Raw genomic sequence first — 288358 nt, 5'->3', positions numbered from 1 at the left:
CACTAACTGTTTCCCTCCATGAGCCTGAGGGATGCCTATGCTTATTAAGCTTCTGGCGACACTACATTCCTCGACAAACCTACTTAACAGAAACACAGTGAAGGTAAACTAGAGAGCATGGTAGCACAGTAGCACTCAGTTCTGCACAACAGGAAACACACAGCAGATGCTTTCAGAAAGCAGTGTTTTGTCATGACCTTTTGAGTCCTCTGTGGGGAGAGGCAAAGATGTTTGCTGAGAGTCTGGAAAGAACAACCAATCACAAACCTTAATCTCCATTCTTAGTTGTTTTATTTGATTTGAGGGTTATGTAATGAATGCGTTGTATAAAACATGAATATTAGCTAGTCCTGTCTCATCTCCTCAGTGCTAATTTACCACAACTGTAATTAATATCACATTTGTTTCATAATAACAAGTTTTTATTTTGTATTATATAAAATGGTATGTATTTTTGAACACAGTTGCGGTTATACGCATTGGATTGGGCCACCATTTCTTCTCACTGCTTTTTTTCTGCGTACATGTTGGTTAACCAAATCAGTTGATTGCCTCGGTGCTGCTACACAATCCAGGAGAGCAGAGTAGAGAAAGCGTGTAGCAAATGTTCAGGCTGTGGGTGTGTGTGACTGAAGCTCGTGTGTGTGTGGGAGTTCATCAGCTCATTACAGACTAACCATTCTCTTTTGTTCGCTTTTAATGTGAAAGAATTTATTTCCAGTTTTAGAAACAATGTAGGCTACCTATAATTTGCACATCTCCTAGCAACAAGACTTTGAACAAACTAAATATAACTACTTGCTAAGGTGTCACTATAGGCTCTGCGCTACTGGCTATGAAAGGATTGTGTTATGTGTGTGCATGTATATACTGAATGTGTGCATCACCAGGGGTCTTCCAGTAAAAGCAAAAATCAATGCATTTCCATGTGCATGTCACAAGAGATAATTAAAATGCTGTTTGTGGCTGGTAGGTCTGACTAACAACAATGTTATTAAAACACAATATATGTACAGACATGTGGCTAGTTGATTGCAATATAAGGTGTCACTTGCACCTTGCACAACCATGTGATCTATGTCCACATATCTTATCTGGATCTTATCTGGACATGTTAATGCAGTTGTACATTAATGCAGAAGTCCCTTCAGCCAAACCATGTCTGGCAGTGGTCTGGCTTGCATTGTGACTGGATGTCAGCCAGGTGTTAACACACTCAGTTTGGTCACATTCTTAAGAAAAAACAAATTGGAAAAAACAACTGGCTAAATCTCAAGCAAATCCATCACAAAAAAGCTACAGATGCTGATGACTCGCGTTTTAGACCTTAGAGGAATCATTCGGTGTCATAAACATTTAATAAAACAAGTCAGACTTCTCAAACATGGCAGTGTTTAATGTTGTTTACCATGAACTGCCAAGGAAGCATATTACCGCATGCTGTACATTTTTATTTTTTGTAAATGTATGGTTGAAATCATAAAGTGTCTGATCTTAGAACATGTTAAAGGGAAGATTCTGCACCTTTTAGGTAGATGTCCAGTCAGTGTTGATGGTAAATGTTCTACCTGCTTGCGGAGCCATGCATGCAGAGCCTACATGTACCAGGATGCATTGTGTGCTGAGCAAGCTAGATAGGTGCTAATGAAATTACCCAACGTTGCCAAGCAAATTAATTCCTGCATTTAATCATTTCGTTTTGGCACGTCGCTGTATCATCACCGTCAGGGCATGTCTATCAAGTAAATGTACATACAGCAGCAACAGCAATCTGAGCTGCAGTATACCACTTCTCAAAAAGCAACATGAATGGATGTAATTAAAAGAGAATAACATTTACTGGCTAACAAAGAACGTTTTAATAAAATGTGAGTATTTAAGATCTTTAAATACTTCAATTATCTTTATTTTACTAGGCAGGTCAGTTAAGAACCAATTCTTATTTACAATGACGGCCTGGTCGGAGGTTAAAAAGGCCTACGTCATTCCAAATCAAGAGAGGCGTTTATTTTTTGCAACAGAAATCATGGGGGGGGGTGAAACTTCTTCTGAGCCCCTCTGTGAGTGCTGCTAGTTGTCTGTTTTGAGTGAAGTGTGTTTTTAATACAGACATGGAGCTGAATGTCACCCTCCTGTAGCTCCAGCCTCCCCAGGGCTCTCCCACTGACTGTGACAGCACGGCCTCAGCCGCCCACACCCACCACCACCCCTCCGTCCTGCTGGATCGTCTGTCTGTCTTCGTACACACCCTCGACCCCCACCCCTCGCTGTATGCAACAAATCGGCACACCAGCGGCACTGAACGCAGCTCGCCTCTTTCATCAGGCTGTCACACAGGCTCAGCTGCCCTGACTCAGTGTTTATCACAGCCGCGGGTGTGACACTAGAAAGCGTATGACAACCGGTTTGTGTGTATATTTGTGTGTGCGTGTGTGCTGCTGCTGCTGTTATTCTCGTAGGACTCATTACTCTGGTGATCTCTTTGGGTGCCCCTGTATCCTCCATGTTTGAAGTCAGTCTTCTCCTCAGCCCGCCAGGGGCGTGCGGGAGCTCAGTTCACTGAGCTTGTTGTTCGAAACAAATCAGTGAGTCTCCCTCTTCACCTTAGCCAAATAGGGGCCACACCAGGAGTGACTGGCCACACATTAGCGGAATTGAATTGAACTCACTCACTGTTTCTTGGTTGGTTGTGACAGGAAAGGGGGAGGTATAGCCACGTGAGAGGATATAAATGTACTACTGGTGTGTGTGTGTGTGTGTGTGTGTGTGTGTGTGTGTGTGTGTGGGATTCTTCCAACAATCTCATTCCTCCCTTCTTGACAGAAATTAGTCATGCATGAGATTAACAGGAGGGAATTCAGTTTAATACCCACGGCGGCGGCAGCGCTCTCTTCTGATGTCAATAAAATGTATTTTAGGACAAACAAGGCCTATTGATCCTCCACGTGAGACAGTATGATAGGCCATTGATGGTCGGGCTGGGTTTTAATGAATTTAAATGAAGTGCGGATTGGATGGGCATCCTGTGAATGACCGTGCCTGAGATTTAAACGTTGGTTTGAAAGGTTTTAATTCTTGTTTCTATCAACTTCTTCAGAGTTCCATTTTTGTAGAAAACGTTGGACAAAGGCACCATCCCCTCCGGTCCTGATAATCTCCTACTGTGATTATTTCCAGATGTGTTGGTGAATGGGAAGCCATGTGACTGCGATGTCGTTGCTGACTGTAAAGTGGGTGATGCTGTGACGCTGGAGGTGCAACTGACCAATCTGAGCAAGAACTCGGTGGGACCCCTGGCTCTGACCGTGGTGCCCTATCAGGACTTCCAGAACGGAGTCCAGAACTACGATTTGGAGGACGCGGTCACCGTCATCGGCTCCAACACCTTCTACATCGACACGGTCAGTGAGGACTGGATTACTATGTTGATGTCATTTCTAGGGCTGAAACGATTCATTGATTTAAATCGATAAAATCGATTAATAAAATGCATTGACGCATCGTTTAACTATACAGCAGTGTTTCACAGGGACATTTATTACTGTCGCACATCGCGTTTACGCTGTGAACACGACGTGATTATAATGGAGCTGTTTGCAAAGTGGCGGAAGAGAGAGAAAACAGCGAGGGACAAAAAATAAAGTGTCCAAAGTATGGGATTATTTCAAGATAAAGAAAACAACAACTCTGTAATGTTACTGTCCGTCCACCGTAAACCGAAACTTTTGTCGCCTCAGCAACAGCACGACAGCATGTGATCAGAAAGCCCCTGTGTTGTGCCAGCGGGCCACAGACAAGGTAACAGTAACAGCAACTTTAGCATTTAGCTGAAATCATGATTGATTGTTGAGTTGAAGCCAAAGTAAGCCGCAGATCTCAGCTGAAAATGTGCACACGTGCGTTTGTTCTCCTTTTTGGGCCGTGAGTTGTAACCTCACAGTCAGGAGTTAACTGGTTGTCGGGAGCTGCACCTTTTAACTTCCCTCCAGCTCTCTGTAGCTCAGACAATCCCTGTTACCTGCGTGTACTAATCCATCCTTTCACCCAGATTCTTTGTCTTTATAATTGCTATCTTTATAGTAACAAACAACAGCTGTTTCCTGTGCAGGATCGCTCATTTCCCGTTTCACATTTCACGTGTGTTTTCTTGACAAAATGTGGTTTGGAAACCCGCGTCAGGTGCCATAGCCGCTGTCAGCTCCTGTAGCATGTGTGTGTCCCTGTCATCGATCAGTCACGGCCATCGGCCGAAGTCGTGTAGTCTGGACGAGCCTGTAGTATAACTTGTATAGCACTCGGGTGATGTTTGTGTTTGTAAAGCAGCTGTCTGTTTGTTGGTCTGATGTTTGCTGTATGACACACTATGAATTTCCGAAATTACTAATAAATATCTATCACCTATAAACGTGCACAGCTGATCCCGTTACAGGGGGGCACCGCCGCCAAGCAAAAGTACTTAAGTGACGCATCGATTAATCGTTGAAATAATCTATAGGAGCTTCGAATGCTAAAATCATCGTTAGCTGCAGCCCTAGCCATTTCCCAACAAACAGCGAAGAGAAATATTTAACACAGCTCAGGGCTCAACATTAAACTTTTTTGCAACTGGCCCCGCTGGGCCAGTGGGTTTGAAAATTACTGGCCCGAAGACAATTTTTACTGTCCCTCCTTCAAAAAGTGTTTAATTGGTTATTAAATACATCGTGGATATAAAAAAACTAAACAAAAATGTAATCACAGTTAAAATTATAAAAAATAAAAAGGTAAACAAAACAATTTACTGTTAAAACAAAACTTACTAACAGACTCAAACATGACATGCTCTCCTGCTGACAGCCATTTATGAAAAATGTACACAGAGCAGTGGACACGAGTCGCCTCTATCCTGATGAATAGGTTGCCATGGTAACGACCTGTCAATCACAAGGTAGTCCCGTCCAAAAGCACACGCTGCATTATCGTATAATTTCCCCTAAATAAGACCATAACATACTAACTGAACATCATGCTGTGTTGAAAAAGACTTGAAACTAGCGACTGAGACCATAAACTCATTTAAAAGTGTTTACTGAGGTAATAAATCAGCTGAGAAGTAGCAACATTTTACCATTATTTCTAATGGAACTAGCCCCCTGCTGGCTGTTAGAGAGAATGCAGCTTTAAGTTCCGTCTGCATGGTTTCTCTTTCGACTCAGAGGTTGCCGCACGATTGAGACTAGAGAAATAACATTTGACAACCTCTCGTCACGTAACTACAACTCTGGATTGGACATCGGTGCACGCCAAGAGCTGCAAAAAAACTGCAGGATGTTGAGATCGGGCCAGTGAGTTGCTAGTTCAACTGTCCCGATGTTATGTTTTACTGGCCCTGGGCTATCGGGCCACCGTTATTATCGAGCCCTGCAGCTATGTCACATTATGTAACCAGAATGCTTCATATTGGCACAGGATTCAAAATAAAAAAGTTAAGTCGAAGAAAAAACTAGCAATAGTCGTTTATGCTGGCAGCTGGCAGGAGGAGAGGTCCCACCAAATGCACTAATAATGCGAATGTGTTTAAACTGAAGTGTTAGTTTTAGTTTAGCACAGTTGCATCCCATTTCTTGAACCAGAATGCTTCATGTTGTGATGGGGGTCAGCTCACAAAGTAACAAAGTATATGTTTCTGCTCACACATATGTGCAATAATTCTCAACATCTAGGCTATGATAAAAGGCAGCACTAGAACCTTTAGCCATGGACATACCTGTAGTACTGGTGGATGGAGAAGGAAAGATAGGCCTTCACAAATCAGTGGAAACAACACTGGTAACCCTTTACTTTAAATCCTCTATTTAGTGTTTATAAGTAGTATAGAAATATTTAATAAATGTTTATTGATGTTAACACAACTGTGTTTTACTATATCATCATTCATTATCTGTTTGTACAGCCGCCTCCACTAATAGATGCCCCCAGGAGGAGTTATATTCGCTGACAAATACATATTATTAATTTATTAGCTTATAACTACATTATTATTGTATCTAATTATTAACCATGTATTCAATGTTTATTCACTGCTAAATAGTGTGAGTTTAAAGTAAAGTTTTGCCGCAGCATCACCATCAACACGACTAATAGTAGCTACCCATAGTCGTTAAAATAGTGTGTCAACAGCACATGCCAGTGTTTTCCACAACTTAGCCCATTTACACCAAACCATGGATTTGATAAAGATGACCACTGTCCATTTAAATGTACCCTTCCATTCCATGCAGCCATTGGTTTCCATTAATTTTCATACAAGATGATATTTAGTGTTACACAATCATGGCTGCTTTTAGTTTTGTCAAAATGATGATTATAACATTGTGTTTTATTGCTATACAGGCTATAACAAACACATTAATGCATGTCTGGGAACAGTATCCCCAGACATGGCTTACAAAACTCAAGCATGTTTCAAATCACTTTAAATTCCGACTAGAAATGAGGGAAACCAGTGGCTTAATGTTGAACAAGCTGGAGGCGATTAAAAAACGACTTGGTCGATGCCAGACAAAGAGTTTGTAGTCTAAAAAGCAGATGAAAGCGTGAATGTATTCCCTATATTCCTGAATGTGCGACGCATCTTAATTTTGGGAATTGGGACTTGGCTGTAACGTTCATCAAAGCCACAGTGAGCTTCAGACTAACTCCCCTGCTGGCTTCACTCTGGCTGCCAGTGTGCCATGTTCATTATACTGAAACGGGGCTGCTACTGATTCTTCCTGCTGTCTGTCTTTGCCATCACCAGGTTAAACCCAAAGAAAGCTCTGTCTGTGTGGGTGCCCTGCTCTTCCTCTACACTGGAGATTTCTACCTAAATATCAAGTTCCAGGATGACAGTGCTGGGAGAGAGCTTCCTTTAGCCTGGTTCACTCTGCCCAGCGTCCACATACGAGCCCTGGACACTCCGCTACAGGCTGGAGCCTAAGGACCTGGTGGCATCATCGTTTTATCTCTGAATGAAGGATGGAGTGTGTTGTTGTTGTTCTCTGTAAATACTATAGTCTTGTGAATTGTATCTCATGTAAATATCATTTTCTTAAAGGTTGAAATCTTGAAATCTTCTTTTCAAAACACTTGAGTTCTTTGTTACAGTCCACCAGTGTGCAGGTGTGTTGGGACGGAATGTGAGGGGAACTAAGACATGGCGCAATTACATGTAAATACAATGGTAACTTAGCTAACCGGTGGTTAGCTAACTCCTTGCTAACAAGCTTACTTAGCTAGCTGTTTTGGCTGGCTAGCAGCAGCCTGTTCCCAGCTGGCAGGACAAATGTTTGCCATGGCATGAAATGCAAGCCGTCACTATGTTGCCAAGCCTCCAACTGTTTCGCTCGGATATGTAAATGTCCACTTTTGGTGTGAGGGAATGCTAATATAACACTTTTCCTTATCTTTAGCAGTTTGATTTTTAAATCACAGTGCCATTTATTTAGTGGATTATTGTGTTACTTTTTATTTCAAACAGCAAAATATCTATTGAAAATAAAATTTAACTTACTATTACCGGGCAGAAACCCTTATTGAAGAAGAGGAGCCTCTTACCAACACTGCAAATGTGATCAGCCAGAACCTATAGCCAGTTATGTACACATAAAATGTATTTATTTCTACTGCTATATGGACAGTTTCTTTTGCCTCTGTGCCACAACACTGAATTGCTGACGGATCTGACGGTCTTATATTAGCCTATCATTATGTATGACATATAATTGTTGTAAATAAATGTAAAACGAAGGCAACCTTTGTTTATTTGACATTCCTTTTCTGCCTACTATAACCATTATCACCTCAGCCGAAAGGGACATTCACATGAACATCAGTTCGTAAAATAATTTCACAGCAAATATAAGGAGGACCCTTCATCATTATACTGTTCATTGTGCAGCTCTTCTCTCTGTGCTTTCTGATGCACTGGGAGTAAACCAGTATACCCACCGCAACTATTACTCATTATCTGTCTGGGAACCCGAATCAGCCATCTTCCAGTAACAATCTCACACCAACCTTTGATGTTACCGCTGGTCCCAGCTGTAGCTAATATAGGATGAGTGTTGTGTACTCACACTGCAGACCGCCACTCCATCCCCTCGCTGGTGGACCAAATGTGAACTGGGTGATAAGGAGATACTGAATGAAGATTAGCCACGTCGAAAGGCTAAAATGTCTTGGGGCTTTGAACGGAGGGTTATCAGTGATGACGACCAGCTTGCATCCGTCCTCCTGACTGGCCATTAGGCTTTGTGTGAAATGAGAGCTTGAGTGTGTCATAATGACAGGATCAGCGAGCACTTTCTTGTTATTCACACTGCCTGACCATTAACCCTATGCCAGGAAAGTGTATATATTTATGTAGAGTAATGGCATAGACAACATGGCAAAGAAAAAGATGCGGTTTTTTGAAGATTACATTTTTCTATATAGCTGTTTGTGAATCGAATGATGTTTCCCCATGAAGGTCACATTTGTAGTTCAGTGACAAACAGCTTTTCCACTTGTGGCAAATGTGTTCGTTTACATATGTGAATAATACATCACGGAATCCAGAGTTCATCAGTTACCAAAGTCATGCCCTCCATGCTTATTAATTTGTTTATCTGTTTATTTATTTGATTAAGGATAGCGTGTCTGTGTTTGTGTGTGCTGGCTTTGAAAAGTCGGTCTGTTAAAGATGAAAGGCAGCTCTTAGTGGGTATAGGCTCCTGCATCCAGCAGTAAAACTGGGTTGTGTTGACGTGAGTGTGTGGACCCTGGGCTGCTGTTAGTACAGGTCAACAAAGAGTTGGTGCGTATTGTTTACTGAGCCTTATAACTTTATTTTTCTGTAAATTCATTTTAAAAGCGTAGATTACAAAGCAGGGCTGCAATTAAGTGTCTCCAATGCTCACTTCTTGAAAACAGATTCACCTTATTCACACCTTTTTTATTACGTGATTTGGTTTGACGCGTCACAAAGTTGATAACCATGACAAACGTTAGATTATGCAGTTTCCTTCCACTGCTGGTTGTTTCCACTAACAGATTGGCTGAACGGGGAGGAGGGAAGCTGTCACAGTCTGTCACCAGATGCCCTCGGACTGTCCCATCCTTTCCACATCACCTGACTGCCCCACCCGTTTACACACCTGTTCCCACTTCAGGTTACCTGACCTTCCCTGCTCACCTGTTTTCACCCTCCCTCATCTGCCTTGCAGTTACCTGACCATCCCATTTCCACTCGCTCCTTGCCAGACCATCATATGTTATGTTGCTATCTGCTTCATGTCTTGGGTCCCTGTTTCTATCTGCCTTGCCTGCATGTTTTGAAACTCAATGCCTGACCGCTGATTCTTGCCTGCTCTTTGTTGGATATATGTTTGCCCCTTTGGACTGCCTTCGGTGGTTTTGACACTTGCCTGCCTCACCGCCTCACCTGTGTTCCTCCATTTTGTAATACACTGCGTCAGCTCTGCCTCAGGCGTCTACATTTGGGGCCTACTGCTGTAATCCTGTTACCCTGCTTGCACCAGCTGTGACAAAAATGCTGTAAGTATGTTTGCTTGTAAGCATTTTTGAAAACATTTACACAACTAGAGTACTTGATGGCTTTAGTTAAATTCATTTGCAGATTACAATTTGGAATGTATGATTTGTATATGAGTATTCTACACTTTTACTTAAGTAAAGGTGTTGAGTACTTATTGCACCATAAATTACCTCTTGAGCAGCTTTAAATTGTGTATGAAGTCTTTTTGTGAGACGTCCATGAGTAGAAACACAGCATGGCATCAGTGTGTATCAGATTTAATGATACTTCACCACAGTATTGCCAACCCGAATAGCAAGCTGACCTCCCCAGAATTGAGGACATCCAGATGAGACTAAGCATCTTGTCTCGAGTTTTAAATGAGGTTTCTTATCAGATAATCAACACGGTATTATTTAGCCACCAACCTTCATTACCTTGCAGCATTCCAGTAATTCTGATTTTCATCAGCCTAAAAAATCGTCCCCCAATCTGTGCTGATGCATTCCCTGCTTGTCTAATATTGGGGAGTTAGTAACAGTGAGGAAAATGAGTTGTTTGAGAGCAAACAAGAGCCTTTCATTTAGTGGCAGTAGAAATCCCCCGGAGCTCTGCTGGAGACAGTAGGGAACCTCGCTCTGCATGAAAACATTCATGCAAATGAATCTCCAAGAAGCCAGAGTTCAATTAAAAACCCTTTCTCCTCTCTTTCGGATATTGAGTGGTAAGTCACGTCCATTTATATATATACCTGCAACCTTGATATGTAAATGATGTTGGGGGGGGGGGGGGGGGGGGGGGATTAGGGTGTGTGCTGAAGAAAGACGAGCGATTTGACACCTGCACTGCTTTCATTCTCGCGCCTGTTAGCAGCAGTGCAGAGAGGAACGCACAGAAATCCTCATCCGCTGCATGTTTACTGATCCACTGACTTTGACTTAATTAGTATACTATCTGCCCGGCACGCAAGCTGCTAAATAGGAAATCAAAATAAACTTAAAATGTGAGTGCTGCTTATGTAAGAATGTCCTCCCAGTTAAAGTCGCCATGAAATTAAATATTACTACTTCTTTTTCACCTTGTTCATTAACTGTCAGAATAGGCATCTTATCACAAAACATCCTAAAAGATGATGCGTTTTTAACATAAAAAAACACCCTTTATTTTGGGAGGTGGGGGAATAAAGGCTAAAAGATGCACTGAAAAGGTCCGCAAAAAAAGCCAGTTAATGGATCTTGTGTTACCGTTATTTTGGCAAAATACTTGGGATATGTTAAAAAACATAAAACAGTCAATGGCGGTAAGAAAACATTGAATTTAATTTTAGTCAATAAAAAAAAGAAATCACAAAATACCGCTCCTAACTGATATCATATTGATTTATGCTTATCCATCCTCTGACTCGTCTGCCCCGTTTCTATTTCAACAGTGAAGACATGTAATCAATGATGCATTTTTAAACTTTAATGTTGTACATAGATTTGCCTCTAGGGCAGGTCTGAATCATCTCATTGATTAGTTTAAAGCTGAAAGCAAAGATCTATCTAACCAATCAGGGCCGTAGCCAGGACTTCAGAGGTGCTGAGGCCATGAGCAAAACTCCCTCCCTTGACCAGCCACCAATAAAAGCTCATAATATTATCTGACTTTATTTAATTCTAATTTTCTTCTTTTTTTATGCGTCACGCTCTGAAAGCCACGCCCACCAGAGGGCAAAGGCAGTCAGCGCCACAATATTCAACCAAGGACTTAAATGCAGAAAAATGCCTGCAGCTATCTAAAAACTGGATAATTTAGCACCCTATGTCTACCAGAGAGGAAAAGGTATATTGACAAACTCTCTTGTCGGTCTATCTCGGTGTCCCTTCTCCTTAACTTCCTTTTCTTGGAGAAATGATCCCACTGAATGGCCAGAACTATTTATCAAATCACCAGGTAAGATCATCATTTAACCTAGCAAAACTTGGGTCCCATGATAGCATGTGTGTGTTACCCGCTCAAAGGACCACCAGCATGAGCGCCAAAAGTACCCCACACAAGTAGAACAAGAAGCATAGTTACATTTTACTCTAATCAAAGAGTGAATGATGGTGAATCTACCTCGCTGTCTGCCGTTATTTCCTTGCCAATACCGACTACAGAAAGAGAAAAAAAGAAAAAAAAAGAAGCTGAATCGGGCACCACAATCTCACCCAAAAAAGTGACTTCTCTGAAAATGGACATTGATGAGAAACAAATGACAGGGACCACTGGAAAGCTTGTTAACATGACATGCAGTTCCCGTAAAGACACTGATCGTTGTCCAATGAAGAAATCAAAAATAAAGACTCTAATTTAAACCAACAAAGAAGTTAAATGAGCCATCTGCAGACTGTGGCTGATATTTTCAGTTTGGGCTAGTCCAACCCAAACAAAGAAGTACTCAGCTTTCAGTCAGCTAATCCAGCCGTGTTGAAGCTCTAACTTCACTCATTCATCACGCCTAATTGTTCATGTCTGATGTCTCTGCTGTCAGTTTAGATCACATGCGAGAAATTCTGCCACCATGCAGCCTTCAGAAAAGATTTTTCAGTGCCTGTAAGATGAGCAGAGCAATTGTACTGTAAATTCGGTGTCATTACCATGGAGAACAATCTAAGCAGTTGCCATTATTAAACTTTTCTCTCTGAGGTTCTCCAGAAATGTATTAGGAGTTCTGTAGGTGGGCTGAGCCGAGACTTGGGATGTGAGAAAGGGGAGCTAAATATAGAGGGACTAGATCAGATGCTGCTGATTAATGGAGCTGTTTAGACTCTTAAATGGCTGCATTATAAAACACTGGTTGATGCCGTGGCTACCGCATGCAATCAACGTCTTACTGAGACAATCTGTTCCTGTTTGTGTTCATATCTGTACACGTAAGTGTGATTTCATGGAGAAGATGGACCATTTGCAGTGTTTCATTTCAAACCTTAAATTAGTCTAGCAGGAAATAAGGATCCCTAAAGTCCTTTGTGGCAAACCTTTAAAAGCTTACAGAAGTGGAAATGACATCAAATAAAAACACCAACAGAGAAAAAACACAACGCAACATTAGTAATTCATAAGTTCATAAAAGCTTTTAAATTTTACTTCCTCTCGGATTCATTTCCTTAAAATCAGACTGCAGGACTAGTATCTGTGTCCCAGGAAAAGTATAAAAAGTATAAAATGTGTACTATACTGAAACTTAGTATCTACATAGTAGGTTTGGACCCTTGCTACCGGTCTGAGTGCAGTCATGGATATAATTTTATGGATTTATTCTGTAATTATCTCCCAGTAAAAATTAGAAAAGTAGACCATTTGCATCAGGTCGAAGGGGTAAGGGACCGTGGAGACTTGTCACTGGCATTAACTGTGTACAGTGCAGGGGCCTCATTTGTAAAACGGGCTTAAGATCACTTTTGTTCTTAAGTATGACTTGCGCCGAAATCCACGTAGTTAGTCATGACGTGGAAATGATCCTATCTCTAAGCCAGGTCTAGACTTGATGTAAGTGATTATTGTGCTGGTTATGTAGGGGTATTGCAGTTTGGGACACAGTAACATCAAGTTCACACAACAGGATGTCAGCAACAGCAGTTTGGCTTTCTTTGACTGTGCTGTACACATTGACATAAACAGGAAACCCACACACATAGACCTACTTACTCTTTCACCCACCGGAGCATAAACTAGGAGTTATGCTCCACTGAGCTGATAACACACCGACGAGAGAGGAGAAAGAGCATAAACACCTAAAGGACACACTTAAAGCCAGTCGATATCCAAATGGGACACTTTTTGTTTTGTGAAAACAGCCACAGGATCCAAGAAGAACACCAACAATACGGCTGACTGGAAAAGAAGAATAAATGCAACAACATTGTGATTCCATTCATGTCTGGAGCATCAGAGAAACTCATGATTTTCAACAAACACCACATCCCTGGTGTTTTTGTGAAGGGGACACATCTCATGTCCAGGCTCAGTAGTTATTTGAAAAGTTATTTTGAGTTCAACAATGTTCATATTCTGGATCGGTAGTACAGATGATTTGAAAGAGGAGTGAGGGAAGCAATCTAGATCAAAACAGAAACCATCTCAACAGGGGTGGGGGTGTGCAGCACCACTTATCCCCCACCTACAGTGCTGTCCTTTCATCCCTTCCCAGGAGATTGAACAAACACATTCACCTTCACGTGATAATGCCAGTGATGGCTGTTCAGACTTGGCCTCGGGTGTCTTCATCGACCATAAGGACTGTCGTTAAAACAGCCAGGAGCACTAACGAACCAAGTGCTATCCATCACCTTGATAACAACCCCACAGAGGTTAAATAGCTGGGAAACCTGCCGGTCAGTCAGAACTGAAGAAGGATGAGAGGCACATTTAAGCACATTTAAGTGTCTTAAACCAAGTCCAGTTGCCCATGATTCAACACCTCCATGGAAAGGTCAACATTGACTTATATTAACATATGTAATATATGTCATGTGACATGCTTATTTCAAACCAAACCATGATTTTAACCTCTACTACTCTCCAATAGTCATACATGCATATGTCGTTTTGGGAGTCACTGACAAATGACAGAGTGCTGTTATGAGCATGTAAACCTGGCCCTTATTCACACACGTGAGAATAGCTTAACATTTCAACTTCTGACCTTTATCTGTAGAAATTAACATGAAAAATAGGCAACATGTAAGAACCAGCATATTTATTCACCCTCTTCTATAATAACACAGTGATGTAGATAATTGTCAGAGGCAACCCAATTTTAGACCAAGACCTATAAAGAAAATGGACCAGGACACACAAAAGGAGAGGAGATAATCCAGGAGGAGAGAGAATAGAAGGAATGGATATAAGAGGAGACACCAGGAAAAGGCTTGAACCAGCAGGAGAGACCCTTGGAGGAGACCGGCCAGCAGGGAAACCAGGATGGGGGGACAGCCTGGAGGAGGGGGGACCAGGGGCCTGTTATGGCTGTATGTTTCCCTGTGTTGAGTCCATGTTCTTTTCTGTTCTCTAGTTGCTTGGGGAGTGCTCCAGCTAATTGGCGAATGAGGTCCATCTGGCCTTGGAGGGCGGTCTCTCTTCTGTGCAAGCGTCAGAAGATAGGCTTTTTGATTTGGGCCTGCTGGTCTTGCTGACTCTCAGTTGGGGATTTTTGTGTTATGGCCGTGGGTTTTTGGTTTTCTTAATTTATCGTCTTGTTACGTTAATAAACTCCACTGACTAGGTTGTTTTATACGAGTGTTGTTCACCCCATGTAGCCACCAAAAGGGTGGTAACAGGCCTAATTTTTAAACATTGTGTACACACAAAAGAAGGGGTATACCACTTTCTAATAAACTTTAAAAAGAAAAAAAAAAGAGAAAGAAAACTTGGCTGAAGCCTGTGCGGTATTAAATATAAATAACTAGAAATATTACCTCTGAGTGTTATGTAAAACTTGTATATAGTATAATATAGTACAAATAAAAGCGGTTCTCAAACGAATAATCAAACAGCTGTTTGATTTTCCCTGAAGTGCGCAATAAAAAACATGATTAATGATAATAAACACAAATGGAAATATCTGTTTTTGCAAAAGAACACCTCAAATATGTTGTACAGTGTAATTGGGAATAATATTTAATTTAATCTATACTTAATTCATTGCACGCTATGTTTTTGATTCAGTCGAGGAAATACTAGTGCATAGTTTCTTGTACATGTTAGTTGTCTTATCCACAGACATTTAAGCCAAATGCCTGCACTGGTGTGTGGATGTGATGCGTTGCTTGTAAAAACACAAGAAACCCCCCCACTATTATTAAGTAGATCTTTTAGTGTACAGATTATGTCATGTAATTTTTTTTTTAACTCCTTGGCAGCCTCGTTAATCGAGTGGTGTTTGTGTAAATGTTTAAACACAACTTAAATGCATTTGGTTTACTCTCTTTTCAAAACGAGGGAATGTCCCCAACAAGAACTTCGATTTCACACTGAATGGAAAAAAACGTTTTTGCCATGTCTGTCAGAATTTGCCATCCTTATCTCAACGCCGTCAGTCTGTATTTAATGTTAATTTGGGGCGTTTCACTGAATATTTGTAAGCGACAAAGGGCATCAAAAGGGCGGGACAAGAATCCTTGCTCATATGCGGCAACTTTCAGGTTGATTGTGGTTTGTAAAGGGAAACCGGTGTGGGGACATGCATGCGCACTGTGTTATAAATCAAAATACTTTTGTGCATTAGCACTTTCTGTGTTTTGTTCGTATGCAGCCTTCTGATGAGAACCCTATGCCCAGTTTTATAAATGAGGCCCCAGGAATGGAGAACAGCCAGGTGGAGAGACCTGGAGAGAAGAAAAGCCAATCCCCTCTGATGGAACTTGAGAACTTTAACATTATCACTGGTTTTGTTCCTGAGTACCAACACAGTGTCTGCCTAGGGCCAACTAGACAGCACACATCTCTCTGGTTAGACAGTAAGCACTGCGATAAAGACTGGTAGTTGGGCACAAAAAACATAAAGTATAGATTGTTGCTTGTCTTGAATGTCATTTTGAAGTAGTACAGGAATCATCTTTTTTTATTTAGTTTCTGCTTTCAACATTCTTCTTCAGGATGTCATCAAAGTGAGCAATGTGGACATGGCAAACCAGGCACTTTCTAAGTTTTTAGTTGACTTAAAAAAATTCTATGTTGCTGCTAATGTTTCATTCAATGTACATTTGTTGATGCTTTTGGCACCAAGTTTGCACAATTGGACATCACTGTGGGCAACATCCACGTTTGAGTCTTCAATGGAACGACGCACGTACCTATTCAAATAGTAAAGAGATTCCTCAGAAGTCTCCCAAAAAGCAGAGAGAATAATTGTCAGTGCAAACTTAGTACTTAAATGTGTCAGTATATTTAAAAAATATTTTAAATATTTCAATGTATTTTAAATACACCTAAGTTTTTTTCACTAGGGAAGTATTAACCAAAAACATCACTTCTGATTCCTTTCCTTAATTGTGTGTGAGTGTCACCCTCAACCTTCCACCATTGCTATTTATTCTATTCATAGAACCGTATATCTTATTCTGATATTTCTGGAATTAAATCCAGAAGCTCAGAGAATAGGCTGACCTTTTATGCAGATGACGTAGTTTTGTTCTTTTCCAATTTGGTACAATATATACCAGCATTATGACATCTTATTAAAAGATATGGGTAGCTGGGCACTGTAAAGCAGCAATGTTTTGATTCCCAGACTCTTGAACAAGATACAACATCCATTTTGCTTTTACATACAAGCTTATACTCCAAACATCTTGTCAAATTTATAAGAGTCAGAAAATCCCTTTTGTAATGATGGTTTAGAGTGCAACGGTTTTTAAGTGTAACCTCACAACTGTCCCCATTCTCTCCAATTTTTGGAAGTGTCTGGGCTGAAGGGGAGTTACCAAGATTATGTATATGTACATTTACAAATAGCTAATGACTAAAATGACTTTCAAGCATGTGATATGTGGAGAATTAACATTTGCATTAAAGGAAAAGACCAAAGACTGAAAAGATGTGGGAGCCACTTATGAACTTATGAAAAATTGTCCCATGGAGGATTATTCAATGAAATAATTGATAACACTTTACAATGTGGTACACAAAATAGTGAGTTACTAAGGAATGAGGGAGGAATGAATCAGAAACTACCAAATAATTTAATGAATTGTTTTTTTTCCAGCAACAGAGTTTTTGAATTCACCAGTGAAGACTCTGTAGCTATTGTCATTATCTTAGAATAATAAATGATTACTTAGTAACTACTTAGTATGGTGTTTCACTTAAGGGAGTACAAAAACAGTAACTAATGACCTAGTAATTAGTAGTTTTGTGCCACTCAGCAGCTGGTTCAAGTTAATCAGGAACAACTCCTCATTCACTACCTACTCATTAAAAGCAGGATTCAAAATTAGCACTTGCCAAATGCAAGTAAACTACTTTAGCAAAGCCTAAGGACCGAAGTTCATTAATGTTCTTGGAAACAACTATTTTGCAAGTAGTCTCACCACAGGGTCCATTTTGATAGCTCTTGTCAAGCTTTTCATCACAACTTGAGCTTCATCAGCACTTCAGGTGGTTTAAACAGGCACTAAATCATTCAGCACGGACAAGGGCGTTCAAGAGCACAGTGCAAAATCAATCAGTTTTTCAAAATTCTGATCTGTCATGATGGTGGTTTAAGCTGCATATGACTAGCCTGTGTCCATTCAGCAGAAGGGAGCATGCCTTTCGATGTGACGGAGGCCAGCGAGGCTGTGCAGTGTTTAAACCTCACTCCCCGACACCTCAAGAGACGCACTGGCGACTGACGCTAGTGCCCATGGGTTTTGGCCTCCTCGTCGGCATGTCCGCCTCTCATACCCGAAGGCGCCGGTTCAGGTCAGGACCGTGCAGTACGTTCTCGGGGGCCAGCCGGTTACATGGGCACTTCACATTTGGCTTTTTGTTATTGACAAAGAAATGATTGGGTAGCCAGGGTTTTGCCACCAACTCAGTCTGCTATATGACTTCACATCGGAGAGCAAGTAACCATCACACAAAATCAAACCTGGTCTAACAGACTTTATTACTAATTTTACAGCAATAACAGTATTGTGGAAACATTATAGAGCACACTGTTAATCACAGAAACACCAATAGGGGATGATGTAAAAAATAAGGCTTCACTAGATCAGTCTGTTGCTCCAGTGCATGCAGGGAGTTTCCTTCATGCATACCTTGGAATGCTACAATATAAACTCATACAAACTATATATTTCAGATTTAAAATGAATATTTTTCCTTCAGCACTAATGTAAAATAACACAGCAAAAAGTCAAAACAATATTAAACTAATCATTTTAGACATTGAACAGTCACATTGTTATACATTTTCAGTGTAAACTGAAAAAAATAGAGGCATTATAAAAAGGTTTGGCAGTCCCTTAAGATTAAGTCATTATCAGGTTTACTTTAAGGCCAATATCATTTCAGTCTATGTTGTGCTTTAGTGGTGCATTACTGACAATTACACAATTAATCAAATTACCAGGAGCTGGTTGCCACACTGTGAACCTTGGGCCTATGGGCCTTTAAGGGTCTGGGGCAGTTGCCTGCTTTGCCCAAGTGCTGATCCAGTTTCTCAGGAGGATTGTTCATAAAAATCTCTTTATATTCATTCCTCCCTGTTGCTCCAGATGTGTCTGATGATTCCGCAAAGTGTGTGTGTGTGTGTGTGTGTGTGTGTAACTTGCAATTGTATTGTGCGCAGCAGCGCATCAGTCAACCAGCCTCCAGCACCTTGGACAGCGCAGCAGCCTGTGCAGCTGAGCCCGCGGACCAGTGCGCTGATGTCCCACTGCTGCCGGAATGTAAAAAGCACTAATGTGATCATCTGAGTAAACCCCCACTGTCCATATAATGCGTAGGAGTAGTCATTGTAGGAGGGGGGTGGGGTGGGGTGGGGGTGGGGGGGCAGTCAGTTGTACCCCAGCCGATTGTTCCCTAAGAGAAAGCTCAGTAGGCAGATGCTCAGGCCAGAATTGGGTTGATTCGTGACACTTGGGAAAAAAGAGAGAAACAGAGACAGGAGGAGCAACGCCCACCGATTACAGTCTGGAGTGTGTGGAGACATAAAATGTGGAGCCTTCAAAATAGGAGCAGTTCGTGACACGCATGGTTAACTCAGAAGCCCCCGCACGACGAGGGAAAACAAATGCATTCTTTTGTTTTTCTTTTTCCAAAATTCGCTCAAAGTGATCAGCAGACAGTATGGGAGAGGAGATTTGGATGTGCGCAATGGAGCATGAGTGCCACTGCGGGCACGGAGCGCGCTGTGACCTTTTATGATGTTTATTTATTCGAGCTCTAAAGCATCTTTCTGACGCGCTCCATCTTCTACACACCCTAAAAAAGATATCCATTCGGAGAAATTCTTATTTGTGATATAAACCTGTTGTTGGCGATGATTTATTTGGAGTATTTTTTTATTCCTATAACAAGTGGTGAGTTTTCCGAAGAACCTGTAAAGGGAAATAGGTTGTGTGTGCTTGGTGTGATGATCTGCGCGCAGCGAGAGTAACATTTCCCAACTTGATGTTCCTCTGAGATCCTCTGTGACCCTCCCATGTTATCGTCGACTCAGCACATTTCTGATGAGGATGTCTGCTGTTTGCCAGGAAGATTTAAGGATTTCACAGAAATTGGATTTTTTTTTGTATATGGGAAATGGCTGCTAAAAATAGCCTGAATGCTGATGAGGTGAGAATTAACAGGTTGGTGTTTAGTTGAAACTTAAGAGACATGCGGAAATATGCTCAGTTATAGAACATTTTAAGTCGCGCCACAGACAAAGAGAGTGGATCATCAACGAGAAGGGGAAAAAAGGATCTGTTAACGATCGTTTCTTCGGTTGGAAGAATTTATTCAGATCTGTATAGTTCACTTGAGGAGAACAGAGACCAACAGGCGATCTTGGAAGCAGCTTGTTGATGGCACTGCGCACCGGTAGGACTTGGTTTGGGCAGGTCTTGCGCAGGGTCTTTCGGCTGCAGGGCTTCTGGTCCAGGCGATCGAGCAGTCTCTTGTGTCTCTCCGCAAATCAGGAGCAGGATCTGGGGGTCTGTCACCGGGATCACCACAAGGCGGGGGATTTCCACCGCTGCTCCGACTCCGGCGTCCACCGCGGCCACCGTCACCGGAGCGCACCTTTCTGCGCCTCCGCTTCCAGGCGCTGTCCACACGGCTTTCCCCACGCTTGCTGCGCCTTCCCGGGGAATCCGAGGGGACATGAGCCCCTCGGTCGCCGGTTCCTGTTGGCCATGAAGCGGCAAAACGTGCGGACCTTGTCCCTGATCATTTGCACGTTTACATACCTGCTCGTCGGGGCCGCCGTCTTTGACGCCCTGGAGTCCGACTTCGAGATGCGGGAAAAAGAGCAACTGGAAGCAGAGGAGAAGCGTCTCCAGGGGAAATATAACATCAGCGAGGATGATTACCGCAAACTGGAGACCATCATCATGGAGGCAGAGCCCCACAGAGCCGGGGTGCAGTGGAAATTCGCAGGGTCATTTTACTTTGCCATCACGGTTATAACCACCATAGGTAAGTCTCAGTATCTTTTGGTGAGTCCCAGTCTCTAAACCAGTATAACCGAGAGCCCATAATCAATACAGGTGCGTCTCAGTGTCAGTGTGTTTTCACTGTTGCGCAACAGGACATGGTATATTATGAGGACAATTACATTTCCAAAGCAATAAAACGGTCTGTATAGGCAATCAAGCGGAAGCTTCCTATTCAGAGCAGTTGCAAACAATCCGACCTGATCACAAACATTTACATTGTACTGCAAGTCTGTCTTAAGTTTTAAAGCAACATGTTGCAGTACACACTCGCTGTTCCAAAGGAAGTTGTAGAGCAAGGATGGAGCTTTGTGTCACCACGGCCAAACAATACGAGGATATGTGGACGCGGTCTCTAAAAATCACCTATAGGTGAAATAACGCCTAAGGATGACGTAGCTCACTCTGTTAAAACACACATCATGTCCTTTGGTGCAGCTATACTACATTATGATTCAACTTTGCACGGTGCGTCACCAAGATGCAGCTCAAAGTATGACGGAGTAGAACGAGTTGAGGGTGTTAGACATGCCGGGATTTATTTTGAAAGCGCGCAGAAAGAAGGCACGGAGCTGTGCAGGGCGATAACGAGACTTTTTGAACGGGACTGATGGAGAGCATCTGTGAGAGAAGCAGCGGGATGTGGCGTGGTGCTGAAAGGACAGCTCCTCTGAGTTCAGCCGCAGGCAGGACGGGAGTTCAGCAACTGAAATCTGACTCCGCTTGTACTAATCCAGCCTAACTTTGGCATTTTATGCAGTTTATTCCACAGGTTAGAGTGACGTTGCACTGCAGGGTCGCTTAGGGGCTCGCCGCAAACAAGTGTGTGTGATCAAAGAGCTACAGAACACTGCTTTACTACAACAAGCGATTGTAAATGAAATATGAGTGAACTATGAGAACTGGTGATCATGAAAACTAAAATCACCGGGATGATAAATCGATCCAGTTATCATAAATGCATTTATCTGATGTGATTGCAGCTAAAAGGAAACACAGATCACATGAGTATGTTGCATTTGCGTCATAAAGATTTATTTCAAGCTGTGAGGGCGCATTGAGCTTCTCTATGCTCCACAACCAAACCACATTCTTTCTGCATTTTAATCACCAGAATACTGAATGAAGCTTAAGTGAATTGAGTTGGAGTTAATTGAGTTTATTAAAATGTGCCTCGCAGTATTACCAAAAAATCAAAACAAAAAAAAAAAAAACAAGTTAAAATTCAACCTTTCAGTCAGCTGAGTTTAGATTATGTGGGGGGGCACAACATTTCAGATGAACTTCCTTTTTCCGCAGAGGTCACAGAGATGCCTTTTCTCCATTATGGAAGTCAGATGTTATTCAAGATGAGGACTGTTAGCTGGGGGGAAACTAATGCACCAGGCCTGTCCTCCAGTTTGCCAGGCAACACTTAAAAGGGACGACCGCACAGAGCAGCGAAGGTGGATCCAGGGTTGTTTCTAGGCTACAACAACGAGAGCCATTGTAATATTCATGTTCTGTGAAGTGGTTACATTTACTGCAGCGGACTGTCTCTCCTCTGTAGGAAACAGGCCGCTTTTATGCATTATCATACTCTTAACAGTAGTGGCAACGGTACAGGGGGAACTTTCAGACTTTTACTGCTGAATGTGAGGGAGGGATTTGACTGTTTTCATGCAAAAGAAGAGATTTAGGCTTACAGTTGTTTAGATAAAAGTTGGACAGGAATTATTTCATGAGAGTGACTGCATTTTTTTGGTTCTAGCAGACTGCAATAAAGAAAAGGAGGAGAAAGCAACTGACAACAAGTGATATATTTTGCTGATTGCAAGAAATAAATTTCATTGCTTGTAGGTGAACCTCTAGTGGAGCTGTGTCATGCTATGAGCATATTTTGTGTGTGTTTTTTTAAAACAAAATTAGCTTTTTAAATGAATGCATTCAGGCAAATTGTGAGTGAGTTTCTGAAGGGGTTGTTACACATTGGCAGGGTTGTGAATCTTGTAAAACAACAGAACGAAGTTCACTGCATTGAACATCAGTTTGATTATTTTGCCATTTTGCATCCATTTGACATATTGTCATATGGATTGTCAATAGTCTAGTTACTATTGTGATATTGATAAAATATCCTCCATTGAGGATTAAGAAAATCTCCTCTCATCTTTAAGAACATCTGCTGATATTCTGTACTTTTCTTATTTTCACCAAACCCCAAGACCATAAACTAACAATGACTGATCCTACTAACAAGTAGCATCTGTGTATCCAAAGCCTGAGATATCTTCATTGTTTTCCAAAATTACAATAAACAGCGTAGTTTATTGTGAGTCAATCCTACATACACACTTCTCTGCTGCTGATAATGTTAACTGAGTGCACAAAATGTGTATCAATCCGCGTATGAAAATAGTCCCCAACAAATGCACAATTTCCTCCTGTTTGAGTAACATTTGCTAAAAATTACAGTACCTAGCTGGTTTAGGAAATAATTTAGTCAATTGTAAAAGTGAAACTATACATCTGTGACCCATTTTTAAAGACTTAAATCTTCCGCAGGAACAAAACACATGCTGGGAAAGTAGGAAAGTATTGAGAGGTAGCCCAAGTATTGAGAGGTAACACATGTTTGGTTTTGGATTTTTCATGGGTTTTGTTGACAATAACAAAAGGACAGAATATTACCAGGCTTATCCGTCAACCATATTGCACTGCTTATTGAGAGCAAAGATCAGCAGTATGTCTGAACTTCAGTTCAGTGAAGACATTTTTATATAAAAAGAAGATTAAAAAAATGGACAAAACCACCGTCATTAGATGGACAGCATATAGTCATCAGGTCATATTTCTTCTGGTGCAATGTGTTGAGTACTCTTTGTGACATTACTGTAGGTTTGGGACAGATAGATTTTTCTTGATGCCTCAGACCATGAAGTTAAGACAATCATAGAAAATTGTCTTGCTGTCAATTTGATATCTTTTTTTGGTGATTTACCCAACTTTCCAGACCTGCTAAGGCAGACCCCTTTCAACTGGCACTCCAAGTCGATTAAATCCAAAGCAAAGAATTATTTTCAGGTAGTATTTGACCCAGCCATCCATGTCTTTAGGCAACGGAGCTTTGATTTGATGAGCTCACACAATGATTGGAAGACTATACTCAAACATACTGTCCTGCTGACAGAGTGAGATTCATCACCTCACACCCTCACCTGTTAATGCCTTAGAGGGACATTTTCCTCTTACAAATAATGAAACTAGATGTGTTCCTTTGCACTGTACCAACAGATTTTCAAATAATTATTTTGACCACTAAAAGTGAAAGAACTGAAAATGGCTTTGTGCAAAAATTCAGCTACAAAGATAAGGAACCAATTTGGACTTTGTCAACTCTGAGCTGTTTGTGAAAAATAATTACATTTAGTGTCATCATGCGGTACAGCAAAAATGGTACAAAGATGTTTATTAAGATATGTGTTACCACGCTCACTGCATGTCAGCGCATTGAGATTTATTTATAAATTTTCCCTGGAGAAATGTAACAATACAGTTACCACAGTGCCACCGGCACAGATAGCCATACACATTAATCACCTGTTCACTTAAAATCTGTACTTTATTTTTAAGATTATTTTTCAAATAACAATATAGCATTCTCCATCGCAATAAATAACTGCATGTCCCGAAGTGTTAGCAGGATAAGGTAAATACCTTATTTGCCAGGTGACAAACCTTAATAAACGAGTGGAGAAACTTTACAAATGGAGATGCTTCTGTACAAAGCATGAGAGGTAGCTGAATGTTTTAATAAATACGGGAAAGTCAAAGCAGTGTCTTTAACGACGCTGTCCATCACATCATCAAAACACCACGTGTGGGAATATGTTTTGAAAGAATGCTTTGTTTTTCTAATTTATCACCCATCTGTGCATACAGTATTTTATATATATATATATATATATATATATATATATATATATATAATCTGTCCTCTATATTGTCTTCCTGCACTGAATTATTTCCCCTTATCATTATTATGCCAAATTAAGATAAAAAAGGGAATCTTTTTTTTTTCACAAAATATAACTATAAAATAATAAAGAAAGCAGCATGTGATAAAAATACATGGGGAAGTAAATAATATAATGAAAAATAATATGGAGTAAATGTGTATGAAGAAGCGATTTCAAGTCTGATATCAATTTCGCTGGACTGATCTCTTCAGGGATGTTGTCGTTTAGTCAGCTAAGGACTGTTAGTTTAAAAAGTCTCAAGAGATGCAATAAGTGTAGCGGTAATATTAGTGGCAGCATCAGAAGGAAATATTCTTGTTGGGGTAGTAGTAGAAGAAGTAATGGCAATGTAACCTTATTAGTCTTAGTAGCATTAGCAGAAGGTGTAGCTGTTGTACTAATAGTGGCAGTATTAGAAGTAGTAATATTAAGTAGTAGTGGTAGTTGCATTAGTAGTACCGGCAGCAGTATACATACACATTATACAACAAGTCCAAAAATAAAAGAAACCAATTTCAATAATTATCACAGTTGTATTTCAGACCTTAATGTCAAACGACAACAACATGTACATGTACACTGTGGAATTATAATACTGGACAAATCAGAACAATACTGATTAAATAGTTAAGTAGTGTCTTCTTTTTGTTTTTTGGCTTTTAGACAAACTAAACCAAATCAAAAAAATCATTTCATGGAAGATTGAAACTCATACAGTAAACCATCATAGTCTGTACTGTACAAGACACAAATTCACTTTCCACTTCTCCCAAATCACACAACCTGTTTTCCTCTTGAAGAGGAAGAATACCAGTGCCACTTAAAGAGCTTTCACCACTAGATAAGTAAGATATTAGATGTGGCTTTGTTGAAATTTGGTTTAATATTCATATATGTCATTTGATCCCCATGTCCTTAACAATCTAATAGTAGATAAGTAGGTGTAATTGTAGCAGCAGCAGCAGCAGTAGTAGTTATAGTTATTGTAATAATATTAGTAGTTGCATTATAAAAAGGCTGAATCTCAGGCCTGCACTTTAAATATATGATCCGAGACAACGCACGTCCTCGTGGAGGATTAAAAAATCTGTAATCTCCAGCTGCAGGCCTCACCTGTGCTTTATTCATAATAGGCTAAACACGGTAAAATCTTCAGTTTCAGGAAATGTCTGGAGGTAATCCGTGATCACATGCTCATCATCATTATCATCATACCGACATAAACTACTTGAGCACAAGGAAAATGGCCGGAGATCTGAAACTGGAGCCTAGCTGTGATACTGTTAGCACATGTCAGACCAGCTGTCTTCAGGGGCCCATCTCGGTTGCCATGATGAGGCTGTAACCCCCCTCCCCATCACCCCTGCATCCAGAGTGACCCTGTAAATTGGCTCTATTTATCCGTGTGACTAATTGCACCGATTGTGACACTTAGTAATGACAGCATGTGGTAGGTGCAAGGTGTTCTCACCGCAACTCTGCTCAGAGAAAGAAAAGCAACCACAGCATGCAGCAGTGTGTATATATACCTACCTTTCTCACTGAGTCGCTCATGTTGCCGGGAGACTAAAAACATCTGAAAAGGTTAAAGTCATCTCTGCTAAATGTCTGTAAATATCAACATGTATATATACAGTAGATAGGCAGTTTAATTCATTTTTCATTACTGGTACGATTCAGTGTTTCCTTTTTGACTTGCTCGTGTAAGAAAACCTATGAAACAGCATTCAGACTGTCACCAAAACTTCTTGAAACCAGACTAATGAAGTTTTCTTAGGGTGAGCAGCACTTTAAGGCTCTATTAAATGGCAGACAACAGCATAAATGCTTTTTAATGAAGAATTTATTTGCTCAAAACTATTAAATGAAAAATGTGCACAGGGAATTAAAATTAATTGCAGATTTTGCAGGAGGTTACAGCCTCACTTTGTTCATGAATGTCAAAACTGGCCAATATGTAATTTCTAATAAAAGCCCAATGCCAGACAAATGTAATGATAAACAGAGACAATATATCTCTTGTGTCATTGGAAAAATGATGATTTGGTCTACTAGCAGTTTGATTAGCATGAGCAGTAAAAAAACACAGACACTAGACTACTAAACATATTGTTTGACTGACAAGCGAGCTTTGGGAAGGGCAGTGTAAAGTCTCCACAAACCTTTTCATTGTTTTCTATTTGGTAAAAAAAATTCCATATATTGATAGTGAGTGGAATGGAACAATGTGAGAAAACAAGTAAAAGTAGCATGTTGGTTTTAAATGTTTACAGGAATTAAAACTAACTTGCATGTCAAATATTTAGCATCTTAGAAGCTCCACTTTCTTCACCAGCTAGTTGCTTAATATCTGTCTGCCTAGGCAGGTACCATCGGTTTATCAGAACTTTTTTTTTTCCAACTGAAAACAGCAGCCTGCTGCTGCTTGAAATGAGACGGATGAGAGCAGAGTTTGTGGTCTGGAGAACCAAAACAATGTGCTAAAATGCTATAAACACCCTGAATAGCTGAGGGAACTGCAGGCTTAGTAATCTGATCCATGGTTAATATAAACTATTGATTAGTGTAGCTTTAATGTATACATAGTAATTAGGTGCCACGAGCACCTGACACCTGTAAATGCATAAGTGACTGAATCAACTCTGCCCAGCTGATGCAACACCAGCGTATGCCCTGATAGTAAACCCACTCTACCGCTCTCACAGTGGTAACATAACTGAGTTTTGTAATATAAACATCTAAAAACTGAATCTCAAACCTGCTCTGTTGGGGAACGTGAGCTGTGAACTATCAAAGGTGCTGAAGTCAACATTTGTGTGGATTTGTGGTGAGATTTCTGTCTGATCGCAAGTGTTGTCGGTTGGTTTCCACCGCCTTGTCTCATCCTAACATGCAGTCCCAAACAGTCGTAATGTATAACGTAATGCACAGCAGAGTATAGGCCAGATAAAAAAATATGAAATAATTCTCATTAAATGATGACGTTGTCTGACATCTCAACATGTCAGACAACACAGCTGTGTGGGATAGATTCTGAATGTGCAGAAAGTTTTGAACACAAACCGAAAACCTGCTGAAACACGGGAGTTTTTAAAGTTCAGGAATTTCTTACTGAATGAAACTGAATTAATTTATCATTGAGGTGAAAAGGTGCCACATTTAAACAGGTTACTTCCCCAAACAAAAGACACAAAAGAGGAGGGAAGACTGAATCACGCCTGCATGTGTGCTGACTCAGCAGGGATGACATTACATGACAAAAGGATCTACAGGAGAAAACATATCTTAAAGCAGCACAGAATGCCTCAGAGCCATAGTGCATTATATTCTGTTATATTTTGAATTGTCACTTCCTACCTGAATTTTGTGTTTCCCTGTACATAAATAAAACATTTCCAACTAAAATGCTCAAAAATGTCATGTTATTCAGCATTGAAGGTTTCTTAAAAATAAAGTTAAAGTCTCGCCTCTTCTTGTGTGTCTCGTCACACCCATATTTAGGTAATTTAGTAATACATAGTAACACATTACTCCTGACACTAGTCATAAAACACTGCTTTTCTTACTAAATAAATGTTACTGCCAACAATGAGATCCCAGATACACTTTCAAAATGTCATGGCGACTCTGACTTCCCTGGAGTCAGTGCGTGATTATTTACATAATAGTAGAGTCAGAAGCTCGTGTTTTGAAGTGCAATACAAGTGAGTACCATCCTCGCAGTTAAATTCATCACCTGTCCCTTCTAATGAAACCACTTTGTGAAGATGAGTCAGATGCCGTGTCTTTGTTGGACCTGCTGTGCTGGTCACAGTTTCCATTATGCTCTGCAGCAACAGCCTCTTTCAGGGCAGCAAGTCTTTCTGCAGGATTTCTTGACTGACGCTCACATATTATATATCCTGATTGTGTGTCAGTAGGAAGTATGCACTAAAAAGTGCATTATAAATCAACCCATTCAAAGAAGCCTTTATTGAATATAATATTAGTGGTGGACAAAAAGGTATGTAAACTGTGACCTGCAGCTGGTGATTATACTGTAAATCATGCTTTTATGAAAAACATTGTGTTCTGTTTGTGTTCTCCTTCAGGCCTGCCCACCGAAATGACTGGGCCCCTGAAAAGGTCCAGTAAATGGGCCCTCCGCAGATCTGCTTTACTCATGTCAACGCGTGCTGTGTTCTCTTTCTATCTCCTACATAAACATATACATGGCCTGCCGCATGCGGTGCACTTTTGATGGTTTATCGTCGAACATTACTCATACGATTTTCAGGAGAGGGGGTTGATGTTGCATAGGTCTTTGTATTCTACAGTTTGTAGGTGCGGTGGGCATACAAATTGTCCACCTACATTGCATCTTCAATTCAATTAAATCCTTTATTTAAACCTCTAGAATTAAGTTTCCCTTATTTGCAATGATTTTGAATTTGTAATGAATTTGCAGAGTTCAAAAATTCAAGGGCAATACTCAGTGAAAACAAGTGCACACACTGAGGTGAAGTGGTTTGAGATCGTCGTCTTGAATTGTCCGGCAAGAGTGCCGATCTTGAGAATATTTTGTAGATGATGATGATGATGATGATTCCACTAAAGGAAGATTTTCCAAGTTCAGGATAACCGCGAAGGACTTTAGCATTTAGTAGAGCAAATTTGGTAGGGTCCTGCGGTCCAGTCCAGCATAGATGTTATATAGGGTGGTGAATGTCCAATAAGGCGTTTATGGATGAAAAGATACAAGTGTTTGTCATGCCTCTTTGTGAGAGAGGACCAACCGTCTCTGTTATAAAGAATCAATGGTAAGTTTCATAGGGCTCTCCGGTAATGAATCAAGGACAGAATGATAAACTGAGTGTAGGGCTTTTAGAGGCAGCAGCATGTCTGTAGATTAAATCACCTAATCTAGGACTGATAGAAAGACGGCCTCAACTATACTTTTCCTACAATTCAAAGGGAAGCTGAATCTGTTTCTATACAAAAATCCAAGTTTTTGCAGCAATTTGGTGATGAGATTTTCAGTATGATGTTTAAATGTAAATGATGCATCAAGCCAAATACCAATATGTTTATAGTCTAGGACTCTCCCAATATTGCTACCATGCAATGTAGATAGCTGTAGACCGTGAAAATCAATATACCTTGCTCTAGAAAAAAAGCATAAATGTTGTTTTTCTTGCATTAAATATTAGTTTAAGTTTGACAAGTGCATCTTGATCAGCACTAAAAGAAAGTTGCAGGTTCGCAACAGTAAGTTGTACAAACTCAGCAACACAATACAGATTAGTGTCATATGCTAAAGACGGACATTACAGTCAATTAGAGAAGAGACAATATTATTAATATAAATTATAAACAAGACGGGGCCCAGAACTGACACCTTTTGTTACTGGTAAAAATCTGATTTGATATTTCCACCTTTGAAACACTGGCATGTCATTTTGAAGCTGTATCTACAAGACACTGCATCAAACCCAGTATTGCATCTGAATATGAGTATGAGAATATGAGTTCTGCTTATGAGTATCAGTAAGCAGAAAATTAAACAGCAGCACAGTGCTTCCATTTGTCCATACAACAAGAAAGAAACTAATGGAACAGCAGAGATGGTACTATGCATAGGTATGAAACCAGACTGGTGAGGGCTCAAATCAGAATATTTTAAATGATATACTTTTGAGTTGGTTATTCACCGACTATTCCTAGACAGGGAAGTTTGGATGTTGGCTGATAATTATTGGGATCACTATTGTCTCCTCCCTTGTACAAAGGAATCACGTAAGCAGACTTCCAGATACTGGGAATAATACCAGTTGTAATGGAAAGATGAAATATGTGTGTTACTTGCTCAGTGATAAATGGAGTGGAAAGCTTTAAAAAGAACAGATCGAGTTTGTCTGCTCCAGTTAATTTCCTGGGATCAATGGTTTGTAGAGCATTAGCTCACTAGGAGAAATAAGTTGTAACGTGAAGAGAGAAACGTGGGTCACGAGGTATATACAAGCACTATTAATAGGTGTGGGTCATTTGACATGTAAAGGTGAAGAATTAGTGGTTTTATTTTTAATAACATTTACTGCCTTCCGGAGTTTTGCCAGATTTGAATATGAGTGGTGAATTAATTCTTAATAATATTTTGATTTGGCTTCCCTTCCAGAGGCTGTGCATTTATTTGTCGGTTGCCTTAAGGCAAGCCAATGGGATAGGTCCCCTGAGAGTATTGACACGGACTGATTGGATAGCTGTAGATGAACGATGTCACTAAAGATGAGGGCAATTTCCCCCATTGATTTTCCTGGCAGGCAGCAGAGTTTCTTCATTCCCAAAGAGAACCAGTTGATGGTTCTCCAGCTGTGTTAGGGTCCTTTGTTCATGCTCTCATTCGAACATCAAAAAGCACAACCGTAAGGAGGGTCAATAAGCCCGCTTACTTATCGGAATTTTCTTTGATGACATATGGGCTTGTAATACCCCGGGTTTCCCATTACTTAGTATGGATTACCGGTATGTACATCTCCAATACATCAAGGACATAGGATTTCATGACTTATTTGCCCAAGCAGCAGTCAATAAAATGACTGAGCACATTTTAAATCCAGGTGATTTGCACATTCATTATGCATGACACTGAGTTTCATAACAGGTGTAGATACACTCAGTGGCCACTTTATTACGTATGCCTTGTACTGGGTTTGACCCCCTCTTGCCTTTAGATCTGGCTAATTCTTTGTGGCATACTTACAACAAGGTGTTGGAAACACTCCTCACAGACTTTGGTCCATATTGACAATATTAGCATCACACAGTTGCTGCAGATTCGTTGGCTGCATAACCATCCAAAGGTGCTCTGTTGGATTGAGATCTGGTGACTGTGGAGGTCATCAAAGTACAGTGAACTCATTGTCATGTTCAAGAAGCCAGTTTGATGATGATTTGAGCTTCCCCTTTCTAAATTCCCTTTCCTCCCCATTCTGCTGCTCGGTTTGAACTTCAGCATGGCCATGTCTACATGCCTAAATGCATTGAGTTGCTGCCTTGTGATTGGCTGATTAACTATTTGTGTTAACAAGAAATTGAACAGGTGTACCTAATAAAGTGTTGCTTTAAGTAATCTTTTGCAGTCGTCTCACCAAAACAAATTTTATAGAGAGCATGTTTATCATATCATCATAACAACCTGTTCTGCTACTCTGTACCATTAAATCTTTTTGTTTTGTTGTTATGTTAGAGAAATGTTTGGCTTTTAGGCATTTATGCCAAAAAGTAGAGTATTTGTTCAAAGATTAGTTAACCAAACCACTTACCACCAGGGTCCACCAGACCATAAACTTTAAAAACACGAGCCCACAGTGGCACTTTCATGATCATGTCCGCAAAAATATGTTATCTAGGCTTTTTGCACAATAACATCTATATTTAATGCAGCAAAATGAACAAAAGTAAACAGCTTTAATAATAACATGCAGGCTCCTTGTATTGCACACATATAACCATTTATATCACTGAAGTGTGGTGCTACTTCTGCCCCAGTCTTTCAGGGCTGCTATGCATTTTACAAACAACCAGATGTCCTTGTGTTTGCTGTGTAAATGTTCTTCGTCTAATATTCAATTCAGAGGATTGAAGGCCACATTTCCTTGGCACTGTTGGGGAGCCATAAATGGGCAAAAATGTTCCCAAGGGAGCATTCTCCTAGACCCCTTTGGTTTGGACAAAGCTCCAGATGTTTAATGTTTGCCTCAACCCCTGGCCTTCATCAAGTCAGCATTTTAATGTGTCTAGTACTTTCCTATGATCAAATACTCTCCTATCAGCCTCAGCTGTAAGCATGCTAACAAGATGGTGAACATAGTAAACCTATCACAGTAGTAGTAGTAGTACCACATGGCCATCATTGAAATCCGTATTTGTTTACATCAGTACTTATATCTGGAATTTTATAGTGTAAAATTGTATAGTGCTTTGCACTTTTCTACAGCTTGATTTAGTACTTTAATGACTGAACACTGATTAAAACACCAAGTTGGGCTATTTGCTGAATAACTGAAGATTCCTGTGTTGTTATCCCCTTGACACTACATTACCTGGACTTATCCAGCAAGATCTATCATGATTAATGGAGTGCTGCTGAAGTGTTTAGTGGTTTTGTTCACTTGTGATTTTATTTCCATGTCCCCAATTTGTGAGATCAAATCTGGGCTGTAAATTAACACCTTGCTGGCGTTTGGCAGCTTGCAGTAATTCCTTATAATGCTGGAAGAATTTGTACTCGCCTTTCTTGTCCAAACAGGAAAGTGGTTCAGATATTGTCTGACTGCTGCTTTTAGAACAATGAGCCAAGGCGTTCACCCTAGTTGCACTTTGTAGCCAGTAGATTATTTTCACTTGCTGGAGTGTCCTACCGGGAGCTTGATGGAGGTCTCCACACAGATCGATGGGAATGGGTTCCTGTGGTGCTGATGCTCTCTGTGGGAGTCACTGGCTCTGGAGCCGGCTGGTCTATTTTTGCTTCTCAGAGGGTAAACTGTGCTCACAAGGTCCCTCGGTACAGCACAGTTTGCCCCTGTGGCTTTATCCTAAAAGCACAAATGAAATTAATAATTATTAGTCTAGCTTTATAAAGCACTCCAGCATGTCCAACTATTCTCATCTTAAAGGGGCCACTCTTGATTTTACACATCGAAGACAATTTACTTGTCACAGAAAGTATTACTCAGCCTGTGAAAACAGGTGTATAATGTCGTCTGTGGCTCTGAAAATAACCCTGATGATGTCATCAGAGGTTATTTTCAGTTGACATCATCAAGACGAGTATGAAAGACAGGGGTCTAAAGATGCTGTCAATGTGCATTATGGCAAATGTAGGAACCAGTGTTTTTGGAGCTTGAGCAGCACTGGAAACTAAAAGTCAGGATATCTTGGCCTCTGCTGCTTTCATTTTGACTATTCGTACAGGGTCGCAGGTGCCTGGAGCCAATCCCAGCTGACATCGGGCGAAAGGCGGGGTAACCCTGGACAGGTCGCCAGTCCATCGCAAGGCCACACATAGACAAGCAACCACTCACATTCACACCTAAGGACAATTTAGGAAACACCGATTAACCTATGCCTGCATGTCTTTTGTATGGTGGGAGGAAGCCGGAGCACCCGGGGTTTGAACCCAGGGCCAACCATGATGAAGCATAAGAGGTATAGAACCCCCTCCCCCGATGTAGTCTAGACACTGGTGGCGGTGATGAAGGGATGAAGAAAATGCTGAGGATCTGGATGTGATGAGGAGGATTTCTGCTGAGCAGATCTGATGAGCAGGAGGGAAATGGGGTGAAGGGGGACCGCAGCAATTCATACTGAAATGACAGCTGGCAGCAGAGGAAAGAAAGGATTTTAAAGTTTGATAGTGACTACATCATTGGCTGTGCCAATTATGCCAAAATCTGATTAGGAAACTAAAGGGAGAACGCCCACTGTCAGCTGCTTGAGGACAGGAAGAGAGAGACTGTATGAGAGAGGAAGAGAGTTGTGAATGAATGAAGCATAAAGATAGTCTTTCTGGTTGAACATGCTAACTAGCACTAATTAGAAAGCTAACAAGCTGAACCTGGTAAGTATCACCTGCTTGCTGATTTAGGTCAAAGCACTGTTATGCCTAATTAGGATTAGGGTTAGCTGCTAGCATGGCTGTAACAAGTCCCCAAATTTTAGGAAAGTTCCAGATTTATACAAATTGGGTCAATTTTTTTGTAGTTTTGGCCTCATTCTATCAACAATAATAACTTTTTACGCCTCAAGTTAATTGATGCAATCTAGCATGAAAGAAGGCTGAAGGGTTTAAACAGACCAAACTTACATGGAAAAGAAAAGAAAGTTAAACAGTGAAAAAACTATCAACATCCATCACAGTTTTAAGAGACTGACTCTGATCAACTCTGAACTCTTTCTTAATTCTTTCAAGAAACAGAGGATACATTTTTTTTTAAAGAAAAAAAAGTGATATTTAATATTAAATATGTATGTTTGAAATAGTTAAAATGTTGATTTGTAGGTGGGCTTTCCAATAATACTTATAAATAAAGTGATATAGATAACTGGCAAAACTGTTGACTTGTTTACAACCTGTCTGATTTTAATTTTAATGTTAGAAATGATGACTAAAATTATGCAAATTAGACCAAAGCTGTAATAAACATGAATAAAAAGTTCTGTTTTTTTGTCCTATTACAAGTCAGGTACTGTTACAACTGTATGTTAGTTTGAATGGCATGTGACCAATTTCACCCATAACAGCCAAGATAGGCCGCACATCTCACCTGGAGACAGGATGCTTAAAGCTACTGAATCTATCTCTTAAGGCAGAATGTGCATTTGTAAATCTTGCTGTACTCTCCTGAAGTCAGTCTGATTCCTGGCTCAACCCCTGTCAGTCATCTCAAACAGCTATCTACCTCAAAACAGGGACTAACCTGAGGCTGAGGTAAGCAGCCTCCATAGGGCTAAAACAAGAGATCAAGTCAGTAACATAAAATAAACAGGCTGAATAAATTGAAACTTGATAGCATATTCAGCTTCCCTGTTCAGTTCTCACTAGGGGGGGGGGGGGGGGGGATGTATTACTCAATGCACATACTTCACCAGCTCTTACAAATGTGCACAGTGAACTCTGGCACTTTGCAGTTAATAAAACAAGCACACCTTTTTACGATCCTAGCACTGACTGCCAATATAAATGCCATATTTGATAGAAACAGGGAAGTTTGTAAAGTGCAGTGCAGTAATGACTTTATCACTAAAAGTAACTCGAGACCTCGGTGTGCCAGTTTCATACTGTATTTAACATGACTCTCATGACTTTTCATGAAAATAAAAATAACATGAAGGACACATGCTAAAATATTAATATGAGATCTTGTACATGCATGCTGGGCTCAAATATTGTTAAATAAATTATGAGGAAAGAAGCTTAATAGATAATTCTAGTTTATTACAAATTCAGATGAGATGAACCAAACACATGTGATAAACCTTAGTATACAAGATAGATATAAGGGATTTTAGAGTTGAAGTTGTTCAACTGGGCCTTATTTTTTTATAGCTAAACCATTTTTATTATACGTTATAATAACATTGTATTTTCCATGTTAATTGCTGGGGTTGCAGCAATATCGCTCAACAAAGTCAGATGGGATAAGAAACCTGAGCAGCAGGCAATCAGACAAACAAACCCATAGTTTAGCCAAACGTATTTGGAAGAGGAAACGAGGAAAATGATGAAATGACTACCCAAAGTGTTTGTTTAAACATCCATCCCAGTTCACAGTTAATTAGACAGTATAACCAACATTGCTCACTTTCAGTTTACCTCCAAATAAAGTGGTTTAGATAATCTGGCTAAACTGCTTGTTTACAACCTGTCATTTGACTGCTTGTTTTCATTGCCTCATTGTCATAGCAATGTCACCATGTTGGCACTGGGTGACGTTGCCCTTCTTTGTAAAAAAACAAAACACAGGCATTATTTTGAGTCAATCTCACATATTCTGTCCTCATGCTGTAAACACTGGTGCACCAAAGGTGTATTAAATAGTTCCAAACAAATGCACTCTTTCCTCCTGTTTAAATAACATTTTAACAGGAGGAAAGATTTTTCAACCACGGTGCCCAGCTGAAAATGACTGAGCCTCTATACAACACTAAACTAAAGTATTTTTGCCCTTTTTTAAGGAATAGTTAGACAACTTTTGATATAATGTTGCTGACAGCTGAGAAGATCGATCCCTCTCTCGTTACTGTGTGTGGATGTGATTAGCGTAGCTTAGCATCATGGCTGGAAGCAGAGGGAAACAGCTGCCTTCTGTTGGTTACCTGACAACAAGTACAGAAGTCATTTCGTCACGTCTGGAAGTTCCAGTTTTACTTTGGCTCCCTATAGTTAGACTACATCATGGAACTCTCCCTGAATCAAGATGAAACAACCAACATCTTATTTGTTGCTATTTTTTAGCATTTGCGTACTTTGGAGTGAACCAGGTTGTTTCCCCTGACTCCTTTATTAAAGGAGATCTATTATGCTTTTCCATATTTTATGACTTATCTACAATGTTACAATGTTGGATGTTCATGTTAAAAATGGCCAATGCTTCAAATAATGAGGTTAAAGTATTTAAAAGAAATCCCTATGAGCCAAAACCTCAGATTTCCTCCTGTTCTGTGTTTTTTTTTTTTACCAACGGCTCTGTTCTACCACACACAGAGCTAGATGGAGCCGGTGTTCCATACAGTGCCTTGCGAAAGTATTCGGTCCCCTTGAACTTTTCGACCTTTTGCCACATTTCAGGCTTCAAACATAAAGATATAAAACTGTAATTTTTTGTAAAGAACCAACAACAAGTGGGACACAATCATGAAGTGGAACGAAATTTATTGGATATTTCAAACCTTTTTAACAAATAAAAAACTGAAAAATTGGGCTTGCAAAATTATTCAGCCCCTTTACTTTCAGTGCAGCAAACTCTCTCCAGAAGTTCAGTGAGGATCTCTGAATGATCCAATGTTGACCTAAATGACTAATGATGATAAATAGAATCCACCTGTGTGAAATCAAGTCTCCATATAAATGCACCTGCTCTGTGATAGTCTCAGAGGTCCGTTTAAAGCGCAGAGAGCATCATGAAGAACAAGGAACACACCAGGCAGGTCCGAGATACTGTTGTGGAGAAGTTTAAAGCCGGATTTGGATACAAAAAGATTTCCCAAGCTTTAAACATCCCTAGGAGCACTGTGCAAGCGATAATACTGAAATGGAAGGAGTATCAGACCACTGCAAATTTACGAAGACCCGGCCGTCCCTCTAAACTTTCAGCTCATACAAGGAGAAGACTGATCAGAGACGCAGCCAAGAGGCCCATGATCACTCTGGATGAACTGCAGAGATCTACAGCTGAGGAGGGAGACTCTGTCCATAGGACAACAATCAGAGGTATACTGCACAAATCTGGCCTTTATGGAAGAGTGGCAAGAAGAAAGCCATTTCTTAAAGATATCCATAAAAAGTCTCAATTAAAGTTTGCCACAAGCCACCTGGGAGACACACCAAACATGTGGAAGAAGGTGCTCTGGTCAGATGAAACCAAACTCGAACTTTTTGGCAACAATGCAAAACGTTATGTTTGGTGTAAAAGCAACACAGCTCATCACCCTGAACACACCATCCCCACTGTCAAACATGGTGGTGGCAGCATCATGGTTTGGGCCTGCTTTTCTTCAGAAAGAAAAGATGATTAAAATTGATGGGAAGATGGATGGAGCCAAATACAGGACCATTCTGGAAGAAAATCTGATGGAGTCTGCAAAAGACCTGAGACTGGGACGGAGATTTGTCTTCCAACAAGACAATGATCCAAAACATAAAGCAAAATCTACACTTGAATGGTTCACAAATAAACATATCCAGGTGTTAGAATGGCCAAGTCAAAGTCCAGACCTGAATCCAATCGAGAATCTGTGGAAAGAACTGAAAACTGCTGTTCATAAACGCTCTCCATCCAACCTCACTGAGCTCGAGCTGTTTTGCAAGGAGGAATGGGCAAAAATTTCAGTCTCTCGATGTGCAAAACTGATAGCGACGTACCCCAAGCGACTTACAGCTGTAATCGCAGCAAAAGGTGGCGCTACAAAGTATTAACTTAAGGGGGCTGAATAATTTTGCAAGCCCAATTTTTCAGTTTTTTATTTGTTAAAAAAGTTTGAAATATCCAATAAATTTCGTTCCACTTCATGATTGTGTCCCACTTGTTGTTGGTTCTTCACAAAAAATTTGTTTTATATCTTTATGTTTGAAGCCTGCAATGTGACAAAAGGTTGAAAAGTTCAAGGGGGCCGAATACTTTCGCAAGGCACTGTATATGGTCATTTGCTCCACACAGCTATGCTCAGTCTGTCTGTACCGCACAGTGACAACAACGGCGTTTTAGGGGGGGGGCCTTAAAGAGACAGGAGCATCAACAGCTTGTTTCAGACAGAGGCTGAGATGAAGGCCTACATGAAGGGCCAGTATAAGATCAAATTTTTATTTTATTTTTAACTTTGAATCATGCAAAGCTGCCATACAGGAGACACAGAACAACAATATAGGATTGGAAATGCAGTGTAATAGGTCTCCTTTAATGCTAAGCTAATTGTCTCTGTCACTTGTTCCTTAATGGACAGATATGATAATGCGATTAATCCTGTCATTTAGCTATTGTCAAGAACACAAATCCATGTATTTTTCAAAATGTCAAAAGTATCATCAAATGGGCTTGGATTGGAAGTACTGACTAGGTTTTTTTAATCTTTTTGTTTTGGATTTGCTGACAATAAGTATCTTATATTCTGAGATTGTCTGGTGTGTTCTTTCAGTGTTCAACCTGCAGACCTTTGTTCTGTATCACTTGAATCTAACAGATATTTCCCAGTGATCTGGGAATCAGGTAGGCACTGCAACACAAGTTCTGACATTTACCTCACGTCATCCTTTGGCTGCTAGATGCATTTTGATCCACTCTGGCCGCCCCAGGCTGTGAGTCAGCATGACACAGTGCCCAGCTACCAAACTGCTGGGTGTTCCTCCTTGCAGCTCAGGAACAAGGCGGATTAGCATTTCATTTTATTGTTATGTTCATACACCTTAAAGAACCTGCACACAAATTGCCAGTGTTTTATGTAATTTGTCAGTGGGTACAGTAAGAGTGCAGATGACCAATGCTACTCTATCCCTACCACCTGCTGTTAATTCTCTCCGGCTGGACCCTGACAATCATCTTCCCTCTGTAGCTGTGCACTGTAATGCACTCCCACACGGTCTTATCACAACCACTTTATTCCATCTGTAGAAAGAGTGGGAGTGTGTGGTCTCCTGTATGAGTTATTGCCACGGAACAGCAGCATGAAATCAGCGTCGGCGGCTTGTGCACAGTGTGTGGTCCGCTAGCGTTTTTGATACACGAGTAGTGTCTCTGATACTAAATGCAGTACCCCCGGAGGGGAGAAAACAAATACAGTGTGATACCACAGTGACAGTAGAATTATATAGGTTGGAAAAAACAAATATACCAGTGGGATGAGGGCTATATTTCTCACAGCATCATTTCAGTTTGCATGGCATTACTGTGAGTGCATGTTGACATAATTTGTTCCTAATTGCACGGTTATTAATTTGTGGTAAAAGAAAGGCATCTAACGTGCAGCTGCATTATTATCATGAAACATGATATGCAACATGTGCTTTGTGAGACTGCTCAGTTGCGTGATTGCTTCAACATTATGCATGCAGGTGTTCAGTTTACACAAAGCAATCACGATATATACGATGATATATGTAAATACAAAGCTCAATTAGTTTCACGTCTTTGCATGTGTATTATAGATGCTGGTCTGCAGCAGAATTAATTGCCATGAAAGATATGAAGTATACTGAACAAAAGTAAGGAAAAAACAGTAAAGCCAGTTTGTAGTACCGTCTGCTCTGTTTGGCCATCTTCAGCCTTGAGAGGCCATGTGACAAACAAGCTGTAGCGTGGAGCCGTGAGGCGACTAGCTGACCATTAGTGAGGGCTGACCGTCTGCTGTGGGTCAACATAATCACAGACCTGGGACTAACATCGTGTATCCAGTCTTGCAAAAATACCAGACATCAGTTTGAGATGACCTTCTGACTACAGCAAAACATATCCCTGTTACAAGTCTGTTGGCAGAGAGGCAGCAGGGCACACCAGGCCAAGTGGTGTCAGTTTCTCTGGGGAGGTGATTTTAGTGAGAGCAGCGTGAGTGCCTGTTGCTTAGCAGCACTCAATGGCTGTATTTCCCGATGCCGGGCAATGAGCTTTGTTAGGTGAAGCCTAACAGGGGATATAGAGTGACACCTGGGGCAGCTCAGAGTCCTGCCATGAGCAGGCTGCAGGATGTGAACACAACGTGACTTTAAATATCTCGAGAAATTGTAATGACAGCCCATCGGGAGGATTCTGATGATCACACTGAGTTACAGCTGCTGTAAAATGCATCCAGTGTAATGTTCTCTACAGAGGTTTAATTGGCATTTTATAGGAAGCGCAAGGAGATTAGGCTTTGATGTTAATGACAGTTATCGACACTGAGCAGAGCTGATGCTGTTACTGTGCTCCAGGTTTCCCCTGATTCTCTAGTTCATCTGGTGGAACATCATGCTGCAATTAATCTTGTCCGAAGCAAATTTAGTGGGGTTTGTATTTCTATCAACAGACAGAGAGAAAAACTCCTCTTGCACTTTATTTATATAGCGCCAAATCACAACAACAGTTATCCCATGGCGCTTTTCATAAAAGAGCAGGTCTAGACCGTATCAGCAATTCCCATCATGAGCAAGCACTGGGTGACAGAAGCAGAGACCTCGAGCAGAGCCATGGCTCAGGGTGGGCGGTCATTTGCCTCGACTGGTTGGGGGTGAGGGAGAGAGAGAGAGATAGACATAAAGAGGGAGAGAGGGATGGAGGGGTAGGGGGGAGCAGCCAACACAATATACACACAGAAGTACAGACAGGGGTAAAGGTAATATTGGTACAGACTGAATGAATAATGGTACAGATATTAATAATAATGTTAATGATAACATTGTTTATGATAATAATCGTAATGTTAATGATGATAATAACAATAATAATCACAATAAGACTAGTAATAACAATTGTAGCAGAGGGTGTCGAGCAGGAACATCGGGGCAGTGGGTGACTCGCAACCACAGCTCCAGAGCCAGAAGCATCTGCAGGAAGTGAGAGGAGAGGGACGAGAAAGCACAAGACTACCGGAAAGGTTAGAAGTCAAGTTAGTAACATGAAATATTGCGATGAGGTTGCATACAGAGAGAGAGAAAGAGTTGGCAAAAAAATCACTTAACGGATGTAAACAGAGGTAACACGAGATTTAAATAGTGGACCTCCCAAATAAAAATGAATGAAACAAAGGACATTAATTGATACGAGAGAAATACTTGTCTATACAATCAAATGAAAAGAAAAGAATAGACACAAAATGAAAAGAGCAATGCTGACAATTAGCATACACATAAAAAGGGAAAAAATGCTACACAGAATGTAATAAGCAGATAATAAACAATGCAATTATTCCTTTGTTAAAATATCTGTGCACCACCATATCTCAGGGAATACTGGCCATGTCTGGTTCAACAAAAAGGAAGGTTAATGTGAATAACATTTGTGGAAGTATAAGAATGAATTTTGTTTCAAAGCAGCACTATTCGAGCTACAATCAATATTTTTACATTAACAATAGAACACATAAATACTTGTTTGAAAAGGCCATCTGTAATGACTGAGAGAGAATTATCACCTGACTCTGCAGATTCCCTCTTTTTGTCCTCAGTGTTTTAACGTCTTTGAACTCATTGTTTATTTTGTTTTTTCAGCGAAACATCTCTAAAACATCTCTAAAACCCCTCTAAAACCCCTGCTCAGCACAAAACAGCAGACATCAAACTTAAATTTCCTTGTACAACCTTGTGTTGTATAATGATAAATTAATTACCTTGATGCATTGATACCTTAATATTTAATAATTTTAAAACGATAGTAATAACTATAAATGCATATAGTCTTCCTTCCTGCATAATTGACAAACACCCCATACCACCATTGACCATTGACAGCCTTAGTTTTAAAATATTCTGTCCATTAACATCTGATAAATGCCTAGGTGAGCTACAGGTACAGTATGCAAACATTCTTGCAAATAGCTAAGTATAACGTTGTGTACACCGAAGCAGAATGGTTTCAGTGACAGAGAAAACCACAGTTGAGTTTCAAGCAGTTAAAACAGGTACAAACGTAACATGTAACATGCCGTAGAGCCTATTCAACGATGAAGCAGGAATCCATACAGTTTTGGCCATTAATTGCCAGTTAGGAACAAGTAAACCTTCCCTGCACAGCACTAATAACTGGTTTTTACATTATCGACAGTTCATCGACATTTTCATTGACTGTTGATTGGTGAAAGCACTCTAAAGTTGAAGTAGCTGTTTCTGAAAATAGCTTTTTCTTTCTATTACTTCTGTCTGAGTAATCTAGCAACTCCCTCTCTGCTAAGTGTTATTAAGAAGGTAATATGTTTTGCTTTAAACTGAAAGGATCAAACAGGAAAGTGTGGATGGAGTGGTGTTGGCCACATGAACCCAGAAACATTATGGTCAGTGTGGAATATTATCATCACTGTTGAGTATATATAATTTAAAGTATAATTCTGATTTAATACAACTTGGGTCTTAATTTTATGGCTTTGATCATCATTTATGTTGCTTATGATTATACCCCCCAAAGTAATTACTGAGATCTAGGAACACGGTACAACAAAATCCAACAGGGCAAGTATCACAACACTGGTTTTAAACAAACTGGCAGGTTAGCCAGATTATCTGAACCACCTTTTTTAGAGGTGAAACAAAATGTTGTGCATGACTATCACAAGTATGCTTAGGCAAAGCTGAAGCAGGAAGTTGTTCTGTAAACTGTGAATGAACAGTTTGGGTGAGTTTTCTCTTCCAAATAAGTTTATTTACAAGCTGTGTGATTGTCAGCAGGCTTGTGTTTCTGGCCTGGGTGATTCTCTCCCAGATCTTAGTAATTAACTTGGTGAGTAAAATGTTATGATCAGCTTTGAGCAAGTTACTTGACAAATGTAATCAAATACCCATTACATATTAATCACTGTATCAGTATTTACATGACTATATTTACTACTCGACATCAAATTTAATCAGTAACATTACTTTAGTTACTATGCCCTGCTCCAATCAAAGGTGCCTTTAAACAAATCCAAAGCCATCAGACAGAATTGGTTGTTTGCCAGTTACTCCCAAAATGACATATAGCTGCGTTTTAACCAAAGGAACTAGGAACCTTTGGAGGAACTCACTGCGTTTCCACCGGAGGGACCAGGGTCTAAATGTAGTTCCGGGGTCTTTATTTTACCCCCCAAAAAGTCCCTGCTCGTGGTTAGTACTTTACAAAAGTACCGGTACTTTGGGGGGGGTGGGGCTTGCCTTGTAGTGAATTTCTGCATGGGCGAGTAGAGGCTACTGGCTTTAACTGGAGAATGTTGAGGGTTTTTCTACTCCTCCTCTCTCTCACTGTTGTTTGCAAACCAATAAATCAAAATCAAATCAAAAGTCAAATAGCGCTCTAGTCTCGCCGATGTCTGCCTGAGATCGAACGTCAGCATTAAATGTATTGCTCGGAAACAGAAGCCAGCTGCAGTAGTGTATTTACAGCCAACAGCTGATGAGTTAAGCGAAATACTGGGTCCTGAGTTGTTGTTTTAAGTTTTCATCAGTCAGAAAGTTTTTACACAGAGCCGAAGTCGGTCTCCTCCTCTCCAAAACAAGTGGAACAGCTGATTACCGTGGGTAATAAAGCTCCTTAAAAATCACATTCCTCCGACGCTCAGACGGACACAGTGCTGCAGATCAGCTGCAGCACTGTGTCCGCTGGAAATGTTGTAATAACCTTCCAAACTGTCGCGATTTTATTTTTGTGTTGGTTTCTCTGTGCTGGAGTTATTTTAGGAACTTGATGGCTTTATCCAGTTTGTTATTAAATGTGTAACGATCTTTATCGTGTGTCTCTTCATTATACTCCCACATAAAAAAGCTGCTGTAATGGTCACGCAAAGCCTATAGTTTTTCATTATATTCCAGTCAAATCTGATGTTCATTTATAAATTTTGCTCATGGATAGTGGTTACAAATAATGATGCCTGTGCATCGCTTGGTAATCTTCTTCAAATCTTCGCAGGTCTTTAGACCACGGTGGAAACGCACACAACAGTGGGCTGAAGGAACCTTTTAGTTCCTTGAAAAGAGATCTGGGGACTTACAAGTGGTTGAAAAGCAGCTATATATGACCGTTAGAGAGTACCAGCGTGCCATACTTTCGTCATCATGGTAACTATAATAAAGACATGGTTAACACTGTGAAATGGTCGCAGTTTGGTCAGGTTTAGGAAAAGATTGTGTTTTGGGTCAAAATAAGTATGTAACATTTGAAAGTGAAATTAGCAAGGCATGTTAGTAAGGCACGTGACATAACTACTTCTGTAAAGTAACTGAGCTTATGTTGAGTAAGTTAAATATATCAACTTTTACTTTTGGTTTCACAGGGACACGAACGGCAGATTTTGTCACTCTTTATATTACCTCAGTTGACTTTCTCCCTTGCTCCCGTCATTATTAATACGGCCACTAGAGACAAAGTAAATATGGTCATTGTAAGTTTATTGCACAGAGGACTTTTATGGCCGTATTTTTGGGGTGGACGGTCTGGTCATATAATGTGTTTTTAACCAGTGTAGTGATAACAAAAAATTAACAAATTACCTTTTGTACGAATTAATTTGCAAGTGTAGTTTATGCTGGTGTTCTGACGATTTAGGCTTTGTTGTCTAAAAATGCTAGCTTAATGCAAATCGATAGCGTCTATAGTAGTTGATGGTAGGCTCTGTCCATAGCCTATGCATAATATTCCTGTTGCCTGCAGAGTTTGGCGAGACTCACTGCAACACTTTGGTTGATAAATTGACAATTTTTAGTACCCGTTAGTGTTAATAATTGCACTGCATATTGATTTAAATACTTTTATTGTCTCCAGGTCATTTCCTTTACCACTGTTATGATAAACGTAAGTTGATGGATTTTGGTTTATTTACTGTAATAATAATACACACGTAGCATCAACACAATCGTCACGGTAAGTAAAGAAAAACAATTTTTGATTTCATAAGTTATCAGCTTTATAATGAAGAATAATTAGAAAAAAACATCCACTTGATACCTTGTTTTTGATACCCACGTATCTTGCTAGCGTACTTTGCACCTTGTGTGGCCTGAAAGGTTTGCATCACCCGATATTCACAAACTCGAAATACTCAAATGTTCGATATATTTAGAAGTACTGAGGCAGCACAATCACAATCTTTTGGTACAAGCGGACTGCCTTCCTGCACCAAGCTAACATGTACTGGAAAAGTCTGAATGCAGAGACCAAACTGATAGCAACCATCAATCAAACTCCCCTTAAGACAGTGAACAAGCTAACCAAATCGTTGAAGTAATGGACCGTTACTGGGATGAGTAACTGTAATAAATGAATTTAAAATTTCAATTCCTTGCACTACTCGTTACTGAAAATGGCACTTTTCTTTAATGTGTTGCTAAGTTATGCGCTACTGCTCAACACTGGTTAGGTCAAAGGGGTGGATGGACAAAATTATATATATAAGAAGTATGTTGTACTGTAACAAAAATGACAATATGAATATGAATGAAATATCCTTTAAAGCTGCCTTTGACAACTTTGCAAGTTGGCAGCAAACTCTTTTACATTTTTTAAGCTAGGCCTCTCAGTAATCCTGTAAGTGGACATAAAACTGCATACAGCACATTTAGTATTTACTGACCAGGCTGATCTGTGGTCATTTTTATACCATTGATGCATTTTTTAAGTGAGCTATTGTGTGCTAAAATGTGATCTAGTGTTACTGTAATTATCATGAGTAATGTATCACAGAAAAGAGCTGGGAAAAGCTAAATGTCAATCAGAAAAAACCCGTGCTGTGAGCCTTAAGGGAGTTCAACTCCCTGAGGGTTAATACAAGTTTCGCTCCTTAATTCACACAAAACCAAATATTTTTTACGTAACTAATCTCCCAAACCAATACTTGAATTTGTTTGCCTGCTATGAAAGTCACGTGATGACTGCAGTGTGCCGCTGACAGCTCAACACTCGTAGTAAACTCCTCTAGTCATGTTTATCACTGGAGCTGCTGTAGTAGCTCGCTCAGTCTGAGATCACTGGCGGTGGACAGACAAAACACAGTCTTCAGAGGGGAGACTTCAAACACAGCTCACAGCATGCATTTAAAAAGGACAAAATTAGTGTAACATCCTTTCAAATGAAATATGGAATTATGATTTGCCTTGAAGGTTGCAGAAGCATGAGTCACCTTTGTTAATGCTCATCTCCCCTGCGGTGTTTTATCAGTGAAATTTGCTCCCAGGCAGTGTTGTGCTGGGAGCTGAAGTGAAAAACAGAAGATTGAAGAGCAGTGCTACAATGACTATCTGATAAGGTGTTGGGTGACTCATTGTTGATTAGTAGTTTTCAGGCGAAAGGTGGGCCTCTCAGTCCCCTTTGTGAAAGTATGTGTGTGTGAGTGAATGCATATGCGCGAGTGTTAGAAAGATAAATAGAGAAATGTAAGATTGAATCTGATTAGGCAGCACCACTATGATTTTAAATCATTCTTATTTACCTCAGAGGCTCTCTTATTATAGCTTATTGCCATTCTCACTTTTCAAAATATGATACACTAGCTAGATGCATCATGTCAGGAGTCAAAACTTGTTCTTCATACATAAGGGGATGTCAGAATAACATGATAGTAATACATCACACCGGCATTCCGGATGCTCCCCCTTCGCACTTTCATGAGAGAAAGAGGAAATGCAGAAAAGCTGTTGCGTAGCAGGTTGTAAAACAAATAAACATATGATTCTAGATCTAATTTGATGTATATAAGATAGAAGATGTACACTGATGTCCGGTATGGTAAATAGCTAAATGATGCCGGTGACAGTTACTAGTGATGGATAGCTACTTTGAGTGGTGAGGCTGCTGTGTGATGGGACGGTCGCAAACGGGTCAGCTCCATGTGATGGCTATTTTAAGTGAATGATGGGAGCCGGTGTCCTGACCATATATGCTGCCTTGTCAAAAAATGCTACTGTAAAGCAAATAGACAGCGAGTCTATCGATTCGCTCTGGCCTATTGAAAAATGCTACCTCATGTGTTCCCATTTCTAATCCCATAAAGGAATAACTTTCACAGTATTCTCTATCATCACATCATAATTTAAGATTTCAGGGGTAGCATATTTAGATAGACTAACATCCCCTATCACATTATAATGCTCCCACTACGGAATAATTTTAATTGCACCACTACTCACTCCATGTGTACTGTACGGAGATGGGGAGCATGTTGAAATACTAAATTGTAACATCTTTATTTAAGATTTCAGGGGTAGCATATTATTATGACTAATAATGATTTTGTTTTTTGTAGATATTGCTCACGATCAGCCACTGTCTCGATGGCGTGCCCAACAGATTTATGGGCGTGGAAACAGTCCACGCTTGTTTGTGATGCGCATGCTCGGAACTGCTAAGTAGCACATCTCAATAGGTAGCATAAATCGGCAGAACACCGGCCCGTGCTGCAACCAACCATTTGCTCTACTTATTTTGAGAAGTACCAAGTCTACAGCCTTTGTGAGGCCTCTTTGTGCATGCTAACATGCTCACAATGACAATGCTAATATGCTGATGTTCAGCATAACTATGTTTACTGTGTTCACCACTTTATTTTGACAAATTAGTATGCTAACGTGGCACTAAACAAGAACTGTTTAAAATTCATTCTGTGGGAGACATGAATACAAAGTGTTGTTAGTCGATACGTTTCACTCAAAACCACAAATCTCACGGTAACGCTAGAGGAAGCAACCATGACAACAGACAGAATAATCAAGTCATGACGTCCTAGAATGATCTCTGTTCTGCTTTTTTAAACTGATCAGACCAACAACCATGTGTGCTTTACCTGCACAGCATTGGTATTGTTCTGCACATAATTTCTAGTGGACTGGTTAACTACCTTTTTTTCCCACAATGAAGCATATGGTCTGGCATGGCACTGATGTTACCTGCACACTAACTGGTCACCATCAGCTGACACACTGATTCAATTACATTGGTCACAGGCATGGCTTTGTAGATTTGCTGATCTAGGTATACATGTAACCAGTGTTTTAATGTATAGTATCTGCTTTATATTGAAATATAGTCAATGAAATGTTGTTTAAACAATGTTATATTTACCGACATCTTGACCTGCAAATGCTTACTGGATGGTCACCAACAATGAGGTGTTTAAAACTGGATAATATGTCACTCTCACTTATGATGCCACTGATGTTTGTTAGGTCTAACATCTGCTTGTTATTTCTGCCTACTACTCACTTCTGTCTCTGGCTGTTTTGACTGATTCTCTGTCTGCCATCCCAGCTCCTTCTTTTCTACTCTCTAATTACCATACTTGGCGACGTCCTCTCTTGCCTTGTGCATTCTGTATGTTCCACATCTCTATGACGTGTGTCTTTTGGCTTCTGTTCTTCATAGCCTTAGGGGGTTGTTTGTTGCGCTTCCTGCTGAATCCTGCACTGCTGCTGGGATTCATCAGGGAGCGCACTCATGAGAAGAGCCTGTTTCATAAAATAAGAGTATAACCATTCATGCAATAAATGGATCTCCATCCTAAGATGCAAGTGTCATTGACAGAATTATAGTAAGGATAGACACAACAGGCTTACTCCTAAGATGGATTACGTATGTAACATACATTGGCGGTACCTTAAGATTTCAGGAATCTCTGAGGAGCAACAGCACCTGCCTTCCACAGGCAATACTGAGGATTACCAGCTTCTCTGTTCTCGCTGCTCAGCTTCTAGCTCAGACTCCCTTTTGGATACTGTCTATCCTGTCTCTACAAGAAAAAACTGAGCTCTCCAGAGCAAACAGACAACTCAGGGACTACACATGTAAAGCTGAACTCTCCTTATTATAAATTAACTCTGCAAGGCTACACTCACATATCACAATCCAGCCAGTTTCATGTTTTCTGGTTGTCACAAGAAAACAAAATGACACCACGCGTGCAGAATTCATTTGTGTTTATATAGCCTTAATTGCTTGTGCAGGCAAGTCCAACACTTGCTTATGCACTGACCTTGAAAACTTCTCTAACTTTATTCCCTGACAGGAAATGTGTAAATAAGGATGTGGGCAATTTGAGCTTTTGATGTGTCGGAACACAACAGCAGTTTGGTGGTAGCTTCTCAAATCCTCTCACTGCATACTGTCTTACTCTGGGTATGAAGTCTGAGTTTGCTTGTGTTTGTCTTGCATACCTAAACGGATTCTTTTGTCAGGGCCCCCTCAGGCGTAAGAATATGTTTTGAACCTTTGAAGGGGGTGAATAGCATATTGTTATTTATTTGTAACTAGGCCCAGAAAATCCAGAACAAAGAAGCCTAGGTGGAGTTTGGGGTGAAATCAGCAAGTGGAGACACTTACCTGACATTTGCCCTCTTATACTTGTGACTTAAGTTGTTGTCCTCTATAAGCTGCAAAATCAGAAGTAACATGACAGAAGTAGCATTGCAGAAAGTGTGGGGGGTGGTCAGGTCAGTAAAATCATTTGACTACAGAGGACTGCAGCTCACAGCCATTGTCACACCAATAGTCAATATTGGTGTCTTTTAATATGACGGAAATGTTTTCCTATTATCATTAAAGCTGCACTACTCAATATTTTTATGTTAACAGTGGATCAAATGACTATGGGCCCGATTTACTAACATCCCAAATAAAGAGTACTAAATTGTGTGTGTATTCTAAAATATTGCACATGCAATTTTAGTACCTGTTATGGGTGATTTACTTTCCACCATGGATAATCGGGAGGGAAAGCAGCCACTGCGTAAAAACCTTAGTTTGTTTCGTTCAGTGCGTCCCGAGTATGTGAAAATTGTCTGCACCTGCCCATCCTGCCTAAGATTGCACCAAGAACTTGGGACAGCACACCTGATAAACTGCTTTGGCAAACCCCAGCAGAACGACGGCCCAGACACAAGGAAATGCCAGCAGATCACCGTGCCCGGTCGTTCCGCGATCTCCTGTCCCTGGCCCTGTACGCCCCAACATCCCATTCCCTCTCCGATACCTACAATGGGTTGTGTCGCTATTACGACCGGCACGCTGTGAACTGTTGGTAATCGTTCCCTCTGGCTGGATGAATTTTACGTGTGATACATGCACTACTGCAGCTGGGGGCTCTCCGCAGCGCCAAGCTCCTTTCTAAATTCTTTCATCTCACGGAGAAAAGAAGTCAGGTCGAGACAACATTTGCTTTATTGGCATGAATGTTAATACAACAGTATTGCCAAAGCTAAAGGAAAATACAAAAACAACAAAAAACAATTCAATTCATGTAGTTCATCGAATAAATAAAATAAAATAATTGTATTTCAATACATTGGATATAGAATAATATTATCTAATATTGTTCTCTATGTTTTCTTTCATTACGGCTGTGTCGTGTCTCCTTCTCCAACAATAACAGCAGCCATCTCTGCAACATTTGGCGGTTTACAGATGCTGTTGCATTCACATGAAATTGCTTTTAGGCTTGTTAGATCACATTGCATGTAGTAAATAAATGTATTTGCATGTTACCCTCCCACTACTTTGCACAATAAAATTGCATATTCATTAAGACAAAAGTAGTAAATGAACAACAGGTGCTGTTTTGCACATGAAAGATGTCATTCTGCGTGCAGATCGTTAGTAGATCAGCTTACGAGTGAATTTGCTGGTGATATCAAGTTTGCGCACGTTTTTGCTCACGCAAACCTCTGGCCATATGTGTAATGTGAAAGGAGTTACTCGTAGGGACAAAATAATGCTTTTCCTTATTTTCTGTCCTATGTAATGTTTCAATGTCATATGTTCATAAAGAGACAGGAGAGACATAAAGAGGATTAAAGAGACAGAAGCTAAAACAGCTTGTTTCAGACAGGATGAACAGAGGGGTTGCATAATGGGCCAGTATACGATAAAGAAGGATTTTCTGAACTGTGAATCATGCAAAGCTACTCTAGTGGAATCCCTGAATAAAAGGTAGAAGGTAGAAATGAGCATAACAGGTCCCCTTTGACCTCCACTGAGACCTAAACTACTTGTGGAAAAATACTTTTGACTTGGGGGTTTGTGTTCTGAGCACAGTTACTGTTTTCTTGGAGCCAGCAGCTAGTTGCACTGCAGGTCAGCGACACCGGATGATATGTTGTTAAAATCAGCTGTTAGCCAAAAAGCTAAAGGAAGACTGGATCACGAGGGAGAGAGGTGTTCTTTTCACAGCTGTAAGTATCACCATTATTGTGTCAGACCTAAGATCTAAGAACATTGTCCTTTGTTGTCAACTCTGTGCGACCAGCAAAAAGCTTTAAACAATTCTACGTCTGATTTGTTGAAGCATCGGCTGACGCAGCACAGCGACGTGGAACTTACAGAAAGAAACTCCGGCTGTTACTGCCAGTGATGCTTGCACTTGTCGTGAGGGAGTGGCGTTAAGCACTGTCTTGTTTTGTAAAAGCACTGAATACTGCTCTTATAAATGCATGTGCTAAAAAACAATAGTGGTAAAAGTCGGGATTTACTTGCTTTATTTTTTTATTTGTGTAACAGTGGCGTTATTGCTGCTGTTATGAATATAATAGTAGTTCAATTAGTTTAGACTGCTTTGTTTGGGGAGGGGGTGGGGGGGTGGTAGTGAAAGTAATATAGTAACGTAACTAGTTACTTTTAAAGTAATATTATTACTTTTTTAAGGAGTAATAACTAGTAACTTATTACAATTTCTGAGTAACTTGCCCAACACTGGCGGTTACCTTGTTGTCCAAAGCTATTGTAGGATTGTGAGAACATGAAGTCACATCACAGTGGCTTACTTTCACCCCTGTTTGTTCCAAAAAAACCCTGATAATATTAAAGAAACTACTTACTGAGCCAGAGGATTTTCCTCTAGAACAACCTACCACTCACAATAAAGTGAAACACTATCATTATTGTGATAAATTAGTTGGTGATTTAGAGCAGCAAAACAAACATTCATTAATAAAGCTATGGTGGATGATGACTTTAAGGTGAATCCAAGGGCATCAAATTTAGTAGGGACAGTAGGGACATGTCCTTACCGATATCCAGCGACTACTGAATTGTCCCTAGCAATAATTTTGATTTTTAAATGAAAATACAACCACTGTCCCTCAGTATCTAGTCAATGTATTTGATACACACACGGTTAACAGCTTTCTCTACTACAAGTCCAATGCATTTTAAAATTTTGAAAGATTATGTCGTCCCCGTTAAACACGACAACAGAGACGGAGAACAAGGTGGGGGGGTACATAAGCAGCAGACTTTGTAGTAATTGTATTGTTTGGTCCCCCATCCCCTCCCCCTCGCTGGGCTTGAGGATGTAGTGACAGGAAAATCCGCCGGTGGTCCCTACCAATGTTGAGACCAAACCTACGCCCTTGGGTGAATCTGCATTTTGTCTGTAATTCTTATGGTACTCTATGTGATCCTGCACTCATTTTACATCTCTGAGTAAGAGCATTGGACAAAACACTTAAAATGTAAATGTGATCTTTCTAAGCTGCTGGCAGGCATCTGTGATATTGATGGAATTGCCTCTTCGGCAGCGTAGAATTTGACATTTTTCCCTTAACAATAGAATAAGTTGACTAGCCGCAGAAATGCCATAACCATTAAGGTACCATAACAAAGTGGAATTGTAGGCAGACTTGTGTTTCAAAAGACACTGATAGGGAAAGATTCCCTGTGTGTAGGTAACCATGGTGTTCCTCCGTCCCAGACACATTAAGCTCTTGTCAGTGACGTAGTGGAGACTCAGACAGAGAGCTGAACAAGGTATTATCACCCCCGTGCTCCCTGCTCTTCTTGACCTTCATTAAAATGCCATGCCGTGGCAATTAATGCCACCAAGGCACCTGAAATAATACGCGGCAGATTAACCTGCAGATCAAACAAGCAAAAGGGGTTGGTTTAAGCAACTGCTTGACACTAGTAGAGTAACTACCCAGGCAGTGTGTGGGTTCTAATGAGGAACTACCTTGATCGTGTTGTGAATAATGAATAATCCATATTATATAATCAGCAGCGTGTGAAAATAAATCAAAACTGAAGCGAGGCATCCTCTACTCTACTGCACTCTGTTCATGATTTGTTAAAACAGTCAAATGTTAAGTGGATACTTTAGTAATAATAGTAATAATAAAGTGTAGTTATATATTAAATGAAAGTGACATTTACAGTGTAATAAAGAATACAAATAACATAAATTTTAAACTTGTTGACTTCTTGAACAGAACCCTTTTACAACCCTAATACCGGGCCTTCAATCAATGAATCACACGTGTAAAGGGGTCACCAACTCTTCCTCTCAGCTCTACTGACCTTTTTAGTGTCTTTCAGCTCATTGTGTTGGTTTTGCACCCATAACATACTGTTTTCTCAAGCGCCAGTGGAGATAACAGAGCTAAAAGGTACGTAAATAAGCATTAGTCATACCAATTTCAGATAATATTATGTCAATCCTATGTCATAGCTTTTCCGCTGCCCCAATGTCTGTTAATGCAGACAAGTTCACAGGCAAATAGGCTATGTAAATAAATTTCCCCAATCTACTGGGGTCCTACATGAGCACATTATTTTACATGTTATTGCTATTCTCACTTTAAAACGGGTGGGGATCTGTTGAAAAAAGCAGATGCCTTTCTAGTCTTCCAACCACTTTACACCACAAGTCACATTCCCCTCATTCACACACTGACGGCAGAGACTGCCATGCAAGTGCTCATCAGATAGAAATGAATCATTAATGCACTTTCACACACCGACGGCACAGCCTTCGGGAGCAATTTGGGGTTCAGTGTCTTGGCAAAGGGCACTTCAACATACAGCCTGGTGGAGCCGGGGACCTAAACCACCGATCCTTTGATTAGCGGGCAACCCACTCTAAGTCTTTAGCTCCAGCCACCCTAAATCACAATCAGATGACAGCTTTAAGGTTGTTTGCTTTGTGTTAAACTGTGTTACAATGTTTTATTAATCTATGTTATATTATATTTAGCCACAAATATTTAATGTTGCGGAAAAATACATTATTTGCTTTAAGGATTAATGCTGACTCACTTGGTACCAGATGAGAGGCTTCTGGGTCTTAGTATCTGAAGACTTACTCTTTCAGGGTGTGGGCTGCTTGTTAATTCATCAAGCCAATATATGACTGTGAGGTGATCCTTTTTCTTCCAGTACAGGAAAAATTTAATATTTATGATATAGTAATAGAATAATAGAATAATTGCATTTTAGGCTGCCAGCTGTGTCAATTCAGAGTTTGAGCAACAATGACTCACACTTGCTCGTACGGACCTATGGAGCTCACACTGTGGGTGTGGGCAGACATTCAAAATAAGTCATAGTACAGTGGATTGGAGCCAAACACAGGTTGAGTCACGCAGTTTATGATGAGAGCTGCCATTGTATATTCATAAGTGTGTAAAACCAAACATTAGAGGCACTTTAGACAAGACTGTGGGGAGCCACAGGGGGTGTGATACATTTATTCAATTATAGATTGAACTTTGTGATAGCTGAAAAAAAAGAAAGCTGCACTTTGATTGAATGGGATTATATTGATCTGTTTGTGTCAGTATGTTTGATGTAAAGATATACATCTTGATGGACTGTAGCATTGGTTATTAACAACATCTTGGTATCACAAGTCATTTATGTTGGTCAGTTCATCCACCAGACTGAAAGGCTCAACCATTATCTGATGGATTGCCGTGAAATAATGTGCAGCCCTCCGCTGTCCCCCATGATGATAAATTTACAATGACTCTGGTGATTCCCTGACCTTTCTTCTTGCGGCACAACAAGGTTGGCATTTTTGGTTTTTAATAACATGCCTTGACAACTATTGGATGGATTTGCATTACATTGTGGGGGTATTTATGGTTGTCAGAGAATGTCTAATTTACATTTATTCATTTGGTAGACTCTTTTTTTTCCAAAGTGACATACAAATGAGATACAATCCTAGCCACAGTAGATCAAGGAGAAACCATCAAGAATAAGTGCCTCAACACTTGGTTCCACGTTCCACCTGACACAAGCGCCACAAGGCTTGCAGGTATGTGAACATGTAAGTCCGTATTTATTTTTATTTTGAGAATGAGCTAGAGAAGGATCAGGTGAAAGAGAGAGAGAAAAAAGAGCATATTAGGTAGTTACTCTCTGAAGAGGCAGGTCTTTCAGTGAGGGAATCTGCTGACCGAAACAAGTTTGGTAACTCTTTCCACTACTGAAGGACCACACAGCAGCAAAGGATGGACTGAGATACACACTCTGTAGGTGAGAATTAGTGATTTGATCTTAATGACAGCAGCAACAGGGCACCAGCGGAGAGAAATGAAAAGTCGGGCGACATGAGCTGATTTTGGCGTGCTGCTGCATTTTGGACTATTTGAGGAGGTTTTAATGTGCATGCTGGCAGCCCTGCCAGAAGGGCTTTACAGCAGTCAAAGCAAGAGATGACCAATCTTAATGTCTTTGATTCCCTGATTTTACTGTAGCAGTTCTTAGTTTTTACATGTTGGGATGGACTGGCGAAACATTTCAATCATTTCAAACAGTCTTCACAGGCATTCATAGTTCCGAGACAATGTCTCCTAGACTTTTGTAATCCCTTGACTTTTCCTCCACATTTGGGGTTTTGAAGGAGGTTTTATTGACAACTATTGACTTGATTGCCATGACATTTGGTACACACAATACTTTGGTTTGTGACCTGCAAAACTATTGATATTCCCATCAGCTCAGCTCTCCTTTTATTGTTAATTAGCAATGTTAGCAATCTCCAGTCAAAACTAAGATGGCGAACATGGGACCCATTATAGCTGCCACATTAGCATGTTAGCACTGTCCCTTTGCCAGGCATTTAGCTCAAAGCACTACTGTGTCTAAGTACACCCTCACAGAGCTGCTATCATGGCTGCTGACGTTTGGTCTTGTTTTATAATTACTAGGGTCGTAGAAAAAGATTGTGCCATGGAAGAGCGTTGAGCTGCAGTATTTACCTCTTCCTACTCCACATGACACTAACAATATTTTCAGGAGGCACCTTTGTGTTGACGTGTTATCACACTTCCCACTCTGGTTTGTTCAAACATTTAAAGAGTGACTCAGCAGATGTTCAGTGATACAGAAAACTTGTTCAAACTGAAATGTCCTGAGAGAGAAACTGCTTTACTAAACTGACCTAAAATGCTGTTCTTTATACCTCACATTATGGTGCACAGAAAATTAGATATTCCCTGCATTGTTTTCAGTTAAATTTTTTAGCAGATGGCCAGCAGATTTAGTTTTATTCCACTTTTGGATGCCAGGGTTGTGGAACAATGCTAGCTGCAGTTTTAATACAAAATGTGTTAGTTTTTCATTAAATCAATTGTTTATCATAATCCAACCCCCTTAAATATGAAGACCTACTAAAGGAGACCCAAAAGGATTTCTGTTGAGTGGACAATTTCTCAAAGATTTCATGTGAGCAGCCCCACATCAGATTTATATTTGGGCAAATTTACAGCATCTCAATTAGTGGATTGTGGAGCTCTTCTCTGTTGCAGACTCACTTTGTGCTTCTGGCTGATAAGACTGATGTATTATAAAGCTTTGCTGCTGCAGCTTGTAGGAGAATATAGTTTGGAAATATGTCTCATGTCTTCTTCTTCCCCTGGACATCCATGCAGCACTGCAGAATACAGTTTCAGAATGTGCTAATTATGTAATATTTCCTCTCCTTCCGCTGCACTACACACTGCGCTGAACACACACGTTCACCTGTGCACACATTAGCACAAAAGCACCTGTGCATGGCAGGGCTCTGTGTGGCAGAGCAAATATGTCTGTTCCCACGACAACAGCAGATGATAGAGTCATTATAACAGGACGAAGAGATTACACAGTGCAGCGCTAGCTGGCGCAGAAAACCACACATCCCATCAACGACATCAAAGAAATACTAAGAGACTGGCTGGGGAAAAAAATACCCAATGACATTTTTTTACTGTTTTAGTTATTTAGGGCTGAGAAAGCAGTCAAGTTAATATGCTCTCTGTAGGCCTGCAGGTCATCTCACTGAGTCCCTGTAAATCCCTGTTAATTCCTGTATTTATTGCCTTGGGAATGTAAGGACACAAATTGATGTTTTGATATGACATCACTGTGGGCGTGACTTCATTGCTGATCCTTTTAATATGCTGCTTTCACGACTTCCTGTGTGGGTGTTATCACTTACGAGACTTTGGACATCACATTGCTGTGAGCCATCATGGAGACGCTCATCTGTCCAGTTTTAAAGTTAAAAAGAGGATGGCAAATCTAATCGGAAGTACACAAGTGTGGTGACCCTGCAGTTGGCGGCTGTTGAATCGATACCTAATACACTCCAGTCTGATTGCAGCGGGGAGAGGCTGCTGAGAGCGATAGTTGCACACAAACCTCAAATGACTCGTCCAAGCAGAAAATGTTTTCTTAGTTGATATTATGTCTCTGAGTATTAAACATAATGTTGAAAGATTATCTACAGAGCAGACTTGTGGTAATCAGTCGAGTTGAAGCACAAATCAAATGAAATTTGTCATTTCTTCGCAGCTGCCACTGTAGTTTATTATGTCCTAATTACTCCGTGTGAGCACATTTAAACAATAAGAATCAATATCAATTAATTTGCTATTTTTGAGGGAAGGAGGAGGGAAGACAGATGGCATGGTAGAATACAAATCTGTCCTCAGATATAATTTTGGGAATGTCACAAGCACGTTTTGCAGCCTCTCTACATGGTGTTTACTTTGACCGTAATTGATTTTTCACAAGCAGTATGCAAAGGGTCTTTAATATTTTCCCCTCTTGCATGAATTAGATTCAATTCTGTGGGAACACTGAAGACACATGTTCATGTTAATCTGCTATCTGTGTTGTACCAGAGCGTAATGCAGATTTGTGCATTTACATATTTCTAATAACATTGCTCATGTTGTTGATAGAAGCTGCTCTCCCTTTGTGTGTGTATGTGGAAATAATGTGCACACTGCTGCTCAATGTTCAAGGAATTCAATCAGCTCATTTGCAGTCTGCACACGCCAGCGACACAGTGGGCTGCTGCTGACCTGCAGCTGATCCTTCAGCTTCCTGCACAGACCTCAAACTTTAAGTATCAACCACTGATTCTGCATGTTTTAGTGTATTTAAAAGCGCCTATGCTTAATATTTGTGCTTACCATTTTCCAGAGCATGCCACAGCGTTTTAGATTGAATTCTCTACCCTCAAGGCAGCACACTGGTTCCCAGTACAGCTCACTACGACTGGTAAAGACTTGTGGTTTGTTTTAGTACAAGCAACATTACTGTTTTTTTTTCTGGAACTTTCAACCAAATCTCATGGTCATTGTGTGATCTAAGTACAGAACTTCAGTCACATGACAACAGGTGGTCATATATGGGAAGGAGATTGTAACCCCGGTCTCTGTTCATAAGCATTGTTGCTGCTGGGCGCTGTACTGCAACATTTATAATCAGTCAGTGCCTATAGTATACTGTACATGATTTATAGTTAAAGAGCAACTCCACACTAGACTGTGGAAGGAGAATAATTCAAGCTGCTCTGGCCTCTGTGGTAGAACAGACCCAGCTGTGATGTAGCATGGTACTATAGTGCCACACAACGTCACTGCTGCGCAGGGAGCGGGACATCAACAGTAGTTGGCAGGAAAAGCTGGATTGTTTGACCGCGTGAATTTATTCTGTAAGGTTATGACCAGCTGTATATAAATTGCTTCCTCCAACTCATAACAAATGGGGTAACATCTTGGAATATTTCTTTAAATTGAATCAATTTAAGGACAAGTAGGATGACCAAGATTATACTGTATATCAACAAGTATTTAGTCATGGTGGTAAAGGTTGGATTTTTCTTCCACTTCAACAGATTTTGCTCTAAATTAGGTGGCCACTTTAATACCGATGCTTGGTCTGAGATATAATCTGTAGTTCTTTTCCAGCGGGCAACAAGGCTGCAGTGGATGCTAATCTTCATGTTGGTTCCAACTGCTTTTATTTTATCACAAACAAGATATATCGCTACCCTTAGTTGCATTCGTAAAATGACACAAACTGTGCATCATGTAATTTAGTCAAACAAAAAGAAGTTTTTTTTTTTGTTTTAACACAAATACTGTACAGTACATGGTGGAAAAGTTTTTTTTTTTGTTATTCTACATTCACATCTGTTTACATTACCTGAAGAAAACTTTAAGCTGCATAATTTAGCCTAATTGGAGGCAGCGGGACAGGCTGAAAACACAACACTGACATATTATTACCTGATAAAGACACAGAAACACATTAGTGATTAAACACATTAACCATTCAGAGTCGTGTTTCTGGTCACCTTGTGAATGTAATTCCATTGTGTACTCTCCTTTTTGCTCTGTTCTGGACCCCACTAACTCTTGAGAAAAAAATCTGGCTGTTCAGCTGCTACATGCTCCACTGTGTTCACCAGTTAGTTGTTAACTGTGTCCGTCTGCCGGGTGTAAGAATGGATTAGCACACGAAGGTAGCAGGGATTGTCTGAGCTACAGAGAGAGCTGGAGGTGAGTAAAAAGTGTTTTGCAGTGAAAAAGTAGCTGCCTGCTCTGCCAGCTGCCTGCTCTCATTTGCTGGATGTGGATGTCAAGTCGGCCGACTCCTCCAGATATTTGGCATGCTGGATATCTGGCTGGTGTCGGCAATGTGTCAGAAATGTGTCGGGTGGCCGTTTTAATGCGTTGTTGAGTAGTTCACCCGTAACGATTGACGACCGCTGAGTGATCGCTGATTTACCCCTGATCACAGCCTGATGGTCGCCGAGCTGTAATTCAGGCTTAAAATCGTGTAGTGCGAACTAGGCTTTACGATCAAGCAAGTATCAGCACAACAAAAATCTAACAGAAAATATCAAAGAGACAGAAGTCGAAAGAAATGTTTGAATCTACATTTCAAGGCTTCAGAATGCAATCCTTATTACCTTACTGGTGGTGTGTTCCTTTAAATTCCACTTTTGCATACTAGTGCATACTAAACACATTGAGTGGGTGGAAAACCATATGGGAATATACAGAATCAATATTTGCAGAACACTGAACTTGCTCGGGACACATCTAAAATAAATAAATAAATAAAAAATGCTATACAAGTACACCAAAAATATTATGTCTCCATTTGGAAGGTAGTTGTTGAAGTGATACACATGCCAACTGATGGTGGGTGTTTCTTGGCCATGATGGTGTTGGTGTTTAATTCTCACAGTTGTGTGTAGAGGAGCGAGATCATCGATGCGAAACTCTTTTTTTTCAGCCCTGCATATTCAAGAGCAGAATGCTTCATTCATACTGTAATCTCTGAAGCAACGGTAAATATCCTGCAAAATCTGCAAAGATTTATGTTGGTGTTTGAAAATTTAATCTAACATTATGTATGAATCCTATTGTTAGCACACAGATTGATTTTCAAAAGTCTGTTTGTGTGTGAGTCAGCAGCTTCTAGGTCTAAAGATAAAGTTTAATTAAGCTAAAAGCTTCACTGGCTCCTTCATGACTCCTTTCCAATCCCTCCTCCAAACTCTTCTACCTCGCCGGAAACTTCTGACTAATTGGACGCCCCACTCGCCATAATCTTTGAGCCCAAATAAGATTAATGAGCAGACACATGCACCTATTCAATACCCCTTTTGGCAGTGCTCGCAGACTCTTAGGGAGATTTCTTGCTTGGTCATGTTTGTAAACAAAAGCTGATCTGGGGATTTTTGAGTTGCAGGTAGCGCTTGTGACGCCACTGCCGCTTCACAAATCTTTCCGCATCACTAATTTCTGCTGTCTGTCTGCTCTCTTCTCAGGCTATGGGCATGCAGCGCCGGGGACCGATGCAGGGAAGGCCTTTTGCATGTTTTATGCTGTCTTGGGAATCCCTTTGACTCTTGTCATGTTCCAAAGTCTGGGTGAGAGGATGAACACTTTTGTCAAGTACCTCCTGAAGCGTATCAAGAAGTGCTGCGGCATGAGCATCATCGACGTGTCCATGGAGAACATGGTGACCGTAGGATTCTTCTCCTGCGTCGGCACGCTGTGCATCGGGGCTGCTGCCTTCTCCCACTACGAGGACTGGAGTTTCTTCCAGTCCTATTATTACTGCTTCATCACATTAACAACTATAGGCTTTGGGGACTTTGTGGCCCTTCAAAAGAACCGGGCTCTCCAGAAGAAGCCCCTGTATGTGGCCTTTAGCTTCATGTATATCCTGGTGGGCCTAACTGTCATCGGGGCCTTCCTCAACCTGGTGGTGCTCCGCTTCCTGACTATGAACAGCGAAGATGAGAGGCGGGATGCCGAGGAACGGGCCTCACTAGCTGGCAACCGGAACAGCATGATCATCCATATCCAGGACGAATCACTGCCGCGGGGCCGGCGGAGGCGCGAGCCATACCGGGCGGATGTGACTGATTTGCAGTCAGTCTGCTCCTGTATGCACTACCACTCGCATGACTTCGGCAGCTCTGGGGGAGGGATGGGAGGCCTGGGCTGTGCCTTCTCCCATCAGAACTCATTCAGCTCGCAGCTGAATCCCAATCAGTACTTTCACTCGGTTTCCTACAGAATCGAGGAGATCTCGCCCAGCACCTTGAAAAACAGCTTCTTCCCCTCGCCCATCAGCTCGGTGTCTCCTGGCCTTCACAGCTTCACAGACAATCACCAGCTCATGAGGAGAAGGAAATCCATCTAAGACCTAACACACACAGGACAAGAGTTTCCATGTTTTATATACAAGGACAAACATTTCCAATGCTGCTCCTTACCAAATTATTTCAGCACTTTTTTTCCCTTTTTGGTTGTATGTAATATAAAAAGTATTCTTGGGAACAGATGAAGAACACTACGCAGAACAGCAAGCGTGGCCACAATGGGATGCAAAGCATGAAGCATGGATGTCTATTTTTTCAAGAGATTGCTCCATTTACAGACCCTATACAAACTACAAGACCTTCCTTATTTCAGATTTACGGTACAAAATTGATATATTAACTTTGGTCACATACCAAATGATGCACACTTGGGGAAATGCTATTTTTCAAAAGGGAGTATGCTTGTTTCACCTTAACTTGAAGAAACTTTTACCGTTATGTACTATTCCATTGCCTCACTGCAGACAGAGATTTTAAAAAGATCAGGTATTGTTTTCTATAAGCAATCATATATTCCAATGGTTTCACCATACATCAAGCCAAAATATTGTTGCCAATATTAGCATGTGCATTAGATGTCATTTAATGAGTGTGCCATGGTTTTGTGTCATCCTTTAGTTTGTTTATAAAGAACTGCTGTATGAAGAGTATCTTTGTCTTGGATTCAAAGGATCATGCTGCTGTTATTTATATTTTACCCTCATCTAGAACAACAAAGGCTTTAATTTCACCCACATCCTTTTTCATATTGAGTATTAAAACTGACCTAAAGGAAAACCCACCCTCCCCACTACCTGATTAACAGATTTGCCAGACATTTGTGCATTTTTCTCCCATTGACATTCATATTGGATTGATCAATTAAAGTGCATTCCTCTCTACAGTATTTTGCACCTATAGGGATATAGGGAAAACTCCATTGTAAAAGAGGCAGAGACAAGGTTCTTCATATTTAGTCTCAGAATGCAGTGCAGCTAATGATCTGAAACAAAGGGGTCATTCAGTTATTTAGTATTCCATAAAGTTAGGGGACACACAAGAGACAGAATAAAATAAATATTCTGACTTTTAGTCCCCAGCATGGATCAAACTGTGTAACACTGGATCCTGCAAGTCCCATGATGCAACTGTGAGTTGCATCTTTCTTTAGACCCTCACTGCCTCCTAAATGCCAGCTTTTTGCAAAACCTACACCTCCAGTTTCTAATGCAGGTTTTCATTTAACACATTCAAGTTCCAAGCCCAAGCTGATGACTTCACTATGACTTCACGCGGATTTCAAACTTGCTGAGTAGTACTCCTCGTGATGAGTAAACTGAACATGCGTAAAACTGGTAGACTGGCCCTTAAAGGTTGCATTGCAGCTATAATCATATGATCAGTGATGCCCGGTAGCTCCACACAAACCACCTTTGATTGGGTGCCAGTTGCAACAAGCTCTGAGAAGCATTGTGGGAAATGTACTAAAAGTACTAACTGGTTGGAGCCAATGAGTCAGGCTGAGGAAAGTGAATTTACAGGTTCTTGGAAAATTATCAAATGACTCAAATTAATGAAGTGAGCATCACAGTCTGATGATAAAAAGCAGTGTAAGAGGATCAGAAGGTGGATGTTTCCTTTAACCTGCAGCTGCCAAAGTGCAATTAAATTACTCCAGCTGAATTTATAAGCAGGGTAAATTGTACTCAAAGGACATGCATGAGCACGCTCAAAAGTCCTACACAGTGCTGTATGTGATGTGAGCCTGTTGTAGCTGACCCTTAGTCTGCTGATGAACCTTACTCAGATCCACCCACGCAGCAATGAGTGCAGAACTGTTAACAGTGACAGAAAAGCATGCAGATTTAAACTGACAGCCCTTGAGGTGTGGATACACTTTGGAGCCCTTAGTGAAACACAACCTGATAAATGCATCAACACAGAAGCAGGCAGAAGAAGTGAGTACGAGTTAATGTGAGAGGACAGCTGAAGATCACGGATAAGAAAAACTTAATAACATCAGTATGATCCTTTCAGTTGCTGTAAAATATCCGAAGACGAAAAGGGAGAGGTATGATTTTTTTTATGTTTGAAAGATATATGCATGAACTTTGTAAGATGAATGGGGAAATAATTTCAAACTAACTTTAGAAGTATCTTAATGGCAAATAGTCTTTAGAGTGATTTACATCATAAGCTGGTTTCTTTTGCCAAAGTCTAGCAGTTCTTAAAGCGATACACTTTATTTACTTGATTTCTAATGTTTCATTCAAACAAACAAATCGACAAAACATTGTACTAGATATCAATGTTTGTTCTCAGGTTTGAATGAACCGTCTCTTTTTGGTTTTCTCCTATAACAACAAAATCTCAATAGTGCATCTGCCAAACAATACAATGAACATATCAAATCCTTATTTCCAAATAGTAGCAATTTTCCACGAAATGCGACTGAGATGCATCATCTCTCTGGGGCCTGTGCTGCGTCTGATGCAGATGTGTACACCAGTGGTCAGTTTGCATTATAGGCATCATTTGTGAGACCCACAGGGCTGTAAAATATTTGTTAATTTGAGTCCTGGTTAAATGCCCGATGCGCCTTTTCTGTCACAGCAGGCCCAGTGCTAGCTGTCAAAAGCAACGTTTTCACTGAGCTCGTAAATAAAGCAGAATTAATGCGCTTAACACGATTTCTTAATGCTTTCTTAAATCTGTAAATGTATATTTAAGTATGTATCGTTTGTAAAGGCTGGAGCACATGGGAGCTTTTTAAGTTACAATACACAGGGCTGGGATCTATTTTACTCCCTTAGCAAGTTCTATACAAGTTCAAAATCAATAAATATTTCTGGAAACCAACAATTCTTACACCAAATTTCTGGACCTTGACTTTCAGGAAACATTACCTTCAGTATTATTTGCAGCCTAGTGTTTAACAGGCTTCTATTAATTTCCTGGGTAGCTGAGCTTGTCTCACAAGGTGAATGCCCCTCTGTTTGGGCAAATGGTAAATTGCCATGGATCCTATTTAGTCGTGACAAACATAACCAGGCGTGGAGTCCAAGATAAGCCCTTAAAGCATTGTTTCATTATTGGAACTATATTGGCTTATCTAAATATCCTGTACAATATGTTTATAACAACTTTCGGAATAAAAAGGCCTTTTCATGGCTGAGATGCATATGTATTTTTACACAATAGCATATGTGCCTTGAAGAAACAGAGTCAGCGTTTCTGTTGAATAGGTACATTCAAATATGGTGGCTGCGGATCTGTTTGTGCTTCAGCAAACCTGTTGGAAGATTATGATGGACTGGCTTTGGGGCTAATAATAGCACAGATGTGGTTAATGTATAGACTAATCTAAGTCCTGACAAACAAGTTCATATGGGGAGATGAAAATCCACATCTGATCTTATACGTACCTTCTATAACCATGTCCACACTCAGCGCCAAAGCAGAGTCACTCCCTTACTTGTTGAAGACATAACCATCCTACAGTATAATAGCTTAAAAGATCATTCCAGTGTATAGCAACTTGGTGTCTCCTTTTCATATGTTTGGCCATCACGTCTATCAGTACTAAGAACATTGCACTCAAAGAGATAATTACTGAAGTTTGGGAATACCACACCATTACAAGTGAAATGGCGAAAGGGACAAACAGGCAGATGATTTGAAAGGTTTAAGGTAATGCATGTGAAGCTCCATCAAGTAAAGACCAAAAACAACAATGAATTCTACTACTAAGTATTGCCAAAGCTTGGTATATATTATGCCTTACCACTCCATTGTTGTCCAAAACTATTGATGAACTTGGGCACTGAAGTTTATTTTGCGTTGATATGTACATATACCTATACAGTCCTGCTGCTGTAAAAACTCGCTAGAGCAACACTTGTGTATTACTCCCACTGTCTGTTTTTTCTCCTGGTTGAGGAACATTTGAATCTACATTGCCCAGCTGTTTTAGGAAATTATTTAGCCTACCTACCTGTTGTTTTTAAAAAACGTTGCATTAATGAATTTTTTTAGCCACTTGGGGGCAGCAGAACAAGCCGAAAACACAACATTGACATATTAAACCGTACAGAGTTTACATTTACATTTGACATTTTATTTAGAGACCTGATGGATGAAAGCCCAATATCCACTCTCCTTTTAGCTCTGTTGTGGTCTCTACCAAATCCTGAGGAAAACTATCTTGCTCCTTAGCTTGCTAGTTACTTGTACTATGTTCACCAACTAGTCTCTAACTTTGTCTGCCTGATGTTTGGAGGTGGACAGGCAGCGTCCAGTGGGTTTACCTGAGCTTTTTTCACAGGAAGCAGCTGCCTGCTGCGTCTGAAACAAGGTCATTGAGACCAAAACATTTACCCAAAATACATAGAAAAACTTTGTAGAGTTAAGGGGAACTGTTGGAAGAGTAATTCACTGTGGATACATCACTATCCACATTACAAGTAGTCATTTGATCCATTGATCCTATGAAAATATTGATTAGTGAATCCTTAAAGATTTATGTCTATTACAATTCACAGACCAACTTTTTGTTTCAGCTTTGGTGTGTACAATAAGGAATTATCACAGACATGTCCGATGATCACACTTTTGGTTGACTTGAGTATTTGCCTGTTAACACCTCTCTGTTGGTGTGTTCATTTCTTGCCTCACTGTAATGTGTTCCCAGGTCTCAGCTATAACTTTGGTGAATACAATGTTATTATAACCATTAAGAATGATGGCCAAAAGTTCAAAAAATAAGACCCAAGTTGTAATAAACCGGAATTATCCTTTAAACATTTCCAATAATGATAGAGTTGAGCGACTTTTTGCTTATAATAAGTGTCACTGATGGTGATCAGTGTCGTCTGCCTTCCATTCTTTTACAGTCAAACTTTTCCAAGCCACATTTTGGGGAATGTATCAGCCATAATGGATGTTTCTTTTGAAAGGCAGCAGCAAACAAATGAACTCCTTTGCTTTTCATGAGCTGCAAGTCAGATCGTTTGTCATACCCCTCCCACACACACACACATATTACTCAGATTTGTCTGCCATCATGCCACATGTCATATTGATGGTCCTGGATTGAATGTTACTCTATAACACAGATGGCGCAGAGAAACCGCCACACACACCATCGCCCTCAACAGACAAACAGTGCGACATTTTGTTTTCTCGCGCGTTTCCCTGCCTCGTGGCATCAAACAACACGAAGATGAATTGATTCCTGATGGTTTTTGGCAGTTGTTTGTTTTTTTGGCATTTCGTACGTAGCCATGCTTGGCTTCCAGACGTCATTTACTGCATGTGGCAGTATGTGCAGGCCATTTCTCTGTCAACAGTGCCATGTTTTCCTATGACAGGGACAAAGAGACACAAATTGCACTACTAGCTGTGTACTACAATATAACAGAAAGGCTGTGTTTCATAATTTCTATTTGTGAAATATCCTTTGCAATAGGTTCTTCTGTAGGTCTGATGAACAAATAATAACATGTACCATATTCCTTCCAGGAGATTATATCCCATCTCGTTGGCATCATTGTGGTTTGACGGTCATGTTGATCCGACTGACGTCTTCTGTCACAATTTTGAAACTGATGTCTGTACAGTACACTCCAGTATGGGTCCCCTCTCTTTTCAACACACAGAGAAGAGATTGTTGAGAATTGTTCAGAGTGAACATTTTACATAACATTTTACATTTGTATGTTTTCAGTTTTTTCTGTCTTTTGGGGGGTTTTTTTGTTTGTTTTTTTGGTGCGTGCGTGTGCATGACTTGGTGTGGATGACTCACTGGGTTACACGGCCTGAGTGAAGCCATAACACACTTGAATAAAAATGATGAGCCTCCTTCTGAAACCCTCTGTCTTCTTCTTGCTGCCTAACATGCTGCTTGACTGAAGTTATTTTAAATCACGAATTTTATAAATAATAATTTTCATTATTGAAAATCAAATTCAGGCCTGGACTTATACATTCATTAAAACAAAAGATTCAGTGATTTCTAAATGTGTCGCTGGCCAGATTAACTTTGAACTTTCTTTTACTTTAAGAATTCATTAAAAGTACCTCTTGGGTATATTTCAATAACAACTAAGACTAATATTTTTCTCCAGATTGCAATACTTTTTTAAAGTCAAGGTTTAGAGAAGTGTGGCGTTCTAACATTTCAAGCTAGAGGAGCCTGACCTCCAACAGTATCTGCAGATGAATACAAAGAGAGACTGTGGGCTAAACTGAATAGTCTTTGTCTTAAATATTCAGACTTTCAGGCAAGGGTCAGATCAGAATGGAAATATCTTAGCTTTAAGACAAAAAGATACTCTTATGCAAACCAAATCACTATGCCTCTGTGTTGATTATTTAACTTGTACTTTATTTCAGTCTCAGTGTTAAAGGGAAAAACATTTTGGGAAATGCTTTCTTGCTGAGAGTAAGATCGATACTACAACTTTTGGAGTGGTATCGATTTTCTCATCAAAAAATACTGAACTACTACATGTTATTATATTTAAATCCATCAGCGAGTAAAAAAGATTTTTAACAAAGTGTCTAAGATGTTGCTGAATATGGGTACAATATATGTATTTATATAGCAGTCTTCATAGGCCCATTTCAGATCTACCATATCGCATAAAATGTTTTTTAAATCCTGTCAGAATTTAACTGATAAAGAATCTCTGCTGTCCAGTTGCCTTCTTCTCTCCAAGTGGCCGTGTAGTGCAGCTGGATGTTCAGTAGGTGGGAAAATGAGCAGGCAACATCCCTTTTTATCCCTTCCCACACCGCAGTAATTATACTGTCAGCCGTGAACGTCAGAGGGCGACACAATAAGAACCGTGGCAGAGGGGCGTTAAGGCCATCTCTTGGCGTCAAGCCTGTAATTTTGCATCTTAAATGATCATGTAAGCAGAGCCAAGTTGTTCTGCAGCGGGAAAATCTCCACCATTCCAATGATATGATGAAGGTTAGCAATAAGCAGGTGCTGACATGCTGCTTCTTTTTTGGGGGGGGGGGGGCAAGACAACCGAGAACAGGAGATTTCCAACGATGATTGAGTCTGTCTGCCTGATGAAAAATGGATCTACTGTAAGAGGCACAACTGCTCACTAATACGAGTCTCATCCATCGCAGGAAAACTCTGCAACAGTCTGCCTCTAAATATTATAAATGAGGCTGACGTGAGAACGATGGAGCTAAAATTTAAAACAAGCTGCTGTCTGAAAGTGATTAAGATCTGCAGATATTCCTGCAGGCAACACACACCACATCATTGTCTTATCTAGCCTGTCTGAAGATATTTACATGGAGAAGCACAGCTTGAAGTGGAAAGAAAAAGGCTACTGCAGGTGCCCATACTCCTCATTCACGTTTTGGCTTGTGTAGCACATGGCACGTGTTATTATATTCGTTATAACTTCAGATAATTGTACACTATATAGTAGGCTATATAGTATAATATAAATTTCAGTTGGACAGCAGTTTAAATTTTTGTGGTTTGTTTTTGTTTATTAAATCCTTGAAAGAAAAATGCTCCACATGGTGCTTGTCCTCTAGTTTGTTAATGTTAACTACTAATTTGTCAATAATCACAACCATTCATGGAGAACAACGAGTTCAACATTTTAAAATTTTGATGCAGCACTTTAATCTTTTTTTTTTATGTCCCGCCCTATCCAGACTTTGAGTGGTAGGTGACATTGACGATCAACTTTATGAAATGTTGAACATGGTCAAACAGAAGGCAACCGATCTTCCAACTCTGTCTCCCCCGAAAGTGATTAGAAGGCTGGGAGAATGGGGAACAGGTGAGCATCACATAGTGCCTCCTGGGTAATGTAGTTCATTTATGGCCATATGAACCGCCCAGAGAACCTGACATGGTGAGGGCAGAAAAGAATATGGCAGCTTTTGAGAAGTGTAACACCCAAATCTGTGACCTATATGATTCTGTGACCCACAACAATGGTGTTGCACCAATGTCTAAACCCAACCCAGGATCTTTCCCTAAACTTAACCAAGTACTTTTGGTGCCTAAAGCTAACCACACTGCAACCACTACAGAACATCAACCATGTGTTGGTAAGACATGAGGGCTTAACTTCCCATTTGGGTGACAGATTTTGGTGTCAAACTGGTACGCAAGTCCTGTTACGCCAAAGAGTAAAATGTAGAAATACCGGTGTTCTGACGATTAATGCTTCCTATCAAGATGTGCTATTTTGCAGTTCTTTGCATGCAGTTATGGTTAGACAATATCGATTTGCATTAAAGGAGCATTTTCAGACAAGGAAGCATAAATAGTCAGAACACCTGCCCACTGCTGAGAAGTACCAGAGGTAGGGCTTGGAAGAATTTCATCAAAGTTTAACTGAATGTTCTCTATGAATATTCTCTGTGATTCTGAGTTGTAGCACCTGTATCCACTGTTCAGTTGCTTGAAAGGTTACAAATCCTTGTGTAACACCTGTGCTGCTCTTTATCTTTCTTTGTGACTGCAGGTTTTAAAATGAACCAGTATTATCTCATCAGTTTACTTGTTTAAAAAACAAGCGTCTTACACATACATTCAGTGGAACACATTATATAACGATATAAAATACCTAATACCCTTAATCTTAAAGCATGTTTCCCCTATTTCCACACCCCAATACATTTTCTACCAAGAGCAAATATCTGCATTAATCAGAGGTACCTAACATTTTTGGATGAATGTGTTCTTGTGACCCCGCATCACAGGTTATGGCCTCAGTGTGGGCTTGAGTCGAAAGCAGTTAAACCTGAAGGATTTGTCTATAGAGATGGAAGTGTTCAGTATTTTGCCAGAAAGAACGCAAAAATTGGGGGGAAATCTATGTGATTACCCCTCAAATGTTTTGTTTGGATGCCTTGAGGGGTTCCAAGTCCCAGGTTGAGAATCCATTGGCATAAATATTTTTTAAAGAACCCGGTATATTGAGATAAACATGCATGTATGTTTGTTTTCATAAATATTTAAGATGCTTTGTGACAAGGCAAATGCAAAGGGAAACTGCACAGGAACACAATATAGAGTATAGTGGAAATAGCTTTGCATACTGTATGTACATTATAATAATAATTTGAATATTTTGAATAATTTGAAAGTGGCACACACACACACACACACCAGGCTCATATAAGACCATGAATGATGCTCTGGTGTGCTGATCTCCACCAGCTCCTTGACAGCTGCCTGTGTTCCACACATGTTGATGAGGCTCCAAAACGCCACTGTTGATGCAAATAAGCAAAGGAGGTCTCTGGCACCATCTAGTGGCCAGTGAAGTGAAATATTTCCTTCTACCACTGGATACTTCATTATAATTTGAGCAGCAACTTGCCATTGTTTTTATGTCAGCATAAAGTTGCACTGAAAGCAAACTCTTGTCAACAAGGCCTTGCCATGACTGTGCATATTGGCTGCCACTAAGCTGGATATCATTACAGTTCAGCCTGCTGCACTGTGACCCAAATCTCCTTAATGACATTATGGTCGTTAAAACCTTTTCCAACTGCAGTGTCACTTACTAACAAACACAGGCACAACAACCAGCGCTGCAACGAGTGATTCAACAAAAATCCAAGCAGAGGATGTTCACCAAAGCTGTAAGTATCATGCAGCGTCTCATCAACAAACAGATTTCTAGTTTTAAATGGTTTGTCACTGGCAAAGCTGATGTTAACTTAAGTGTGTTTGGATAAGAAAACTGATACAAGGAATCTTTATACTGTGTATTGTTACCTGTATTCCATATTTATAAATAGTTAATAAAGGGTTTATACATTGTAGCTAATTGATTAATTAATAAATCATTTCCAAATGCTTTTCAAAACAGTGATTGGCAATTTTCAAGAGACACTGGCTCCCTCTGGCTTGTGTCTGGCATAAGTCGTTTTAGCTACAAACAGCCCTCCAATGGATTGTTTGCTCAAGTTGCAAGGATGTTTTAATCTTTGGAGATAAAACAAAAGGATTATAGGAATGTACTGAAAATAAACTGTGATGATTCTGTGTATCAAAATTCCAATCGGCAATCATCTCACTATTTGTAGGAGGTCTAAACCCTCAAGTTGGTTTTTACAAAGTAAGAAGCCTTTCAATTTTTATTGATGTCATACTATTTTAAATAAACTATGAAGCTTGCAGTTCTAAATGTTAGTAAGCAATGTGTTTCTCAATTTATAATAATCCATCAAGCCTGCCATTGCATTAATCAGTTGTTAATAAAGGGACTACAGCTTACATGCTCTGCATCCAGTAGATAAGTGGTCAAACGTCGTCCTGATGAATGAAAGCTATTAAGAAACAAAGCAGCTAAAGGGATTTTTACCTGGCACTCCCAAAGTTGTCTTAATTAATTATTTTATAAAACATTAATAAATTATTTATTTACATTAATATAGACCATAATTAGAGTTAGGGTTAGGGTCAGCACACCTTATGAGCTTGTGGTTCTGAAATTATGATTCTTCCAAAGACTACATTTGTTAAGTTGGACAAGTACAATTATAAAACAAAGAAATTAAAACAACAAATTAACAAATTACAAACAGATTTCTAGGTAGAAACAGATGCCACATTATCATCTCAGTGAAAAGATTCATATAAGTCACTGATGTCTCTTTTGTTCAGGGGGCTCCCCAGCGAGAAGAAATGTTGACCTTCCAAGTTAAAAATACCATGTTGCATCTGAATGGTCAAAACCACAGACTGGCAGCTAAAAATGGCCTCAATTCAAAAACACCTGGCCTCCATCTGTCAGCAACACATGGAAAGAAGGCAGTGGGTCAGCTTACGGCCTCCTCTTCGACCCAGGAGGGCACAGCACAGTTGGACTTGTTGCTGCTCAAGCCTGACTTAGAGAGGGACGCTGCGAATCAGCCAGTTAGACGCCCACTGAAGCTCGCCCCACTGGAGTTGCCAGAGGAAGTGAGGGAGGCTCAGAGGCAAAAACTAAAGTCTATGCAGCAAGAAGCCAAATCTGCTTTCTGCAAGCTGGATAAGACAGTGAGTGAGCCCCATACAAGGAAGGTGAAATCCTCTGTGAGAGAGAGACTGGTAAAAGCTGCAGTGTGCCCTTCTGCTTCCACTGAGCCACTCAAAGCCCAACAGCAAAACAGATCCTCAAGGCCCCAGCTGACACGCTCCAACCCCATAGAGCAGAATGGAGACAGGCATCTGGAGGATGTGGTGTGTCGAGGTACCCCAGCTCCTCTGCGCAGTAAACCTGCCCCTCCTTTACTTTCTCCCCGTGTTAAAGCTCGCGCTGCACGTGGCGCAGAGGCGGCATGCCAAAACCCCAACACCCTCCAGCAGGAGACTGAGAGGAGGCGGCTGAGGCTGAGCAGAGCACAACGCCTAGAAGAGGATGAGTGCCATTCAAACACATCAACAGGGGGATTATCTGCTGATAAAGGCAAGCCGGCCCAAGGCAAAGGGCAGCGGGCGGATAGGGCTCCGAGAGGCCTGCTGCATGCTGGAAAAGGCATCAAAGAGCCTCCTGCAGCCTCTCGGGAGTATGGAAGTGTCAGGAAGAGCCATCCAGAGGATTGCAGGCAGCAATCCGCAAGATGCACTCTGAACCGACAGTTGGCTGAAGGTGGAAGCAGTGACCATGCACTTGAGGGTGTTGAGCAAAGTGCTTCTAACTGGAGATTAAAGAGGAAAAAAAATCCTGATCACAAAGCATAATAATGCAGTCCCGCTGGAATGTCTCCAACTGTAATTAAATTGGATCTGTCACTTTGCAGCTTGGGACTTTGCACAATGATGTCATGCTAGGAGATGCACTTGTGTCAGCAGGAGTCTCTGCAAACAGGCCCATTTTAGAAGTTGATTCAGAGTCTAGTAAACAGTGAAGGAATGATGAAGGATAGATCAACAAAATAATGTAAACTCCTCAGCAGATGAAAAAAAACACATGTAGGGATCAGGAAAATTCTTTCTAAAGTAGTGCCATCGCATTTACATTCCTGATTTAAAGAATTAATCATTTTCAACCAATCTCAAGTTCATCAATGGTCCACTGGACTTTCCCTTGTGCTCCCAAAATAGAAAATAAATATATTAATGAGGAACATTTCACAAGTGTGTGCCAGGTCTCTCTAAGTTATGGATTGTCCAATTTCCAAAAGCTATTCCCAGATCAGAGTATGCACTGATTCAATTAGGTGAAGCACGCATGGCTCTAAGCAAGGCTTCTGGCAAACCACAGGGAGAGTTAAACCACTAGAGATGATCCAAGATAATGAAACAGCTCATAGAAAAGTTGCAGTGATCAGTAGAGCAATTAGTGGGTGGTTTAACGGTTACTGATTGACCTGCAGTTAATGAACACCCTTATGTGATCATTAAATACAACTTTTATCTGTTAAATTCAGCATATGATAATGAATACTGTGATGTATATGTTAACACATTAAACATACCACCAAACTGCATCTAAAGCTAAGATACTGTCTTCAATAATAATAAAAGACTTGTTAAAAAAAACATTCACTTCTTTTAAGGAATCTAGTGTTTCTGCCTGTCTGATTCAAAATATTAATATTCAAATATATATTGCAAACAGTGGTTGCTGCGTTTCTTGCTTTGAGTAGATCAGGAGCAGCCCTGTTTTGTTGTTGTTTGATGGCTCTCCTCCCCCACGCACAATGTTCTGCACGCTGAAAGATTTGGCTGAGGCTCAAAGTCTTCCTTGAATGATGCTTGCTCTGACCTTTTGTCTTTAGCCAGACAGGTAGCATTAGTATATAACTCAGCCTAAAATAGGTCCTTATGATCTCACTGTCTTTGTCATTGTCATACACAACAACCTAGTTCATTCATCAATTTTACTCCACCAAATGAATGGTTTGTTTGCCCTAAACAAATGAGACCATGGTCAAGATGTAAACTGAACAAGTCTGCAAAACATATAGACGACCACATTTCTTTAAGCCCTGTTTTGTATTGTTTCAGAGAGTATCTTTTCTTCTTCTTCTGTTTTTCTCTCTATACCACTAAAATTCTCTATGGATGATGAACATGCTCAAAGTGAGTTTCCCTTTGGTCTTTTGCTCAGAGAAATCAGACCAGAACACAGGCTCTGCACCCGTGAGGAGCTACAGAGATAAAGTCGCCACAGTATGGCCTCCATCCCACCAGTCTTTGTTTCACAGTTTACCGTTTAGAGAGATTCTGCACACTGATCCTTCTTAGTGAATGGAATACTCCATTTAAAATCTGGAGTGTTAAATATCACCCTCCGTAGACTCTTAAGCTTGTATATTGCGACGGCAATTTTCGCCAGCTTTGGATTCAGAAAAAGACAATGAACTCAAGTTGTTATCCAGGACTATACTTGCATCAAAATATGCTTCTTGGTGGTGATCCAGAACAGGTGCAGCTGTTGAATAAATGAAAACAAAATAAATCTTGTTATAAATGTTAAAATGTTGTGCTATATTCAACGCAGACGTAACTGATTTTCTGGCCACTTGGGGGCATTAAAACAGAGTTGGTGATAATTCAATAATTCAAAAATCCATGCAGCAGATACCATACCAAGCCGAGTAGGAGGCATCAAGGCAAAACGTGGTCAAGAGAATGGTTGAAGTTGAAAAGCAATTTGATTTTTTTTTCTTATTTTAGAATAATTATACAAATGTAAATGTAATAAACTAAAAATGAATGTGGCTATTACTATCGTACGGTGAAAGGCTTGGACCTAATTTCTACCTTTAAGAATTGCTGTTCTGCTTCAACACTAATTCAGATATTAATATTTTGAACATATTTTGGAAGATTAGCCTCTTTCTTGTGTGGGAGGTTGAAAGCAGGCTGTCAATCAGATGACAGATGGCTTTCTGCAACACTACATGGTGCTTGTAGCCTCTCACTCAAACTACAAGCTGGTCACCTCTTTAGCCCTTTCACATAAGGCGACAGACGGTTCCAGACTGACACCATCACTCATAACGTGCATCTGCCCCAAATCATCAGCCCACTTCCCATCCACTTCACACTGAGCCTATACATAGCCTGGCCTTTCGCTCACTTTCCTTGGCTACAAAGGCACTGTAAATAGGCCTGGACTGGAATGGCTAACTTGTTTGTTGTACATGACATTCAGATATTGACAGTGTTTTAGAGATTTGTGGTGCCTCACCAACTCCACAGCACATTTGGGAATATTTTCTAATGCAGCAAAAGCATGTGGGGACAAATGTAGGAGCAATTTAAAGGGGAAAGTTCAGCCAAGAGTTGCCAATGTCAGACTTGTGATGCGGGGGACTTTAGAGGAGAAACACAGAATGTCTGCCGGGCAGGATGTCTGACACAGACAGAGAAAGAGAGCTGGTGTGTTTCACTGCAGTTTCCTCTCCTGCCAGGGAGCATGACGGCACATGATAAAGACATCAGTGTACACGGAAATTTGAATTGCAGAACATTATCATCAGAACACACATAGATTTACAGGTTAGTCAACAATGAAATTTTTATCAAGGGGCATAGGATACATGTTAAGAAATTGCTGGGTGAAATATTTAAGCATAGTTGTATTGTGCATGTGTGTTTGCTTGTAAATAAATAATCACATCTGCAAAGTGGATATTATAAAATAAATCTTTCATCATCTCTGAGGAAACAGTAAAATGTCTGGCACAAGAAAACACAGCACAGAAACTGACTAAGAGCAATATAAACTATTGTGGCAAGTAAATAAGTAAATTAAAACATGTATATTTTGGATGTTATATGTGAAATTGTATGAAAAATGAAAGATGTGTGGTCTGACATGATTGTAAACTTGTCAAAGCAACACGACATGAGTAATATAGATCACAGAGCTTTACTGTAAAGTCAGTGTGGGGACAGACATTTAACACAAAGCTGCAAGCATGAGTGTTCTGTAATCATTTCCCCAACTTAAATACAGCCCATCTGCATAAGTGTGCGGCTGGTTGAAGCCAACGTGGCCCGGCCCACCACCGGTCCCAGGGCGGCTCCGCTGTGGCTATCACAGTGGCAAAGGCCGGACAGTTGAGGCGGTTGCCAAGGAGCCATGCCTTTTCTTTGAGGGCAACACTTCAGATGGGTGCAGCCATAAAGGAGAGAAAATAAAGGACAAAAATATCCAGAAAGTTGGGTCTATAATTGGCTGCGCCTCTCAGCCTTTTTTTTTTTTTTTACGTGTGAGCACAGCCCAGTCAAGAACAGTAGAAGCCACTTCATCCCCCAGTGAAACCCTACACTTTCCCCTTTTATTCCCTCCCACTCTGTCCACCCATCCACAAGGTTTCTGAAACTCACCTCACCTCACTTTTTAACAACACTGTACACTGGATTGTCACCCTGGAATATATACTGTAATAATCTCATTTTGGTTTTGGGCGCCTGCAGGAGAGGTATTTTGGATTATTATCACATTACAATGATGCTGCCCCGGTGCTGATTCAGGGTGTGAGTGCTGGAGGCAGAGACAGACACCTGAGTAACGCTAACTGAGTGACAGGCCAGGTAAGAAAAAAATGTGCATTATAAAATCATCAATCTGTCACTGAAATCTTCCTCTAAAAACTGACTCTAAAATATGTATTTATTTGTTAGCGAAGCATTGTTGGCAAGAAATGCTTCTTTTGTAGCCACATGATGTTCAGATGCTTTATCACAGAACAGGCTTCTCCTCTTCTGTGGTTGCACATGGAAAAACATTTTGGGAATGATAAACGTGGTGCTTCTGTTATAGACATTTATACTGCAGTCCCAGGTCTACCATTGAGAGAGGAAGTGGAAACAGACCTGGTGATGCAGATACAGTTTGTAAGGAATCTGGACTCTGGTTCAGATGTTGGCAGTGGCAAACCAGATTGTTTTTATTTTGACCCCAGACACTGTATCTGCTGGAAAAACTGCACCTTAAATCAATGCAGCACTGGGAGAGCATTACAGTGTATTTAAATGTAATCAGAGATGAAAGGGAGACAAATTAGAATATGTTAGATGTGTACAAAGTTGGGTAAAGAGGATTAGAATAATGAACCCAAATCTTGTTCAGCTGCTTTCATAGGGCAGCTGATTTTTTTTTGTATAGTCTTTCTGGGCTGAATTCCTCAGATTTTAAATGCACACTAATTGGGGCAATTACAGTTGAGTGATTTAGCTAGCGTGCCTATTCTGCTCATTAATAGCACTAGTGAAACCAAGTAGCAGAAATAGCATAATGGAGAATCAGATAAGAAAACTTGTATCTGGAGGCCAAAGCAATTTGCTTACCCACAGTAAATAATACGTTCTCTATTTCACAGACTATATAGGCCAAGTCAACAGGTTGCCGTTTGTATGTGCCTCTCCACCACATTTCATGGAGCCTGCTGAAATCACTTTATTTATCACTTCACATATTTATATATATACATATATATATATATATATATAAGATTCCACTGACTGTTGTAGTCATAAAATATGCTTTGAAAACATCTTTGAAACAGGATAAATGCTGCAAGTGTCAAGGGAACATAACTCATTACAATCTGCATCAGTTAATAACAACACAGCACAGTACAATTTGATCATATAACTTCATATTATATAATATGCCCTCCATTAAAGGTGGGGTATGCTATTCTAATGTCTAATGTATATCTTTGTTTCAAATTCAGCGACTATGTCCACACGGTCTGTTAGCTGTGTCAGTGGAAAACAAAATCTGGTTCTATAAATGGAAAACACACAAAGTGGCTCAGACCAAAGCCATAAAATAGTATTCCAACCATGATTTCTGTGTCAGGTAACGTTACATTACTTGCCCACAGACATTCGGCTTACTTTCTAGTTCACCAAGACATGCTGTTGTTATGATGTTAGCTATAGTACCAGGAGAGCTGTGAGTGTCGCTGTCTGCTAACCCACAGCCTAGCTAAAATGATTTATTATTAAATTACTTGCTGTGTCGTTGTTCGTTATGTGTCGTGGTATTTGTCATGGTATTGGATTTCTCCAGAATCACTAAACAAAAGGATTAGTTTGAGTTTTTGAGAAATACATTCATTAGCTTTCAAGCAGAGCGTTGGATGAAAAGATTCACACCACTGTTTCACACCAATCTGTCTGTTAAATAATAAAAACCTCAGCCAGGAGATGGTTAGCTCAGCTTATTATAAAGACTGGTAGCAAGGAGAAACAGCTTGCCTGGCTCTGGACAAACACAACAAAATCTGCCTACCAGCACTTAATTTCTCAAGCACACTTTGTTTAATGAGTGCAAAAACCATGTGTGTACAAAATGACAATTTGCGGTTTTACGGGGAGTTACTTGTGGGAGTCTTTTTAAGGTTGCAACTCGAGTCACTCGTATAGATTAAGGAGAACTGGGGCGAGTTCAATCTCAAATGTTTTGCACCGGTTTGCAATGTTTTCTGATTGAACAACATGTTTCCTTAAAACAGCGTGCTACGTTGAGCAACGGGCTTCAAGGTATGTTTTCTCCCGTTTGGTGGGCGTGTCAGAGGTGTTACCCAATCAGCTGCGACAAGTTTGTAAACACAGCCGTGTTAAAAAGGCAGTAAAAATCAGCGCGCTGGCGCACACAACGGTGTAAGACTTCTTGTTCACTTCTCTCAGCCAGGAAATAGTCTGGGACGTGACACACAGCAACACCTCAACTTGTGTTTTTACACTTTGGTTTTTCCTTGACAAGGTGCTTGTCCAGTTTTTATGCTGACCTATTCTAACTGTCTCTTGGTTCCAGCTTAATTTTTGATGAACAGTATTGAGAGTGGCATCAATCTTCTCACCTAACTCTCTACAAAAAAGCAAACACACGAATTTCCCCAAATGTCAAAGAATTCCTTAAAAATCTTCCATTAAGCACCTTTTTGACAACAGCCTGTGGGTTTGGATGCCATTCACCTCTCTAAAACACTTACATTTACAGAGTCATTCAATGGAAAAATCAGAGACCAAAGAAAAGAGATGAAGGATGGTAAAGAACTTTTCAGAACTTTATGGACTTGTATTATTGCTTTCCAAGCTGTGCGTAACTCAGACTTTCCTCAGCCTCCCCCAGTGACCCTCCGCAAAGAGACCCTCCCAGTCAGGATAAGTCCATGTTATGGCTATGGTCAGTCACACATCAGCCCTAATGGTAGGCATCACAACCGCTGGTGTACATTAAGAGCAAGAATAGTCATGTGTTTACATGGCAAGTTTCTGACAGTGCCACCCAGGCACAACAGCCTCATAAATGAATCCAAAAGAGACGGACTGATTGGTCCTTTGCAACATACTGGTCGATCAAACCTGCAAAACTTTCACTCTTGCAGCTCCAAATGACAACTAGAGATACGTGTGTGAACTCTAATCTCTATGGAGAAATCATGCAATGCAACATCAGCAAACTCCACACTCCTAATTGTTTTTCTTTTTTCTAAATTTTTACTCTTTTGTGGACGGAGATGGTTAAAAATTATTTGGTCAACAAACTTTGGTGAGTCCAGCTTTGTCTGGATAGAGTATACACTTCTTGCTGTAGAGATATGTGAATTTCAGCTTTAGGTTTCAATTATCACTTCCAACATTCCATACAAGAAAGATACTTAAAAATGAGGCAATAGAAAGACAGAATAATTTGGGGCAAGAGATGGAGGATTATTTTCCCAAGTTCCTTTATACATATAAATTGCCTAATGCAATCCTATATCAGCTTTCCACTACTCTCGTGGCAATATAGAGATGTGGCAAAACCCACGTTAGGATGCCATCATTTTTACAGCAATCTCCCTGCACTACAGTGCTTCATCCACTTTGGTTTCACTGTGGAGAGAAAGTATAGTATAGTAGTAGTAAAGAAAGGGACAGCTGAACAGTTGTACATGTACACAGTAGGCTAACTGACTGTACTGTCTGCTAGAGTATATATAACAGTGAATTGTTGATGTTTCCACTGACCTTTCCACAGACTGGACAACTTGATGGTGGTAATAAGCTAAACAAAACAGACCCAAACCAAGGCTGAAATGGAATTACGACTCGGATTTAGGATCACCCTGGTCTTGATCATCCTAGCCTTGACTCTTTCCAGCGAGAGAGTGGAAGCACAGAGGGCAGGTAAGAGCTTTATGATTGAACACTCTGATAAAAGACTTGTGGTATATTGACTGGATGTGACTAAATCCTCCTGTATTTACTTATGACAGGATGTAAAAATGTCCACTATGACTTGGCGTTCATCCTGGATACCTCATCCAGTGTTGGAAAAGAGAATTTTGAAAAAATCAGGCAATGGGTGGCCAACCTTGTAGAGTCTTTTGATGTGGCACCTGACAAGACAAGAGTAGCCGTGGTTCGCTACAGTGACAGACCCACCACTGAGTTCCTCCTGGGTAGACACAGGACCCTGGAAGATGTGAAGCGAGCTTCCCGTAACATACGCTACCTGGGGGGAAATACAATGACAGGGGATGCTATCAGCTACACCACCAGCAACATCTTCACGGAGCAGAATGGAGCAAGGCCCATAGCCAGAGGCATTCAGAGGGTAGCCATCCTTCTCACAGATGGCCGAAGCCAGGATTACGTTCTAGAGCCCTCTAAGGCAGCGGCCAAAGCTGGCATCAGGATGTTTGCTGTGGGCATTGGAGAGGCGCTGAAGGAGGAGCTGGAGGAGATCGCAGCCGAGCCAAAAAATGCCCATGTCTTCCATGTGACGGACTTTAATGCCATTGACAAGATCAGGGACAGGCTGAGGAGGAGGCTGTGTGAGAGTAAGTCAGCCCTCGGGCACAATGCCAAAGCATCACTCATCACACTGCATGCTACATGGCTTCTGTTTGAAGCCTCACTTTGCGGAGCCTCCCTCACCCTGAACGTGCACTTAATCAAATTAGACTCTTATTTTACCCTTTAAGCACTATACGGAAGAAAGACCCTAACCACAAACCCCCACCCCAACCACAAAGAGCAGCTGCACATGCACCCAGGCTATCATAGCTTAGTTTTGACTGAATATGAAGCGTGTGATGGGTCTGTTGCAAAAATTGGCTTGTAAATGTAAGTTTTGTAACCAAGACATTTCTGTGGTGTAGCTGCCTTTTTGACTGTTGCTTTGGTGCAGAGGTGTTTAGCACTGAAAAGCCTGTCTTGAGCTAACCTCAATGGTTTTTCCACTACTGTGGTGAGAAAATCTTTCAACACAGGGACACAGGCTTAGAAAGTAGCTTACATAGCCATATGAATTAGGTAAAATTGTCTTAAAAAATAAAGTAACAGCATGGTGTCTGGTAGCTGTTTGAAGAAGTATCTGCGTGTGAGTGTTTTCATAGAGAAGATGGATGCTTTGCACTCCAACGCTTGAAATTCCTGCCTAAAATTAGCCAGACAGGAAAGAAAAGGATGCCATAAGTCTTAGCCACAAACAGCAAATACAAAAACAGAAATTACGTGATTACATGGTTTAGTACACAGATAAGCAATGACAAACTCTCAACTCTCACTTTAATCTGGCTCTAAAATGTATGACAAGGCAAAACAAGAAAGTGTTGATTCAGACTCTAAAGCACTTTAAATCTTTTGGGGCACGTCATCCTGCAGAGTGATACTGGTGCGAGGGCAGCATGGAGATTCATTTTAAAGCCTCTGACCTTTGACCTTGTTGCCTGACTACATAGATTTTCAATCTGTCAACAACTAATGTTAGTTATAATTCTAATGTTTTATTATAGCATGACATATATGCAAGTTTAGAGCACAATGCTCTGTGGAACTGACCAAAGAAAGTTCCAGTGTTTTCTTTATGTAATCTCTAAAATCACCAGGAGTGAGTCTCCAAGTATATCAGTGGTCAGCACAATTGGCTCACTGAGCAATGCAAGTTATTTTCACCCAGAAAATTATAGCTCTAATGTTTCAAGCGGGCCCAGTGCAGCCGCCCCAGTGTCCATGCTAAATGTTTTCACCTTTTAATCTATATGTTTAAAAATGGACACTCCTTATTCTGCACTGATTCATTAGAGCATGTGTGGCCTCACCTAAGAATACCAACGCACATAATCACACACTTCACCTTACATGACCCTAGTGACAGAGAGCTCTAATATCAAAGCTCTTATCAACGCCTACAGTGTGTTTAAAAAATTCAGCAGCCATAATGATGACAGGCAACGAGGGTAATTGTAAGAATTAAAAATGTTTCAGTCTCTGGCTGAAAAACAAATGGTGGTTGTTGGGTGTGTAATGCTACAGCTTCTGCTGGTACTATGAACCTGCCTGAGACATTCATATCCACAGGCAGGTTTAACATTGCTACCATTTTAACTCACAGCCGGATCCCTAAATTATAGCTTTAGGGCCACAAGTGCAGGGAGTAACTCAACAATCTAGCATGCTAAGTCTCAGGGCTGTGCAGCAACTCAGTCTTTAAAAAGGAGTGACGCACTTACATTCATTCACAGAATGATCATTTTTGGTAGACTGGCTGGCTTTATAAATAAAATAAACCATGTATCTTTTCTTTTCTGAGCTCTTCAATTATCACTTTCAAAAGACTTTAAGAATGAACAAGATTCCTTTAATTTAACTACTAAAGAAACTGATGACAGACAAGGACAAACTATCCAGCTGAAATTAGAAATAAACCATGTGAAATGGAGCTAACAGTAAAAGTAGACAGTAAAACAGTGAAAAGGTTTTCAGATACTGACAGTCAAATTAGCCACTTGGATTTTCCTATTAGGCATGCTCTGGGCTTTGCACTGAACAGAAAAACAAGCCATGTCAACAGAGCTGTCCACATAATGAACGCCACAAAGGTTAAAAGCCACTCTAACATGATAACTTTTATAGCTGTGATTTAAGAAAATCGCAAGGTTTGTTAGTGGGTGTTTGGCAGATACTTGATCTATTAGGGAAGTTGGAGTGCCTCACTGGGATATTTTTGGCCACAGACAATATTTAGCACTGACAATCAGGACACAGACAAATTGTTGGGCTAATATTACATTTAATGAGAAGTTCCTCTGATTTGATTTGCTGTCATACCTAATCAACAACATGAAAATGTATCTTGCCGTGTGGGATGGGTGAGAAGGTTTTATTCATATTCACCTTGTCAAATGTAAATGCACTATCCTTCTCACGATGACAATGCTAACCTGATAATGTCGCAGGTATAATGGTTACCATGTTCACCATCTTGGTTTAGCGTGTTAGCATGCTAGCCGATGGGAAGTAGCACTAAACACAAAGTACAGCTGAGGCTGACCAAAGTACTAAACAGTGGAATTTTGAACCTGATGAAGGTGCTACATGGAAAGGACAAAAGTTGCCTGTATCAAATGGCATTGTAATCCATCTAATAGTTGTTGAGCTATTTCAATCTGGACCAAAGTATTGAACCCACCAGTTGGCAACATGTCCCAATTACTCTAGGAAATCCACAGACACTGGAACAATGTTTCTGGAAAGACAAGAAGATATTACATTTATAAATGTAAATGGTCAGTGCGTTGACAGCCATAAAACAAACTCTCCACCTCAAAGTGACAAAATGTGTGTTGTTTTTGCTGATTTAGGTGAACTGACCCTTTAAAAACATCAATCTCATCTCTAAGCCAATGTTTACATCTAATAAACTAAACAGGATCCATATCTGTGTTCTTTAGTAGTGAAGTTGGAATCTTGACATAAATAGATAACGCCCCTCCTGCCAATAAAAACATAACCTGCTGGTGTTGCCTTTCTCACTGTCACCACCGTCACTGAAATGTGTGTGTGTTGAAATATAAAACTGTCACTGCTTCGTGGGCCTGTGGATGTGCCTCCTGCACTTGTAGAGCCACCCCCCAACCCACAAACTCCACTCCCCCGACATCAGACATCAGGAGCTTTGACAGGAGAGATGGAGGGCAGTCTGCCCACGCCGGTGCTCTTCAGATCACATTTCAGTTCAAAGGCTCCGTTTCAGTGAGATCACCACTTCCTAAAACAATCCAACACTTCACACCTTTTTCATCTGACCACTCATAAGCTTCAGAATGACTGCTTCTAGTTATAAAATGAAAACACAGGAAGATACCAAGTTTGTGATAAAAGTGTCAACAGTTCTCTTTGCCCCACTGTGTTCACAAATGATCACCATATCCTGATTTGCAGTGTCTAACAGAGATGTCCTTTCTCCTCAGATGTCCTGTGTCCAAACATGAAGGTTCAACCTGATCGGTTTAAGCCCAACAGCACCAGTTATGGTCTTGAAAAGGTTCCAGGTATGTGCAAACTGCTGCTTTTCTATTGGCAACACGCAGAGCTGGCAATACTCGTCAACCACAAAGTTCTTTCACATTTCCTACACTCCCACATTTAGCTTTTTTACATGACAAGAAACAAAGAGAAACTTTTCTATATATGAAGATTCATACCGTTTTCACTCACAATTTCTTTTTGACTGGAAACTGAATTGGTTTTATTCATGACTCAAAAAATGCTACTTTTATGGCACATTCATTTTCTGTCTTATAAAAAGTCAATGTACTTGCAAAACCAAAATGCTGTCCGACTTGAATTTACCCACGGTTTCCCACTTTACATCACAGCTATTTTGAAATCCAAGTTGCTGTATTTTAGAAAAGTAGTATTGTCTCTGGTTCCAAGCAGCCATTGGCTTCCATCCATTTTCATATGATATGGAAAATCAATTAGTAAACCCTTCAAACTTGCTTCAGTTGTGTATTTTTTTTTGTCAACGTTTTAGCATCACAAATTCAAAGATGGTTAGCAGTCAAGCTAGCTGTTTCCCCCTGCTTCCAGCCTTTATGCTAAGCTAAGCTAACAGGCAGTTGGTGGTAGCTTAGTATTTACTATACATGATCTAGTCCTCTAACTCTCAACAAGAAAGCGAATAATTCACAAAATATTACACTATTAACCCTCTATGGAGGAAAAACTGGCATACACACTGATATGTTCCTTCACATGCAGCTGTGATTCTCAAGTTCAACGGTTGAATTAGTTGTCTACTAAGTAAAGCACATTGCTAGTAATCATGTTTTTATTTCACGTGTTCCAACTTACTTACTTACTGCCCTTTATGCCTACTGGCGCATATGGCAGCAACAAATGATCTCCACTCCTGTCTCATTTGTTCCACACTGCAATGTTGAAGGTTTCTCAGAACTCTTGAATAGCGTTTCTCCAGAAAGGTCGGATGTTGTTATAAAAGCGTCTTTTGGGGGATCTGTGTTCCTGTCTGTGTCTCCCACCCACATCCATCACACTAAGAGAAAAAACAGATGCCCAGGCATGACTGTTTGGACTCCTGCTATGTTGAACTTCATGGAAAGAGAGATGTCAGAGTGTGTTTTAGAGTAAGTTTGACTCTCAACACATTTGGCTGGCACCTGAAAATCTGTGTCAAAACGAGGGGTCAACTGATATGTGCTTTTTGATAGCAAATTACTGACATTTTGCCAGTGTTAAGTATTTTTTTTCCCGCAAAATCGAAGCAGTCTGTGTTTCTTAAGAAATGTATTCTTGTCAGGCTACAAAGGTCTCTATAAAACAGCATTTCAGCCTTCATGGCTCACTAAATCTCCCCGAAACCCAAAGCAATTACATTTTTGAAGCAGGGTATTCCAATGAGGAATTCATTTAAAATATAATAGGGAATAATTCACATTCATCCACAAATCAAACATGCCACACATTTTGTTTACCCACTAATCATTTTCTGGATTTTTGGGGTGCTGGATCCTGTCCCAGCATGCACTGGATGAGAGGCAGGGTACACCCCAGACAGGTTGGCAGTCTATCACAGGGCTGAAAACTAAAACAAGCACATTCACTCCTACGACAAATTTAATGTTTCCGATCCATCTAATTTCCATGTTTTCAGGCTTCAGAGCACCTTGAGGAAACCCATGCAGACATAATGTGCAAACTCCACACAGAAAACCCCCAGACAGACAGCAGTGTCTGTGAAGTACTTTATACTTTAAGCCTGCTGTGTTAACCAGATAAAAAAGAATTACAAAAAAAGAAATGGCAAGTAAATAAAATGTCTTTGCAAGTTTCAAACCATCAGAGATGGATGACAATGACAGGCTGATATTTGATTTGTAAAATATTCTAGACCATTGTTTCAAATCTAATGATACTTTATTCAAGGCATTCCTTATGAGTTACAAAACTGTTAACTGTTTAAACCTTTGCTTTGATACACTCACATTCTCATTTAAAGTGACTTTTTGGTCAGAGTTATAGAACAGCCAATCAAGGGTGATTTGGCAGTACAGGGCAGAGGAGCACGTGCTTCTGTTCATAGCTGACAGCATCATTCCCACTGTCGAGACATTTGATCAGATACCTGTGTTAATTATCCTTTTCCTCTAAACTGCAAAGGAATTAGAACAAACTTTAGATAAATCAGTGAAACTCACCGATGTTTTATTAAACAGATTTACCATGCTGTCAAATTCGCTGTAAGCGCTCTTGATTGGAATAAATCTTTTGGGCTGTGTTTTGTTTGTCTTTCTAAGTCACATTCATATCCAACTCTTGTTCCATTGGAAAAGCGATATGAGAAAATCTTTTTTTCATCTAACCAAAAGCTAGGTTATTGTAGAATACACCTTAAATATACTGCACACCACACTGATTTATATTTTGTTTACATTTAGCAACCAGTGCCACAAATGAAATGGTGCTCCCCTAGAACTACTATAATCATTTAAAATTCTTAGTTACTGTCATGGTGTATTTATTTAGAAATGGATTTCTCTATGATAGTGGTTCCCACAGTGTGGGCCAAGGACCACCATGAGTACATCAAGAGGCTAAGGTAGGTCACCAGAAAAAAATTTGTTGCCAGTGTGAGAGAAATTATAAGGACTGTTATCTACAAAATAGCACAGACAGTTCTGTCATAATCAGATCTAGGAGCCAAAACCTGCATTGGGCCCCACTTTATAAACAGCGATCCGAGGTCTGAAACTCTTTCACATGACAAAGATATCCGGGGTTTTCCAAAATGCACTAAGTCTGTAACTAGTCTGTAACTGTGGCCTTTCAAGATATACATTGTCAAACTTACTTAAGTATTCTTTTTTAGATTGTGGCTAAGCACATAGATTTTTTGTCTACATACAGAGAACTACTACACAAACAGTATTTATCGTTACTACGGCAGCAGCTTCTGTAGGCTCCCACTTATAATTACACAATAAAAGCTCTCTTTGCGGGTGCAGAGAGAGTGTAATTCACCATGAGAAATGTCAAGACTATTTGCCACTGATTATGATTTGACAGCCAAGAGACCTGTGGTTTGAGTCAGACTTGTATTTATCATGGGCTGTCTAGTCTGACCCCTCAGGCTATTGAGCACACAAGAGGCTGCAAAGTGTCTTTGCGGCTCTGCGCTCACTATCTGCTGCACAAATGTTGCCATCTGCTCTGATCAAAAGAATGCTGTATGTATGCGTTTGCCTTTCCCAGTCAGTGAACTCATCTGGCTTTTCCCGCAGATCACCCCATTGGTCGTTTTTGGCTGTCCAAAATAACTTTTTGGGTTGATTATACACTATACACTGCCAGTCCAAATTACAGCTCTGTGCTGAGATGGCCCGTGAACAGCCACAGAAACGGCGTGGTGAGCGAATGTGCACGATGCAAGCATGGAGACAGAGAGAATCAAGGCCAGCAAAACTCACAGCTGCATGGCTTCCTCGAGCAACCCTTCAGCCAGACTGATAAGCAGCAAAACACAACTTTTGTATGGCATCACCAAATGCTGAGCAAACACTAGTCGCTTTACCTTTTTACCTGCTAATTTGTTTTACTGGTCAGTGCTAGATTTAGCGCTGTCATTCTCAAAAGGAAGACAAGGCCTTTATATCAGACTTTTATCAGTAGATTTCAATCTTTCAAAGCTTTTTTATCCAGTTAACTGCATGTGTTCTGCTTGAAATGTGTGCAAGTATGAGTTTGTGCTTTGCTTTTAAACATGGGAAACCTACCACAACTGCAATAATCGGTCTGTCTGCTCCAACACTGTTAGATATGCTAATCATCCTGATTGAGACGACGGTCTCTGTGGCTTAATCTAATGTCTTGCCACAAGGCAAGAATGTGGTAATGTTATAAAATGTATGTGATTGATAATTTAATTACTTTACCAATTACTACATATAAAAGTATTAAAGAGTACTAGGGAAAGTAACTTTAGCATTTGTTTTAAATATCTGCTTCAATTCTCTTATTAATACACACATACAGCATCTCACAAAAGTGAGTGCACCCCTCACATTTTTGTAAATATTTGATTATATCTTTTCATGTGACAACACTGAAGAAATGCCACTTTGTTACAATGTAAAGTAGTGAGTGTACAGCTTGTTTGACAGTGTAAATTTGCTGTCCCCTCAAAATAACACATCACACAGCCATTAATGATCCCCTACCTTCGGAGACTGGGCCGCAGGGCAGTATTCCAACATGAAAACGACCCCAAATACACCTCCAAGACAACCACTGCCTTGCTAAAGAAGCTGAGGGTAAAGGTGATGGACCGGCCAAGCATGTCTCCAGACCTAAACCCTATTGAGCACAAGGTCTCTAACATCCACCAGCTCCATGATGTCTACATGGAGGAGTGGAAGAGGACTCAAGTAGCAACCTGTGAAACTCTGGTGAACTCCATGCCCAAGAGGGTTAAGGCAGTGCTGGAAAATAACGGTGGCCCCACAATATATTGACATTTTGGGCCCAATTTGGACATTTTCACTTTTGTTGCCAGCGGTTTTGACATTAATGGCTGTGTGATGTGTTATTTTGAGGGGACAGCAAATTTACACTGTTATACAAGCTGAACACTCACTACTTTACATTGTAGCAAAGTGTCATTTCTTCAGTGTTGTCACATGAAAAGATATAATCAAATATTTACAAATATGTGAGGGGCAAGACAACTGTCAAATTATCACTATGATGAAAAGTAGGTAGTGGAACAACATGCCTGGTAGTCAGTCTGTTTTGTTCTGCCTGGCAGACAAATTCATGGGTTTCCAATAATGCCCGGGCAGTTTGAATGGAGAGGCACCTCCTTGGTCGGGTCAGGGTCTTTTGTGATAAGCTTTATAGAAGGGTGTTGTTTTGCTAGGTGCTTCAGAAGATTAGAATAAGTGGTCTTTGATGTGGATAAAGTTCTCACATCTGCATGAAGATTAGATTCACCACCATACTGTAGTCCTTGATCATGCGGATGGAAACATAATGTCCATATTTCCAGGGCAGCAAGCTCACATTGCCTAACTGTCAACTGTTATGCTAATTGACCCTTCGCTAAGCCACAACCCCAAATACAAAGCTGGCCAATCATAGCACAGTATATGACTCACTCTAACTGAGGTCTGACACTTTCATGGCTGTGCTCCATTGACTCGTATGCAAAAACATTAGTTTTCTAGCTTTTTTTGGCTGTATTTTTAAGCTTCTATCTTTCATTTTTTTCACTTCCGTTTGAGTCAGTTTGAGCCAGTTTGACAGCGTGAATACAACCTTCAAATGTATAACGTATGTATAATGTATATCTGCTTCTTTCTGAGATCGCTTTTTCCAACAAATTTAACAATATTTCTCCGGGAAGTGCAGTAATGGACAGTAGCAGCGGCAACAGTTTGTCGGACTTAGCAACAGTAAGGAGGGCGGGGCTTAGCGAAGGGTCAGTTGATTGATGCATTGTGCCGCCATGATGTTAGATCATATATTAGGGAATAAGAAACGAGTTAGGAACCTATTTAAATTTCAGTAATTGTAATTGTGTTAAATTTATACAATCAGTTACATTTCTAGTTACCGCCAAAAGTACTGGAATTCCACTTTGTTGCTTTGTAACAAAAATGTCTAACTCATGTACAATCAGCACAGATAAACTTCATGTGGTGAATGTAGTAATCTGAGGGCACAGTAATCTGTTACCCCTAACCGTGCATCTGAGACACAGCTCTTGTTTTTTAATGTTATTTTTTACTCTGTTGCTAATGGCACAGCAGCAGCCCGTGTGTCTTAACCACCTGTTTCCAGGCTATTTCTAATGACATCCACAAAGCTTTTGCCAGACTCTCACATTACCACCTTAATGTTACGGTTTCCTCTTTGGTAGATTACTGCCCTGGTGTTAATATTCCCACCGTAAACCTTACATCTCATAGATTTTGCTGCATTACTAAGGCCATGCAGCAATATGTTCATGTTGTCCTCATCCAGTTGCCTCGCTAATTGCACAGAATACTTTCAGAAGAGCTGAATCCACACAACTTAACCACCGGCTTTCAGTGACATCGGCTGGACAAACTGGCAGCATTAGTGCTGTTCAAGCTCTCATGCTGCTGGCATTACCATAGCTACAGCTCTTGTTTGTTGCACAAGGGAGTGTCCTTTCTAAACCACCTAAATATGATCTGTGGTTACACCACTTCACATCACACGCTGTGCAATGTACACTCACGTGCACACACTCTCAGACTCACACCAGTGATGGCAAGGATTTTTTCCCTCTGGCAGCAAATCTAACAAAAGTTGAATGGCCAACAAATGGCTGTATTTTCCAGTTATTCAGTAATGCTGTGATTTTAATCTTTCTCCAAAAAGCCACAAACACAGTGGCTGCAGGGTGTGGTGGGACTGACCCAATTAAACCTCAGTATACCCAGAGAAATCTGACAAAACCATAACTCAACCTCACGACTCAAGAGCTGTGGGCTTGTTTATGTGTGTATGATAGACTGTCTTGAGCCCAACAAGGCTATTTTACTATGTTGCTGCAGGGTTCGACCTGATGGAGTACTTCAATGTGAGAGATATTCTTGGAACCAAAGATGATGAAGGCCAAAGTTCTTATGTCCGCCTTGGCACCATGCCCATTGTACAGCAAACAGAGTAAGTGACCATCCTGTTGTTCTGCAAACAATACAGTGCACATTAAATATTCTTCTAAGTATTTGTAAAGCATTTTAAAAAGATTATAATATTGTGGAAACCATATGAAACCATATTATCATCTGGTTGCTGCTGTTTACATTCACCTCAGATGCAAATTCAAAAAAGCACTGTGGAATGTTTGGGAGTACACGTGTAAGTATATATGTATGTAAATAACTGTATATATTGTTTTATTTTATTTGATATGTTACCTTATTTTAATATAGGTCTATACTTAAATATATGTTGTGTATGTAGCATGAAGGAACTACGAATTTAATTTTGTTATGCAGCCTTGTGCTGTACAACCTTGTACCTTGAAAGGTTTTTCTTCTGTAATTTTATTTTATAAATTAAACTTTCATATGTTCTAGATTCATTACACATAAAGTGAAATATTTCAAGCCTGTCGTTTGTTTTAATCTTGATGACTACAGCTTACAGCTCATGGGAATCAAAACTCTAGTATCTCAAAATATATCTGAATTTTAGAATAAATAATTTATGATACAGAATTTTCGACCTGAGCCTTTTAATCTCTCAGTCTGGTTCTGGTGCTAACAATTAAATTTCAACAATATTCTTTTTTAAAAAAGAATATCTTTCACTAGTAAAGTCATGGCCAGAGTAACCTGTTGGGGAACCACAGGGCAAACATTTGCTGCTACTGAATTGGGTTTGTACATCATTTCTAAACTTTAATGGGTTCACTGCAGCTGTAGAGCATCACATATACAGTTTATGTTAGCAGTAACAATGTACTCTTCTTCTGCAGAGATGTGTTTCCTCAAGGGTTGCCCGATGAATATGCCTTTGTGACGACATTCAAATTCAGGAAAACCTCAAGACGTGAAGACTGGTACCTTTGGCAGGTTTTTGACAAATATGGAATCCCACAGGTGGGTCAGCCAAATGTCCATGTAACTTTTCTCTTCTTCTAAAACTGATGTCCCCCAAATCCTATCTTAAAAAGCAACAATTTGAGATGTCTAAACCTTGTACCTTCAACTGGCTTTATTATGTACTGTTATGTATATTGTGCCTCCACAGAAAACAAGGTTTAAACTCTTTGTATTTCTCTACCTGTCGGCTTGAAGTTGACTGACTGATCGTTTACATTATCCTGCCTCTGACTTGTCAGGTGTCCATCCGCCTGGATGGCGAGAACAAGGCGGTGGAGTACAATGCTGTCGGCTTGACAAAAGATGCTGTCAGAACTGTGTTCAAGAACCCTGAGGTTGACAACCTGTTTGATCGCAACTGGCACAAGATTGCCCTCAGCGTGGAAGCCAAGTCTGTGTCTCTGTACCTGGACTGCAAGCACATCCAGACTTTGCCCATCGAATACAGGGACGACATTGATATCCAGGGAAAGACAGTGATTGGGAAGAGGCTGTATGACAGTGTTCCAGTTGATGTGAGTCTTTACCTGCATGTGTGGTAGTTTAGCATACTCATGTAGTGAACCAAGGTTCATTTCTCGTTGTTGTTCTGTTATCAACTGTCTGTCTGTGTCCATGCAGTTTGACCTCCAGAGGATGATGATTTACTGTGATTCCAAGCACGCAGAGCTGGAGACCTGCTGTGATCTACCCAATGGACCTGTGAGTATTGTAGGCAGTGTCAAATATTTCCTGCCATATCTAGTTCCACAATGGAGATTCATTAAAGATTTGGCTGTCTAACAGTAGAAATAGGCGAGCGTGGTATTGATCTTCCCATCTAACTCTCGCAAGAACAGGAGGAAGTGTATTTCCCAAATTTCAAACTATATCATCCCTGATTTCCACTTGAGTAATAAATGTAAAATTCACAGATGTGGATTACTTTACAGACTCCAGCTGTCTCCACAGAGTGTGGTAGGACGGCTTTCTGTTCTTTTGCTCCATATTTATGGAACAAATTGCAGAGCAAACTCAAGTTAAACACTCTGGTGTCACTAACCCAATTTAGAAATATTATGTAGAATCATTATGATGATTCATGCAATTGTTTCCCTTGATTTGTACGTCTTGGTTTTGTATGTTTTAATTAAGCTTTTGCTTTTTGTATGTTGTAACTAATTTTTAACTATGACTTGTTTGTGTGTCTCCTGTACATGTTAACATGTGTACACAGGGCACAGCCTAAAAGGAGACTCTGGTCTCAGTCTGTTTTCTTAGACAATATAAAATAAATAAAACTTTAAAAAGCAATCGACTGCTAAGATGCACTGATTCTAGCTTCCCAAATGTCTATTACAACATGTGTGAAAGCCAGAGTGGCTTAAAGTTCATCAGATATTCCTGAAACCACTACTGCTACAATATTTTTGGGCTGACCATTACTTATGGCATAAATCGTGTCATTTCAGTGTCCTAAGAAAGTTGTGACAGAGGCCCCCCCTATAGAGATCCCCACTCCAACACCTACTGTTGGGGAGCAAAAAAGAGGCCCTGAAGTGAACTGCTCGTGCCCTGCAGGAGTGAAGGTAAAGCCTCCTGATTTTACTAGACTGTATCCCCGTCTGTGAGTTCCACAGATGAGTAGGAATCCTTTCTTTAATGGCTTTCAAGAGACGACTGTGGTTTCATTTCTCACAGGGAGAGATCGGTGTACCCGGTGTTGCAGGTCCTAAGGGTGAAAAGGTCATCTATCATTGGCTTTCAGTACAAGTTTGTGTGTGACAAAAGACTACAGTTTCAATATGTTCTAGAGTTGATTGTTCTACTTTTTTACTGTGTGAACATGCCTACATTTTCAGGGTGACACTGGCCCTAAGGGTGCCCTCGGACCGCCAGGAGCCAAAGGAGTAAAAGGAGAAACTGTATGAAATCTTAAAGTGTGCATTTACAAGTGTTGTTTTGTTTTTTATGGACAGATAAGCTAACTGATTGCGTGTCAGCTCATCCTGCTTAGTGCTTTGTTGGTACTGTACAGTAGACATACTATGATACACATTTCAGATTGAACGCCTTTCAGCTATTATCTTATCTGCTTTTCTTCCTTTCTGCCTCGACAATAATTGATCCGTATTGATTAATTATTTGCAGGGCAACATAATCTCTGTCAAAGGTGACAGAGGTGAGAAGGTAAGTAAACCTGCTCTTCCTGACGCTGCATGAGCATCATGCTAACCCACATACGTTTGTCTCTGTGCTAGAGCTGCAACAATTAATCGATTAATTGTCAACTATTAAATGAACTGCTAACTATTTAGATAATAATATTTTAATAAAAGTTAAAATTCTTCCAGCCTCTTAAATGTGAATATTTTCTGGTTTCTCTACTCTTCTATGACAGTAAACTAAATATTTTTGAGCTGTGGACAAAACAAAACATTTTAGGAAGTCATCTCTGGCTTTGGGAAACACTGATTGACCTTTTTTTTAAACCATCTTCTGACATTTTATAGACCAAACATCTAATCGATTAATTGAGGAAATAATCGACAGATTAATCTACAATTAGGTGCAGCCCTACTCTGTGCATATTTTATATGCATGTAGATCTTTATTTCTTAAAAAAAATCACATTTTCTATCTTTCCCTTTTCTTTTGTTTCATGTTTTTCTTTTATGTATGTTATTATACATTCAACCTCTTTTCTGTCAGGGAGTGGCCAGGAAAATGCTCATAGCTGTTCTTGTCAGAATTAAAGGACGTGTTACCACAGAGGATGTGTAGCAGAGAGGGCAGGCCTACGCAGATGCCCACCCACCTCAAATCACAGCCTCTGTTCTGCTTGGCACTGCCAGCTGGGAGTCGCAGAGTATAATTTATTTCTTGAGACAAAATCTTTGGCATGCATCATTCAAGCTGTCCAGGGAGGGACACTTAAAATGGCCACAAGAGGTCTAGAAGACGAGACATGGTCTTCTCACTTGTGGCTGTGATAGTTTTGCAAATGCATCTGTATATTCTTTTGGATAATACAGAGGTACCTTTAGTATATACCTCTAGAGATCCATCTTATTTTAATGTTAGTAATGTAGTCAGACAGACAGCTGAACTCATTTCATGATAAATTTATTTTCATTTCATAGTGCTTGCTGCTGGAGACCTTGCTGGTTTGATAAAACTGCATTAAAGCAAACTTTAATGTGGAGCATCCCTGTTGCTTTTCTATTTCTTACTTTTTGCATGAGCATCTGTCTTCACTTTCTCCCAGAGAAGGCTGCAATTTGTTGTTGTAAACTTTTCAAAAGCTGGTGCAAAAACATGACGTAAGCTGACTTCAAGCTGTGGTTAAAAATGGCTATGTCGGTCATCGAGACGCATGGGGTGAAAGTGAATCCATCCAGCTTTGATTGCTTCTAATTGCATCTTTAACCGACAAGAACAGTCAGTTCCCCGTGTAGCAGTGTTGTTATAGATAATGTCTTTTTTGCTATAGGGCACAGCAGAGCGGGGACCTTTCTCCTAATCTCTATGATGAAAGAAATGACGTGTGTTAAAATGATATAAGCTCCTAAAGTAATTAAAGGGCAACCTTCTGTGACTTGTAAAGTGCTTTATGAAGCACAGGGAAGTCTTATGGTGGGCAAGACCTTGTGGTACTGTGTAATTTAACAGCCATTACTTTTCACTCAGTCCAGCTTTCGAATTGCAAGGGATTCCTTGGCATAGCATAGGACATCGGTGTACAAACCAAAAGTGCAACATTGAGGACAATGGAAAGTCATTGTTCCTTGAGTCTTTGGTTGGATGTGTGACCAGACCATAGTGGGTCTTGGTGAAGCTGTTGACAGCTGTTAGCATATTCTGGCTCCCAAACATTTGCTCAAAAGTGTGTATGTGTTTTTGTGTATCTTGACTTGTTAACTCTTTGTGTTCTGTGTGTAATGTTAACTACCTTTTGTCCAAATGTCTGTGTGACTGTGTGTTCCACTGTTCGATTAATCACACCAATTCATCTCTAACATTTGTACTTGCTTCTACATTAATCCTCCAACCACCATGTACTAAATGATGTTCTGTGATGCTACCAGGTTGATATTCTGACGGCACGCCATCATCGCCTGTATAACCGGACATCTTGCATGCTTATGTATTACAGCACAGTCAAAGTAAATACTTACCTTCTGTTTACAGGGTGATTCAGGCACAATAGGGTTGACAGGTGCTCCTGGACAAAAAGGAGAGAAGGTGTGGCACTTGTGGACCTGGACATGTGGAGGATTTCTTGTTGATTGTTGAATCTTAAAAGTTCACATACTTGTATTAATTATGTGTTTCCTATCGTCTGACAGGGACTTGGTGGTGTGCCAGGTATTGATGGCTTATCTGGAGACAAAGGAGACAAAGTAAGAAATACATTTTTTGATATGTCTGTCTGGGTTTGGCACACACTGGGTTTGCAAATGTGTGTTTACATTTGTATGTTCTCTTTTTGTAAATAGGGTGGAGCAGGAAGGGCTGGTGATCCAGGTCTGCCAGGACCAGCTGGACAAAAAGTGTGTGAATTGGTCTTCCCATATTTTATCCATTCATGAGCCAATGCACATGCATTTGGCTCTGATCTCAGAGACGCACTTGTTCTGTTAAGTGGGCGTATATATGTTTTTCTGGACCATTACCTTTCAGCCTGTTATCGATTTCCTGTAAAAAGCGGGGGCAGTTTGGTTGACTTTCCCTTGGACGAAGCAGCAGCTGGTTAAAAGAGCCAAAAGTGGGAGGAGGGAGGGATTCTGGCTCAGGTTTGGCCAATGGATTTTGACAGGCTGCTCATCTCAGGACTGGAGGAAATGATCGCCCCCTTTTGATACAAAACAGGGAATACTACATCAGTTCATGGTAGAGGGTAGAGACTGCGTGAGAAAGACGGTAGGAAAAAGTATGTAGTATATAGTATTACCATTAAGATGTGGTGTGAAATTACCATAACACAAAATAAATAAAGTAACTAAAATATTTGTGTGTAAGGAGGTGAACACTCAAATAGAAGCCTGTCACCTTGTTGCTTAACCATTGTTAGCTAGCTTTGCAAATATGGTGCCTAATCTGTAGTAGGCTACATGTGGCAAAATGTTTTGTGGAATGTGGTTTTATTAAAACTCCACTATTGATTTTTTATATTGAATCAAATGACTATGTGTGAAGTCAGTGAAAGGGGTCACTCAACATAGTTTAACTCACAGAGAATTCTAACCACCACCATAGTCTCTTTTAACACATTGTTTTGTTTTTATGGATATTTACTGTATGGTTAAGTATTTCTTCTCTCACTAATTCCATTTCCACAACAAAAGACAGCTGTTCCAAGGAAAAAATCCTTCTTGAGCGCTGTACGCTAGCTACCTAGCATAAACGGCAGAGACAAAGCGACTGCCGCTAACTAGTTACAGTCAAACATCTAGCTGGCAGCCAAAGAGCTAGCTATTTTTCTCAGGAGTGTAGATGGATGGAATTCAGACATCATTGGTTTTATTATTTACACCTGTACACTCTGTGACAAGTCAAAATGTCTTTTGTGAAAAAGTCATATTCAATCACTTATTCTTTACAGTCCATTAGTGAATGATCTGATTAACCCACTGATGCTGCTGTTTTACTCTAGAGCACTGTAAAGAGGTCAAATTACACTTCAGTAACATTGTTTTTTTCATTTAGTCATAAAGCAAACCGTTCAAAATCCAGCTGGCAATACTGATTAAAACATAATTTTCCTACACACAGTATGTTAATTGTTATAAACCTTATTAAAAGCAAAATAGAAACAGATGTTATATTGTTGCAATAGGTCAGAGGTCAAAGTTTAAGGTTTTCCCATTGGGGGGTTGGGGGGTTCCTGTCAATAAAAAGTGGTCAGCAAAGTGTCTCACATTGATTCAGCTCTGACTCAGCAGTCCACCAGTTGGCCTACAGTATATTGCTGAGTCAGTGGACACAGTGGAGAGTCCCAAGTCAATAACACCCACTAATATAATGTTGTTCCATTTATATCATATAGGGAATTCAAGGAGATGCAGGAATTCCTGGCACACCGGGACCAAAAGGTGTCACTGTGAGTATAGTCTGAATGCAAGTGATCGGTTAAGATCTGATAATGATAATAATCATTGTCCTGTGTTTTATTTTAGGGTGATATAGGTATAAAAGGTGAAAAAGGAACTCCGGGACCCCGGGTAAGTAATACAGTTCTATTTCCATGATATAACAAATCAAATTTGAATTGCTGAATTTAAAAAGATGATATATGGCCTCATAGATCCACTGCAGCAGATAGGGGTTCAGCATCTTCCTCAAGAGTACTTGATCAAAATGGTAGTTTCTGGGAGAGAGTTGCTCATTTATTTTCCCTGTTCACATTTTCCCAGCATGGCCTGGGATTTGAACCATGATGTTAGATTGAACCTGTACAGAATTCATACTGCAAATGCTGATGACAGGGTAAACTTCTGAGAGAGCACATTCTTCTCAGAGGAACTGAGAACTGAGGGGCGTAATTGTGCAGACAGATGTGGCTTCCTTGATTCACTCTCCATACTTCCTGTCTGGGATTCTGTGGGGGCGTTTGGCTATAATGCAGCTTATTCAGGACTACTAAAGATCTGTTGATGTCTGAAGTTTCCTCTGAGATGCTAACACCTTCCTCATTTTGCCAACACAATGATGTTAGAATGAAATTCAGACTGCTCATAAATTAATGAACGGTTATCTCGCTGCATCACAGAGGTTTCCAACTGAAGTCAAGTTGTCAAGATGTTTTTGTGATCATGATTTCAGTGATACTATGAGGTCGAGTAACCACAGCAGGGAGATAGAGGAAACAGTTGTAACGATTGCTGTTGTCTCATGCTGAGATTCCAACTTGAATTTGAATTTGAAACATTTTTACAAGGGGTCTGTATAAAGCAGTGAACACGGAATCAGTACATTTATTACATTTCCATATGGCATGAGGCTGTGTAGCAAGTTCTAGGTATACCGAAGCTCCATTCAGACATGCTGATGCCAGGTTTAGAGCTGTCTCTCAGCCAGTCAGTCAGTCTTAAGCAATTTCCTGTAGCTGAAAACTGGAAAAGTACTTGCCTCGGTTTAGATGGAGTCACCTGGGGTTGAAATCAGGGCAGTGTTTTGGGCTGCTTAAAAATCTGCTCTCTACTGACCATGCTAGGCTCTAGGGGTGGTTATGCGGACCAGTCGGTCCACCACTTTGGTCCAGACAGAAATAAATCAAATGCCAGGAAATTGGCTACAGACATTCGTGTCCCCACAGGAAGAGCTGTAACAACTTTAGTGATCCCTGACTTCTTAACTAGTGTCAATTTCAACTTGTTTAATACTTTGGTTTATGACCAAATACCTGCAAAACTAATGACATTCCGATCAGCCACAGCTGCACTTTGTGTTTAGTGCTAATAAGCAAATGATAGTATGCTAGCATGCTAAACTAAGATAAACTAAGACTATAAATAGTAAACATGTACATACCTGCCCGTAACATTGTCACTGTGAGCATGTTAGCATGCTCAAAGCTCAGCTGTCATGGATCCGTTAGAGAGAACGTTGTGCCTCAGTACAGCATCTCAGAGCTAGCCTACTAGCTTTGCTGTCGACCCTTCAGTCTTGATTTTTGATAAATTTTTCCATTTCGTTCACTGCTCTGTTTCCTTGGATTTTCTGTTAATTTAAGTTTCTTGCCTTTATCTGTGAAGCCATGGTAGCTGTCGCTGCACATGCTAACTATGCAACACTTTTATTTGTTGCAAACAAACTGGAAATGTTACAGACTTTAAAACAAAAAAACTCACCAGACATTGGATTGTGCTAACATTAGTAAATATAAAAGTTTTCGTGACTAACTTTTGCTTAATGTCAGTGGAAGATAAAGACTGGTATTTATTTAGACAATATAGCCAGCCATTGCCTATTTAAACCTTATATTGTCTTTGAGCAATGCTTTACACATGCTTTCTTGTGCACATGTTTCCATTTTAGGGTGAGGCAGGTTTGGATGGATTACCTGGCAAACCTGGTGTTCCTGGGAAAGATGTAAGTTAACATTCTCCTCCTGTTATCTGCACTTACAAACAGATATTCATCTGTGACAGGTATGCTGTGTCACCTTTGTATTAATAAAGCTTTTGTCTTAGGGTTTGAAAGGACTGGCTGGTACACCCGGTGCCAGCGGAATGAAAGGCAACAAGGTATGGCCGCCCCACCCCTCCTGTGCTGTATGTAAAACACGCTGTTCACTTTGAATTACAAACAATTCAAAGAGGATATTGACCTTAAGTATAATGTCATTAAGCTGCACTGATATAAATCATTTCAAAGAGGTATCATTAGTCTCCCAAGCTACTGTCTGCACTCTCCAGACATTCCCCACTCTCCTCTGTGTACCATCAAAGTCAGCCCACTCATTTGTCTGAGAAAATAAAATGCAGAGTTCACTTGTCTGTCTGTAATTACTGACTTTGATGATTGTTCCAGTGGTGCACACATGCTTATACCACACCCAAATGCATGCACAAGGATGCACTCACACACATATGCGCACACAAGAATTGCCTTGGTATTTTACCCACAAATTTCACTTTCCTTTAGGGCCTACAAAAAGTACACACTTCAACACGCGTCATCTCATAAATTATGGTCATTGGCGTATCATTACCATATTGCCCAAGGTGCATTACCCTGAAAGTCTCTTGATTCTAATGACAGGCTTTTTATCCTTGTGTGCACTACGTCACAGGGTGAGAGAGGCCTTCCCGGATTACCTGGGGATATGGTAAGTACCAAAAATAGACCAAAAGGATATGAGAATTATATTCTTTACAGAATTACAGGCTTGTTAAGCAATAAAAAGCATAATGAAGCGATGGAGATGAATGGCATTTTCAAAAAAGCAAACAACAACAACAAAAAAACAAACATGTGTTGAAGGTTTATATTCTACATATTATCTAGGATCAGTGACAAACCTTGTTCTAAGTGGAAACACATATCCAGAGAGGTTCCCCTGGTGGAAGAAGCTAAACAATTAATCAGTTAACTGATTAGTCGATTTACTGATAATAAATCGGCAGCTATTTTCCAAATTAATTAACAATTTTAGTCATTTTCAAGCAAAACATTTGCTGGTCCAAGCTTCTAAATCATGTAGATAAACATAATTTCATTGGGTTTTGGAAAAAACTATCTGCATGCTTCTCCTAGTGCTACAGGAAATGTAACCATTTTCTGACATTTTTATGAAGGAAATAATTATCAGATTAATTGATAATAAAAATGATCGTTGTTGCAGGCCTATGAAGGAGTCAGGAACACATTATCTTAATGTGTTTATTTTTCTACATGAAACCCTAGACAAGTTTTTGATGTCAAATATGCTGTGAAACTAAAATACTATTTGTGCGAGATAAGGGTTACCAGCTGCATTGCCCATGGCCTTATTTCTTCACAGTAATTAAACAGTTTTTTATAATTAAACAGTAAGTAGCACAATGGATCTGACAATAATACTAATATGAATATTTATTTTTCCTTTTAATTTCAGGTTCACAGAGAAGGCTTACAGGGTGAAAAGGTAAGTAATTGTTCAATAATCATATACTTTACCTCATTAACAAGTAAGTACATATTTAAAGACTGCATGTTAGTATTAATGATCATAAAATCAAAATGAACTACAATACATTAGGTAAAACACTGGGTAGCAGATCATTAATCAGCATTATTCCTACTATGAAAAATGCCATGATCAACATGAACACAGAAACAACTAAACTATATTGTGGTGTATTAACTTTGTAGGAAATTGTGAAAAATAATTAGTGTCTAGTCTGAACAATTTCAACAGAACAGCTGTAATCAACTGTAATCTGAAATAGCAGGACATGTTATATTACGTATATAATGATATGTGTAATACATACTTGTGTGTTCAACCTGTTTTAGGGAGATGCTGGACCTCAGGGGCCTCCAGGGGCCGATGGCCCCCCAGGGCCTCCAGTAAGGATCATGATTTATTACTTCCTTCCTACCAACATATTTCTTCTTTGCTGCTGTTTGGATTTTGATATTTTGTTGTTGTGGCAAAGCCACCTGTAGTGAGCTGGTTACTTCTCCCATATAACTGTAGCTGAACATTTTATTCCTCAGGGTCCTCCGGGTCTACCTGGGGAGCCTGGAGAGTTCGGCCAGAGGGTAAGAATCCCATTTTGATGGAGGACTATCTAAACATTTCCCCTCCACATTATTTCATCACTTCAGTTCTTAGACCTATGCAGTACCAGGAAATGCTCAGGAAAGTACATAGTTGTAAATACCTGCACACATCTTTGTTGTTTCTGAGTACTGTATACATGTCTATGCCTGACTTTGCAGCACATATTGATATGGCAGAGTTAAGTCGTCTTGTAAACATTTCTCTAAACTGTGGAGGTAGAACAAATCTTTTTGATTGACTTATATTATTGGTCAACTGGAAACTTAAATGGCAAAGGAAAGTGGCAATCTATCATTCTTTCTTTTATTTATGCATCTGGCATTTAGACTTGTACGGCAAATCTGAACTTTGATGGAACCATGAATTTATAACTTTTTATGGCAAGACTGTATCAGGGACTTTCATGATGGGATGTCAGCATCTGAGGCAGTACTCCTCAGTTTGCATACAATCATGCCCAGTATCTCCGATGGCGGACGTTCAAACTAACCATGGCCCTATCCCATATACTTCTCCTTATCCAACCTAAACCTAAACATACCAGTACCTAGGCTTTGTATTGACATTGTGCAGAAAAACTTTCTACTGAATTTGGACTAAAATGAGATTTGGATGCCCTTAGAGAAGCTCTTGTAGAGCAAAACTTTAACTTGCAGTAATTGGAGGTTCATACTATAGTTCCATGACTGTATTTATCATATTCCAATAGGATTATCTGGAATTAGGAAAACTGATATTTATTCCTCATAATGAGAGATTATAGTGTAGATGTTTTCAATGATTGTAGAATTATCTACAAAACCAGTCCCTTGTCTCTCTTATTCAATTCCCTCTGTCTCACTCCACAATGGTCCCATCACAGTGTGTAATTGAAACAGACACATTGGTTCAACATGATTTGTTCTTCCAAAACATTAACAAAAATTGTGACCTCCATTCCCCTTCTCTCTTGGGAGCAATTAACTTCTCATCACCAGTATGTTGGAAACAGCATTTGCAGCTGCTCATTTGGGCAGCAGAGGCAAACCTCCCCTGGCCACAAATGAAAGACTTTTCTACCACCAGAACGCACTTCGTCCTCAGTCAGACAAGCCTCTTTGAGGTCGGGGGATATATAGTTTATTTACATCAATAAAGCAATCCCATTGAGTTTAGATTCCACAATATTATGAAAATCTCCCTTTGTGCATCCTTGCTTTTATTTTATATTTCCATTGGATGTCCAATTGAAGCATTTTACAGCCCCTTGGAACGCTTTCCAAGTGAATCCTAAAAAAAACAGACAGTTAGGAGCTTGACCTATTTTCTCTAGCTTATTCCTCAGCTGAAGATGCACAGGGGAGAGTGTGTGTGGGGAGGTGAAGGTGGGCTGAGAGCTGTGATAATAGGGTGGTCTCCGCTGCTGCCAGCGCTGATAGAGTTGGCTGTATGGTTGAGTTGGTATAGATTGAACCACTCTCACCTCCACTGCAGCAAAGCTCTCATCAGTCGACTGTGTCACCTGTGCTGAGACCTGTCTATTCCCCTCTATCCTGATATGACAGCTGAGGGCAGCCTGAGCAGTCTTAAAGAGCTGCAGGCCAGCTTCAACAAACATAAAAAACGGCACAAACTGGGTTAAAGAGCAACCACCAGGATTTTCCTGTGGACAGTCAAATGGAAATGTGATGGTGTTCTGGGAATGCGAGAGAAAAACGTAAAAGTATCCGGAGAAAACATGTTCTTTTAACTTTTTCCCCCATTTAGGGAATAAATGCATCTCTTTTTTGCTTGCGTGTATACCATACCATTAATATTTAGGTTGAAAGCAATGCATTTACTTTTAATTTTGTGATTTAAAGGGAGCTTAACCATTTAAAGTCAAAACCTGCGATCAAAGTTACTGCTATATTAAGCTAACTATGTTAGCTTTAGCAGAAGGTTTGCTACTTTACTATCGACTGTGACTGAATTTAGCTGCTGCCTCACTTCATTTACAGTTATGTAACTGACTGAATTAACAATATGAGGGTTCATCATAATGGATATTTTTCAATTACAGACAACAGCGAGGGATATATCTTAGTTTATCTTAGTCTAAGTTTATTTATTTTCGCTGGCTCATTGTTATCTCACAAACTAGCTTTCACTTAATGTAATGTAACAAAATAACCATCTCATAATTTATCCCTACCAGATTACGTAATGCTTTCCAGGAAAATTCCCAGGAAAATAGTTAAAGTTTTACTGTCTTATTTTCTAGCTTAGTTTTCTTAACATTGTTAAATACTACAAAGAACCTAAGAAAGAAGAGTGTACATATGGTTACTAAACATCCCAAAAATACAGAGGACATGACTGCAGCATCCTCAGTAGTAGCTACGAGCCTGGAAACAAATCGCGCATAGTGTTAGTTCAGCTCACAGCAATCCCAGGACATCAGCTGATAGCAGCCCAACTCAAGGCCATCTACATCAGCTGACAGCTAGATGATTCCCCTCTTAGCATTCATTGGCAATTCCTTACAAGGCGCCTTATTTAAGCTGCTATAATCTTGCTACATCTGCGAGCTGCTTGTAACCCGCTGCCACCCCAGCTCCTCCTCTCAAGTGTCTAACAAATCAGTGCCATTTCTGTTGTACTGATGCCTGCTCTGTTCTGTCTTTGCTGCTGCTCTCTCTGCCTCGGTTTTGTATGCACATGGATGGGCAGGGAGGTGTGCTAAATTCAATTGTTGTCTTTCAGGGAAAGAAAGGTGAAAGTGGATTGCCTGGAGTGGATGGCCTGCCTGGACCCCCTGTAAGAACATTTTCAGTTTCATAACAAGCTAAATGTACAAACATATTGGTAATACACTGTTTAAAATGACCTCTTGTTGACATACAGTGATTTTCACCTCAATGACCTCTCAAGGAGAGCTGCGGATAATTAATTTGGTATTTTAATTGTGTGGGCTGCTATTTGATGTGACCCACAAAGCACAAAATGACTGCTCTCTCAAAGGCGTCTTCCCTGTGTGTTTTAATAGAGGGAAAATAAACAGGCTAGATTAAAACCAACAGGCTATGTCAATTAATTTTCTAAATTGCTCCCTGGAGCAAAATAGAAATACACCTGTCTTGGAGTGGTGGGTTGAATGAGCTGTAAACAGTGCTATAATACCTCCCTCTAGTGGCTGCTCATTGCTACCAATGAACACTGTCTATTAGAAGTCCATATGAATAAGATTCTTGTGTAAAATCTGAATATTTGTATTGAACATATTTGGTAAGAAATCAGTCCACATATATTGCTTATTAGCACAATAATTATATTCTAATTCATTCATTATTTGTGTCCAAAAAGTCCAAAAGCCCACATTATATGAGTATATGTATGAGATAATGATCAAGTGATATAAATCTTCACTGATGTTATTTTTTATTTTGCAGGGTCCTCAGGGTCCAGCTGGGCCACCAGGAAACCAAGGACATACTGGACCTCCAGTAAGTGATGGGACACAATCAGGACCCAGTACATCTTAAATGATAAATGATATTTGGTTTTTAGCAACAAATAAATGTCTGTTAAAGAACGACATCTTCACATACTGTTCTGTCTTTTTGAAGGGTCTACCTGGTGAAATTGGATTTTCAGGCAAACCTGGAGAGCCTGGAAAGCCGGTGGGTTGGCCTTTTATTCTCAAATAAAAACATAATTTGTTGTTAATAGTACTTTTAGCCATAGATATTCAATCTCTGTTGTCATTTCTCTCTTTATGTCACTAAATGTCAACCTTTTACCACTGATTGTCAAAGGGTCTTCCTGGTAAAGATGGTCTGGATGGTCTTCCTGGAAATGACGGTGCCATGGTCAGTATGACCTATAGACAAACTTCTGTTATCTGTCTTATTTTCTTTTTGCCTTCCATGCTCACAGTTAACAAACTTGTAGTTGTATACTTTAAAGATGCGGCACTCAAAAAATGTATATTGCTCAAATGACTGTGTTATGTGAAAGGGGTTGCTCATCTCTCCATGAAGCACTTTGCACTTTGTTTGAGGTGCTCTAAAAATTAAGTTTATATTATTATTATTATATGAAACCAGAGAGAATTATCATCCAAATCTGCAGTTCTGCTCGGCTCTGTGTAGCTTTTTAGTGTCTTTAAGCTCATTATTTTGATTTTATGGCTGGCATGTTTTGGAGTTCTGCCCCAAGTAGAGCTCAAGACAGCTTTAATTTTAACAACTGTAAGCACTGAAATATTATTTCATGTGAGGCTGATTCCCAAGTCTCTAAGCTACAAGGCATACATCAGCGAATGTGGAAAACAGCAGCAATACCTCTGAAATGTGCTCCATAGTACTATTTTAGCAGCAGCTATAGAGTGGAGAATGCTAAAGAAAGAAAATGTGTAATGTAAGACAATTTGCTTGAAATTCATTGGGAAGCAAGTTTCAGACCTTTGAATAACTGCCTGGATCTCCTTTTTTAAGTAAGACTAAATGGAAATTCAATCATGTCATAAGCACCTTTATAAGCAAATATATATATATATATTTTACATATAGTTTGTTAAAACAACAGCAGTATCTAGCAAATGTTTTTGGCAAATACAGGTTTTTGAAAGTATGACATCTAAATCGAAATCTTGTGTCTCTGAAGGGGCCCAGGGGAGAGCGCGGAGCAGATGGTTTTCCTGGCAAGCCTGGACCTAAGGTACTGTGACTTAATCATACCCAGAAACACACTAGACACACCAGAAGACATATGCAGCTTAGAAGATAAATCTGACATTTTAATGGCCGTGCGTCTTCTCCCCAGGGTGACGAGGGGCCTCCCGGTCCAAGGGGACCTCCAGGGGAGAGAGTGAGTTTGCAGCTGTTGACTTTTTTGGTTTGGGAATTTTTGCAAGATAATGAAACATAGTTTATCATGTAAATCCCATGTATGTTTTTATTATTATTTTTTTTTATCAGGGAGAAGCTGGTTCCCCTGGACAACCAGGTGCTGATGGAGCAAGAGGAGACAGGGGTGGACCGGTAGGTGGGACTGTCCTTTTTATCAAGCATCACCAGGATGTTCATTCACAGCTATAGACCCCCATTATGTTGTTGATTTAGTATTAAATTGTGTAATATCTACAACTGTGCATGTGCAACTGGTATAATAAACCTCAACCCCTTGAGGGCTGTTGGGTATCCCCTAAATGCCACTTTGAGATGCTCTTGAATTCCTATGTCCAATTAAAAAAGTCCCAAGTTACTTGTGTTAAAGTGCATATATGGTCTGTGGAAAATGAGTTAGTTTTACACTTTGATTTTTCTATCTTAGGGAGAAAGAGGACAGGATGGACCAATTGGGCCAAAAGGAGAAAAGGGCGACAAGGTAAATAAGAAAAAAGACACGTTTCATAAGGTAAAATTAAATGTCAAGCATACTCAGATTGGGTATCCTACCATATTAAAGTAGTTATAGACTCGTCCTCTTCTGTCTCAGTAATGGCCACCCTACAGAATTGGCTATAATAAGTTCATCAGTATGCAGACTATGTGAACATGTTGTCTCTTGCCTCAGGGTGAAGTGGGAAGCAGGGGGCCGCCTGGCGCTCCAGGAAATGTAAGTTGGTGTTCCTAGAGTGCACGTGAACATAATGTATAGTCACAGCCCTGATATTTATGACTTAACCATGATGGAGGAAATGGAGTCAGTGATACAGTTTGACTCAGCATTCAGTACAGAAGGCCTGTTTTTTCTTCACAGGTGGCAAATGTCATCCCTGAGCCTGGTGAACCTGTGAGTTGGCTTCTTTCATTACACTGACCAAGCTCTGTTATGAGATTATTGGAATTTTAGAGATGGCTATTTTTTTGTTTTAAGCGCTGATAATTCAAAAGTATAGATAGATATAGATATAGATATAGGTTAATGCTTGGCAACGAATAAAATTTGTAATCGCAATTAATTGCATGATTTTCTTGCGATTAATCGCGATAAATCACATTATTACGCATAAAATTGAATAATGAATTCTAAAGTAGTGTATTGCGCAATTTTAATTTAAATGTACTACTATATACACAAAAGTGCAATAACATGTGGTTTGCAAAGTCTTTAAACAAATAAGGTGCTTTTTACCAGCAGTATTCCCTTTACACAGTAGCAATAAAATATTTCTTGTAAACAACTTCAACATTAATGTAATCAAATCAAGTAGCGGGGTCGGTGCGTGTGTTCACTCGCACAGACTTCACTAGGTTAAAAACTTGAAATGACGTTACAAGTCAAGGTGGATATTTTACAAGCACAGACCAGGTAGCAAAGCAACATTGACCACAGGGTGCAGATGTTGGTTTCTGCTGTTTGAGTTGCATCATTAACAAGCAAGCGGCTCACCTGCTGCAGTGATGACTGATCACGGGTGGAAAAATATGGAAAAAAGATGACAGCGTAGTCCGCCAAAGCCTCCCTACTGCTTGTTTGGGTGGGTGATTTGCAGGCTCCTGTGACCCATGGTTTGACTGTATGTGAATTCAGAGCCAGTGAGCAAAGGACTTTCAAACTAATAATAATAAAATAAAAACTGCGTTAACGTGCGATAAAATAATATGGATATATATAGTATATATTGTTTAAGAGTCAAATCTTTTTCTGCTCTTCCCCTTTGTCTTCTTTTTCATTAAAACTTCTAATTGCATGGTTTGTTCTCACCTCTAGGGAACACCTGGAGAGAAGGGGGAAAAGGGCGATCAAGGGAAACCAGGAGAGATGGTGGGTCTTTCCCTGCCTTTTTGTTGTCTTTTCTTCTTCCCTAAATTATGTCTAGCATTAGACAGAGAAATCCACTAGATGTCAGCAGAGATTCAGAATGGCAATAGTGTAGCAGTCCCCCAATTTGGGAGCTGAGGGGTATTTCTTTAATTGACTGTAACTGTAACTGTAAGTCCCCGTAAGCGGTTGAGGATGGATGGATGTAACTGTAAGAAAGTAATGCACTGGCCTGTGATTTTACAGATATATATTATATTAGATGTATTAGAATAGAATGTAGAATATTTTGATTTAGCTTGGAACTGCAAAATCGTATTCTGCATAAAAACATTATGTACAATTATTAACACACACACACTTAAAATGCTGGTATGTACTTCCATTATGATTATGTTCAGTAAATAATTTAGTCACAGAATATTGTAGCAATTATTCATGCATGGGTGTTGTTATTATCTGCAACCTTCATTAATTGAAAATATTTGTCATCTGGGATCATAATGGTCCTTACAGCAGTTTTATAAGAAACATGACATAATCATTTTGAAAAGTATATGTGAAAACGTAACATATATTGGCACATAGACCTGCACTATTTAACCTCATGTTAATTCACGTGCCTTCTCTGAAGGGTCCAAGAGGTTTACCTGGTGAACAAGGCTTTAAGGGACCACCTGGAGCAACGGTAAGATGCTACTGATCCCGTACCTCCCAGTCAGCAAGAGATTTTAAATGGAATGTTTAACTTGCCATTTTTATTCCAGGGTCCAAAAGGTGACACTGGACCTACAGGAGAGACAGGACGTGTTGGAGACCCTGTAAGTTGTCTGATTTGATGTAATACACCTTTTCACATTATTTCAATAACTGTAATGGCTGATGTGTTCCTCCCAGGGTCCACCTGGCATAGCTGGTCCTCAAGGTTCTCGTGGATTACCAGGGAACGTTGTAAGTCTTCTCTAAAAGTCATTGATGCCTGCTTGCATTTTCTGTGATTATCTTCTGTAGAGAAATTTTGTCTGTGTAATATAAAATTTGAACAGAAGCCAAGGATGACACATCACTTCAGTGTGGAACTACCAGTTGTCTGTCTTCTAGGGCATCCCAGGGATCATTGGGCCTCCTGGTCCCGCTGGACAGAGAGGAGACAAGGTCAGTCACCAGTTTTGAAAGGCTATGGGTATATTTGGATGGTTGTTATTTCTTGTTGTTGTTTTGAATGGTTCTGACAATGTCGAGTAAAAATAAAACTGCAGAGAAGAGAGAGTGACCTTGTATGTCCTCCATTACTCTGATGGAATAATTTCAATCCTGCATCAAGCAGCGTCTACACGTAGCTGTGGAGTTCCACAATCTGCCAGAGTCAGAACACTTTCACTACCTCTCATGGCTTTTTCATTTTTTTTGTTTTCTCTCTTTATTTGTACTCCAGCATTTTCCACACAGATGTTTTGCAAAATCATGTCTGTTCCCCCAACATCATTACTGTTTGCTCACCGAAGTTAGGACGACTAGAGGCTCAATATTTTAGCAATTTGAACACGACTGATATAAGCAAATTGCAGACAAATTGGTATCGGTGCGTATAACGGCTGATAAATAGAAATAAAACTGAGAGACCAACCCTTCAACCCTTCAATCGTGTTGTGAGTGTTGTCATTGAAGTTTGTCCACTAGAGGGCACTCTGCAACTCCACAATGGCAATCAGCTGACATGATCAGCTGGATTTCACTTCAAAGTACTATTTATACCAATAAAAAAGTTTATTTTTAAACCGCATAATGTTATGTTATCGAAGACAAATGTTAGGGATAATCTTGTTTATGTTGATATACAGTATATCGGAATTTTGTATTTTAAAATCCTTGAATATCAAAATGGTCATCAGTCTTAAAAATTCCATATTAGTTGGGCTCTGCAAGCGAATGTGAAGTATATACCGGAATATAAAAACGCTTGTTTGATCGTTCTGACTGAAACTTGGTTAACAGACCATGACTTGAACCGGGATTTTGAAATCAATGGCTTTGGTCAGCCTATCCGGTCAGACTGTGACGCACAGCTGACAAAGCACATGGAGGGGGCGTGTGCTCTATGTCAGTTCAAGCTGGTGTAAGACTGTCGTTGTAAGGGAATCTATTTGTAGCCCTAAAATCAAAATTTCACTGCGCTCGTTCTACGTTCTATCTACCACTGGAAATCCCGCAAGTTTTTATGACAGTGGTTTATATTCATCCTAGAGCCAACATGATAGATGCAACATCCACTATTGTTAAACTTGTGCATCGTTTGCAAAGCATTTCCCCTGATGCACCGCATTTTATACTTGGTGATTTTAACTCTTGTAGTCTTAAAAAGCCCTTCAGTCATTTTTACCAGTATGTAACCTGTCCAACAAGATATGATAAAGTGCTGGACTTGTGCTATGGCACCTTAAAGGGTGCATATAAATCCTGTGCAATGGCGCCATTAGGCTCTTCTGACCACAACTGTGTCTTTCTAGCCCCGATCTATTAACCGGCCCTCAAGAAAGGGAAAGTTGAGCGCAAAGAAGTTTCTGTGTGGACAGAGGGCGCTATCCAGGAACTGATTGGCTGTTTTTACAGTACTGATTGGGATGTTTTTAAAGAGTCCTGCACAGACTTGGATGAACTACATTATTTTCTGTGAGCAAATGATTATTCCCAGGAAGACAATCACAGTGTATCCTAATAATAAGCCCTGGGTTACTAAATCCCTCAAGAACAGTCTCATTCAGAAAAGGCTAGCTTTTCACCAGGGTGACATTCACCAGCAAAGAGATGCTCAGAAGTTGGTGAAAAAGGAAATAAAGCTGGAGAGGAAACAAATCTTGCATCGACTCAGGAACCATATGTTGGCTCGTTGACTTCCTGACAATGAGGTTACAAAGAACCCGTGTTAATAACACTTTGTCTGAGTCATTGATGTGTTCTGTAGGATCACCCCAGGGGTGTGTCTTGTCGCCTTTATTATTTGTAATTTACACCAATGACTGCCAGAGTACATTTAAGTCCAGGTTCATGATTAAGTTTGCAGATGACTCTCTGATTGTCAGCCTCCTGCAGGATCATGAGGTGGGTCATGGACCAGTCCTTGACAATTTTATCAAATGGTGTAATGTCTCATACTTGCAACTCAGTGTCTTCAAGACTAAAGAGATGCTGATCGACTTTCGCTTATCAATGGCAGAGCCGTAGAGACAGTAAGCCAATATAGGTACTTGGGCACCCTTCTGGATGATAAATTGACTTGATGCCAACACTGACTCCATCTGTAAAAAGGCCAACCAGAGATTGTTTTTCTTGAGGAAGTTGAGGGGTTCTAACGTTGACAGATCACTTTTGAAAATGTTTTATTGATCTTTTATCGAGTCAATTTTAACTTTTGCACTGACCTGCTTGTTTGGCAATCTCAGCATGGTTAACAAAAATAGTCTGAGGAAGATTGTTAAACTTTGCCAAAACACCACTGGCACTAATTTGAATGATCTTGAACACGTTTTTAAAGAGAGAGCCATTCGAAAGGCAAAGGCCATCTTGGTGGACCCTCGACACCCTCATCTTGCAGGGTTTGAACTTCTGCCATCAGGGAGGAGGTACATTTTCCTAGGAGGGCCAAATCAAATAGATATTTGAGATTATTTGTTCCGTTAGATGTTGGGTTTTTAAACAAAATGTAGGCCTGGTTGCTGTTGCACATATATTGTAACACAGGAGTTATGGATATATAGTGCTCTATATTTCACCTATTGTATGTTTTATGTTTTTAGGTTTTAGATTCTTTTTATTATTTGGTTGATGTGTATTAACTACTGTTGCAAAACAAATTACCCCTCGGGGACAATAAAGGCTATCAAATCAAATCAAATCTATATGATGGGTTTATGTGCTCATAAACAATTAAGGCACCTCCAATCACAACGCAAGTACTACACATAGAGTAATATTGTAATAAGCCTATAATTTGCCATGGATAGTAGAAATCACACACAAGAGTTCTAGATAAAACAAAAATGTTTCACATAAGAGTATCTAAGGCACGTGCTGACATACTATACCTGATGTAGCCTGGAGAGTCAATAAAGTTCTTTCTTTAATGTGACTTAATGTGTGAATTCATTTTAGGGTGATCCAGGTAAACCAGGACAAGCAGGTCCCACAGGCTCACCCGGAGAGCCTGGTTTGACTGGACCTCCTGGACCACCAGGGAAGGGGAAAGACGGGCAAAGTGTAAGACATTTTTTTTTCTGTCACATGCCATTTATGACTTGGATAACGTTTAGTCAAACATTTTGTGACAGGAAGTTTTTTTCATGTATATGTAAATAATTTGGTATTAGGGCCTTTAAAGAGAAACAGCCATCAAACTAAAGTGAAATTCAGTTGTTGAAAATTAACAAAAAATAATATTGATCTAATTTCTAATATATATTATACACGTATATATATATATATATATATATATATATATTAGCTTCTTATTCCACCTCTCCATTGAATATGAATGTACGAGTTTTCCTGAACGTGTGAAAGATCCGTTTATAGCTGCATCATTCCAGCAGATGCAAATATTACAGATGTCTTGTGCATCATTTTGTACATGTTACCCAATATATGTTGTATCTTTGATATAAAGTTAGATGAAATAGAAAGTGTGTAAGGACTGATCCATTCACAGGTCAGTGGGGTTTAAGAGATACAACATGCCATTGTTAAACATATCATATATTTGGATAATAGAAATGCATAATCATCAGTTCACTTCCCATATTCATACACTAATAGAAACCTCATTTATGTGCCTCTGAGCGGTCTCTTGTATTCCATATGTACGTGTTCTGCTTGTAAACATCTCCATGCCTGTAGTACATGGTGAACCACAGCACAGTTTGACTGGGAAGAAAACGAGCCTTAGTTGGCACATTTTGAGCTTCAGCTCAATATGTTTCTTCATCATTTTTCAGCCCAGACATGTGGCCGACCTGCTGATGAGGCAGGAACAAACAGGAAAAGCGTTGTTAAGACATATCACATTAAAGAAACACAGGAGCACAACAGATTTGGCTCACAGCAGTTCTTCGTTTTTACAGCTGCCAGGTGCGGCCCTGAGGCCTCGCTACAGTTGTGTGTGGAAAGAATAGCAACTCGCACACTATTCGACTCTACATGATTGATTCAAAAGAGGCTTAATTCCAGTGTTTGAGTAGCATGTAATTTGATTGATGTCATTTGTGATATTACAGGGAGAACCAGGACCACAGGGAATTCAAGGCCCCCCAGGGCTAAAGGTAATGTCATTTTAGAAGTTTGCAAGAAAGTGCGTGCATGTGTGCAAGCTTTGTATGTTGCCTGAGGTGTGTGTTTTGTTTAAATCATGAACAGGAGCTCTTTTGATGATATGAAAAACAATTTTTTGGGGCATGGATGAGAAAAACAATTCATTTTCGTTGAAAGCAGCAAAAAGCAATTTCTGTGTCCACTGCACTGTGACCATTGCTCTGATTATGAGCTGTGAAGAGCTTCATGTCGAAGGCACAGAATGGGAGCGGCTGGACACAGGCATTTGTGGGATTTATGGTGTCAGGTCGCTCACCCTCATCATCGATACGTTTTCTCTTCTGAGCACCAAAATGTCAACTGCAGATTGTTTTTTTTTATTACAGATTAAAAACAGAGTGGTATTTGTGGGATCAGCAGGCATCGCTGAATGTGACAGTTTCTGTGCCAAGCGAGACTCTTAGCCAAACATTAGGGTAGTACTGACATTATCTGAGGAGCAGGATTGTGAAGAAAACTTTGTTTTGTTTTTCTCCCAGGGCCAACCAGGGTCACGAGGAGATCCTGGGTCACCAGGGGAACGGGGTCCTGCAGGAGAAGGCAAAATGGGACCACCGGTATGAGCGCCGATGCCAGCCTGTGTTACATTAACTCCCTCCACTGCATTTTATTAACACATTTTGAAATGTATAATGTTTCTGTTTTTGCAGGGGCCTCCGGGAAATAAGGGGGATCCTGGACCTGCAGTAAATGTTTTCTAAAAATGAATATTGCATATATTTGTCTATAAAAATGATATATTTCCCTAATGTTGGTTTATCCGTGTTCCAGGGCTTGAGGGGTGCTCAAGGAGTCGCCGGTCCTCAGGGCCCAGCAGGACATAATGTGAGCCCAATGAATGAATAGATTATTTGATGCACATGTCTTATTGCTTGGAGACCCATGGATCCGTTGCTATGGAGACCCAAAGTGACTCATTGCTTAGACTGAAGCAGCAGCCAGTCACATACCTGGCTCCAATCTGCTTTACTTGATTGTAGGACAAAAACGTTGTGGTGAAAAGTGACATCATGACGTCAAAGTTTTCATAAAAATCTTTTAATGGTTATATCATATATTTTGTCTGTATTCATTGATAGTTCTTATTTATATATTTGATCCGCCTTTGCTACACATGCAGGGTATACCGGGAAGACCGGGAGAGAAGGGATCACCAGGAGAGCCTGTAAGTACAGAAACTGGCAGGGAACAACTACTGGTTGTGTTTATTCTCCTGTGGTTGATTTAACGACTATATTTCACTTTATTCAATATGTCCCATATTGTATAAGTGAAACATTAAACAAAAATTATAATTATTGCAATGTAATTTTTCCTTTTGAATCACAAACAAATTAGCACTTAATTTTTCTATTAGGTTGTTTATTTTGTTGAGGAAAAGGGACTGAAAAAGATTTCCTAATCATAATTATTGAAAAAAGATTTTATCAGAATCGTTTTGAATATTGTACCTCAGCTTTGTGAAGTAACCCACAACCATCAAGTGTTTGTCATGTTCAGACCATAAAGAAACCTCAATTAACCATCTGGTTTCTTCAGCTTTCACTCAGGAGCAAAAATCATGATTTCATGATTTGGGCTACCCACTTTAGTTCTACCTGATGGAAATCTTACAGCATACGCAGAGACTGAGGTCCATAAAGAAATGGTTTTCCTAATTTAGTGTGGAAACACTTGACCAGTCTGCAGGTCAGGACTTGAACTCCACCCGGAAAGAACCCACGCAGACACAGGGAGAACATGCAAACTCCATACAGTAAGGTCTGGGGTGAAGCCACAGTGCTCTCCACTAGTTCACCGCGCCGCCCGCATACTAAATATATATAGACATTTTTGGAATAGAACCCTAGGTCGCCTACTGAAGAGAGACCCCTAATCATGCGCTCCCTGGTTGATTACCTCTCTGGTTCACTGTCTTTCAGGGAAAGGCAGCAGACCTCTCTGACCTCAATCTGAAGGTAAGGAGCATTTCCACCACTTCTCAATGAGAAAAGACTTAATGTTTGGATCCTGAGACTGACCACTTCATCCCCAACATGTCTCTGCCATCTTTTAGGATGTTTGCTCAGACTGCCCTGCAGGTCCACCCGGACCACCCGGTCTCCCAGGAGTCCCGGGGGATAAAGGACACCTGGGACCTCCAGGGAAAGATGGTCAAGATGGTTACCAAGTAGGACACAGTCATTAATATCAACCATTGTTGCTGATAATCTCACTTCTCCTGTGACGTAAAGACTATTATGATACCTGTGCTCATCTTTAAAGGACTTTTATAAAGTGGGTGTCTCCACTATATTAGCCCTAAGTGAGGCATGAGGTCGTAGCTGCACGTTTGTCATCATCAATCACAGTTGGTGCGACGGATGGAGGAGCTCTCTCTGCATCATTAGCTCGGCCCTCTCCGGGGGGCAGCGGTGAACGATTAGGGCCCGGTGACGGCGCTGAGCACTGTCTGCCCGGACAGAGACTGATGCTCTGCTGTGTCGTTACAGGGCCCGCCAGGACAAGCCGGACCTCAAGGGCCGCCTGGAGCTGACGGTGGAAAGGCAAGCCGCGCCACTTATGGCTCCCAAAAGGCTTTATGCTAATTAATTGCTTTTATCAAGTGTTTTTTTTACCTCACAAGGTTCAGGTAATATGGTGACAAGTTTAATATCAAAACACCACTCAGAAAAGGTATTGGATCATATTTCAAAAGCAATATAACAATACTGCTACATCCTCTTCCTTTATATTTTGAATATTTTGAGGTTTTATTTTCCTTTGACACATAGTTTGTCAGATGTCTTTCCTCTTGAAATATGGCATTTTACATGATCTTTTTTTCTTTTTCACCACAGGGTATTAAAGGTGATCGAGGACCTCCTGGAGGCCCGGGAGACAAAGGAGACAAGGTATGTTTGTTGTTCATGAGTCATGAGTCTGGCGCTTATCTGTCGCTTCCCCTCCTTTCTCTCTCTGTTGAAGAAAACCTTCATTACAATTTTGTCTGATATGAATCACATAATTATATTTTAATCACTTTCACAGGGTCACCCAGGACCCCCTGGCCATCCAGGTACTCCTGGCTTAATGGGTACACCTGTAAGTTACTGTTTCGGGCTAATTATCTTAATTTCTGTCAGTATATGCACTTGAAATGGTCTAACTACTTAAGTTTTTTGTAAACAGAGCTCATTTATGTGGATATTATTTCTTTTGACCTCCACTGACACTGTCTCTTTCCTCTTCAGGGTAGCGATGGACAGCCTGGCCCTGTCGGTCCCCCGGGGCCCCCTGGAGAAAAGGTCGGGATGCACTCCATGTACTTTCCCCTCGGAAAACATATTACCCATGTGTCATTATTGTACAAACCTCCTCCCTGTAACTTGTAGGTCAGCCAGCATGTGTGGTAATAGCGGCCATTAATCATTTCTTTTTCTTTGGTGACCTGTTTGTGTTTGCTGGTTTTCACTTAGGGCAAGGAGGGTCTCAAAGGAATCCAGGGACCACCGGGTCTTCCTGGTTTGATTGTAAGAAAAATGATTTGATGATTTGAATATATAGATACCATTCCTGCACTTGGGTGTAAACAGTGAGTTGTAAATAGGTCTTTACAGTTGCAGATGCTAAATGATGAATTTCATTGATCTGCAGGGTGAGCCTGGAAAAATGGGAAAGGATGGCAGACCAGGTGAAACAGGAGAACCTGTAAGTAAGATGGAGATGTTTACAATGTCATTAATCTCTACAAGAAACTGTCTGTTTTTAGAAAGATTTGATAGTATTATGTGACCAGATGATGATGCTGGAGCTATTTCTGTTTTCATGTCAGGGCAAGCAAGGTGAACCTGGACCAGCAGGAAACCCTGGGCTCAGGGGACCCCCGGTAAGTAACCACCAGTAAATAGATCTGATGAAGGAAGCTGGCAGTGTTGATTGCTGTGACTGATTCACTGCTGTATCTATACAGGGCTTTAAAGGCCACAGAGGAGAACCTGGAGCTCCAGGACCTAAGGTCAGTGTGCTGCTTTTTTGTTTTTCATGTATTTGAACAGGTCAGTTTGCATTTAAGAAACACAAACAGTGCTATTAGTTATTCTTAAGCACAATTTCCCTGCCTAATGAGCTTCAGCATCTGTAGTGAGCCACAATTACTTTGCTCACGTGTTGCTATGATAAAAATAGTGGGAGAAAGGGACATATCAGTGGTGTATAAAATAAACTGTACAAGCTTCTAATTGTACAAACTATTCTTATTTTCCATGTGGTGTAAGACTCGTAAAATTATTTTTAGCTTACAAGTTTAATGCTTGAAATGTCTTACCTTCTTTACTATGTCAAAGTAAATTAACACCACACATTGGTGCAATGCAACTGCAATGAAATTTTACCCATTTCTGCAATTCCATGAATAAAAAAAGAACACATAACTTCAAAGGACAAGAAGCAGCAGCATTTCTCCTTTTACTTTTCAAGGGCATGCAGTTAAAGCTTCCACATTTTGTGCCAGCACTGTTCAATTTAAACACTTCACCATAAAAAATGTGGGCTAAAATGGTTTAAAGAATCTGACACTGTATGAAATAGAAGAAAATCTACCCCGGTGCTGTTCTGTATATGTTCGGTGACAGAGTTTTTGCTCTATTTTGATGAGATGTGCAGTTTTCCAGGCAACAAGTCAGTGGCGCTGCATGCTGGAACAGCTACCTAAGTCTAGTGTTTCTACAGGCCTAATGCAGTCAGGTGTCCTCTATTAAAGTTTGACATAACATAGAAATGTTTTCAAATGGTTTATCTTGATCAAATGACAATAGTAAAACTGCTACAAAAATAGTTAAATGGACCACACAAACAGCAGAATTTTTTTTTATGAAATTACATATGTAGAAGAACATTCCCTGTAAGTATCAGCATTCTTGGATTTGAAAACTACAGCATCTTCAAACTTAACTGCAGTTAAAGCCGGTGAGGAACATTAGATTATGCATTTAGAAAGCTAACCTGCTCTGCTCAACAGTCCTATCTTGAACTGTTCACTGCAGGAGTTCAGGCAAAAGCACACATCCAGTTCTCGGCATGCCGCATTGCGATGTGAAGATTCAGTATGTCTGGCACTTTTTCCACACATCTTGTCCGAGAGAATCTCTGCACCTGCTGCTTTGTCTCTCACACGGCACACACCCGCAGGAAAGTTGCTGTCAGAATGCCGTGACCAATAGCATGGCTCATTACAGACAGCTCTAACTGAGCCACAGCGAGGCAGGCAGCCTCTCAGCCCTGCGGCCTGCACTGCCACACAGACAGCAGACAACTTATTAGATGAACAATGAAGGGTTTCCATGGACAAACTGAAAATTGCCCTCTACTGCTTATAATTACTGTCACTAAATGTCAGTCAATACCGAAATTAAATTCACTATTTTTCGGGAAATTAAAAGTTGATGTATACAATAATAAGTAGCCTATAGATTTAGCACAGTACGGTCAGTACAATGTAGTAGTGTCATCTTTATAACTACGTGGATCGCAAGTTGCCTTTATCTGTTCTGTGGGCAATACAATACTGTATGCACATTATGGAGCACAAAAATCAACAAAATGCAGTAAAGGATATCAGATGAGGTAAAGAAAAATAACCAACACATAGTACATTTAGTTAATTACATATAAGAGCTTAAAATAAAATATAATATTTATCATTTTTAATGCTTAATAATTAGGTGATTGTGTTTATGTATGGCCAGATGTAGAGGGTTTGTGGCTTGCTAGCCTTACATGAAAACACTGCAAGCTAAACACATGGAATAGGGTTCTCTTAATTTCATGCTTTAGCTTAGGATGTTGATTGCTGTTATGTTTGACCCATTTCAGGATTTGCTGTTTAAAAAATGTGCTTTTAGTTGCTGCAGTCCCCTGCCTTTATATCCTGCCTTTACATATACCGTTGCAGTAACACTGTGTAAACTCCTGTAACAGCAGCTAAAACATTTTAGCGGGCAAGCTAATGCTAAAAACGTTAGCTTGCGAACACTATATAGTGCCAGTTTTAGAGCTCCATGCTTTGCAATGTTACAAATACAGCTTGTAGTTTATTGTGTTTTCAAAGAGTCTTATTTTCTAGTTTCTTTTCCCTACTGTTCATAAATGCTTCATATAGGATATGTTGCTGCCGTCAGTCTTAATACTAGATAATAACGACATAGTTGAAACTCATTAGAATTTGAGGAACTACATGAAAACTTCATAGCTAATATGAATATGCATATATAATATTAAGTACATTAAGAGCATCATTTTTAACTTAGCAGTAAAATAACTCACCTCTTGGCAGAATTGGGCTTTTGAAGACACTAGACACACAGGCACTATAAGAAAACAAACCAAACTGGATAGAAATGTTTTTTGTTGCTCTGTTCCAAGACCTTAAATTAGGCTTCGATGTTTCTCTTATTTCATATCTTATCTCACCGAATCAGGGAGAAGATGGAAAGTCTGGATTACCTGGACGTGATGGCAAACCTGGAAAGGAGGTATGTTGAACCATATCTATTAGCAATTTTTATTTTCTATATGCAGACACAGTGAAATTAGAACAATCCGGAGGAAAAATGCAGTTTCTCTTATTTATGTGATAAAATTAATGAATTATTTAAAACACAAAACAGCAAAAGCATGGATTCTAACACAGATCAGTATGCCTCTACCTTATTTTTTTTTATGGATTTAAAAGAAATGGACATACCCCACGGCAAATATCTGGCTTCTCTATTATTCCCTCTACTCTTTCATCTCAGTCACCCAGTTCTGAAAAGGAGCCACTCCTAAGGCACATTCCAGTTGCTGAGAACAGTCATTATTGCTGTCTGGACCCGATCATTTATTGGTAGATAGAATGCAGATAAAACTCCTGAGATTAAAAATGTTTTGGTCAGAATGCAAAATTTCCAGCAGAACACATAATCTTTAGTCACGTCTATTTAATACTAAAGGTCCAGTACGGACGCCATTTGAACTTCATATCTTTTGACTTAGTATGAGTTTCCTCCCATTCATATTCGTCAAATGACAAACTGAAATCCCTCTCACATACACATGTAAAGGCTGCAGCACTTTTATCTCCCCCATTTGTCTACTAGCAGGATGTAACACTTCACTAAAAACCCTGGCTGTGGGGCTTAGACAGAATGTTCTCACAGTAATAAAAATAAAATATTTTTCCACCTACGTCTCCCACAAAAAGCGGAGCTGAGATTTAAGTCACGACTGCAGGAGATGGTGGATTCCAATAAAGATAAAGTTTTTCTCACCAGATGAGATATGGTTAAGATCCTTCCCTCCCCTTTCAGCATGTGGACAACATAATGAAACTGCCTATTTTTTGTTCTTGCAGGGCTCTATGGGACCTCCAGGCCGAGAAGGACTTAGTGGACCAAGAGGAGAGCCAGTGAGTCATTTTCAATCACTAGCAAGGCTGTCTGACACAAACAGAAGACAGACGCAGCACAGTGTCAAGCAGACGGATAGATATGGACACAAAGTGGCACTCAAGTCTTTTCTCTTGCTGTCCTTCCCTATCGATTTTCTCATTCTGTCTTTTTTCCATCTTCTTTTGCATCCCAGGGCAAGCAAGGAGAACCAGGACCATCAGGGAAAGCTGGTCTACCTGGAACTCCAGTAAGTTATCTATTCCTATGGTGCATAATCTTAAAAATCTATTTGCAACAGGCTCTCGAATGACTAACAAACAATAGAAACACCTAAACATTTCACCACAACAACTCAATAAAAACGGAGAACGAGAGTCTTTGTTTCACAGAATGAACACATTCAGTAGAGAAAGCAGGAAGGACATAAGAAAGAAGTAGCATTTGCAGAGCCAACAGAGCAAGCAGTCACTGTAAGCGAGAGGAGGATGAGAAGTGCTTCTAGAAGAGATGAGCTGTCAAATCATTATTGTGAAGATGAGGGTAAATGTTGCCCTGACCAGGGTGGGAACATCACTCCCCCCTGGGTGAGCTAGGATTGCAAGGAGTTGACCATGTTGCAAGAAAACTGATCAGAGGATAGGGAACAGGTTGGAGTGGACCATCACCTTGAGGCACAAGGCCTATAATACCCTCAGTGGGTTTGCGTGCCACGTAAAGGTTTTGCATTTCACAAGTGCAATACCCATGCAGAGTCCCTGGCGACAAAGATTCTGAATCATCTGATGATGCGGAATGCAAACAAGGTCATGCTGGGATTGGGAGGGCAGCAAGCATCGAGGGGAAAAAAAGCTCAGACTTGTCAAGGTTGTCCTGTGTTGATTTAGAGGTATCAGCCAAGGTGTGCATGTTAAGCTGAGTGCAAAGTATTAGTAGATAAAGTAGTAAATATATTTAAAAGGCATTAACATTACAACATTTTAATTGAGGAAAAAATGCACCAAATCCAAAGGAGGTATTTCCAAACAAAAATGAACATCAGAGATCACGAAGTTCTGTGTACAGTTAAGTCATGTCCATAAAGGAGCTTGCTACCATTGCTACAAGCAACACACACCTGAATCTCAGATCCAGCTGCTGGCGAGTTGCACTGTGGGCAATGTAGGCATCAGGTTTTGACAAGGGAGAAGAATGTGTGAAATACATCATACAACATCTCAGTTACATCTGTTTTTATCTGTCCATTGTACAACAATATGAATCTATTGAGTAATCTTTGTGGAAAAAGAAGGGGTGAGTCTGTGTCTAGTGACAGTGGTGTGGACATGTGTTGAAGTCAAAAACTGTAATACCTTACAAGTGAGGCAGTCAGTAGTGATGTGCGATACCACTTAATTCCTATCTGATCCAATACCAAGTAATACCCAGGCTGGTATTGCCGATACCAGAGTATAATTAGACCATCCTGGTGACAGTAAGATACTTATGATAAAACACACACTCACTCCAAATGACTGAGTTTAGATATCAATCCTTTTATATGAGTATCGATCCTAGAGCAGGAAACGTAGGTATCAGAAATATCGATACTTTGGGATCGATCCGCACATCACTACCCAACAGTTGCAGTAGGTACTGATACTGTCTGAGGGTGCTTTCAAACCTGCCTCATTTAGTTCGGTTGAATCGCCATAGAGTTTGTTTGCCCCCTTGGTGCGGTTGGGCAGATGTGAATGTAGCAACCAACCACCTTGAAGAGGTGGTCTCGCTGCGCTTTCAAACGAACTCAGGTGCGGTTAAAACAACAACAAACCAACCACAGGATTTAATGATAACAGAGATGTGACCTCAGCATTATTTCCAAAGCTAAACCACTAATAAATCCCTCTGCTGACTGCTAAATATGTTCAGCGATCTTATAATTTATCTGTATAAGCCATGCTATGTTTATGAAAATCATTTGGTAACGTATATTTGTCAGCACATGTATTTCCCTGATTAATAGGTTAAAAAATCTGTTAAAAAAGGAGAGCCAGTAGTACTCAGTTTACCATGTCAGTTCATTAAGTCCATCAAACATTTGTGACAGCGATACCACAGTAGGCTATACCATAGGCTAATAAGCCCCGAATTACTGTACTGTACATGCGCATAATAAATTAGTACTTTGTGAGCTCTTTGCGGACATACAAAAAAGCCTTGGATGTCCCACACCCAACAGGAAGTTGGACATTTTGGATATAATGGTCATATTTGCCGATTTACACACTTCGTACTTTAACAAACTCCTAGAGAATTACTCCAATCGACTTCAAATTATCTAAACCCGTTGCCGATTAAAAGTTGTACAAACGGTGAGTTTTCGTCCACGAGCGTAGCGGCGAAAATCAACGATTAGCCACGAAACAGGAAGTTGTTATAATTTCAGTGTACATGCTCACATCTGCACCAAATTTGACATGTATGATAGTATGATAGAGCCCCATCCTGAACACATCCATATGCCATCATTCACTCAAAGTCACAGCGCCACCTGCTGGTAACAGGAAATGTCACGTTTTATGCTGTGAAGGACTACTCCTAGGATGTTGGCCATATCAACTTCAAATTGGTCCCAGAAAACTCTTGATGCCTTGTTGTAAAACGGCGTGGCGGTGGCATGGCCGCGAAGTTACAGCCTTCGCCGTGACACCGGAAGTTCTTGTAACTTAACTGTACATGCTCAGATCTGTACCAAATTTTAAACGTTTGTTTTGAGTCCTGCCCTGAACACATGCCAATATTCACCCATAGTCAGAGCGCCACCTGCTGATAATAGGAAGTGACCTTCAAAGAAGCAGCCCCCCGGCACATTTTAGCTAAATGTACAAACTTTCTGTGGCACATGTACCATGTGTAGCTGTACAAATAAGCCTCTTGGAGCCATTGCCTAAACCCAACAGGAACTCTGCCATTTTAGATTTAATGGTAATTTTTGTCTGATTTACACACTCCATACAATAAACAATATTCATACTGTTTGAAATAAACTGTTTCATAGTAAGCTATTTCAGTTTTGTGTGAAAGGAATTAAAGGCCTGTCTCATGTGTACGCCTGTCCTAAATATAGGCAGGGTCAATTATGCGTATATGTGTGTGTTTGCTGTACGAGATGCAGCACTCTCCTGCACCAAACAGCTCTTTAACATAATTAAATTGAACATTATTTCATAGAATGGCACTTTACTGCATAAACAGCACCTTAAATTACATTACCCTGTCTGCTAAACTGTGGTGTCTTTTATAATATGATGTTGAAAATTGTGGCGTCTCTTAAATTGTGTGTATCGTATCCACTTTCAAGGTTTAGCTGTGTTACCTTGTAGCCTAGTGTGATGACTTGACGGGGGACTACAGATGTAAAATAGTCTTTGGGCTAACTCTGGCATATTTACATTGATGAAAAGCTAAGATGCCCATTAATATGCACTGTCCCTTTTAAATAAATAAAATAAAAAAAATAAATAAATTCAGCAATTTTAGCAAATAAAAGCCAGAGCTATTAATTGAAGTTTTACGGTATATCAGCAAACACTATGTGCAGTTCTTTATTCCACAAAGGCATGACCATGTTGATTATGTTTAAGCGTTGCACTTTACTGCCCTGGTAAAGTCATTTCAAAGTGCTGGCCTAGTCCTCACAGTGCTCCTCGAGCCCTTTTACTCTATGTACTCTCACAATTTCGCTGAGCACACAGATGAGGTTAATTAAAGTCTGCGAGGGTTCAGCGATCAGAGTTTATAAGGTGACAGTGGAGATGAAGAGGAAGGGAGAGGCAGATGTCATCATGGCAGATATAATATGTAGCAAGGAATAAAATCTAGTAAAGATGATGATTGAGGCAGCTATTTATATTATTTTTTTTGACGTGTTTGTATCATTGGCAACAAAATGTGTTTTGGAAAGAAATAGATGGAGCTGCACACCGGTCTGTGGGCTGAAGGATGGTTTCCTGGGAGGAGGAGTAAGTGTTGCTAACTGGAGGGCAGACGATACGCAGCCAGCTATCACAGAGGAGTTGATGATATCTGTCAGCAGAGGGAGCAGATCAGCAGAAATAGCCTGGAGGAGGGAGGAGGGCAGGGACCTGATGCAGAAAGGTTAGAAGAGGATTTCAGTGGAGGGTGAAGGTATTTAGAGGCAGGATCTGATATTGGCAAAAATGCCATCAGATGGCCAAATTTAACACACAGAAAAAGGAGGGCGACGTGAGTGGAAAGAAGCAGAGAAGATCGCATATCTATTCAAGAATATAAAGAAGAGAAAGTGAAATATTCTTTCTGCAAGCGTTAAGAGATTCCTTCACTCTGTGGTTGCCATAACCAGCTTGGCCCATATGTTCCCTGTAAATATGAATTTTAATCTCTCCAAGCTGGCATGTCCCACTGCAACAGTGATTTATGAGATTTTTATCCACAGCACTGCTGCATGTTGATAAGAACTGCAGCTAAATGTTAATCTTGCTGAATCCTCTACAACGAGCGAGGCTTTTAGAAGTACAGTGTGTCACGTGTGTGCCATGTGATGAGCGGCCATGTCTCTGCTGTTATACAGGGTCTTAGGGGAGACAAGGGAGACGCCGGCAACCCAGGATTACCAGGCTTTAGTGGGCCTAAAGGCCCCGCGGTGAGTGGTAGATTTGTGATATTTTGATAAAATTAAATAAATTAAATGCGACTGTGTAATGTAAATTTTTATCTTAATTTACAGGGTCCACCTGGTCCAGTAGGCCCAGAAGGAAAGCAGGTACGCACTTCATAAGACCAGTGATGACTAATATGATATAATATATACAGATATCTTGCTCACATCCACTGCTTTGGATGTTTTGTAGGGGATGCCGGGCAGAGTTGGCGATCGTGGCTTCAAAGGAGATAAGGTGAGTACTAGAGATGTAAGCAAATACAAATACATGATTTTGATATAAACAGATAATGTGGTCATAATAGATTGAAGATAGAAGTGTCAAACCTGCAGTTGAGGGATGCAGATAACTCAGTCCAGTCGAAATAGACACACATACACACATGCAGCTACAAACAATGGAAGAATGTCCTTGACGGATTTAGACAACATGCTTCTTATCATTTCTGATCTTGTATTCAAGTAAACACATACAATTTGACAAACACAAGCAAATGAAGAAAAGAAGTTGACTGTGCATGCACAACATTTAGGAAACAAATGCCACATAGTGAAGAAAACAAACCCGCTTCAAGACCAGAAAACACAACCCTAATACAGAAAGGGCTACTGAATACCTTTATTAGATAGTGATAATGGAGACATGACGGGACAGATAGTAACCAAAGCAGCAGGACTTTTCATGATGCAGATTTAAAAACACAGCAGGTTTTGGATCAAAATAGAGACATTTGGCCAGGCCTCTCATCACTCACTTTTTGCCAGTTGTCCGATTTTTTCAGGCAGTGCAGCATGAAACTTGACTGATATGTTATTTGTACCTCTTGATCCGACACTGAAGCCTGTTACCGTGTTGATTTGACTGTCAACAGTAAAACGAGTTGAAGGTCATGCAAAATGGGCAAACAAAAGGCCTTTTCAGATTTTTGTCAATAGCTTTCTGAGTTGGACACTCATCTGGCCCCCTTCCATTACACACACAACCACTGGTTCTTAAAGAAAACCATGCAATGTGGCCCCATACAATTCAGACTTGTATTTTCCCACTGCTGACACCCTTGTTCTATTTCCACCCTTCATGTCCACCTTTAATTTTGCCTCATTTCAGAGAGATTTTATTTTTGACGACGCTGGTTCAAATAGGCTACAATTTTTATATGATTAATTTAGGTACATGATATAAAGCAGAAAAAAAAATAACACCGAAAATGAAAACTAATAATAAATAATAAAAGAGATTCGAATAGATAAGCTACAGGAAGACATTTTTGTGAAATAAACAGATACTGATACAGGAGTGAATAGATGGGGAACATACATACTTTTCCCTCACTGTACCGTAATAAAGCAGTTATTTTGAAGGCTTATTTACAATTGCTGTCATCTAATGCAGGGAGACCCAGGTGTGAAGGGAGATAAGGGACACGCAGGTGATCCAGGTATGCCCGGAAACCCTGGACCCCCAGGCAGAAAGGGCCACACAGGAATGATGGGCATGTCAGGACCACCAGGAGAACTAGGACCTCCTGGGCCACAAGGACCTTCAGGAAACCCCGGTCTCCCAGGCCAAAAGGTGAGCCACATTCCTGAAAGCTTTAAACTAAATTTGATTTTGAAACAGTGTTGTCATACGCACAGGTATTAATAATTGAATTAATCATTAACATCTTTGTTGGCTCAGGGAGAGTCAGTATCACTGGAGCAGATGAGACGGCTCATCCAGGAGGAGCTGGCAAAACAATTAGATGGTGAGGGGGGCCATTTCTTTTTTGGGTCTTTCCTGTAGCTCTCAGTGGGATGTCTAACTCATTTGGGCTAATGTCGTAAAACTTTAGTAGGACAGCACGAGATTTAAGTAATTTTTCTTTTCTGTTCAGCCAAAATGGCTTACCTCATGGCTCAGATCCAGCCAGCCCATGTGAAGAGTACAACGGGCCGTCCGGGACCTCCAGGCCCTCCAGGTAAAGACGGCAGTTCCGGACGACCTGGCCCCCCTGGAGAACCCGGTATGCCTGGACAGAATGGAGGAGAAGGACCCAGGGGACCCATGGGCCCTAAAGGTAGGACGGAGAAACATACTGGAGCACTCTGATTGGTTGTGTGTGGGTCCTTTTTAAAGTTTCTCTTACTTTATTGTTTCTGCAGTGTTTCCAGTTCTCGAATTGGGCACAGATTTTGCCTATTGACTCAGAGTCATTTAATCATTGATTTATCCAACTTGCTGTCTTCAAGAGAATTTCCTCATTGCATTCTGTATTAGCTGTGAACAATATAATTTAGTGCATTCAGGGCTGACTGCTACATCAGATTGTAGAGAAAAGAAAGAACAATTCAAATATTTGAGCCAAAACTTTAATTACAAATCCGAATGCGATCCGATGTTTAAGATACATCCCTCAGATACCTTCTGTTGTTTGTGTAAAGTATATTGGGACCATGTTGTTGGTGATTTTACACTTTAAATAAACTTGAGGGGGTGGAACAGTGGTGCAGTGGTTAGCACTGTCGCCTCATAGCAAGAAGGATGCGGGTTCAAACCCTGGTTGCCCGGCCTTTCTGTGTGGAGATTGCATGTTCTGTGTGGGTTCTCTCCGGGTGCTCCTGCTTCCTCCCACCGTCCAAAGACATGACCCTAAATTGTCCTTATGTGTGAGCGTGAGTGGTTGTTTGTCTATGTGTGGCCCTGTGATGGACTGGCGACCTGTCCAGGGTGTACCCCGCCTTTCGCCCGATGTCAGCTGTTGGAAATAAACTTGACTTGACATTTAAAGTCATAGTTTGAAAAACTCTTATTTGCTTTCGAGCTGAGAATTAGATGAGAAGAATGATACCACTCTTATTTCTGTGTGCTGAATACGGAGCTACCATGAGGCAACAGTTAGCTTAGCTTAGCAGAGAGTGGAATCAGCGAGGGTTAGGGTTGGAGACAAAATCCACCTTCCAGCCCCTCTAAAGCTCACCAATAAACACGTTCTATATTGTTTGTTTAGTCCATGCACAAAACAAAGTGGAACAATGTCACGTTATGGATTTACGTGAGGTGCCAGACTATTTCTTGGCTGGGCACAGTTGTGAACAGTTTCCTGAAATCTTGTCGTGATTGTGAGGTTGACATGCAACCGACGGAGACAACAGGAAGCGACTGCGCCTGGCTAAGACATAGTCCGAAATGAAATGAAACCCTCCCTAAAACTGTGTTGTTTTTGTACATATGAAATAGACAAACCCCATTTGTAACACTCCTCCACAGCCACATAAGATATTATAGAAGTTCACAGGCTGTGTAGCACTATATTAGGCTGGTAGACTTCCTTCAGTGGAATCAGTGGAGTTTGACTGATATTCCAGACAGTGCAACCATTTATTTCACAAACCAAAAAGGTTTTCCACTGTCCGCAAAACCTTTCTACAATATACAGTACATGCTCACTAACTGTCCAACTGTAAGCCCTCTTACACCTTTTTTCCCTTTAAACTGATATTCATTGCACATTTAATCTCACGCCCTAAAAGACTGGAGATTTAAAGAGAGTAACTGTGTGTGTACCTGCTGACTTAGGCCCTGTTCAGACAGTTGGTTGTTGTAATACATGTCTTTTTCCAGTTGTTTTCAATAGACAGTAAGCGTTTTGCACGCTGCTCATGCGCCCTGGGTGTATTCTTTATTTAAGACGACTGGAGTGCCTCACGTTTTTGCAGTACTCTTGTTACGGAAGCCAGCGAGGCCCAACACCTTAAGAGATGCCCAGCGTGTCCACCTCCCGTACCCGAGGTTGCCGGTTCGAGTCAGAACCGTGTAGTATGTTCTCGTGAGCAGCTGGTTAGACTCTGATCGCCTCAAGCTGAAAAAACAGAGCAGAAAAGTGCCCAATGTCATTTGAGTTTTTTCCCATTGTCCAATTGAATCAGGTTTGTGACTTTACTTCACAGCAAATAATGGTTAGGATAAGGACAGGTGATTCTGCGGTTGCCTAGAAAATTGTGCATCTCTCTCACTCCCTACCATTCTGTACATCACCCAATATGTTCTTTATATACTATGAATATACTGTATACATATATACAGTATATCATGAACAAATTTCAACATACACTACTGCTCACTGTTCATTGTTAATTGTTCATTAATAAATATAACAGTTGATAATGTGTGGACATCTTAGTGACTAATTTGTTTTCCTGTTCCTTCCAGGTGAGAAAGGAGCAAAAGGAGAAAAGGGAGAAACTGGTGTCGGTGACAGAGGAGAGCAAGGGCCGCCTGGCCCGATAGGTAACAACCTCTTATTACTCTGTTCTGATTAGATTGGTTTCACCCATTCTGGATCCCCTAATTGTTTATCTTCCTCCTTTAGGTCCAGCCGGTATGCCTGGTTATGGTAAAGACGGAAGCCCAGGACAAGCTGGAGCCCAGGGAGAGCCAGGAAACCCCGGCCCCCACGGTCAGCCTGGACCTCCAGGTCCTCCTGGCCAATGTGACCCCACCCAGTGTGCCTACTACGCCAGCCTGGCACACAGACCCCACACCAAAAATGTCAAGGGGACTTAAGAAAGAAGAGACACAAAGAGCTTGAAGTCCAGCTGTATTTATGAACTTGGTCGTGTCAGTCTGAATCAAGAACTTTTCTTTTTCAAGATAACCTCAGTATGGAGGGCTGAAGCAATATGTGCTGCCGGTCAGATTCTTTGTTTTGTGTGTTTTCGGTATGAAGCTTGGGATGGATGGGGATTGAGCACGAGGGGATTTTTCAGATTTAATATGGGGTAAAGAGGGCAGCTAAACAGTTTTTTCCTCACTTGCATGCTTCCTGTAGAATATATAGGGAGATAACATGGATGGTGCACCCCATCAGGAGAGAAGATTTGGGAGTTTCATATTGTATCATCAGTAATCATCTCAAAAGTTCAGCTAGGCATTTTCTTGCAGGACTATGTCTCCACCACAGACCCCCCCCCCCCCCCCCCCCCCCCCCCTGGCCTCACACCATTTTGCATCATTTACCATTCACAGCCCACACTGTCTAGCAACAGATGTCACTCTTATGGCTCACTAAATTCATCTCTTGCTAGGGATCTTCTACCAGTCTATTAGTAATTACTCAGTCAAGGGAATTATCTGTTTTATTGTCAGTGATGGGAGGGGGGAGGACAGGCAGTGTGAGGCACAATCTCAAATACCAATAGTGATTCTGTGTAGGAGGAGTGTTAATGAGTAAGTGTGGGGAGTGATGAATTACCACATTTGTGGCACTTGCACTTGCTTCTTGCCTCTAGCTTGTGGCACCAAGCTGGAGGGAAGGAGCATTGTTCTTACTATATGCAGCCTTGTTTTGGATAATATTGGCAACCCCAGAACTAGCAGAAAAATAAAAGTACTTCATTTTTTTAAGTTATCCTTGAAACTAATTGGAATTTTGTTCTATTTGTAGAAGTGAACGTGTCTGATTTATTTAGACAGAAAAAAATTAATTCTGTTTATTTGCCTAAATGCAACACAGTACCCAAAATATCAATAATTTTGTATGAATTTGTATAATTTTAAAATCTAATATTTCTAATTTTGAATTGAAATTCATTAAAAATGTGCATGAAAATCTGTCCAAAATAGTAATAACAACAATGATTTGTTCCAAACTCACCCACAGGATGCCTATTAAAACCAAGTCTAAAAAGAGAGAAGTCAAGACAGGAAGAAATGTCAATGTTCAGACTTTTACTTTTATGTTTAATGAAGTGGCTCTGGTCATTCTCTCTTTGAGGTGTACATAGACTTGAGGAGTAAACAGCTTTGAGGAGGTGGTATAATTGCCGCCTTTGTTCATCTTTCTTGAAAAGCCCAACATGTGTCACTTCCTTCCTTATTAGTGCCTACGCTGTGGCAGTGTCTGGGCAGCTCGGCCCCGCTCTGAAAAGACATTGCTGTTCAAAATTGTTCCCTGGAAACTAAAATTGGAGAGTTGCTTCCCTGCATCCTGATGCCCAGACCATAGTGGTAACCATTTGAAAGATGTTTTGCCTTATGTCCCTCATGGACCAATTACACTCACCCCAACCTCAGACGTGCTGGTCGTCTAGCACCTATTATATAGCCTCCACTAAAGGCATCACATTTGTCTTCCTTTCAAAAACATAAAGAAACACTTAAATACATACACAAGCAAAGGGGAAGAGGGGGAGCAATTTTCAAGAAGAGAATAGAGAGATTTTATGTGGGCTTGCCAAGACATACAGTATGACCACAGGTAAAAAATTATGACTATATGGGCCAGTCATGCTTGTGGTATCAAATGGAAGATCATTTATGAAGATTGAGTTGTGGCTCTGACACAACTTAGTTTTGAAGATGTGAAGAAAGCAGACTGCTATTTCTTGGCTGCTCTGGAGGCAGGACTAATTTGATTTGTTGAGTCAAACCAAGGGTATGTAATTTTTGAAAAGGAAAACACGCATTCTTTATCTTATAAAAGAAATTTGGTATACAGCTACAGCCCCTGGTCTAACCAGTATCTTATGGTGGATGATATTAGCTAATATTTACCATAATTCAGCTATTTTCACCTTTAGTCACATGTGGACAGAAGTTCCATAGTTCTAAAGTTACACGGGCTTGCTTCAAACTACTGTAGGCTAATTGGTTCTTACAGACAGTTAACTGGCAGTATATGCCTTAGGCAAAGTGTGGTCTCAGAAGAGAAAACATGAAAATGACTTGCTTTTCATTAATTCATGGCCATGGTGTGAGGTTAGACATTCAGCTGGCTGGACATACGAGCTTGTGTTAATGCCTAGCAATTGCTGTAAAATTAGCTGGTCAGCAAGGCTAACTAGCTGCTTTTTCAATGTGACATACTTAGCCAAGAAACCTGTAGATGTTACAGTTCCTTTGAGGTTTAACTCCTGACCTCAGAGCAGCTCCTCCTCTGAGAAATGTTCATATCATCAAAACTACATTGGCAAATGTTTGCAGCTACAGTACATTATGGCTAATTTCATACAGGTTATTGTATGGTAGCTGCTTCTTTGTCAGTGGTTTATTCTTGAACTATCAAACCGTATCAGTATTGCCCCTTCTTGGTTTTGTAAATGCTTGTTTCAGTCACCAGTAGACTATGTGTTACAGGGTGGTAAGGATGGTAAGTTGCTGCACATAGCTTGAAATTTTGTAATGCATATAAGCCAAACATCTTTCATTATTCAAGCTGTTATTCAGCTGTTTTTGGTAATTGAAAGATATTTTTAAGTTATACTGCTAAATTATTCATGATTTGAACCAATGCAAAAGTGTTGTAATGCATTAACTAAAATATATTAACCCGTTTTGTTTTTTTTTTCCATTTATTCCTGATGAATTGGTGCTAAGAGATTTTAAATTAGTAGCATATTGAAAGTATTGGAAAGACACATGTACTGTACTGTATAATAAAGACTGGAACAGATTCATTTTATAATACAGGCTTTGCTTTGTTTTTTGAATAGGCAATGCTTGTCTCACGTTGTTTGTGAGATCCTGCCCAGTGCTATCACTGTATGTTTAAAATAAGGTCCCTTTGAGTTATGCTCTTCTCCTGCCATCCATCATGTTTAATATGAGTATGCTGAAAAAAGCCAGTCTTTTGCTGAGCCATGTTTTATGAACATTGTGCATCCGTTATCTTATGCAAATAACTTAAGATGCACTGGCTCTAAGCCATGATAAGATCTATTAAATCAAAGGGATGTCCTTGGGGTGGCTGCTATCCTAACTTTTCCCAGCAGCTAGGTAAAGGTCATATTTGATCTCTGAATGTATGTGTGTTGTTCAGACAGACGTAGGGGTGATGTTGACTCTCCTTAGTAACCTGGCAACAATGAAATGCCCTTTATCTAGTTTATATCCATAACAACCCAGGGTTTTCAATACAAAACCATTTTACTTTAGAGCGGCTGTGGAAGTTCATTGATTGCCCACCTCACCATGTGCATAGCAATCAACTTAATTCTCTTAATCGTGTTATGTAATAATGTGACTCATTGGCATGCATTTTCATACTAGCAGACCATAACTGCAGCGGCCCTAAGATAGATGTTGTGCTCCATTAAACAGTCTTAATACAGTACTATGCAACACTTCCAAAACATATCACTTTATTACATTGTTTGAAAAAGGGCATTAATAAGACATCAGGCAAAACAAATGTATGATCCTAAATGAAAAAGCACGTTGTTGGAGATGTCTGCTCATGTCTGCACTTAGCTGTGAAATTTGAAGATGTGAAACTGTTTTGTAATATTCTTCTGAAAGCAAAAACTCAAAACATTGTTCCACTTTAGCAAATTCTGTTTCTAACTGGCTCATGGCTGCAGTGGAGAATCAGTGGGTCAAAATGGCATCTGGTATGCTGTAGGCTTTACATGTAGCTGGAAGAGTAGAAGCAGTGTTCACAGGGAGCTTATTCAAGGAATGAAAACATACATGCATAAGAGGAAACCAGAGAGATGTACCTTTATAATACTTTACAGCCTGCTCATATTTGTTTTCCTGAAGGTGATGGGTCAACAGTTGTAACTGCATTGATTCGTATGGGACAACTCGTGGGCCTGCGTGCCTGCCGTCGGCTGGAGGAAGTTGCTTCGGCATCAGTAGCAGCTATCTTTGAACATTAGATAAGCCCTCACCAAAAGCACATACAAGTTAAACATCTATACAGTATTCTACAGTTGTGCCTTGTCTCTGTTTCCCTTCGAGTCCCTTAGATTGGTGGTTTAGATGGAGACGTTTGAAGACTCCCAAAGGCCGCCACGCCTGCACTTCTGAGAAGCCCTTAAACGTGGTCACTGCAGGATGAGATCTGGAGTGTTTCAATGTGCTGTGATGTCTCAAGGGTTCTTGTAGCTGGCAGACTTCTTTCCACTGACCATATAGAAAGGCGGAAGTCTGCCTATACAGGTTGATGGATCACAAAGCCCAGGTGGCCCTGCAGGTCCCCTTGGACCCGATGCTCCAGGGACACCAGGACTTCCTGTCTCACCACGTTCACCATTTTTGCCATCCTTGCCAATGCCAGCAGCGCCTGGTGCACCTGAAGTGGAGATAACAAAGAATGTGACATTTTAAAGTGGAACTGAAATTAAAATTCCTTTTCGCAAAGACATGAGTATATACACATATTGTATATCCTTCACATTAGTTTAGCACTTATTTAGTCAAAACTGTAATTAACAAAAAGAAAACCAACTGACACTGTGGGTATTGTTATTTAATTGGTGCAACATCTGTGTGCCCATAAATAGTTCAAAATATCACTTCATTCCCAGTGGCCACACAGGAAACAAGGCAGCAGGGGAACTGACAATATTAGAATCATTAGAGTTGTGATGTGGGGAGGGATGCTGTTTCCAGAAGTGTTTTTTTTTGTTAGTTAAATTTTTTACCATTCTTTGATATCCTCAATGTTACTTGAGGATAAATATTTTAATTATTTCAACTGCATTTCATGTTTTGTCCAACAATTTGGCAGAGGGTTCTAAATGCCGTGCAGCGGAAGGGGCATGGGTCAGAGCTGCAGTTGGAGAGAGAGCCTAGAGGAAAAAAAGGGCGAAAAACTTGCCTGGCTGCTCTGTGAGTTTTTGATCTGTTGCACTCTAAGTAAAGGCTTGAACAATAACTAAACTATAATTCACTAATGACAGACTAACAACACTCGCTGTTGCCATGGAGAGGAAGCCAGTAAGAAGCACCAACCAGGGCGGTTGATAATTCATATCGCTTCAGAGTTGCAGTTGGGAACAAAAGGTGGGCCATAGTTGCTAAACTCCTCAAAAAGTGACCATGAAAATAAAAGTGAACTGCTTTAAGCTGCAGATTGTAAAATAAATGTTTGCAACACTGCAATCTTCTGTCCACGGTTAGCTAGTTAGCCTGGCTTGCTAGCTTCCACTATTTGAGTAGAATACAACATTAAAGGCACGAAGAGTCCTCACAAATGCTGGGGACAGACTGTTGGCTGTGTACAGAGGTGTAAAGTAACAAATACTTCGTTACTGTACTTAAGTAGTTTTTTTTTTCCAGATTTGCACTCTTGAGTATTTCAAGTTGTTGCAATCTTTACTTTGACTTTGATACATTTCTAAGCTAGGGTGACCATACGTCCTCTTTTTCCCCAGACATGTCCTCTTTTTGGGACATAAAAATACATCCATCCGCGATTTCTAAATCACCCAAATGTCCGGGATTTTGCTTTGACCAGTACCTGTACTATTAGGCCTAAATTTTACTCTTTAGTGTACTGGCACTTCTCACAAGCTGCTGCTGCTCTGGAGTTGGGACAAGCTCGATTACTTTTTGAATCCATGCGTGTGCATGAAGTTATCACTTTTTGTGAACTGACCAATCACAGCCTGGATTGGACGGGACATTAAACAAAGGTTGATGTGGTACTACAGCAAACTTTTGAAATGTTGAACAAGTTCTACATGAATGGTTATTATTATTGACAAGTCAGTAGGCTACTTAGCATTAACAAATTAGAGACTAACCACCATATAGAGCATTTTTCTTGCACAAGGAAATAACGAATGGGAACAACCTTATCAGAATGAAACTGCTGTAACTGAAATTAATGTTATACTAGTGGTAAGCTTTATATGATACTTTTATCTGAAATTAGAATGAATACACTGATATTGGACTTAATCAAAGCTTAACAAGACAGAAAAACACCTGCATTGATTGCACACCTGAGTGGAGCAGCATTAAAAACAAATTTTATAAAATTACAAATTTATTCGGCGCAAATCAACTTCGCCCAGCTGATGCGTCACCGGCATACACCATGATAGTAATCAAGTCACTCTCGCACTGTGAGTCGCCCCTACTTTGTGACAGTGGCAACATAGTTTTGCAATATATAAACATCTAAAAACTGAGGCACAAACTTGCTCTGTTTGGGATTGTAAGCTGCACTTTATCAGAGGTGCTAAACTTTACATTTGTGTGGATTTGTGGTGAGATTTCTGCCTAAAGTTAGTTTCGGTTTCCACCTCCTTGTCCCATCCTAAGAAATAGTCCCAAATGGGTCTAGGTGTCTGTCAGACGGTCTGAAGGGGATACTACCACATCGCATTTTGTAAGATCAATAGATTTGAATGTGTGGTACGTTTACCTGAGTAGTGTTTTGCTGGATGACTTTTACCTGAGTTACATTTTAGGGTGGTATCTGTACTTTACTTAAGTAGAAAATTTAAGCACTTTTTCCCCCACCAGCTATATACCAGCTCACACAGTATGGTACACACTATGTAGACTTGTTAAAAAATGGGAAAAACACCTTGTATCGTGCTATGACGTGTTCTAGTCAATAGTGCACCACGAACGTTAGATACCCTGTGCAGTTTTTGACCACTAGCAGCTAGTAGCACACAGTGCATGTGTGACGCAATACACAATTTTGCCAATTGTGTCACACAATTTCACTGATCTACAGGTGGCTGTAATATGCCAAGAATACCAGTAATGTGATAGCAAAGGCACTGAAGAAAAAAAAAAGTACTAGAAAGCAGGCATCAAAGCAGGATTTAAAATCTTAACAACAGCTTTTTAAATGTTGTATGAGGAAGCAAATGCATTCAGTCTGTCAGTTTATTAGACTTCTATGTAAACAGTTTGTTTGTTTGTTCACAAGAGAATTCCACAGGGTGTCTTTAACAGCAAAGTCCTTGAAAAGTCAGTCAAATGGGAAATGCCCACCCTGCGGCTTGAAGCTTAGATGCTGTTTCCATATACAGTATATGCCCAGAAACATTTTCTTTTAAATCTGCACAACAGCAGTAGTTTATATATATATATATATATATATATATTATAGTTTATATCTCCTCACACACAAAGAGGGGGGAATTAAATGTGCAGTTCCACTGTTAATAAAGAGGTATGTAGACATTTTGAAGACTCTCTCTTGTTTCCTCTCAGCAGCAATGTGCTCTAATTGTGACAAGAATGTAGCTTTACCTGGTGCACCTGGTGCGCCGGGACTTCCTTTGATTCCTACACCGTCCTCTCCCTTGTCTCCCTTATCTCCCTTTTCCCCAGCATCCCCTGCAGAACAGAAGAGCACATAGAGGACACACACATTAATGCTGAGATAAAATGGAGAGGCATACTGTTTTCACAGTTATGGCGATGTAATTAGGAAACTTAATGACTCCAGTTTGATTCAGCCTTGTTTAGTGAATCATTGATTGTGTGATGTTATGCATGGGTGAATCCCTTCCATCTGCAGAGCGCTCTACAACTTCTTGCTGTGGCAATGTGCAGACGAAGGTGTACTGCCAGGAACCACAGCCTTGTTTTCTCTGAAGGCTTCATTTAATTTCTTGCCACTACATCCACTGTTCTGGATGCTCTCCAGGAAAATAAAGGAAAAGCAAAAGTTATCACAGCAGCACAGCTTATCTATCACAGTGCCGGTGAAAGACATTCAGTATTTGCAAACCACTCAAAGCTTTTCTAAAGATTGCTGAAGCCAGCAGCTTCGGTAATCTTAGCTAGCGTTGTAAGAGTTCAGTATGAAGTGGGGAATGGACATAAAAAGGCTTACTGACCTTTTTTGCCTGGTGCACCTGGAAGTCCAAAAAAGCCTGGATGGCCTTTGGGCCCCATCAGCCCTGGGGCTCCTGCTGCTCCTGGCACTCCAGCTGCTCCAGGGGGGCCGGGAGGTCCTGCCGGTCCAGGAATACCAGGGGCACCAATGGCTGCTGGTTTCTTCAGAAACTCTTTCTTAAACTCTGCTAATTGTTCTAGAAGGGCAAAGAACAAATCATTGTAACACATGGAAGTCTTTTACAAGAATGATTAGTTTGATCATGGGTTAAATACAGTATAAGTTATGTGGACTTGACCGAACTGCACCTTCAACAACAGCAGAACACATTTCCCGAAGCTTCTCATCACTCACTTTAGGGCCCTGTGAAAGGATGAACAAGCATTATTACATCACTACATAGAGCATAGATTTGGGTCTGAGGCTGCCATGTGCTGTACAGAGTGTAAAATCCTGTGAGGCAAATACAACATGTGGATTGTAATATTACACATGAATCATGGAGGCTAGAGCAGCGGCGGCAGCTCTGTGAGGCTGCATAGCAGTGCTAGGAGTTAAATGTCAGTATGCTAACATGCTACAGTGACATTGCTAAGATGCAGATTTTACCTTACAGGGAAACATAAGAGTATCTGCGTGGCGTTTAGTTACAAGAGTGATTTAAATCAAATTCTTCCGATGTGATTGGATAATTCAAAGTTGGCTTAGCGAATACAGCGTGACACAGAGCTGCTAAGCACCCGCAACTCCCTCATGCACATTGTTAGATCAGTTTTTGCCAGCTGAAACTCTTATGATATTGCTATGTTAGCATAGGTGGTTTAGGTTAGGTGTGGCTTCATGTGATGGACAGGGTTAGCTAGTCACCCCAAATCAAATTTGATTTGATGAATTCATTAAAAGTTTTTACAGGAAGAGGAAAAAGAGCGGTTTTGTGATTAGAATATTCAAAAAAAAATTTTTACCCATATTTAGCATAATACCAAGAGATAAGATTAGAACTTGGCAAATGTATTTTTTCTTTAAGCAGGTTGCTGAGGCTGAAGCTGAGGCTGATCTCATTAGTTTTGCAGGTATTTGGTCATAATACCAAAGAACTGGGAAGAATTTTGCTTGACCATGGCACTAAATGAAAAGTCACCAAAGTCAGTGTCATCTGCAAAACATGAGTACGTGTGCAAGATAGTAAGGCAATCTATCCAGCAGTTGTTCAGATATTTCAGTTAAGTGGTGGACTGACAACATTACCATCCCTAGCATGGCTAAAAAGTAAATAAACCATTTATTTGGATAATACCAACCACAGTACCAACTAGAGGGGCACTCAGTGATGTTTGAGGTGCCGGTTATGTTTTGTTGTATGCTTGTTGTATGTTTGTTTGCTCTTCCTAAGCCCATGCTACACCCTTCCACCAAGTTTCATGAAAATCGGGCCTGTAGTTTTTCCGCAATCCTTCTGACAGACAGACAAACAAACAAACAGCACCAAAAAATATAACCTCCTTGGTGGAGGTAATGTTCTCTCTTTTAGAATTCTCAAGTTGATCAGTTGTTCATTTCCACTTTTGGCTGATCTATCTGAGCTTAGCGCTTGTTGGCCACTACTGCTAGACAGCGTGCTGCTGCTGCATATAGCATTTAGAGTAGTACTTACAGGTAGACCTCTGGGGCCTGGTGTTCCGGGAATGCCTGGTTCTCCCTCCTGCCCTCGAGCTCCCATTGGACCAGCCAAACCCTCGTGACCCGGCTGACCTGGTCTGCCACTATCTCCTGTAGCTCCTCTTTGACCCTTCTCTCCAGGCTTAATGTTGGGGGAAAAAAATCATTACCATCCTAATCTGATATTAACTGTCCATTTTTTTTTTTACTGGTAGATCAGTGTATCTTTTATTCGTGTGGGTTTCATCATGATACCCGGGCACAAGTTCAACTAGATTACATTATTTTGTTCATATACAATGCAACCCACTAGCAGTAGCAGGTGTTCTTCAGGCAACAGTTTAGAACAGAATGCGAGAGTTGCAGTACAGACAGTGGTTTTTAATACCTCTCCTTTGATTCCAGCAACACCGGGAGGGCCCTGAAAACACACAAAGATTAGCTGACGTCTGTCAAACCCACTTGTGGAAAGGTTGTTGCATGTTCGACTAAACAAAATGCAGCTCCACATACCTGATCTCCCTTGACCCCGATATCTCCAGAAAGACCTGTGGCCCCCTGTTCACAAAGGCAGCGTGGTGAGTGTGTAAGGTCATTCACAGGATACATTCGAAGCAACAGATTGTAATAGTTCTTACCTGACTTCCTTTTGGTCCAATTGGCCCCATAGGCCCCTAGACAACACATGAAAAAAACATAATGTTCACTAAACCGAAACCCCATCATTAGGGATGTTGTAGGAAGTAACATTGGTAAAATGAGATTTGTCTAACCTGATCACCTTTGAGTCCAGTATGACCCTTTATTCCTTTGGCACCAGTGTCACCTTTTTCTCCTTTTTCACCCTGGAAATACAACATATTACATCCAACTTTTCTATACAGTTGAACATTTTAGCATTTGGCAGTGGTGGAGGAAATATTTACATTTTTTACTTACAATGAGAAAGTAAAAGTCCTAAATTCAAAACCTTACTTAAGTAAAAGTATGTTAAAAATAGAAGTGTTATCAACAATTCTTCAGTATATTTGTATAAAATGTTTTTCACTATTGAATATGCTGTTTCTGGATTGATGGAGTTAAATCCCGGGGCGGCTGTGGCTCAGGAGGATAGAGCAGGTTGGCTGCTAATCGGAATGTCGGCGGTTCAATCCCTGGCTCCCCCTGGTTGCATGTTGAAGTGTCCTTGGGCAAGATACTGAACCCCCAATTGCCCCTGGCGGCTGTTCCGCCAGTGTATGAATGTGTGTGAATGTTAGTTTCTATTTGAGCACTTAGGCTCAGTGTGTGAATGCAGATGTAGTGTAAAAGCACTTTGAGTGGTCGAAAAAGACTAGAAAGGCGCTATACAAATACAGAGCATTTACAAATAGTTTATTTATCTTGAGCAGTGCTTGAAGTGGAAAAACATAGGTGCCAGTACTCTCCATTCACGTGTTGGCATGTGTATTAGCTAGCTGGCACTTGCTGATTGCTGTCAACAAGGTTGGCACTTTATGTAGAACAAAATGAAGAGATATTTTCACACTATTTTGAAGAAACCTTTGACGGTGAAATATAAAAGTCCTCCCCCAGAAGATATTGAGCATTAAACTCTTAAATTACTGCATTCTGGAGACATTTTCTGCACCAATTTATGGTGTTAATGTCTTTATATGAAAGGAAACACAAAATGGCATGTGACAATCCAAAATATAAAACTATAATGGAATATAATGCAGTAATCAGTAGCTTGCTTTTTTTTTTAAGTTCCTTCTTTTGGACAATTTGTTTATTCTATACATTAAATTGCATTCTTTGTTTTCCTATTGTGCAAATAAACCTTTCTCAAAGCAGTTATTATTTGTTACTTAACATTTCTTTTTGCAAGCTATTTTTCATAACTTTTCTGTGAGAACAAAAAGTCCTGGTGCGCCAAAGAGTAAAATGTATACTGTAAGTGCCGGCCCACTTTAAGCACTGATCTTTAGAAGTAGAAGAGTTTCTCAGCCCACAAAGGAAAATTTTTCAGAAAAAATTCAAATTCAAAATCAGCACATTGGGAGATTTTTTACTGGACAAGAAGGGTATGAAAAACTATAACCTGTAAAATAACTAGTAACTAAATCTGTCAGACAAATAGTGGAATACAAAAGCTATTTTCCTCTGAGATGTAGTAGAGGGGAGTAGAAGTATAAAGTTGAGGAAATATTCAAGTAAAGTACACATACCTCAACTATGTACTTGAGTAAATGTACTCAGTTATATTTCACCACTGGTATGTAGAACCTTATATATGCATATTATTAATGTCTCACCTGGATACCTGGAGGACCTGCAGGCCCCGTTGGCCCTTGTTTTCCTGTTTCACCCTGCAAATTGATTATAGATCCAGTTTATAATCAATTTAATAATATTGATTTACCTGAAACCTCTATTAAAAGTACAAATGACATCCATTACACTTCAAAATCAAAAGCAGGTACGAACACCCTAAAAATTATCTGACAAACAATTGAAGAGTAAATGCAAACTCACGGTTGCGCCTTTAGCTCCTGGTTTCCCATCTTCTCCATCTCTTCCTGGCTCACCCTACATGAAAACAGATGAGTATGGATGGGTTTATATGACAACTAAACTGATGAATATAATTAAAGTGTGATCTGGTGACTTGATGGGGGAATCTCACAGTCTTTCCAGGAAGTCCAACTGGCCCGATGGATCCCTCAGCACCAATATCACCCTAAATCCAACACAGGAATTGTGTTAGTCTTCAAGTTTGTGTTTCAGTCAGCTCAGATTGCTTGCGACGAGTGAGTTCCAGTGAAGTCTAATAGTGCAACAATAAAGTTTTGGTGTTACTATGTGGACACGCCTCATTAAATAGGAGATGATTCCAATTACCTTTGCACCAGCGGGTCCAACTGCACCCTGCTTCCCTGGCAGCCCCTAGGAGCAACAGTGCATCATAAAAAAGAAACTGATGTGTTGATGTGAAAATGAATGTGTTATTGCTGCTACACCCTCAAATCCTGTTTATGTGGGTTGTAAGAATTTATACTGAAGTTATGAGCTAGCAAAAATTCACATTATTTTAGTCTTCACACAGCCAACTCGGTAATTATACAACTGTCTTGATGACTTGAACAGTCATGAGAACGATCTTAAAGTATGAAAGTATTAGCATTAGGCACAGTGATACTTTGAGCCTAATGCTAACATGCTAATGTTAAGCAGGTGTAAAATTTACCATGTTCTTACTTTAACATTGAGATATTTCACCAAAAGTCAATCTGCTGGTGGCGCTAGAGCAAAAGTCAGGAGATCAAAGTGATTATTCTTATTCTTCTTAGCTGGAAATCCCCCACCCCTCCATCTCATCCACGCTGGATCCATGAGGTCATATCAGCCTTGTGCTGTATAATGACTAATAAACAACCAAATAAACAACCTTGTACCTTGTACCTTGATTAGGATTCATAGTTGGGGAACCATAAATGTCAGTATAAAATTCCACAGCAATTCTTCTAATAGTTAGAAGAGATAAATCAGTCTGGACACCGCCACCTGTAAACTGCATGCTGCTAGCATGGCTAAAAAGATGGAACCCAAATCTCTGCTCACTTGCATGTTGTGTCAATTACCAAAGACATTTTTGGTTACTGAAACAGACAAATATGTATTCACACTTCTCACATACACATTACCGTATTTTAAATGTCCTTTTGTGGTGGCTTGAAAATGATTTACTATGAAAAAGTTACCAGTATGCAGTTTTTGTAAAGCTTGACAATTCCTCTGAAAAATGTCTTTTCCAGGAAATATAAGTGGAGACTACATAGCATTCAGAAAACCATGGGAAAAAAGCATACTGTTCTTTTTCTACTGCGCTGTTTGTAGAGTCAGTTTGAGCATTTAAGCCTCTAGGTAGGGCAAGATAGACCTGCTCTTGGCATGATATTTCCCTCCCCGCTGTTTGTTTGGCTTTAATGTTTTATTTATCTGACCTGCTTTGTGGCGTCAGAGAGGAGCTTGTCCGCCATTCTTTTTGTTTGTTTTGACTTACTTTGCAATCAAAATATAACAAATCACAGCCGTAAGTGCAGACACCCTTGTGAAGGTGGAAGGGCCCCAAGTTGTCCCTTATGGACCAGCAGGCGTGCACTCTAGTATCACCTGTTTCTCAGATGTGTGCCCCTCTACCGATGGCAGCCCATACAGGCAACCTAACCCTATTGTGAGATACACCCTACGCATATGAACTCAATTCCATAAACACTTTGGCCACATACAGGCCTTGCTGTACATGCCTCTTACAAACTCCCCTTTTTTAAACCTTCTTTGATAGATGCAACTTTCCAAATCTGATTTGGGAGGGGAATGCACGGTGTGGGGGATTTCTTCATGGATGGGCAGTTTGGCTCAATTTCGTAGAAAAGTACAACCACACTCCCACTTTTCAGGTTCTTTATGATCCATGATTTCACTCGCACACAGTTTCCAAATTTGCCATCCATCCCATCAACCAGCCAAGTCGATGGCTAGGCTATGGGTCTCACTTGTGCTGTAGTATTCAGAAAATGGATCGTTATTCTCTGGGGGGGGACTTCGGCACAGAACTCTTGGAGGAAACCTGGCAAAGAGCTATTAATAGAATACACACATTTTCAATTTGTATCAGACACGGATTGCTGTAGTTTAAAGTACTTAGCCATTTCAGTAAGGCCAAACTGGCCCTGATATTTCCTGGGTCAGACTCAAACTGTATTTGATATCATCAAGCCCTTGCTACAATCAGCCATACAGTATGTTTTAGATATGCCCAAGACTGGACACATTCAGGTCGGAGATTTGTAACACATTCTCCTACATATGTAGAACAAAGGTTGACCCTGACCCAGTTATCATTAACTTTTGGGGTTGTCCCTAACAACAGCAGGATATCCAGACATCAATCAGATTTAATGACATTCTCAACATGCTTATTCTTCTTAGCTGGAAATCTCCCACCCCTCCATCCAACGCATTCTCATCTCAGTGCGTTATAACTGCTTTCAGACAGCATGACAAAGCGTAAGGATTTTACACTAAAGGCACCCTTCAGCGTCCGTATGAAACGCCCCCGTTTGCTACATTGCAGCAACACAAAGGAGGCTAACCCTACCTGCTAGCACAGCCGATATGCGCAGCTGTACGGTTAGTTAGGGTCAGTGACTTAGGTTTAGGTACCAACATTTTCGATGGTTGTGGTAAGGGTGGGGCTTCGGGGGGCTGTCAACACCTTTAACACAAACGTAGCTAGCTAGCATTTCCGGTCTGTAGAGGACGCCCCAGAGTGTCTCATATAGACGCTTTTGGAAACGTCTAATAGTCCCTTTAGCGTCTAATAGCTACGTTTTGTCACTTTTTCTGAAAGCGTTGGTATTGAGGTTATGTCAGCCCTCAAACTTGAAAAAGGGCACCTCGAAAAAGTTTCAAAATACATGGCATCCCTTCCTAGACTACAATGCGAACAAATGTGATGCAAACCCTTTTTGTTTTTTTTGTCGATTGTATTACCTACTTTCCCTCCATTTGTTTTGTTTATTATTTGGTTTTCACCATAAATGCAGGTCAGCTACATGCAGTATGTGAGGTGTGCAGGAAGTTGTATCCACATATGGTATTGATGCAATTGTACCCCTTTGTTATTTTCTGTTAATCTCCCCTTGTCGCTGAAAATTCAATAAAACCAATTTGAAATAATAATGAAACAAACAAATATAAGTGCAGACTGGGTTTGATATGAAAGAAAATGAAGTTGAACTTACTGGAATACCCACAATCCCCCTGATACCAACAGCTCCAGGAGTACCAGGTTCTCCCTGTTGAGTAGACATTCATGCACATTGGTATCGTTATAGAGGGTAAGCGCATGATGTCACAGAACGCAGTTACACCCACTAAGTGGCAGAAAGACGAGTAGCAGTGTTAGCTTGAATCGGCTAAAACACAAACAACAAATCTAAAATGGGAAAAAGCTGGACCGCTGGTTCTTTGGTAAGCAGTAAGGCTCACTGTTGAGTCCGACTGCCTTTAATTTGAGCAAATAATCACTTGTTTTATTCCCGGTTTGCTAAATGCAGCCATGGTAACAGATGTTTTGCCACTCAGTCCAGCGTGTTCCAGAAGGGGAAGTGACATCAACTCTATAGAAGAGTTAGATCAACATTGGTCCATATATGCTGTATATTATACTGTATGTCTGTGTGTCTTGTTGGCCATGGCTGATATAATGCAGTACACGCCTGACAGGAAAAACTAAGAAACATGATTTGATCTTTGGATGCTGTTCCTCATCATTTTTGTATTTGACACTATGTAACTCTGGATAGAAGAAAAAACAAATCTCTTACAAAAAAAGTTAAATTTAATTCAGTGCACACACATTGCGCTGATACAACATATTTTTGGTCTGGTAAGACCAATAATTTACGGTGGATAATAAAAAACATAATGAGCAACTGATGTTCAAACATTAGGCTGCAATTAAGTACATTGTAGTGTACCGTGATGGTCCAAACATTGTGTCAAACGCTTGACACCTTAAACAGTGAAAGAAAAATACTGAGGGGAAACTAAACATGAGGTTATTTGTGGTCAAAATAAGTAAAGATTTTGAATACCTTAGCTCCATCAATTCCAGGAAGTCCATCCAAGCCATCTTTACCAGGATCTCCCTGTAATGTCACACCACACACTTGTAACCCTCTAAACAATGCTGTGCTAAAGAACAAACGTTCATTCAGTCCCAACAGTGTACTTACAGCGACTCCTTTTTCCCCTGCAGGACCCTGTTCTCCTTGAGGTCCCACAGGCCCCTAATCAAAATTTTTAAAAGTTTTTAAAATGAAACCACATCTTTAGCAAAAAAAATCCAGAATCTAAGTTGAAGTGTAGAACTTACAACGTCACCCTTAGGCCCCTCGAAACCCTGACGTCCACGGATTCCCTCCACACCCTGAGAGAAGAGATTCAATCAGAGGCACATCTGGAGAGTTAGCTTTAAATGAGATCCGGCTCTATAGCTCTGAGAGTCACACCAAAAAGCAGAGGACATAGAACTGATTAAACTAATACTGCTTACAGGAGCTCCAGGTGGGCCGGTAGGTCCTGGGATACCATTAAAACCAGGAGGACCCTATGAACGGAGATGAGTCAGATTTATCTGTAAATATAATGCTACAAAGGTTTATAGCATAATCACATGCCAGGAAATTGAATTGTTCTTTTTATTAGCAGCCCTGAATGAAACCAATAAGTTTCTAAAAAACTTTGCTTTAACTGACTCTGTCTCCCTTTTCTCCAGTTGTTCCAGGGAATCCAATGGGCCCTCTTTGCCCCTAAAATGACAGAAGAGCTCAAATCAAAAAATATATATATCACTCCCCCTCAAAGAGACACATACAGGTGTGTAATAACATGCTTTGACTGAGGAAGAAGCTTCCTTACATCATCTCCCATTCGACCTGGTGGTCCCTGAGGACCAGGCACTCCATCTTCTCCCTGTGGAAAACAAAGAAAACTGAACAAAAATTGCGAGAACAGAGAGATAATTATATTAAGCTGTCTATAGGCTTCTATCAAATCACTAATGTGCAAGTTGTTCATATCAGTCTCTTTGCATACTTGTTAATGGAAAAGGAAATTCACACAGTTGCTGCAGAGGAACTTTTTTTGTCAATTCGAGGGAGTGATATTAAAAAGAAACCTCATTTGTTGACAAGATGTTTTTTCTGTTTTCACTCTCTCACATACCTTTGCCCCAGGTTCTCCATCTTTTCCAGGCTCACCAGGCAAACCTTTGTGTCCCTGAAGGCAACAATCAATTGTATTAACAATTTGGTATTACTTTATCAACAAATGTATCAGATTTCTGTCTTTCTACTGTGACAGTTTAAGGTTCCTGTATATGAATATGAATATATGAATTTAAAGGTCGAAATGTATCTCAGATTTTCCCCTCCTACTCATGTGGATGTACACATTATTAAAAAAACTTTTTCCAAAGCAACTATTGGCCTTCCAGCTACTGTTTTCCACTCTCCTCATAATCTATAACTAGACTAATGCAGCCACGCTGGCACTTCTGTGAGGATGTACTTTGTAACTAAATGCTAATGTCAGCGTGCTAACGTGCTCAGAGATTTTGACCGTCTTAATGAAATTCACCAGAGTTATTATATACATGTATATAATTAAATCTGTATGACAATCCATTCAACAGTTGCTGAGGTTGGACTGACCAACCAACATTCCCTAGCATTCCTGGCGTGGCTAAACATCATGTGAATACAACAACAACAATAACTGTGAAAATGTTATCACTTTTAATTTTGTTTAAATATGTTTTTAAAGTGTGCATCATGCAGCAAAATACAGTGCCAAGGGCTTGTCTAGAAATTACTTAGTTGTGTCAGATAATAAACAGCAGCCATTTTCATTTAGGAAGCTTCTAAAGCTTCTTCTCACATACTCTTTTTATGTTGAAGTTTCTTGGTGCTTTTTGTTTAGGTATATTTGCTGTTTGTATAGAATTCATTGTGGTAAGCCCTGTGAAGTCAACAGGAAGAACAATTACCAAAATGTCCTTAATCGCAAGTAGACCTAAACTGACTTACTCAGAACTACTAACTAAAACTAAATCTAAAGTATTATATAATCCAAAAAAGATTGTTTTTTTTTTAAATTATTATTGGCATTGATGTTCCTCACCTTCATCCCTGGTAGCCCAGCCATTCCCTGTGGTCCGGCAGGACAGGCAGCAGGACACTACAAACACACACAGAGGCAGATGGGATTGAAATGTGAGACGCGGACAGACAAAACAGACTCAACAAGCATGGCTGCTGCAGAGCCTCTAAACTTCAATTCCATTTGATCAGAAATTCACTGTCACCAATCCAATTGCCATGCATCCAGGAAACATTTGGCAGTGTGTAAGACAGTAAAACACTCACAGCTTCCCCACTTCCCTCATTGCTGGCACCAGGCGGCCCCTAAAACACAGCAGAGTGACATCTAAATCAAGCCGGAAGGTGTTTAGATGTCCACATAAATCCACCATAGCGGAAATTCCCAGAGAGGTAATGTGAAAAGAGACCACAGTGTGCAACATCTCCATACACTCATAATTTCACATGGAAAGCATATAGCTGTATGGTATGAGTGTATAAGTACAGATGACAAGTTAGTATGAGGGCTACTGGGATTACACCTGTTCAGCAGATGGTTAATATCCAGTGTGGGGCTGATATTGAGCTTTAATTAAAAGGCATGCAGATACTGATCATTCAATTTGCTGTAGAGTGTAGTATTTTTGTGAGAACCCTCTGATGCCACAAGAGGATGTCTTTTGTGGCGTTGAGTAGTTTAGTACCCCAAGAACTAAACCCTGTTTCAAAGGCTTTTTATTTACCAAATAATAAGTGTCTGGTTATGCTATACTTATGTAATTTCTGTCATGAAAAGTGTCTAATATATATATAAGATTCTGTTGCCGCGCCACCAGACTGCAGAGCAGCTTCCCCCCCCCAAGCTATCAGACTTTTAAACTCAACTTTAAATTCATCCTCAGCACTGCTCCATTGAATATAGTTTATTTCTACCTTGTAATTCAAACACAATGATATCAGGTAATATCCCAAATATCAGAATCTGCATATAAGCTCACTTTAAAATGCCCAAATAAAAACAAATCAATCAGAAATAAGATCAATCATGAAATTTATGAAAAAAATAGTAGGTCAGTAGTTAGATCTGGCTCTTACCGCAGGCCCTGGTGGACCAGGAGGGCCAACAGGCCCTGCGATGCCGGGACTCCCTCTGGGTCCAGGTGGACCCTGCAAGTACAGGAAATATCATCATGACCTTTGATATCAAACACATATAAGCAAGCATTTGATGTACGACCAAGTACAAAATCCTCACAATATCAAACTAATAAATCATATTCAGAGCCTGTTGGAAACATGGTTCAAATAATGTTGATGCATGCGAAGCTGATGATGTGAAGTTAAGATAGCCATCTTAACTCACTGGAAGAAGTAGCAATACGGCTGTGTAAAATATTCAATTAAGTAAGCAGTATCACTAGTACAAAAATACAGTCTCCAAGTATCCAAGTAGAAGTTCTGGTTCAGAAAATGTCCTCTGTAAGCAATACAGTATTATTATGAAAAGATGTCTAAGGAACATTTTTTATACACAGTTCCCAGCCTAGGGGGTCCCCGCCAAATGGTCACAAAAGGGTTGTGAGGTAATTAATGGAAGTAGAGAGAACATAAAAACAAGTTCTGCAACATAGATCTGTATTGCTTTTTAGGGCTTTTTGTTTGCTTTGTCCCCTCACACTTGTCTTGTCTTAATTTGAAGTCTGACCTCAGGCCCAATGTTTCCTTCATCTCCTGGGATTCCTGCTTTCCCCGGTGGTCCCTGTCACGCACAGACACAGCAGACTCAGCAGTTAATACAGCAGCACATTCAATGGTAAGCCATGTGTAAGCTTTTCAACAATGTTTCTGAATAAAACTGAAGATGTAGCAAACACGTACAGGAGGTCCTTCACTTGCTGGGCCCTGTGAAACAAGAGACAGAAGATAATGATTAAGTAGTTTCTTCGTAGTTACAATGTAATTTCCATTCATGTTGCTTTAATAAGAGCTTTTTCCACTTACAGGAGGACCTGGGGATCCAGGAAAGCCAGGAAGTCCCTGCAATCAGGAGGTTATAAAAATAGTCTTTGTTTGTAAAAAAAAAAAAAAATTCTTATAACTGGATGATTTCCAAGTGACCTAAATGGTTACTCACTCTCTCCCCTACAGGCCCTCTGGGACCCATTGGGCCAGAAGAACCCTGCAGACAACAAACACACAATCACACACAGACAGTACTGGCAGATGTTATAAAGAGTGAGTGTCAGTGGATGAGGTGATGTTTCCTACAGCAGCTCCTGGAAGGCCAGGCAGCCCTCTCTGTCCAGGAAGGCCGATCTCCCCCTGTTCCCCTTTGCTGCCCTAGGAAACAAACACAACAGGAATAAAACAGCTTTATCTTCTTCCTGCATCTCTCTGCACTGTTGCTAGGATACACAGAGGCGGTGACAGTCAACATTAAATCAATGAAATGTGGGCTGCACTCGTTGTTTCTTAGATCAACAACAACCCAAGCTTGTGTAAAGCTATGCAGATAACACATGAGTTAGACAGGAGGAGTAAAAATAATCTTAAATTAATTATTATTAATTAATATGTTTAAGATATGTTATGTGTTTGTGCAAATACATTTTGTGGCAACTACAACAGTGGAAATATGGAAAAATTCAGCAGATCACAGTAGATCTGTAGTCCTAAAACTAAAATTAACCTAAAATTGGATTCCTTCACCAGAATATCTTTTTTCCCCAAGGGGAAATGTCCAGGGGTTTCCCAGGGCATAGATGGAACGTCTGGGCTACCTTGATAAAGGAGAAGGCCCACTAGAAGCAAACAAATCACTTGAAACCACCACTTCTCGCAGCTGGAAAGTACTGTAGCTTTCCTGTTAGAGTAACTTGCTCATTAGTAAACACTGTCAGCCTTTGACTTCCACTGAGAATTTATGTGACTTTGGGTCAAGTGTTTTTATAATCATGGAAGAAAAGGATATACAAAAGAAGAAATCCAGAAACTCCAGTGACCTTCTCTTCCATAGACATGTTTCCACAGGAAGTAAAGACTAACTGTTGTCCCATCACTCCATCACTGTTTTTAGGCAAATTACTGAAGCTTTCAGGCAAATTTCATGCTACTTTGACTAAAGTTAAATCTTTTCAACTGTCAATTCCTTGCTGGTCAGTCCGGTGTTGCCTGCTATCCCACAATGCAGGAAAAATTATGACTTTTATGGGGCAGGATCACACCTGGGTTACAGGCCCTATAGAATTCTACTGCGGATTAAAAATGTGTAAATTCAAATGTCACCAAATTTAAGATGTGTCCTAAAAAATCATGTTGGAATTAGTGAACATTTCTAGGTTGGCCTACAAAAAGTACAATATCTACAATAAAAAAAGTATGTAATTTTGTCTTCCTCCTGTCTTCCCTGAGGTGTCACATTGCAAACAAACAAAAGTACAAAAAAAGAGCATGGATCAACACAGCCTGCACAGTATTCTTTCAGTACATCTTTTAGTATTTCATACTCACAGGAACGCCTGGACTGCCAGTAGAACCTGGAAGACCCTGGGGAGACAAATGAAACAAGTTAGTTAATAGTTAAAGACAACAGAGACCTAAAGAGAAGAATACTTGTAATTCAGACAATTAAGGACTCTGGTGATTTGTTGAAAGAATGGTTATCAAGGAAGAAATACTCACATCTCTTCCATCCCTGCCATTTTCTCCTGGGGGCCCTCGAGGGCCCTCTGGGCCAGGGGCTCCTGGGGGACCTTGAAATGATTTATCAGGCTGAGAGTAGAGATAACCAGTCAGCAAGTGACAGTGAAATGACTAAATAAAAACTATGAATACAGTTTTTAATGAAACTCATACCTTCAAAGATTGCAGTCATTTATCCACAATGGCGACATATTTTACACAATACAAAATGTTTTTTAACATACACTGAACAAAATTATAAACGCAACACTTTTGTTTTTGCCCCTCTTCATCATGAGCTGAACTCAAAGATCTAAGACTTTCTCTATGTACACAAAAGGGTTATTTCTCAAATATTGTTCATGCATCTGTCAAAATCTGTGTTAGTGAGCACTTCTCCTTTGCAGAGATAATCCATCTACCTCAGGTGTGGCATATCAAGATGCTGATCAGACCGCATGGGTATTGCACAGGTGTGCCTTAGGCTGGCCACAATAAGAGGCCACTCGAAAATGTGCAGTTCCATCACACAGCACAATGCCACAGATGTCGCAAGTTTTGAGGGAGCGTACAATTGGCATGCTGACTGCAGGAATGTCCACCAGAGCTGTTGCCCATGAACTGAATTTTAATTTCACCTCCAAGATCATCTGAGACCAGCCACCCGGACAGCTGCTGCAACAATCGGTTTGCATAACCAAAGAATTTCTGCACAAACTGTCAGGAACATCATCTGCATGCTCGTCATCCTCATCAGGGTCTCGATCTGACTGCAACTTTGCACAGCCATTGAAGAGGAGTGGACCAACATTCCACAGGCTACAATCAACAACCTGATCAACTCTATGCAAAGGAGATGTGTTGCACTGCTTGAGGCAAATGGTGGTCACACCAGATACTGACTGGTTTCCGGACCCCCCCCCCAAATACAGTGATTTTCGAGTGGCCTTTTATTGTGGCCAGCCTAAGGCACACCTGTGCAATACCCATGCTGTCTGATCAGCATCTTGATATGCCACACCTGTGAGGTGGATGGATTATCTCGGTAAAGGAGAAGTGCTCACTAACACAGATTTTGACAGATTTGTGAACAATACTTTTGTGTACATAAAGTCTTAGATCTTTGAGTTCAGCTCATGATATTTGGGGGCAAAAACAAAAGCATTACGTTTATAATTTATTCAGTATGCTTTTAAATTAATAAAAAGGAAAATTGGACTAAAGATGTCAAATTAATTTAAATGGTATTCATATGTTAATTTAATTTATTTAATAACAACATATTTTTATTTTCAATTAGGATGTATCCTTTTACAGCCTGCAGGCATGTTTCTAATTTTGGACATTTCAGGTAATATTCAAAATATCTTGGTGCCAACTTGATTTACAGTCCTTATACTTTATTGCTGGTCACATGTGAATTGTTGCAGAAATGTATGAATGGTCTACCTATACAACCCTAAAACCGCATACAAACAAAACCACCACCATAAAATAGATTTAGAACAAAGCAATAAGGCAATTAGGCAACCAAAGCACTGAAGTAGATTACTGGCTTAAAATCACAAGAGAAAGTAGAGTATATAAATAAATACCTCAGCATTGGCATACATCTGAAGAAGCAAGAGAAATCAGATAAAGGGAGAGTTAGTGAAAGTAGTCACACCACCCTCACCAAAAGTGTCAGCAGAAGCGTACATGTTCACAATCATAGTAGTAGTAGTAGAGTATATCATGCTGTCATTTGAATATACAGCCAGTGTCAACAGTCCCCATGTACAGAACCACCTCACAGCTGGATGCAGGAATGTTAGCCTGAAATCTAATAGAGTGCCCCAGGCCAGGAAATATTTCTTACTATAATGGGTAGGAATATTTGCATCTTAATACAAGTGATTAAATACAAACACTTTAGCTCATTCTAATTCATTGCGCTGCAGACTTTATTAAGAACAAGATGTGAGATAGCAGAGTGGAATTTTCATTATGGGCTTCCTTCTTTGAGGCAGAAATCTCATTAATTGTGCTAAAGCTACACTGATATGAAAGATAATATTTAGTCATAAATGCCATAAACCTTACACAGTGAATATAAATGAATCCTGCCACTATCAAATACTTTCTCACTGATTTCCATTTAGTTTACACTGTTCAATGATCCCAAACAACCTTCATGCCAAAAGATTTCCATGTTTATGAGTTGTGGGCGTTCATCTACGGACAAGATGGTTATATGATTGCAGAACTGAGGGTAAAACATACTGTGCGTTAGGAATATAGCAAATAATAGAAAGTTCCTGGTGAGTTCTGAGTTCAGTCAGAAGCTGAGCTGAACACACACACAGAGACTCCCAAACACACAGTCACTGCGTCCATTTCTAGCCAGATTACACCTAGCTTCTATACAATTTGTGCATTGACTGTTTGGATTACATAAACCGAGGCAAGGCTAATATTTGCCTCACTTTCTGACTTTTAACTCTAACGTCAAACTAGAGAACCACGTTTTTATCCTGGCCAACAGAAAGCGTGTGAAAAATGAAGCCTATTGCTCATGTAACTAGCAAAAAAGTCCATGCTAAGGTAAACTATTTTGCTAATTAGCCTGCTGACCCTCCATCATAACAAATGCAGTAAAAGAGAGAAAAAGAAAGAATTTTCTTTTTCAAGAGTAGCCTAGGGGTCACTGAGAGGGTTTCAGGGGGTCCCCAGCAAAAAGGGGAATAGTTGATTTTCACTATTATTCCATCCATAAGTAACATAAAGACAGAATGTATGACTAATTTGGTCATAGGTTTTGTTTACTTTTGTAATAAAACATCTAAAAGCAAAAATGAAATCAGATGAGGGACCCTGGGACAAAATCTTGTCAAATGGGGGTCCGTGGTCTAATATGAGTCAATTTAGGGGTCCTTGATGTGAAGAACTTTGAGAACCACTGGCCTACACTGTTTAGTGGTACCACCTGGCTCAATGTTCTTCAGCAACAAGGATGGAGAAAATCACTTTTAATGGTCTTGAACAACAGGCAGCAGGTGTATTGCATTACTGCCAGCTGATAATCAAGTAGCAGCGGGTAGTGTGCCTATACTAACAATTAGATTATTTCAGCAGGGCAATGTCGCCTACATAACCTGTTGAATCACTGAGACACCAATTATTGTGCAGGTAAAGTCAATAATTTTTCAGTTTAGATGTAGCATGCAAAACCATGTTGTTGTTGGTGGACTGAGTGTGGTAGGCTACTTTTCATGTTGCAGAAGCTGCCAGCTAACACAAGGAACACATTCTGTGCTGAAATGAAATGAAATGGCAACCACACAAATATGGCACTCTGCTCACAATGCAGGTTGGGTTTCTGATCTCACACTTAAAAAAATTCCTCTTTGTTATTAAAGTCTGACAGTTAGCCTAGTGTTTGTGTTTTGGCATCATGCACTGATGTTTAACACCGCCAATGAAATCATGTCTGCCTGGTCCTTAGCAGCTCTGCCTCAAAGAAATGTTTGCAGTACTACAACGCCAACCTGCTGTTTGACAATAAAAAAATAAAAAAATTAATTGTACAACTTGCAAATTGTTTTGAATGAACTGCAGCCTCTGGGTGTACTAAAGGAAACTGCTTGGCCAAGTATCTATTACACTTGTGTAACTCCATCTCAGCATGTCTGTCCTGTTTTCTTTCAGCATACTGGAAGCCCTATCAACCTGAATAAAACCACAAACCACAACAGATGCTGAGCAGATCCCAGTACTTGTTACTGTACCTCAGTGGCAGGCAGCTCATTGCAACTCTCTCTCTGGGCTCTCTTTGGGTCACAGTGAATCAACATCCACTGGAGTTCAAACTGAAAAGAGATGTTAATGTTACTGCAAATTCAACACTATGTATTAATTTTACGATGTGACATTAACAAAGATTCTTGAAATGCTTCATCATGGTACAGTTATTTCTTTGTAGTTTTAATAAATGCCCTCTCTGGGCTGTTGAGCTTCCGCCAATGCTATTTTCTGCAGGGATTAACTTTTTTTTCCACTGGAACCCAGCTGAGCAGCTTTGCTGTGACAGCAGCACTTTAGAATTATAGCAGAGCTCAGCGCACATAAAAACCTGAACATGTTTGTATGCAGAGAGCACCATCTCACTGAAAAAGCTTGTAAGGAGAGTCAATGAGCCTGATTAAATGTAACAGGCATTTCTCCATCCTCGCTTACCACTACGGAGGCGTCGGGATCAGCATCCAGTCTGCCAATAAGAGTATCTCCCTCTGTGGTGATGGGGCCTTTGTCCTTGATGGGTTTCTGATCCACGGGCTGGCAGTCCACGTACAGAGTGACCTGGTCGTACTCCACTCCAATCATCACCTTGTGCCACTTGGTGTTGAAGAGCACAGAAAGGCCGGGAAAGGTGACAGTCTGCAGGTTGCCATCAGCGCCCATCAGGAAGTACTCCAGACTCTGCTGGTCGCCATTTAGCCTCAGTCCGGCTTGTTTGTTGCCATCTTCATCCACTATTTGCCAGACATTCCACACCTTGTTCACCGTGTTCTTGATCATGCGGAAGGTCACCATGAAAGAGTACTCGTCAGGGAAGCCACGAGGAAAGTTCAGCCTGAGGGGGAAATTAAAGAAGTCATATTGTGCTAATTTCAAGCTCTTTGTCCTAGTACTTCATTAAGTACTTTGATTCATGGATTTAAAAAAATCCTTTTTTATCTAATACTGGCCCTTCATGCAGCCAGTCAGTTCAACCTCTGTCTGAAACAAGCTATTTCAGCTTCTGTCTCTTTAAGACCCCCTTTCCTTGAAAGTGCACTTTCTTGTGATTGGCCAATTTCCAGAAGCCTGCCAAGGGCCAGCACCCAGTACTTCTAAGCACTGCAGCAATAGATTATAATTTTCAAAATACTTTCTATGTCAAAGTTAATTCAGGATTACTGAATAAACAGCACTCAGATCAAATGCAGGACATGGATAAAAAATACTTTAAAGCCCTGCTATCACTGTTTATGAGAGTCAAAAGCAAAAAAGGTAAAACTATAAGAAACAAAGGGCACAATGTTATATCACTAATGAGATACTGTGAAAGAGGCTGCCTCGGTGGAGAAATCACTGCTTCAATTACAACATGCAGTCCTAGTTAGCATCCACAGTCTGTGTTTTTAACAAGCCAGATTCTCAGTAGGTGGTGCCTTCATAGATGGGCACTGCAGCCGGACTTTTACCATCTTGTAAACGATCAAGGTGAGGTAATAAAAAAGAGTTTCCTGTAAGCCAGTAAAACAAATGACCAAAAGACCACGCTCTAGCTTTGCCTGAGGTGAGAAAGTCTAAAGTATGTGCTGCTTTTGTCCTGCAGAAAAAAAGAGAGGGAGCGCAGCATAAAGCTTGCTGGCAGGGACGGATGCACAGTCTGTGCCACTGGACGTGTGGGGGAAATAAACATGTATTTACATTCAGTGTGACAGGCCCGAGTGGCGTAGAAGCAGGCTGCCAGCGAGTTACATAACAGCCTCTAAGGAAAGCTGGCCTGCAGGAACAGATTAGCCAAAACAGACTGGAGCAGGCACACTGGGAAACACCAGGGGACTTCTTTGGTTATGTAAAGTGGTAAAGCTATTAACCTGCACACTCTGTACTGGAACCACTTTTGTGAAATAATGTCTTGAAAAGCGGGCCTTTCACTTGTGTTAAATAAACTGCTAAATGCTAAAATAAAAATGACTCTTTTGACACTGCAGCTGCTAAGGAGGGCTGCATGATGGACTGGACAAAGTGTGAAGCTGCCTCAAAGGGCCCCGAAACCCCCAGGTTTACTATGTGTCATGGGGGGGGGGTTATTAAAATAACCCAGATGGTGTCATCACTGACAAACTTACCAGTCACTAAGGGTCTAATGAAACATGCTATTGATATGCATTATGGGACATTTTAAGAGCTTGACTCATACTAAAATTTTAAATATCTTGGCCTTTGCTGCTTCAGTTTTTTGCAAGTGTGGTGTCCCAACAATAATGCTGCGATGATGTGTTGAGAAGAAACCCGCTTGACACTGTTCTTGATCATAAAAGTTTATTACATCAAGAAGTTCAGCATCAATTACAAGCTCTGCAGCAGCTTGGAGAGTGACCCAGCCAGATGGCCACTCTGTCTCTCTGTACATCAAACATAGCTTATATAGGATATGTGTAGGTATCTGTTAGGCACCATAGAAGGGTTTGAGTCTGCAAAATAAAGCTCCAACCCATAGAAGGGTACAGTGCTATTCTGAGGTAACAAAACAAGGGGTCAGAGGTCAAATTCTATAGAAGGGTTCAGTCCCTACATAACCACCACTCAACAACTCTCCCCTTAGGAGGTCACTGACCCTCTGCCCTGCTGCTACAGTGCTATTTTAAACTGTTATGCGTCAAATGCACATATATTGGACACTACACAAGCTGCCAACTTTATGGAGGTGCAACACAAAATAGCTTAGGGGCCAAAATCTATTTTTAGATAATTGGGTTGCAACATCCAAGCTGTTGCTTAATTTGCTTAAAATTCAATGATTAATCTTTAATATGTCGAAAAATGATTCCACAACTGTAAAATAACAAACCTTTTTCTTTCTTGTATGACATCTCAATAGGGGCCCACGACTTATTTTTGCCCTAGGGTACCCAAGCAGGATAATCCAGCCATATTGCTACAACTAACCTTTAATTACAAACTTTGAATGACGAAAGATGAATCACTACCAAAAAGACATAGTGAAAGATGTCTCTTTACCGTACATGTCCTGTAGATACAAAGTAGGGTTCAAAGGGTGCTTTTCCAATCCCACACTCACACACATACTCCAAAATGCTTCTATTCTGCCTTTGTGTCTGAGAGATGCCAAATAGGTTCAGACATGTTTTTCTTTACCAATTATATGCTGTTCGCCATGCAGTAACATCTGTGTCGGACCTGTAATAATGCAACACCTGTATCGGCAGACCACTGCCGCCTCTCAACATTTGTGTGTGTTTTACTTGTTTTCTTTAAAACCCTCTTTACTGTACTTACATGGTTGGAATTTGGAAGTTGGCCTCCCTGTCGAGGCGGTAGGCCACCTGGAGTGGAGTGGAGCCGTCCACCTTTCTCACACCTTTCACAGTGATCACATCCAGCTGGAACTGGGTGATCAGATCAAAACCTACAAAGTATAGGTGATAACAGTTAGGTGAATAATAAGAGCTGCAACAATTAATCAATTAGTTTTCGGCTATGAAAGTTATCGGCAACTATTTAAAACAAATAATAATCAGTTTAAATAATTTTTTTTATTTGAATATTATCTGGCTTTTCTACTCCTCTTTGACAGTAAACTGAATTTATTTTGGTTCTGGACAAAACAAGACATTTGATGACATCATCTTGGGCTTTGGTAAACACTATTTGACTTTTTTTTAATTTTTTTTTTTACCATTTTCTGAGATTTTATAGACCAAACAACTAATTGATTAATGGAGAAAATAATCATCAGGATAACGTTAGTTTCAGCCCTAGTAATAAGGATCAGTATTATCTACTGTATACTGTGTAGCAGTATTGATAATTAGTGCTACAATACAATAACACAATTCTACTACATGTATATAATTATGATTTAAAGTAGAAGTATTGATGATAGTGGCATAGTTGGAGAGCCGTCTTGTGTGTATCATTTGAGTGTTATTGCTAGAATTACTATGTAGCAATGATCCTTTAATGATTTAGATCGGTGGTTCCATCATACCCCTTTGATATGGAGATCAGCATCACACACATTTGTAAACTTACTTGTGTGTTGATTTTTCTCCTAAACACAAAAATGTGCATATATATCAAATCAAAATTTCTATCAAATTATCTGAACTTATACGACCAGGTCACTCTGTACATGGACTGCCAGCCCGAACTTATAATTTTTCCATGTAACCCCTGGTATCTGCTGAAGTTCTGCTACCCCTGGTAGGGAACCACTGTCTTAGGTGACAGCTGGACTCAAATTCAGGAGGTTAATGTTTTTATCTTTATGAATAATTCCTTTCCATGTGATGGAAGATGATGTTTTAATATGTTACTTTCTGGTTATCATGATAGCTTTACTTTGTGATCACAGCATACAGTAAGGAGCGTGTATTTATTGAGATATTAAGACACATATTCTTGATAAAACAGATGATTGTGTCTCAACAAGGCAGTCAATATAATGTTCTTGTGACTCGCGCCAACAGCACTGTGAGACTGTGTGTTAAGTAGTAACCTAAGCATGCTAACATATGCTCACAAGGACAATGCTAACTTGCTGATGTTTAGAAGGTATGTATGCACACTCATATCTTAGTTGTGCATCTTAGCATGTGAACATTTGAGAAATAGCAAGAAACAGAAAGTACAGATGAAGCTTGTGGGAATGCATCACTTTTGGTGATAAATCCAAGTACTGAAATAGGAATTTTGACACAATAGTGAGGCTTGAAAAAAAGTCAGTGGATTACTAAAGCTGTTAGGATTCATCCCCTAGGCACCGTCTGTACATTGTTTCTTCAAAACATCTAGCATTTTTTCATGATAATGGTATAATCATTTAGCAGTTACAAAAAATGTGTGATTGTGTGATGAGATGGCAAAATGAGGAAACAAAATAAAAAATGATAATGAATCCCATGTGAAATAAACTTTTCCATTCAACAATGCAGCCACAGAGCAGAATGTGCGCAGATGTTTTGGAGGAGTGAACTGATTGAAACAGGGCGGTGGTGAGCAATTACAATCTTGCTGAGTTCGAATTGTTCCAACTAAAATTCTGTAAAGCTCAAGTGGAACATTTTATTTGCCTCATTTGAAATCTAAAGGTGTTTTGAGGCATGGGGTGGCCCAACCTAATTAAACTTACCACCTTTCTTTGGATGGTCTATTTTCTCCTGTAGGGATTTTTGAGGCTTAGGCTTGTGGTTTTACAACCGCTTCAACTGCTGCTCTTACTTTTGTTTGAACACATCCAGACAGTAGGTCATTACCTGGAAGGTCATCTTGTCCGCTTCTTATTGGTGGGCAGACGGTGTCACCATCCAGTCGGTTGAGGTCTAGTTCTGATAGAACAAAAAAAAGAAGCAACAATCTTGTTACGCATGCCTTTTCTGAATTTGACAGATGCAATATATTACCAGTGAGTTGAATTCAGTTGGGGTATTCCAGGAGACAGATACAAGAGGAAAACAAGGTCCTTAATGTCAGAGTGGATGAACATCACAATGCACTGTGGTGCATTTTTAATATGAGTTTCTCTTACAGTATTTCATGTTTTCACACATTCCAAAGTATGAACACAGAATAATCAACAATCAAGTATTATATTGCAGACGGCTTGAACACCCCTTGTGATTTGATCAGCTTCCGTCATAACTGTTTCTCGGCTGTACTTGGTGGCAGAGTTTTTGTTTTGTAAATCTACAAATTAAGAGACAGGCCTAGTTTTGCATTGCCATTAAGGAAATAATGTTAATATAAATTTTGTGTGAATGCAGAAAAGCATAAAACTTAGAATAAACCCATTCAGTGTCAGTACAATAGCTGTTTAGCACTTGGTACACATTTTGCAGGTCCCAAGACATGTTTTAAAAAACTTCTAAGAATACACCATCACTGTGATATTTCATATAGTATGAGAAGAGAGCGCTATCCCTGAGTCACTTTACTGCTGTTAGGCAGGGGAAAAGCCTCTCAAAAATGTCCATGAAACGAGGATGGTGACAGCCAGAGGGCCTCCCTAGTCAATAACCTGAGTCAGCTCATTTACAGTGAGCAGCGTGAACACAACACATCTGGAAGCCGTTCCCAGATCCCACATAACTGCTGAGAAATGAGATAAAGCGGTGAGACGGTATTTATAATCCCATATTTACTACCACTAAACACTTGTCTGACTGTGCATGTGGGCCTCCAGTTGTTAAAGTTACTGCCTGCCGCGGCATTACGCTCAGAAAGCCAGTCATTAGTGCAATGAGCGGGAGATCAACCACAATTGAGATGTCACATGCAGTTGCATGTGTGCGCTGTGACAATGAGGTGAATTTCTCAAACCAGTACACCTACTGTTTTATTATGTAAGTATTATTGTGTCCCCAAACAACGGCAGAGAATGCGCTTGTTGTGATTATCAGAGGGGACATTTAATCTGATTTAATCCTACAACACAGACCAGCAGTGTGTCTGCTATTTCTGGCCTTTGCTTTGTGAGTTCTGATAAAGAGAATGACCTAGCAACAGTCAACATGCGGACGTTAACATCCTCTTTGTCTGTGTTTACAAGACAAACAGTTTCACTGTGATGGTGGCATTCATGCAATTTACGGTACACTGATTTTGTGACGTATCAATGATTGTGCAATACACACTGTGACGTGACTTACGTCCAAGTGCTGGAGCAAGGAGGAGGGACAGCAGAGCCATGCAGACAGGGGAGTACGCCAACATCGTTAGATGCCAAGGTTGCCTTCTGTTCAGGAATGATGGAGAAAATCAGTATTCAGTCATGCATCTAATTCTCTTTGACAGTTTGTTTGAGTCTGAATCAATAAAACACCACAGGGACGACGTCAAGCACTTTGCTGGTGTCCTCTGTGCTCGTCCTGAGCAAATAACTAGAAAGAAAAAGTTTACGCCGTGCCTTCAAATTGTTTTTGCTTTGCATTCCAGTGAAGATAGAAAAGATTACTGTAAATGGGATATGACAGTAAATGCAAAGTGAGAAAATCATGACAACAAATGACAAAAGTGTTGTTTGACTAATACATTTTTATGAATTAATAATTCAGATTATTAAGTTTATAAGACAAGAACACTCAGCTATTTCCATCATGTTTCTGAAGCACTTCAAATCACACATGATCATGTATCAGCTTCATATAAGTTAAACTCCAATTCATTTTGGAGGAATGGACTTGATGAATTGACAGATGATGAAATTTACGCCACGCATACACAGACGCAGACGCAGATGCAGTCAGCATAAACTGGTTTTACGTTAATCTCTGTTGGAGTATTTTAGGTCATTGTTTTGGCTTTCACTGTTTTGGTTCACTCTCATCAACCTCCAGGCACCCGCATTCAGCAAGAAAGCACTAACAACAAAACGCTAGAAAGACGTGGTGATGGTGCTGAGGCATGCGACCTCTGACATACAGTATAAAGAAATTGTAATTCGCTTTGGATAAAAGCGTCAGCTAAATGAATAAATGTAATGTAATGTAATGTAATAAACCACAGTGCAGAACCTGCTCAGCACTGCACAGCAACTGGCCACAGTCAGCTGGTCATAGTGGAGTATTTAGCTGCTAAAGAGTAAGGTGCTTCTCTGAGAAGTTGGTGGAGACCAAAACAGAGCTAAAAGGAAAAGATATACATAAAAGTTAAAAAAATGGACTTGCATTGATCAAGAGGACCCCAACAAAAATTCTAAGTGAATGCTAACGTTGCTCTGTAGCTACTGGATATAGCGTGTAAATAAGTAGATGTTTGTTAACATTCACCATATCAAAATATGATGAGAATATGTCAAAGATGTGTTTATAATTGGTTTCTGCTGCACCTCTGCTAATAGTTGATGCAAGTCTGAAACTGTGTTTCAACCATACATTTACTCAGCAGCGGAGCCCTGTGAAAATCATATAAATCAACTTTGAGTTGGGATTGATTTTTCAAAAAGTCCTAAAATCGATGAACTATATTTTTCATTTTTCGCTACAGTCTTCATTATACTTAAAGATAAGCAGGCGTAGCCCTAGTAACTTATTTACTTAAGTAGTAACTGGTTTGAGGTCATGTCATCTTGACCTCTTGTATTTTAAATATCAGATGAAGGTACAGTAAATAATAAATGACAGCAATAGCCATGCTGCTTTTCCAAGGCGATCTTACACAGCAGAACAAGTGTCTACGCAGTGGTACATTTTGTCCTCACTTTCATTAGCATTAGTCCAATCCCATTTTTTAGTGTCTTTTATGTGTGTCCCAAATCCATCATCAACATTACTCGCCACTCTGATAAATGAATGAGGTAGGGGAGGTGTTGCAAATGTGTGTGTTTGCTTGAGGAGTATGTGCACGTGTGTGTGAGTGCACTGTCAGAGAAATGACTAATGGCAAGTAGGCAAGGTCTCTTCAGGGCAGGTGCTGGGCTCTAACATTATGCCCTTCACATTAAAGGAGCATCTTCAGAGCCTCAGTGGGTTTGGCTGTCTGCCTTCCACGCCGATCCATCTACAGTGTAGACCAGTGCAACGACACTGATGAAATGTGACAAGAGGGAAGCTTTAGGTATTGAACCCTTCCAACTTAGTTTGACATTTTGGGAAATATGCTTATTGGCTTCCTAGCAGAGAGTAAGATGAGATGATGTATAGGGGAAAGCCTGAGTGAATGAAACATGTGACGAAAGTAACACAGAAATTTTCTGAGAAAGCCAAACTATGTCAGCACATACAGCACGCAATACTCACCAGAACCGTGGAAAATTGGGTGGATACGTTATACTTTCTCTGTCATATCGAAGTTGTCACTCACGGAAAAAATATATTCACTCAAGCATTTATTTTTTTGAATGACAAGTTGTGTTTACGGTTTCTTGTGTCATTGTTATGATCAGCATGTGACAGATTAGTTAGTAGTTTTAACACATCCTGGAGTCTGCCATGTCAAAGTTTTTCATTATAGAAGCAAGTCAAGTTTAACAATAAGCAGTCGCTGTCCGATGATTGAAACATACTGTGTATGGGACTGGAAGTGATTGGTTGACTTCGTCTTTTATTCTAAATTATATTTAACTGTAAATCACTCAATATGATTCAAAGCAGGGACTTATCTATCCTATCTATATCTTCCCTACCACTCTCATATTTGTCCATTAAATATTAAGCTACAGCCAGAAGATGGCTAGCATGGATAGCAGAAGTAAAAACCTGTGAAGCCACAATTTGTTTATGACTTGCCTTTTCATACGGATTAAGCAAACTGTCTGGAGTGTTTTCCTCTTAAATGAGTCTAATGCAAGTTGGGCAGTTCCACAACAATACAGACTTGTTTCAAGCCACAATAGTTAGCCACCCTACAGCCAGAACTAACTCTAAACATAGTGATAATCACTGACGCCTGCCGACCAGTAGCAACAAATGACACCTTCCTTAAAGGATCTCCTCACATAATTTTACAATAAGCTTCTCACAATATTTAGTTGCACTTGTAGCACTGTGTATATCAGTTCAAAAGAAAAAGGGTAGAAAGACAAAGATGAAGTCCAAATATAGTATAGTTCTTCTCATCTGTCTACAGTGACATTTTTTTTTGTGCAGCAGGCAAAAAAATCTTCTGGGGAAGTTTTCCCTCTAAGTGATGATATGAAAGCCATCTGAAGAAGGATTAAGAAAGTTGCCAGCCGCCTTAATGTAGGCTTTGATCTGCAGGCATGGCTTTCTTAAAGTTTTACTTTTCACATACTACCATGAAATGCCGTTAAACATGCCCCCATCACACATTTACTGCAACTACAGTAAATATGTGTAATGTGCATCCTGCAAGATTAAAGGTACAGTTTTACAGTCGTTGTCTCACACAGAGATCTTTAGTTCTGCCACAGATCAAAAATGAAGAAAATACTTGCTAGGACAAAAAAGAAAATCCCCAAATATATTCCAGTAAACGTGTCATCATCAAATCAATCACTCAAGTCACTTAGGTAATGACATGTCATCTGCTTTAATTCCTGACGTTCATCAACATATGATGGGACTTTCCCCTCGCTGCCACCCATGTCGTGATGTCCCTTAGGTGCTTCCAGAATCCTGAGAGTGAGCCAACACTCCTGGCATGATTTCTACTCTCTCATTTGTCTTAATTTCCCCAAAATAGATCTCTGTTGAGCATAAAGCATCATTTCAGAGCTGAAGAAGTCTCTTGAATGAGGGACAAAACGTCTTTGAGTATCTTCAACAAAGTCCAGTTGCACTTAACCTTCTTTGGATAACTATGACCTGGGTGACTGAGAACCTTCCCAGACATCTAAGCTACAGATCTAATTGCTCCCATAAAGTCTCCGAGTTGTCAGAGGGCTGCACAGAGGAAAATGTATATGTTTCTTCTTTTGAAATGAAGATGATAAGTAGATTATTAGTTACCACTCTGAAGTGGGTCATTGTTAGATAAACAAAGTTAAACAAAGTTTGCTGATGAAGAGCCCTGAGAGACATTCAACAAGAGATATTTACCTTGTCAAACCAGAGCCGTGGAAAGCCATGTTTCACTCCCGTTCGTGCTGGGAGACAGACACACTGAGCAATGAGGCACAGTGGTGAGATGCAGGAGCAGAAGGAGCCACAGATATAAAATTCCCCCCCGAAGACAGTCCTACCTGAGCATGTTGAGGACTGACGGAGAGAAGAGGCGTCGGGGATGCTCAAACATTTTCTGAGGACACATAAAAGTTTGTTCAATGGGTTCCCATTGGCCAGGAGTTCATTGGGAGGTGGTGACTAGATTTTATTACCAACACTTAAAAAGATGCAGAAGCCCATGGGCCCCTATGTGTACCCCCCCCAACACACACACACTTCTTAACGTTACAGTGCCTCCTAATGACACGTATGCCTGTGTTATTCTCTTAATAATTATCGTCAGGATAGGGAACAAGCAGCCAGTGTGTGATGAAATGTGGATTTCATAATCACATGTACTCATCAGTTTCGGTGAAGAATGTTAGCGTGTAGTGTTGACATGACAAAAGCCTTGTTATTAACTGAAGGCCCTCAGGCAGTCATGCTGTTTATGTATCCTGCATGTTATGTAATTGACTCTATGGTGTGTGATCTGTGATTTTTGTTGCACTTTGGAAGATCTGAGAGTCTGAAATGAGCTGCAGTGGGCTGCAGGAATCTCACATTAACCTAAATCAGAAAATAGCTTGTACAGACAATTTGACATTTCTTACAGGTACAGCTTTCTAATCCCCAAAAGATCTTTCAGCTCCTGTGGTACGCGACCATTTTGAAGAGACAGGAACCGCTTTGCCAGTGGGTGCAGATCTCTCAGAAGCAAATGACATTTGTGTTTTAAAAGCTTGTATGTGCTACAAATTCTGCAACACCTGCTTTAAAGGAAAGGCAATTGTGATCTGAAAAGTCATAACCACTGCTATCCAAGAGCATAATGACAGGTCATATTCTTATGAGGGTGCATGACACAGCTCAGAACTTATATTATATTTCTCCTATATTTTTGTTGAGAGACTGGGACTGATTTCCTGTGTGTGTTTATTGATCCTGGCAGTTGTTGTCCCTGCTATATGATATGATATTAGGGATCAATAATCTCACAGTCATCTGATACTCTGCAGTTTACTACAATCAATAATATACAGGTAAAGTATTTGTTACTGTATCGTGTCGCATGAATTGATGTTTTTGTAGCTACACAGCTAGGCTCGTCTGACAGAGCTGTAAGGGAAACATGATACAGTGACTGGGCCTCCCCAGAGATCTGGCAGAGAGATCATGTGTCCAGCCTGGATAATTGAGAGCTCATGCTCTCAATGAGAGAGCAGGCACAGACAGTGCGGGCAGAGGGAAAGAGAAAACTGTTTGTGATTATTCATCCCGTGGCAGGACCCATGATTACCACACTTGTGACCTGGAGTCACATACGCCAATGCCCTCCAGTCAGCATGCGACTGCTGTGGAAATATAAAAGCAGAAGTGTTATGGTCACAAAGGTAAAACAACAAGCTGTGCTCCACCAAATTTCGGTGTAGAAGTGAAACCTTTGCACCCTGGTAGGTTTTGGATGCAGTAAAATCTTTATGTCCAGTGTGTTGGGTGTAGATTTATAGCTTTTCAAGATATTGACCTAACAGCTAGAAAGTAAGGTACTGTGGGAAAGCATGCAGTCAATATAAATGTGATATATCCACTTCTATGTAGTACACGTAGGGGGGCATTTTGAAGCATGGGTTTACTCCTCACTGCAGCAGTTATCAGAAAATACTGATTTGAACTGGATCCTGGGCTTAAATTTGTATGTGATCAAGCAATCAGCAGACACCACTGTCATAACATACCTCTCTTAAAAGAAAGCTTGTTTATGTTCAACTGTTGCTGAACCGCGGACACTGTGGCCAAAAGGGACAGTACGAGCATTTACATTTTGCAAAAAAGTGCAAATGTAGGTAGAGAAGAGTCATAAAGTTAGCACTCAGTCTACCTGTTGCTTACAGAGAATCTGTCTAGTTTAGCTAATGTTAGCCATCATACATACTACTGATCAAACCAGACCACAGTTGCTTGTATAAAATTAAAAGGTGATTTAGTTATAACAAATTTAAACTTTCATTTGTAGGAATACTGTGTTATCTCTGCTTTTGGAAGTTAGTCTCTCTTTATAGATGGAGCTGGAGTCAGGATGTGCTTAGCTTAGCATAGAAACTGAAAGCACAACTTTGGTACTGTTCAAAGTGACAAAATTCACTGTTAGCTACTAATGCTAGCTTCTAGAAGGATACACTTGATTAGCAGGTCGAGTAACTGTAACAAGAAGACACTGATGGTTAGTTTTTAAGGTAATATTAATTTCACACAAAATGTGGCTACACTAAAACAGTTTACTCCATTCAATTCTGATATTAGCAGTTTACTACTGCTTGAGAGCTGAGACCTCGAACATTGCTACTTGTTGACCACATTTAAGGTTTAAGTCTACTGGCAAAAATGTATATTAGATTTAGACGACATGGCAAATTATACGAAAAAGCCAACATAAAGTGTCTTTGGTAAGGTTTGGTAAAATTCTCCAGTTTGGTGCCCATCGCAGAAGAAGAAAGCGCAATAATATTGTAATTCAAAGAGCACCAGTCAAGCCTCAAATAAACAAAAATGATGTGGAAAACGTGATGGAAATATGGGATTTATGTTACTTTCATGTTTTAATGTAGAGGAAAGTTACAGCGTGGACATCGCTGCCACTATTTTGGACGTCATGATTTGTTTGCCAAGTCTGTTGCCATTGCATGTATTCCATTTTAATCAATACAGAAACTCTTATAGGGTAAAAAAAAAACATTTCATTTCTTTTAATGTGTAAATTGTAAAATGTGCATAAAAACAGGTTGATGGCAACATATTACATACAGATATCCTCCAAGGGTTGGGAACTCTTCTGGAGGGAGGGACAGCAGTTTTCCAAAAGATATTCAGTCATTTGGTGTTTCGATGACGGTGGTGGAGAGTGCTGTCAAACATGTCGCTCCTAAATCTCCCATAGGTGTTGAATTGTGTTGACATCTGATGACTGTGGAGACTATAGCATATGACTTGCATCTTTTTCATACTCATCAAACGGTACAGTGTGACTTGTCCTGCCCTGTGTCTGCACTCTTTTTTTTTTTTTTTTAGGTTTTCTGGTATTTGTCACCCATCTGTACAGTATACTAGTTTATCATAGTTCTCATTAACAATATGGACTTGAGGATAAGGTGGGTGTGTCTGTAATCATCCTGTCTTTATATTACATCACAAGCACGCCATATCAAATCAAAAGCTAAATATAGCTAAGTAGGATATAACAACAGCAACCAGTGTTATCCTCTGTATTTATACTTGTATAGACTAGAAGTAATCATCTAAGCCTGACATTGAAGTGTGTGAAAATTTGTGTCCTTGCTGTGTAACCTCTATGAAATTTCTACAAAAAAAATTTTTCAGTCTATTTGGTCATCTGGGCTCTGGCAATCATCAGGAGAAAAAAAAAATCAATAGCACTTCTCTCTTAATCAAGAGTGCTCGGAGCTTATGGCAGAACGCCATGAGAGAAAAGCAGCAATTGACTTTGGGTGTTTTAAGGGGAAGGTGAAGCTGGGAACAGCGGGGATGAAACAGTCATTCTGCATAGGTTCACTTGGTGAATCAGAGACACAAAGCACCCAAAGAGACTGATAGAGAAAACGAATTTCCTTTTGTTGATTGTTAAACAACACAGTTACCAACGCCAACAGCTTATGTGTCATGGACATTCTATTCATTTGTAGTTATATAATCCTCCCCTCCCCCTTATCTGACAAGTGATTAGTCTGTGAGGAGTTGTTTAACCAGGGCAGATGGCATTTTTATTACAGTACCTGACTACCAGGAACATACGAGACATTGCTGGTTAGTGGTTCTGCCCATTGTTACTTTGCTGATATGCCTTTTCTCCAAGAATAAAATATACATTGGATATCATATCAGTTTCACTCCTTGGGTGAAACAAAATATAACATGTATTCTGTTGCTGTCCCGTTATTCATCTTCTTGGCCTGTTATTCACTTATTCTAGTGCTCTTTTTACATTGATGTGTTGGAAAGTGTAGAATATATAGAAAAGGGACTTTTTGACAATAGATAATAGATAACATAAAACCAGATTTCAGGACCCTTGAGTGAAAAAGGAGCTGTTGGGACCCTATTAAGCACTTATGTACAATGATTTCTTAATTGGAATACTTCCTGGCCCCAGAGTTGCAGTGTGGAAATTTGATTAAACACATTTAATTTTGGAATATGCATCAAATAAAAACATGAAATATGTTCAAACTAGGCATGACACAGAGACTCTTTTCAAGGCAGGGCATCAAGATAAAGTGGAACCCATATTAAAGCTGCACAAATCAATATTCTGATATTAATAGTGGAAAACCAAACTGTGAAAGGTGTTTCACCTTTTTTAGGTTTTGGTTCTGTCTCTCTGCTGTCATCAACTGTGTTTCTAGCAGCAATCAGCTGTTTTAATCTCAGATAAACCCACTGTTCACTACCTGCCCAGCTCCAAAAGACAGGCAAACTTAGCATCTAGTTAACAGACATAACTAGCTCTTTAGCTGCTAAACAGCCAAATATTTCCCTCATGCTGGTGGAAACCAAAATACAGCTAACTGAAAAGTGAATATTGGATTTACATTTGACAGGTGGCCATGTGACTCCAAATGAATACTAATTTGAGTTGCTCTGTGTCTGCTGGAGGTGTAAATAAAAAAAGATTTGCTTACATTTATTTGCCAATATGTACAGGTGCTGGTCATATAATTAGAATATCATCAAAAAGTTGATTTATTTCAGTAATTCCATTCAAAAAGTGAAACTTGGATATTATAGTCATTCATTACACACAGACTGAGCGCTGACTCCAGCTGCAGTCCACTCTTTGTGAATCTCCCCCACATTTTTGAATGGGTTTTGTTTCACAATCCTCTCCAGGGTGCGGTTATCCCTATTGCTTGTAAATTTTTATCTACCACATCTTTTCCTTCCCTTCGCCTCTCTATTAATGTGCTTGGACACAGAGCTCTGTGAACAGCCAGCCTCTTTAGCAATGACCTTTTGTGTCTTGCCCTCCTTGTGCAAGGTGTCAATGGTCGTCTTTTGGACAGCTGTCAAGTCAGCAGTCTTCCCCATGATTGTGTAGCCTACAGAACTAGACTGAGAGACCATTTAAAGGCCTTTGCAGGTGTTTTGAGTTAATTAGCTGATTAGAGTGTGGCACCAGGTGTCTTCAATATTGAACCTTTTCACAATATTCTAATTTTCTGAGATACTGATTTTGGGGTTTTCATTAGTTGTCAGTTATAATGATCAAAATTAAAAGGAATGAACACTTGAAATACAGTGAGGAAAATAAGTATTTTAACACCCTGCTATTTTGCAGGTTCTCCCACTTAGAAATCATGGAGGGGTCTGAAATTGTCATCGTAGGTGCATGTCCACTGTGAGAGACATAATCAAAAAAAAAATTCCAGAAATCACAATGTATGATTTTTTAACTATTTATTTGTATGATACAGCTGCAAATAAGTATTTGAACACCTGAGAAAATCAATGTTAATATTTGGTACAGTAGCCTTTGTTTGCAATTACAGAGGTCAAACGTTTCCTGTAGTTTTTCACCAGGTTTGCACACACTGCAGGAGGGATTTTGGGCCACTCCTCCACACAGATCTTCTCTAGATCAGTCAGGTTTCTGGGCTGTCGCTGAGAAACACGGAGTTTGAGCTCCCTCCAAAGATTCTCTATTGGGTTTAGGTCTGGAGACTGGCTAGGCCACGCCAGAACCTTGACATGCTTCTTACAGAGCCACTCCTTGGTTATCCTGGGTGTGTGCTTCAGGCCATTGTCATGTTGGAAGACCCGGCCTCGACCCATCTTCAATGCTCTAACTGAGGGAAGGAGGTTGTTCCCCAAAATCTCGCAATCCATGGCCCCAGTCATCCTCTCCTTAATACAGTGCAGTCGCCCTGTCCCATGTGCAGAAAAACACCCCCAAAGCATGATGCTACCACCCCCATGCTTCACAGTAGGGATGGTGTTCTTGGGATGGTACTCATCATTCTTCTTCCTCCAAACATGGTTAGTGGAATTATGACCAAAAAGTTCTATTTAGGTCTCATCTGACCACATGACTTTCTCCCATGACTCCTCTGGATCATCCAAATGGTCATTGGCAAACTGAAGACGGGCCTGGACATGTGCTGGTTTAAGCAGGGGAACCTTCCGTGCCATGCATGATTTCAAACCATGACGTCTTAGTGTATTACCAACAGTAACCTTGGAAACGGTGGTCCCAGCTCTTTTCAGGTCATTGACCAGCTCCTCCCGTGTAGTTCTGGGCTGATTTCTCACCTTTCTTAGGATCACTGAGACCCCACGAGGTGAGATCTTGCATGGAGCCCCAGTCCGAGGGAGATTGACAGTCATGTTTAGCTTCTTCCATTTTCTAATGATTGCTCCAACAGTGGACCTTTTTTCACCAAGCTGATTGGCAATTTCCCCGTAGCCCTTTCCAGCTTTGTGGAGGTGTACAATTTTGTCTCTAGTGTCTTTGGACAGCTCTTTGGTCTTGGCCATGTTAGTAGTTGGATTCTTACTGATTGTATGGGGTGGACAGGTGTCTTTATGCAGCTAACGACCTCAAACAGGTGCATCTAATTTAGGACAATAAATGGAGTGGAGGTGGACATTTTGAAGGCAGACTAACAGGTCTTTGAGAGTCAGAATTCTAGCTGATAGACAGGTGTTCAAATACTTATTTGCAGCTGTATCATACAAATAAATAGTTAAAAAATAATACATTGTGATTTCTGGATTTTTTTTTTAAATTGTGTCTCTCACAGTGGACATGCACCTACGATGACAATTTCAGACCCCTCCATGATTTCTAAGTGGGAGAACTTGCAAAATAGCAGGGTGTTCAAATACTTATTTTCCTCACTGTATATCAATCTGTGTGGAATGAATGAATACATTATACAAGTTTCACTTTTTGAATGGAATTACTGAAATAAATCAACTTTTTGATGATATTCTAATTATATGACCAGCACTTGTATTGTTTGGTGATAACTTGTCTATTATGTCACAACTGCTTGCTAGAACATTAATTAATTCAAGTTTAAGTCATGTCAGTTGACACTGTGCTTGAGTGGTAAATATGCCAAAATAAATTTCAGCTAAATTTGCACAAAATGGTTGACACACAGAAGATGGGAGCTTACTTTCTTGGGCACCAGGGCAGTTGCCCACTTTTCCAAGTTTGTAGTCCAGCCTTGACCTTGCACCATTCTGACTTAACTAATTTTGGTTAAAAGCTCATTGATTGCCATTGATTATTATTATTATTATTATTATTAATATTATTATTATTATATTTAAATTAAGTGTAACTTTAAACATCAATCTTTTCAGATGGACTGCCCATGGACAAAAAAAAAAACTATTATTACAGTGTTGCCTTAACAATTTTACAATTACAATTTGATGTTGGGAAATCATTGACCAGAAATGAGCTTATTATCCATTGGTCACCAGCAGAGAGATTGGGACGAAAAGCAAATAAAAAGAGATTATTTAGTTATTGATTTCTTCTCTCAACATCCTTAAATTTAAGTTAATTTTGTAATGACTGTACAAAGCTGTCATAGTCAGAAAAGTTTTAGCTTTTATTCTTACTTTATTTTTGCTTCTGCTGATCTGCCTTTGCCTCCAAGACAAGTCACGGCCGCAAGCTTTTAATTGCGTTATTGTCTTGTTTGCGTAACACCCCTTCTTTGTTTCTCAGCATACTTAGATTTCGAAACTGCACGGTTCACTTCAGCTTTTAGGGGGCAGGCTCTGACGTCAGCTCGCCCGCTGGACGCGCACACTAGTGCAGCCGCAGGACACACACTGACTGGGTGCTGACTATTAATATTGCCCTTATGAAACTACCCACAGTCTGTATTGTCTGCAAAACGCGGGGCGGACCCGGAGGAGAAACACAAAGCCAGAATCCGCGACAGACGCTGCCGCACTTCCCCAAATTGAAATCCCCGTCAGGAGAGAGAAAGAGAGAGAGAGAGACATAGGGGCGGAATTGAGAGAGAGGGAGAGAGGGGAGAGAGAGAGAGAGAGAGCAGGGGACTGCAGAACATACAGGGACTGGATGAATAACCATGGCAACAGCAGCAGCAGCAGGAGAAGCGGTGATATAAACATTTACTCAGTAAAGGCTGGAACGGAACCCTCTGCGGACAGTGCGCTTCATCAAGGTGAGGCTGTTTTGTTCTACATGTGACTCCCTCATTCTGCTTTAGTTGTCTGTTTGCATGTGTGGGCAACATGCGAGGATTGGGAAGCCCGTTGTTATGCATTAGCCTACTGCGGAGAGAGCTGCTACTGTAGACTGCTGGCTTGTTACAACATGTCAGGCTGACTGATGAAGGTTTTTTTTATGGGAAACGTAGAGTCTAATAAATGGGGAATTTAGCTTAATTTATACATCTTAATTAAGCGCTGCTTCCATATGGCAGCTAAGGGTCTTTGGACCTACTGCATGTGTGGTAAACACTGGGCATGTGTCATTTTGTAAATAGACTTAAGGACACCACACTGACAACTTTATAAGGCAAAAAGGATAATTTAAATCAAATCAGCCTTGATAGTATTAATACAAAATAATATCCAAACACTGTCATGCTAAGAATGATCCAAGTAAAATACATTATAATTAAATTTAGATTGACAAACTAAGCTGGTGTGGTAACTGCTGCTGTCCAGTTATCTTTATGGCAATCTGCTTGTCAGTGTTTGTTAAACAGTAGAGTGTTTTGCCTTTATTGTCGCTTTCTCACTGATGCTGTGGTCTGAAATAGTCCTACATGCTGTCTAATACGTACAAAGCAAAGCTCCCACTTCAAAGTCAAACAGTGCAGAGTTCTCATAGTACGCTGCAAAACGATAAGAATAGAAGAAAACAATGATGTGAGGTTAAATAGATTACAATTAATAATGCTATTGTAATGCAGCCAGGAGTTCAGGCCCTCATGTGACTGATGTGAGCATTTCATCAGAGCAGAAAACCACCACATCATGTTAGATTGCTAGACTGTGTCATTTCAAAGCACTTAACTGAACTAACGTAATTGAATGCAGCCTTCATTACTTTTGGACCAATTCTTTGAAGAGCACACATTTGCATGTGTAGCTCACACACATGCAGATAGTGACCCACACTTCATTCTCACGCAAACAAGGAAACAGTGAATCAGAGTTTGTGAATCGCAAATGATGATGAATGCGGGGGGACTCTGGAATAATTGCATGTAGGATTTTCCAGCTGGTGACTTTATCTTGCTATCTATTGTTCCTATTCTATCTATTTTTATTTATTTTTTGCAGAAAACCTCTTTGATTATAAGAGAATCTCATTTGGAGATAGCAAGGATGCCGGCCTCATCCTCTCAAAGTCTTACTCCGCCACTTGGTCTCTTTTTTTTTTTGCCTTGTCAGGGATTTGGCATTGTCATTTTTACAACAAAGAGCCTAATACAGCATCATGGAAGGTTTTAGCAAGTGCTGGATTATGCCATCACATGATTGCTGGCTCAAGGCTTTCCTGTAAAGAACGCTTTGTCTCCACTTATCTGTCGTGCAGATTCCTCCTTTTAAACAGATATTGTTGCAGTAACTTTGATTTGATAGATCTTAATATCCTTTAAATATTTCTAAACCTGGACGGAAATTCACAACATGAGCATTAAGGAGCTGTCACTCATTGGTCTTTTGTCAGGTATCCCTGTATTTGGTGATAGTCTTTTTTCTGTTATTGTGTTCTGCAGAGGGGGTTGGATGTTAATGAATGGAATAATGCTGCGGATTAATTTCCGGCCCTTTGAGCTGTGCACACATACAGCAGCTTCCAGTCGTGGCACACAATGACTCTTTGTGTTACAATGAGACCTATGTAGCCTGCAAAATCTGCTCATTCCACATTCAGTCACTGTGAAAATGTTGCCTCTTCATCCTCCCCAAATTGAGCTTGGACATGTCAGTCAGCGTTCCCAACTGAGCTGACACCAACAGGACAGCTTAAGGGCAGCCAGGAGTTTTAGTTTTTCCTTAAGGTGGAGAAAATACTGGAGCTGCAAACTGTAGACTTCCAAGAAGACCAGTGTTTGTGTGTGTGTGTGTGTGTGTGTGTGCATTAAATAGTAATCAGACAGCAGATGGCTGTTTTGTAATGATTAGTGTTTAATGATTCACAGCAAGTAGAAAATCAGGAAGAGATAGTTTTCAAATTATAGCCTAAGCATTAGCTAGGCTACAGGTTGTGCAGATCTACATGGGGGACAGCAGCATTGTGCAGCTATCAGAGCACATGCATTTTAATTGGGATTTGTACAACAATAGAAAGATGAACGGGGCTCAAGAAATCCTGACTTAATTAAACCCAGGGCAGGAATGGTTGACTCCACCACTAACAATGAAAATTGCTATAGAAAGCGATTAAAATCCTGGAAATCCTGGATCCTGGTTGACAGTCTAAAAATAGGTCTACTGGAATCAGCCTTAAGAAAGATGTTTTCTAAGATGCTGCTATAAGGCTGTCAATATTTGATCATTTTCTTTTTTTGTCAACAAAAACCAATGAAAAGACCAACACCAAAAATCATTGCCTGAGTAGCCCTAAGCTTTGAAAGAAAACCCTCAAAATTTGGGATTTGTTTTTAAATTATTACTGTACATCATTTCATCATTTATATATTAGTAGGCAAGCATTAGCAAAGGGCTGAGTGCCACAAACAGTCCTTGGAAGTCAGAAAATATATAGATGAACAAGCGTACTGTATTGTTGGCAATATAAAAGTGCAAGTAACCCCACGTCGCTCTTTCAAAGCATAGTCTTCTGCTGCGGTTGAGTTGTTTCATCATCCTCATGATCGTCATTGTCATCGTCATCAAAGGAAACACAAAGTCTCCTACTTAGATGAATGACAGCTGTATGCCTTTGAAGCTGTCAGCGTGGGTGTTTTGGTCTGTGCCTCGCTGATTTGATTATCTTATTGATGAATTTTCAGCAGAGGCTGATAATCAGTATATGCAGTGTCTGTGTGCTGAATGCTGTAGGCAGAGATAGTTTTGGTGGGGGAAAAAAGAATATTAAGTCCCTGGACTCTGAGCGTCCATTTAATCAAGCATGCAGTGTTCATTCGCCTCCTTACTGCCTTCCTAACACATTGCTTGAGAAATGAGCAGCTCCATTTTTGAATCTCTGAGACTGCAGCTTACGGATAACTAGGATGTTAGCTTGAATTAGGGAAGCACTGAAGCATCTTCGGCTAGCTTAATCAACGCTGAAGAAATCACAAGCTGCACATTCTCCAGTGTCTCACAGTCTCACATCAAACGACCTATAATTGGCTCAAGGCATTATGATGACCGCCGTCATCTGTGGTCACCCTGTCACACACAAAGCTTCACTCTTATGCAGCTGCACGTGTGGTAAGTGTGTGTCAATGTGACAAAACATGCACAGTCAGCAAGAAGAGGCAAAACAGTTTAGTGCAATATCCGATCTCTTCGGGCCATCTGCAGCAGTGTCTAGCTAACGTACTACATAAGAGAAGGTTACTGTGTTCCTCAGGACTGTTTACGTGATGTCATGGGATGGCTTATAAATAGCAAGCTGGCCATTCGTGTGTCATGTCTACGCATTTAACGCCGCTGGAGAAGGCACATTTCATGAGTTTTGGACATGCAGGAAAGGACAAAGTCAGGTGACCTTCATTGGGTGACCTTCATTGGGTGACCTTCATCGCCATGATAATAGTCAGGTGACCTTTGTCATCATAGTCAGATGACTTTAGTTCTCATGATAACAAAAAACACATGGTCAACATTTTGAAATGGTCACAGTTTGGTTAGGTTTAGGAAATTATGGTTTAGGTTAGAACAAGTACGTTATCAGCTAAGTTACGTGACATGAGTTAAAAATGTAATGTAAGTTCAAATGAGTCAACATTGACTTTTGGTTTCACATGGGACCTGAACAGAGGTATCTTGGGTGAACATCCTCTCACCATCCTGGATGTTATCAGACTTTTCTGGCAGCATTAGCAGCTGTGTCCTGTTCTTTATTTGATTTGAGGTTGAAGCACTCCAGCAAGATAGCAGGACAGCGGGACAACATGATGGCTGGTCTTCATCCTAAAAGTCTTTTAACATTGTAAGTTAAGTTTTAAGCTAAGCATTTACATTAGAACGGAACAAGAGTCTGACAATCACAGTTTTCTATACCATACTCAAAGTACTAACAAGCTTCACATTGCAAAACAAGAACAATGCTGTTTCATGTCTGCGAAATGGATCGTGAGGTGGGGAGGACTTTTTGTCCAGGACATGTAGCCTCAGTTTTATAACACAGTAAACATTAAGGTAAATAAACACTACTTTAACAGGCTTCTTGTTTTGATTTAAGTCGTATGAAAACATTAAAAAGTCAATCAAATATGCCAGCTGTGGTTGTCATTTCTAGCCCAAATTGAGAAGCCTGCTTTTGTCTACCTTTGTCTGAAAGTATGGACCCTTGTTTGAGAGGTTACTATGAATTTAAATAAATAAACTGCATTTGTGCAGTATAATGCTTATTAAAAATTTTACATAAACTTTACATATCACTTTTTGTAGGCCATGGTAGGAAAATGGGTGGTTTACACAGGATATCTGCAGGCCGGAGTTATCTGTAATTAGCAGGAACTTTAGCATTTTAGTAGCAGAAAAGATCTTCTCACAGTACCCCAGTGTCTTATAAAAAAACAGCCTGTCTTGATCAATCTTCACTGCTTAAAGAAAGTGGACTGAAACAGTATTCTGCTTTTAAGCCAGCTAAGCTAAGGACTGCTCGTAATGCAGAAGTGAAGTTGCACTTCTGAAAGGTGTTTCACGGCAATGACTCTTGTTTCTGTGATGACACTTGTGCATCTTCCTTTCTAGTGATGACTCTACACTTGGAACACAACAGGAACACTAACCAAATACCACACAAGCAAGGGTTATATTTCAAAGCATTCAATGAGAGTTTATTTGAGACACTTTACTGTAAACACAGTCAGTGTTTCATCTCCTTTTGTTTGGTGGCTCCGTTTTAACTGCGTTTCAACTTCTCCGAACGCTGCAGAGCATAAAGTTTTCCTCTAATGGTTTCAGACATTGTAGATTTGAAGTAAAAGTAGATTGTTTATGTTTGGAAGTAATGGGGAAACACTGAGCTTTGCTGCTAATGGACAACACTGCTCATATGGGTGTGAATTAAGCTTCAGCAAGTATGGGATATGTTCATCACAGGTTCATTTAGAGAAATCCATTTTCAATGGCCTGATGCATTTAGGCACAATGAGCATTTACCTGCAGTTGTCTCAATGAACTGAGACAATGACCATGTTTACATGGGCCTGTATTCTTATCTCCTAGGCACTAAAACAGTCATTGTTGAATGTGTACATTTCTCAGCAATTTAGTTTGTCATCATTTGTTTAGATGTAGATATCTGTACAGAAGTGAATTTCCTACAACAAGTTCAAAGGCTTCTGTCTTATCTGACCAAAGCTGATTCAATTACACAAGTAAAAATAGGTAGAATATTATAATACATTGTGGTTGACAAATCCTTTTTTTTTTTATTAATGGGAACTCGTCCCACAAGTTGTGTGTGCCACATTACAATTTCCACATTTTTGTGTCAGATGGGATAAGGAGACCTTCATGCTCTCCCCCTTCGTACCCTGAAACACTGAAGAAGCTTTAGGATAAACTAGGCCTTTAAATGCACAAAGAATATACCGTGTAATTGCCAGTTTTGCAGTTGTGGTGTCCGGAACCAGCCCGATGACCACTCTGTCTCTCTGTACATCAAACATATCTTATATAGGATATGTTTAGGTATCTGTTAGGTACCATAGAAGGGTTTGAGTCTGCAAAGTAAAAGGTCAAACCCATAGAAGGGTACAGTACTATCTTGAGGAAACAAAACAAGGGGCTAGAGGTGAAATTCTATAGAAGGGTTCAGTCCCTTCAACCTACATAACCACCAATCACTGCTCTCCCCGTAGAACACCTCCCCAAAAGTCACTGACCCTCTGTCTTGCTGCTACAGTGCTATTTTGAACTGTTATGAGTCAAATGCATAAGTATTGGATACTACACAGTATTTGATATTCAAATAAAGGGGAATATATTAAAGCAGGACAACTATACAGTACATATATGTAATCCTAATAAATGTACAGGTAATGATGTACCAAATGGCTGACAGTAAGGGAATTCTAATCAGTTCACAACATCGCTTATTAAGACAGGTACAACAAAGAGAGCAGTTTCCAAGTGCACACATCAGTACTTTTACTCTGAAATAAGTAGATCATAGGGTGTTTACCTGAACAGTGATAACTATATTCAGACCAAGATGTTTCTCTTGGCCTTATATAGTCTGTTCTCCACAATCGACTGTGTGAGTCATATCACCTCAGCAAACAGAAGAAATAACAGTGTGAGCTAGTTTTAGAAATGTCATCACTTGCCTTACCTTTCACTGTTTATTCTGTCTTGGTTTTGCTTATTTTATATGTCATATTTATTGGGTGTCTTCTCTTTTGCCAGGTGATGAGTGGGATTATATCATGTCTGAAGTACAGGGAACACTGGAGTTTTCTGTAGAGCTGCACAAGTTTCACAATGTGGATCTCTTTCAAAGGGGGTAAGCAACATTTCCAGGGTTATGTTACCTGCCTTCACAACTCGCGATTTAGCAAACTCACAGAACATATTCACGTTGATTGCTGACAAAGAATCTGTTTTAATATTAAAAACTTTAACTCACTTGTTGTCAAACCTTTTCTGTTAATGCAGGTGTGTATTTCCAGTCAGTAATTGTGCCATTATGAAGAAAAAAAAAACCCTGCTAAACTGAGACTGCTAAAATGTTACTAGCTAGCAGATTTAGGTAGCTGCTATCTCTGCTATGACCCTAAGTTAAGCTCCCTTTAAATCACATTTTTACATACATATAGCAGATGAACGGACACCTAGTGAGAACATTTAATGAACAATCGATTGTCAGAACAAAGTATAGTTTTAAAACAAAGTAGCCAGTTAAAATGGACAAGAAAGCTAGAGGAACATGTTTGTGTGTAGATATTGTGCTATCTGTGTTTTCTCACATAACCTGGCCATTAAAAGGCATTGTACAGCACCGGCATGTTTTTTTTATTGTTCATTATGTAGGTTCTATGGTAATTGTTATCAGCCCCCTAAATGGAGGCATAGCTACTTTACGCTTTTGTAGGACAGTAGGCACCGGACATTAGGTAAGATGGTAATATAATAAAAATGAATAAATTACATCAAAGATACATTTAATGGGTGGTTCCAATAAGAGTAATAAGGTTTAGGGTAAATAAAAGAGCTAAAAAATTTAAATTTTCCAGTTGAGTTTTTCACAACATTGTTATTCCATATTATTCTGTGACATGAAAAAGGGCAATGTTTATCCCAGGAAGCGCTTGCAGGAAGATTAAAACCTCTCATCTCTCCTAGCTTTATCAAAATGATTTTCCCTCTCTAAATGGGATAGGCTGAAGCTTTATCATGGTAATCCCTTAAGCTGAGTGCACTAATATGTTTGTTTTGACCGGTTGCCACGTTGCTTCAGATATCAGTAGACATCTCATGTGAACACTAAAAAGAATTGGATCCCAGTGCAAAGACGAAGTACTGTGGAATAAAACTTGCATCTCTCACCACAGTTCAACATAAATCCCTGTACCAGACTGGGGGACCACGCAGCTGTACACTTTGAAGGGACCAGCTGTACACTGATTACATTAAAAATACTGATTAAATCTGCATTTGATTTGTAAGGAAGGTGATATCGATGAGCAAGACACTTTAAGTTTTCACTGATGGAGGCGAAGTTGAAGTCTGAGATCGCTTCAGATACTCAAATTACAAATCCAGCTGCAATGTCAAAATGTACACTACTGATCCTTGTCCTCCAGCATCTATATACCAAAAAAAAACGTGTTAAATGTGTGCCTTCTAGCCACTCATACCAAATATGTTATACTAAATAATAAAAATATGGTTTGAAAACTAAACATTGAGAACACAAGTCTACAAACCTCTGCTGTAAGAGGTACTGGATTAGTCTCTGACCAGTTACTGGCCACTGAGATGGCCTATTTCATTCCATAGACATCCCTTATTTATTTATCAACCTCCAAAACCTTTTCTGTGCTTTTCTCCGTCAAGGCTTCATCTTTAGGAGTGCTGTTGCTAAAACACTGATGTGATGACTGGGTTAACAGCCTCGCTTTGGACTCTCAGATTGCCGATGTGTCCCCAGAGAGCTGAAATGTGCTTTTACACAAAGCTGCATTGACTTCAACTGTCAAAGTGACCTTTTCAAAGACATGTTTTCCATAGCTACCTATAGTCTGGAATGTCATGTAAATAATCCTTGTGTGAATCTGTTCTGTTTTCCATTGCATAGCTCAGTGCTGATAATCTTTTTTTCTTTCCTATGAATCCAATTTCTTTTGAAGCTGTAATAATCTAATTTCCCAATCAGTCAATCGATGCATTTTCATCTTACCTTAAATGTGTAAAGCTGTAGAATTCTAGCACCAGTAATCATCTGATACCATATACATATACTTTCAATAGACTTGTATTATGAGGTCTTCTTCATTATTAATAGACATTTGCCCATTATTCTTTAATAATTTAGCTACATTTGCACAATTCATGGCTGATTTTGTTTAACATTGTTAACTTCTCATCCATGTCATAAGGAGCACTTCTGAAGCTTGAACACTGTATGTGTCAAGATTTTTACATAAAACCTGACTTGTCAATGCCAAAACAAAGTATTCCATCTAGACACATTGACACAATGATCAGTTTGAAGTTAGGTCACACAAAAAGGTAAAATCACAATGCAAGTACCAAAGACTTCTATATCAGACTTTAATTTACCTTATGTCAAGTCATATACTCCTGTTTTGCACCACTTCAAACATTTAACAAGGAAAAGCCCTGGTGAATACAGTAGGATATAGGTTTATATTTTCATACAAGTTTACATTTTTAACATCAACACTGAATATTGGTTATCTTTGGTATCACTAGTTAGGTATCTTGTATGTAGTTAACTGTGTAGCTATAATTAACTCTAAATTCAACCTGTTTTAAATTTTTCCTGCAATTACTAATTTCATAACTGTAAAGGCTACCTGAAGTATGAAATGAAGAAATAATATTTTAATTTAGTTTTAAATATAGTGAAAGAGTTTTCCATGTCAGGGTTCAGTGACTCAGTAAAAAAAAAAAGAGTAAAATTGTAAATATCTGTGAAACAGCAGTGAGTGAAAATACCCCGACTATAAGGCAACCTTTTGCCTTCCCTTTCTTTTACCTTGATATTAAGCAAGACTGAATCGTCTACTGTTCACCTTATAGATATTCTTTATACTTCCAGGCCATTTGGACATAGCAGTACTTATTCAGTACAGTTAGATGTGTGACTGATGTGATTGTTTGTATCCCCTTCTCTAAGGTTCTACCAAGTACGAGCAGGGTTGAAGGTCTCACCTCGAGTGCCCCACAGGTTGATAGCGACAACACAAGACAATACAGGTAAGAAGAAGTGATGTTTACACCCATGGACTGATAGATTTGTTCAGCAAACATCAACTGTTTTGAAGCATGTGTGTAGACTGAGGATTTAAGGGTTTTACATGCAAGGAATCAACAAAGTGTTTCGCTTTCCTTTGTAGTAATTTTGCATCTCTCTGTGGTCGTTTTGTGTCTCTTTGTAGTTGTTTTATATCTCTTTATTGTCATTTTGTGTCTCTTTGTAGTTGTTTTATATCTCTTTATTGTCATTTTGTGTCTCTTTGTGGTTGTTTTGCATCTCGCAGTCAATTTGCATCTCTTTGTGGTTGCTTTGAGTCTCTTTGTAGTCTTTTTGTGTCTCCTTGAAGTCATTTTGCATCTCTTTGTGGTAGCATTGTTTCTCTTTGCAGTCATTTTGTATCTTTTTGTGGTAGCTTTGTGTCTCTGTAGTCATTTTGCATCTCTTTGTAGTCATTTTGCATCTCTTTGTGGTAGCTTTGTGTCTCTTTATAGTCATTTTGCATCTCTTTGTGGTAGCTTTGTGTCTCTTTGTAGTAATTTTGCATCTCTTTGTGGTAGCTTTGTGTCTCTTTGTAGTAATTTTGCATTTCTTTGTGGTAGCTTTGTGTCTCTTTGTAGTCTTTTTGTTTCTCTTTGTAGTAATTTTGCATCTCTTTATGGTAGCTTTGTGTCTCGTTGTAGTCTTTTTTGTTTCTCTTTGTGGTCATTTTGCATCTCTTTGTGGTGGTTTTGAGTTTCTTTGCTGGCATTGTGCGTGTCTATGTGGTCATCAGGAATCAGGAATTTTCCAAGGTAGTAATATTTGATATAATTTGAAACCAGAAAAGTACAATAAAATACTACTTGTTGTAGTAAGAAATTCTACACGTGTGTATAAAACATCATCAGCTTAGGTTAAAGACGAGTTCAGACCTCTGTTATCACTCATTTTTACTAACCAAATAATTACTTTCCATCATACAGCACCTGTACTGTTAACAGGTCAACTGTAATCATATGCCATTATGGGTCCAAAAATTGTCAAATTATGATATTAGTTTGCTCCTATACTTTAGATCATTTTTGAACAGTTTGCCTTGGATTCACAGTGGTTCATGCCTAAAGGGGACTGAGTGTGAGAATATCTCACTTGACAAAGGGAATGAAATTACACACACCACGTTGCTCATGTTTGTCTTTGGTGTGTGTGTAAAAACAATAATCTTTCAGTATTTTGTGTTAAAGTTCACAGTAGTGCAAGGAGCGCTCGTTATGTGCCATTCCTGGAACTTAATTTTACTGTATCATGTGGATGTGGAATATGAGTATTTTTTATAATCTTGTAGTCATCTCATGTAGTCAACATGAGGGAAAAGATTAATCCCCTCGGGTCTTGGCTGTGGGTGTGTGGAATCAAAAGACATTACAGACGTGACTAAGGCTTTTCTTAAAATAAAGTTATCCACAGATGCCAGAGGAAAATAAAAAGACCATATAGTTCAGCATCTGCTTTTTGAGGTGTAGTGGATTTACCTCAGAATGCACTAGAATCATTTTAATTGTGGTTTAAAGCCAGAGCATAAAATGTATATATATTTTTATTATTATTATTATTATTATTTTTGTCAGAAACTGTGCACACAATGTGTTCCTGCCAAATCCCTCAGCCATCAGAGTTCTGTATCAGAGATTGAGAGCTGTGTCTGAGAATTTTATGGTTCTACCTTGTCTCAGTGATTTAGGACATTTGGCCATCTTTAGGTTTAAAGACTGACTTAGTCACTCTGCAGAAAATCTCTAATACCTTTCAAAACCAAATGGGGATAAGATTATTTAACTTGTTTCAAGTGTTAATCATCTAAAGTCTCCTCCCAATGTCATTTTCATGATAAATATTGGGTGAACTATTGGGTGATCTTCCTTCTTATTGCTGTCTCGATACTTGCATTTTGAACTTTGTGAAACAAATAAAACTCTTTATTTCAGGAGGAGAACTTTCCTTTTATCTTACAATGAGGGATTTAAGACTAAATATGACAAAATATGTTTAAAGTAATACAACGCACAATAGAACAGTTAATTCTACTACTACTACTTCAAAGAAAAGAAGGTATTTGTAGCTGAATTTTTTTAAGTTTGACTAATTTACAGTAAATAACAGTATAAATACAGTAAATAACGTGCAACAAAGCATGCAACCAACTCTGTAAATGGGAATAACAACAGCCTTTTACTTCATGCTCTGTGTTTTACATCCTCTAATTCCTATATACAATTACTTGCAGATGGTTTTTATCGGAAAAGATTCCTTTTTTGTATTCATAGGTTGTGACACGTTGTTTCTGAACCTACCCAAGCATTAAAATCTGGATCTCTGGCAATGCAGGAAGCCGTTTCACTGGCAATACTGATTCGCAGTAATAAAGGCTATTTTTAGCATGACCAGTCTGTGTGTGTGTTGGCAGATCTAGCTGTACTTGTGAGGACCAGTTCCTGACATTGCTGTCTGCTGGTCTTGTTAGGACATTTTGAACTGTGAGGACATGTAGGTCTTGAATATGACTTAAGGCTTAGTTTCAGGTTATATTGAGACCAGGACATGTAGCTCATGTGGTCAGGGTAAACGGCCACCAGTGACAAAATGTGTCTGTTTGATGTTCTCACAGTTACATAATCAAAGTGTCTGTGAATTTGTGTGTTGACGTGGCTGATTGTGAAGGCAATGTGTCTAAGTCTATGACAGTGATTCACGTCATTTTGAGTGTCTCCAGAAACACAGTGACAGGAATACGAGCAGGGAAGACTATTTCTCCTATACATCATTAGTTCATGGGTGGAGAGAAATCCTAAATAGCCAAAATATTAATAGATTTCAATGGAAATAATAAAAATAGCAGTTGAGTAGTCTTGCTCTCAATAGTCTATTTTTAGAGTACAAAATTTTGGAGCTGCAGTTTTAAATGGTGCCAGGTGAGGAAAAGAAGACAGAGCTCCAGCTAGAGGAGGCTTCAGTAGAACACAGAGATTGCCGTACAGTTACTGTATGAATATAGACAAATCTGCTTCAGGTACATAATCAACAACAACAACAACAACATACATAATAATAAACTGTCGATTTCCCAGTAATCTTAGGGCATTCTCAGAATTAAGTGATATCAAGGAAACTGACCTTGAGAGAGTCATCGCACAAGCAACCATCCGGTATGAGGAGATATAATATACACTTTTATATTCACATTTATTATCTTCAACTAAATGCAACTTAAGTACACATTTTACACATACACATTTTGAAATACTCTTATTTCATTTAGATAGATCTATTCTTCTATTCATTGCATGATACATATACATATGCATGATATAGCACTATCTGAAATGTTGCTCAAAAATATATATATAAAAACACACACATCTAACATTCACACACACAACTCACACATACACAACTGTCAACATATGCATCCAGAAAAAAAAATAGATAGTGGTAATATGATATTGCACAATTGTGTCTTTAAGGTGTGTGATTTCAGTGGAGAGTTCAGTGTGGAAATGGCTTTTGGGTAAGAACTGTTCATCAGTCTTGTGGTCTGTGCTCTGATGGACCTGCATCTCTTCCCTGAGGGGAGAAGTTCAAACAGTTCATGTGCTGGGTGATGTGAGTCCTTTATGATGCTTAATGCCTTCCGCAGGCATCGGGAGGCGTAAATGTCTGCCAAAGTAGGCAGATGTGTGTTGATGATATTCTCTGCGTTTTTTAGGACTCTTTGCCAACTGCTGAGCTGTTGCCGTACCACATGAGTATACTGTAAGTCCAGTCTCAATGGGCATCTTTCTTTCCAAGAATGCGTAAAGAAGATAGATAACACATCCATGTGTTTAAGCAAGCTAAAATCAATATCTTACAGTGACGAATTAATCCCAGACGTTACGTAACATCAGCATCAACAACATGGGATGTTTACGCCCCCAAAGTTACATAGACCAGCCCACGTTCCAGAGAAGCGGTCACATGAGCTCATAGAGCCACAGCTGGAGGTACTGCAGTGCAGTGTATCTCACATAAAGTGTTTTTATGGTTATGAAGGAAAGTATAAATATAAATATTTTCTGATTGTCCCTCTGATGTCCTCTGGCTGCTCTGCCTCAACTGTGTGATTATTGATGGATAGCAGTAGCTTCCGTTATCAGATGGCTATGAACCAGCGGTCCGAAACCTCTGTAGTTATGATAGAGGTGTAAACATCTACACACCAGTCCGGCTAGCTGTACAGCTAACTGAGTTGCTAACTTAGTAGCAACTGCTGATAGTTAGCTGCTGAAGTAACCAGAAACATATAAACTCCTGAAATCGGCAAAAGAGGAGGCAAAACAGCCAGAGTACATAAGAGGGAAAACCAGACAATATTTTCTACATCAAATTTGATCCCATTTCAGTAAAACCAGAGAATAAAGTTGTGTTTTTATTTAGGACTGACCCCGAATAGTTGAAGATTCAATGCTTCGATGGGCGGAGCCTGATTCGACTGTCAATCTCACTGTCGAAGCTTCACAACGAAACGAGGTTCATGCCATTTTGGCGATATGGGGGTGCTCAACGTTGATTTTACATAGAACTACCAGTTTCTCCGAATAAGTTAATATACAGCCTATTACAGTGCACATTTCAACATATAATGCTGTAAATAAACTGTGAAAAGAAAAAAAGTTTTTAATAAATTTTTTTAAAGTGCGTGAATAAATTCAAATTTGTAACCCTAACCCTCAAGGAATAGGGGTCAATGTGCATGTGTAGGCATAGGTAGCTAGGTAGGTACAAGTTGTAGAGTGAAATTGAGTTTTGTAACTCCCTTCTGCTACATAGCAGACAATATACATTAATAAGAATCAATTATATGCGCATACAGTTGTCGGCCACACAGCATGCAGGCAAACCGCTGCACAAGACTGGTGAATGGCAGGCGAGCAGAAGGAAAATGGACATCAATAAGCGTCAGTTTAGCTGTAAATGTACTGTGTAAATTGCACTGAATGCTGAATAGAGACTGCAGCTCTGCTGCTTCTCAAGATTAAAGTTTAAAGATTAAAGATTAAAGTTACCAAGTGTAACCTCCCCTCCCGCTCACAATCGCCACACACAAAAACACGTGATTTGACTATTAGTCAACTATAGGCAAGACTTGACTATTCTGATTTGATTATGTTAATCCTTAGTCGGGGACAACCCTAGTTTTTATACAGTAATCACTCAGTGAGGGCTAGTCTCACGTAGCAGGCCTTGATTCAGCGCTGCCGCTAAGCCCCGCTTAGCGTAAAGCCTCGAAGTTGAGGGTACAGCTAACCTGGCTCTGTGCAAAAGCGCCTCTCAACTTAATATGGCAACACATGCTCAGAAGCTAATTGATTAAGACATTGTATGTCCTTTGTTTAACCTATATTTAAATATGCGTCAGGGCTTGTTGCGGCCACGGTGCAGTTTCTGGATGTGATCAATGCTGCTCTTAATTATCATGCACTCTGGATGCCTCACAAAGGAGTAAAACGTCACTTCCCGTGTCCCCTATGTGGCATTAGAGAGCCCTTGCTAATTATACAGTATGTCCCAGTACGTGAAGTGTGGATCACACTGTCAAAATGTCATGTAAATTAAATGATGATTCTAACACAGTATACAGAGAGAGGATCCAATACTGCAACGTTGCTTCGGAAGGGTGGTAAGTGACAACGACTGAGCAAGTGTGGAGAAAGTAGCTTTCCTTCTAGACAAAGATATCTTAGTTTGGAGATGGTCCTCTCCCCTCAGATACTGATTCTAATTGGAATGTCATCTACCAGGTAGTCATACCTTGTGTTTTTAGACAGCATGTGCCATCAGTAGCTCACAAATCCAAATGGTCAGTACACCTAGGTATCACAAAAACATATCAGTTTATTCTTAAGCATTTCTTTTGGCCAGGACTAAAATCAGGTGTAGTGAAGTTCTGTTGTAGCTGCCATGTATGTCAAGTGTCAGGAAAGCCAAACCAAATAGTCCCTCCAGCTCTGCTGCATCCAATTCCTGTAATAGAGGAGCCATTCGATCAAGTGATAATTGACTGCGTAAGTCTGTTGCCTCGCACAAAAAGTGGAAACCAATATCTTCTTACCGTTATGTGTGTGGCCTGAAGCAATCCCACTCCGTTACATTACGGCCAATACCATCTGGTTTATGTATGCGTCTTGATAGCCCTAGCATACTGGGACGTAACATAAGTAGCCAGAAGGTGGCGCTGTGACAATGAGTAAATATTGGCATGTAGATGTGTTCAGGGCGGGACCCTTATCAACCCTAACCCTAACGCACAAATATTAATATGGATCTTCTAATCTCACACATGAATAGAAGGCTAGAACTACTCCTTAAAGATCTGCGCACGTCAACCTGGATATATTATAGCTTTGTTAGATTCACCTTCCACAACATTGCTATGTTCAGTATTTATTTATAAAAACCTCTAGTCTGTACCACGCTATACGTTACAATCCTATATTCCACAGTTTGTCAACTCTATTAACACTATTAACTATTAAAGTTACACATTTCAAAGCTGCCCCAAAACACTGCAGCTTATACTTACAAGGCAATAGCATATGTGACAAATAAAGAGCTGTGCAGGAGTGTACATTACGGTGAGGATCAGAGGTTGCTCCCCTCCCCTACTGTAGCGCCTTCCACAAGGTCATGTATTAAGCCTTAACACACTACAGGCTAAATCCTGAGCATAAATGCACCAGCCAGCGCTCCGACAAGCAAGAGGAAATGCATTTATCATACAAAGACACAGTAAATAATCCCCGACTGTGTTCTCTGTGAAGGTGTATGCTTGACATTTCAATTGTCTGTGCCCTTCACACAAATGAATTTTGTGTGAAGGATCGTGCCACACACTCAACTGAAGCATTTAATGACTGTGATTCAGGCACAAAAACACAATGATTTCCAAGTCAGAATGTTAACTAGAAGAATTTGATTGCTGTTTAAGGTGTCTCCTTGTGCATGGACTGAGATAATCTCACATATTAGTATCATGAAGAGCAATTCTGCGCTGAGAGTTGTGTTTTTACTGATAGGGAGTGACTAGCGCACACACACTCTCACATACAGCAGATGTAGAGAACCAGAGGCTGTAAGCAGATTATTTCCAGCACAGAATCACTGTGGCTAAAGCTTCAGGGCATTTCCACAGGTTTTAATGTGCAGGATGTGATAACTCCTCAATGCCTGTGAGAAATGCAGTATACCAAAAATGTCAGAACTGGGTGGGTTTGATGTATTTCTGTTGGTTTAACTCACTGTAAACATGAAAGGGAGCACTAAAATGCATTTTAATCACATTATATCCGACATGAAGTACAAGAAGGGCCTAGAAATAATATTAAACATTGCAAATAATTTAATAGTGTTAGAATTCTTTGGTGTCTAGTAGATGAGGTAAATGAAAATTGTCTGTTACTTTGAAATTTATTTAACATAAAATAACAACATTTCTGCCAGTAAAAGAAAATATAGGAAATCCTTCTGTGAAGATTCTCTGTCATCCAGATGATGGCAATATAGGAGTTATAAGCAACTGGAATTCTGAATTAGTATCTTTCACATTTGAAATGACGAGCCATGACATCTCCTAATTCTGGCTTACTGTCATTTATATGATTTAATCTATATCTAGAAGTGATAAGTTAGCCAGTAGACTCTCCAAAGCAAGTGACATTATCTGCATTATAACACAATGGGCTCTACAGATACCAAAATCCTGTTTCTTGCCTGCAGATTCTGCATTCATATGCAGATATCTGTTGAAAGAGCTTATTGATTTAATGACTTTGGCTGCTTGAAAGGCCACCATGCATAGGAGAGAGGGCATGGAAGCACATGGGGGAGATCATGAGTCCTTTGAACACACAAAGTTTATATTAATTCTTTCATGCGGTTTATAGTCCACCTACCTTGTTTTTCTGTAGGCAGGGGGCGGAAACTCAAACAAACACAAGGAGATAAAAACTAAAATATCAAAGTCATATTATTCTGACTGTGAGGTGACAATGCTGCCACACAGATACAAATCCTTCCACGTACAGTACATACCCAGAGGGATTACACTGTCTGTCACACATCCACCAAGTCTTTGACAACAGTCATGCTCCCACACAGCCGTCATCCTGGCTGGGGCTGCTTGATGCTGCGAGTAGTGACAGCATTATCAGGAGGAGGCCTGTGGAGAGAGGGAGAGGAAGAATGAGACAGAAAAGAGCACAACCTCTGCATGTGATTTCAAAGACCTCCTGCTTGCAGCTGGACAGCAGCTCTGCCTCGCTGGCTGCAGACCAGGCCAGAGTAACCAGTCATCATGCTGCATGCGTTTCTGGATAGCTTGTATGTACACAAGATAAATGTAGAATATTATTGTTCATTGCGTAAATGTTTTTCGTATGCATGGACTTATGCAAACAATCACAGCTTGTTTTATGTACAGTGAGGAAAATAAGTATTTGAACACCCTGCTATTTTGCAAGTTCTCCCACTTAGAAATCATGGAGGGGTCTGAAATTGTCATCGTAGGTGCATGTCCACTGTGAGAGACACAATTTTAAAAAAAAATCCAGAAATCACAATGTATTATTTTTTAACTATTTATTTGTATGATACAGCTGCAAATAAGTATTTGAACACCTGTCTATCAGCTAGAATTCTGACTCTCAAAGACCTGTTAGTCTGCCTTCAAAATGTCCACCTCCACTCCATTTATTATCCTAAATTAGATGCACCTGTTTGAGGTCGTTAGCTGCATAAAGACACCTGTCCACCCCATACAATCAGTAAGAATCCAACTACTAACATGGCCAAGACCAAAGAGCTGTCCAAAGACACTAGAGACAAAATTGTACACCTCCACAAAGCTGGAAAGGGCTACGGGGAAATTGCCAAGCAGCTTGGTGAAAAAAGGTCCACTGTTGGAGCAATCATTAGAAAATGGAAGAAGCTAAACATGACTGTCAATCTCCCTCGCACTGGGGCTCCATGCAAGTATTCACCTCGTGGGGTCTCAATGATCCTAAGAAAAGTGAGAAATCAGCCCAGAACTACACGGGAGGAGCTGGTCAATGACCTGAAAAGAGCTGGGACCACCGTTTCCAAGGTTACTGTTGGTAATACACTAAGACGTCATGGTTTGAAATCACGCATGGCACGGAAGGTTCCCCTGCTTAAACCAGCACATGTCCAGGCCCGTCTTCAGTTTGCCGATGACCATTTGGATGATCCAGAGGAGTCATGGGAGAAAGTCATGTGGTCAGATGAGACCAAAATAGAACTTTTTGGTCATAATTCCACTAACCGTGTTTAGAGGAAGAAGAATGATGAGTACCATCCCAAGAACACCATCCCTACTGTGAAGCATGGGGGTGGTAGCATCATGCTTTGGGGGTGTTTTTCTGCACATGGGACAGGGCGACTGCACTGTATTAAGGAGAGGATGACCATGTATTGCGAGATTTTGGGGAACAACCTCCTTCCCTCAGTTAGAGCATTGAAGATGGGTCGAGGCTGGGTCTTCCAACATGACAATGACCCGAAGCACACAGCCAGGATAACCAAGGAGTGGCTCTGTAAGAAGCATGTCAAGGTTCTGGCGTGGCCTAGCCAGTCTCCAGACCTAAACCCAATAGAGAATCTTTGGAGGGAGCTCAAACTCCGTGTTTCTCAGCGACAGCCCAGAAACCTGACTGATCTAGAGAAGATCTGTGTGGAGGAGTGGGCCAAAATCCCTCCTGCAGTGTGTGCAAACCTGGTGAAAAACTACAGGAAACGTTTGACCTCTGTAATTGCAAACAAAGGCTACTGTACCAAATATTAACATTGATTTTCTCAGGGGTTCAAATACTTATTTGCAGCTGTATCACACAAATAAATAGTTAAAAAATCATACATTGTGATTTCTGGATTTATTTTTTTAGATTATGTCTCTCACAGTGGACATGCACCTACGATGACAATTTCAGACCCCTCCATGATTTCTAAGTGGGAGAACTTGCAAAATAGCAGGGTGTTCAAATACTTATTTTCCTCACTGTATATGCTATGGTGTATAGACTCACTAATTGGTCTTCACTTTACAGGATATTAACCACATTTCATCATAGTTGAATACAGGGCTGGACTGGGACAAAAAATCTGACCTGGCATTTTTGGCCCAGGCGGCCCACTAAAATCGGACACCCCTCACCAATACAACATCCTTTCATTTAAGGGCTCGGATTTGGGGTGTGACAAAACACTTGACGTAACATTGCACAAGATTGGGGCCATGACAACAAGACAAGAATATATTTTAATAGGCCTACTATTTAGGAAAAAAATGTATTGATGAAATAGTTAATGGGGGGGTCTGGTGGTTCTCCCCCAGAAGATGTTGAGCATAAAACACACACACTGATCTCTTACCATCACACAAAGCCAAAGCCTGAAAGAAATACAAGGGATAGGAACCAACTGCAGACAACAGAGTCAGTTCAGTGATTTAATAATGTCAACTGGGGCAAAAACTGACCTGTCTAGGTGTTAAGATCAAAAAACAGTCCAACACAAGCAAACAAATCCGACAGGGAGCAGGTAAGAATTGTAATCCAAAACCAGGCATGAACCTAAAGGGGACAAAGAATAAATCCATGAAATACACATGAAGAACACAGGGGAAACATAGCTGGAATATGACTAAATACACTATGAGGACAACATAATGATACACAAGTCAAACTAATCAGGGAATGACAAACAGACAGGAAGGGAAGTTATCAGCAACAAGAGGAGAGGTGAGAAACAAAGTAAAACAGGAAAAACATAATCAAATACAGAAGACAACTAAAAACAAAGACAGAGAGTTAAATACACCAGACATAAAAAGAAGGGAAAACAAATAAATAAATGACACAAGGAAAAACATATTACAGAGAAAAGGAAAAAACACAGAGACAGGAAGTGAAGTACACATTGATTATGTTCGAAACAGAAGGTAACTGCCTCGCTGCCGTAATAGACAGGTGCCTTGGAAGGCATCACTTTCGAGTGAAGGAATCTCTATGAAAAGTAGATTCAGCAGTATTTACGGCAACGTGTGGTGTCAGCACGCCGTCTTGTATCACTTCTGGCTGTCAGTCACTAGCCTTAGCGTCAGCTAGCTAGCTATTGAACAGTCAAATGGATTGGACACCTCAGAAATCATACTAAACAAACTTGGTTGGTTACAGTTACGGGCTAACATGATAGTGCGGTGTTTAGTTCTCGCTAACTTTTGAAAAATCGAAGCAAAACAAACTACAAAAACTATTAAAAACTTATTTGTAGACGAATTTCAGCTTGTTTGTCCACCATCGAGTCAGCATCGATGCTCCCTTCAAAACTGCCAAACAAGGGCAGTTTGAAGGCATCTTACGAGACAGTAAAAGATGGTTCGAACACAGCCAAAGCCACAAGAGGAAGGGCTTAACAAAATAAAACAGTAATACGCCTGACACTCACCAATCGCAGTAAACGTTTGTAATACATACATATTCACAAATCTGAGCACATACTGCAAATATCCGGTGATGCATTTGCATCGTGTGAAAGGCCTTATTTTACAACTCCATGTTAAAACAATCACAAATTCATATTTAGTATTGTTTTGTCGTGTTTAGTATTGTTTTGTCGTGTTTAGTATTGTTTTGTTGTGACTTTACTGGCTGTTGCAGGTCAGTGAATGAGAAATGCTGCCGTAGCAACAAGCTGATACTTATTGTGCATTTGTTTGTGTCCCACTCCAGAAGAATGCAGCTTCAGCTCTGCGGGGGTTTACGACGGCACCGTGTTCAGCCGGATATTTCAGATCCTTTACAGAAATGAGGAGATTACCGTGAATGACTGTATGATCTTCAAAGTCCACATGCTATTGGATGGAGAAAGGGTGAGTTTTTTTCTGCACACACACACACTTCCTGTGAGAGAATACGGAATGCCATTTGGCTGGTTGCATTTTATCAGTGGCCTGGCTGTAAAATGCATGACAGATAATTACAGTGAAAGCAGCTACATAATAGTTCAATTAAATAGCCATGAATTAATGCATTTTATCATCCACTGTTCCCTCCTACACAAATTTCTACTCTCCACTCATACCATCTGACACAAACAATACTGTCTTTTCATAACCTCTTAAGCCAGTTAATAACAGTATAAATCTTCCACAACTATGTAATGAAGAAGTCATATAATCATGCTGAATAATGGTATATGAATAATGAATAATCTGTCAAGTGGCTTGAAGTGTAAACTGTTTTTGTTCAGCAGATTTTCACTGTTGCAAGCTTGCTGAATCTGTTCCCATACATTTAACAGCTTTTCAGACCTACTTGGTAACTTTGTTTCTCCAAGCTAGTTATCGCAAGTGTTGGAAACAAATCATTTATTTTGGTGCAATGTGACATAAAAAAGTGGCACAAATTGAACAATTGTGCAGACAAAATGTACAGATAATAGGACAAAGTGATACAAAACATAGTTATTTATCATAGCTGCTGATGTGTGTGATATGCTTGTGTAGTCTAAAGCAGTGGTTCTCAAACTTTTCTACGTCGGGGACCCCTAAGCTGATACAAATTGGATTACGGACCCCCATTTGATTTGATTTATGAATCCCATGACCAAAATAGCCAAACATTCTGTCATTGTGTTACTTACGGAATTATGGTGAAAGTATATTATTCTCATCCCCCGCCTGGTGGGGAGAGGAACATCTTGACTGCCTGCTGTCACCGCTGGCCCAGCCCCGGATTAACTGAAGAAAATGGATAGATAGATGGATGAAATGACTGGCTTCAGTTTGGGCCCCCCAAAACAAAATAGTGCAGAGTGCTCCAAATGGGCTACAGCTGGCCCTGATGACCAAAAATACATTATACTCACTTTTAGCTACAGAGTGAAAAGTTAATCCTGACTTAACCATTAAAGACGCAGCCTCTTGAAATTAATGTGCAAATTATAAAACAAATGTAAAATTGTCTGTGCCCCAGAATGCCCATGCTCAGTTCAAATGATCAGGCGTGTAAACCTGCAAGACAGTTATTGATGTACTGTCCTTTACGGTTTCAACATGGGCGCGACCCCAAAAATCCACTTGACCTGTTGTTGTTGTTTCTGGGAGCCACTGGAGCTCAAATTGATCAGTGGTGACAGCGATGAGACAGGCCAGAGGCTGGGATGTGGGGGAGCTAAGATGACCCCCTCTCAAAGCTAATCATCCATGTGAGAGCCATAGCTCACACACCGACTTTACCCTGCACCACAGCTGCTCTCCGACATATGTCTACAATGTAGATGCTTGGATTACTGTGGAAGGATCCCTGTGTCCGTCAGAATGTGGATATTCGTCTCACATGACTCTGCCTAGGTCCTAATTTTAGAAGATTTCATTAAATGTAGATTCACATGGAGGTGTGGAGACAGAGGAGCTTTAAGGCATATCAGATTTCAGCTGTAAGCTCTCCCGAAGGCTCCCCGCTCATTAACCTTCCGGAGGTTATCTGCCACTGACAGCTACAGATAGCACAGACAAAAATAGCCCCTCATTTCCCCAGTGCACACCCATAGGTATGCCTAATCTATCAGAACATCAGTATCGGACAGAACTGCAAAGATTTGTATGTTTACTCCACAGTATGTGTGTTTGTGTATGTTTCAGACAAATGTAAGGAGAAAGGGAGGAGGAAGTGTGTCTAACCTTTATTATAATTAGCAACAATGCACCTCAATGTTCAAAAGACTCCACTCTCAGTACCGCCTTTGTAGATTGCTCATACCTTTTGTTTTCCCATTTTGTTTCAAATTCTCAATTCAAAAGTGCTCTTTATTTCCATAAGTCATGATATTCAATGGCACTTTGAACATGGGAGTAAATCAATTCTGTTCAGCCTACATCAGATTAAAATGAATGCAGGAATACAGTTTGTTTGACCACACAGAGACCATAAACAACTTGACTTATATCAGCATCGCAAACAAGGTCGATCACACGTTCTATACCAAACTGCAGTATTTGTCTGCACACTGCTGTACATGCTATAAATGTCCATCATGTCGTTGGTGTTCAGGTGTGATCGCTCTTCATCATTATTGATTCAGTATTTCATGTTTGGAATACAGATGAAGGGCAAAAGAAAGGGAAAGCCTTGAATCAATGAGTCGAGAAACATACAAGGTACAAAAGGGTCACCGAATGGTTTGATGGGAAAGATATGCTACCAGATCTCCACCCAGCTGAAAATCCTATGGGAGATTTTGGAGAATCAAACACCAGTTTACTCAAAAATGTACTTTAGCAAAAGGAAATTGGACATCAACATACTGTACATAATCAGATATGTTTTGAGGTAGTTTGGTTAAAAAATTGGGTGACAATTTTCATATTTTCTGGACTGGCCCTTTAATCTTATCATATCTGTATTGGCAAGATAACAAATTTGAAATATCAATGTTATTCCAATACCTATCACATTATACCTATAACTTTACTCCATTATATCTTAAGATAAACTTAAGGTACTTTTGGCTGCTATCAAGAAAGTCATCATACAGTATGTATGACTGAATTTCAGTTGTCAATTGTACATTTCTGACAATATAAACAATATGTACAACGCTGGAAAAAGCCCACTATTCCCATGAATTAATGTCAATACTGGAAGATTCCATATGTCATTGATATCAGATGCTATTATTCAGTGCCAATGCAGGAAATAGTGTTCCCCTTAAACCCTGTGGAGCCTTACACATCAAATCAACAACATCCATGTCACCTTGTTCCTATAATGGTCATGCAATAACAACACTACTGTACCAATGTTTTGCAGATGGAGGAAGCCCTGAGCGAGGTCGACTTTCAGTTGAAGCTGGATCTTCATTTCACTGACAACGAGCAACAGTAGGTTTTTCAGCAGTTTGGGAATGTGTGTTTGTGTGTGTTTGTCCTTGTTTGATAGGGGGAGAGAGAGAGATTGAGAGAGAGAGAGAGAGAGAGAGCGAGCTTTGGCAATACTGTTCTATGAACATTCATGTCAATAAAGTGAGATTGAAATTGCGAGAGATAAAGGGAGGAACAATGTTTACTGTTTTAGTTATTTTATTTATTTATTAAATAAACAGTATGCATTGAATTGTTCTTTTACATTTTCCTTGAAGCTTTGGCAATACTATAGACTTTCATGCCAATGAAGGAAATTTAAATTTAAATTTGAATTGAATTGAGAGAGAAAAATAGTTTTTGTAACGTTTCCTTGATTACATTTATTCTTGTTATGTTATATTTAAATGTAAACATTTTGTTGATTTTGTTGCAAAATGTTATGGCAACATTGTTTAACTTAAACATTTATACCAGTAAAGCACATTGAACTGAACTGAACTGAGAGAGAGAGAGAGAGGGAGAGAGAGACAGAGAATACTAGACTTTCCCCTTGTGCAGCTTTTATGCAAGAGTGAGAATGCAAACTAGGCAGGAATAAGGGTCTTTATGTCTTTTGGCTCATAGCCATGTCTTTAAGGATCTGATCACAACTTTTCTGCTAGCAATGCATGATTACTGTGATTTGTCCGTTTGTTTGGGACAAATGGAAGAAGAAATTGGTTGTTTGCAGTGTGCAGTTTTTGTTGAGGAACTGCTCTTGTATCGGATAGAGGTCTTGATTACCATTCCAGTCAACATGCAAACTCTCTCTCTCCGACTCTGTCTTTCATAGCTGCAAGGAAAAAAGTTCTTAATAATGATGTTAGATTATTGGTGAGAAGCAGTCAGCATTCTCAACAACTTTTAAAGAGTCTGGCAAAAGGCAAAGACATTTGTCAGTGATAACTCCATCTCCTTAAACTCCTTTTTGTACCAAGGTAAGACTCTCCAGGGTCAGATGTTTGAGATACACCGATTCCCTTTTAGAATGTGCAGTACTATCACTATATTTGCATTTAATTAATCTGCACTCTCTGTAGTTTTGCATCAGCACAGTAGCACTGTAGTAGTACGATAATAATTTAACTGATTGTCTGTTATTTGTTTTATCTATTTTACTAACTATTTAACTATCTTAACTGTGGAATAAGCACTATAGATGGGGAGAATACCAAAAACAATAATTCTGCAGATTACCACTCCAAGAGTATGTAAAAGTGTCTGTCATTTGTGTAGGTACATTTATTTGTCACAATATAACAAGTTATAGAATGAAATTGAGTTTTGTAACTCCCCTCTGCTACATAGCAGCCAATATAAATTAATAAAGAATCAATTGTAAAAAAAATGGTAAACAGAAATCAACTTTCATCACTGGAGCAGTGCTGAGGATGAATTAAAGTTTAAGAGTCTGATAGCTTGGGGGGAAAAGCTGCTCTGCAATCTGGTGGTGTGGCAGCAGAAACTTCTATGTCTCTTCCCAGAAGGCAGCAGGGTGAACAGGCTGTGGCTGGGCGGGTACTGTCCATTAGTATCCTTTGGGCTCTGCATAGACACCTCACCTCACCGATATCAATGATGCTCGGGAGATGGGTACCAATGATCGTCTGAGCAGTTTTAATCACCTGCTGCAGAGCCCTCCGGTCCTGGGCCGTGCACATCCCATGCCAGTTTGTGATGTTTCCATTCAGGATGCTGCTTTAGATCCCTCCCTCCCACAAAGTTTTAGACCAATTTCAAAACTGCCTTTTATTGCAAAGATTCTAGAAAGAATTGTGTCCAAACAGCTGGAAAATAACAAATTATTTGAAAAGATTCAGTCTGGTTTCAGGAAGTACCACAGCACTGAGACTGCCCTGCTTAAAGTCACCAATGAACTTTTAATGTCTGCTGATGAAGGTATGTGCTCAGTCCTTGTACTCCTGGACCTTAGTGCTGCTTTTGACACTATTGATCACAACATCATGTTAGACAGACTGAGGCACTGGGTGGGGATCTCTGGTACTGCCCTAGAATGGTTTTCATCCTACCTGTCAAATAGGAAGTTTTGCCTGTCTGTAAACAACTATGTTTCTTCGTTCTGTCCAGTTAAATACTGTATGGTGTGCCTCAGGGGTCAGTCTTAGGACCCATTTTGTTTTCCTTGTATCTGCTTCCCCTTGGACATATTATCCATAAACATGGTATTTCTTTTCATATTTATGCTGATGACACACAAATATACTTGCCCGTCCGATCCACAGACCCTGGAATGCTGAGTTCACTTAACAACTGCCTTTGTGAAGTTAAAAAATGGATGTCAAATAATTTCCTCCAGCTGAACTCAGAAATCCTGGTCATCGGTTCCCAGCAGATGGCAAAACAAATACTGCCATCTGCTGGTTCCCTAGTAAATCACATTAAGCCTGTTGCAAAGAACCTTGGTGTCTGGTTTGATAGTAATTTAAATTTCGAGCAGCACACCACAAAGCTTGTTCAATCATGTTTTTATCAACTTCGAAATATAGCAAAAATTCGATCTATGTTAACTTTTAAGGACACCGAGACCATTTTACACGCCTTCATCTCATCACGCCTGAATTATTGCAACAGCCTTTTCACTTGTTTGACCCAAAAATCTACTGATCAACTCCAGACTGTCCAGAACTCAGCTGCCAGGCTTTTAATCAGAACAAAGAAATATGACCACATCACCCCTATTTTAGCTTCATTAAACTGGCTCCCAGTATTTTTTAGAATTGACTTTAAAATTTTATTGATCACTTTTACACTTTCTTTACACTTGTTAAAGCACTTTGTAACTTGTTTTTGAAAAGTGCTCTACAAATAAAGATTACTATTATTATTATTATTGCTCCTCTGTAAAAGCTGACAAGAACTTGGTACGGGAATTTACCCTTCTTAAGCTCCCTCAAGAAATACAGTCGTTTCTGAGCTTTCCTCACCAGCGTGGAGATGTAAGACGACCATGTCAGGTTCTCTGTGATGCTGATTCCCAGGAACCTGAAACTGTTCAGCTTCTCCTCCTCAGCTCTACTGATTGACTGTCTTTATCTCTTTTTTTTCTGAAATCAACAATCAGCTCCTTAGTTTTGCTGACGTTGAGCAGTAGGTTGTTCTCTGTGCACCACTCTGCAAGATTATCAGTTTCCTCCTGATATGAAGTCTCATCATTGTTCATCATTGAAATCCGGCCGATGATGATGGTGGTGTTGTTGGGGGATGCAGTCCTGGGTGTACAGCGTGAACAGGAGGGGGCTGAGCACTAGAGCTGACTGGGGTCTGTTTGTGAGGAAGTCGAATATCCCGTTGCAGAGTGTTGTATTTAAACCCAGAGTGCTGAGTTTACTGATCAGTTTCATGGGGAAGATTGTGTTGAATGCCGAGCTGAAATCCACAAACAGAATTCTGGTGTAGGTGTTGTTTTTCTCAAGGTGTGTGAGGGCTGAGTGCAGGGCAGCCTAAATGGCAAAGTTTTGGAAGTGTATTTGTGTATGTAACGTGTGTCTCTCTCTTCTCCCATTCCTCAGGCTGGCAGAAATAATAACTGTCCCGTTGATCAGCAGTCGGACCCTCAGCCTTCACTTCCACCCGCAGAGAGGCCTCCACCACCATGTCCCCGTCATGTTCGACTACTTCCACCTGTCCGTCATTTCTGTCTCCATACATGCTTCACTGGTTGCCTTACATCAGCCGCTAATCAGGTAGAGTTAAGAGAGGCTTTGCAAACATTTGCATTTGACAGACTTTGAATTTTTGATATGAAATTATCCCAGGGACCCAAATGACCATTTTTTAAGCCCCGCCCTTCTTAGTTACTGTTACTAGTGCACTACTGTTACTGGTAGTGCACATACAGAATCCAGTTCAAAATGACAACAGTGGCAGATTAACCACTCAAAATTCTTATTCATTTTAAAACCTTGTTTTTAGACAGACGTTGACAAAAGCAGCTTGTCATTTCTAGCCGATGACTGAAATGAGCCTGCTATGGCTGGCAGATAATATTGACTGTAGTTAGCTGGCTAATTAAGCTCACATTGGGGCAATGAGTTGGTTGAATTGTCTTTTTTTTTTGTTTTCAATGAGACTCTTGTAAAAGGGATTTTAACTATGCCCTTGATGACTATATACATATTAATGTGCCAACAGACTGAGGCTAAAGCTGTACGTTCAAGGCAAAACGTCAGTATCCTCAGTAGGCAATGATCCATGTGCAAGTAGTTAAGTAAAGCTTAATTTATATGGCACTTTTCAAACGAGAGTTACAAAGTATTTCACAGTTCACAGGAAAAAGACATTAAAGACATAAAGAATTACCCCAAAGTGAAAATAGTTAAATTTATAGTTAAAGTTATTCTTGAACAGGCTTTTTATGTAACCTCACAACGATAGTTAGTGGAGCATTAGAGTAGATAAACACTGTTGAACCCATTCCTTACACTTTTACTCTTGTGTCTTTGGTTTTGGAAGGGCTAAGACACAGCACTACAGCCAATAAATCAGCCACAAATCCACCACAAAACACCGCAATCAGCTGACTTAATCAGTTGTACTTTTCTGCAAAGTACTACTTATAGCAATAAAAAGAGTTTACTTTCAAACTGCTTAATGTCATGTTATCTTGGTGAGGTCTCCTTACTACACTTAACAAATGTCAGTGATAAATTTTGTTTATGTTCGGGTATTAAATCCTCAGATATCCAAATTGGTATCGGTCGGGCTCTACACGACACCAACTTTCCAAACTCTGTCAATACTGGGTATCATTCTTACTACAGCCCCATGCACATAACTTGCCGTGCCTAGCTACAGTTGCCAAGCTATGATTGAACAATTGCAATTTGTAGGAGAGTTTTAGCAAACAGTCAATTCGAGTCAAATAGGTCTTTCTTGTTGATTTAGTATTGAATTGTAGAACTGGCTACACTGGGAAGATACTCACTTGAAAGCTATATTTGCAGTATCCATAATATCAAGAACAGAAGAACTCAAGTGAATGAGCATCTTTTCCCTCCTTGTAATGTTTGGGCATTAACAGTTAAGAGTGTGATTGTTAGCTGCTTGAGTGGATAGTTATCCAAACACTTATCTGATCAATTCAGCTATCAGTATCATAAACTCGGTGTTTAGCCATGTATTTCATAGATTACTGCAGCACTTGACTGATTGGAATAATAGCAACTTCCGACTCTCACCTAATCTGTTTTCCTTCCCACACATACACACTCATGGTTTGTCCCTGCATGTGTCCTGCCTGTTCTCTCTGCAGCTTTGCACGTACGGGGAAGGGCTCCTGGCTGGGGAAGGGCTCGCCAGAGAGCGCGAGTGACCCATCTGCCATGTCTGTAGAGAACCTTGTGTTCGGAGCGGGCTACTGCAAACCAGTCATCTCTGAGGTATTTTAACCTTTAGCAGCTCAGTGTTGTTGAAATAGAAAGTAACAGAGAGTCAAAACCCATTTTGTCTCACAAAGCTGAAAACAACTGCGATGCTTGGGAATAACACTAAAAGAATGAGCCGGCCTCCTTGTTGAACTGGTTGTTCCCTTTTTATTTTCGCAAGCAGCTAAATTCCATGCCATGTCATAAATGTAATTTCGGTTTAGCCACGGAAGCCGATGGATTTAGTTGTGATTTGTTTTTGGCATGTCATCCAGAAGCAACAAGATTCAGCCCAGGAGCTGGGCAGAGAGTCAGTCTGATCTAGATTACTGATCCTGCACCTCATTTGTTGGGGCTCCGTGGAGTCTTAAGACGTACGGACCAGAGGCCAATACAGAGATTATTACTGTGCTGTACCATGGTTTTTCATAATATCTGATTAACCCACCTGCTCAGGCATGTAGGCTCCAGGCTTCACATCTGGAAGTGATAGCAGCTTTCCCTGGAAATGATGGCGTGGTCTTGTCACCTCCGTCTCATGCGTCTGTGCCCATTTACAGCACAGTTAAGATGCACGATTGCGTGATGACAGAAATGATAATCTAGCTACTGTTATTATTATAATTATTATTCGGGATTATATATGTCCAATTTATCACCCTTTAATCACCAACCAGAGAATGTACATACTGTTATAAACTATTCTCCCACAATGTAAAGCAGCAAGAAAATAGTCACAGCTTGACTGACATCTGAAGTTCCATGATAAGTTCCAATTACAAAAACATGGTAAAGTATGTCGATTTTTTGTACTCTAGCAAAGCAGTACACTAAATAGTATACTATTTTAGCAGCATGATGATTAGTATGTAGTACCTACTGTATAGAATTAGTATGTAGGATGGATTTGGGACTCGCCTACAGTGTGCATCAATAACACATTCAAAATACAGCTGATTTAGTACTGACATCTTTAAGTACAATTCATTTAGTCATCGTTCCAGTGTCAAAATACTATACTATGCTATACTATAAAAATATAGCAGAATTACACAATGTGTACAATGGGGACACAGCTTCTAAAAAAAGTCTATTTTCTATAGACTAGCACTGTTTTCTTTGTAGTTGTCACTATTATAGGAGTAGCAGGCCAAGTTCAGAGATTTGATTTTCCACACCTAACAAATGAACTAATTCTTGATGTAGCCATTATCTTTAATCAAAACATCTCTTATCTGTACTTTTTTCTTGACTTCGGCAATTATTCCATCTTGTGAAAAGTTTTAAAACACATGCATCTCTCAGGTTCCTGCGGACGTCACAGTCTACACTGTAAATCTTAATGAGTGCCCCTGTTGCCTTCCCCACCTCCTCCTGGTTTTTACTCAGACCTCTGGCTGGGCACTTTAATAAGCTCTGGGTTTAGCCAAGCAGGGGGGCTTCGTTTGATCACAGTAATGACTTCTGCTCACAAGCGCCACGTACCACATAGCTGCAGGTGATGTGTGTGCATAGAATGCCGCCTCCTCCTTCACCTTTCTTTATTAAGAGCTTTTCACCTGCGGCTACGCTACGTTTTCAGCGCTTTCCTCCTTAACACTACAGCATTTCCTCAAAGTGTGTGAAAAATCACATTGTAGATTCCCATTGATATCAGCTGATACATCTCAAAAAGGAAGGGAAAAAAAATCCCTCCGTGGTATAAAAGGATATTTTGAGAGGAAAATGATGCTGTTAGAAGTGAGACACCTGAGAATCTTTGGTCTTACTGGTAATAAAAAAATCATGGTTCTGAAGATCAACTCAGAAATCATGTCAAATCATATCCTTTGAGAAGCTTTTTTCTACAGAACTTCTTTGACGGCAGCAGTGATTGGACGCTTAGATACTACTACAGACTGCAATGGTGAACCGTAAAAGCTGCATCAACAACAGCAAAACAAAAGCAGAAATTCTCATGTCAGGTGACTGGGGCACAACTCGGGCTTTGTCAGCCCAGAGAGAAACTACAGTTTTAGGATAATGACTAGTTTATACCTAAAAAGTAGCTCTTTTTCTCTGCCCTTCGCTCGGAGACTGATTCAGGCAGGCCTCTATAAAGGTAAAAAGAATTATGAAAGTAAACATACAGATGTTCCTTCCTGGTTTGGGTATACTGCACTGTTACAATTACAGAGCGCACGCAGGTATGATGATAGGGCCGGAGACTTCACTTGCTAGGGGCAAATTACAGTACATCCCCAGATACTCAGGCATGACATGCCTTTTGTAGCTCAGAGCCCCACTGGCGCTGCCAAAACATCCCAGCCATCAGGAGAACTCACTGGGTAGCAGACCAGATCCGGGATCAGCAGACGAGGGCAGTCACTGGTCACATTCAAGGCCTCTGGCTCATTATCGTGACGTCTGACATGTACAATGATTGTTTGGTTAGAAGGCCATTAGCTCAAGGCTTTGGTGATTTGTAGCTGTTTGGACAGAATCATGTGTCACACTCAACACATACTATAAATTGCAATGGTGAAATACATTTAATATTTCTTCTGCATTGTTAGAGAGCCATCTACTGGAATCATGGTCCATATTACAGCGTATTTTAACTAACACTCAAAAGCAGGGGCACTTGTATCTGAACTACAGGAATCATTTTTCTTTTCTTTTTCATTTGTTATTTGCTTCCTTTAGCTTTGTACCTCTCTTGGCAATTTTTTATTGTGTGATTTTAACTTATTAGATTTTAACTATTTATACACACTATTTCTTGTCTCTCCTACTCATCAAGCCCCAGACAGACACGAAACCTTGGATTCTAGGTCAACTTTCCAGATCCGTTACATCCTTCTTATGCCACATAGACGTATTGATTTTCTTTCACAGCTTACAGCAAGCTGTGTTTAGGGGCCACTTGTTTCTAACGTTGTATTTGAACTTGAAGCAATTATCTTATTCCTTTCTAATCGGATACAAGCTCCTTTTAACACAAAGTCAGTGAGCCTATTCAGCTGTTGCAGTGGCAAGTTCAAGTATTTATACATGTTCGTCATTGAGACAGGCCATTTTCTGAGAGGTGACTATTGACCTACATAGCGGCTGACATTTCCTCTGTGTCTCTTTCTCTGCAGGGAAGCTTTTATGTGCCCAGTGAAAACTGCCTGCAAGGAGCGCATACGTGGCACCGAAGGCTGTGTCGCCTCCTGTTGGTCACACACAAAGGCCTGCACACCTACTACACAGCACTGTTGAGGGAAATCCCACAGCTCCAGCAGACTCCACTAGACTCAGGTGACCTTATGCAAAGCTCTGTATTCAAACTTAGTTTTGGTCCTTAAAAATATTGTAAATGTCTTCATATAAATAGTTGAAATATAAGGTCTTATAAAAATTCTAATGTTTGAAGCAGTATGTTTTTTTCATAACAACTCTTTTCTTTGTTCTTTATGTATTAATACAAGAATGCAAAATACACTTAATGTTTCAAAAACATAAGTACTCATTTTGCATATTGACCATTTTCAGAGTATTATTACATACTATGGGGTTCTGTCGGGGTGCTCCGGCTTCCTCCCACCATCCAAAGACAAGCAGGCTAGGTTAATTAGTGTCTCCAAAATTGTCCTTAGGTGTGAATGGTTGTTCTCTATATGTGGCCCTGCGATGGACTGGCATGGATGGATTGGCTCCAGCCCTCCCGCGACCCTGTACGCAGGATAAGCGGTTGACGATGGATGAATGGATTGAATAATATGTAATATTAGGCAACAGCAATGTTGTTACCAGTGGAGGTGGAGCTTACTTGAACCATTTTATGTACCATTTCATCTATGAAAGTGCAGCATAATTTACATGTTTTGGGTGAAAACTAACAAAACAAACCTAAAACTAAAGTATCAGAAAATAGAATTACCAGAAAATGGAAATACTAAATAAAGTTAAGTACAAGTAAATCAAAATTGTAATGTACTTGAATAAATGTACGGACTTACTCTTAACTACTTGTTAATAGTACACAATTCAACTCATATAATACAACTCATTTCATGTAATTGCCATGTTATAGTTTTGGTCTTCAGTCCCAAAGGTTATTGGATTATTTTACAGAATTTTACAGAATTTTCTAAATCAAATAAATAACTTCCTTTCATTAATTTTGTAGTTACCCTGCTTCTTTCTTTCCACAGAGGTGCTGCCTGTAGAAGAAACTCTAAATCAGCTCACAATACAGTTACAGGTATGTTCATTCGCCACACTACATCCACAGATAAGCCATTAGTTCAGGGGGATGGATATGATTACAATACATTCTTTGGTGCCCAAAAAGGCAATACAATCTATTTGTCAAGTTATGAAAAGGATCAAGTTATATTAAGTCTCTAAACAAATTGTGAAATGTATGTGTGGACTGATACGACGGCTCAGAACAACACGGGCTGATTGACTGATGAGTTTTTTTACAAAGATCCAAAGACATGCAAGTTAGGCAGCATGTCAGTGGGTATAAATATGTTTTCCAGACAAACAAGGATCTAGTAGAATGATGCAAAATTTATTTTGGGAAGAATAATGCATTCAGTTTGATTTTATAGCAATATCTTTTTTTTCTGACCCCCTCCCTGTCCCCATCAGCTACAGGAAGGCCATGAGAAGGTAGCGGAGCAGATCAGCAGGGACGTGAGCCAGCTCTGCTCCCAGCTGGCTGCTCTGTGGAGCCGCTTCCTGGAGGCCGCTGTGCTCAACCCCCACATCCTCTCCTACCTGGCCCAGGAGCACCACACGCTCAGGGTGAGAGTCACGCTCCGTCAGGCACGGTTACACAATACCCAAACTTCAACATTTACAGTGTGTTCTCTGAGCCACAGTCCAGATAGTCTCCACATTAGAGTGCAATGACGGCAATTTGTGCAGATATGTTTAAATTTAACCATTTTCATCCTCAGCACCCACACCAAAATAAAAATACTGCAGAACAATCCAAATGGTTTCATAACCAGTGACATTTTAGTTCCTTGAGGCATGCTGTGACCAATTTTCTTAAAGGTTTTATGAAATATTAAATAAAATCCTCTCACATTGCACTAAAATGATCTCTCTGGGCACACTCAACGCGTATAAATAACATTTAAACCAGTTGTGATGAGGAAGAAACCATTTTGGAGCAGGAAAAAATGTATCAAATGAGCTGTGAGTCAAAGGTAAGAATTATGACTCTAGTGAGTGATCAGTGACAGCTACAAAGTGAAATGGCTAAAATGCCTACAACTCAGTAGCTTAAACCCAGCTGAGCAAGCTAGTATATTTTCTAATGCAATTTCTATCTTATCACTGAGCTGTTTAATATGAATATGAGCTTCACAGTGAAGTAGCTCTCAAGGCTCTCTTATGTGGTGGTGTTTTGTCTCGGTTGTATGAAAATAATGAACATGTTTGCTTTGGTATTAGATTACCCTGAGGGGATCCTGTCATGCCTATGCCCACCAGTGGAGTTAGGATTTCAATTAACACTTATTCTGTTATTATTGTGGGGTGAAAATACACCAGTTCCTGGTGATTTGCCTGTCACACTGGCTGACTTTCGAGGACAATGCATTTGTAATTTAGACTTGGTGAAGGAGAATGCTTTTGCATAAAGCTTGTGTTGCAGACCTTAAATAATTGATTCAGTCCCATTGACTGTTCATATTGGCTCAGCCGGTGTGAAAACGTTTTTGTCTGTTTATGGAAACACCAGGTCAGGAGGTTCTCAGAGGCATACTTCTTCACTGAACACCCCAAAGAGATGTCTCTGACTTTTCAAGAGGAACTGTAAGTGTCAGCCTTCTCAGAAAAAAAATAAAATAAAAAATTAATTATATGAATGGAAAGAAGTGTTTTATTTATGATATTATTCTGCTGATTCAGTATCAACAGACATGGCCAGATAGCTGCAGAGGTGCGGAGCTCAGACTACCTGACCAAGATGCCTCCTTTGCCTGTTGAGTGCCTGGACATTGATGGAGACTGGAACAGCCTGCCTATCATATTTGAGGACAGATATGTGGAGTCTCCTCAAACAGGTAAAACAAAACGTGACTGAAAGTATTGTCTTATTTACACCTAATCACAGTTTTTCAAGATAAATGGTTAAGTCGAAAACTGCGATGTCCTTGTCTTTCCAGAGTCGATATCACATGTGCCAACCGCTGATGGGCAGACCAACTCAGATACTGCCGTCACTGCTGCCAATGGGGATTTTGAAAGCAGCCAGGGACCCAGATCACCAGCAATACCCCAGGATCCCTTGGACGGTGATGACTGCATGGACCTTCCCACATATGTCTCACTCATAGCAGAGCAGAGTAAGAACAGTACCAACATGAGAAGTACCCCTAACCTCATTCCCACTGAGGACAGTGCTGGACTCTCTCCAGCAGGGACAAAAAACCTGAAGGAACCAGAGGAAAAACAAGGGCAGGTTGAAGAGAACTGTAATCCAGGCCCGAGGTACATTGCAGTTAAGCCTTGTGATGTGGATCCATATGGAGGAGAAGCAGTCCTGGTTCTCTCCTCAAACCATAATCCCCTCATTGACTCTGATAAAAGCAGTGATCAGTCTCCTGCTCATCATGTAACAGAAAATACCGTCCAACTTTGTGATGCCACAAATGACAGCAACGCAGGAGAGAATGAAAACAATGAAGAGGAGTCTGATATTGCCATGCCATTAAATCACTCCATGGATGATGAGAGTGAGGATGTTCTACCCACTGCCTATGGGCATCCAGTTATACCTCCCTTTCCCGGTGAACTCAGAAAAGACATGACTCACCGTGGAGGCCTAGTTGGCTCCAAGATCATGAAGCGCTCATCCTCAGTTATTTCCGACTCAGGTATTGAGAGCGAGCCCAGCTCGGTGGCCTGGCCCCTGGAGGCTGCACTGCGAGGCCGACCACCTCTAGACTTCTCCAGCGAACGGGAGATCCCACAGCAAATAGTGTGCCGCCACCCGGTCCACCGCAGCTCTCTGGAAGGCCTACAGATGGAGAGCAATGGCAGCCTTCCAAGTGGAGGCATACAGGCCTCACTCACCTCTATTAGCTCCCTGCCCTACGAGGAGGACCAGCAGCAGAGGCAGCTCAGCAAACTGACCAAGTCAGTCTCTGCGCCACAGATAAGTAGCCCTGAAGATACTGAGGAGGGACATGTGCTTCTCAACCAGGAGACAGACCCTAAGAGCTTGGTGACACACGAGGAGTCATTTAAGATAAACTGCTCTTCGTTGAACATCAACCTGGATTCTGAGCAATCTGAATCATCTCTATTAGACCCAAGTTTAATGTCAAATCTTGGCCATATTCTTGAGCAGAATGTTAGCTCTGAAAAGTCAAACCCTCCACAGTACCTGTCAGAGACATACAGAACCAAGTCAGTGTTAAGTGGTGTGTCTGAAGTCTTGCTTTTACAAGAGTTTGTAGCAAGCCCTCCTGTGAAGGACAGCGCTGTTATTGGCAGCCAGGGGGAGAATGTGAACCATCAAACACACATCAGTGGAGTAAGCGCCTCAGTGGAGGATGTGCATCTCATTGAAATGGAAGCAACGCCCTGCAGCTGTGGACACAAACCATGTGTGCATAAAAGTGCTGCAGATCAGGAGAGCATTAACACTGCAGATGAGTGCCAAAGCTTCCATCAGACCAAATTGCTTGATGTTGAGGACCAGGAGTGTATGGATCCCTTCCGAACACATCTACAGCCTTCAGAGCTTCACCACTCCAATGACCTCCCCAACAGTACCACCGTCACACAGAGGCCGAGTGACCTTACAGGGCTGACAGCCAATGATATCACATCATTTGTTAACGTCAATGAGATATCAGCCAGTGAGAAAGAACCTTTAGATGGCCAGGCTAAGCCCTCTAAGATCCCTAACTCAGGGCTGGCCTTCGTGAATAAGAAAATGGTGGAGGTGGTGAACATGTCAGTAGCTTGTGCCCCGACTTGTCTGCCATTTTCTTCCGTCCTGAGAGACTCTCCATCCATCAGTGGAATGTCCGCTCGCCAGGCTACCTCACCTATCACCCATCAGCCCCTGGGCTCCTTTGGTATCATCTCATCGTCTTCTCTCAATCCCCTGAACATGGATGACGAGACCAATGAACGAATGCTAAAGTGAGTTTATGTTTTCAGTTAGTGTTTAAAGAATAAACCTAAACCAAAAGGTGTTTTAAAGCCCAATTTAAAGAACAGAGCATGCTATTTTCTTTTACAACCACATATGAAGAACTGTACATGTGTCCCTTTTGTCTGTGCATGAACAGACAGAATTCCACTCTCTGTCTACATAGACAGGCAGTGACACTCACAGTGGCCTTTTACACAACACAAACCCACATTAGCTTTCTAGCTAGTATTAGCTTTATAGCAGGCAATAGTATCTGTCTGCATACTGTTGACTGACAGTGAGACTTAAATCCAGACAGCAGCCTGCTACACACAGAAAACAAACATACAGAAAAAGAGCCACAGACTTTGAACTGCATTAATCAGTAGCTTCCTAGCTAATGTGCATTATCTGCTAACATGGACATGTCTTTTGATGTTGAACAAGCTGCCAATCATATGTCTGTTTGTTATATGTTAGCAGACTTGATAGAAAAAATGGCTAGTCCACTGTGGTTTGTCAGACTGCTAAAACTTACCTGAAAATTTTAACATTCATCAGTTTAGACCAATTTACTTACTAGCTTTATAAGCTACAGTTACTAGTCCATGTATATTTACATTGTGTCTCAGTGTCCTTATTTGCTCAGCTTTCAAATACTTGCACTGGCCCATCCACTTAAAGGTTTGGAGGCTAAAGGAGCAGTCCTGGGACTTCTTGTCCTTTCAGTTATAAAGAAATATTAACGCTAACACTATCTGCATTCTAGCATTTTCATATGTGTTAGTGTGTTTAGGGACGAGAGAGTAATGTCTTTCTGATTTAAGTGTCGGTAAATAATGTTTCAGAAAATGCAGGCTCTCTTCCATGTTAAACTTTGTGAAAGTGAGATTATAGTCCACACCAACTGCAGGAAACAGGGCCAAAACACGAGGTTTTATGACTATGTGGAGACGACTGTTGACATCTGGAGCAGTAGCTGGCAGTTACTCAAGCTTGGAAAAGCCTAGCATAACAAAATGAAGTGAGGGCAAATTTGAAGCAAGGAAGTCAAGACAAGGTGAAATGCCTCCTGAGTGTATTAAATCACATCAAAGAGTGCAGACAAATCCATCACGATTAGCTGAAAGTACAGGAACTGGAATCGGATTTGTTTTGACTCCTCCGCTGCTAAAATCTGTAACCTGGCGGGCTGACAGGGTAATAAAACTTAGAGAAGCTACTTGTAAGTCCTTGGGACTTTTGTTCATAAGCTGTGTTCACTCAGAAGTGGGAAATGTAAACTGAAATTAATCAAATACAAAAATGCAAGGCAGGTTTACCATTGAATCACTCACGCTCACAGGAAACTGTGAGCGTGAGTGATTTTTTTGGGGGAAAATGAAATCTTAGATCAGCATTTTATTTCTGTGATTGTATATCATTTGCTTGTCTTTGCACATTACTGGAAAGTTATTTTTCAATTTATTGCTAACATACAGAACATAATCTCTTGTTTTCTTATCCCCCAAATGTCATTTCCCGTTTCTCCAGTTTCTACAAAGCCAAAGAGGAGCTGCTGAAAGAGTTGAGCTTTCAGGCCAGCTTGTACGCCGACCTTCCTGACCTGGCATCAGATATGCCCTACTTCCCCCCTGAGGAGGATGATGAGGAGTTTGATGACGGCATACACCTTGTGGTGTGTGTCCACGGGCTTGATGGTGAGTCTGCAACCATCTAAACGGTCTGGTTCACTGCAGTCCAATTCCATTGCGTATGTAATTGCTACTAAATTGAAACAGATTTTCAGATTTTTTTATTTAAAAAATGAGCATTGAGCATTGTAAATGTAAGAGAGTCTCTGACAGTATGTCTTACAAGCTTAAAATATCCCTCCACGCTAATACTAATTCCAGAAAACATATTCCAGGTCTTTTAAGTGATTAATGGGCCAGAAACAGTGTGCATTATTTCCCCGTTGCTTCCAGGAAACAGCGCAGACCTTCGGTTGGTGAAAACCTTTATTGAGTTAGGATTGCCAGGATCCAGGCTGGACTTCCTCATGTCGGAAAGGAACCAGGTAGATTTGTAGATGACAGTGATGGGAGCGAATTGATAACACATGCGTATGTGTTATCAATTCCATACAAACACATTTTCTGAAAGTGCTTAAAGGCAAACTGTGGAGTGCTGACGGCTGTGCTTTGCCGTTTCTCTGCAGACTGACACGTTTGCAGATTTCGACACCATGACAGACAGGTTGCTGGATGAGATCATTCAGCATATCCAGCTGTACAATCTCACCATAGGCAGGATAAGGTCAGTCACTCAACTTTAATACTGCGCAACATACACATACATACTGACTGACAACTCCCCTTTAGATTGATTATGATGGATTATTTGAGGCAAAGTCAAAACAGGGGCAAGCATCAAGTTAAGCAGCATTTTCTTTGGTCAGTAGATGGCAGCAGAGACTGTACATGGATACTTGGACTCAGCACGAATGCCTTAACTTATGAGAATCACTGTTTCATGATAATAAATAGACTATACTAACACAGAGCAGGTAAATGGCACAAAATGGATGAAAAGCCCTTATCATACAGTGCCAATATGTTTCTGACTTTCACTTGATCGACTGTATTCCTTTATGCAGCAGTGTGTCGCCTAGTTCCAATCAAATTGAGCTATTCATCTTCCTGCTTAATTGCCCTCAATGTGCCAATTTATAATTTTTTTTGCAAGAGTTACCCAAGTTTGTTAACTTTCTTTATTGTGACGTATCCTCTAGAGAAAAGTATCAAAGACAAAAGCAATGGACTGCCACAACAGCATCTGGTTCTTTCCACATGACTTCTATATTTAGTTTCAGTAGGAGACGGATGAGAAGGAGCAGGCATGGGATTTTGGGTAGAACAGTACAGTAATTAAACTAAGTGACAGACATAGCTTCATGAATCTAATGTTTCCCACTGCTGGGAAGACACTTTCAATTTGTATGGTATGTCCTCTATGTTAGCATCATTAAGTTGTCATTGAGAATGTTAAACATTTAACAAGTTAATGAATTTTCTGTAATCCCAAGTGCTGTAGCTAAAATCTCCAAATAGCCTCCATTGGAACTAGTTCCTACTTACAGAAGAGTCTATAATAAGATATTGCACAGTGTCATACTGTAGGTCAGCAGCGTTGGAGGCACTGTTTTTCTAGCCACCCACTCAAGTTGGAAGTTTATCTCTCTAAAAGTTGTTTGTCTTCGGCCAACAGCTTCATCGGCCACTCTCTGGGGAACATCATCATCCGCTCAGTGCTGACGAGGCCTCGCTTCCGCTGCTATTTGCCCAAGCTGCACACTTTCCTCTCGCTGTCAGGGCCACACTTGGGAACACTGTACAACAACAGCACGCTGGTCAGCACAGGTGAGGCCACCGAGCAGCCGTGGGGAGGCCGCACACTGCAGATGTGCTGTGTTTACAATGCTGTGCACCGCTGCATTTCGATCTTTTGTGCTCCTCAGCAGCATCTAGTTTTTGATGATCTAAGAATACCATCCTTGTGTGTTGCCTAGGTCTGTGGTTAATGCAGAAGCTGAAGAAATCAGGATCCTTGCTGCAGCTCACCTTCAGAGATCAAGTTGATCCACGGAAAACATTCCTCTATCTCCTGAGTCAGAAACCAGGTACCGTCTGAAAGTGGACAAATTTGAAACAGAGACAGTATATTGACTGACTCACTTTACAGACTTTAAAGACAGTCTATTCAAATATTCATGAAAATGTTGTCATGTTGTCTTTTTTGTCAAATTTCTGTACGTGTCAGCTCACTAACACTCAAACCCCTGCCAGCGAGCTATGAGGCCTCCCCACTGTGTGAGTGGAACAAAGCAGTCGTTTGTCACACAAGCCTGAAGAAGATAAGCCTGAAAACACTTTTTTACCCCTCCAGCGCTGTGGCAGGCTGACAAAATGATCCAAACCCTGTCACTGGAAACCCACCAGTGCACTCTCTTAAAAGCACACTGACAGGAGACTTGAGGAAAAAAACGCAGTTTTATCGTATCAAGCCTGTCATTGTACTTTGTGATTGTGTTTTGCGTTTTACAACCAATTCACTCCTTTCCTCTGTTTTCCTCTCTCTCTATATCTCTCTTTCTTGTTCTTCCACACACACACACACACACACACACACACACACACACACACTCTGCAGTCTCATTTACTTGTGTTTTTTTACTTGTTTTTTTTTATCCTTTTAGGGCTCCAGTTCTTCAAAAACGTGGTGTTGGTGGCATCTCCACAGGACCGTTATGTTCCTTTCCACTCTGCCAGAATAGAAATGTGCAAAACTGCTCTTAAAGACAGGAGCACAGGTCAGAAATGAATGCCGTATTGGATTTTCTTCTCTTACAATATATCTTTAAACATCATTGTGTGGAACTAATTGGCATTATTTGAATTGACTTTATGTAACGTTTGAAAGAAGCAATAACATGTCCTTCGTCATACTGATTAAAAATGAATTTAGAAGTGACAAACACCCGCTTTATATCCTCATTGGTTTTGCTGCTACATTTGGTCTGGTATGACCAGTAGGTTATGGTGGCTAATGTTGGCAAGCTTCAGATAGGTATTGCTGCATGACATCACTTTTCATTTCATTTATTTGCTCAGGACAATAATCATATGGTAAGGAGCACAAACAAGACATAACAAATAACAAAATGACAAAATGCTTATATGACTTAAAACAAGTAAGAACGTTCTAGACACCCATTTTGCCAATAATTTTTGGCTTGTCTGATTGCAGCAACAAAAACTTATACATAGATGGGTACCTTACATAATACTTTGGCAGATACCTGTCTCTGAAATTCATTATGCTTACATTCTTACAGTCAAAATGTGATACTTGTCTCCCAGACTGTTGTCATTACAAAGGTTGCAAATCCTCTGGTTTCTATCCAGACTTTTATATCTTCTAATGACCTTGGAATCCTAGTATTATTAACCCTGATGTCTTTGCTTTTGGTTTTAAGCGCAGCATTATTCTGTTAACACCACATATGGCCACATTTGTGATTGTGCAACAAAAGGTACATAGGCTCACTTTTGGTGTAACATGAGACTGAGTAGACCTACACACCAACATTCTTTTGGGGCTTCTAAATATATATATTATGTCATTGTACTTTATGAAGGTGTATACAACACTTTTGTGTAAGAACTTGATCAGCTCATCTGTTAAGTGATGAGAGCATACACTGCGTCACCCATATCTCACGTGTGTCCATGTACCTGAATTTGTTTTCATTTTTGAGGGAGAAAAATGCTCTTTAATGTTTCAATTGAGTCAATTGTTGTGCACATCACACCCTTAAGATAGTATAATGCTAGGTCCACTCACTTATGGTTGGTTTTAAAGGAATAATTTGGCTTTTGAAGAAGTAAACCTTTTCGATTTCTTGCCGAGAGTTAGATGGGAAGATTGATAGCTGTCCATGTCTGTATGGCAAATATAAAGCTGCAGCTAGCAACATTTAGCTTAGCTTAGCATAAAGCAGGGTGAAACAGCTAGCCTGGAAATGACTGAAGGTAACAAAATCCACCACTTAAGCTTAGCTAACATGGGCAGTTATGTCCCAGACAACAGTATTTCATGGCTGAGATTTGTTATACAAAAGGTGTAATTTTTAATTGTACGATTCACCCTAACTTTCCTAATTTTTGCACTGAAGGGCCCGTCTACACTGAGATGATTAACAACCTCCTGCAGCCACTTGTGGAGGCTAAAGAGTGCCGGCTGATCCGCCAGAATGTGTTCCACGCCCTGCCAAACACAGCCAACACCCTGATCGGCCGCGCGGCCCACATCGCTGTCTTGGACTCTGAGCTTTTCCTGGAGAAGTTCTTCTTAGTGGCAGGGCTCAACTACTTCAAATAAAGGTGCTAGTAGGCTACTGCAGGCTTACAGGACAGAACCTGTTGGTGGCTGATGGAGCTGATTTTAAGGATAAGGTCCTTACCTTCATTTTGTACAGTATATTCAATGTATATAATCACTGATATCCAAGAGGCAAGGCCTGTATATCCCGTTTGTTAGGATTGTTAGCAGCTGTTATAAAAAAGATCAGTGTATTGTCACTGTTTAAATTGCTAACTAAAAACTCTGAGTTTGACGTGTAGACATGCAAAACAAAACATCTGACATCTATCTCAGGATTGATTATAGATGTTTTGTTGGCCTGGAATAACCTGTCAGAACACTAACAGATGCTAATTGTGGTCGAAAGCATTTAACTACTTTCCCTTTAGAATTGGTTTAGAGTCAGGTTGATTGATTTCTAAGGGTTCCACCGATGATAGTCTTAAGCTATCCTTGGAACCGAGGCAATAGATGCGCCACATTTATATCCTCTTGATTGAACATGAAGTATTTTGTTGTACAAAACATAGATGTTCCTTTATACAGAAATGAATATATTGTTTAAATTATTTATTTTTTATTTGTTATGTGTCTACAGTGTAAGTAGCCCATCTAAATGTGATCTTTTGTGTGTTGTTATCATCAAATCTATTGAATGAAAATCAAAGTATACAATGGAGGCATAAGTGTTACCCCATGTAGCCTACAATTCAGTATATGGACACCTGCTTTTTTTATACATATCAGTCCAACCTAACTCATTGACCCCGATTAGTAAATATGCCACAGCATAATCTTTGATACCAAATGGCTCTACTGGCTCTGATCATTTGCACTGAAAGGTTGATTGATTAGATTTATGAATTGATCATTTGCCTATCCCCACCCTACTTATTTACTGTTGCTATGCCTGTGAAGCTTACACATAATCAATTTACAGTGATAACAGTGGCAGATTACCACTCAAAATTCTTTTAAACTTTTAAAACAATGAATCCTTGAGGTAGATAAAAGCATGCTTCTTATTTCTCTCAATTTTGTTGTCTCAAATGACAACTGTCACAGGCAGATTTTATCAGCCGTAGCTAGCTAGGTGATGTAAGCTACATGAGATGGTTGAAAACGCGTTCTCCAGCTGATTTCACAACATTACTGAAAAATCTGACTGTTATTTCGTTATATCATAGCCCTGTTTGGCTGCTTAGCTTGTATGTGTTCGTATTTGCGGCTGTTTGCACTTTAAGAACAAAAGGCCTTTGGAGAGGATTGATGAGTTTTTAGCATTTAGGACCAGCTTCACACAAAAGATAAATAGTATACAGTGGATGTGCTAGTCATGAATGTTTTTTTAATGTAACCTGTAACCCACAAACTAATGAAACCTAGTTGGTTAATGATGTGCTCCTCTGCTTGGAGGTAATGCTCGGTTAGCACTAGTGAGCTAGTTGGCCGGACATGCTAAAGTTTGCAGGTCACTTTAAACTTTTGCTCATGTGTTTTTGGTTTTGCAAAGGCTACAAAAAACACACCACTCCTGAAACTCTTTGGTCTCTTTAGTCCAGTGGTTCAAGACAGCCCTCAGGAGCCGATAAAAGTTCAAGCCCTACGCCCACTGCAGCAAATGTGGAGTTCATTATAATCAATCATTAAGAACTGAAGTAAAAAAAAAAGATTCAGGTTAACAAAATACCCTTGAGAGCATCGGAGCACTTTTGTTTTTTACGACACAACATGAATCAAATTCATGCAACTTTAGACCTGACAGTCCTGTCATGCATAGGTACGGTTGCAAAGCTATGATTGGACAATTGCTGTTCAGGGTAGGGGTTTAGCAGTTATTTTGATAAACTATGTGTTTTGATATGTTGAAACAAATCTATTGCATTATAACTACCACGATAAAACAGTAAAGCTACATGACTTATTTGCATTCTGCTCCTTGAATCATATGGCAGGGAGACAGAAAACAGGCTTACTGATATAATTAACAGCAAATATACTGTAGCCTACTTGTTTGTTAAAAAGATACACAATGTCCATGTCTTTACAATACAATGTTCTGGTATAATGACCGTCACTTTCTTAATGAGCCTTTTAAATTGTACATACAAATTCTCCACACAAGGATAGATTTCATAAAGCACTTTGAAATTTGTTATTTTTTAACTGGCGTAAATCAGAGTGCCATTTCTTGTGTTTTCTGGAACACTGGGTGAGATTCTCCCTCACACACTCATTTTCTTTAAACCACTTTCAATATGATGCATGATGACGACGTCAGCAACAGCACGACAATGCTCTCAAGTTCTTGAACATATTCGATGCCGTATTTCTCATCTCATCAACTCAATCAAATACATGCTGTACGCTTTTTGTCTTTTTTTTTTCTCTACAACCTTTGCTGTCACATTAAAGCGTGACACGAGATATGTCATTTTCCAGCATACTTGTGAGGACTGTTTTCCTCATCACTGTGCTGTCCATCAAATGATGTTTACATTTTGACAGTCGTCTTAAATCCAGCTGTGGTTGTGCTCCTGCAGCATATGTAATGTACATACAGAGACCTATATTTAACTTTTGCACTGGTTTGATGGCAAGTGCACTTTGTTGACCACTTCGAATCCACCTCCATTGGCTTTACAAAATCTAAAAAGCTATTTTTCCTGTGTTTTTGGTTTATACATGCACTGCTTCTTTCAAGCATTGTATAGTGCTCTGTCCCCGAGTACAAACAATGACATCGCAAAGTGCTCTTTCCTGTTCTGAAGCTGTTGCTGGGGCTCTGCAGGGTAAGCAGAGTGTCATTGTGATTGACTCTAATCAAATGGGCTCCTTTGGGACGCAGAGATCGCTCTCAGAAATCCACTAAGCAAAGCTGCGTAAGCAGTCTGTACGAGCTGCCATGCATCATTTCTCAGCACACACAAACACATACTGTATATGGATGAGGCTTTAGTTTGTTTGCATTTAAGGTCGTGTTTGTTTACCCAAAGGGGTCAGCAGTAATCAATGTAGTGAAAAAGTGTTATTGAGCATTGGCCCCTTCAAGGGCAAATACAGGTTTGAAATTGTTTCATAAGATGAATGAGTTCTGTAAAAGGTTTCAATTGAAAGTGCGGTATTAGATCAGAAATAATTGTATTTATATTACGCTGAACCATTCTGTAGAGCAAAGTTTTTTTTTTATATGACTAAATATGTCTGTACATTTATGCTGCTGTCATAACTATGAGTGATTTCAGAGGTGATTCATATATCCAATAGATCCATGCAAGTGCTGTCAACCTTCAAAACTAGCTGACTTGAACCTTTTTGTATTTGATTGCCCTTTACTCAGAGTCCTGTTCATGTGTATAGTGTGTGTGTGTATGTGTGTGTGTTTGGAGGGTGGAGAAGGGGGTGTAATATCTGTGTGAAAGGATATGTGTAATCATTGTCTGCTCGTTGCTGGAACATCCTTTATGTGTTTGAACCGAATGTAAAAAATGTTTGACTTCACTGTGAGGAACATGTATTTATTCCATTCTGAAGTTCTTTTGCTGAATGTATAACATGTAAAGTACAGTAAATACTACTTCATCCGTGCCAATACTACTGTAATATTTTTCTATGTTGCTGACTGTGCTGTATGTATTCCTTAGTAGCTTGTGTCCTATGTAAAAATATAAATATATATAGCATAGTATTATTTAACAGATATGATGTTACAATAAAAATGTTCCTTTTGCATTATATTTTGTTTGCTGGCTTTCAATTTCCTGTTTGCTTTAAAACATTTTTACTGGTTTTGTTGTATTAGCCAGTGTTTCTATCTAATTAGCACACTTACCTCTCTAATTTCAATCTAGTTTAACACCTTCACACCCCAGTGTCCACTGCAAGGCATCAAATGTTTGTAAATGAAAATGCACAAAAATCTCACATTTCATCAAGTCACTAAGGAGATTTTTGAACTCAATTAACACTTCATTGGACAGGGTTTATCCATCCATCCATCCATCGTCAACCGCTTATCCTGTGTACAGGTTCGCGGGGGGACAGGGTTTAATGGCATACTAAATGTACTATTTTTAAATCTAATTTGCAGATATGCAATGTGGAGAAAACAGGATTCAATTTTGTTTTCCAATTCCATTTCTAGGGTGACATACAATCGGCATGTGGCAAGGTGCGATTCACTGTAGGAATACTGGCTGGTCTAGGGTCTAGGGTTCGGGGCAAAATGAGTTAGAGGAACATGTGAACCAGAACCTACTCGGGTTGTTAAAAAAAATTATCCTTTTTTTTATCCTTCTCTTCAAGAAATTCTGAAGGCAGATACTAACATACAGATATATATTGAATAATTTATTTTGTGGTAAGGAAAAAATGAAAGACTCAAGTTTTCCTGAAGAGCTTCTGAAACAACATTGTAAGACTATAAGGATAAGATCAAACCCAACAATGTGTTAGTCCGTCTCTGAAAAACTTCCCCAGCATTTTATGCAGATAGCCCTGCTATTGACTTAAATCTATAAAACCAGATCACAAATAAATACTATACACTGTACTTTTTATTAAGTGTTACCCAAACATGAGGAAATTATGTATCTGATAGAAACTATTTTTAGTGGGGGATTAATTCACAGTATTTCCTGCAGCTGGACAACGTACGTGGGATCAGCTCAAAATAAAAGACTGAGCCCTTGTTCATCTTAATAATGGAACATGCCAGTCAATGCAACAGTGTGGCTCATCGAGGTGTTTTACTAGATTTTGGATAACAGTGGAGCTCCTTGGCATAAAGGAGGCTTTGGAAATAGCACATTCGCTGTTGGTTTTGGTCAGTAGAATTTGTTGACAATAAGAAAAGTATAGAATATTAACAGACCCTTTAAAAGAAATGACGCTAGCACTGACCATCATTAATAATGCATTACATTTATATAGCGCTTTATCATTGAAACTCAAAGCGCTTCACAGTGAAATGGCGGGGGGACAGACTCACCTCAACCACCACCAATGTGTAGCACCCACCTGGGTGATGCATGGCAGCCATTTAGCGCCAGAATGTTCACCACACATCAGCTAGAGGCAGAGAGGGAGGAATACATTGAGCCAATTACTATAGGGGATGATTAGATGGCCAGATGGTGAAAGCCATAACACCGGGGAACCCCCTACTCTTTGCGACAAGTGCCATGGGATCTTTAATGACCACAATGAGTCAGAACCTCGGTTTAACGTCTCATCCCAAGGACGGTATCTCCTACACAGCACAGTGTCCCCATCATTGCACTGGGGCATTGGGATCTTATTATTAGGACCAGAGGGAAGACTGCCCCCTACTGGCCCACCAACACATCTTCTAAGAAATCAAAACCAAGAAAAATGAAAACTTAAACTTAACTTAAACTTACTGTTGTATGTCCTCTTTTAATATATCTACAGCCAGTGTGTTGGATTAATCTATTCTTCACCACATACCAGAGGGTTGTTTTTAAATGTGCTATATAAATAAACTTAAACTTGAGCTTGAGATACTGTAATTACCCAAACTCAGGTCCATCATAAATCCACTGACAATTTGTTACCTATTTTTCCTAAAAGTCCTATACAGACCCACACCCACTATGTGCAGACCAATATACTAGTCTCACCCAGGCTGTCACTGAGTGGTGCTTGTGCTGTGAGCAGAGATGTAGCTGTTTCCTCCCTCCCTGAGCCACATGGTCCACAGAGGCAGATTTGTCACGGCCTTTAACTTCTGTCTGTGTATATTCTATTAACGAGCCCTGTTGTGGGACAACAATGACTCGACCATTTGTGTTGTCCGTCGGTGACACGCGTAGTAAACAAATCATAGCAACAATCCCCTACTGACGCCCCATTTCAACTGCATCAATTTATGACTTCCTGGTTTGGGATACCCCTGAGCTATAAATCCAGGCCACAACAATCCATACTCAATTTGATTTCAGGGTGTTCTTTCTCATTCCACCGTCCATTTGTCACTGCATGTTGAACTCATGATCCAACTGAGGCTAGTTGAAGTCCCTATACTTGGTTTTCCCTGCTTTTTCTTCCCTCCCTGAAATCAATAGAGCTCATTTTTCCATCCTGACCCTAAAGACATCAGTCTGTCGCCAAAAACTGATAAGGGACCCACACTCTCACACAGTAATGCATTTCATTTGCTGCAAGTTAACAGCAATTGGTTGGTCACATTCACTTATCATCACATGCAATGAAATCACAGCAAAAAAGCAAAAGCAGCGCTCTTGTTCACAGCTTGGCTCTCGCACAAACACATCCCCACGGAGACCAGTCTTATTCTGCATGTGTCGCTCCTCCCCGGCCATAAAGTGGAGGAAAAATGACTTTGTCATTAAATCCATCACTCGGAGTTGATTGAAGCGGTGTTCATTCCATTGTTTGTGAAGGAGGGAAACCATTAGTCCCAGAGTGATACTTTGGGCAGGCATCGCCAATAAGCAAGCCGCCAGTGGGAGTAATTATTGCTGCATGAAGCTGTCTGTGCTGGAAGGTAATAAGATCTCACATGGTCTCATTATCTCCCATGACACTGATGAGCAGGATTTCACACCTACAAAGCAGCACAAATTCAGCAGAACTGGACTTTCAGTACAGCTTTGAATTATATATTTCTATCTTGATGCTTGATGTTTTTTTAATGGTGTTTTTGGTAGTAATCTGGTAGTAAAAGCTGCTACAGGGCAAACCAAATCACTACAGATCTTCCTGTTTGGAGTTGTTTTCTTTCTTCTTCTCTTTTCACTAAGAACAATAGCACCCCTGCCACATGCTTTCAAAACAAGTGTAGTGTATTATCATGACCAACAGACAGTGAGGACTAGACTTGCCTTTTTATTTAAGGCATTGCTTCATAACACAAAGAGACTGTAATGACAGGAATGTAAATCAGTTACTGTAACTAATTTTTGGCTTTTCAAACTCTCTTTCGTGCATTCTGTCTTGTCATTTGAATATCATACTATATTTCAAAGAATGGGTTGTAAAACTGAATGCCTGAAAGTGCAATTATGCTAATGAGTGCAGTTTGGATGTGTTAGTGTCCCCTAGTTTGTGCTACTCCTGTATTTATATTACGTCTGAACCTGACGAAGGATTTACATAGTCGAATCAGAATCGTCAAGTCCTGCCTATAGTCGACTCATGTGTGTTTTGTGCGCAGCGATTGCGGGGAGGAGGGGAGGGGGTGGTTCACACGGTAGCATCGCTTTAATCTTTAGAAGCTGCAGAGCTGCAGTCTTCATTCATTCAACTTACACTGTAAGTTTCCAGCAAAACCGTGGCTTATTAACCCTTTTGTCTCTCTATCTCTCTCTTTCGCCTGCCATTCATCAGTGCAGAGTTTTGCGTGCATGCCGTGCTGCCAACAACTGCATGAACGTTGCGGTTCCTTGCGGGTCTATTTGAAGTAGCCGGCTATTTAAAAACGATGAAATACTTTGTGTGGTTCATCAACGGTGAGAAATTATCCGAAAGTCCCGCAAGGAGCTGGGGTTCCGTCTCTTCAGCCAGTGTTCCTCTTCTGCCACAACACACATACACGCTACGCCTACACATGCGCACTGACGACCCAGGGTTAGGGTTACAATTTTGGATTTATTCATGCACTTACTAATATATATTATTCTGGCCGCTACAAAATAAAAATATTATAAACCCATGTCCCACGTTGAGCATATTTTCCTTGATCCAAACAAAGATCTACATTCTCAGCTTGTACACCATCAACCAAAATTTCACAAGTCTACAGCCATAGTCGCAGCTTTGTGAGTCTGCACGTAAGCACAGCTGTGCTTAGAGCTAAATGCTAATATGGGCTTGCTAACATGCTCACACTGACAATGCTAACATGCTAATGTTAAGCAGGTATAATGTTTACCAATGTTCACTAGTTTAGCATGTTAGCATGCTTACATTTGCTAATTAGTAAAAAAAAGCTTGGTACAAAATACAGCTGAGGCTGAGGGGAATGTAGTTTTGGTATTGAGAGCCTAAGTCCCTCGCTTCTAACTTATCTTTTCATCCCGTTAGAATTGTACCCTGAATTACACATATTATTTTTGTCAGTTTAAAAGATAATTTTGGCCTTCAAGAAAGTTGCAGTTTGTCGTAAAACTGTTCAGTAACATTTAGTTTTGCGTGGAAACAATGAACTACATCTCTTGTCTCGCACAATATATACGTATAGCTAGGTAACTTAGCTATGTTCCACGCAGAAATGTCTCTTACCTGATGTGTTTAATCCAACAACTCCTGGTTGTTTGACGTTAGCTTCAGTAACGTTAGCTTCAGTAACGTTAGCTTCAGTCATTGACAAAAAAAGTTATGATTTCACCTATACGAACGTTGGGTTTTGTGGTTATTGTAATTATGTATTTTCACAGTCTTATACTTAAACAGTTTTACCACAAACTGCGACTTGACTTTCAAATGTATATTTTAAATGACCAAACATCATAATTCAGTTTTCTCACGCCACTAAATACTATACATATGTTTTCCTGACTAAGGTCCCATGGTGGTCCACCAGAAGGGGAGGGACATAGGATCTCTATTTGGTCATAAACCAAAGGTTTGGATAAAGAAAATACATAGATGTTGATCTGATGGTGATGCTGGATGAACTTTTCCCCTGACTTTTTCAGGGGATCATTAGGATTCATAATTTGGGACCATACAAAATGGCAATCCATCTAGTACTTGTTGATATTTTCTAGTCTGGACCAAAGCGGTGGAAAAACAGACATTTATCCCTAGTGCCACGCAGCTAGCATGGCTAAGAAGAATTAGAAAATCATTGCAGCACAGGCAACACACTTCCCATAATATATCTCAGTAACAGTTTTTCATTATACCCTACCTGACTGGTTAAAGTCTACGTTGTTCAAACTCCACATGCACAGTTTCTAAAGCTGTCTTTCTGTTATAAAACCCAAACTGAGATTCCACAGGTGACATCATTAGGGCTACTTTCTCATACGTGACCTGAAGTTCTTAGAGAGCCTCAGAAGACATTGTACAAATGTGTCTGCGGGCTTAGTAGTGACTGACACATAACTAATAAACTCACCTTGCTATGCTAAATACAAAAAAAATATTATATACTGAAAAATCTTAATTTTATACTTTAGCAACTAGATCACTCTACCTGTTCTAGGAGACAGATGTCATGCTGCTGATATCATTTTGACAAAGTTTAAACCTCCTTAAATCTCCTCCTTGTCCTTACTTTAGCAGTCATCTGCCTGCTGCCATTCATACAGCATACAGCCTGTTATAGAGTTGAGGACATCCATCTCCTTAAAATGAAAATGTCATTTATTACTGATGGGTTGAGATGCTCTCAGACAGAAGTCCATGTCCACTCCACAATTAGTGTCCCATCTGCCTCAGGAAATCTATCAGTGCTGTTTTCACAGCAAAGTAACATTTCATTAATATTTTGCAGTAGGATCAGTTAGAATGAATTCCTTGTGAATGAGCAATAGATGGTGGCATTTTTCAAATACATATGTGTACATATACAAGATGTTATATATTATTATATTTCTTCCATAACTTCGCTTGCCATTTTCTGTTATGAGGAATCTCTCCAGCAGATGGTGCTACTACTCTCTGTTCTTGCCTGTTATGTGACACAGGCCGCAGTTATTAAAAGGTTAGGCAATGAAGCCATTTTGTCAGTAATATGAGTTTGTCAGTAATATGAGACAAAACATTTGCACAATGCCCTTTAAATTGTGATGGATTGTCTTATTGCATTGTGTTTAGGTATATCCTGTTTTTACACTTTTAGACCTAGATTGATGAACTGCAGAAGAATGTGTGTGTGTGTGTGTGTGTGTGTGTGTGTGTGTGTGTGTGTGCGTGCTGAAAGCAGGCTTACAGGTATCTCTATCTGCTGCCAGTGTGCTGATGTAAGCCTATAGGTCAGACACATCTCTAATGAGCAGAGCATTGTGAGAGACCAGTACAGTGCAGAGCTATGGGCAACGATATTGATCCAGAGACATTTAACATTTACTGTAGCAGCTGTACTGACAGTAAAGTGTCAAGATGCCTCCAGTAAGTGGTTAAAAGAAAAGGAAAAACTTCTGATTAACAAAAGTGAGAATAAAAGGGAAAAAAAACCCTCAAACATTAAAGCCATTGAGAAGCTGTTAAGTGAACTTTCCATTTCACCTTTCCTCAAGGTGACCAACCTATTCTTGTGCTGGATAATAATAAGTCAACTTCCTAAAGTGATTCCGACAATACCCACCGATTTTGTAGCCTTGCTGGTAAACACACTTCACCAGTCACATCTATATCATTTCTCAGCTGTGGTGGGCGTTAACTGTAGAGGTCAGTGAATCCTGAAACCAGATATATCTGTGGGGGATGACAGGCTGTCAAGAAAGAGAGATGCTAAGAGGGAGAGCACGGGGGGAAAGAGATGGTTAATACTATTGTTTAACAATGCAGTTTTAAAGAAATAGTTCAACATATTGGGAAATATGCTAATTTGATTTCAATATTAAGATGAGAAGACGGGTTTCAATTTAATTTTTGAGCCAGAGTCAGGACATGGTTAACCTATTTTGCACACGCAACGGGAGGCAGAGGGGAATAGCTAGCCTCGCCAATGTGCACAAATACATATCAAAAAACCTCTAAAGCTGATTAATACATTGTTACTAATTTTTAACCTGTATACAAACAGAAAAGTACTATGACTGAGTTATTATTTTTCAACCGTCCTGACTCAGGCTGAGGATATGTTTAGCCAATTTTAGTATAACTTAGTCGTATAATGATTTTGGCTCTGTACAAAGTGAAAAAATTTCCTACCAACACCTCTAAAGCTCACAAATGAATGTGTGGTGCTTGCTTTTTTAACACAACTATAAACAGATTTACATTATGCCTGTACAGAGACCAAAACCTGCGCTCAACAAATAGATCCTGTAATCTACACTATAGCCATAGATAATGCATAGAATTTGACTTCAGTTTATGTTTGGATTTTTCTTTTTTTTTTAGATTTAAGGGATAAATTAGCTAATTAAACATCTTTAAAGAAACACGGGATGTGTTTAGCCTAACTTAGCATAAAGAGTGGAGGCAGAGGGATACAGCAAACAGCTAGCCGGGCTCTGTCCTTTGTCAAAAAACAAAAGGAAAATTCTTTTTTCAACCTGGGTCATATTCTTATAATTGCAGCCGTTCTGGCTAGGGGTTATGCTAACTTGATATAATGATAAAACTGTTCTCAATTTGGAAAGCGTATGAACAGGCTTGCACTGCTTGCCCCTACATTTTTTTGTGCAGAGCCGGGTTAGTTGTTTCCTTTTGCCTCCAGTTATCCATCCATACATCGTCAACCGCTTATCCTGCGTACAGGGTCACGGGGAGCTGGAGCCAATCCCAGCTTACATCAGGCGAAAGGCAGGGTACACCCTGGACAGGCCGCTAGTGTCTAAAATCTTATATTTTAGTTTATACTAACCTGTCACTATGTCACTTTCGGAGAGGACGCAAAAAAGTGTATTACCCAAAATGTTGAATGCTTTAAGTAGCATGTAATATATTATTTTATTTTTATTTTTTTTGCTTCACATGCCTGTTTTCATGTAACATATTTTCCTGCTTATCATCCATGTAATATGTATGTCGGTTCTATAATGACAATATCATCAGAACATGACCTTCACTTTTACCCATTATAGCTCGCTGCATTGTTAATGATGTGTCGTTTCCTACACAGCACAATGTATGTCCTTCAAAGCCTTAGGGGCACAAAACAAGCGACAGCATTTGAGTCTTGAGGGAGTTTTAAAGCCTTTTTGGTTAATCGGTATAAAACATTTAAAAATCTAAATATATAATTTATAATAACTTGAGATTTATGTGCATCCGTCCTGCACATAAATCTCAAGTTTTACAAATGCTGAGAATGTGGAAATGAATTCTCTGAGAAGCATCCAGGATGGTGGAGATTCAGCGTCTTACCAAAAACTGCCGGATGGAAAAGATAAAGGCAGATCTGGCATGGGGGTTTTAAAAATATGAAGTAATCTCCCTGTAATCCTAAGAGATCCCAGCATGCAAAGAAATGGTAATCCTGTGTAATGATAGAAGATCCTTACAAAGGTCCACTCTATCATGCAAAAGAATGGTTGTGAAAGAAAGGTGAAAGAGGATATATTGTGGATATACCGTGGTTGAAAAAAATATCCATATGGGCTTTGCGTCTGGACTATCAAGTAAGTCATCATGACTTTCGCCCTTCAACAAAATGTGCTTCATTGGCAAAACCACAAACATGCTGAGCGAGAGATATTGTGTCTTGATATGTTCTGAATCCATTCCATTTTTAACGACAGATTAACCCTGATCCGGCATATCTCTGGATTATCCACTCAGTGACAAGTGCATATGGTGTGCTTTTCTGAAATGCATCCAAATCCAACATCACAGCCACATGTGTTCATATGCATTCATTTTTCCCCCCATCAGGATGTGCCTCCCGATCTGGAGCAGGGCTAGGACTCTCGGGAATCAACAACGCCGTCTTTAGATGTCAGGGGCCGCTGTGATCCTCCTCTGAACATCACACAACTCCTCCGAGGCAGAATGAGATGCTTTTTTTCGCACGACATTTGTCCTCCAGATGCGTTCTTGTGTACTTGTATTGCTCGTTGCAGTCCCAACTTGTTTCTTCTCTGGCAATGTGGAAGCTGCAGAGTTGAAAACTCCTTTTAGTTCCTTCAGACTGAGCTGCAGCAGTCCTGTAGCACCAGAGCCCTGTAGGCCAGCCTCAGGCTGCAGACACAAGTGAAGAGATTCAGGTAAAAGTCTGGAATGAAATAGAGATTGAAATTGATAACTACATAATAGTACAGAATAAGCAAGTCTTTTATGCTAGACCATTGAGGAATTATTCATGCAGAGACTTTCAAGAAAGGTGACTGAAAAGTTCAAACTTCAAAGCACATCAAAACAAAACCCTGGCTTGTCTGTTTTCTTGATATTTTATATTTCATACATAAAGGAGGACAAAGAGTTGAAAGAGACAACAGATCTAATGTTGATGAGTCCAGCTTTTTTCTGGATTCTTGCTCACTGCTGCTGCGGTTTTCGCTTAGGTTTTGATTTGTTACTGCCTGGGATTAGAGAAGGAGCTAAACTTTACGCCAGACTTATTTTTTCTATTTAATGTGAAAGGGACCCAACAGGTAGACATAAGGTTTTACTGCAGATTTCAACAACCTGGGGGTGCTTATTTACCAAGAAAATGAGAAAAGATAAAATACTGCAAATTAAACTCAACAGGGGAACCTATATATTGGCTGACCAAACCATCACACAAAACGTATACTGTATAAGGCAACGCAACTAACACAACAATAATTAAAGCTGTAAGCAGCCTTGAGCCGCCCCCCACGCACGCCTCGGGTTCAGGGGCGTGTCCAGGGGTTTGCCATTGGGTGGCATGTGCCACCTGTAAAATCTGATAGGCCACCCAATTTTCTAAACTATGATTAGCTATCTGTGCCAGCACAGTTAAAGATGTAACATCAGTTCGAAACGTGTCTCTCAAGTGTCAAGATCCTTCTCATATTAGTGTAATTTAATATTACAGAAAGTAAACTGACATCATAGGCAAACAACTAATTAGGATCATTTTATGGTAGGTATTTAGAGTAGTCAGTGAGTTGCGCCCCTTACTTTATGATGTCCCTTTCTCACACTTGATATCACTCACAATCAATAACAAGACAATATTATGAAACACTGTACATACAAACCCTTTATTGATATATTACTTGACAGTATTACATCTAAATAAAGTTTAAAGAATTAATTAATCTGCTATTCTATGTTAAAAAAGGGTACCCGCACAGAATTCTGGGTAATGGTTATTATCAGGGACTGTTCCAACCAATTGAAGAGTATGTTAGCAAGTGAAGTGACAACAGCTGATTAACGTGTCTAAAAAGAAAGATGGGAGCAAGCGAGCAAGAAGAGTCAGAGGGCACACCTGCAGCTAGCAAAAGCATTGTGCCCTTCAGACAGCTCAGGAGTGAGAGCAATACAAAAACTTTCAGGAAGTCTGCAGCGTTTTACTGCTTTTCTTAACTCCAATGACTGAGGCCTCTACCGAAGAACGATCTTTTTTCAAACTAAAACTTATCAAATCTTAATGTTAACTGAGGAGCTCAATGACACATACCCATTTTATCTTGACTTGCCGATCTATCTATTGTGACTGCCGAGCAAAAAGCTTGGAGAGTGCGTCTATAATGTAAGTAGAACGTATTTAAAAATTAATTGACTAATAATTAATCTAGCCTACACATTTGTATTTTGAGTTTTTACCTTTGTACAGACATTAAACATTTTGTCAAAAATGTCAGTGGTCACTGATTAAAATCATTTTTATGTGTGTCACTGTGCACTGCCACTAATAGTATCATGTTTTCATGTGTGAAGGTGCTCTGTCAGCTGTTTTTTTCTGTGCAGTGCATTTCACTGTTACTGCATGTTTAAGAGGTGCATGCTTTCACTTCTGAAATCTGCTGCTGACATTATGTTACTCTGATTGTGATGGGAAGGCCTGCTTCAAAACATAACATCATCAATGTCTTGAAGCTTCTCTGCCAAAATTCGAGACAAACTAGATCAACCTGCTAGGAGGAGTACATCAAAGTATAAACATGTAATTTCCTGTTTTCAATAGGTGGTGCTTTAACTTAACTTAACAAAACTTAGAAAATTGGCATGTAGATGTCTTCAAGGTGGTACTCTTATTAAACATGTTAAGTTTGTCACAGATTTGACCATGTACAGTCCATTTACACACTACTTCCTTTTTTCATGGCAAAACATAAAAAATGAACTCCATACCACGGACATGGCATTTAATGAATCCTAAAATGCTTTGCAATTTTGAATTACAAAGGTCTTTGGATTGAACTGTCTAAATTTGAAGTCAATCTGATAAAATCCCTAGGAGGAGTTCATTAAAGTACAGAGCATGTAAATGGCACATCTAAGTGAAACGCACCACCCGTGAAATTGGGTAATTGGGCCCAAGCCCAATTACTGCAGAACTTTGTTTTAGGGGTAGAATAACAATAATCCTAGCAAAAACAATAGGTTTCTGGCACTTTCGTGCTCTGACCCTCCAAAACAAAATAACTAACTAATTTCACAAACTGAACTTCAATATTCTCTCCCCATACTCCACCTTGCCATGGCACTGTGGGTCGAGATGTAGTGGATTTAATACTCTCCCTTTCATCAGTCACATATGTTAAATGGTGAAGGCCAGACATCCTGAGGACTAGCAACATGGTAGAGCAAATGTTAAATTATATGTATATGACTTAAAGTAATAGTTTGACATGGGAAAATTTTATAATTATTTCTTGGACTAATGTTTGATGAGAAGATTGATACCACTCTCACATTTCCTGTTCAAAATGAAACGGCAGTGAGGAGACAGTTAACATAGCTTATCTTTTTCACATAGGTTTTCGTGTGGATTAAACAAATAAGATCTAACATTTTCATTTTCCAGCTTTAGAGATGTCTTTGGACAGAGCGAGGCTAGCGGTTTCCCTTTCTTCCTCAGTCTTTACACTAAGCAATGCTAACTGGGTTGTAGCTTTGTATTCAACTGACAGACACGAGAGAGGCATCTATTCTGTATAACTCAGCAAGAAAACAAATGTTAAAATAAAGATCCATTTTCCCAAAACAAATTTACATTACAAAACTACCTAATTGTGCGTGTCACATTTAGAAAATATTTTATGTAAAAATGTGAATACAATTATTGCAGATGGCTGTTTACTTAGAAAGTGCCTGTAAATGAACTTTCACATAAGAGAAATTGTAAATTGAAAAGAAAATATGTGAGTGGACACACACACACACATATATATATATATACAGATATATATATATATATCTTATCTTATATCAGGATCTTTTCAGTCTTCACTCTTCACTGTTTTAGACTGATTAGATATTTGTCCATACATAAAATATGTGTAGTGCAGGGTCACAACGTCTTGCTCCTCGATAGAAATCAAAATCTTCACTTACCGTTTATTCATTTTTTCCTAAATGCATTTTTCCACCCCCTTTTGACACAGGGGCTTTGGCAGGGATAAGTGGGGGAAGGGTGGATTGAGATAGATGGAGGGACTGATGAGGGAGGATGGGCGTGGTAGCTGCCTGAGTCTCTGTAGCTGTGCCAGGGTAGTCGTGTCTGCAGGACCTTTCAATAAGACACGGTACACAAATTTGCTCATCTTTATCTATGCTCTCCCCCTATAATTTGTGAAGATTTTGCTGTGCACAAGCAGGTAAATATTAAGCATCAAAGTTAATTAGCAGATTAGCAGATGGAGGTCAACCTCAAAAGACTTTTCTTGCCTTACATGTTCATTAAGAACGAGGAAGAGGAGCAACTCGGATCCATCAATTCTAAACATGTAGCCTCCCCTGCTAATACATTTAATTGGCAATTTGATTAAATTTCTGAAATGAATTGAGAATTTGGCTATTCATCCTTTTCATTTTACAGAGATATAGTTTTCTCTCTCCAGACTATGAGGGAGTAGTATATTAATAAAAAGTAATATGATTCTGAGCTAATTTTTAAAGCTACTGAGCCATTTAATCACTAGCAGATATTCGCTATGAGACAAAACGATTTTTACCAGGAATTACTTTTAAATGTCATCTTTGGTAGCCGTTTGAAGTTGGTCTGGAACACAGAAGTATGCCTTGTTGGCAAGCTTCCAAGAGGAATCAATCAGAGATTGCTCAAATGCTGATGATTTTTTAACATTAGGATTCAGTCGGCCTCAGTGGAGACATTCAGCAAAGATTCTAGCAAAGAGAACATGATAGACCACTTCATACATTTTAAAGGACGGGGATATTATGCTAACTGAGGCTGTGTTGGCCTTCTCAGCGCAGGCTTCGCTGTATCTTCACACAAACCATGCAGAGCAAAGCAACCTGCTGGAATTGCTGGTGGAGGTAGGGGTGGAGGCGGAGCCCACATTACCTGCTCTTGCACGGGATGTGGACAACAGCCTGTTGTGACCAGTCTATTTCATTATCATTCGAAACCTACAGGGCTGTCGACATGAGGTAACTCTGAGTCCGTGAACAGGAGAGCAAGAGAAGACGAAATGCAGTGAAAACCATGTGAGGTGAATTAATGAGGAACAGGTGATGAAAGGGTTATGGGGAATTCAAAAACACAGGAAGCCTAACAAAGAACAGCCAAGAGTCGGTTTTAATTGAAAGGAGGCCTCATCTCATTTGGGTAGAAGCGGTGCCAGCGGCTTTGATGATGGGGTATCTAACTGTCAGCATTACATTTTAATGGTGACCAGGTAGGACAAAGAATGAATAACAGAAATAAATGAGGACGGTTTGTTCAGGAGAGTGGACGTTATGCAAGATTTGCAACAGAGAGGAGATCAATGGTGATGCATTTTTCATTTTCCAGCAGCGGGAGGATGTCAGAAACTTGTAGGCTACTGTTGCAGAGCTGGACGTCAGTGAGGATGGGTGAGCACATGCAGGCTGACACCTGTTACAGCAAAGTCAATACAGAGCAGTATCATTTAAAGTAGCACTCAGTCTTTAAAAGTGATGCAATGTTTCCCGCACAGTAGGGTTGTTTAGTTTGCTGTAGAATCATGTCTGCACATCTTTTGAATTAAAGGAACGGGCACAGATTACAGTTTAGAAATTAGTGTAAACATTTAATGCAGGGTACAATTTAAATGCTGCTTACTGGCTACCTACTGTTAGAGGGAAGAGGTACAAAGAGTAAAGGCCTATAGTTACACCAGGATTTAAAACATCAAGCTAATGAGATTACTAACTGACAGTTGGGAAGCTTGCCAGGCCAGAAAGCAAGCGTTATCAAATGAATGTCACATTGTGGTGTGACATCACTTTAACTTTTTTTTTTGGAGGGACCTACTAATAAATCACACTGTAAGCCCTAAATCCTGGGTACATATCAAATAATTACAGGCTAATTGCTTTGTTTAAAACAAATTTGCGCATACCTGAAAGAGGGGCAACTATAATCGCTGCAGAAATCTTCTCGGTCTCATAAAATAGTGAGAATGAAAACAATGATGCCTCAATGGCAAGATACTTTAAGAAAGGAGTGTTGCATTGTGCATATAAAGATGCTTACTATCCTGTTGCTAGTGAATAACTCGCTAGTGAGTCTAGAATAGGTTTGTATTAATGTAGCTGGAAATGGCACCTCCACTCAGCCCTGCTGACAATCTGTCCCAGTGGCCCAGCAGGAGAAACACTAATACACATGTGCAGTGGGCCGCACCACACGGAAGCCAACCCAGAAGGTAGAAAACTTTTTGGTTTATGGGCTTGGCAAGCAATTTTCAGTCAAGTGAAGGGGTGCCTTGAGTTGTAGTCTGGTATTCAGTTCCTGCAATACATCCGTTGTCTAGGCTATATACATTGATTGATCATAGTGTGTGCAGGAATTAGCCCTATAAGCTCTACTCAGTGTTTCTTCTGCCAATGAAGAAAAAAGTAAAGAAAGACACACCCAGACAACGGACAAATGTTTCCAACTGTCTAACATGCTCATCATCTAGAGGCTTCCACCTTCTATTCAGAGTGACAGATCGTCAAGCAAACAAACAAATGCTGTACAATCTACTTACTGTTTGCACTTGGCGTGATGGTAAACATAGTACCCTGGAGCTTTCTCCCACATTTCCAATGCATTGTCCCTGATAATAGTGGACCGCCTCTAAGAAGTAACGGCCATTTCCTCAGCTGGAAAAAGTTGGTAAAAACAGAGAAAACTTGCATTTGTGATGAAGCATGGTCATTATTACTATGTCAGATATTAAAGACTTGAACCGTGTAAATCTGGCGACCACACAGTTTGGAGTCTTCTGAGGCCAAAGCTGTGGCAGCATAATTCAGATATACTGAGGCTGCAATGTGATCTACTGTGATGACCAAAATCAATTGTGGGCGTACAGTCTCCCTCCCACCGTGGAATATTGTGCATTGGTGAAGTGATCTGAAATATGATTTACTTCCCTCTCTTTCTTTCTTTGCACACCAACAGTCAAGGGAGAGGAGAGCTTCTGCAATCAGTTCACTATTCAAACAGCACCTGTTCAGTAATGATAGATCAACACTGTGAGTAGAATGTGAGAGCATATTTAATTGGATGTTTACATGAAGAATAACTTCAACCATATGGATTAGATTATTGGACCATACGTACTTCAGCACTTCATCAACTTGCTGAAGTAACATACGTATAGCTCTCCAAAAAACTCAGAAAAGCAATAAACAACTGCTTAAAATAAGAGGCAGACATTTTTTGGGGAATCCTGTGGGTCACGGGATCCCTGTGAGATTCTCACGGGATGGGAGTCAATCACTATTCATTACAGGACTGAGACAGGCCTGGAAATAAGTATTTAAATGTGCAGTTCTAATATGAAGAAACACTATTTTCCAAAAATATTTGTATTGGAATGGGATGAAACGGGAGTCACTTTTTTGGGATTGGGACGGGACAGGATTTACCACATTCCTCCTTAAAAAAAAAAGTTTTTAAAACCCTGCCGCTACCTTGCCTGAAGACCTTTAAGAAACAGGAAATGTGAGTTATGGGACATTAATAGCTGAGTTTTGCATGAAAGTAAAAACAGGTACTATTAGAAATCTGTTCAGGAAAGGGCACCTTTGCTTTTAATCTCTGTCTTTTTATAAGTACATGTTACTCATTGATCATCACACATGATGTTTATTACATTAATTTTTAAATGTAGTTTCAAAAATGTTTCACTCATTGCCGTAATAACCTGCTTAGGGACCCTGGGGCTAAAATTTGCTGCGGGCCCCTAATGCCCCCCTAGAGTAAACAAATTAGAATAGTTAGAAAAATAGTCACCAAATTAAGATCCTGTAAAAATACTCTAAACTGGGCAAGAAACAGTAGTCAGACGAATATGCACGTTAAAAGGAAGCTGAAAGAAATCAATCTGCATTGTTTTGAAAAAAACGAATAATTGTAATGAATAATCAGTGGAGGAATTGATATTGCATCCCTACAGTAGTCATAAGTAAAGCTTGACACAGGTCAAAACAAGGCAAGATTAGGAAATAATGTTTAAGGCCAGTTGTTGGCCATTGTTAAAATTTCAGTAGATGTACTGCATGTTGTTAAACAAATTGTCATCCATAAATTGCCACATAACAAATAATACACAGTGAACTTGTGGCTTTTTGTATAGGGTGGGGGGGTTGGGGGGAGTGGCCCTGTGGTGTGGGGTAGAGCAAAAAGTAGAGAGATAAGCTTGATACAGCCTATGAGTTACATTTTGTAGTGTTCTGTATTAACTTTGCAAACAACCATTGCATGACAGAATGTTTTCATTATACTGACATTGTGCAACCTAAAGCTCAGCTGTGCTCCATTGATCAATTTATTAGCCAAAGACAAAATTGTCCATTCCAGTAGCTCAAATGAACATGTCCCCATGTATCATTGCTTCAAGATTACAGCCCCTTCATTATCCCCTGCATAAACTCCAAAAAAAAACATGTAATTAAAATAAATTTAGGTCATATCTGATTAAGTGAAATCATAAAATAAGACGACTCTTTCTGGTTCATTCATCTACAAAGTCAATGGTAAGCCGTACATTACTGAAGAGCATTACAAAAGTGAAATATAATGTAGATCGGTGTATTTGATTTGATTATGCTTTGGTTCAACAGGTAAGACTACGGCTGTTCTGATGGCCCGAGCTGTAAACAAAAATCCTATTAGGTTATGATAAATGATTATCTTTCTGTGAAAAAATGTTTCATCGTTCTCCAGTGTGCCTCTTAATTACGTTCCTTAGCCCTGGTGAATTTAAAGAGGTAAATAATGATATGATTTTTTTTTATTACGATTCATCAACTTTGTCTTTTGCTGCCACTGGAGCTGGAGAGTGCCCCGAGTCATCATCTCTCATTAAGTAATGAATAGTGATTGGTATGAAATTACTTCACCCCACTCTGCTGCCTGTCCATTAGTCCGTTAATCAACAGCATATGACTGCCAGACTGCACGAAATCCTCTTGCAAACAAATCACCCTCGCCCTCCATCCATTCCCTTCCCCTAAAATACAATTCCTTATTTGCATAATGAGGGCCAAAGCAGGGCAATGTTTGCTCATAATCAAAATGCATTTATTCACAGGAAGCTATCCTGTTGCACCCGCTTAATTCACACCTGCTCCTTTCTGTAATCAAAGCCAGGGTTCAGGTGGAAGCACAGGCCTTGTAATGTGTTCTCATAGGGCCCTGAGTCTGTGGACAGACGAACGAAAGATGCTAATGACTCAGAAAGCTTCACAAGCTTGGAAAAGTACAAGAGAATCAGGAACGTTAACCTTGGTCAATACAATATGAACATAACCAGGAATGATTCTCATACCAGGGTTCCTAATGCAATCTTGACACTTTCATGCCAGCAAAGCCCTTTGAATTAAAAAATTGAATTAAGAGAGAGAAAGAGATGCAAGACGCAAACAGCTATTTCTACTCGCCTACCCCTGCTGATTTTGACAGAAAATCCTTCATAAATTAAAAAAAATATTGAGCGCTTTGCTAGTGCTATGTTCTTATATGAGTTCACGGATTAATAAAAGGGGTGGGTGGTGTGGTGCCCCTACCAATGTTGAGGCCAAACCTATGCCATTGAACTTAGAGTCTGACACCATTCTTTGTTCATTTGTTGTGAGTTGTCACTTCTTTGTCTTTTTCAGTACATGATAAATACGTGAAATACTGGATAAGATGTGCAGATGGCCACCATTTCATTCCCTCAAATACAAACATTATATAGATTGTTTGTTTTGCATGCAGATAATCCAAATCAGTACAGGTAGTTGACTAAAATCTAATTCAAATGGCACCGATGCCTTAAAGTGTTGCTCCTTAAAGGAAAGGATGAAGTGACTGTGTGTAATGTAAAAGAAGTCGCTCATAGTGACAAACCACACAAAGAATTATCACCCGACTCTAAAGTTCTCCTCAGCTCTATGGAGCGTTTTTTGTGTCTCTTGCTTTGTGTTTTGGTTTTGTTACCTGCCCATCACAAGACAGCAGACAGTTAGCAGCGAGCAAAGATAGCGGAGAATTTAACTGCTTAATACATATATTAGGAGATACAGGAGTTGGTAGAGAACAACAGAGCTAAAAAAAAAACAAACAAAGAAATATGCAGCTGCTGAGTAAATAGGCAAATGTCATTTTTGTAGGAATACCCTTTTACTCAATAAAAGTTTACTCTCTATCTACTAGTTTCTATGGGTGGGTAGTAACTTGTTATAAGTAACAGAAATGAGTAGTAAAAAGTTTTGTTCCTGCTGCTTTTAATCTTTACTCGAGTATTGTTTTTTGTTTTTGTTTATTGTACTTTTCACTTTACTGTCGTTACTATGGAGGACTGATCCTGACAAATTCAGAAATAAATACAGAAATAAATAAATGCTCAATAGATAAAGACTCATAACATGTACGTTGTTTTGCATGTTAGAGCTTTCATTGTGACAGCATTATAGGATATAGGACTGCAACCCAGAGCCAAGCACAGACCGGGACTGGCCCGGTGTCGAGGCAAAGCAGAGGAGGGAGGGCTGCCCGGGTCCGAGGAAGAAGAGGGAGGACGGGGAGGACGAAGTGCAAGCCTAGCAGCACATACCTGCATTGAGCTTCACACTCCAACAACAGCATATGAACAGGTGTATCTATACATATATATTTTAATATTAGTCCATTATCTCCCAGTGTATTTGTCTCAACGTTTCTCTGGTGTTTCCCCCTAAGCCCTTTGACTGTCAAAAATAAAGTGCTTCATAAATGTTACTATTGTTATTACTTTTTTATTACCGTTTACTGATTACAACAACTAACTACACCTCTGCTTCAGCCATCGGCTCATCTGTGTCATGTACATTGACCTGGTGTGTAATGTGGACACAGAAGTCCTGTTAGAGAACAACAAACCCCTGTTCAATAATAATATCTGATCATGTTGATGAATGTTCTGTCCAATTACACCAATCTTTCCAATTTGGAGTTCTAACAAGTATATATTCCTTTACAGGCCAGAATCTGGCATTGGTGTATAAAGACAGTTTCAACAAATATGACAAAAAGTATTTCAGAAGCAACTTGCCTACCCTGCCTTTAAGCTAGTGGTGGTGACTAACAAATAAACTAATAAGAAGAATTTTATGCTTCTGTTAAATGTGATTGCTATTAAGCTGGAAGAAAAGTGTTGTATGTGTGGTGGTTGAGTCAATTTAAAGTTAACTTTACTGCACTTAACCAATAGAAATGATTTAATGAAGGGTAGTTACTGTACTTATGTCTTGCACAGAAAACTCAGAAGGAGGCATGCGGAGAACATAACCATATTCGTCAGAGGAAAAGAAGGAGGAGGAGAGCAACAAAGAAAATAATCCCCAAATAATAAAATAAATTCCTTTTATATTTCCCCTTACATGCCTTGTTGTTTATGTGTAGATACAGAGGAAGAATGTGAGAACAGCACACATCTCATCGTTACTGTGTGTTAGAGCATGGGAGAACAGTGGATACTTTTAATACAGCGCACATCCCCAATATTTCTGTGTAACTATAACAAGTGGAGAACATTCAAGATTTTTTTTACAACTGTCTGCATAGTTTATTCATCTTGTGTAATGAATGAAAATAAATAGGTGACAGCCGTAAATACTCGAATAGGAGTGCACTCCAGATTTAGCTGCGGCTAACTGACATGTGGCTCTCAGAAACAACAGCTCACTTTCCTGCAGTTCTGTGTCCGTATAAATCGCTAAATGAAAACTCTGTAGGTCAGAGCATCCACATGAAAAAGAAGGAAGACATGGCTGGTAGGACTGTCTTCAAATAGAGTTGTTAAACACCTCAGCACACTGAAGGAAGCCATCTGACTGTGTGAGAAGCAAGCTTGTTTATGTGTGCAAGCAGAGTAGGCCTGTCTGACTGGTCCACCAATAGCGGAGAAGTTCACCCCTTGAAATATAGCCCCTCCTCATTTGCATAATGAGGCAGAAATTTATAGAGAAATGTAAAAAGGACAGGCAGAAATAAATACCATCGGGGAAATAAATAGGGCAGAAAATGCAACGGAAGAATAAAACAGACAAAAATATTAAAACACACACATAAATAAATACATTTAAAAAACAAGTAATTAATAAATAAAGTTAAAGATTATAACTGACAATAAATCATAAATAAGATAATTATTAGAAAGGTGAATAAATAAAGAAGCTAATTAAAATAGATATATACATTTATGTCTCCTTGTATAATTTCATTACTGCCTACATTTATTTATTTACTTTATTTTTTGGTGCATTTAATCAGATGCTTATTTATTTACTGAGCATTTATTTATTTCTGTATTTATTTCTGAATTTGTCAGGATCAGTCCTCCATACATTACAGCTAGTCTGGTATCTATTCTACATTTTGCATTAACCATTATGACCTGTCATCCAAGATATCTATAATAAACAGGTAACACAAGCAGGAAATAAAACTGTGTACTAGGATTAATAAGATGCTTTTTCAAAAAGATACGTTTTGAGAAGTGCAAGTCTGCAAGGCTCAGGTTCGCGGGCAGGGAGTTTCAGAGCTGAGAGACCCTCAATGCAAAAGCCCGGTCACCTTAAAATGAATTGAAGGGAGGCTAAAACAGGACTGATGTAATCTTGTCTTCTAGTATTTGTTAAAAGTCGAGCACTTGAGAAAACCTGAGAATGGTTTTTGGCTGAACCCTGAATATAATGAATTACAGTAATCTAATCAAGATGATATAAAAGCATACACCTTCTTGAGATAAGTCCATGAGAGAAAAGACCACCTAAGATTTTTCATATGTTTCTTAACTGATAAAAACAGGTTTCAACAACAATTGTAACCTGATTTTCAAATGAAAGGTCACAGTCAATTACCAGGTTTCTACAGATGGATATTTGTAGACAGGGATCCAAGATGTTTCTGTAAAATAAGATAGACTTTGAAGGGCCAAAAATAATTATTTTTGATTTGTTATGGAGAATGTTTTAGGAGAGATAATTATAATACCATAATAAGATAAAATTGGATTAAAGTTACCTTCTTCTGTCATTTTTAATGGTACATAAAATTGTCATCTGCATAACAATAGTACTGGATTTTGTGTTTATGTCCTAGTGGCAGCATATACTGGTGCATCTCATAAAATTTGAATATCATGGAAAACTTGTCAGGCATTGTTTTTGTTTTAATCTTGATGATTACGGCTTACAGCTCATGGAAATTAAAAATCCATATCTCACCTGAGAAGTCTACCTGAGAAGAGCCTTTAATCTCTCAGTCTGGTTCAGCACAGTACAACCATGAGACTTCATCGTCATTGACACCCTCAACAAGGAAGGTAAGCCACAGAAGGTAATTGCTGAAGGGGCTGGCTGTTCACAGAGTGTTGTATCAAAGCATATTCATGGAAAGTTGATTGGAAGGTTAAAGTATGCTGGAAAAGGTGCATAAGCAACAGGGATGACCGCAGCCTTGAGAGGACTGTCAAGCAAAACAGATTCAAGAACTTGGGGAAGCTTCACAAGGAGTGGACTGAGGCTGGAGTCACCAAGGCACAGACGTGTCTGGAAAATGAGATACAAGTGTTGCACTCCTATTGTCAACCCACTCCTGAACCAGAGACAACTTCAGAAAAATCTTATCTGGGCAAAGGAGAAAAAGAACTGGAGTCTGGAGGGAATGTGGAGAGGCACAGAATCCAAGATGCTTAAAGTCCAGTGTGAAGTTTCCACAGTCAGTGATGATTTGGGGTGCCATGTCCTCTGCTGGTGTTGGTCAACTGTGTTATCATGTGTTTATCATAGTTAATGCAGCCTCTACCAGGAGATTTTAGAGCACTTCATGCTTCCATCTAACACACATAACGCCGAGTGTCAGGAATTCGCATCACACCGCTTCCATTCAGACTGCAGCCGAGATAGCGTATGTATTCCCCCAGTGGCAGTTTGTGCATATTCGATATGTACAGAAACCTTTTGCAAGCACTGGTTCCTTCCATTTATGCCAGTTGTCACTAATTTGCTTCCATTCAGACTGCAGCCAAGATAGTTTATTCCCCAAATGCCTGCTTGTGCATATTCAATAATGTACCTAGGAACCTTTTGCTACCCCCGGTTGTGCCTGTTGTCACTTGATATCACTAATTTGCATTTTACCTAAATTTAAATCTAATCTGTGCTCTGACTTAATCTCCACTTAATTTAACATCAGCTTGAAAGCAAAAACACAATTTTATTTTTAAGTTTGTTACTGTAAGGACATTTAGGCATCAAGGAGTTAAGGAAATGCTGATCTCCTTTTCCAGCAAGACAATTGGATTAAGAAATCATGAAAAACATGACCAAGTCCACACCTCCAGGAGTGCGTGGACCGAGACCCAAGACATGTGCTCACAGACTAGTAACTGGTTTGCTGAACATGGTATTACTGTGCTTGATTGGCCAGGAGGAAAATGAGAGACACCAGACCAACAATACAGAAAAGCTGAAGGCCGCTATCAAAGCAACCTGGGCTTCCATAACACCTCAAAAGTGTTACAGGCTGATTGTCTCCATGCCATGCCGCCGTGATGCAGTAATTCGTGCAAAAGGAGTCCTGACCAAGTATTGAGTGTATAAATGAACCCTTTTCAGAACACTTCAGAAGGTACAGTTCTGTATTATACATTATTTATTTTAATTTTCTAATATTTTGAGACATGGATCTACAGGAGAAACAGATCTGAAAGCAGCACAGAATGACTGAGAGCTACACAAGATTCTGTTTCAGTTAGGTTATAGATTTTGAATTGTCACCTGCCACCTTAATTTTGTGTTTCTCTTTATATAAATAAAATAAAATCACCATAAACTGGTGCATTAAGCTGCTTGTATGTAACAGCTAACTATCTACAAACACAACGCTAGTATTTTACATTAACTGCCAAGAATGTACTGGTGAACTGATGTATGCTAGATTTTAAAAAGAGCATCTATAGGCACACAACTATCAAGCCGGGGCCAATAGCAGTGGCATAATGTTGCAAATGAATAGGTAGCTCATCTTTTTTTTTTAAATAGCATATTAATGGTTTGTCCTCCAAAAGAAACTCATTCCCAGTTTAACCATTTCAAGGACCTCGCAAGACGAATTGCTTCCAGTATTTTTTCTTTTGTAAGATGGAAGCACATTTGTGAAATTTCATCTTCCACTGCAAACTTTATTTTGGTACAATCCACCTTTCAAGTGCTGCAAAACTGATAACCCAAAAATTGGGGCACTATCAGTAAGTTCCTGAATATATTGTACATTTTATTTTGAAATGTGAAAATTCACAGTCAAAACAAGCTTTAATAAAACTTGTTCCACATTATGTGCCCAGGTCAACTGTGTGTAATGATGAGTGAAGTATGTCTGGGTCAAATTTCCAAATTCTTTTATCACAGTCTGTCACTGCACACCACAGATCCCAGGTGCTAATCCTGATTAGCATCTTGCTGCAGCATTACTGCACTACACCTCCCAGAGGTCACTTGTCAATCAAGCAGTGAGTTTGGTATACTGTGATGTCCCTTTGATTTACTGTTTGACTCTGTGTCAGCAGCAGCACTCTTTTCTTTTATTGTTCAGCCATGACTTCGCTGCTCAGTCTAACTGGCCTTTTCTTTATTTCTGTGTATCTGAGGATTTTTCAATATAAAAGCCCCCCAATCATAATTCAGCAAAGGCTGTCATGAAATTCTTATACATTAATCCAGTGTTATGTTAACCGCCAAGAGTAAGTATAGGTAGATCTTTATTTATATGAAAATGTCACATAGTATTACTTAAAGTCATTTCACCCTGACATTTCAAATGGAATAATAAAAAGATATGTTGACATTGTTCACTTATGGCGTACTTGTTTCAGTTAACCAGCACTTAACAGAGCAGCTCTTGTACAATATGATTACCTTACCTTACCTAAAATGTGACAGTGTCAGTTAAACATGTAAATGTGAATATGCTTTGACCTAACAAGGACGCCTTGTTAACTAGTATCATTCTATATGATGAAATGAGAAAAAGCACCCTTATCCATCTCTGTCAAAAAAACAAGCTGCCTAATAGAAGGGATAAGGTCAACACCAAATGTCAAACGTGTTTACCCTCCAGTGGCAGACAGATTGGCCAGTATTCATCATAAACACAACAGGTTCCCATTACTGAAACATTCTCTCATCCTATTTTGAGCCGCTCTGGCCCCTTACTCTGGTTTAATTGCGTGAAAATGAAATGAAAGCATAGACATGCAGGAAAAGTCCAGCACCCTCTTTTCCAGCTAAACACTACATGGTGTTTAGAGACAGTAAAGGTCATCTTTGTGATGACACATTGCGAGCCTATAAAGCAGGGGTTTTCCCTGTGACTGTTCAAGGTAAGTGTGTGCAGGAGTGTGTGTTAGTAGAGAAAAATAGAGAATATACTATTGACTGTGGCGCTCCTGGCTGTTATCCGCAAAATATTGGGGAGCTATGAGCATCTAAGTGAGATGGATTCTCCTGTTTCTCCTCTTCTCTTAGAGAACATACAGTATATCATGTGAGAACATTCATAGACAGTATTTACTATCCATCTGCTGTGCACAGCAATCATGAGGATGAAATTGCTCTGTAACACATCTTGACTGATTCATGGCAGGGTGACCTCAAATTCTCTCACGTCACTGTGTAATTCCAGTGCTGCCCAAACTGTTGGAGATCAATAGAACAGGAGTTAGGAGAGGGCTAGAGGTGCAATGTGTCATCATTTTAATGAAATATAGATTTGGGACTATTAAACAGCTTGCTAGTGTGGTTAAAATTGCTCACTTTTTCACTGCTAAACAAAGCCATCCATTTAACTGTAGAGAAATCGATAGCAGGCTGTGACCAATATGTACCTTTCAAATGTGGGTACAGTTACATTGAAGAGTAGCTAATAAATCAAAGCAAAGGGTACCGCATCTTTTATAGTCATTGCATCAATATAAACCACTGTGGCTCTCAGCAGAGTCCTTCATCAAAAAGCACCGCTGAAACTAAAGAGGTGTCTGTCCTCACTAGGTGCACAGGACTGTCTTAGATGCTCTATTTTACCATGTTAGTATAGCCACCATGTGGGATGTGTGATGGTAAACAATTCATTTTTTGTCACAGCTTAGCACATGTCAAAATAGCCTTTTGCAGTTTTGTCCAAGTGATCCTAGGTTATTGCATATATGATATCAAGACACTGACATGTGCACTAATTGCTAATCAGCATAAATGCAAGCCTCTATAATCCAGCCTCAGTAAAAGTCACATAATTATTAATTAACATAATTAAATTGTTAAATGTAAATGTTTTTCATCATTGAGCAAATCCGGGGGTAACTTTAATCCTATTTTAACACAATCACTGGTAATCTTTTGCCACTGCATTTGTTATTATTCGGGCTAATTGCCCAATCCTAAACACTGCCTCATTCCATCAATGCACCATTCACAGCTAAGCACGCACGTGTACAACCCAAGCGGGAACCTCTGGGTCTGAAAAGTGAAGCCAATGTGGAAGTGCCTATAACATGAATTCTTTCTAATGGCCTGCAAGGGTCGACTCCACTGGTTGCAAAAAGAAGTCAGATTCCTTTAGAAATAATAGCAAAATGACTCTATAATAATAATAATAATAATAATCTTTATTTGTAGAGCACTCAAAAACAAGTTACAAAGTGCTTTAACAAGTGTAAAGACAATAACACCCAAAAGACAATAATACAAAAACAATACAAGATAAAAGCAAGAAAACATTGAAAAGACTAAAATCCACATTTAAGATAAATATAAAATAAGTAAAATAAAATAAAATAAAAGGGATAAAATAAAGTCAAATAAGATCGGGAAAAGCTCTCCTATAAAAGTATGTTTTAAGAAGGGACTTAAAAGAGTTCACTGACTCAGCCGACCTGATTTCCTCGAGCAGGCTGTTCCAGAGCCTCGGGGCCCTGACAGCAAACGCTCTGTCCCCTTTAGTTTTCAGTCGAGACTCTGGAACAGACCTCTGCCCGAGGATCTCAAGGTACGTGCTGGTGCGTATGGGACTAAAAGTTCAGAAATATAACAAGGCGAGAGGCCATGAAGAGCTTTAAAAGTGATCAATAGAATTTTAAAGTCAATTCTAAAACATACTGGGAGCCAGTGTAATGAAGCTAAAATAGGGGTGATGTGGTCATATTTCTTTGTTCTGGTAAAAAGCCTGGCAGCTGAGTTCTGGACAGTCTGGAGTCGATCAGTAGATTTTTGGGTTAAACAAGTGAAAAGGCTTTTGCAATAATCCAGGCATGATGAGATGAAGGCGAGTGAGGTAAATTGACATTAACGTTAGTTAACTTAAGTCTTAATTGACATACATAGCTATTTTAACCCAAACCATGATCTTTTCCTAACCTTAACCAAGTAGTTTTGTTGCCTAAACCCAACCAAGTACTTTCTGTGCCTAAACCTAACGAAACGGCAGCGTTTCACGACTTTAATTATGCGCGTTTCAACATGGCAATGTATCGAAATGTTACGTTTTATCTTGAAAGTGTAACCGGATAATGCATATTTATTGTTGCTAAGCGTTGCTAACTTGACTGTGGATCCCTAAACGTCAATAATTGATGCAAAAGGGCTACCCAAGTCTTTAAAAAGCGACGACAAAGGGCCTTGACCATGCGTCAGACATTTGACGAGTAGGGAGTGAGACTGTGTTGAGTTAACATAGATCGAATTTTTGTTAAGTTGATAAAAACATGATTGAACTTTGTGGTGTGCTGCTCGAAATTTAAATTACTATCAAACCAGACATCAAGGTTCTTTGCAACAGGCTTAATGTGATTTACTAGGGAACCAGCAGATGGCAGTATTCGTTTTGCCATCTGCTGGGACCCGATGACCAGGATTTCTGTTTTGTCTGAGTTCAGCTGGAGGAAATTATTTGACATCCATTTTTTAACTTCACAAAGGCAGTCGGTAAGTGAACTCAGCATTCCAGGGTCTGTGGATCTGACGGGCAAGTACATTTGTGTGTCATCAGCATAAATATGAAAAGAAATACCATGTTTATGGATAATATGTCCAAGGGGAAGCAGATACAAGGAAAACAAAATGGGTCCTAAGACCGACCCCTGAGGCACACCATATTTAACTGGACAGAACGAAGAGACATGGTTGTTTACAGACACACAAAACTTCCTATTTGACAGGTAGGATGAAAACCATTCTAGGGCAATACCAGAGATCCCCACCCAGTGCCTCTGTGTGACTCTACTACCTACTTGAGTTATTAACTCTAACAAACATATCCACATCCAGTGCCTGGTTGCAAAAAAAATAAGATGGCGACAGCCTAAATAGCATACACCAGACTTTAAAACTGTAGTCCATAAACCAAAGGGTGACATCAAGGTGACTACATCCACTTCTTTTATACAGTCTATGGTACATTCAGCTATCGTTTCACTCCAATTCTTTGACCCTCTATATGCTACTGTTGTTTTTGTTCTGTTTCCAAAGCCTGAAAGAAATCTAGTTAAATTTAAAGATGTAATAACTCTTTGAGCAACTTTCATTAGCTAACATTAGCCTACTTCACAACCAACACATCACTATAAAGTGTGGTAGTGGCTTAACATACTGACATCACGACACTGTTGAAAGTGCTCTATGGTGCTGGTTTACAACTGTGAGATAGCTACTTGTTTCTGGCATTTGTGTGGCTAAAGGCCTAAAGCTAACACCAATTACAGTATTTAGTCCATTACCACATTTGTGGTTCATGAAACAGTTATGTTTGTAAATGCCTTGTCATTATAGTTGTAGTTTGTTTGCTGTTAGAACTGTGAAATCGCATCACAGCTACCTATTACCTATACAGGTTAAAACATCCAAACATGTATGTCACTTGATTTGTACTCATCAGGAATTTAAGGTAGGTAATACAAAACTCATTGCGAAGATACAACGCAAGGGAAGAAATGTTCTTATATTATTTCTGGGCTGGGCTAAGCCCCCAATGTTTCAAGAGCCTGGAAACGCCACTCCTCAACATTATATTTTGTAAATATTGACAGCCGGGAATCTTTGAGAGTCAAGATTGCTGACGCATCTCATGGCTTTGTTGTTTGTGTGCAATTTTAGTATGAAAAAAGGAGATTAGGCTTGGTGTGATGTATTTGTATAAATCTTTCACAATTTGAAATTTACAAGGGTGATACCAAAAGTAATTTAAGTTATTTGTTACAACAAGCATTACTGAGAAAAGCAATTACATTACTGTGGTGCATATTAGCTCACAGAACTGGATGTCTGGACACGCTGTGAAGCGGCAATTCATTCAGGTCAAATCCAACCTATCTGTTACAGGTTTTTAAGCAAAGGAGTCAGGCACAAATGGATTCAAAAATGACAAATAAAAAGGTAAAAACAAAAAAGAAATCACAGTTGTAAGTTATGTAAAATTGGAAGATGTGCATGAATGGCACTGCAGGACTGATTGTCAGATTTTTATACAAATCATCAAGCATTGCATTGTGTGAGCAAGTCCTATTTAATAATAATAGGTTACTGAATATAAGCGGTGTGAATACACTTGATGCGTGCTGTGTTAATGAATTTCAAACAAGCTGAGATTTGTTATCTGGACACATTCTAATTTACCCCTGCGTGATATGTTTGTTTTAGTGTTGAAGCGCTGCATTTAGACAGAAAGATCAGAGGACGAAAGCTCTTTGTATCAAGTGGTGCTCCTCCTACAAGAGGTCCCTGTCTCTGAAAGCTGTGCTAATGGCCACTTTTAAGGTAACCTAAGTGACCCTTAAAAGTGTGGGTGATGTTAAAGTGGAATAAGTGGTTCCATAAAAGCCAGTCAGGATGTTTTGTCATCCTTCTAGAAAAATATCTCTGGGAAACATATATTTTTCTTTGTCACTTTTGTCAGACAGATATGAGCCCGAGACCCCATACTTTATTGCAAGGCTTTCAAATAACTATCCAACCTATGACTTGGAGATATCAATTTGAGCTTGGTTGCACTGAATCTCTTTTCCATTTTGCATAAAATTGACAACCATCTGGGGAAGCCTTGGAAAATTGCCTTGCAGTGAATAAGTGATGAAGAGATGAGTATACTGTCAGTTGTAATAATGTTGCTGCTTTAAATGCATTGGCACCATTGTGGTGTATAATTACAGCGGCAGGGGGATGCCATGTCTCTGATCTGTATCATGCAATGCAACTGAGCTTAAGAGTCTTTTCATAAGTCATGTACCTCATTTTGGGTGGTCTGTTATCATATTAGTATCTCTTCATCAAACAGATGTGCTGTCGATAGCTATTCACAAGACAGAGTGAACACAATGCTGGCTCAACTGATGTAGCTGCTTCGAGAGAAATGTCAAAGCTAATTCCAGCATTGTTCAGATAAGGCAAATTAGTGCAGCTGAGCCTGACATAGTACAGGTTAGACTAATAAAAGTTGAGGACTCTGAAATTGGACAATGCGGAGCTGAGCCCGATGAGCTGAGTCTAGAACTCATACAAAGACAGCTGTACAGAACAAAGGATAAATTCATTTGATTTAGAAAACAGGCTTTCCTCTACCACCACTGTCAAGCCAAGCTTCCCATCTTGTGTCCCAGTAGTGGTACTAATTGAAGCACTTTTCACCCACCCAATGATTTTGTTGTATAGTTAGTAATTGCAGCCTCAGAGTTAACGAGTTAGCAAAATATTGTAATCCAAAAAATATGTGGGAGAGTTTCATATATTAACATGCTAACATTAGCAAGTTATGCTATGATTAACTAAGGTTAGGATTAAGTTCTAAGATGAGCCTAAGTGTATTTGAGGCTGATAAAGTACTGGTTAGACTAATGATAGACGAAGGGGATTACACCCAGTTGTTTCAGCCTTTGGTGCTAGAAACATTTTTTTGTAGTGGAAATGATTTAAGCACTTCCAAACAACTATTTGGTTTTCTGGTGTGTAACCTCACAGAAACTAAATACGGCAAAGGCTGACAAAACACAGTTTAGAGTAACTAAAGAAAGAGCATAATTCTAGTTGATTCACATTACAGCATTGAGTTTCCCCTCAGGCAAAGCTTTACATTTTGTTGAAAACTCTTACAATGCAGAGCTGAGCCTGATGCGCCTTTTTCTGATATTTCATTTAGATACAGAACATTTGTGTAGCACCACCCTCGGGTCAAGCTTTACATTTTTGCCCTTTAGTTATAATAGTAGTTTTTAACCACTTTTCATCCACCCAGTGACTTTGTTTACTGGCGTGTTAATCAGCATTACAGCCTCACAAGGCTGCTAGCATGGCTAAAAATGTTTGGTCTAATTAGATGCCCTATAATGGTCACATAAGCAACCTGTTTTTTTCCTGTGAACTTTGACTTGGTTCAGCAAGAAAAGCACCTCCTATCACTACACTACAAATGTGTAAAAAATGTGTATTGCAAACACCTGATTTTCACTAATGTAATGTCATTGTTGACATGCACTGAAAAGGGTATTGGCAATTTTTCATAAACAGGACACGTGACATGCAGCACAGTTGTGCTGTTTTGACATAAACGTAATAATGATAACAACCTTGACATTCAAAGCCTGTGTGTGGAAATCAAGTGCCCATCCAATTAATTTTCACTTGTCAAAGCACAAATGACAAGACTTTGAGTGGAAAAATCAACTGAGGAGACATCAATTTCTATAAAACACATCTACAAAAAAATACAATTTAATCAAGAATAATTGTTGTTCCCGTGGTTTCAAAAGAGACTAAAATCAAGTCAGTTCAAGTCAGGTTTATTTGTATTGCCCAATCACAAATGATGATTCATTTTGGCTTTTAGGGACCAAATTCAGCAATACTTCCCAACCCAGTTAAAGCCCTGTGCATGGAAATTCTCTTGCAAAGCAAGAGTGATGATTGGATCCAAAATTGTTTGAATTTAAATGGTTTCTCCTCCAAATTTACACATGAACCATTCATTATATATAACACATAACCAGTCATTATGGGTACTATAAGGCTAAGAAAACAGTTGTATATAATGTTATCTGTGGCTGTCTTACGGCTCAGAAAATAACCCTGATTATGACGCTATCTCAGTTTTGGCTCGAGACAGAAATCCTGTGTTACAAACTGGGGGTGTGTGGGTGAGTTTGAAAAATCTAGGGATTTATCAGGCAGGGAGAATCTAATGGAAAATGAAATTATGTAAATGCTCCGTATTGGTTTAGCGCCTTTCTGGTCTTTTCAACCACTCAAAGCGCTTTTACACTACATCTAACATTCACACACTGGCAGAACAGCCGCCAGGGGCAATTCGGGGTTCAGTATCTTGTCCAAGGACACTTTGACATGCAGCCTGGGGGAGCCAGAATTGAACCGCCAACCTTCCGATTAATGGCTAACCCGCTCTAACTCCAGCCACCCCAAATTATCAATGTCATTATGGCAGTGGATCTCTTCATGTGTTGACAAAAACAAACAAAAGTGCTCTGATTGAATTAACAAGGCTATCCTGCTAACCTGAATCTTTTTTTTACTTAAATCGCCTGATAAAGTTTGAAGTTTAAAGTTTGAGAACCACTACATTATGGGAAGTGTATGACCCAGGGGTTTGGGGTTGTGAGTCATTCTAGGTGCTAAAAGTCAAGATACTGACCATTAATTTGTACTATATGAGATGTCCTTGAAAGAAAAGGTGTGTCAAAAACAATCAATTTGATTTTTTTAGTGTAGTATAACTGCTGTATAGAAGAAAATTGTAAGAAGCTAAATTGATTCAGACAACACGTGAAACTTACACTTATTCTTTTGAGAAAACTTTAGACATCAAATACTGTGAATGTGTTTTCCTGCTGTTTCACGCTGCAGAATAATTACTACTCATACACTATCTAAAAATGAGCCGGTCAGGTCTCCTAAAATAATTCTTATCAGTAGGTTGGGCTAAATAAAAAGAAACGTCATGCATTTTAAATTGATTTTACAGGTTTCACACTATTCAGATTGATGCAGTTGACTCTTCAGCCTCCAATCAATAATCATTTATCTTTTAACACCCCTTTAACATTTATAGGGTTGGAAGTGGTTACATGTAGATGGAGATGAATTTATTTCCCACTTAGCACTCTAATGCTGCTGAAGGAAGTGAGGGGAGGAGAGATTGAGCTAGGTGCTTAAATAATGCCTCATGGAGTGTTGATAACCTTTCAGCTTATTATCCCAATTAGAGTACACAGCTGGAGGAGAAAATTAATTCAACACCGGGCCATTTTGTTTGTTTATTTACCGATGTGTGTGAATTGGAATAGGGTAAACAGAGCTTGGTGATCAAGGCTTGTGGTTGGCGCCACAATAACGGTCATCGTTTCAACCAGACGCCTAATGCAGCCATTTAATTTCCACAGCAACTTTAAAAATGCATGAGGTCTAATAAACAATATCCATTCGGTCACATGTGAGTAAATTAAGACAATCATGGGCACATCTGTATAATTACATAGAACAAGGGGCTGATTTTAATGTTTGTAAATATCTGGTAAAAGATTTGACAAGTAAATCACAATAGGTGACATTAAACACTGTGAAGACAAATGAACAGTGCCACAGTCAAAAGGCTGACCGCACTAACTATAAAGTAAAAAAGAAAGGATAGGGAATTCGTAATCAAGCAGCAGATGGAACGTTTTCTTTTGAGATCACACAGTTGGCACATTTAAAACTGAAAGATGTATGTGAGCCAAGAGGAAATGGTGCTTTCCTCTATTCTCCTTATGCCATAATGTGGGTTTCCTCTGAACTGGTGTAATTCCCCTCCCAAGGGGACAAGGTTGTTCCACATGAGCTGGTTCCCTAATAACCAACCCAAGCCTCCCAGTGAAAAATCCATTAAGGTCAAGTCATGCATAGTTGATTGAACATCTCGTCTGGTGGTCTGCTAAGGAGAGCCATGAGCCTAAGAATACCACATTAATCAGAGGCAAAATGTTTTTATGGTTATGGAATCGCAGATGTTCTTTAGGGGACTTTTTGGCACATTTGTATCATTAGCGCGCAAGTCTGATTTAGCATCATATTTTCAGCAAGGAGTTGATGTATGAGCGTGAAGTCACATGTAAAGAAGAAGAAGGGACCTCTCAACTGCAACACCCCAGGGGGAGCGTCTCAGGCTCTAACTCCCAGGGAAGATCTGGCAGCCCTCACCACTAAATATTACTCTGTTCTCCAAAAAACCATGATGACAGTAACCTGCTGCTTTGCGTTTGCAAAGAGGTGCTTCAAGAGCACCCTGATCTCTCCTCCACCTCCTTCTATTCACAGCCAGCCTGTGTTCTCCCTGCTCCATTAGTTAGACACTGCATCCATCCCGCCGAGCCTCGCATGGGGGAGGCAGAGCCAAGGACGTCACTGTCGGATGCCGTGCGTGTTCTTGTGTGTGTGTTTTGTATTGTGGCAGCGGTGGTGATGGTGGTGGGGTGTAGCACCTATGAAATGATGCAGCCAAGCATGAAATCACCTCTCTTCAGCTTTAAAGGGCTTACATGGATTTTTAATGATGAGCCCGTATCTTTTATATGCCAAATATACTCAATGACTCCATTCTTTTTAATGCATATTTAACAGAAAGAAAGCGGGTCTATAACAAGATTAATGGGATGTACATAGATAGATGCAGGTGTCTCACTCTCTTCGGGTTAACATTGAAGGTGTCATTACGTGGGCAGCCCTTTGCATTTTTAATTCAGTGATTTTTGTGGGTTAAGACTGGCCATCCAGCTGATATTAAATAAGGAACAAATCTTTAATTCTGACAAAACACTAAGCGTTTATTTCAACCGCTTACAACATTGATAAGCAGCATATAAGCAATTCAAAATGGTTTATAACACTATAGCACTGTAAGCAGATTTAAGTAAATTTTAAACACATCACCAAATGTACGTGTTTGGGTATAAATTTCAAATCTATATATCCAGTTAATGTATATTGTGTACAATTAACATGCATCGCAAAACACTTTGAAATACTTATATTTCAATACATAAATAGATTTTGATTGTGATTAACTCTAAACTGTTTTAAACCTTAACCTGCAAAGCATTTGTGCATAATCATTCAATAAAGTAGTAATAAGTAGTAAATAATAGTAATAAATTAGTAATTTATTACTCCTAATTAGTAGTCAGAGAACAGACCCTTTAGAAACTAAAAAGCAGAATATCTGGGTCTACTGCATCAATTTTAAAATCACATAAAAAGTGAATGTATCATTTGCACATGCTTAATAATAAAGCAACAATTGTGTGAAATTCAAAATTGTTCATACTGTCCTCATATAGATTAAAAGTTGTTTTAATGCATTTTTGAATAACCAATTGATAATAATTTTTCAGAATGTCGTAACAAATGTATTACCTGTTTATACAGATGGGGCTACAATGACGTCGTACCGTAGAAATGAAAGTATTTGATTATTTTAAATATCACAGTGTTTAGTTTGATCACCAGAAAAAAAAAAACATGTTAGACAAGGTGTTTGTCAACGTGCTGCACAGAGGTGAGAATGTACTTGCATAAAATTTCATCAAGAGCTCTGTAGCAGCTCCCATCTGCTCAGCAAAATGAAGGAAAAAAATCTCTCAAGTATGTGGCTGTACCGCCAGAGGGGAAAGCCAATCAAATTAATCACTTACTCTTCAACCCTACTGGGATTCACTGTCTGCATGAATAGAGAAAACTGTATTTATAATGGGGCATGACCCACTGATAAGTACCACTGGTGAAGTGTATGTTTAAATTAATGGGAGCTAGTCACATGTTGCTGGTGGGGGGCAAGAAGTTGCCCCAAAATACATCTCATTGAGAAAAAAAAATCAACACTCAGGCCCTTATGGGGATTTTTTATACAATTAAAATCATTATGGGCACTTCCCTTCAGGTTCTAATTGTGTCAAGAAGAGATTCAGGGCAGCCGGCCTTGAATGCCCCATTTTGCATCTGCAGAGACATGCTGGAAATGTGTTTGCCTTTCTGCTCCATTTTAAACTCTACCTAAGTCAACGAGTCAATTTGCATGACATTTCTGCACCAAAGGCACTTTTTGCCATTGTTGGCGTGTGTGCCTGTGGCTCTGTGAAGAAGAGGGAAAGCTTGTTGTCTCTGGAAAAAAATGAGCTTCAGCATGTGTGACAAACACTTTACGGGAGTCTTTACATAGCCAAGGGCTTCCTAGCTGGCACTCAAGCATGTGCTGCTGTCAGTGGAAATACTCACCTCTCCGGGCCACCGTTGTTCAGGTTACAAGTCAATAGAGGGAAATTGTATGCAAATGTGACCTTTAGTTGAGTTCCCATCGTACTGCAATTTAGGACAGTTTGTTCAATTTTTATTTAAGTAACTCAATAATTGTTCTTCTTCCAGAACTAGAGGGAACTAGAGTCACACAAACTCACGTGTCCAGACAAGATCATAAGGAAATACAAGAAAACATATTTAGGATTTTCTCCTCAACATTGCTGTAAGAGAACACTTTGTGGTCCCAGGCTCCCGAGTAGTGTGTGGACCTCCCCGTGTGGACGAGCGGTTGCTTGCCAGTATTGGCTTCCTGCAGGGTGGGGGATGTTCATTCATCGCTAATTATGTGTAGGTGGCCATGCAGTATGGGTATGCGTTGCTAATCGGTGTGTTTAGCTACATGTGAGTGTTAATATGGCGCTCCAGTGCCTTTGTGTGTGTGTAGGGCGCGGAGCCTCCCTGAAACGGCAGTCCAGTCTCTCGCCTACCCAGTGGAGGAAAGGTTGCCTTGCCTTTTTTATATGGTAGAAAAACTCTTGTGTATGACTGAAGGTTTTGCATCTCACATTCTGTATGGTTTTAAAAGGTATGCATGCTGTGAAAGACTTTCCAAAGAGAAATGTTTGTTGGTTTGCGAATGGAACGTCTCTGACCCTCCCTCTTCCAAGTAAGACGAACCTCTATTTTGTTTTGACATCAACTCTTTACCACACCAAGTGGATGAGGTGTCCTAGCCGGTCTGGCAGTCTCGTTTCAGGGCCCATAGCAAAGGTCTGGGCCAAGAGGTTGCAGCCACTGTTCTTAGGCAGATGCAGAATTCAAATTTTCTTCTGTTCTAACCTTTGCCTCGTTAGAGTACAGACAAGGCTTCTTTCACAACGTTACTTTCAAAGCTGGGTGAACACCAACGGCTCAGGTACAGCTGCGGTTATGCTGGGAAAGCGAGCTGTTCTCCTGGGGTACATGTTGGCTTGCCGGCTTCTGTCAAGTCTGTGATGCTGTGGCTTGTTAATTAAAATATATCTGGCAACAGTAACTTCTTTGGCTAGGCTTACAATTCCATTGGCCAGATAAAACTTAAAAAAAAAAATAGTGTGCTTTGACTGATGTTGGATCAGATTGTCAGGTGGACACATCTGACACTATCACGGCTAATTGCTCATGATCTCAGTCTGTTTTCTCACAATACTCACTAGCCACTATAGTGCCATGGACAGAAAACATTTTCTCATAATTAATTAGAGGACCACAAGTCTTTCTGTCATTAAATGTAAAATATTTATATGTCAGAACATAATCAGGGTTATATCTGTTTTTTTTTTTAACTATTCATTTGATGTACTTGGCACTTGTAGCATTTTTAAGTAACAATGTGCTACTGTTAACACATTTTAAAGTGATAACTTTAGCAACAGAAAGGTGACTATTTGCATAAAGGTGGATGCATTTTTCTTAACTGGAGTGGGAAGCTTGTTTTTTGGCTCAAATCCAATAGCTGTTTTCAATGTCAATGAATGAGAACCAGATTTTGCACTTGCATTCACTGACAGACTCTCCTTGAGCAATGCTCTTAATGCTCTGCAGGAACTAATAACGCCAGTTGCCATTAGCTAGTTAGCTCAGTTAGCCATGCATCTAGTCATTCTATTTGCTGACTCTGTGTGGACTGGGAGCTCAGAGCACTGGGGGAATGTTGGTATGTTTACACCTCTAGTACGGTAGCTTTAGACTGCCAGGGTCGCTGATGCTCTTTGCTCCCAGTCCAGGCATTAACAGCTGCAGCTACAGTTAACAGTTGTTAGCCGTTACTTTAGCAGCAAGTAAAACTATCTGACAAAGCACATTCTGCTTGACATACTTAACAACTTCCAGCCTGCTCAGCAATGGAATGGCCGCTTAGTGTGGCCTGTGGTTCTGAGTCAAGACCTCAGGAAGTATGCTGTGCTTTGAAGCCAATATGACGTAGTGGCTAAACTGTGGAATTACAACTTTGGGTCCATTACGTGACGCACACTGGCAACCAAAAGACTTTCCCTGTAGACTTACTTTGTAAACTCTGTAAAATCTACTGTAAAACAGTAGATATTACTTTTTTTGTTGCAACCCTCGCAAATGATTTGATTCACTATCAGACCTTGATCCATTTGGTCTGATTACATATGGGAAGTCTACAAGAGCTGCACAATTAAATTATTTTAACCCCATTCTACTTAATGGAGGGCTAAACCAGAAGTTAGCCGCTCAGCAGTGGAATTTTTAGCGTGCTCGCTCCTGTGGGGCAGCACAATGTGGAAGTTATGAGGAAGATCTTGGTAATTCTATATCCGGAAGAAACTTTTTTGGCTTCATGAGCCACTGTGCAGCTTTCATAGGAATGAATCGAGCCCTGCCTCCAACGCTGTATCCAGTTATCTCATACATCCACCGTCTGAGTGGGCTGTGCTGGAGGCATGGGGTGGTGACATCATTACCATATGGAAGTCCTGATGGCTCGTTTAAAGGCACAGTTTATGATTATGGGATGTGTGCATTTGTCCCTGGTTTGAGCATTTTGATACTTTTACTGTATTACTGTAGCACCTAGACTTGCTTTATGATAGAAAACCTTCACCAAGTTGTTTTGTGCCTTAACCTAACCAAACCTTTTCCATATCTGTGTGAGATCAGAAAATGATGCATTGTGTTGTTTAATTTGAAAGACGTGTTGGTTTTAAACTTGGAGTAACCTTTCTCATTTAATAAAATCTTTTGTTTGGGGATGTAACCTCTTCAAATGTGTATGTTGCACCTATTCACAACAATGACAAAGTAATTCATTCTAGTTGAGTTATAAAGAAAAAAGTCGTAGCCTAATATTACGAGACTAACGTCATCATTTAATGAGAATCCATGATATTTTTACTACATGCTCTATATGCTCTGCTGATATGGTGGTATCCCTTTCAGATCGACGGACACAGATATGAAAACAGGAAACCGAAACTAACTGAAAACACTTCTGATCAGGAGTAAATCTCACCACAAATCCACACAGTCCCAAACAGAGCAGGTTTGCACCTCAGTTTTATATTGCAAAACTCTGTCAGCTGTGTTACCACTCTGTCACAAACTGGCTGCGACTCGCAGAGCAAGGTGGGTCCACTTGATTATTAGTCCAGTCAAAATTACTGAAGCACTTTCCATAAAAAATACCCAAGATTCTAAATATTCTTCTTCAGGGTTACAAAATAAAATTCAACATTCCAGGTGATCTTTGAAGACACCCCAGGACATGCTGGAGGAAAGCTACAGGAGAAAGAGTCAGCCAGGGTTGCTCCACGTGCACGTAGACCCAATCGCAGTATTGATGCAGTAGTTGTCTCATCCTTCTTTGATAACTAAAATATAACATGTTATTTGTTCATAAAAAAGAAGTTATTCCATGTACTTCTTTATTGCCCTTCATAAAAACATTTGAATCATGCTGCTTGTTTGTAAAGAGGTGCAAAAAAAATTCCCTCAAAAGGAAACAGGGGAATGGGGAAAAAATAAGAAATGTGGTATTTATTCCATAATCTCTGAGCACTGACTCCACATTATTTGACAGCTGAAAGTTTGTGGGCAGGCAGATAGATTGTCAGTCTGAGACGATTTGTCACGCAGGGCCTGGCGGGTCCCCATTCTGTTTCAGACACTCTGGCCCAATGTTTGCACCACTGACAGGATTGTCAGAGCTATTTGTCACAGCTCTGTTTAGTGATCAGATTGGTTGTACCCTCTGTGGCCTCTTCTTCTCCTGTCCGCAATAAATGGAAACAGTTAAACCATTGGCTCTTAATCAAATTATCCGCTCTGTGTATGGATGTTTGTTTCCTCCTTTCCAACTTCAATGACATATGAAGACAGGCCCTCAATTCACAGAGCGTTTGCCAACCAAACCAACCAAATCAGAATGTTATGGATGTCCTGCACAGGTTGTGCAGTAATGGAATAAATATATGCGTAATGAGCAACAATTATGGACAGCTAACAACAGGATGTAGAGAGGCAATGCACATATATATTGTTGTGATTGTTTACAGCTTGTAAACAGGCAGTAAAATAAATAGATATGTATTCTGCGATGTGCTGGTATAAATAGGTAGTATAAAAAAAGAGACACAGAGATGTACCAGTAAGTAGAAGAAAGGTATAGTGTACTAGTCTGGTGCAAGTTAAGTGACATAGTAATGAGCTTGGAGCTCAAGACTTCAACAGTCTTATGACCTGAGGGATGAAACTGTCCCCGAGCCTGGTGTGGCAGGACTGGATCCTGCGGTACCGTCTGCCAGACAGCAGCAGGCGGAACAGTTTGTTGCTGGGGTGATTGGGATTTTGATGATTCTGTTGGCTTTCTTCCTACATGCTGGGTGTGGAGGTCCTCCATGGATGACTGCTTCATCGTGGTGTTGTGTTTTTCACCACTCTCTGTAATGCCTTACTCTTGAGGGCGGTGCAGCTGCCATTCAAGGCACTACTATCAATTGTGAATTGTTGGAAATTGCGTAGAGTATCCAGGAGCTCATGTTCAGCCTTCTCAGTCTGTGGAGGAAGACCCGTTGTCCTGCTGTCTTTGTAATGGTGGTCCTTACTGATGTGAACTCTGAGGAACCTGAAGCTGCTGACTCTCTCCACTATAGTCCCATTGATGGGGGGGTCTTGAGATTGTTTCCCTGACACCAAGACATCAGGGTGCTCCCCTCACAGCCTTGGGTCTGCCCCTCAGGAAGTTCAGGATCCAATCACAACCCATGGTCTCTGAGCTTGACAACAAGCTGGGTGGGCACAATGGTATTGAATGCTGAACTGTAGTCGATGAACAGCATTCTTGCATATGTGTTACCCTGCTCCAGGTGGCAGAGGTCAGTGTGGAGGGTATGGGCGATGGCGTCGTCTGTTGATCTATTTGGTCTCTATGTAAATTGAAGTGGGTCCAGTGAGTCAGGGAGGATGGAGGGGGTGGAAGGTTTTGACTTGCCACACGAAGCACTTTGTGATGGTGAATACAGCAATGTACTATTGATTTAATTTTCTGGATTGAGCGGATGGATCGAGCTCTCGTAGATCGAGATCCTCTTTGATTTATTTCATGCTGCAAATGTTTTGTTCCTTTCTTTTTGCCCCCTTGGATCAGCAAGACCTTTTGTCTGTATTTCTGTAGAAATTAGATATTCATCTTTGAAGTGTTCCCACCTTTGCAGCATTCACGGTCTCAATCAAACTTATTGTTATGCAACCATTTGACTTTGGTCTGTGCCAGTTCGGCAAAATGACACATTCAGTAAAATAACAGTGTGTTTGACAGGAAGTCAATCACATTCACAAGACGTGAAAGTGTATTAGGCCTATATCAAAGTAGCAGTGGCTGCCATCAATTGCACAGTATGTTACATGAAAACCAATGGCAACCAACTTGAGCGCTTTGTAGTTTGTTTTTTTCCTCTCGCCATTACATTTCTGCTCTTTATCTCTCTTCCTTTGACTCTCACTTCAGAAAATGATGCGTATTCAAGTAACTGTGATGGCATCCACAGGGAAATCAATAGACATAGTGGCCAGGATTGTATAATGTCACAGTTCCAAAGATGTTTTTTTATTTTACAGGGGAAAGTTCCATTGCTTGTATGAATTTTCTACCGCTCAAAATTTCTTTTTTTCTTTACAGATAAAGTAAAAACAAACTGGACAAGTGATTAACAAGAGGTTGAGAATAACACTAGTTCGTGCTTAAATCCATACATTTACTCATTTGGCAGATGCTTTTATCCAAAGCGACTTTCATTTGAGGCACAATGTACAAGCATCAGTAAAGTAAGTGATGACAAGTGACAATAGATACTAGTAAGACCATAGTAGATGTTGAGATATTTCACCACAGTCACTAAGGTGCATCATCTTGGCACCATGGATATCTCTACCAAATGTCATGGCAATCATTTTAACCGGTGCTGAAATATTTCAGTAAAAGCCAGCCTGCTGGTGCACTAGCAGAAAGTTCAGGGGGTCAGTAGGATTCATCCTCTGGGGACCACAAATGTCTACAAAATCCCATCTTTATTCATCCAGTAGTTGGTGAGATATCTTGGTCTAAACCAGAGTGATGGACCAAAAAACAAAACCTGCCATCCCTAGAGTCATGCTGCTAACATGGATCTAATGAATTGGGCAGCTTTATGTTTCTTTAAAAATGTGGTTGCTGTTGCAAATTGATAGCGTTTAGTATAAACGTCATTTTTAGGGGTCAGACCTGCACTGTAGTGTAGCACAAACGACTTGCATGTTTACGAGATGAGATTTCCATAATGAAAACTTTTTTAACTTTTTTGGGCTGGTTGAGTAATTTATATAAAAATGGTATTTTATTGGCTACAGATCAGTCTAGTTGTGTTTGGAAGGATAATTTTGATTTCCGATGTTCCTATTTAGCTGTGCAGGCTCAAGGTTGTGTCATCCTTTCATTTTTAGTTTCAACTTATTATTGTAGCCCTTTCTCTACTCTGTAAAGGCTTATGTTATGATGCCTCAAATAGCGTTTCATCAATAATTTACTAATGCTTTGGCTGGTGTATATCTTCTTACAGTATGATGACGCATCCTTCGACTTTTCAATTATGGAAGACCTAGGAGCTGCAGAGCATTTGAAAATTACTAAACTTAAAGAGCAATTTGTACAATGAATATCTTATTGAATATACTTCCAGAAAAATTATGCTTTTTGTTTTACAATTCATACCAGGCATGCAGACTTTATGTTAGAGTGAAAAAACATTGCCATTACATTAATAACTCACTAATATTTACAATTACACTGTGGTACAAGAATCAGTTAGAAGCTTAAGGGCTTATATGTGGCACAATATGCTGACAGCAGCCTGAATTCAGAGCTGTCTTGCAGGCTTATTATGCAGGAGGATCACTGCAGGAAGACAGCTAGAGGAGTTAATGATGTCAGTCCTTCCAAGAAATACATTTATGATGTCATTTGGTGATAAATTTACATTAGTGGGCCTGTTTTGTGATTTTTGTAAGTGCCAGGAAGGAGACATATGCAGTGGGCTTTTCAATGAAATTCTTGTGGATTCATATCATGGCCTCAGTTTTCCCTCGACACTGATTTGTTTCTACCTTACTATATGGGCTATATGTGAAAAAAAAGTTATTATATGTGATGTAGAGTATGAGATAAAATTATTTGAAGCTTCTCTTCATATCATTGATTTAGCACAGCCCTGTGAACTAAGAACACAAGTAAGAATCACGTAACAGCCAAGCAATCTGATCCTTAAAAGGTGACAAGACATTTTCCTAATTAAGTCAGCTAAAGGCTGCAGTACTTCTCTGTGCTCCGGGTGCAGAAATGAGTGGCCATCGGTTCAGGAGCTCCTCAGCTTTACCAAACTGACTGTTGACCCACAGCGTGCGGGTTCAAAGCTCCACTACGTGTGACCAGGATGTCTGCTGAATATGTGCCTGCCTACTTAGTGTCAGATGAAAATTAATAGACGCAGATGTACTCCACAGCTTAGGATAATCATGTAGCCCTTGGGGCTGAGTGGAAAGAAAACCACAGTCTAAATATCTCATTAATTCAAATTCAGGGAGGTCACGGTGAGGTTTTGCCTTCGTGGCACTGGCATTTTAATCAGAAGTCCGCCCAAGTCTTCATTAATAGACTAATGGAGATTATGAAAGCAGGCATTGTAGTAAGAATACCTTTGCACATTTGGACTAAGATTTCCACTGTTGCTATTCTCTGGAATCCACTGATCGCTGCTCTGCTGCTGAAACTGAGGAGATATTTTTCTCTGTATTCTGCCTGGCCCTGCATGAGATATACTGTACCTCCTTTAGATGTGCAATTTCAGCAGCATTTAATTTATAGCCTGAGGACCTGCTAAATGACACACATACATTTGAGCTGTAAAGGTGGAGTGTAGCAGAGACAGGTCCAGTGATTCAATAATCCAGATTTCCACATACAAAAAGACACATAGAGTCTTTATGGGGAACATATTTATTTTTATTTCTTAATTTGTGTATTTTACTAAAGGACAGCACTCACTATTCCACTTTCATGAGGTGCTGCTCACTGTTAACAGCAAAAGGACTGTTGATATAATGTGTTGCAACACAGAGTAAGAGTGGAATGTAAGACCTCAGTGAGACTGAGGTATTAATTTGTGACATCTTCAATTCATGATTAATTTCGCAGTTTCAAAACTAATTAGCAAGGGCTGCATAATGACAGCAGCAAGCTTAACATATGGAAACACATTCAAAAGGTGTTTCCATATGTTAATGTTAAAAACTGTATCTGAGATTTCAGCCAAAACAATACTTGTACAATGTATAACCAAGTCTCCTCTAAAGTAAGTAAGTAAGCTTTATTTGTCACAAAGTGGTTTAGAAAAACATTACAAGTAAGAAATCACAGAAAATAAAGTGACCACATGAGCCCCATGAAAAATAGTGCAATCTAAAAACACAAAAAATTACACAGTATATAATAAAATACACAGTACATAGTAAACATACTCAATAAATACACAGTATGTAATAAAAATATACAATAAGTACATAAATGCAGACCTGCTGCATACAGGTTATCTAAACACCTGTCTAAACAGGTGTGTCTTCAGCTGCCTTTTAAAAGTTTTATGGCCTCAAAAGCTTGATCACCACGGGCGAGTGCATTAGACAGACAGCGAATTCTGATTATTTAGCCTAAGAGAACAAGCTGATGAGTAAGGGTGAAGTATTTCAGCCACATATGCAGGTGACAGATTGTGCAATGGTGCAACTTTAAACCAGTGAAGAGATCTTAGTATAGGGAGAGTTTATTTGGCCTAGTGAAACATTCTGGATTGCCTGCACACAATCAAGGGCAAGAAATGCTAAGAATGAGAATAGCGCATATGCAAGATGAGATAAAGGCGTGTACAAGCATCTCTAATTCAGCAGTTGAAACACCCCATCTCAGTTAACATATCTTTTCTAGAAAAATCATCATCCGGCCAGCTGCTTAACATGGCTGTCGAATGATGAGGATTGATCAAAAATGACCCCTAGATTTCGCAGGTTGGAGTGGGCAACAGAGGAAAGAGGCTCAATTCTTTGCATGATCATGGGGCAACTTTTTCCAGAACAACTGAAACGTATCAGCATTTTGCTGTAAAAACCCTTGCTGGGTTTGAACGAGAAGTGGAGTTGGATATCATCTACAAATAAACTGTATGCAAGATTAAATTTGTTTATGATCTGTCCCAAGGGTAGAAAATATAGAGAGAATAACGGGGCCCGTGGGAGCTAAGGTCTAAGCCTAAAGTTCATGGGTAAAGCAGGATCTATGTTGGTTTTGGTGAAATTAAGGTAGGACAGGTTTGGTTATTAACAAAATATCAAATATATTTATAAAGATATTAATATTACACAAATTATAAATAAATATTAATAAATACAGGGCACCACCCTGGAATCAGGGACCAATAACCAAACATTAAAACAGTCTCAACATGGGTTTTGTCCACCTTTAAATGCCAATAATGAAACACTTGACATTAGTAGGGGGTAACAATGATGGATGAACACAATAGACAAATAACCGCAGTTATCGCCTCCTTAAAATATAATTTTTATTTAAAGAGGCAGTATTCTGCTTTTTGGCTTTTCCCCTCTCCTTTATTGAGTTCTATCTCTTTTTTGTGCATGTAACAGGTTTGCAAAGTGAAAAAGCCTAAGTCCAGCCCAAAGGGAGTTCCCATCTCCCACAGAAAGCTCTGCTCTGATCCGCTTGAAAACAGTTAGTTTGTAGTCCAGCCCTTCACTTCCTTTACTTGTGACGTCACAATGAAATAAAGCATAAAGCTTGCCAAGCGGCTAGCGGGGGTCAGGCCAAGCTAGTCTGAGCGGAGGCCCTTTGGCTCGACTCGCCTTTGTTTGGTTTTCCATTGTAGAAATGTTGTACCTGTACCTGCTTCCAGGTACTTTTTTTCATATCACCTCACCTCCGTCAATGTTCCAAGCAAGCTGAGGTACTAAAATGTACTAAAATGTAAAGCAGGACAGACTGCTGATTGGTCAGACAGAATATTCACTATTCACTGCAACATCATTGCGTGCACCAGACAGAGGACAGCAGAAAGTTTTATATTTTACAGTTTTTGTATGGAATTTCATCACTAAATCCACTTCTGAGAAGTTTTGAGGTGAGAAATCAGCTGTGCAGATTTCGAATATTGACAGTTTGTGCTTGAATATTTTCAGAGTTCAGGAGCTCCGCAAGTGGCTGTGGGGGATTTTCACAAGCCAAATTTTTGTTTTTGGGAAATTACGTTTTATACGATTAAAGTTGACAATGGTGTGCAAAATGTACTAATATTATCATTAGCTCTGATTAGGTTGTGTGTAAAGCTCCTTTTTTGAAAACATGTTTCTTAGATTCACAACAAAGAACAAAATTGCTGCATGGGTGTAAAAGTTTAATTAAAAAGAAAAAAACTTCACCAGAATCATTTGGATCTGCCTTTCCTCAGAGCTCTGACTAGATTTATGTTGATCATCACGAAGCTGTGGTAGCTCTGAGTAACTAGAAATACAAAACGGGTATACAGGTCTTTTTTCCAGATTATTCCCATACAGATGCATCTTCTGCTTTCCTATGGCATGACAACTTTTATTAAAACATAGTTCTATATTTTAATAATCAACTCTGGAAATGTAGTTGTGACAGGACGATTTAATGTGATATAAAGGCAACTCTGCTAGTAGTAACACCACGACCCTTAATCATGAATATATCTAATTTTACAGCATTTAAGGGCACTTCCTCAGCTCTGCCTTTTCTCTTTCTCTCGTTCTGCTGTGCATTTCTTCTCCACATTACTCGGCTACGCACACTTACAAACTGACTGACCGCTGTGAAGATGTGTGTGTGTGCATGCGACCAGTCTCCTGTGATGACATACCATCAGGTTAAAAGCAGACAGGAGGCTGACGATCCACAGGTCTAAGGGACTGTGGCTGCCCTGTGAAAAAAGTCTGGATGTCATATTTGGCGCGTGCACCCTTGCGAGAGAGGTGAGAGAGTGAGACGCGCATGTTGTGTGGATTCTCGTGATATTAAAAAAGCTTGCTTTGGCATTGCTGCTGCTGGTTAAGTTGATAATTAACAGCAGGCCAAAACAGCCCCTCTGTCCAACGGCCAGTTTAATTTCCACATTGTCTTCTTGTTTACCTGTGATGGACTGGTGACCTGTCCAGGGTGAACTCCGCCTTTCGCCCGATGTAAGCTGGCATTGGCTCCAGCCCCCCGCGACCCTGTATGCAGGATAAGCGGTTGACGATGGATGGATGGATGGTCTTCTTGTTTACATTGCCGTCGGTCAGTAGCGCGAAAGACAATAGGCAATAGACAAAAATGAACCAATGAGCAAACACTATGTGCAGGGAGTTGTAGTGTCACATTGCAATTCGTTTGTTATTTCAGTCTTTTGACAAGACTACAATTTGTCAACACGCCAAAATGGCTAGTGGGAGTGACTCTGTTACCCGCAATGGGCGAAATCCACCCGCGGTTGGTGGGTGTTAATGTCAAGCCCTGGTTGAAACGTTTTAACTTAAAAAAGAGAAAGCTGTGTGGATCGCTGGCACGTGTGTCGCATTGAACATTATGTTTAGGCAGTTGTGTGTGGCGTCGCTATGACAACAAGCTACGTACTATCTCTGGGTACTATCTGCAATGGAAAACGGAGCAGGGCCGAGCAGAGTCCAGTCTATCGATTTGCGCTATGGTAGCATTTTTCGGCAAGGCAGCATAGATCGTCAGAACACCTGCAACAGTTCAACGTTTAGTCCTAAAAGACGATGCAACTCCGACTCTGTTTGGGCCTGGAAATTCACAATCACAACCTGTAAGTATGCTTTATTGGTTGTGAATTATATTTAAAATAAACACAGCAATGTAACTTCACAGACTGTTCAAGTGCGGAGTTGCTGCTAACACAGCTAAAGTTATAGCTATAATGCTAATGTTACACCTGATGTGAAAGCTACTGAGCAAACGTTCAAATTGTTTGACAAATTTTTATGTAAAATTGAGTTGAAATATGATGATTTCTGTAGTGGTTTATTGTAAGGTGTAGAACAATGATGTTGTGGACTTGGGAGTAACTTATACCATCTGCTAGGTTACGCTCGCAGTCTGAAGCGGCTTTGATTTGGATCACACTACCTTGTTTCTTACAACACGCCCTTCTCTGCTTCTGATTGGCTAGTAGTCCTTACCTGGGAACTGCGCATGTGCAACTCCCAACAAAGATTTTGTACAAGTAAGATGCATCACTCTGTAGCTCAAGAGCGGAGCGTACAACAGTCAGGGTGAAAAGAGGAGCTGCAGCAATGTGCAGTATGAGAAATATATGGTGTTTTTTGAAAATTAAACCATGTAAACCTGTTCTGGTACAACCCCTAAATAAAATTTTTAACCTGAAAATGAGCATAATACCACCTCTTTAATTTATTTACTTTAGCATAGATCAATGACCACAACTTCAGCCAAAAATCACTATCCTCTGCCCTAAGCAAAAATGAAACAGAAACAAGTAATTTGTGATGTTGATGCCTAATTGATAGCCCTAAAATTGAGTATTCGAGAAAACTAAAACAGAAACAAAAGCATGCACTGATCAGCTAGCATATGTGTGCGTAAGAGCACAGCTGGAGCTTTTAGGTGGCAACTGTGAATTCCAGATTTGTGTGTTGATGAGCGCAAAGCGTGGATGTGTGGAGGTTATTATAGGGGAATAAGAAAGAGTTTTAGTCATTTTCGCTGCATGACACCAGGTGAGGGGCTTGGACTAAAACTGGCACATTAACTCAATGCAAGGGGAGCTCACAATGGGCAAGGGGCAAGTTGATCCCACACATGATGAACACTAAGCCAGACCATAAGAAATTTCTTTTATTCATTTAGCTGACGCTTTTATCCAAAGCACCGGTTCTCTCACACCAAAGGTATGTGTCTTATCCACTGCCCCATCACCAACCCAAACAACACAAAGCAAGGAAAAGAAACCACCAAGGCAGTGACTCAATACCTGCAACCTAAATAAAAACAAAGCATCGCAAATCTACAGCATTTACATGAATTTGTAGAATTGTATTAGACAACATACTAGAAAACATGTTCAAACCCCACCAGCTACGCAGCTGACCCCTACTTGGGTCTCCCCAACTAAATAACATTATGTGAGCGTGCTCCCAAAAAGATCTCCTAACAACGGTTCGCCACCTGCTAAGCCACTCTGACCCGGGCTCTCCTGACGACTAAAGCAAGAACACCAATTCCAATTCAAATCTGATTCATTCACATCATGGCAGGACAGCCACTCGTCATGCAGCGTGCCAGCTCTTTATGCGGAGGACAAAAGCATAATACACCCACGGATCACCAACAGGTCCCTAACAGCTAGTCAATGCCTGCACCACTGACCAGCCAGTCAGACCAGACTAACTACCCCGCAACATCAGTTACACCTGACTTCATTTCCACCCAAAATATAGGCTTATGTATGTCCTATGAAATAAACTGACAAAGACGAAAACTAAGGACATTTGCTGAATCATTTTAGTTTTGCAAAGCTACAATACCGTTTCAGTTAGTTATCGGAGGTTAAACAATGTTATTAATGGTGTCAAATAAAATCTTAGGGGTTGTTTTGGAATAAGAAATTATATTTGCAAAGTAACTATGAGATATAGGTGATGCCCTTGTTATCCAATGGTTTTCCATAGCCGTTCAATCCTGCGACACCATCAGTGAGGTAAAAGGCTTAACGTTCAATGAGAATCAGGTGCAGTTCTGCTTCATAGAGGGCAAACTTTGAGTACATGCATTTTCTAGTGGTGGTGTGTGTACATGCACGACAGGTATGTTTTTAATTAACAATTTTAAACACATTCATGTTGACTTTGTGAATTGAAACTCATGTGCATAAAGGATCTGTCTTGCATACATCCAAACACAGTCAGCGCAGATAAGGAGAGGATTAAAATAAAATTCATTTCTGTTATCAAGGCTAGATTATCCCAGAAGGAGCCCCAGGGGCAGGCGTTTTCTGTTGGACCCCCCTCATGCTGTGCTCCTCTGAAGCAGAATCATTTTATTGAATGTAAATCAATTTAGTGTCATTTTATTGATGCCAGTGCAGTTATCTGCCATTTAATACCTTGCTTAAGATACAGAACTATCATCTGTTTTTCCTAAAAGAAAGCTAATAATTTGTAGGTTTTTGACATTTTATTTCCTACATTGTTGTGAATTTATTATGTGTGAGGCTTTGAGAATATAGTATACAAACAGACTGCTTTGTATTTACTGCAATGTTGTATTTATTTAACAAATAAATAATAATCAATTTAAAAAATGACGATGACAATTGCAATTTGAACTTATGTTGGCTTTTATTGTTTGTGTGTTTGGCAGCTAAAACCACTGAGCTTACATTATACATATATATATATGAATAAATAAGGACAATACATTGCTGAGGCATGAAAAAGCCTATGATTGTGGCAATATATTACAGTACACTGCTGCATTTTAAATGAAACACCTTCCTTTAGGATTTTAGAAAGCCTCCTTTAAGAGTGTAGATATACAGTAGTAATTCATTTTAATGCAGATAATATAGTAAATAATTTTTTTACTTTCAGAGCTTCTGAGCTCTCTTTAGTCTGACCTCCAACAGTCAGGACAGGTGGGTGAGAAATGACTGGTGAAGCTGTCCGGCCTTAGGTTGTGCTGAATGAATGGGAAAAACCAGGAGTGGGCTAAAAAACAATAAAAAAAAAACAAGGGGGGGCTAGGAAATTCAAGTTTTCAGTTTTCAATTAATAATCTGTCTTTTAATTAAAAGAAATAGCACTGCGCACTAGTCTACTAAAATTATCAATGAAAGCTTTTGCATTTGTGTTGTAGGTTGTTCCTGCAAAAATATTTGGGCTGAAGAGAAGGTTAAAGCTAGGGTAGGCACTTTATTTCATATTATTTTTGTTGAAATTATCTTTAAATCACAACAACAACCAATGAGTCAAATGCTCTGACACTGTAATAAGCACGGCAAATTATTTAATTCTGTCAATATTGATAGCATTTATTTATGAAATACATAAACATCAAATCAATTCTGCTTGTGACACAAGCTCGGGCACGATGAGGCTACATTTCCACTCCAAATAAAAAAACACATTAGTGATGTTACGCTGCACATATTGTTCCTGTTAAAGGGCCTTTCTTAATCTGTGTTCTTGTCTGTACTTGTGTTCTTGCGTTTTTGTGAAACGTCATCTTTTGTGGCCCAAGTACTGTCCCAATACACATGTTTGCATTTTGGCAAGGACGGTTAAAAATCCCCTAAGTGTTCTTGACACGCCCATTTTACCGAGGATGCATCGGTAACTTGTGTGAACTTGACGGCAGAGATATCCCAGCATTCATTTCGGCATTCAAGCGAGGGGCGGAAAGAAGCTGAGAGAGAGGCAGACAACAGAACGTGTTCTACTATTGTCATACATTATTTCATCACTAAATCCACTTCTGAGAAGTTTTGAGGCAAGAAATCAACAGTGTAGATATCGAATATTGGCAGCTTTACTAAAAATGATGGCGAATCGAAAATGTGCTCAATCATTTTCGGAGTTGTGACGCTCCGCAACTGTCAGCGGGAGAAGGGAGAAGCTAATGAGCTCAGCTCACAGAGCCTTCAGACACGCAGACCACTGTAGCCAACACGGCAGAGTCCATCAACAACGGCAGAGTAAAGACCTACAGCTGTAAGATAGTTTTAACGTTCGTACCGCATTCTGTCATTACATTCTGAGTAATTTTGTAAGGTTTTAACTTAAATCAAGAGACATCTGGATGATGTACAGAAAAATCTGGTCTTGTGAAACTTCGGAAAAATTAAACAAATAGAAAGAAAGGGGACTGTCTTTTCTTTATTGTTAATATTAATATTGTTATATTAGACATTACATTGTTAGTGTACAGTAGAATTGTGGTCACAGTATTTGCCTTTTATTTGCTTTTATTTTATATTTTTTTATGTACGAGCAAATACTGTATATCTTGTTAAGTTAAAACCTACAGTTAACCCGATTCTGAGCTTTTTGTTTTGGGGGATAAAACCTGGCTGTTATAATAATTAGACCGATTAAGAGAAATGCAGGCGGCCTCTGTGCTGGGGGCATTGCGCAATACCAGCAAGAACGCATCGTCTCAAACCGTCAGCAGCGTTTTGTGTGCTTGTGACATTGCAAGTTCATTCTTCCAAGAACGACTAGCAAGAATGCTCTCCCAAAGAACACAAGTCCGTTCTTTGCATTCTTGGTTTTGAGAAACACCCAAAGTCTCTTGTATAAAGATTGAGCTATCCTGCTATTAGAGAGGGAAAGGGAATATTGTGTTCAATGGTTTATTTATGGCAATGGAGACACTCAATAACAGGGTATCAAAAGTTCATATAAACAGCTTAGCCAAAATAAGATTTAACTGAGACACGAATAGCTAAATTACTCTGAGCATCAGCTGATGATTCCTCTCTGGAAGTAAACCACAGACAAATATGTATTTCGTTTCTATTGGCTGCCTCCTCCACATAAAATCCAGACTTATTGTTGTCAGTCTTGGTATGTGTAAGCCTTGGTGACTGTGTGCCTTCAACAGCAGGTCACACTCAAGGATTTTTTCCACCCTCAAGGTTCATCTACTTCAGGCGGTATTTAAACTCTTTAAAGAAGATTATAATGTGGCATGGGGCAGCGAAATGAGTCTGGAATAACTAATTAAAGGCTCTGCTGCAGACAGAAGCTAAGAACATTCATAAGTCATTGCATTGTCTGAGGTTATTGATCACAAATGTCAAAATCTGACAGAAGACAGAGTCACTCGTACATTCACATCAAAAGAACCTGATGCTAAATTTAAGAGAACAGAAATAGAGATGAGAGATGATATGGCTTCTATTCATAGAGAGAAGCTCTACAGTAGCTTGTCATGTTGAGAAATAAGGAATATAATAGCTACTAAACTGAGAAGCCTATAAAATTTCACTCTTTAAAGTTGTAAATTATTGATGTCCTTATGTAAAATGTAATTTAACAAGACTAAGAATCTTAACCCTCAATAGCAGCCCCTATAAGGCTGCAATGTTTGTCACATGTTAGAATGGTCAATACAATACAAAGGCACTAGACAGAATGAAGTAGACACTGATGATTTTGATTACATCAAACAGAACAGGTCCCGTATTTATCAAGCTTCTCAAAGTGCCATTTTAGTCTTAAGTGCTGAGAATTTATGAAATTTACTCCTACTTTTAAACTTAAGAATAAAAGCAAGTTATCAAATTTCTTAAAGCTAAGAATCACTCTTACTCTCCCAGTTATTTAAGACAGCTCAACGCGCAGTTAATAAGACGGGGTCGGACGGCGAGTTGGTGAGGGACGTCATCTCACCACTGACTTTCCACAGTAATACGTTTTCAGTGAAATTGAAGGTGGTGATGACGCTTTGTTTATTTGCCACAGGACAAACGCGGTAATGCTGATGATTTTGGCCGTCACAACCATCAACAAGCCGAATAGTCATTGAAACAATTACAGCACTTAGACTACAGCTCCACACATTGTCACGCGTTTCATTGACTTCCCAACAACACCCCCGTAATCCGACAGAAGCAAACACAGTTCACGCAAATAGCCGGCTTCACAGGAGTAGTAGGCGCATTGATGGCGCTCATATAAAGATAAAGTTTTTTGTCTTTAATTTATTAACGTGTAGGCCTATATCATAATGTATTTTCTTGAAAATTCTTGTTAAACGTATGTTGAATATAAACTCCTCTTAGGAATTTCACCATTCAATATGAATTTATCTGAGAATATTCTTAAATAAGTAAATCTATTCAGTGATTGGTCCTTGGCGACATTGTCATCCAAAATCCTGTTTGCGGCACAGCAAAGTGTCGTGAATCAGCACTGAGACTGACACTTAAGATTTAGTCCTACACTTCACTCAAATTAGAACTATAATGCTTGATAACTAACTTTGAAGCACAGCTTTGAGACAAGAATTTTTTTTACTCTTAAGTCAGTTCTTAGCAGCGTTCTTATGAGTAGAAGCTTGATAAATACGACATGCAGCTCAAAAATCACAGATGAAGATTTATTGTTCAAAATTGGGGCACGCTAAAAGTATTAATTTAGTGTAAGGCTAACATTAATATTCTATGACCAGCTACTGCATGGCTGAAGGTAACGTTAGCTTAGTGTGAATTACTTAACTTTGTAAACATCACTGAGCCCAAATCACTGTCAGATTGGTAAAGGAATCCATGCATCCAAGAATTGGTCGTCTAAATGTTGTGGTTCTTTTTAAATAAAAAAACAATCTGCAATTGCATATGGCCAATTCATGCAATTTAAGTCCCTGATGGGTGGAAATTGTTACTTACTGCTGTTCCTACTGTAATACAGTCACTTTCATTATCAAAAAGCCACAGGAAACATAATGTATTTGTCACATAGTCATTTTTGGCATCTTTTTGATATTGTCATTTACTCCTTAACCCAAGGCAAAATAACCAATAAAGAAAGTGTAACAGAAAACATATTTGATTCAGGTTTTTTTTGCAGGTAGAGGTACATTGTTGTAGTTCACATTGATCTCTGAAATGGCAACCTGGTGTGTCAGAATGGAAGGAAATTACTTGCTGTACAGCAGGGCACATATTTTGATATTGATTGCAGCCTATCGTCACTTTTCGAGGAGATTAGCTAAATTACCCTCCCCATTATTGGGACTTGCACTTAAGTAGAACTCCACTGTGAGGGAAGATTTAAAATTCCATTAGTGTCAATGACAGCTCGGCAGTGGGTTTAAGACGGGTCTCGTCTGATCAGCGTCTAAAATGTTCAAGGTAATTGATGATGAAAAAATTAGCCTGCCACTGCAGGGTGATTGATACCGGTGACTCGCTAATTACAGACCGGCGCCCATTTGAGAGGCCCTTGCTCTTATGTATTGTTGGAAAATCTCTACCTCTTTCCTCTTGATTCAAAGAACAAATGACAGGGCATAATAATTTTCATTTATGGCGTACGTATGTGGTCTAATCACATAATGGCTCCTGAGTCGTCATAAGAATTAGTTTCCTTGCATTCCCAGCCTCTCTCTTTACTATTATGACATTTCATTTGAGCTAGCCTAATTGTGTCAGGAATACAGACAAATGTTTTATTTTATTTTTTTGCTGTGCTCCTTAGCTACATATGTTTGTCGCCTCTAGAAACCTGACTGAATTCTGTACTTGTCAACACAATTTTCTAATTTCTTGAATGACTTGACATGAAGACCAGGATTACCTGGGGCTAGCTTACCTGAAAACCCTGGCAGCTAAACACACTGAACACCAGCCTTTTCACCTGGCTATCTATCTGAAGCTTTTGCCATAAAACTACACCTGTGAGGAAAATATTGGTCATCTTTTAATATCACTGTATAATCTCTCATTACAGTAGTTTCTCATAACAAAGCATTTTTGCTGCCACGCTAATGCTTACAGAGTTAGCGAGCTAACACCACTTAAACTTTTGAGTTGAGAGACGACATTAAATCACAAAACATCAAAAAAATTTGAACACCGTAAAATCCAAGACTTACTTCAATTTGGTGAAAATAAGATACACATTGAGGAGATACAAAGCAGCATATTCACAGAAGCAGTGGCGATTAAGCTGGTAGTTGCTATTATGATTAATGTGTGAATCATATAAAAAGATTTCACTTTGTCTAGTATCATCCTTTCTAAATGTTTATGCATAATGTGTAAATGTATTAATTACCTTCATTAAAGACGCCATACTTTGTAAGTGTGATCACTTGTCAAATTAAATTTTTCCAGTTATTGTTTGCTGTTATTCTCACAAGTCACAACTAATTCCTGATGATATTTCTGCCTTGTGAGGGATGTGTGATTCATGTGAGTGTAATAAATCTATTCAAAGAAGAAAATCATGCTTAGATATTTATTCACTTTGTATTTCAGGTACCTGTTATGACCGCCACAAGATCTCAGTCTCCTTTGTTCACGATCTCAGTCTGCATTCTCCACCACCGTGAGAGGACAAGGTCTCATCTGCTGCTTTATTTCACACTTCACTTGCCATATTCTTCACCGAGCAGGACCTCCGACTCATCAGAGCCCCACACCGGCTACAGAAATGTTATGCAAATGTTCCCATGGTCTGTAAAAAATGGAGAGGAGGGGAAGCATATTTGAGCAGAGCCCTGCACTAGTTCTCTTTTAAAGGGCAAACAGTTTCCTAGAAGAAGGCTGTAATGAAACATCTTTAGCTCAGTGGATATGAATTTCCATAGAGAAATATACCAGCAGGGCAACAAGGTGAAGTGAAAAACTAAGAAGTTGAATCAACCCTAGCTATGGGGTTATTAAAAAACCCTGAAGTGAAATAAGGTATGACTTTGTATAGAAGCAGCTGAGCAGTACAGGCAATTAATTTAACACATTATCGATGTATTTTACTGTAAAACTACCATTTGTCCCTGCTGGTGATATCAGTTTCACCCCAGTGTCACCAGGTGCTCTGTTTTAAGATCAGCCCCACCACACCTTTAACCACTTTGGCATCAATAAAATATTGAACGTAAGAGCAAACTACATGGTTAAATATTTACAGGTGGAGTGTTGGACGTGGTGTGATGTTAATATTATGTGAGGGAGAACTGATGAGGGCTTGAAGGGCCAGTGGATCCACTGACGTCCTGATAGACACGTCTGCTAGACACTTTTTACCAGGGCACGTATCCTAGTATTCATGCTCTTTGCCTAGTAACAAGGTCAAGACGCCTTGGCGTCATTTTTGGACGTGAAGGGCTCCGCAGTCAAGTTAGCAACAAAACATCTGTAAAATCCGGTCAAGTTAGCAATAATAAAAACGCAAAGTCCGGTTACGATTTCAAAATAAAACTGGTTAACGTGAAATGGCCCATTGCTACCATTGAGAAACATCGCAAAAACATGAGTCAAAGGTGAAAGTGAGTGTCTATAACATAAGAGGATGACGAGGGACTATCCTTCTGGGCACAAGAATCTTCGGGAACAGCAGTCAGGTAAAGTTGTGTTCTCCCTTGTCAAAGTCTGATGTCAGCAGATGTGTTAGCTGCAGTGAATCTGTCTGTCAGTCCTGCTAACTCAGCTGGGAAGTTGCATGTCGCTCTTTCTGTGTTTTGGTTGCTTGACAGATTTTTTCTCTGAACAATGTTAGAGTGAAATACAACTTTTTATTACGTTTGATAAGTGCTTACCAGCCACGGTGTTTATATACGTGGCATGGTTGTTGGTGCCAGACGGGCTGGTCTGAGTATTTCACAATCTGCTCAGTTACTGGGATTTTCACGCACAACCATTTCTAGGGTTTACAAAGAATGGTGTGAAAAGGGAAAAACATCCAGTATGCGGCAGTCCTGTGGGAGAAAATGCCTTGTTGATGCTAGAGGTCAGAGGAGAATGGGCCGACTGATTCAAGCTGATAGAAGAGCAACTTTGACTGAAATAACCGCTCGTTACAACCGAGGTATGCAGCAAAGCATTTGTGAAGCCACAATACGCACAGCCTTGAGGCGGATGGGCTACAACAGCAGAAGACCCCACCGGGTACCACTCATCTCCACTACAAATAGGAAAAAGAGGCTACAATTTGTAAGTGCTCACCAAAATTGGACAGTTGAAGACTGGAAAAATGTTGCCTGGTCTGATGAGTCTCGATTTCTGTTGAGACATTCAGATGGTAGAGTCAGAATTTGGCGTAAACAGAATGAGAACATGGATCCATCATGCCTTGTTACCACTGTGCAGGCTGCTGGTGGTGGTGTAATGGTGTGGGGGATGTTTTCTTGGCACACTTTAGGCCCCTTAGTGCCAATTGGGCATGGTTTAAATGCCACGGCCTACCTGAGCATTGTTTCTGACCATGTCCATCCCTTTATGGCCACCATGTACCCATCCTCTGATGGCTACTTCCAGCAGGATAATGCACCATGTCACAAAGCTCCAATCATTTCAAATTGGTTTCTTGAACATGCCAATGAGTTCACTGTACTAAAATGGCCCCCACAGTCACCAGATCTCAACCCAATAGAGCATCTTTGGGATGTGGTGGAACGGGAGCTTCGTGCGGGATGTGCATCCCACAAATCTCCATCAACTGCAAGATGCTATCCTATCAATATGGGCCGACATTTCTAAAGAATGCTTTCAGCACCTTGTTGAATCAATGCCACGTAGAATTAAGGCAGTTCTGAAGGTGAAAGGGGGTCAAACAAAGTATTAGTATGGTGTTCCTAATAATCCTTTAGGTGAGTGTAGATGCACACCTCTCAGTAAATAATAAACATCACATATTCAGTCAAGTCATATAGTATTTTACATTTGAAAATGTATTAAAGATGTGGTCCTGATGGAGCTGATAACATTAATATCTAGCAAGTATTGTTATCTATAAATTACAGGTGCACAGGTTTGTCACTAGATGCTGGATCATAAGCCAGTACTCCAGCCTCCGCCAGTACGAGCACGGAACCAGTACAGTCTTCTTTAGCAGGTCCCACAGACCCAGGTGAAATACAGGTAGCCTCAGCCAGTAGCCTACTAGCATAACCACAGATGAGCAGCTAGCATCAGGTACAAGCAGCTCAGACCCTAATGGAACATTAGATTGGCCCCTGTCTTAAGAGACTTTACGATAGGGTGACCAGATGTCCCCATTTTCCGGGTACAGTCCCCGGTTTTCGTGGCCTGTCCAAGTCTGGAGCTGTGTGTTAATCATACACTGTATAAGGTGTTAATAGACCTGAAATCAGATTTTAAGTGTCCAGAAAGACTGGACAGCTGAGCACACAGGTGTCGTGGAGAAAAGTGATTGGCGTCTGCGTGACTGCACACAGAATGTAACGTTATCGCCCCATCTCTTTACGGCTACAGCTGCTTTTATCTGGATCAAACAGACATAACGTGCAAATAACCATTACTTTATGTTCGTGGTAATAGCAAAGTTATGTCTTTGTGAAACTTTAAAGTTTCTTTTAACGGAACAATTGTGGCCAAATAAGACAATGATGGTGCACTTCTACACCGCCATCATTGAGCCCATCCTCACCTCCTCCATCACCATCTGGTACGTTGCGTATCATTCGCTCTGCAGAGAAGGTGATTGGCTGCAATCTTCCTTCTCTTCTGGACCTGTACTCCTCGAGGACTCTGAGGCATGCAGGAAAGATTGCAGCTGACCCCTCCCACCCCGGACACAAACTGTTTCAGACTATCCCCTCTGGAAGGAGGCTGCGGTCCATCAGGACCAAAACCTCTCGCCACAAAAACAGTGTCCTCCCGTCTGCAGCCTCATCAACAAGACCCGGGTCCCCCACTGACACTCCCCCCTTGCAAATGATACAAATGTCTCTGCACATGTAAATACTGTTTCATCTCGTGTCGGGCACAGACCTGGCATGTCGCACATATTTGTTGTTGATTGTTGATCTTTGTTGTTGTATATTTTATAATGAAAATATAATATCCTTCTTTATATTTGGAAAATAGACTGTAGCCTATAATTAACATGACTTACTGCTGAGTTATATATAAAATAAAGACATTATCTATTTTGCAATTATCCTTATGAATCTACATTATTTAACTTGCTGTGTACCAACCAATTCAGTACTTTTTACCTTAAAATACCTTTAAATGGCCAAAAAAACACATAAAACGCAGTATTCTACTTGCCAGGAAGTGATTGCAGCCTCTTCTTATTGACTTTGTCTTATTGATTCTGCCTCAAAATGACTTGATTTCATTTGGAAGAGTTATATTTGACAGATTATAAAACCCGAAATTGTCCCCCTTTTTTTTTTACATTCTATATTTTAATGACATACTGACCACCAAACCAAAAATGTCCCCGGTTTTCCATTTTCAGAAATCTGGTCACCTTACTTTATGAGGACTGAGTGAGTGTGCAGAGGTCCATTCAAACCAGCACTTTCTAGAAGACATTTCCATTCAGACTTATTACAGAGACAGACTGTTTTAAAGGATCCCTCCTTTAAAGTGAGAGTGAGAGTACTGCAGTGTCAGGTGTGACAGTGCAGCAATAGAACATTTTTTACATGGCTCACAAGTCAGGTAGGAGGGCCCCATAGCAGAATTTTTCTTAGGTCTGGTGGTGACGTAGGTATGTGTGCTTATGATCCGGTCAAAGCCCTTTCTGACATTCTTGCCAATAATAATGGGTTAAGCAACAGAAGCTGGTAAAGCAAATACTAACACATTTCATGCACTTTCAAACATTTATGGGGGCCTGTGCCCCAGTAGTGGTTTATATCTAGCAACGCCCCTGGACATGTCTGAAAAGATTTTTACCACTTGTGTGTGATTAGACATTGAAAAGATGTTTAATAGATGTCAATAGATATTATACAGTTTGTCTGTAGACATCTAGTTTACATTAAGATTATTCAAGGTTGAAAAGTGCATTTTGGGATATGAGTAAACAGAATCTGTACATATGAAAAAAAAACAGTTACTGTATTTACAGGGGTGTGCATTTTTCATGTCAAGGTTTTTCTGCATTTTTAAAATATGTAATGATGTTTTTATATAATAATCCTGGTCTATATCAAAGCTAAAGCATAGAGGCGATGTTGAAATGACGTCTATTGCTCAGCGGGAATGCGCATACATAAATGTCACTCTGTGTCATGTATTACCATGTCATGTCATTTAACAGCTCCATTTTTTGCCTGTCCTTTGTTCCCAGTTGATATTGTGCTGGTTACTGTGCTTCTTTTATGCCCTGAGACACTTGCCACTGGACTGATCCGATCCTTTTTATGTCCTTGGCATTCAGACACAGGGAAATGAGAGTAAATTGAATCAGCAGGGTGAGTGACAGAAGCATTATGGTTCGGGGTTTGCTCTCAGCAGCTACATTTCCAACAGGAAAGGAGGAAAAAAGATCGATCAGAGGGGCTTTGTAGCTCTTTTTCATTAGGATACACAGTTACTAGGGATGTAAATATATACAAGAACATTATTTGGATATAGAGAGATTATGCAGATACAAACAAGTCCCTCTCTAAAGTGAAAATCCACCCTGTCTAAATGCCCATAAATCCATTTAGAAATATTTGGGCAGTCAGAAAAGTTTACAATCAAAAGCTTTTCATTAGTTTCATCATGTCTACTTACTACTGCAAGTCAATTCTCCTATTTAAACAAACAATATCACAGACCAAATCAAGCAAAACCACAAAAAAAGTTGTCGCACTCGTATCGAGGCTGAAAAGTGGATTACATCAGCTACTGGAAAAACTTCGACCACAACTACCCATAGTGCAACATCCCAGATACGTCTTCACAGCCAACCATTTAGACCACAAAACAAACGTGAAAAAAGGAAACAATACCAACACCATTTTCTTCTTCTTTTCTTCTTCTTCTATAATAGATTTTTTTTAACTACATGGAAGTCAATCATGTTTCAAAAACAAAATGTAACTTCTCTCAATATCTACAAAAATGCAAACTTATAATAAAAAGAAGTCTTTTTGGAGTCATCTGTCTCAAGGCTAAGTCAAGTCCCAAGTCATGAATACCAAGTCAAGTCGTGTCTTTTATTACAGTCAGTGAAGCAAGTCTCACATCCTCAAATTTGAAACTTGACTTGAGTCAAGTCATGTGACTCGAGTCACCCACCTCTGTTAAACACACTTCAGACCGACTTTACATTCATCCAGGCCTCCTGCTATGTACAAAACCTCTAGTTTTTAAAGACAATCCACGCAATATGACCCTTTAAGCTAATTTGACTTTCCCACTGATAAAAGTAGTTAACAGTCACATCCTGCATTAGGTCTCACTTTACACTTTTGTTTTTTGTTGCTCTCCAAGTGCCCCTGATAGTTTGACTGTGTGTTTATTTCTGAAACATTTCCCTTTTGATTAGACTGTTGTATAAAAAGTAAGTACTTGCCTGGGAAAATAAAGAGAAAGAAGCAGAGTATATAATCTTAAGGTCAGCTATTAATTCACTTCTCCCTAAGGACACATCTGCCAAGGTCATTCGTCACCACAGCCCTGAGTATTTCTCACCTCTGAAGCAAATGAGCACCGTGTCATCTTACATCTGGGTGTGATGCCTTTTAATTTCTCAAAAGACCCATCCTGCTGTCAGAATCTACACTGTGAGTAAAGCAGTTCACTCCTGCACCATTCCAGGATCTGCTGAATGCAAGGGTAAATGCCAAAGAGAGCAAAAAGGATTCACACATTTGATGGTAATTCATGCTCTGCAAGGATGTTGTTGTTGGATGTTGTTTGGACTTTGTTTACTTTTGATTTTAATAGGGAAAAATGGCTCTCCCTTCTGTTAGTTACACGCACACACACACACACACACACACACACACACACACACACACACCTCTCACTTCAGCCTGCCAGTTGATAAAGTAATGTTAATTACTCGCTCTTAATCCTGCAGATACTGCAACTAAAAGCAAATGCATTTTTTGCAATCTCTATTTTATTTGTTCCTGTTGTGGTTATGTACAAGATATGCCACCAATATGCACCAATTTATATAAAGGGGAACACAAAATTCAGGTGGCCGGTGACAATTCAGTAAATAAAAATATAATTGAATATAATTCAGTAATCAGTAATTTTTTGTAATTGTTTTTTTAGCTTAAGTCATTTTTTTGGACAATGCAGATCTGTTTTCTCTATATTTGCATTGCATTGCATGTTTGCTTATTGTGCCAAAACTTTGTCATAGCACTAACATTTGTTATTTAACATTTCTTGTTGCTATTTTTCAGAACATTTTCAACAAATGCTTTCACAAATTGGTGGTGACATGTCCCCAGTGTAAATGGCACCTATGTAGTTGGTGAGAACAGACCACATCACTGGTTTTGATCAAAGGAAATGACTCAGCACTGACCAGCTTTCCACCCAAATGTAGCACACATTTAAAAAAAAATTCTAGAAAAACTGTAAAAGACAAATGCGTATTATTGTGTGTTCCTGTCCATTACTAAAATCCTTGAATTCTCCAGTCCGGTGCCATCAAACCATTGCAGAAGAAAAGGGTACAACAATGTAATAAAAAGAGCGCCTGTCAATCCTCATGTTATGAGGTGTATTTTTTCCCTGTGGTTTTCTGGTTCTTGCCATAATATCCTTAGTCCTGTGCTTTCGTTCATATTTAGTGTGATCCTGATCTGTGCACTTCTATGTTTTATCATTATGGTCTGTCTTAGTCCTTAGTCTTTTATCTCCATGTTTTAGTCTTGACTCCTGTTTGGTCCCGTCTCTGTCCGTGGCCTGATTTTGCTGTCTTTCCATGTTTTGTGTTTTACTTTGGTAGTTTTCCTGTGAACTTTACTTCCTGTTTTATTTTGGTAATGTTCTGTACCTGGTGTCCTTATCTAGCTTTGTTTGATTACCTGATGTATCTCAGCTGTGCTTCCCTCCCTGCTCGTTTACCAGTGTATATATTGTCCTCAGTTGTCTTCAGCCTTTGTCATGTCCTTGTGTCGTATGTTGAGTGTTCTTGCCTGTTCTTTCCCTTGTTCTTTGTGGATTACTCTGCCAGTGCTCTGGATTCTTGTTGCATTACTTCAGTTTTTGTCCTTGCCCTGTGCTTCACGTAAGCCTGTTTTGTTCAGTTTTGTGTTTAATAAATGTTTTTGAACTGCAACCTCTTCGCCTTTTGGTCTGCATTTGGGTCCACACCTCAGCTCCCTGCCTTCACTCAGCCCCCCTCCCCTGACACCTCAAACGAATGAAAACAATGTGGAAAGCGTGATGAAGAATTACATTTCTGGTAGTTTCTTGTATTAACTTGAAAAACATTAGTCTCCTAATCGCTCCTCACAGATCTGATGTTTTTTTTATTTTTATTTCTGACTTTTTGTTTGAAAAGCACAATTTCTTGAAGCCAAAGCTCTCAACCGTTTAATATTTAAATAAAGAATTATACTAATTATGTTTAACAGGTATAATGTTTACCATGTGTAATATTCCATATTTAAGCATTAGCTAATTAGCACC

General features: G+C 39.9%; 5 protein-coding genes across 8 annotated transcripts in view; 4 read left to right on the top strand and 1 right to left on the bottom strand.

The window, feature by feature from the left end:
• trappc9 (trafficking protein particle complex 9) overlaps positions 1 to 7772 on the top strand; it is a 219418-nt gene extending 211646 nt beyond the window's left edge. For all 3 annotated transcript variants that reach the window (XM_038724731.1, XM_038724732.1, XM_038724730.1), the window contains 2 exons: positions 3178 to 3401; positions 6779 to 7772. In XM_038724731.1, coding sequence (XP_038580659.1) covers positions 3178 to 3401; positions 6779 to 6958 — 404 coding nt within the window. In that variant the 3' untranslated portion in view covers positions 6959 to 7772. The remainder of the gene's footprint in view (positions 1 to 3177; positions 3402 to 6778) is intronic.
• A 12610-nt stretch (positions 7773 to 20382) lies between these two features.
• Positions 20383 to 62284, top strand: kcnk9 (potassium channel, subfamily K, member 9). Its single transcript, XM_038724293.1, has 2 exons — positions 20383 to 20665; positions 61401 to 62284. Exons 1-2 carry the CDS (start codon positions 20383 to 20385, stop codon positions 62282 to 62284), a joined length of 1167 nt encoding a protein of 388 aa, XP_038580221.1.
• A 15240-nt stretch (positions 62285 to 77524) lies between these two features.
• Positions 77525 to 134981, top strand: col22a1 (collagen, type XXII, alpha 1). 2 transcript variants are annotated; one of them, XM_038725745.1, is made up of 65 exons: positions 77525 to 77754; positions 81197 to 81345; positions 81435 to 82001; positions 85416 to 85496; positions 92049 to 92160; positions 92978 to 93101; positions 93344 to 93619; positions 93726 to 93806; positions 94556 to 94672; positions 94785 to 94829; positions 94946 to 95008; positions 95235 to 95273; positions 97275 to 97328; positions 97433 to 97486; positions 97583 to 97636; positions 99133 to 99186; positions 99263 to 99307; positions 101124 to 101177; positions 101279 to 101332; positions 101881 to 101916; positions 102685 to 102714; positions 103086 to 103139; positions 103290 to 103334; positions 106081 to 106134; positions 106767 to 106820; positions 106944 to 106997; positions 107133 to 107186; positions 107983 to 108036; positions 108142 to 108186; positions 108297 to 108359; positions 108652 to 108705; positions 108895 to 108936; positions 109081 to 109113; positions 110035 to 110088; positions 110720 to 110773; positions 110853 to 110906; positions 110983 to 111036; positions 111187 to 111240; positions 114235 to 114339; positions 115353 to 115397; positions 115926 to 116003; positions 116097 to 116132; positions 116218 to 116271; positions 116567 to 116611; positions 117369 to 117404; positions 117503 to 117616; positions 117939 to 117992; positions 118287 to 118340; positions 118477 to 118530; positions 118680 to 118733; positions 118905 to 118958; positions 119083 to 119136; positions 119261 to 119314; positions 119399 to 119443; positions 121905 to 121958; positions 122819 to 122872; positions 123049 to 123102; positions 127447 to 127518; positions 127603 to 127638; positions 127727 to 127771; positions 128930 to 129109; positions 129218 to 129284; positions 129414 to 129596; positions 131729 to 131806; positions 131889 to 134981. In XM_038725745.1, the coding sequence occupies exons 2-65, from the start codon at positions 81255 to 81257 to the stop codon at positions 132080 to 132082; spliced, it is 4860 nt and encodes a 1619-aa protein (XP_038581673.1). In that variant the 5' UTR covers positions 77525 to 77754; positions 81197 to 81254; the 3' UTR covers positions 132083 to 134981. The 2 variants fall into 2 exon arrangements, with proteins under 2 accessions (XP_038581673.1, XP_038581674.1); XM_038725746.1 differs by lacking the exons at positions 94785 to 94829; positions 94946 to 95008; positions 95235 to 95273; positions 97275 to 97328 and having other exon boundaries at positions 77526 to 77754.
• A 659-nt stretch (positions 134982 to 135640) lies between these two features.
• LOC119906861 (collagen alpha-1(IX) chain-like) lies at positions 135641 to 168443 on the bottom strand. The gene is made up of 38 exons (XM_038724292.1): positions 168415 to 168443; positions 164566 to 164651; positions 163174 to 163245; positions 161195 to 161324; positions 158360 to 158756; positions 157912 to 157992; positions 155740 to 155757; positions 154145 to 154234; positions 153974 to 154009; positions 152732 to 152803; positions 152598 to 152642; positions 152465 to 152500; positions 152342 to 152365; positions 152169 to 152222; positions 151559 to 151630; positions 150749 to 150787; positions 150504 to 150560; positions 149547 to 149600; positions 149241 to 149294; positions 149078 to 149131; positions 148876 to 148929; positions 148696 to 148749; positions 148556 to 148609; positions 148415 to 148468; positions 147560 to 147613; positions 144654 to 144698; positions 144439 to 144492; positions 144288 to 144341; positions 144068 to 144121; positions 142544 to 142615; positions 142409 to 142444; positions 142284 to 142328; positions 142159 to 142191; positions 141766 to 141912; positions 140420 to 140474; positions 140113 to 140307; positions 139520 to 139606; positions 135641 to 136592 (listed from the first exon to the last, which is right to left on the bottom strand). Exons 1-38 carry the CDS (start codon positions 168441 to 168443, stop codon positions 136390 to 136392), a joined length of 2850 nt encoding a protein of 949 aa, XP_038580220.1. The 3' UTR covers positions 135641 to 136389.
• Positions 168444 to 176177: 7734 nt separating this feature from the next.
• Positions 176178 to 224318, top strand: fam135b (family with sequence similarity 135 member B). The gene is made up of 20 exons (XM_038725543.1): positions 176178 to 176747; positions 183133 to 183229; positions 186089 to 186168; positions 197989 to 198128; positions 201070 to 201140; positions 204692 to 204865; positions 206434 to 206560; positions 209668 to 209827; positions 210724 to 210773; positions 211169 to 211324; positions 212271 to 212344; positions 212441 to 212595; positions 212698 to 214687; positions 216213 to 216379; positions 216647 to 216738; positions 216880 to 216977; positions 217929 to 218080; positions 218230 to 218340; positions 218917 to 219030; positions 220396 to 224318. Exons 1-20 carry the CDS (start codon positions 176642 to 176644, stop codon positions 220599 to 220601), a joined length of 4320 nt encoding a protein of 1439 aa, XP_038581471.1. The 5' UTR covers positions 176178 to 176641; the 3' UTR covers positions 220602 to 224318.
• The last annotated feature ends 64040 nt before the right edge of the window (positions 224319 to 288358 follow it).

Source organism: Micropterus salmoides, unplaced genomic scaffold, assembly GCF_014851395.1.
Source record: "Micropterus salmoides isolate LMB-PRFRI ecotype aquatic unplaced genomic scaffold, ASM1485139v1 Ms_hic_scaffold_17, whole genome shotgun sequence".
NCBI lineage: Eukaryota > Metazoa > Chordata > Actinopteri > Centrarchiformes > Centrarchidae > Micropterus > Micropterus salmoides.
This window is presented reverse-complemented; position numbering and strand designations above follow the sequence as displayed.

Coding starts and splice junctions, on each gene's coding strand:
- kcnk9 (XM_038724293.1), top strand. CDS start 20,383: ATGAAGCGGCAAAACGTGCGGACCTTGTCCCTGATCATTTGCACGTTT. Junction 20,666..61,400: donor CACGGTTATAACCACCATAG/GTAAGTCTCAGT, acceptor CTCTCTTCTCAG/GCTATGGGCATGCAGCGCCG.
- col22a1 (XM_038725745.1), top strand. CDS start 81,255: ATGGAATTACGACTCGGATTTAGGATCACCCTGGTCTTGATCATCCTA. Junction 95,274..97,274: donor AAGGTGACAGAGGTGAGAAG/GTAAGTAAACCT, acceptor TTCTGTTTACAG/GGTGATTCAGGCACAATAGG. Junction 116,612..117,368: donor AGGGATCACCAGGAGAGCCT/GTAAGTACAGAA, acceptor ACTGTCTTTCAG/GGAAAGGCAGCAGACCTCTC.
- LOC119906861 (XM_038724292.1), bottom strand. CDS start 168,443: ATGGCTTTCCACGGCTCTGGTTTGACAAG. Junction 150,788..151,558: donor CTGGTCCACCAGGGCCTGCG/GTAAGAGCCAGA, acceptor GCTGTGTTTTAG/GGGCCGCCTGGTGCCAGCAA. Junction 141,913..142,158: donor TTGCTGGAATCAAAGGAGAG/GTATTAAAAACC, acceptor CCCAACATTAAG/CCTGGAGAGAAGGGTCAAAG.
- fam135b (XM_038725543.1), top strand. CDS start 176,642: ATGAATAACCATGGCAACAGCAGCAGCAGCAGGAGAAGCGGTGATATA. Junction 216,739..216,879: donor TCATGTCGGAAAGGAACCAG/GTAGATTTGTAG, acceptor GTTTCTCTGCAG/ACTGACACGTTTGCAGATTT. Junction 216,978..217,928: donor CTCACCATAGGCAGGATAAG/GTCAGTCACTCA, acceptor TTCGGCCAACAG/CTTCATCGGCCACTCTCTGG.